The sequence below is a fragment of the Loxodonta africana genome, chromosome 9 (assembly GCF_030014295.1).
Source record: "Loxodonta africana isolate mLoxAfr1 chromosome 9, mLoxAfr1.hap2, whole genome shotgun sequence".
NCBI lineage: Eukaryota > Metazoa > Chordata > Mammalia > Proboscidea > Elephantidae > Loxodonta > Loxodonta africana.
Genome location: NC_087350.1, coordinates 64,413,508 through 64,657,300, shown reverse-complemented (window position 1 = coordinate 64,657,300; position 243,793 = coordinate 64,413,508). Strand labels below are relative to the sequence as shown.

The following is a 243,793-nucleotide window of genomic DNA, read 5'->3' as shown; positions in this document are numbered from 1 at the left end:
CGGCAGTATGAATGCATTGTAATGCTATATGTCAGCTGTCTTTAATCTGGTCACCTCTAAGTGACAAGGTTTCCAGTACATTTTAGTATCCTCAAAGTGCCCAGAGGCTAAGTAGGTACACTTGCTCATTCATTTAAACCAATTAAACCTGAAATGTGCTCTTTCTGTCTTTCTTTTATTGTACTTTAGGTGAAGGTTTACAGAACTAGTTTCTCATTAAACAATTAGTACACATATTGGTTTGTGACATTGGTTACCAACCCCACAATATGTCAATACTCTCTACTTCTCAACCTTGGATTCCCTATTACCAGCTTTCCTGTCTTCTCCTGCCTTCTTGTCCTTGACCCTGGGCTGGTGTGTCCCTTTAGTCTTGTTTTGTTTTACAGGCCTGTCTAATCTTTGGCTGAAGGGCGAGCCTGAGGAATGACTTCATTACTGAGCTAAAAGTCTGTCAAGGGGCCATACTCTCAGGGTTTCTCTTGTCTCTGTCAGGCCAGTAGGTCCAGTCTTTTTTGTGAGTTAGAATTTTGTTCTACATTTTTCTCCAGCTCTGTTCAGGGCCCTCTATTGTGATCCCTGTCAGAGCAGTTGGTAGTGGTAGCCGAGTACCATCTAGTTGTGCTGGACTGTCTGGTAGAGGCTACGGTAGTTGTGGTCCATTAGTCCTTTGGACTAATCTTTCCCTTGTGTCTTTGGTTTTCTTTGTTCTCCCTTGCTCCAGGTGGGTTGAGACCAGTGGAGTATCTTAGATGGCCGCTCACAAGCTTTTAAGACCCCAAATGCTATTCACCAAAGTAGAATGTAGAACATGAAATGTGAATCGTATGCCGTGCAAGGCACTGAAAATACAGAGAATAATTTATTTGTCCTTGCTATAAGATACTTTTGAGTTTGCAGGCCAGATTCTCACTTATGCTTTTTCACTGCTTTAAAGGCTGATCTAACCCCTTAGTCAAATAGTACTTGTGGGCTCCCACTGCATGTAGCTCATGTGCTCTTCAACATTACAGTTCTGTCAAAGTTCAGGGTGTTTGCTGTTTATACATTAAATGAATATTCTGAAGGGCTCTTATTTGAGATCATTAATGACAAAATACCAGCTCTATGCTGCACGCTCCAAATCCCCCAACATTCTTAAAGTTCCTTGTTAGTTAATTAATACCTTTTATTTATTACCCTTGAGCCACTTTTATTCAACCCCAACTTTAGGAAAGAGCTGTTCCGATTGTGACTAAAGGTCTCTAGACTGTATAATGCCTCCCTTCCCCCAGAGATATAAGATCCTTATCCCTGGAACCTGTAAATGTGACCTTATTTGGGAAAAGGGTCTTACTGATGTAATTAGGAGCCATGGTGGTGCAATGATTAAGCGCTAGGCTGCTAACTGGAAGGTCGGCAGTTCCATCCCTCCAGTGTCTCTGCAGGAGAAAAGACCTGGTGATCTGCTTCCGTAAAGATTACAGCCCTAGAAACCCTATGGGCCAGTTCTACTCTGTCATATGGCATCTCTATGAGTCAAAATTGACTTGATGGCCTACAGCAGAAGCACAGATTTACTTAAGTTAGGGATCTTGGGATGGGGAGATTATCCTGAATTATCCAGGTGAGCCCTAAATCTAGTCACAAGTGTCCCTTCGAAGAGAGAGGCAGAAGGAGATTTGGCACAAAGAGGAGAGGGCAATGTGACCACGGAGGCAGAAATTGGAGTGATGTGTCTGTAAGCCAAGGAATGCTGGTAGCCACCAGAGCTGGAAGAAACAAGGAACAGATTCCCCAAGAGCCTTCAGGGGGTACATGGCCCTGCCATCATCTTGATTTCACCCCGGTAAAACTGAGTCTAGAGTTCTGGCCTCTACAACTGTTGGAGAATAAATTTCTGTGGTTTAAAGGCGTAAATTGTGCTCCCTTCAGCAGCACATATACTAAAGGCACCAAGTTTGTGGTAATTTGTTATAGTTGCCATAGGAAACTAATACACTATGTTTCACAGCCTACTCAGAGCAAATGTGAGAGTATTTGAGAAATAATTGCTGGAAAAGTTTTTTTTTGGGGGGGGGAATCTGGGCTGCATTTAAATGAAATATTTCAGATATATAAGAATAAAAAAAACTTTTTTTTTTTTATCATAGCTAATAATATAAGACACTCTTGAACATACCACTCAAAAACAAACAAAACACATTTCAATACCTTTGAATCCTCCTGGACACCCTTCTATCACCTTCTCCCCTCACCTCAGAGGTAACCACTTTCCTGAATTTAGTGTCTATTGTTCCAAAGCATATCTTTAACATTTTATAACTTTGTATCCCTAAAAAATATATTACATTGATTTAAATATTTTAAAACTATTCAGTTGCCAACATGGAATATGTATAACCTTTTGAGATTTGTTTTTTCCTAACTATCTGAGCTTTTCACTGAGTGCTTTTGACGTGCCGTGGACCACATAGGGCAGTGTAGGGATGACAGAAGACACACCCAACAGGACAATTTTGCACCAACATTAGCTAACGCTGCCTCGTAGGAGAGCTATAAATGCATCCTCTTGCAGGCATTTTGCCGTTGTTTTACAGGAAGATTCCTGCTCAGTATCCAACATCTAATGCCTACACACGGGACTGGGGCTTTGAATTAGTAACTTGCCTGTCTCTCTCGTTGTCACTGATGCGGTTTCTTTTAATTAAGGAGTTCTCCCAAAGTACTCTGAAATAAATGGACTTATTATTTTGAGAAATCTTTTAACTGACAACAGGAATGATGATTTCAACAGTCCATTCCTAATACCTGTAACATAAGTCCTGTACCTGTACATGAAGATTACCCACTGCCTTCCCTTTAAAAGATCTCAAAGTAACTACGATGATATTACTCAAAATTAATAATTGTTTAGAATTTAGACTTACAACTTAAACACAAAACTAATTAATTCAAATCAATACTTTATACTTTATGTAAGAGTTGATGTTTTGGCAAACTCAGTCACTGTTCACAGTGTTAAGAGGATGCCGTTACTGATGCCTTCCTTTTAGTTTGTCGCCTATTCCACCGCATGTCCTACGGTGACTCGGCTCTCCCTCTGGGTTTCTCTATTAAAAGACTGTAAAGCCTTCATTTACAAAGCACAGTGTGAAGTCACTCGGCCCTCACAATGGCACATAGCAACAACAACAACAGGCTCTGGTGGTGAAAATGATTATGTGCTTTGCTGCTTACTGAAAAGTAGGCAATTTCATCCCACCCATTGGCTCTGTGGGAGAAAGACCTGGCAATCTACTTTCATAAAGATGACAGCCAAAAAAAAAACAAAAAAAACCTGTGAGGCAGTTCTACTCTGTCACATGGGGTTGCTATGAGTCAAAATAAACTCAATGGCACCCAGCAACAACAGGCCCAGTACTACCCTTAGACCCAAGCAAGAAGAGTTCCTGCCCCCACATTTTAGAAGGTGCTGCATATCACATACCCATGGTGCCTCTCTCTCACAACACACACAGATTTGTTAAATTTGTTAGTTAAGAAAACGTTAATAACATTGTCCACCTCTCTACTCACTCCCTGGGCTACTCCCCTACAAGTTAAAACCTTAACAGGTGCGTATTCTTTCATGCCTTTTCCTATTTTCATACAAATATATAAATAAATACATTTGCATATATATATATGTATACACACACACACACAAAGCCCTGGTGGTGCAGTGATTAACAACTCAGCTGCTCACCGAAAGGTCAGCAGTTTGAATCTACCAGCTGCTCCTTGGAAACCCTATGGGGCAGTTTTCCTCTGTCCTATAGGGTCACTATGAGTCAGAATTGACTCGACGGCAATGGGTTTGGTATTTTTTGGTATATCAGCACCACCACCACCCACTGCCGTCTCTCTCTATATATATAAAAATATACACACATATATATAGTTTCGGAAACCCTGGTGGCATAGTGGTTAAGTGCTATGGCTGCTAACCAAAGGGTCAGCAGTTCGAATCTGCCAGGCACTCCTTGGAAACTCTATGGGGCAGCTCTACTCTGTCCTATAGGGTTGCTATGAGTCAGAATCGACTCGACGGCACTGGGTGTTCTGGGTATATATAGTTTCTTTTATTTACAAAAATATAATCCTACAATACATATGACTCTATCACTTGCCTTTTTATGTATCATTGACCCCCAATACATAAATCTCTAATTCATTATTTTTTATTTTTGCATGATTTAGTGTGGGTGTACTATAATTTGTTCAGCCTTTTCCCTAGTGACATATATGTAGGTTATTATCACTTTCATTTCCTCTACAAACAATGCTGCAATAAACATCTTTGCACATATATCCTTAGGTACCGGTGCTTTTATTTCAGTGGTACTTCATGTTTCTGCCAGCCCTTTTGGAGAGCATCTGTGTCCCTGCCTCCTCACCAGCAGTGGATAAAAAAAATTCCTGTGACGAAGCTTGCAGGGCCCTTTTCTTGAACATTTACTCCCAAGGCCCTGGGAGAAACTTTAACGAATGTGTTCACCGGATCATGTATTTTTGTAAAATTAGCAGAAGTAAATTATTTTAACAGCAACCAGCTAAGACAACTGTGCCTTTCCATTCTGAATTCCCCTCCCCATTTTGAATATTGAGCTGGGGATACATTTATGCCAGGCAGATTATGCAGTTGGCAAGGTAAGCTTATCTTGATCATCTGTAGTGAATGATTTCACATTTTTTTACCACATCAAAAGCTTTTAGGTATGGATGGCATCTCTCTGTCTCCCAGCCCCACAGCACATTCATAGAGAATCAAAGTTTCTTTGCAAATTTACAATCCCTGACAGGGGCAGATGACCCAGTAAGCAAGGTAAGTATGGGCTTACTTGTGTTTACTTACTAATCTGTAGTGAACAGTTTTACTAGAGAAGACCTGGTAAGCAAGGTAAACACCGTGCTTACCTTGCCTATTGGATAATCTAGCCCTGCATTAATGTGAGTTTTGCAGGATGTATTTATGACGTTCGGAGTGCCTATTGGCAAAAATGGTTAAGTACTTGGCTGCTAACCAAAAGATGGAGGTTTGAATTTACCCAGAGATACCTAGGAAGAAAGGCCTGGCAACCTACTTCCAAAAGATCACAGCCATTGAAAACCCTGTGAGGCACAGTTCTACTCTGACACACACAGGGTCAACCATGAGTCAGAACTGACTCGAGAGCAACTGGTTAGGTTTTTAAAAAAATTTATTTATGAGGTTCTTCTCACGTCTATGCAGTTCCTGGCACAGGAATAGCCTCCAGGTCTACTTCCAAGAAGATGCAAGGCTGGAGGCTACATCATGAAATGAACTTGTCCATGGTACAGGGCAGCAGATGTATTAGGGTAGTGGAGGAGAAGCAGAGTTTGAAATGTGTGGACCCAGAAGCTAGACTGGAGAAAATTCTTGCCATCATCATCAAAGTTATAAAATTGTAAGTGAATGATTCGGTTCTTTTGATGGTTAGCCAAAACCACAAGTTTTCTCTTATCAGGAATATCATTGATAGTATATTGCATACAATTCTAAACTCACCATATAGTTGTTTTTTTCTTTTTTGTGAAACTCACGTGAAACAGAATTTATTAGAATCCTTGTGTGTGTAGGGCAAAACTCTGTAGTAGTACAATAAACAATGAGTGTATCTGGTGGTATCTCGTATATTTTATACCTGCCAACATATCAGATCGTCTCTTAGCACGGCATTACCAACAATGAGTTTGAAGTGAAAGAAACTTTTCTAAACAATAATAGAAAAGCAAATTTCAACCAACCGTGCTAGAAGAATTATCTTTCTGTTCTCTCTCTAGAAAACAATATTATAAAATAGCTGTCATATGAAGAAGCTCTTAAAGAATATGACTCCAAAGACCGTGAAAAAAAGTATTGCACGGACGTGTCAAGAAGCTAACAGAATCCTTTCTTGATGTTTGTGATGTCAGTTTTATAAAATTTATAATTTGTGAAGATTCATGTTGTCCTAAATATTCACCTTTGCACTGAATTTTGTATTTGAAATTTTAAATTATTTTTCTTCAGAACCAACCAAAAACCAAACCCATTGCCATCAAGTCGATTCCAACTCATAGCAACCCTATAGGACAGAGTAGAACTGCCCCATGGGGTTTCTAAGGAACACTTGGTGGATTTGAACTGCTGACCTTTTGGTTAGCAGCCATAGTACTTAACCACTACACAACCAGAAAAAAAAAAAAAAAAACAACCAGAAGGGCCCCCCAAATTGTTTAAATTTCAGGCCTCAATAAAACATAAATCCTCACCTGATTGTAATTCATTGGTCTTCTGATTTTTGCCAGCAGGGTAGGTGAAACCTTCATTGGCATTTCCCTGATCTCTAGTGAGATCAAATGTTCTTTCAAAAATATATTGGTGTAACAAATGGCATGGCAGGGCTGTCGGACCTCCTCTAGCTTCACGAGTGAGAGAGATAATTACCAACAGCATCAATAGCCCAAAGCTGATTCCTGTGAGGTAGAGATCAGACATACCTCTACCCTCCAAACTTTTTACTAGTTCTGACACAAGCTGTCCCTCCCACAGCACTGTCTACTTCTCTGCTGGGTTTGACAATTCATTGCAGTGGCTATGCAGAACTCAGAGGCCTTATTCAGAGTTATGGGGTTTATTAGGGAAGTTGTAGGTTACACTGCAGGATCAGGAATGACTCAAAATAAGTTCTTCAATCAGGACAGCTTCTCCTCAGTTGTGCTTACAGGCAAGCCTCTCTCTGGCCCTCTTGGCCTCTCAGCCCAGCCTCTGCACTGCTTGGGTGAGTGTTACAAAGCTCTTTAGCTCTGCCAATAAGAGCCTAGGGGCACCCCACTCCACCAGGAAGCCTCCTGCTCAAAGGCACTCAGCTCTCTAGTTCGCTGCGTCAGCAAGCTTAGCTCCACCAACAAGTGCCCAGAGGCACCCCACACCACCAAGAAGCCTCCTTCCCAAAGGTTCTCAGCTCTCTCCCTCTGTGGGTTGGCACATCTATTGTAACTGCCTTCCTCTGTGGGCCAGGAAGCCCACTGCACTGCCTGTGACGGTCTTCTGGTCCTGCTGCTGCTATTTTCTCTGTTGCTGCTTCTCACCATCTTGTGCTGTCTCCGGTGTTACAGCTCTCTCTCTCTGTCTCCCGGGTCTAGGAGGTTCTTAGTGAGGGACCTCAGGTCCAAAGGTTGCGTTCCACTTCCATCTCCTCTTTCATGGTGTTAGTGAGGTCTCCCTTGTCCAGCTCTGGGATGACTCATTTCAAGCCTAGTGCGATGGCAAAACAGACCAGGGTTCCATATACTTTATTTGCATGATTCTACCCCCACAAGGGTGCCATGCAGCTTATTTGCATTATTAGCAAGCTATCCAATCCTCTTGGCAGGCCACAAGCACCTCATTTACATAGTCCCACCCTGTCATTTGTTGGGAGTTATAAGATCACAGTGAGAAAGCACATATAAAAGTGATCCATCACACCACAATTAGTCATCTGTATTTCCTCTGTTTTACTGTGCTTTAGGTGAAAGTTTACAGCTCAAGTTAATTTCTCATACAAAAATGTATACACATATTGTTACATGACCATAGTTGTAACTCCTATAATGTGACAGCACACTCTCCCTTTCCACCCTGGACTTCTCATGTCCATTCAACCAGCTCCTATCCCTTTCTGCCCTTTCATTCCATCTCTGGACAGGAGCTGCCCATTATGTATCTTCTTAAACTAAGAAACACTCTTCATGACTGTTATTTTGTTTTATAGTCCAGTATAATCTTTGTCTGAAGAGTTGGCTTCAGTAATAATTTTAGTTCTGGGTTAGCAGAGTTTGGGGGCCATGTCTTCAAGGTTTCCTCTAGTCTCAGTCAGACCATTAAGTCTGGTCTTTTTGTATGAATTTGAGTTCTGCACCCTGCTTTTCTCTTGCTCTGTCAGGGCCTCTCTGTTGTGTTCCCTGTCAGGGCAGCCAACGGTAGTCTCAGACTGATGGACTGTCTGGTTTATGTGGCCCTTTTGTCTCTTGGGCTAATATTTTCCTTGTGTCTTTGGTGTTCTTCATTATCCTTTGCTCCAGGTCGGTTGGGACCAATTATGCATCTTAGATGGCTGCTCGCAAGTTTTTAAGACCCCAGAAGCCACTCACCAAAGTGGGATGCAGTACATTTTCTTAATAAACTTTGTTATGCCTATTGACCTAGATGTCCCCTGAAACCATGGTTTTCAGACCCCTGTCTCTGCTACTCTGACCCTTGAAGTGTTTAGTTGTGTTCAGAAAACTTCTTAGCTTTTGGTTTAGTCCACTGGTGCTGACTTCCCCTGTATTGTGTGTGTCCTTCCCTTCCCCTAAGATAATTCTTGTCTACTATCTGGTTGGTGAATTCTCTTCTCCCTCCCTCCCCACGCTCATAACCGTCAAAGAATGTTTTCTTCTGTGTTTAAACCTTTTCTTGTGTTCTTATACAACATTGAGGTCGCATGCAATATTTGTCCTTTTTTGACTAATTTCACTCAGCATAATGCCTTCCAGATTCATCGATGTTGTGAGATGTTTCCCGGATTCCTCATTGTTCTTTATTGTTGCATAGTATTCCATTATGTGTATATACCATAATTTGCTTATTCTTTCGTCTGTTGATGGGCACCTAGGTTGTTTCCATCTTTTTGCTCTTGTGAACAGTGGTACAACGAACATAGGTGTGCATATATGTATTAGTGTGACGGCTCTTATTTCTCTAGGATATATTCCAAGGGATGGAATTGCTGGATTGTATGGTACTTCTATTTCTAGCTTTTTAAGGAAGCGCCAGATTTATTTCCAAAGTGGTTGTACCATTTTACATTCACACCAGCAGTGTATAAGTGTTCCAGTCTCTCTACAACCTCTACAATAGTTATTATTTTGTGTTTTTTGGATTAGCGCTAGCCTCGTTGGGGTGAGATGGTATCTCATCATAGTTTTGATTTCCATTTCTCTAATGGCTAATGATCCTGCACATTTTCTCATGTATCTGTTAGCCACCTGAATGTCTTTTTTGATGAAGTGCCTTTTCATATCCTTTGGCCATTTTTTAATTGGGTTATTTGTCTTTTTGTTGTTGAGGTTTCGCAGTATCTTGTAGGTTTTGGAGATTAGACCCTGATCCGATATGTCATAGCCAAAAGTTTTTCCCAGTCTATTGGTTGTTTTTTTACTCTTTTGGTGAAGTCTTTTGATGAACGTAAGTGCTTGATTTTTAGGAGCTCCCAGTTATGTAGTCTCTCTTCTGGTGTTTGTGCATTGTTAGTTACGGTTTGTATTCTGTTTATGCCATGTATTAGGGCTCCTAGCATTGTCCCTGTTTTTTCTTCCATGATCTTTATTGTTTTAGATTTTATATTTAGGTCTTTGATTCTTTTTGAGTTAGTTTTTGTACATGGTGTGAAGTATGGGTCTTGTTTCATTTTTTTGCAGATGGATATCCAGTTATGCTAGCACCATTTGTTAAAGCGGCTGTCTTTTCCCCATCTCACAGACTTTGGGCCTTTGTCAATAATCACCTGTTCATAGGTGAATGAATTTACTTCTGGATTCTCAATTCTGTTCTATTGGTCTATGTATTTGTTGTACCAGTACCAGTGTTTCCTCTTTCTTCAATTGATTATATCTATTTGTCATTTTGTTCTTTTAATTGCTTCTTCCTTATTAATTTGTAGGAGCACTTTGTATTAGGGATATTAATGCCTGTGGATCATTTGTGTTCCAAATAATTTTTTCCAGATTATCATTTGTCTTTCATTTCTGGTAACAGCTTTTTTGAAATATAATTCACATACTGTACAATTTACCCATTTTAAGTGGTTTTAAGTATAATCACTACCATGGATTGAATTGTGTCCCCCCAAAAATATGTGTCAACTTGGTTAGGCTATGATTCCCAGTATGGTGTGGTGATCCTCCATTTTGTGATTATAATTTTATGCTAAAGAAGACTAGGGTGGGGTTGTAACACAACCCTTACTCAGGTCACCTCCCTGATCCAGTGTAAAGGGAGTTTCCCTGGGGTGGGGGCTGCACCACCTTTCATCTCTGAAGAGATTAAAAAAAAAAAAAAAAGGAAAGGAAAGGGAAGCAAGCAAAGAGTTGGGGACCGCATACCACCAAGAAAGCAGCTCCAGGAGCAGAGCGCATCCTTTGGACACAGGGTCTCTGCACCTCAGAAACTCCTCAACCAGGGGAAGATTGAGGACAAGGACCTTCCTCCAGAGCCAACAGAGAGAGAAAGCCTTCCTCTGGAGCCAGCGCCCCGAATTTGGACTTTTAACCAACTAGATTGTGAGAAAATAAATTTCTCTTTGTTAAAGCCATCCATTTCTGTTGTCGCAGCACTAGATGACTAAGATAGTCACAGGGTCGTGCAACCGTCACCACCATCAATTTTAGAACATTTTTCATCACCTCAAAAAGAAATCCCATTCTCTTTAGCTGTCACCTTTCACTCCCTCCAATATCATTTGTCTTTGTTATACAGTATTTTTAATAAAATTTTCTTAATTTTTATATAGTCAAATATCTCTGTTCTTTTACACCTTCTGTTTCCAGTTTCCAGTGTTGCTAAAGGTCTCTCCTGCCCCAAGGCTATATAAATATTCTTGTAATATTTTATTTTTTTATTTATATCTAATTCTGTATGGAGTGGATCAATTCTTGATTCTTTCATAGTTATTAATCAAGTAGACCCTCACTTCCTGACTAAATTTTGGGAAGAAGTTACCTAATGAGAGAGAAGCTTCTTTTTCAACAGACTTGCAGGGAGATAAGGCCCAAAAGGCAGGAAAAGGGAGGAGGAGCACTCTCAAAAGGCAGAGCTCTGATCAGCGTGTGGTTGCTGCAGGGTGTATCGTGCTGGCTAAGAGGATGCTTTGAGACCTGCCTTGATCACAATGACTTTCCCTCTCAAAGAATTGAAATTGGGGTCCTGATGGCAATGGTCAAAAAGGGGCCAAACTACACTTATTTTCTGGACCTGTTCTCCCTGGTTCTGGAAACTTGGCTCTTTTCTTGACCTCTGACATTTGCTTTTGGCCCCCCCTCCTTGCTTTAGTGACCATTTTAGACCCCCTACTCTGGTTTTCTGATCTTGGCTCCTCTGTACTCAAGTCTGCACACTTTCTTAATTTCTGTACCACCTGAAGCTGCAGGTAAGAGATATGCCTTCCACCCTCTTGAGTCACTCACCAGGCTAGCCCAAGGTCCCCTGGGTCTCAGCTGAAGATGCAAACAATTTGCAGGTTCACTTATCTACATGCTGAAATGCCATCGGCAGCAATATCGTCAAATATAATGAGTATACTCTGTACCTTAGGAAAAATACAGGAGTTGTCTAGATGACAGTAGCCTTTTTTATATACTAGTCTACCAAAAATTACACTAATATGTTGAATTATGATTTTTAGCTTATGTTCCATTTTTTCAGGGGAAAGACAACATGGTTTAGTTTTTGGTGTCCCCTTAAGATTCCTTATTCCCAGAATAAACTGGCAGCCAGGGGGGCTCTGGATAGTGGTAGTGCTGATGGGTGGAAGAAAGTCAGCTGAGCAGACCTTAATTCTGAAGATTTACAATGATCCAGTGGTTGAGGTAGAGCTAGAACTCTGTGCTTGCTTCAGTGTCAAATTAGTTTACATTTATAAATAACCTTTTAAAATCCACCCTGAAGGGCTTGATGTACAGCTTTTCCTAGGAAGAACTTAGGTCTGCCTTGGCTTGATGACAAGAAGCAGTTGTATGAATCAATTCAGGAGACTGGAAACCTCAGAAGAATGCTGACCTGGGGGAGCCACGATACACCAGATGCACTAGAAATTCAGAGCTGAAGGAACCTTCATTCTAGTGTGGGACAGGGTGGAGAAAATGGGCCTTTCACAGATATAACTTCAGCTTCCTGGTATAAGTTCAAAAAGCTACTATCCCAGCAATGAATAGAAGAAGAAACCTGACTAATGGTGAGGACAGCTTCCTGAGTCCCCCCGTTTTCTTCATGGGTGGTAGTGCCTGTCACATTACAAAAAGCCCAAGTCGGAGCAAACCAAACATTCTGCACCCCCAATCAGGGTATCCTGAAACTCCAGCATAATTAATTATCTTATATAGCTGGACGGAAGGGAACTTCCTTTAGCAGGTCACCTTACTTGGATCTATAATCTGGGTACTGAGTAGAATTTTCTTGCTGAGCACAATTTTGCTACACTTGCCCCATGTTATACAGAAACACGAGGCCTCATGCATGCAGTCTCCCTACCTCTGTAATGAGGATTAGCCTATGTCCCTGCAGGATCATTTATCACATGGGTTAGAAAGCCCAGGAGTGACTGAGCAAAGCAGGCTTGGCTGGAGCTGCCACAGTAGTAGAAACTGGGGAAAGGATCAAGGAAGACCCAGTGGAATTCAGAGGCTTTGGGAAGGGATCAGGAGCTCTACCATACAAAGTTAGTAACTCTTTTTTCCTCTTCTGTTTTAGAGCTCTTCCTATATCTTTATAGAGCAGTGTTTCTCAATCTTTCTTTCATTATCACCCCCTTAAGGAGAAAAATTAACTTTAAATTCTTTCTAACAGGAAAAATTAGATACTAAAGAATAAGATTTTTGGAGGTAGGGTTGAGCTTTGGAGAGCAGCAAACCATTGTAATATCTAAGATTTTTTTGTTGCCCTCCCCAGGAAATAAATTTTCCCCTTAGGGGTTGTAATCATGGTTTAAAATCAGGAAAGGTGTGCCTCAGAGTTGTATCCTTTCACCATCTCAGATACAACCCTGAGGCACACCTTTCCTGATTTTAAACCGTGATCAATTTGAGAAACTGGTCTATATGAAGAAGAACACGGCATCAGATTGAAGGAAGACTCATTAACAACCTGAGATTTGCAGATGACACAACCTTGTTTGCTGAAAGTGAAGAGGACTTAAAGAACTTACTGATGAAAATCAGAGACTTCAGCCTTCAATATGGATTATATCTTAACATAAAGAAAACAAAAATTTTCACAACTGGACCAATAAGCAACATCATGATAAATGGAGAAAATATTGAAGTTGCCAAGGATTTCACTTTACTTGGATCCACAATCAACACCCATGCAAACAGCAGTCAAAAAACAAACGACATATTGCATTGGGCAAATCTGCTGCAAAAGACCTGTTTAAAGTGTTAAAAATGAAGATGTCGCTTTGAGGACTAAGGTTCGCCTGACCCAAGCCACGGTATCTTCAGTCACCTCATATGCATGCGAAAGATGGATGATAAATAAGGAAGATTGAAGAAGAATTGATGTCTTCGAATTATGGTGTTGGCGAAAAATATCGAATATACCACGGCCTGCCAGAAGAACAAACAAGTCTGTCTCAGAAGCAGTACAGCCAGAATGCTCCTTAGTAGTGAGGTTGACAAGACTTCATCTCACATACTTTGGACACATTATCATGAGGGACCAGTCCCTCGAGAAGGACATCATGCTTGGTAAAGTAGAGGGTCAGCGAAAAAGAGGAATTACTCCCAATGAGATGGATTGACACAGTGGCTACAACAATGGGCTCAAACATAGCAATGATTGTAAAGATGGTGCAGGACCGGGCAGCGTTTCATCCTGTTCTACATGGGTTCGCTATGAGTAGGAAGTGAGTCGAGGACACCAAACAACAACAGGGATTATATTGCCTAATTAGGGAATGCACGTTATGAAAGGATGGTATTGCCGTGCTAACATTGTTACCCACAAGGGTGAACTCTCACACTTTCTTCCGCACATTCTTTGTCTTCTGAACCTGTGAGGATAAATTCAGCAGCAAGTTACAGGGATGCCAGTTAAAATGGCTGAGACCATAAGGATGTTCATTTTTTACTTATGAAGTGTGGAATTAAGTGCAGTGGCTCAGTGCCATCAAAGATACAAGCTTGTTCCATTTATCCACTCTCCTTTCCTCAGGGTATTGGGAATGTCCCCCTTTACAGTCACAAGATGGTTGTAGTAGCTCCAGGCATCATGTCTGTTATGGATTGAATTGTGTTCCCCCAAAATGTATACTGAAATCCTGGCCCCTGTCTGATCCTGTTTGGAAATAGGGTATTCTTTGTTGTGTTAATTAGGTCATCCTAAGTAGGGTGGGTCCTAAACCTAATCACTTCTGAATTATAAAAGAGTAAGACACAGAGACACACAAAGAAGAAAGACAGATGACAAGGAACACCAAGGACTCCAGGGGCTACCAACAAGGAAGGACCTCCCCCAAGAATCATGCCTTAAATTTGAACTTCTAACCCCTCAACTGTGAGAAAACAAATTCGTATTCTTTAAGGCCACCCACTTGTGGTATTTTTTGTTACAGCGGCACTAGGTAACTAAGATAGTGTCCTCACATGACTGCATTTGACATGAAGAAGAAAGAGGACAGCAAACAATGAAGAAGAGGCAAAGGCCTGTTCTGTAGGCAACTAAGAGTGTCTGACACATCTTCCTCTCTCTCTTTTGCTTACAAATTTTCTCACTCCTGTGCCTCTTGGCCTTATTTAAACTAGCATTCTCCAAGCCCACAGGTGCATTAATCTGCATCCAAATGGAAGGGAGCACTCCGTAGTACTAGGTGGTTGATCTCACGCAGGTTACTTGTTATCTCCAAGCCTTGGCACCCTCACTTAGGAAGTAAAGGTTGCAGACTAGATGCCCCCCTCTCCCTTTTTTTTTAATTGTACGTTAGATAAAGGTTAACAGAACAAACTAGTTTCTCATCAAACAGTTAGTACACACATTGTTCTATGACATTGGTTAACAACGCCATGACATGTCAACACCCTCCCTTCTCAACCCTGGGTTCCTTATTACCAGCTTTATTTATTTATTTATTATTACCCCTCCTGCCTTCCAGTCCCTGCCCCAGGGCTCATGCACCCCTTTAGTCTTGTTTTGTCCCGTGGGCCTGTTCAATCTTTGGCTGAAGGGTGAACCTCAGGAGTGACCTCATTACTGAGCTGAAAGGGTGTCTGGGAGCCATACTCTCAGGGTTTCTCCAGCCTCTGCCAGGCCAGCAAGTCTGGTCTTTCTTTATGAGTACGAATTTTGTTCTACATTTTTCTCCAGCTCTGTCTGGGACCCTCTATTGTGATCCCTGTTAGAGCAGTCAGTGGCGGTAGCCGGGCACCATCTCGTTGTACTGGGCTCAGTCTGGTAGAGGCCATGGTAGATGTGGTCCATTAGTCCTTTGGACTAATCTTTCCCTTGTATCTTTAGTTTTCTTCATTCTTCCTTGCTCCTGAAGAGGTGAGACCAGTGGAGTATTCTAGATGGCCACTCACAGGTTTTTAAGAACCCGGACAACTAGATGTCCTTTTTTATGTACACTTTTTAAATTGAAGTGTAACATAAAAATTCACTTATCTCAAATGTACAGCTTGATGAACTTTTACAAAGAATATCAAGAAACGGTATTATTGGTACCCCCAGAAACCTCCTTCAAAGGTAACACTATTCTGACTTCTAGCACTATAGATTGATTTTTGCCTGTTTTTGAACTTTATACAAATGGAATCATACTGTACTGCTGTGGAGATTGTTGGATTTATTTTTTGGTGAATATATGTATGCATTTCTGTTGCATTCTGGGAGTGGAACTGCTGGGTCATATGGTATATGAATGTTCATTTTCTAGATACTTTTTAGGGGTCATTCCTAGTGATGGGACTAAATACTATCTTGGGGGTACACAGTCACTAAATTGGTTTTCTATCCTATCCAAAGATTCACTCCTAGTACGATTCAATGCCAGGGCTTCCAGTACTTGTTGGTTCAACATCTCCAGCCCAACCTCTCTAATGGGCAGCCACCACAAATGAACACACACGTATACACACACTCCAGAGCCTGTCTGTGAAGAAAGCCAGGCAGCAGGTACCCCTCCGTGATGGCAGCAAATTGCATTTCCATGGCCAGATGAAGTCCAGTTACTAGGAGCCTGTAGGGCCAGCTAAAGAAGTTTTTGAAGCTCTGGAAAATGTACCACTTATCCTACACAGCCAGAGCTGTGAAATTAATCTGTCAACAGCTAGTTTAGTTTATCTCAGCTCTTCTTCTAAATTTTAAGCACCTGGTAGATGTTCAATAAAAATAACCATGAAGGTTTAGGGTAAAAGATCCCTGTAATAGAAAACTTTCCCTTTTAAGCAACTTTTTGACAAACAGGAAATTTCTCCAAAGCAAGAACTTATAAATGCTACTTACAAAAGGAGCTTTGGAACTTTAATTTATGGTTTAGAGAAATGGGTGGCGACAGCAATGGGTTTGGGTTTCCTTTGGTATGAGAACAGTGTTTCTTAAAGTATAGTCTATAGACCACCATCAGCATAAGCGTCACCTAGGAGGCTGTAAAAAGTACAATTCCATACCCCACCCTAGAATTAGAATCTTTTGGGTGGGGTCTGGAAAACTGCATTTTAACAAGCTTCCCAGGTGGTTCTTAGGAACCCCCAAATTTGATATTCACACCACAGACTCCATGGTCTGTATATTGTACTACCCATTGCACAAAGGTCTCTATGCCTTTGGGGTCAGGATAAAATGATCCTGTCATGTACCCATAGCCTCTCTGCTAGTTCTGGGGCAAGTTCCAATTTCTTGTTTGCAAAGCTCTTCATATCCTGGCCTCAAGTGGACCTGTAGGCTTTCTCTTCTTTCCTTGGACGAATTGTCCACACAATTTTGTCTCTGTTGGGAGTATTGCCTTCTAAGTTGGTCCCCTTGTTTGGGACAGCCCTATGTGGCTTTCTACATGTCACTCTGAATGCTCACTGAAAACCTCTTTTGTCTTCACCAGTCGTCCACTTGAAGAGTGGTGGTGTTATTTTAGGCAGGGTTTGGGATGCCATATAGAATAAAGCCTTGATTGTATTAAAAACCAGAAGAGAATAAGCAGCTAACACAAACATGAAGAAGGCCTAAGGACACTCTGTACCAGAGGAGAGAGACAGAATGCTTTGTTGTAACTCTTCTTTGTTTCTGAGGTCTCAGAGCACTCATGTAAAGCCCTGACAGGTTGCTTGTGAGGTTTACAGACTCTCAAGTTATCAAATCAGCTGAGTCCTGGGTCCCAATGGCTACGTATCCTGCAAAGTATCAGCTTAAATGCCTAAGATTCCCTAGAGATGGGAGCACGCCATGTCCTTGGCTTCCTGTGCATTGAGGACCTCCTCCCCACCCCCATGCATGTACATCATGTGCATTCTTCCTCACAGCAAAGACCCAGAATTCCAGACTTCTCTCCATACATTCCAAACAAATGTCACAACCTTCTGCTCTAATAAAGAAACGTCACGTTTCCTCCTCACCACCTGCTTTAAAAACTTTTAGTAGAATCCTAGTCACAGGCTCTGGGACAATGATGTTATTTCAGTGACAGTTACAATTATTTCAGTGACAATGATGAAAACAGGAAATGGTGAATATGAATGGGAAGCCCTGGGCTAAAGATGAATGGAGGAAACTTTATACCAAAATGTTTTCCATAGATGTTTAGTTTTTTTTTTTTTTTTACTTTCTTTAGTTTTGATGACTAGCTGCTGCATCATTGTGGCCGAATACCATTGAGCAACCAGGAAATTGGAAAATAAACTGTTTTAGATGGCCTTTTAGTTCCTTTTTCAGAGCCCTGGTGGCACAGTGGTTTAAGCGTTTGGAATCCTCTGCCACTCCTCTTAGAACCCCGATGGGGCAATTCTACTCTGTCCTATACTGTTGCTATGAGTTGGAGTCTACTCGATGGCAGTGGCTTTGGTGTTTTTTTTTTGTTGTTGTTCCTTTTGTGTGTGTGCATGTTTGTGTGCACACAGGTGCACGCATGTGCACGGGTAGAAAAATGGTACTCTGATCCAAACTGAACAAGTGGAGAGGTTTGAAGTGCAGCATATTATGAAAAATCTTTGATGATCATTTCATAAAATGGTAAAGAAAACCTGACCAGACAGGGAAAAGAAAAGGATTAACATTTAGGGAGCACTTTTTCTGTGCCAGAGACCCTGGTGGTATAGTGGTTAAGTGCGACTGCTGCTAACCAAAAGGTTGGCAGTTCGAATCTACCAGGTGCTCCTTGGAAAATCTATGGGGCAGTTCTACTCTGTCCTCTAGGGTTGCTATGAGTCGGAATCGACTCGATGGCAATGGGTTTGGTTTGAGTTTCGTTCAGTATTCTGTGCCAGCATCTCCCTAGGAACATTACACACAGAATGCTATTTAATTCTCACAACCACTCCAGAGGTATTATTACCAGCTGCCGCCCTCCTCCTCGTTAGACCAACAGCCTCATGAGGTTAAATCACTTGCTTATCATCACCCACCTTGTAGTGACTATAAACAAAAAGACCTGCTGCTGTCCAGTTGATTCCAACTCACGTGACCCTATAGGACAGAGTAGAACTGCCCCATAGAGTTTCCAAGGAGCACCTGGTAGATTCAAACTGCCAACCTTTTGGTTAGCAGCCATAACACCTAACCCAATGCCACCAGGGTTTCCAGTGGCTATGCAGGAATTCAAACGTGGATATTTTTCCTCTCCCATGTGTCCTGAGGAGAAGGCTGTGTGGCTCCTAATAAAATAAGATCTCCAAGGTGGCTTTGTTGTTAAATAAATAACACCAATTTGATAAGAAATGCCTACATTATTAACTCTGGAACACTCATTTCAGGTTATATTAGTGCTCTTTATTTGAATGCTAATTGAGAACAGATAATGGGCTCTGTAGTATTTGTAAGCAGTCCTTGAATACAGAAGCATTAACAATCATACCCAACTTCATGAAGAGCAAAGCCAAACTAAATCCAGTGCTGTCAATTCCACACAGTGACCCTATAGGACAGAGTAGAACTGCCCCATAGGGTTTCCAAGGAGCAGCTGGTGGATTCAAACTGCCAACCTTTTGGTTAGCATCTAAGCTCTTATCCATTGCGCCACCAGGGCTCCTCATGAAGACCAGAAGACTGGAATTCTCATGAGGTAGATGCAATATTTGAAATCGTTCCCGGTGCCATCTGAATCCAATTCTCTCCAACCAAGGCAGACCCATGTTGGGGAATGGGGAAATAAAAGATAGCTTGAGCCCCACCCTATCAATTACACCAAGGGATGTTAAGAGGAGGTATGTCTGGTCATCTACTTGTGAAAAACCAGCCATTGAAAACCCTATGGAGCACAGTTCTTCTCTGATACACATGGGGTCACCACGAGTTGGAACTGACTCAGAGGCAACTGGTTTTTACCTAAAGCTCAGTGAGTCTGTTATATTCTGCGTTGGCTTCAGATCTCTGCTTGCTTCTACTGAAGAACCACTTGTTTCTAGATACAACAGAGTGGTAGAGACCACAGTGAATCCCACCATCAAGATTTTTCCCCACTTTTGGCAGCTTAAAACTGGACAAACCTAAGGAGTTTCGTAAGAGGTGGGAAAATATACGCTCCCTCCCAATGAGCCATCCTACCCATTAATTTGCTATTATCACCGGATCTTGCTTGGACTGACGACCCTCTAATGATCTAACCCTAGAAACATAAGCTGCAGAGACAGGTAAAGTGGGAAAAGGAGGGAATTTATACCCCAAAGTGCCGAAGTAAGGACTGGAGTACCTCGACTCTGCTAGCAAATAAAGCTGAAAATCCAGCTCTGCCACAGGGCCGAAAAGGAAGCACAAGTACATGAAAAATAACATGAGCCTCACGGTTCTTTCAAAAGGCTGTTTAATCAAGACGCACATTTCAAAGGCATGTATCATTTGTATCACTCCCTCTCTTTTTACTGATGCTCCGCCTTCTGAGGTTTAAGTTACATAAGCCCAGTTTAACTGTAAAGGCAACATGGCATCAGAATATCAGCGTGAAATTTGAAGAAACCTCACACTGCCTCCTCGAATTCCTCTCCAGGTTCTCCACCCAATGTTCTCTGTCTCCTTTGAGCCTCATAGCCCTTTATGCCATTATGATATGCATCGTACTTCCTTCTATTTTGGGTCATTCCTGCGCGAGTCTCAGGGGCCAAAAGATCCTGACTCATGCGTGCCCCAAAGCCCCCAGCCCCAAGCGTGGCTGCCGGTGGACGCATCAGTCAATGCGGCTGGAACGGAGCTGGATTCTCCCACGTCTTTTTCCACCTCTGAATTCCGTTAAGCATTTGCTCTGGGGGGTCCGCGCAGCCTCCACAGGGCCGACCACTGCGAGGAGAGGCTGGACTGCAGCAGGACAGCTGCCGCGGGCTCAGGACGCACTTCCTGCCGGGGCGGGCGGGGGCGGAGCTGGCCGAGTTCCCTCCCCCACCCCTCCCGGGGCCGCCAAGGAGCCGCGGGGGCGGGGCCGCGAGCAGGGAGGGCGGCGTGGCGGTGCGGGCTGGGCGCCCGGGGCGGAGGTGCGAGCGCACCCGCGGCGGGTTCGGGCGTGGAACGGGGACGCGCGGCGCGGAGCAGCCCAGCCCAGCCCCGGCGGAGACCAGCCGGCGGGCGGCGGTGGCGGCTCTTAGCCCGGCCGGTGCAGGGCCTCCCACCTAACCTCGGCCGTGCGGGGCCTCGGCCCGGGGCGCGGGGGAGCCCGCCGCGGCGGACAGCAGGAGGAAGCGGCTGCGGCGCGTCCCAAGCGGTGCACGCCATGTCGGGCGGGCCCCCCAAGGCCCTGCCGTCCACGGGGCCCCACTCCCTGCGCGACATGCCGCACCCGCTGGCCGGCTCCAGCAGCGAGGAGGCAGTGGGCGGCGACAGCACGCCCAGCCCGGACCTGCTGATGACTCGCAGCTTTGGCGACAAGGTGGGGCGCGCTAGGCTGGGGACCAGGAGACTCATTCCATTCCCGGGGGGGAGGGAGGGATGATGGATCCGAAGCCATCCTAGGCATGGGGCCGCGCCTATCCTGGCGCCCTTCCCCGGGGGGCGGGTGTGCCATCTCTCCCAGAACCTTCGGAAAAAGCGTCTCCCCTGCGGGGTCGCAGCTGCTAGGGGAGCGGCCAGAGAGGACGGGCTTCCCTGGCTGTGACTGACCTCGAGCGCCGGTGACAGCTGGTGGGGAGGGGTCCCGCTTGCTTGCTGGTGGCCGGGGGGAAGGGGGCGTGTGTGCAGAGCTCGGCGCCTGTGTCCTGGTATAGGGTTCCAAGTTCCTCCAGGCTCACCCCTGAAGGCTGAGCTGTCGAATAACTTGTAGCTTCTCCAATTTCCTGGGACTGAAAAGAAGCAAGAGTTAATGGTTTTCCGTGATAGGGCAGGGCAGCCCTGGTCTTACTGTGAGAGTCGTCGTCTTTCTCCCCCGTCAGTCATGTGGAGAGTGATCTTTGTTTAGGTTTGCTGTGTGCCCAGAGGAGTCACCTGACTTAGACCCCAGCCGGCGGCAGGAGGAGAGTCTGGTTGTGGTTTTCTGTCTGGGGCTTCTTTCACCTCCGACGGTCTCCCACACTGTTAAGGTTTGGCAGAGGCTGGTTTTGTGGTTGGTGGAAAGAAAGCTTGCCCTTTGCCCTTCTTTGTGAAGGAGGAGGCTCCGGCTTTTCTTAGAGCGGCGCAACCCTCCTGCTGGCTTGAGAGACAGCAGAGCCTCGAGAGGAGCAGAGGTTGCATTCCCCTCCCCCTTGGCCATTTCAGCTGGAGTGCTGGTGTGAAGGGGACTTGGGCAGTGATTGTGTCATCGCTGCTCTTGCCACTTAGTCACTAATTGCAGAAATTAGAGGGCTCAGCGCTTGTGATCAGGATTTCCCCCTTCTGGTAAAATACTCAATGAAGTCCTCCTAGTCCCAGTAGCCAACGGACTCAGGAAACCTTTCTAACCCCCCTTAGACGGAAGAGCGTAGAGTACAGCACAAATGAGTGTGAGAGAATATGACTTGCTGGCCTTGCATGAACCAGGGCTTTTCGATCCAGTTGGTTCTGGTTCGAACACCTGCTGAGAATTTGCATTTCTAACAAGCTCCCAGGCATGCTAACTGTGCAGGTTAAGGACCAATTTTGAGAACCAGTGCTCTACTACTGGAAACCCTGGTGCCGTAGTGATTAAGTGCTATGGCTGCTAACGAAGAGGTCAGCGGTTTGAATCCTCCAGGCGCTCCTTGGAATACTCTATGGGGGCAGTTCTACTCTGCCCTATAGGGTCGTTATGAGTCGGAATCGACTCGACAGCAGTGGGTGGCTCTACTACTAGTACTAGTAAAGCAGTTCTCAAAATTTATTATACATAAGAATCACCTGGGGATCTTGTTAAACTGTAGATTCTGATTCAATATAACTCAGTGGGAAAGGCAAATTCTCAGCAGGGGTTCGAGCCAGAATGAACCAGTTCGAAGCTCTGCACTGAACACAGAATAGCTAGGAAGGGGACTTCCTGAGACAGGTGGTGAAAGCAAAGAGTGGGAGTAAGCCATTAAAAAAAAAAAAGCCATTAGGAACAAGGAAACTTAAAGCTAATGAAGCCAGTGGATTGAACAGCCCCATGTGTGTAATGGGCCTCTTTGTGATTGTTTCTCTTTATTTTATAGATTATAAACTATGTGAAGACTTATGTCACTTGGAAATATGTTGCCCATATTTGACATCCAATAAGTAATTTGCATGAATGAATAATTTGTTGCTTTCTTAAGGACAGAAAAATTGGTTCTAAATGAATGTAGAATAGAATAGGTTAAACCTTCCAATTTCTCAGTTCTGGGTAGGATAGTGAATTAATTATCTCTTGCTGTGTAACAAATTATCCTGAAAGTTAGCACCTAGAAATGGTTTCTGTGGGTCAGAAATATAAGGTGTTCTGACTCCGGGTCTTTCATGAAGTTGCAACAGGCTTCTGGTTCCAGTCAAATTCTGACTCATGGTGACTCCATGTATGTCAGAGTAGAAGCGTGCTCCACAGGGTTTTCAGTGGCTGATATTTCAGAAGTAGATCACCAGGCCTTTCTTCGGAGGTGCCTCTGGGTGGATTCCTACCTTTTAGTTAGCAGCAAGGGAGCAAGCAAGCATGTCAACCATTTGTGCCACCCAGGGACTCTGCTGTTGGCTAGGGCTGCAGTATTTTGAAGGCTGGATTTGGGGAGGATCCCCTTTTAAGCTGTTGGCAGAACTCAGTTTCTTGCTGACATGCTTGACATGGCAACTGGTTTCCCCCAGAGCACGTGATCCAAGAGAACGAGTGTCTGACACTGAAACAGCAGCTTTGTATAACCTAATCTTGGAAGCAACGTGTCTTTGCTGTATTGTTGCTGACCGACCAACTCTGGTACAATGTGGGCAGCGGGTGTGACTACCAGGGGGCAGGGGTCATCGGAGCCATTGTGGAGACTGGCCATCACAGATAGTTATTTTAAATGTTTTTGTAAGGTTGGCTCTTGGAGGATATCTGACTCAGAAATGTGGGCATTTTACTTATAAGTACAGGGAAGACCTTCACTGCCAAGATGTGGCTGGTCGGCAGGAAGTCATTCCCGAGTCTAATTACTGCTGGCTTCCTCTACAGGGTCAGTTCTGCGAGTGAGACAGTCTTGGGGACATTATTATTAATTATTGAGTATTTAACAAGTCTAACAGCTCTGGAGAGCATCTAAAAGACACCATTCCCAAGGGCCAGATTTATATAGTAAGCCACTTTTCCTTAGAGGCTACGCAATGTAATTTTTTTCTCTGACTGGGAGTAACATTTTCCTTGAATCTTGGCATACACGTAAGTTCTCGTAACTCTGGAGAAATTTCTGTACAAGGAGCATGTCAGAAGATAGCAAGAAACAGAGATGAGTCAGGACCAGTGGAATCCTTCCCTTTGCCAGTATTCTCTTGCTCAGGCTGGATAGGTTGTTTTTAGAGGCAGGTAGGAAAGTTGAGTGCTATGGGTAGTCTTTGAAAAGAAGCCTGTTTTTTTTTTTGCCCTTTTGGAAATTGGGGTTGTGATCATACGAGAGGGATTCAGAGTCAAGAGAATGAGGTTTGGCAGGTCCCTCATGGTACAGAGTTATTATACAGAAGGGAATTGCCTTCTCTGGGCCCAGGATGGTGCCATGAACAAGGAAGCTTTGTGTCTTGATCAAGCTGATTCTTCTGAATGGCCTCCGGATGCTCGGGTGGGAGAGGAAAACAAATGTGATAGATTCTCCATCTGACAATTTTTCAAATCATTCAAACCATGGTGTGATGGGATGAATCTTTTCTGTCTACCAGGGGTTGCCAGAATTATTCTTTTCATGTCAGCTAAATTCATTAGCACTCATCATTATCTCCTTCGTCTCCACCTAAAATGTAAATAAATCACTTGGCCCATCTCCTTTTTTACTTTCATCTGTAAATTGCTCTGAGCTGCTTCTTCCCTAACTCAGCCTCAAGCTTCTGACCTCTCAAAACTTAACATCAAGCCCTCTCAAGGCTCATTCTGTGTTTAACGCACCTCCACACATTCTCAACCTCTTCACTGAACTCTTACCTCTGCTTCCTGCCCCACAGGACACTGCTTCCCTGAAGTCTTCACAACGGAGGTGTCTTTTCCTTCTGTACTCCACTTATATCAGGGTCAGGAGGTGGGCAGTTAGCAGTTATTCTTTCTTTACACGTCTTTACAAACCAACCTCTGCTCCTTTGAGGCTCATGCCATTTTATTCATTCAGCAAATACTTGAGTGCCTACTCTGAGCCAAGCAGTGTTTTAGGAACTTAAAACTGATCAAGTGAATAAGCTGGTCAAAGACGCCTGCCCTCATGTACATTTTAGTGAGTTAGGTAACAAATGCTATGGAAGAAAGAAAAAAACAGAAGGAGGGGGTTCAGGATCACTGGCTGAGGGGAGGGGATGTGGGTAGACCTCATTGAGAAGTTGAGATTTGAGCAGAGACTTGAAGGAAGCTGGGGATATAGCAGGCAAATGTCTGGAGAAGAGTGTTCCAGGCAAAGCAGAGGCCAGAAGGGACTTGCCTGGGGTGCCAGGGAACAGCCCAGAGGCTAGTATGGCTGGGCAGAGTGAGTAATGGAGAGTTGTGGGGCTGACAGCTGAGAGGGGAGGTGAGCAGATCCTCTAGGGCCTGGTAGGCCACCCTGAGGACCTTGGTCTTTACTTGGAGTAACATGAGGGAGAGTCATTGCAGGGTCTCAAAGGCAAGATTTGACTTATGTGTTGAAAAGGATCACACAGGCTATTGAATTGAAAGTTACTTTGAACTAGTCAGTATTTAGCCAAAATTCTTTTTAGTTTAGAGAAAATAAACTGAACTCAAATTGACTCAAGTGCTGGTAGATAGCATTTGATCCTGTCAAAAAAAAATCTACCAGCTCACATTGTTGAAAAGTCCCAGGTATTTTGGCTTCAAGAATGGCTGGATTTATATATTCCAATGATATTGGGAACCTGTCCTTTTCCATCTCTTGACTTTACTTTCTTCTTGTTAGCTTTGTTCTCAAGCTAGGGAAAGGATGTGTTCTATAAACAAGCTTCACAACTTCAGCAGAAAGAGAGCACTTCATTCCTGAGAGTTCCGGCAAAAGCCCTGGGGTGGTGTCTCATTGGCTTAAATTGGGTCAGGCTCCTAAACCAATCTTTGTGACTGATTGCCCAGACCTGGATCAGGTGTTCACCTTTGAGCCATGAGAAGGGAGTTTTTTTATTGGTTTTAATTGTGAAATTTACAAGGTGTATGAAATGTACCTATAGAGCTTAAAGAATAAAATGTATCTCTACAGTTTAACAAATAATAAAATGAACACTGATGTTCCTATCCCTCCCAGATTAAGATCTAGAATATTACTACTAGTGTTTTGGAAACCGCTATGTGCTTGGGGATGAGGGAGATGGTTTCCAAAGCAAAATCAGGGTGTTGTTACCAGGAGAGGAATGAATATTAGACAGGCAGAAACAACAAATGTCCACTATAGACCTTGCATTGCCTTTTTTCTTCCGTGTCATGACTAAATTCCCTGCTTCTCACTCTCATCTGTTAAAATCTTTAGACCCCAATTTAGTGTCTTTTCAAATCACACCCTCACCTTGGGGGACTTAGCCATCTACGTGGCTGATCTGTCCAATACTCTGAAACTATCAGTTTTTTGACCTTATCTCCAATTACCTTCACTTTTTTTTTTTTTCAGTTCAGCTACCCTCACACCCTTGCATCGTAGTACCTAGAATTGCTCCAGGTCTGAAATAATGCCATCAGATGACATCCTCTTTTGCATTACCCTCCTGTCTCTCTGGGTCTGACTGCTGTTCCATAACCCTCTCCTGTGCTCACCTCCCCCAGCCCAGCTTAGATTCCATGGCCCATTGTGTCAGTTGCTCTTGCTGTTATCTTTAACTCAGTTCCCTTGCTTTCCCTCTTTTTCACCTACCTGGATCATTCCATTTATTTATGTCTTTTGCCTACTCCCAGGATATGGAGGCACTGGAGGGAACATCATACCACCTTGAAAATTGCTGCCATTGTAAATTTTCTGGCTCCAACCACTATCGGATCCTCAGTGGTGCTGGGCACTCCTTTCTTTCCCGAAACCAAAAAACCAAACCTGTTGCCATCGAGTCGATTCCAACTCATAGCAACCCCAAAGGACAGAGTAGAACTGACCCATAGGGTTTCTGAAGAGCAGCTGGTAGGATTGAACTGCTGACCTTTTGGTTAGCTATAGCTCTTAACCACTGCACCACCAGAGCTGCTTCTTTCCCCAGTAGGCTCCTATTCTACCCAGTGGCTGATCTGAAGCTTTTCTCTTTCCACCCTGCTACTCTGCCTCTTCACCTGATGGCCTCATTTTCTATCTTAGAGAAAACAGAGGCCACCGGAAAAGAACTCCTTTCACATTCCTTTGCCAGACTACAAAATGATCTGAATCCATGGCTGTCCTTACTGTCCAGCCCCCCTTCCAGTAGAAGAGATTCTTAAACTCATCCTGTCCATTCTGGTCTCACAGAGACACTGCCCTGTTTGTCATCCTGCCTTTCTTCTGTGTCTTCAAGCTCTCCCTCCCAAATGACCCTTTCCCATCAACATGCCAAACTGCTCAAGTTGCTGTCATCTTTAAAACAAAGCAAGAGTGAGGAAAACTGCTTCCGTAGTTCCTTCTCTCCATCTCATGCCCTGTTTTGTTACTTCCCTTCACAACCAAACTTTTGGGAAGAAAGGTATGCTGCTCTTGTCTGTACTTCCTAACCTCTGGCTTACTCCTCAGCCTACTGGTGCCCTGTTTTCTGACTTTACTATTCACAGTCCCCAGTGACTCCCCCGCTCCCCCCCCCATTGCTAAATCCGGTAGACACTTCACATTCCTTATCTTACCTGACATCTTGGTAGGCAGCCCTCGGTCCTGTCGAGTACCTACCCACGTGCTCGAAACACTCCTCCCTTGGTTTCATGTTTTAGAGTGTGCATTTTGGAGCCAGATTATCTCAACTTGGATTCCAGCTCTGCCACTTACAATCTTGGTAGCAGCAAACTATTTAGCCTCTCTGTACCTCAGTTTCCTCATCAGTCAAAAAGGATAGCAATAGTACCTTCAAATAGGGTTGGTAACAAAAACCAAAACCAAACCTGCTGCAGTCGAGTCGATTCCAATTTATAGTAACCCTATAGGACAGAGTAGAACTGCCCCATAGGGTTTCCGGGGAGTGCCTGGTGGATTCAAACTGCCAACTTTTTTGGTTAGCAGCTGTAGCTCTTAACCAGGTTTTCCAGGGTTGATATAAAGATAAATATGAAGTGAGTTCATACTTAGAGTGGCGCTTGATACATTGTGAACCTTTAAAAAATGTGAGGTTGTTATTATCTCTTGATATTGTACTCTCCACATCTTCTGTATTTTTGCCAGTTTTTTTTGTCAGTTTGAAGTCCAATCAGGGAATACAAACTACTCTAGGTATTTCAAACTGAGAGAACGTAACATAGGGAATTAGTTACATAGCTGATGAAAAACTTCAGAAGCCAAGCAGAGGACAGTGAGGCAACACAGAGGTTAGCAGTAGCTGGAAGCAGCTGTCAACCTCAAAACTGGAGGGTCAATGGGAAGAGGTGATGTTAGCAGAGCCCAGGAGATTCTGTGGGAACTAGAACCATGGTGCAGCTGCTCAACAAGAGCTGGGGCCACAGAGGGAGGGAGCCCTGGAGAGGAAGCAGCTGCTGCTAGGGACACCATCTGAGCCAAAGAGAAGGAGTTGGGGAGAGGGAGAAATAGCCCAGCTTTTCTCCTCACCCTGTTTTCTGGTCGTCCATCACTATCTCCCATGAGCTAAACCTACCAAGCCAGGTGGCAAATGAGCCTGGGAAATGTAGTTCCCTGTGGTACAAGCAGGGCAGAGAAAGATGGGGAATGGACCTGAGAGCAAACAGTGAAATGACTAGCATAGCTTCCTGTATAGGTTTTTCTGCCCGTCCGTTAAATACTGCCATTTCTTGGAGTTCTGCCTAGGCCCTCTGTCCTTCAGTTTAACCATTCTCACTGGGTCATCTTAGCCTGTGGCTTCAAGGACCATTTGCATATTCCTGTTTTCCTGAATCTCTTTTAGGTATCACTCTTTCTCTCTTAAGCTTTAGATCTGGATATTTAATTGCCTCCTGGACATTTTAATTTTGTCACATAAAAACCTCAGATTCAACACATCCAAAACTGAACTCATGACTGCCAGTGTTCCCCCGTCCTCTCTAGCCAACCTTGCTTCTCCTTGGCTCCCTGTCTTGGTGAATGAATGGTACTACCCATCTTCGCTTTGCTCAAGTCAGATATCCAGGCATTGTCTTTGATTCTTCCCTCCTCAGCATCTCTGGCATCCATCTACTTCCTTCTCTCCAGCCCCGTGTAAGGACTGTGGTTCAGGCCTTCATCATGCTGGGACCACTGTTGTCTTCTAACTGGTCCTCTGACCAGGATAATACTTCTCCCCCCACCCCCTGCCCCAATCCATTCTTCACACTGCAGCCAGAACCATCTTTCTAAAATTCAAATATGGTGATGTCATTTTCCTGCTTAAAACCTTGCATGGCTTTCCTGTTAGCCTTGGAGGTGCACATGACATTGGTCTCTGGGATTTTGTGTGGGCTGTTCTTTTCACTAGGGTTCCCCTCCCTTTCCTTTTACCAGGCTCTCTCCTACTTACCCTTCAGGTCTCAGCTTAGACCTTTCTTCTTCCAAAAAGCCTTCCCTGACCATATGTATTTATTTCCCCCATCAAAGCATTTATCGCACTGTGGTAGAATTTTCTGTACACTTGTCTGTCTATCCCACTAAACTGTAAGCTCTATGAGGGACCATACCTACTTAATGTCCTTGGTGTGCCTAGAAAAGGCCCTGGTATGGAGAAAATGTCCTATAATATCTGCTGACTGAATGAATAATGTAAGAAAAAATGCCCCCTTGGAAGTCAGGTGTTCTTCCAGAAGCAGCAAATTGCCCAGTTCCAACTGAGTCTCTGGGTCTCATCTCTCTGTGTTACTACCACTATAGGCTCATGATTTAAATCAGGTTCTAGTCCCCTCACTGTAAATGGAATTTCTGCCACAGGCTAGGCATTGTGGGATACAAAGATGAGTGAGCTCTGGGCTTGCTTCCAGAAGCTTTCTGACTTGTTGGGGAGACAAACCCACATAATAAATATTCTACAGTATAGGGCATGAGTTGATGGCTATAGCGGATGTCTCCTGTTTGCCCAACATTCTTTCCTTTGAAAAACCACCCAGACTCCATTCCTGGAGGCTCTGGTGAGGCTAGCAATCCTCTTGGAACACTTCTGTGTCCCCCCTAGGGATGGGCATATGGTCTATGCTGGTCACTGAGCATATCCTCTTCCCCCTGTCCCAGTGTCTAGCCCAGGGGCCGACAACCCTAGCAGAACCAATCAGTCTCCACTGAGATTTGCTAGATGGATGCTGGGGAGAGAGGGTCTCTCATTCTGTTAGATTATAAACCTTTGGGTATGGGCTTGAGACCACCCAAGCCCACATTCCCTACAATGTGGAGCATGTCTGCTTAAGAATGAAGCCAGAGAGGAAGGTAGAGCTAGGAGAGGAAGAGTGGAACAAGCCCTGAAAGTCATTTGAATTCTGGATCCAGCTGTACCAGCTGGGCTCTCTGGTTTCATGAGGTAATGAATTCCCTTTTTGTTTACACTATTTTAAATTTGGTTTGTCACTAAAAAAAAAAAAAGACCAATACATTGACCTTAAAACATGAAGTGAAAATTGAGTATTATGAAGAGTGTATTGAGTAGGGGTGTTTAACTACTACTGGTCAGTCCTACTGTGGGGACGGGAGGGAGGCAAATCAGCCAAGGTAGAGGTTGGGTTTTCACCAGGTCTTTGACGTTTGAGGAGGCTTTCAGGTGTGGGTAGAGGGGGAGGGGAGGAGGAGGGAACAGGATGGGACATAGCATTACAGCTGAGGGAAGAGCTTGAGCACAGGTCCTGAGATAGAAAAGACATGTGCCAGGAGGAGGAGGATTGAGTGGGGCCATATGTCAGGAGTGGATCCTGAGCGTATAGAAGCGGGGATTAGTGAGAGAGGAGGTGGGAAGACAGGTCAGGAGGAGCCTGAAGGCTGCTGTGACTGCTTTAATAGTGGAGTTTAGCTTTTCTTCTCTAGATACTAGGCAGAAAGTTTTTGAGCAAGGGAATTGTGTGATCAGCTTGAAATGGAGAGAGACTGATACTGAAAAAGGTAAGATAGGAAGGTCTTAGCATGCTTTAGGTTGGAGTTGTTGACTGGGAGAATAAGTATTAGAAAATTTAAAGATAACTTTTTTTTTAATTGTACTTTACATGAAGGTTTATAGAAAAACTGGTGTCTCATTAAACAGTACACATATTGTTTTATGACACTGGTTAACAACCCCATGACACGTCAGCACTCTCCTTTCTCAACCTTGGGTTCCCATTATCAGCTTTCCTGTCGCCTCCTGCCTTCTAGTCCCTGCCCATGGGCTGGTATGCCCTTTTAGTCTCATTTTGTTTTATGGGCCTGTGTAATCTTTGTGAAGTATGAACCTCAAGAGTGACTTCATTATTGAGATAAAAGCGTGTCTGAGGGCCGTACTCTTGGGGTTTCTCCAGTCTCTGTCAGGCCAGTAGGTCTGGTCTTTCTTTTTGAGTTAGAATTTTGTTCTACATTTTTCTCCAGCTCTGTCCGGAACCTTCTATTGTGATCCCTGTCAGAGCAGTCAGTGATGGTAGCCAGGCACCATCTCGTTGTACTAGGCTCAGTCTGGTGGAGGCTGTGGTAGTTGTGGCCCATTAGCCCTTTGGACTAATAATGACGACTGGTTGCCTAGTCCAGGAGGCTGGTGCTGAGTGGTGCTTTCGTTGAGAGAGGGAACACAGACTGGAGAGCAAGTGTGAGAATGAAGTATAAAGATGACTTGGATGCAGTTTAAAGTCAGCGGTTCAGGACAGGGGTTATTTGAACTACAGTGTTGAAAGCCTACTCAAATTTCAAGAGTAAGCCCAAATGCAGCCTCCAGAAAGCTCTCCTTTGCATATAGATGTGTTAAAATAGAATGTGAAAAATACTAAATGTATTTATTAGCTCTGCCGCCTTGGGTAAGTTTCTTAACCTTGTAATGGCTCATTTTTCCTGCATCTAAAATTTGGATTATTTTATTGGATATTCTGAAGATTAAATGAGTGTTTTGAATAATGTTTGGAACGGGTTTAAGTACAAGTAGTTTCTTTGAGAGGTGAAGGAAACAGCATTAGAGAAGGAAAGTGAGACAGGGAAGAGAAGGCAACTAGTAAAGCATACGTTACCTAGTCAGTTTCCACTGAGGATTGTTGTCAGCTGCTAAGGAATTGGCCCCCAACTCATGGCAACCCCATGGTGCCTAGTCCTGCACTATCCCCATGATTGATTTATGGATGGACCATCGTGATCTATGGGGTTTTCATTAGCCAATTTTAGGAAGTAGATCCCCAGGCCTTTCTTCCTAGGCTGTCTTAGTCTGGAAGCTCCTCTGAAACCTGTTCAGCATCATAGCAACATGTCTCCAATGACAGATGGCAGCTGTGCATGATGTGTATTGGCCGGGAATTGAACCCAAGTCTCCTGCATAGAAGGCGTGAATCCTACCACTGAACAACCACCACCCTCCAAGGATAAAAAAAGAGCTGCAGCTTAATCCTACCCAGGACACACTGGAAGCCTGTAAAGAACATGTGCCTTGGTTATCCCCACCCTGGGATAAGGGAGCTGGGATCTTCAAACAGCAGTTCTCTTAGGTCACTGGTTAAGGGCTGCTTTGGGTCAGGGCGTTGATTCCTAAGCACTTTCAGCCTGCTGCATGAGTGGGCCAAGTAGATTCAGCAACCAGGGGAGGAATTAGGGAAAGAAATGCAGATGCTGGTAGTTGGAAGTCGGGCCAGCATGCACTGAAGTGGTCAGGGCAAGGGGATATGAGTGGGGCACCTGTAGCATCTGCTGCGGTTATGTGAAAATTGTGTACATGGAAATAAAGTAAGGCGTGACCATGTTTAGGAGGATGGTGGTTTTTCCAGAGGAGATGAAGTTTGAGCTGGAGGATGAAGGCAGAAATGGACAGAGGAAGGAAGAGAACTTGGGTGGAAAAAGCATGTGCCAAAGCTTGGAAGTGTCAGGTAATGCACAGATGGAGTGTGAGAGGGTTGGCGAGTGATGAGGCTGGAGAGGTAGGCGGTAGCAGGTTATGGTAAGGGCTTTATTCTTGCCAATCAAGTGCTTTAACAGGGGAGAATGAGGACTGTGTGGTTAGAGAGGTCACTGTGACTGAGCCCTTAGCAGGGATTGGGTGGGTAGAATTTGTAGCAGGGAGCCTGGGGAGAAGGCTGTTAAACAGAAGAAGCCTGGGGGAGGCAGTGTCATAAGGCTTTGACGCATTTAGATACAGGGAGTGGACTCCTGAGGAGTTTTGTTTGCAAATCATAGAAACCCAGCTTGAACTAACTTAATCTAAAAAATGAATTTATTGATAGGCTCTCTTTAACCACAGGGTGAGCTGGAACCAGGGGTCAGAATGCTACTGAGTGTCCACTTCATTGTCTCAGACCAGCTTTAGCCCTGTGGTGCGGCATGTAGCATTCAGTAGCTCCCATCCCTCCTATTTCACAGCTGTGCCTCCAGAGAGGAACTAAATCTTTCTTCCAAGGGAAAAATCTCAGGGAGGCTTGGCTTGGGTCACATGCCCATCCTTAGACCAATGAACTGGGCCACAGAAGTGAAGTACTATGATTGGCCCAGGAGCTTACCCTAGGCCAATCAGCTAAGGCTGGAGGTGGGGTCTGAAAGAGTATGGCAGCCCCGGTTCCAGTTACAGGTCCCAGAGAGGCGGAGAGGACAGAGAAACAGTAGAAGATGACTTTAGGAGAAACTCGGGGATCACTGGCTTTAGGGACTAACTGAATGATGGTGACAAGAATAAAATGTGAATTTGGGGAAGCACGTAAAAATTAAATATTTAAGTTAAAAAATTAATATGTGCTTTTTAAAAAAATTGAGATGTAATTAATGTGCCATAAAATTCACCCTCAAAGTGTACAGTTCAGTGGTTTTTTAAAACATACTTACAAATGTGCAACCATCCCCACTATTTAATTCCTGAAGATTTTCATCATCCCAAACAGAACTTTGTGCCCATTTAGTAGTCACTCCTCATTTTCCCCTCCCACTGGCAACTGCTAATTTTTTGTCTCTAGATTCTGGACATTTCGTATAAATGGAATCATACAATATGTGGACTTTTGAGTGTGGCCTCTTTCACTTAGCATAATGTGTTCAAGATTCATCCATGTTGTATCATATATCAGTACTTCATTACTTTTTATAGCTGAATAATATTCGATTGTGTGAATATACCACATTTTGTTTATCCATTCATCAGTTGGTAGACATTTGAGTTGTTTCCACTAGGCATATGTGGTTTTAAAGTTCATTTATTTCTTCCCAAAGTTGATTATGTCCATACTTGAAGGGCTAAAATGAATTTACTCTGCAAGTACTTAAGTGTCTTCTCTGCACTAGGCACAGTGTTAGGCATTATGCTCCTTGGGAGTTAAGAGATCTAAATTCTGGAAATGACATTAGCCTGGTCAGGCCTCAGGCATTACAGGTAAACTATATCCTACTGCAATTAGAGTTAAAAATGGTTGTGCAATAGCTGTTTTATTGCAAAAATGAACGCCTCTACCTCCTTTAGGGCTATTTAATTAGGGCAGAGCTATGTTCTAAAAACTGGGCTTGTCATTCTGCTGGCATCAGCATCTATGCTGCAAAAAAATGCAAGATAACAGCGTTTCTCTGTATCATCTGTTCAAGCAAATCTTGTTTATTTCATGACTTGCATCAGCAATCGTGAAGGGGACTTGAACTTTATGTTCATTCCCCAAAGATTTATGTGGGCCTATCATGTGCCAGACGTGGGGGATACATAGATGAACCTTACCTTCTGGACACTCAAGTTCCAGGAAGGCAGACAAAGGAGGAACAGGTGAATAATTGCAATTTAACATGGGATATATATATATATAAATACACAGAATGCCATAAGGGGAAATCACAGTGATTTTTTTGAGTTAAAGAAATTCTAGAGTGAAGCACCTTTGAAGGAGGCCTTGGGTAACCTATTATAGATAACAACTACATTTTATCTTTTAATTTAATGGCCTTTACAGTAAGAATTCAAATAATTGTTTCCGGGGCAGTTTGAATCCACCAGGCACTCTTTGAAAACCCTATGGGGCAGTTCTACTCTGTCCTCTAGGGTAGCTATGAGTAAGGATTGACTCAACAGCAATGGGTTTGGTTTTTTGGTTTGGTCTGTTGATAACGGGGAGTTTTTTTGTCTTTTTTTTTTTTTCTATTTCTCAGCCTTTAGATTTCATTGTGTATGTATTGGAAATCCTGGTGGTGCAGTGGTTAAGTGCTACGGCTGCTAACCAAAAGGTTGGCAGTTTGAATCCACCAGGCGCTCCTTGGAAACTCTATGAGGCAGTTCTACTCTGTCCTGTAGGGTCACTACGCGTCGGAATCGACTTGACGGCAACGAGTTTTAATGGTCTTTATGTATGTATTAAAACAACGAATGCCGTTCACTGGTGTACCCAGGACTTGCTACATAATTTGTAGAACCCAGTGCCAAATAAAAATGCTAATCGCCTTGTTAAAATTATTAAGAATTTCAAGATGGCAGAGTATTAAAGGTGCGGGGCTTTCTGAGTGCCAGGCCCTGAGTGACTGCACAGATCACAGGCCCACGAGTGGACCCTAAGCATCTATTCTTTGGAAAAAAAAAACAAAGAGCACCTGGCGGATTCAAACTGCTGACCCTTTGGTTAGCAGCCAAATTAATATCCTTTGGAGATACTGTTTTTTAAGTCTTGGCGAAAATCACAATTTATCCATCTTGGGCATGTTCTAGGTCAGGCCTGTTCCCATTCTCGGGTATGCATGCACATGAGTTGAAGACCCCAGGACTTGCGTCTCTAGTCTGGGTTGACCATGGGGCTTGCCAGGACAGCTCCATTCCCTGCCAACAACGGCCCTCTCTAGCACTTCCTGTTTCTAGAAGAACTAAGTGTGGTCTCCTCTCTGCTCAGCCTTTCATTTCTAATATACACTTGAGGCTGCTTTTAATTTCTCTGAACATTGCTTCTGCCCTCTCTTCCCTTTGTTTTGGTCTTTCCTGCATCAAGGGCTTCCAGCATACCTCAGTTATCCTCACCTTCACCCAGAGGTAATGTTAATGTGTGTTTGTAATAATTGCTAACATTTAGGGAACACTTACTTTGATTGGGAGCTCTAGTGTGTCATGTCAGTGTACCACCCTATGAGAGGAGCCCTGGTGGTGCAATGGTTAAGCCCTCGGCTGCTAACCAAAAGGTCAGTCATTCAAACCCACTAGTGGCTCTGCAGGAGAAAAGATCTGGCGATCTCGTCCCGTAAAAGATTACAGCCTAGAAAACCTTACGGAGCAGTTCTGTCCTATAGGGTCACTGTTAATAAGAATTGACTCGATGGCACACAACAACATCAACCACCATTAGTCCCCTGTGGTGTAGTTATGATCTCATCTGCCTTTAACCAAAACCAAACCCACTGCTGTCCAGTAGAACTGCCCCATAGGGTTTCCGAGGAGTGGCTGGTGAAGTCAAACTGCCAACCTTTTGTTTAGCAGCTGACCTCTTAACTACTGCACCACCAGGTGGGGAAATGTAGGCTTAGAGAAGTGAAGTAACTTGCTCAAAGTCACAGAGCTAGAAGAAAGTGAGGCTGGGATTTGAACTTGGGTCTGTCCTACTTCAGAGTCCATTCTCTTAACCACCGATAGATACTACAGAATTGACATCTTTTCCCAAAACCCTTTTTTTTTTTTTTTCAGCATTTGTATTTATTAGGCACAGTGCTGAGTAGATTGCATTTTTTATACAAAGTACAGCCATCAGGCTAAGGGGGAATGAAGCCTACCTCCACTGTTTGTTAGCCTGTGTTTTGTCCCTCATCTCAGTTTCTAGCTTTTTGACCTCTTCTCCACACTGTACAAGTCTCCCTTGTTAGGCGGTTTCCTCAGGCTCCCTGCCTTCTGTCTGCTGGCTTTCCTCGTCACCACCAGGCTCCTCGGATGAGTGGTCTTTGTGCAGTGCTCCCATCTGCCTTACCATCTGTCTCCCCTTGCCTCAGTATCAAGCCCTCCTGCTCTGGGTTCCACCCCTACCACTCCCTGGAAACTGCTTACAGAAATCCCCAGTGGCTCTCTTTCTGGTGTGGAATCCTGGGCCTTTGGAGCTAAAGAGGCCTTGGAATTCATCTACTCCGGAGAGAAGTGATTTATCAGACCAGTGTCACCCAGCTAGTTCATGGCAGAACTGGGGTTAGAACTCAGGTTTCCAGACTTTGTCTAGTTCAGGGCTTATTTTCCTTGACTTCTTCACTGACATCATCATAACCACTCTCACCTTGATTTCTTTCCCTTTAGACCTCCACATTGTTAAATAGATGTTCAAGATCTATCTTTTCCCTCAGGGTCTATTCTGTACCACTGCCTGGTACATGCAGGTGCTTATTAAATATTCACTGAATTAATCGATTCTCTGCTCTCTTGGTCCACCCCTGGGCTGCCTCTGCTTCACTGGCCTCTTCTTTTCCCCTCTAAACTCCAGCTGTGGGCCCACCCAGCATGGTTCCTGCCTTTTGCTAGTTCCTTATACGTCCGTCTCTGGATGGGCTTCACTACCACAGCAGGGCTCAGGATTTCCAGATATTCATTTCTAGCTTCAAACTCATCTTTCCAAGTACTTCTACAGTCTTGCTTTTAACATCTTATACAGTAAATAGGTATTATAAAATACATATATTAAAATATATCTTTTATTTTGTTTACTTCCTATCTCCTACACTATGCTGTAAATCACTCTGTGTTTAGAATATTTAAAACCATACCTCTCTTTTCCCCTCCTTTTCAGTGTTCCATACCTGCGTATAACTAACATCATTGTACTTCAATGTCAGTCTTCACTTTCATTCTTATCGTCCATAGCCCAATCAAGATGTATGATTGTTTAACTGATCTTCCTGTTTTCGTTCAGCCTGTGTCACATTCCAGCCCCACCACCCATCTATTCTGAACATTGTAGCCAGAATTCACCTTCCTAAAGTACTGGCTTGTATACGTCACTTCCTTCTTTGAAGTCCTGCAGCTACTTCCTATGGCTTACACGGTAATAGTCCAAGTTCTTAGCCTGGACTTGTGTGGAAAAAATAAAAAACAACACAACCAAACCTGTTCCTGTGAGTTGATTCTGACTCATGGCAACCCCACGTGTTATAGATTAGAACTGCTCTATAGGTGTTTTTTAAACTGTGCTTTAGGTGAGAGCTGAGGTTAATTTCTCGTTTAAAAATTTGTACACATATTGTTTTGTGACATTGGTTGCAATTTCCACAGTGTGACAGCCTGCTCCCCCTTTCCATCCCGACGATATACATGGGCCTCAAAAGATGGAACACACAGAAATCAAATTGACTACGTCTGTGGAAAGAGAAGATGGAAAAGCTCAATATTATCAATCAGAACAAGGCCAGGGGCTGACTGTGGAACAAACCATCAATTGCTCATATGCAAGTTCAAGCTGAAACAAGAAAATCAGAGCAAGTCCACAAGAGCCGAAATATGACCTTGAGTATATCCCACCTGAATTTAGAGACCATCTCAAGAATAGATTTGATGCACCGAACACCAGTGACCAAAGACTGGACGAGTTGTGGAATGACATCAAGGACATCATCCATGAAGAAAGCAAGAGGTCATTGAAAAGACAGGAAAGAAAGAAAAGACCAAGATGGATGCCAGAGGAGACTCTGAAACTTGCTTTCAAATGTTGAGCAGATAAAGCAAAAGGAAGAATTGATGAAGTAAAAAAACTGAAGATTTCCAAAGGCATCTTGAGAAGACAAAGTATTATAATAACATGTGCAAAGAGCTAGAGACAGAAAACCAAAAGGGAAGAACACACTCAGCGTTTCTCAAGCTGAAAGAACTGAAGAAAAAATTCAAGACTCAAGTTATAATAGTGAAGGATTCTATGGGGAAAATATTAAAAGACACAGGACGCATCAAAAGAATATGGAAGGAGTACACACAGTCATTATACCAAAAAGAATTAGTTGATGTTCAGCCATTTCAAGAGGTACTATATGATCAGGAACTGATGGCACTGAAGGAAGAAGTCCAAGCTGTTCTGAAGGCATGGGCGAAAAACAAGGCTTCAGGAATTGATGGAATATCAGTTGAGATGTTTCAACAAACGGATGCAGTGCTGGAGGTGCTCACTTGTCTATGCCAAGAAATATGGAAGACAGCTTCCTGGCCAACTGACTGGAAGAGATCCATATTTATGCGTGTTCCCAAGAAAGGTAATCCAACCAAGTGTGAAGATTATAGAACAATATCATTAATATCACACACAAGCAAAATTTCCTGAAGATCATTCAAAAGCGGCTGCAGCAGTATATTGACAGGGAACTGCCAGAAATTCAGGCTGGTTTCAGAAGAGGACGTGGAACCAGGGACATCATTGCTGATGTCAGATGGATCCTGGCTGAAAGCAGAGAATACCAGAAGAATGTTTACCTGTGTTTTATTGACTGTGCAAAGGCATTCGACTGTGTGGATCGTAACAAATTATGGATAACATTGCGAAGAATGGGAATTCCAGAACACTTAATTGTGCTCATGGGGAACCTTTCCATAGATCAAGAGGCAGTTGTTTGGATAGAACAAGGGGATACAGATTGGTTTAAAGTCAGGAAAGGTGTGCATCAAGGTTGTATTCTTTCACCATACCTATTCAATCTGTATGCTGGGCAAATAATCTGAGAAGCTGGACAATATGAAGAAGAACGGGGCATCAGGATTGGAGGAAGATTGATTAACAACCTGCATGTGCAGATGACACAACCTTGCTTGCTGAAGGTGAGAAGGACTTGAAGTACTTATTAATGAAGATCAAAGACCACAGCTTTCAGTATGGATTGCACCTCAACATAAAGAAAACAAAAATCTCCACAACTGGACCAATGAGCAACATCATGAAAAATGGAGAAAAGATTGAAGTTTTCAAGGATTTCATTTTACTTGGATCCACAATCAACATCCATGGAAGCAACAGTCCAGTTAAGAAATCAAAAGACGCGTTGCATTGGGCAAATCTGCTGCAAAGGACCTCTTTAAAGTGTTGAAGAGCAAAGATGTCACCTTGAAGACAGGTGTGCCTGACCCAAGCCATGGTATTTCCAATCACATCATATGCATGTGAAAGCTGGACAATGACTAAGGAAAACTGAGGAATTGACGCCTTTAAATTGTGGTGTTGGCAAAGAGTATTGAATATACCATGGACTGCTGAAAGAACGAAAGAATCTGTCTCAGAAGTACGATCAGAATGCTCCTTAGAAGCAAGGATGGCGAGACTGCGTCTTACATACTTTGGACATGTTGTTAGGAGGGATCAGTCTCTGGAGAAGGACATCATGCTTGGCAGATGTCAGCGGAAAAGAGGAACACCCTCAGTGAGGTGGATTGACACAGTGGCTGCAACAATGAGCTGAAGCATAACAACTAATGTGAGGATGGTGCAGGACTGGGCAGTGTTTCGTTCTGTTGTGCATAGGGTCACTATGAGTCGGAACCAACTCTACAGCACCTAACAACAACAACTAACAACCCAATCCATCAACAAATCCTTTTGACTCTTCCTTTTGGAATATATCTGGTATCTGATCACTTTTTACCATCTCCACTGCTACTACCCTGGCCCCAGTCATTCTCATCTCTTGCCTGGATTATTATAGTACCTTCCTAACTAGTCTTTCTGCTTCTCCCCTTGCTGCCTTCGGTCAGTTATCAACACGCCAGAGTGATGATTTAAAAACATAAATTACATTGTGTCTTTGCTTTTTCTTTTGCTTATAACCATCCAGTGACTTTTCAACTCTTACATAAACAAACAAAAAAAAAGCCAAACCCACTGCCGTCGAGTCGATTCCGACTCATAGCGACCCTATAGGACAGTGAATGTGTCTACTAGCCTTGGAAGGATGCAGCATTTGTTTCTCAGAGGCCATTTTTCTGACCCTTTAAGAGTTTTTTTTTTAAGAGTGTAGTCTTTCTCCTTTGGAGAAATTTGATCTAATTAGGGAAAAAAACTTCCCTCTTTCTTCCTAACTTGGTCAGTAATGGTTGCTATTGGTTAAAAGGAAAAGTTGATTAACCAATCCCTGCCTGACCCTGATCATATTTTAAAAAAATAAATGGGGTGTTCATTGAGTCCCAATGGGTGGATGTGTGTTTTGTCCCACTCAAACATTGAGTCATAAGTGCTCAGAACTGAAAAGGAGACAGGGCAAAGCTGGAACTCAGGGGACAAAAGGGACGGTGCTCTTCTGGTAGTTTTTAATCCATTTGATCAAATATGGGTGAATTGGCTCAGGGGAGCTTAGCTTTACCTTTTCCTACCCATGATCGATTTTTTGAACTGTCTTTTTGCCCTGGTTTAAGAAATTCTTTTCTTTCCTGGCCCAGGTCATAGAGGAGGAGCAAAACCTCTGCTGTTTCATCAGTTGCCCAGACTCATCTTTGTTGGATACCGGTTTCATACTCTTGTCTTCTTCCTGGCAAAATGGCTGCACTGGACATTGCCTGTTTCTGTGAAAGAGGCAATATTTTCAGCCCAATGACATTAGATCCTTTCCTTCCTAATTTCCCTCATAGCAGTCCTTATTCTGGTGAGGGGTGACACAAGCTTCATTGCAGTTTCTCTCCAGAGAGAGAGGGGCAGTCAACTTTTAAACAAGTGGAAATGGAAGAAGTGATACCACGAGGTGCTAATGCTACTGTCTAGACTGACACCTCCTTGTAAGACGACGCGATTCAGTTGACTCTTTCCTGCTGTAACCAATTCTCCTCTCCAGGTGTATTGTGAGGCCTGGTAGATTATTTTAGGTTTTCTTGAAGCTTTTTGAGTAACCTGGAAAGTATTTTATATAGTATTAATAGTGTAAACAGTGTTTAGGTTTTAAGGTTTAGTGATACTCAGGAATGGGGCTGTGCCACCAGCACATGTGTCTGTGGATTTCTGTGCAAGTCCAGTGCTGTGGTTCGATCAGAAGGGTCACATCTCTACTTACAGCCTGGATCTGGAGAAAAAGATAACCACTGTTGTTGTTTTTTCCTCAGATCATTCTTTCTGAACTTCACTGTATCTAGTAGTGGGTATGAGTGCAAAGGGAAGGATTATTAAAGACATGGTATGCCAAGATTATAAATTGTAGGAGCAATGTATGCATTTTGCATAAGCCAGTTTTGGTATCCCAAGGAGGGTTATGCTTGCAGGTGTTGACCTTGAGTGTTTGCTACTTAATTCAAAACAAACAAAAACACATTTTACATTTTAAACTTTCTTTGTGTTTAAATTGTGATGAGGCTGATAGAAAAGTCTTGCTGTTGATATGTTCATGAATAAAGGAGACTTCATCTGTCCATAGATTTACCATGTTGCAGTAAATGGGTAAAAAGGGTTTGTTAAATTTGAGAAACAATGTAGCCAGCAGCCTAATGAATAAAGTTTATTTGCTAATTCTGGTAAGGAAGTATACCGTGTTTAGAAATGTTAATATTAGAGAGGCTAGTTAGAGGAGTGTTCAGGTTTGAGGCAGGTGCTGTGTTGTTGTGTGCTGTGGAGCAGCTGAGTAGAAAGAACAAGACCTTTACAGTCGCCAGGGGGGTTCTGATACAATCACTGGCTGTTGTCACCCAGGGAAGTCACTTGCCTTATCTGAACCTCCCTTGTCCCATCAGTAAAATGGAGGTAATAATAGTGCCTACATCATAAGGCTGCTCTGGTGATGTAATGAGATTCTGCACAGTAGGGCCTAAAAGCTATTTTCATAATTATTATGAACAACATATTTTAGATAAATACAAAAAAGATTTTTTTTTTTTTTTTTGCCTATTTTCATAAGTGCTAATAGTAGAGGTAGGTGCCCCTTGGGGTGAATGTGGTGCCTTTCATATCCAGAAAGTAAAAGATGGAAGAAAAGAAAGGAAAAATGCCTTCTAGAACAGCAAGGTTGTATAGTGAAGGAGTTTTTTATAAAACTGAAGAGATAAAGGGAAACAGTAACAGACAGATATACCCAGAAAGGTACATCTATTATGGGAAAGAAACTGAGTCAGCTCTAAGATTCATTCACTGTGAAGTGTGAGTGTTGAAGGCCAAATTGTAGATACTTTAACAAATAAGCAGTCCACATAAATATTCATAATTATGTTATATTGCCGTTGAGCTGATGATTATTACTACAGTCTGATTATGGTATCATTTTCATTATCCTCTCCTTCATTTAATTTTCATCTTGTTTGAATAAGAGTGAATTACCCTCAGCTCATTCAGCATGATGCTGTAAAGAAAAAGAAATCTTTCTGATGTGTGAGGTGTATGCCTTGAGAAGAGAGATTTCAGCTGAAAAGAAAACAGAATTCCCTCCCAAAGGAAATAGATAAGGGCAAACGGGAAGTTTAGGTTCCATTCATTTATTTATCAGATATTTATCAAGTGCCCAGCACTGTGCTAGGTGCTTCTAGCCAAATCTCCTTTGGACATGCCGTTGCATTCAGGTTCCAGTTGCTCTTCCTTCACCCCAGGATTAAAAGATAAAGATCTAAAATCGAAATTATTGCTTTTTGCAGATTCTTATTGCTAGTATGTAGGAAAGCTAGTGATTTTTTATGATTTCATCTTGCCTTTGGCCACCTTACTGAATTCTTAACGTATTTTGAAGCAGTTTTCAGTTCATTGTCTGCTTAGAAAATCCAAGGGAATCATATTTTTTTTACAACTCTTAATGCTGTCTTTCAAATAATTTTTTTTCATTTTATTGCATGATCCATGGAAATTCTTAATAAAATAGTGAGTTAGAGGATTCTTATCTGGTTCTTTGTTAAAAGGAATGTATCTATTGTTTTCTCATTAATTATGATGTTTGCTGCTGATTTCTTATCAAGTTAAAGAAAATTTTGTTCTACTCATAGCTTACTTGTATGTGTGTATTTAAATGAGGAATACAATTTGGATTTACTGAAATGCCTTCTTGGCATCTATTGAAATGATCATTTGACTTTTCTGCATTAATCTTTTGAGATAATTCATCGATTTCTTAATACTGAACCATACTTATATTCCTATGTAGGATAAACTTTACTTGGTCCTTGGTTCAGTTTGTGAATGTTCTATGTGGAATTTTGGATTTATTCCATATTTCCTATTCATTATGCTTTTTTCTCCATTTCCCAACTTTGGTGGGATTGATCAAGTTTATTTTATTAAATTTTATTTTCTTTCAGGTTCTAGTTCCTGTTTCCATTTGACTAGTGTTTATAATTATATTTTCTATCATAGACAAGATTTAATTAGCTCTGTTATTTTCATTAGAACACTGAGAGACATTTAGACTTGCTTTTACTTCCCTTTCTAGATTTTATTGACGTCATTTTGAATTTGAGTTCCTGATTGTAATCTTTTTTTTTAATGCCCCTTCTATTTTATGAATTCTTTCTTAACCACTGCATCAAACATCATAGTAATATCTTCTCTCCATTAAACTAACATCTTCTTTCTTGAACAAAGCTTTGTTCTGATTTACTTTTCAGTTTTCTGCATTATATCTGTGAGTAATTTAATGGGTAAAAAGAAAGCAAGCCTGGACGGTATGCATTATTCCTTTCTTGTCTGAGTGGTAATTTGGCTGAGTTTTTCCTCTTAAGGCATATATAGAGATTGCTCCATCACCTCCCCCCCTCCCCAGTGTGGCAGCTTAATTTGTAATAGCTCAAAACTGGAAACAATCCAGTTTTTAAAAAAAATTTAGGAAAATCAGTGTTATTGAAAATCTACTCTTGGGGGTAAAATTTATATAAATATATAAAATAACTGCATCCCTTTAAATGTGTGATTCAGTAAGTTTTGACAGCTGTATATACCTGTGAAATCACTATCCCTGTCAAGATCTATAATATCACCCACCAAAGTTTTCTCATGCCTCATTGTATTCCATTCCTTCTCCTACTTTTGGTCCCAAGCAGCCACTGATCTGTTTTCTGTCACTATATGTTAGTTTGTATATCTAGAATTTTATATAATTGGAATCACAAAATATGTACTGTTTTGTGTCTGGCTTCTTTCATTCCACATAATAATCTTTATCCATGTTGTTGCTATGCCTGTGGTTTGTCCTTTTTTATTAAAAAACGAACAAACACTCCAAGAAGATAAAATACTTACGAATAAATCTAACCAGAGACATAAAAGACCTATGTAAAGAAAACTACAAGATACTACTGCAAGAAACCACAGGATACCTACATAAGTGGAAAAACACACCTTGCTCATGGATAGAAAGATTCAACATTGTGAAAATGTCTGTTCTACCCAAAGTGATCAATAGGTACAATGCAATCCCGATCCAAATACCAATGATGTTTTTTAATGAGATGGAGAAACAAATCACCAACTTCATATGGAAGGGAAGGAGGCCCCGGATAAGTAAAGCAGTACTGAAAAAAAAAAAAAAAAAAAAAACGGAGTGGGAGGCCTCACACTACCTGATTTTAGAATCTGTTTTACCACCACAGTAGTCAAAACAGCCTGGTACTGGTACAACTAGATACATAGACCAATGGAACCGAATTGAGAATCCAGGCATAAATCCATCCACATATGAGCAGCTGATATTTGACAAAGGCCCAAAGTCCATTAATTGGGGTAAAGACAGTCTCTTTAACAAATAGTGCTAGCATAACTGGATATCCATCTGCAAAAAAATGAAACAAGACCCATACTTAACATCATGTACAAAAACTAACTCAAAATGGATCAAAGACCTAAATATAAAATCTAGAAAGATAAAGATCATGGAAGCAAAAATAGGGACAATGCTGGGAACCCTAATACATAGCATAAACATTATTCAGAACATTACTAACAATGCACAAACACCAGAAGAGAAACTAGATAACTGGGAGCTCCTAAAAATCAAACACTTACGCTCATCCAAAGACTTCACCAAAAGAGTTAAAAGATTACTTACAGACTGGGAAAAAGTTTGTGGCTACCACAAATCCAATCAGTGTCTTCTCTCTAAAATCTACATGATACTGCAAAAACTCAACAACAAAAAAACAACCCAATTAAAAAATGGGCAAAGGATATGAACAGACATTTCACTAAAGAAGACATTCAGGCAGCTAACAGATACATGAGGAAATGCTCACGATCATTAGCCATTAGAGAAATGCAAATCAAAACTACAATGAGATTCCATCTCACCCCAACAAGGCTGGCATTAATCCAAAAAGCACAAAATAATAAATGTTAGAGAGGTTGTGGAGAGACTGGAACACTTATACACTGCTGGTAGGAATGTAAAATGGTATAACCACTTTGGAAATCAATTTGGTGCTTCCTTAAAAAGCTAGAAATAAAACTACCATATGATCCAGCAATCCCACTCCTTAGAATATATCCTAGAAAAATAAGAGCCTTCACACAAACAGATATATGCACAGTCATGTTCATTGCAGCACTGTTTACAATAGCAAAAAGATGGAAGGAACCCAGGTGTCCATCAGGGGATGAATGGATAAACAAATTATGATATATTTACATAATGGAATACTATGCAGCGATTAAGAACAGTGCTGAATCCGTGAAAATCTCATAACATGGAGGAATTTGGAAGGCATTATGTTAAGTGAAATTAGTCAGTTGCAAAAGGACAAATATTGTATGAGGCCAGTATTATAAGAACTCAAGAAATAGTTGAAACACAGAAGAAAACATTCTTTGATGGTTATGAGGGTGGGGAGGGAGGGAGAGTGGTATTCACTAATTAGATGGTAGATAAGAACTATTTTAGGTAAAGGAAAAGACAACACACAATACAGGAGAGGTCAGCACCACTGGGCTAAACCAAAAGCAAAGAAGTTTCCCGAATACAATCAAATGCTTTGAAGGCCAGAGGACAGGGACGGGGGTCTGGGGACCCTGGTTTCAGGGGACATCTAGGTCAATTGGGGTAACAAAATGTATTAAGAAAACATTCTGCATCTCACTTTGGTGAGTGGCATCTGGGGTCTTAAACGCTAGCAAGTGGCCATCTAAGATGCATCAATTGGTCTCAACCCACCTGGAGCAAAGGAGCATGAGGAACACCAAAGACAAGGTAAATATGAGCCTAAGAGACAGAAAGCGCCACATAAACCAGAGACTCCATCAGCCTGAGACTGGAGGTACTAGATAGTGCCTGGCTATAACTGATGACCGCTCTGACAGGGCACACAACACAGAATACCTGATGGAGCAGGAGAAAAGTGAGATGCAGACCTCAGACTCGTAAAAAGACCAGACTTAATGGTCTGAGACTAAAGGGACCCCAAAGGTTATGGTTCCCGGACCTTCTGTTAGCCCAAGACTGGAACCATTCCCAAAGCCAACTCTTCAGACAGGGATTGGACTGGGATATAAGACAGAAAATGATACTGGTGAAGAGTAAGCTTCTTGACTCAAGTAGACACATGAGACTATGTAGGCAGCTCACGTCTTGAGGCAAGGTGAGAAGGCAGAGGGGGACAGGAGCTGGCTGAATGGACCTGGGGAACACAGGGTGGAGAGGAGGAATGTGCTGTCTCATTAGGGGAAGAGCAGCTAGGAGTAAATAGCAAGGTGTATGTAAGTTTTTGCTCGAGAGACTGACTTGATTTGTAAACTTTCACTTAAAACACAATAAATAAAAACAAACAAACCCATTGTTGTTGAGTTGATTCCGACTCATAGTGACCCTATAGGACAGAGTAGAACTGTCCCGTAGGGTTTCCAAGGCTGTAAACATTTACGGAAGCAGACTGCCACATCTTTCCTCCATGGAGCAGCGGGTGGGTTCAAACCACAGACCTTTCAGTTAGCAGCTGAATGCTTAATCACTGCATTACCAGGGCTTCTGTTCATTTTTTATTACTGGGTAGTAACCCAGTGAATGGATACACCATAATTTGTTTATTCTTATTGATGGACATTTGGGTTGGTCCCAGTTTTAAGCTATTACGTACTGGAAAAAGAAAAAGCAAACTGAACTTAAAAGCAAGCAGAGGAAAGAAATAAAGATTAGAGTGAAAATTAATGAATACAGAAAGTGGAAAAACAATAGGGAAAGTGAACAAAATAAAAATTTGGTTCTTTGAAAAGATAAAATTAACAGATTTTTAGCTAGGTTGACCAAGAAAAAAAGAAAGAAGACTCAAGTTACTAAAATCAGAAATGAAAGAGGGGACATCACTACCACCCTTATAGAAATAAAAAGGATTATAAAAGAATATGTGGAACAATTCTATACCAATAAGTTGTATAACTTAGATGAAAGGGACAAATTTCTAGACAGATACAAATAAAGCTGCTGTGAATATTCACGTGCAAGTCTTTGGTTTACATGTTTTCATTTTTCTTGGGTTAATACAGAGTATCGAATACCTAAGACGCCTTGCATTGGATAAATCTGCGGCAAAAGACCTCTTTAAAGTATTAAAAGGCAAAGATGTCTCCTTGAAGACTAAGGTGTGCCTGATCCAAGCCATGCTGTTTTCAATTGCCTTGTATGCATGAAAAAGCTGGATGATAAATAAGAAAGATCAAAGGAGAATTGACTCCTTTGAATTGTGGGATTGGCAAAGAATATCGAACACACCATGAAACAAATCTGTCTTGGAAGAAGTATAATCAGAATGCTCTTTAGAAGCAAGGATGGTGAGACTACGTATGTCTCACATACTTTGGACATGTTATCAGGAGAGATCAGTCCCTGGAAAAGGACATCACGCTTGGAAAAACTAGAGGGTCAGTGAAAAAGAGGAAGACCCTGAAAGAGGTGGATTGACACAGTGGCAGCAACAATGGGCTCAAGGATAACAATTGTGAAGATGGCATAGGACCGGGCAGTGTTTCGTTCTGTGGTGCATAGGGTCGCTATGAGTCGGAATTGACTCAATGGCACCCAACGACAGCAACGAATACCTAAGAGCAGAATTGCTGGGTCGTGTAGTAAGTAGTGTGTTTAGTTTTACAATAAACTGCCTGAACTTCTTCCAAAGCGGTTATACCATTTTACCTTCCGGTAGCAGTGTACAAGAGTTCCAGCAGCTTCACATCCTTGCTAACACTTGGTATTGTCAGTCTTTTTAGTTTTAGCCATTGTTGTGGGTGTTGTGGTATCTCCTTGTATTTGTTTTAATTTGTACTCCCCTGATTGCTAAATATATTGAACATCTTTTCACATGCTTTTTGGCCATCTGTGTATTCTTTTATAAAATACCCGTTTAAATCTTTTGCCCATTTTTATTGGGTTGCTTTTCTTATTATTGAGTTGTTAGAGTTCTTCATATATTCTGGTATAAGCCCTTGTCAGATGTATGTATTGCAAGTATTTTCTCCCATTTCATGGCTTGCTTTTTTTTACTTTAAATTTGTGTGTATATAAATTTTTTTTTTTTTTAGTGCAGACATTGCATTCACATGATATAAAATCCAGAATGCAAAAAAATTTATCTGGTGAAAACCCTTTTGTCCTGGGACCATCATCTCCCTCCCCCGGCAGCACATTTCCCTCCCCAGAGATAAACAGTGTTACTATAGTGTTTCTAGAGAATATTTCCAGAGAGTTATTTTATGCATAAACACAAAAAGGCATGTATGTTTGTTTAACTCAAATGGTAGCATACTTTACACATTGTTTTGTACCTTTCTTTACACTTAGTCGTAGATCTTAGAGATCGTGCCATATTGGTCCATGAGATCCCCCTGCCTCTTTCCCTCCGTCCCTTCCTTATTTTTAATGATCTCATAGTATTCTGTTGCTTCATTTCATTCAGCACTTAGTCACTGATAAGTCTGTGCCAGTGGTTCTTTTTCTTCCAGTGAATTTCCACGTATCCCTAGATTTTTCTTCTTAAATTTCTTCTTAATAAAATAGTGATATAGGGCATTCTTTGTTAAACGGAGTATATCTAGTGTTTCTTTTATTCTTAAATTTAGAAAATTTACCGGCCTGCTGGTATTTAGGTGTATATTTTTCTTTGGTATTCCCACTTGACACCTAGTGTGCCCTTCCAATTTTACTGCTTCTTCTACATCCCTTTCATTCTTTACTCTCTTCTTTTCAGGAGAAAGAACTTTCTGGATTTTTGGATCTTAGTCGTTCCCCCCCCCCGCACCCCCCAAGGTTTCTTGTCTCACTTATTGAAGTACACTTGTGCTTGTTATTTTGGGAGAAATCTTTGATTTGATCTTCTGAATGATTGATTTATCATTCCATTCTTCTAGTTCTGCTTTTCTGTTTAATTTCAATTTAAATGTATATGTTCTTGTTTTAGCAGGCGCCAAATGTCGGACCTCCTCATGGTTAGACTAAGACTCTGCAGCCGGGTTTTGGCCTGTCTGCGGTGATTTCAGTGTGGGTGGAGTGAGGTAAGGGGAGGGGGAAAAGGGAAAATAGATCCTTAGAATCGGTGTATATGGCTGCTAACAGGCCAGTAGACTGGATGGACCCTTCTCGATTGTGGAAATGGGAAAAGAGTTCCCCTGTAGATGGAGATGTTTCACAGCTGTTCCAAAACATACTGTTCCTCTTTTAGTTCTTCAAGTTGCGCTAACAACTCTGCCCACCACAGACTTTTGATCACTCCATCTGCATCCCAATGCTTGCTTTTACTCTCAATCACTGTTGTCTCAGAATGTTTGGGTTTGCCCAGATTCTGTGTTGAAAACCCCATCTCTTCCTATACCCAGCGTTTCCCACTGTGGCCCATTTAGGTGTTGGTTTCATAATTCTGACTGTTTGCTTTTTCTGTAAATTTGATCTTGTCTGCTGTATCTCTTCCAGAAATTCCTCAAAATTTTTCTATTGACTGATGGCATCCGTCCCTGTTTTCTGGCCTTTTTAAGGGTTATTCTTATTTTTGTATTTCTTTGGTCATGTCCTTGGAAATTGGAGAAACATGAGAGTCCCAGAGAGGGCTCAGCTCCTCATTGTTGTGGGCTGAGTGTACTTCATTACTTTTTATTTTGTTTATTTTTGTTGTTAGTGAGAATTTACACAGCAAAGTATGGACCAATTCAACAATTTCTACATGTACCATTCAAAGACATGGATTACATTCTTTGAGTTGTACAACCATTCCCACCCTCCTTTTCTGAGTTACTCCTCGCCCATTAAAATAAACTCACTGCCCCCTAAGTTTCCTTTCTGCTTTTTTGAGTTGCTGTTGTCAGTTTGATCCCACATATGTAGTTCTTAAAACAGCACAATGCTCAAGGCAGACAGTTTTTAGTAGTTAAGCTAAACTGTTGTTTGCTTTTAAGAAGACTGCAGGGCATATTTTTGGCTTAAGGTTTAAACATTATCTTCGGGCAGTAGTTTCAAGGGTTCATTCAACCTTCATGGCTCCAGAAAGTCTGTATTCCATGAGAATTTTAAATTCTGTTCTGCATTTGCCCTGTTTTTATCAGGATTCTTCAATAGATTCTTTGATCAAAATGTTCAGCAATAGTAGCTGGGCACCATCCAGTTCTTTGGGTGTCATGGCAAAGGAAGCAGTTGTTCACGGAGGGAATTAGCCACACATTCCATTTCCTCCTCCTATTCCTGACTCTTCATCTTCTTTTGTTGCTCCAGGTGAATAGAGACCAATTGTTATACCTTGCATGGCTGCTTGCAAGCATTTAAAACCCCAAGCACTACTCAGATAACTAGGAGGTAAAACAGAAGCACTAAACAAGTTATTAGGGCAATCAGCTGGGGTGTTCCATGAAACCATAACCCTAACCGTCAGACAAAGGAAGCAAATCCCATGAGCTGTTTGATTGTACATAAGCAGCCTCTGCAGCTACTCTTTTTTTTTTTTTTAAGTTTTTATTGTGCTTTAAGTGAAAGTGTACAAGTCCAGTCGGTCTCTCATAAAAAAATTTATATACACCTTGCTGCATACTGGTAGTTGCTCTCCCCCTAATGACACAGCGCATGCCTTCCCTCCACTCTCTATTTTCGTGTACATTCAGCCAGCTTCTAACCTACTCTGCCCTCTCATCTCCCCTCCAGACAGGAGCTGCCTACATAGTTTCGTGTGTCTAGTTGATCCAGGAAGCTCACTCTTCACCAGTATCATTTTCTATCCCATAGTCCAGTCCAGTTCTTGCTGAAGAGTTGGCTTTGGGAATGGTTCCTGTCTTGGGCTAAGAGAAGATCTGGGGACCATGACCTCCGGGGTCCTTCTAGTCTCAGTCAGACCATTAAGTCTGGTCTTTTTGTGAGAATTTGGGGTCTGCATCCCACTGCTGTCCTGCTCCTTCAGGGGTTCTCTGTTGTGTTCCCTGTCAGGGCAGTCATCGGTTGTAGCCGGGCACCATCTAGTTCTTCTGGTCTCAGGCTGATGTAGTCTCTGCTTTATGTGGCCCTTTCTGTCTCTTGGGCTCATAATTACCTTGTGTCTTTGGTGTTCATTCTCCTTTTACTCCAGGTGGTTTGAGACCAATTGATGCATCTTAGATGGCTGCTTGCTAGCATTTTAGACCCCAGACGCCACTCTCCAAAGTGGGATGCACAATGTTTTCTTCATACATTTTATTATGCCAGTTGACATAGATATCCCCTGAAACCATGGTCCCCAAACCCCTGCCCCTGGTACGCTGGCCTTCAAAGCATTCAGTTTATTCAGGAAACTTCTTTGCTTTTGGTTTAGTCCAGTTGTGCTGACCTCTCCTGTATTGTGTGTTGTCCTTCCCTTCAGCTAAAATAGTTCTTATCTACTATCTAATTAATGAAACCCCCCTCCTTCCCTCCTTCCCGACTCTCGTAACCATCAAAGAATATTTTCTTCTCTGTTTAAACTATTTCTCGAGTTCTTATAATAGTGGTCTCATACAATAGTTGTCCTTTTGAAAGTGACTAATTTCACTCAGCATAATGCCTTCCAGATTCCTCTATGTTATGAAATGTTTCACGGATTCATCATTGTTCTTTATCAATGTGTAGTATTCCATTATGTGAATATACCATAATTTATTTATTCATTTATCCATTGATGGGCACCTTGGTTGCTTCCATCTTTTTGCTATTGTAAACAGTGGTGCAGTGGACATGGGTGTGCATGTATCTGTTCATGTAAAGGGTCTTATTTCTCCAGGATGTATTCCAAGGAGTGGGATTGCTGGATCGTATGGTAGTTCTGTTTCTAGTTTTTTAAGGAAGCACCAAATCGATTTCCAAAGTGGTTGTACCATTTTACATTCCCACCAGCAGTGTATAAGTGTTCGAGTCTCTCCACAGCCTCTTCAACATTTATTATTTTGTGTTCTTTGGATTAATGCCAGCCTTGTTGGAGTGAGATGGAATCTCATTGTGCAGCTTGTTGTCATTGTTGTTATTAATATATTTATCACACAACTTTTGCCAGTTCAACTTTTTAAGGTATGCAACTTATTGACAGCAATTACATTAATTGGCTGTGCAACCCTACCCTTAATCAATGTGATGTTTTGATTGCCATCAACTAAAACTCAGTAGTCCATAAACAATAACCCCCACCTTTATCCCTCCCAAAGGAGCCCTGTGGCGCAGTGGTTAAGTGCTTGGCTGCTAACCAAAAAAGCTCGGCGGTTTGAACTCACCAACCACTCTGTGGAGAAAGATGTGGCAGTCTGCTTCCAGAAAAATTACAGCCTTGAGAACCCTATGGTGCAGTTATACTCTGTCCTGTAGGGCTGCTGTGAGTGAGAATCAACTCTACAGCAATGGATTTGGTATTGTGCATAGAATTAAAAATGTTCTTACGCCTAGCTTCAGTCCAGCATTTGGCCAACTGCCTGTGTGTCCTCTGCTTCCTTGGGTGATTTTGAGGAGGGCCTGCTTTCCTGGGTCTTGAATTTCACAGTAAGATGAAATTCACTGGGTATAAATATTACCATCTGTCATTATTCATAACTGAAAAAGGAAAAGCGCTTGGGTCATTGAAGGCAAACAGATGCGGGTAATGTATCCTGCATCTTTGTCCTCGGCCTAGGCATTGATGACTCCTAAGTGAAATCATTGACGCTGAGGATTGAAGAAGAAGACAGCATTTCTATTACCAACATTTTCTTGGTAGCTAAGATCAACCCATCACAGAGTCCCATAATGATAGTGTTCTCATCCAACCGTATTCTCCCTCCTTGTTCACAAATCTTTCTTTGCTCTTTAAGCTTTGAACAAAGCTTAGAAAAATCCGTTTTATTTTGTGTTGTTGTCCTAAATACTTTTTTTTTTTTTTTTTTTAGCATGGTACAGTAGAGGCAGTGTAGCTTTGGAGCCGGAAATGATCTTTTTAACCTTTGCTGATTTGATGGGAGAAACAATATCTTGTTTTCATTTTTTGATTAATATTGATGTTGAACAATTATTTATTGCTTAATTGACCATACTTACATCATTTGTTGATTTTTGTATTGGACTTCTTTGTTTTAATATTGATTTTTAAAACTTAATATGTTAAAGCAAACAACCCGTTGTCATATATGTTCAAATTGTTCCTTCCAGTTTGCTGTTTATTTTTTAATTTTTATTAATTGTATTTTCTTGACATAGAGAAAAAAAATATTAAATCTGTGTAAAAATGGAGTGGCAGAGGTGTCTAACCTCCTCTGACTTCACAAGGGGGAAGGAGATCAACAGCCTAAGGCTGATACTGTGTGATTAATTACTTTTGTGCGTGGCCTTTCTAACCTTGAGCTTGTAACCCCCACCCACGTAACTGTGTGATAGGGTAATTGTGGCCTACCTAGGGGACTGGTCAGTTTTGCCTTAAAGAGATCCAATTCCTGAGCAGAAAGGAAGAGCCTACCGTCAAGGAAAGAGAGACCCTGGCAGCAGGAAATAGTGTGGTGGGCTTCTGGGCCCATGGAGAGAGAAAGTTAAGTGCCTTTGGGCAGAGATCAAGGGCGAGGGAGAGGTGTGTCTTAAGCAGGGCTGGTAAGAAGCTATTCTGATGGAAGAACTGTATCTTGAGCGTTCCTGAGCCTGAATTGTAACTGTTATTTCCCTAATAAGCCCCATAATTGTGAGTATGGTCTGTGAGTTGTGTGGCCTTTGCAATGAATTATCAAACCCAGTAGAGAGTGCTGTAGGAGGGATGGTTGGTGTCAGAATTGGTAAAAATGGCCGAGAGAGGAGACCATGTCTGACCCCTGCCTCATAGGAATCAGCCTTTGGGCTGTTGATCTTGGTTCTCCTTCTCCCTTGAGGAGTTGGAGGAGATCAGATACTGCCCCCAAGTTATTTTTACAGCTGATTACTATGAGGTGTGGAGGTCAGACATGCCTCCTCTCTCCGCCATCTTTACCATTTCAGACACGAGTCATCCCTCCCACAGCACTCTCTGCTTCTCTGCTGAGTTTAATAATTCATTGCAATGGCCACATGGAACTCACAGACATACTCATGATTACGGGATTTATTAGGGAAGTAACAGGTTACAGTTCAGGTTCAGGAATGCTCAGGATACAGTTCTTCCATCAGGACAGGCTCTTCTCAGCTGTGCCCTTTCTCTGGTCCTCAGCCTCTGCCCTTCTGGGGCAAGTGTTACGAAGCTTTTTTGGCTCTGCCAATAGTCTCCTAAGGCACCCCACTCTGCCAGTAAGCCCCAGCCAGAAGGCATTCAGCTCTTTCTTGCTCTATGGGTTGGCAAAGCTAGCTCTACCAAGTGCCCAGAAGCACCCTACTCCACCAGCAAGCCTCCTGCCCAAAGGCACTCAGCTTTCTTGCTCAGTCAGCCAGGAAGCACACTGCACTGTCTCCTGACAGTCTTCCGGTTCTGCTGCCTCTGCTGCTGCCATTTCTCCACCATTGCTTCTCGCTGTCTTGCCATCTTCAGTGTTACAGCTCTCTCTTTGTCTCCTGGGTCTAGGAGGGTCTCAGCATGGGGATCCCAGATCCAAAGAACATGTTCCACTCCTGGTTCTTCTTCCTTGGTGGTAATTGAGATCCTCTCCTCCTGCCTCTGGGATGGCTCATTTTAAACCTAGTGGGAAGGTAAAAGTGATTAATTTCCTTGTTAGGGTTTCATAGACCTTATTTGCCTGGTCCCACCCCTACCCAGGTGCCATGAATTTTATTTGTATTATTAACAAGCTATCCAGTCCCCTGGGTGGGCCACAATCAACTTGTACGTGGGGAAAGGCCATATAAAATCAGTCCATTGCACCACAATCTGCCAGTCTTTTCATGGAGTTGGCTTGTGGTATTGGGTTTAGAAAGCCTTTCCCAACTTCAAGATTTTATATACTATTCATTTGAATCAGAGATATATACTGTTCATTTAAAACAGGGATAAGCAAACTATGGTCTCGAGGCCAAATCTGGCCATCCCCTTGTTTTTCTATAGCCCATGAGCTAGGAATGGTTTGTTTTGCTTTTTACTTTGATGTAATTATAGAATCACAAGAAGTGGTAAAAAATGTGTACAGGGAGATCCTGGTTACCCTTTCCCCAGTTTACCCCAGTGGTAACATCTTGCATAACTAGAGTACAATATCAAAACCAGAAAATGGACATTGATAAAATTCACAGAGCTTAGATTTCATCAGTTTTTTTTGTGTGTGTGTGTGATTTTAAGTGAAAGTTTACAGATCAAGTCAGCCTCTCATACAAAAATTAATACATACCTTGCTATGTTCTCCTAGCAGCTCTCCCCCTAATAAGACAGCATACTCCTCTCTACCCTGTATTCTCTGTGTCCATTCAGCCAGCTCCTATCCCCCTCTGCCTTCTCACCTCCCCTTCAGACGGGAGCTGCTCACATAGTCCCCTGTGTCTACTTGAGCAGAGATGCTCACTCCTCATCAGCATCATTTTGTCTTATAGTCCAGTCCAATCCCTGTCTGAAGAGTTGGCTTCTGGTATGGTTCCAGTCTCAGGCTAACAAAGGGTCTGGGGTCCATTACTTCCAGGGTCCCGCTAGCCTCAGTCAGACCATTAAGTCTGGTCTTTTTATGAGAATTTGAGATCTGCATCCCACTGTTCTCCTGATCCATCAGGTATTCTCTGTTGTGTTCCCTGTCAGGGCAGTCATTGGTGGTAGCCGGGCACCATCTAGTTCTTCCGGTCTCAGGCTGATATAGTCTCTACTTTATGCGGCCCTTTCATATCTACCTCATGTCTTTGGTGTTCTCCATATTCCTTTGGTCCAGGTGGGTTGAGACCAATTGATGTACCTTAGATGGCTGCTTGCTGGTGTTTAAGACCCCAGATGCCACTCACCAAAGTGGGATGCGGAACATTTTCTTAATACATTTTGTTATGCCAGTTGAGCTACATGTCCCCTGAAACCATGGTCCCCAGATCCCCATCCCTGCTACTCTGGCCTTCGAAGCATTTGGTCGTATTCAGGAAACTTCTTTGCTTTTGGTTTAGTCCAGTTGTGCTGACTTCTCCTGTGTTGTGTGTTGTCTTTCGCTTTACCTAAGAGAGTTCTTGTCTACCATCTAATTAGTGAGTGCCCCTCTCCCTCCCTCCTCCACCCTTGTGTTTAAACTATTTCTTGAGTTCTTATAATAGTGGTCTCATACAATATTTGTCCTTTTGCAACTAATTTTACTCAGCATAATGCCTTCCAGATTCCTCCATGTTATGAGATGTTTCACAGATTCATCATTGTTCTTAATGGTTGCATAGTATTCCATTATGAGATTTCACCAGTTTTACATGCACTTGTGTGTGTGCGTGTGTAGTTTTACCATGTGCCAATTTCTATAACCATCACCACCATAATTCTGTCACCACAAGGCCTCCCCCATGCTACCCTTTATAGCCACTCCACCCCTTCTCCCCATTCCCCATCCCTAGCAACCATTACTCTTAGGAATGATTTTTACATTTTCAAATTACTGAAAAAAGTCAAAGGGTAATATTTTGTGACATGTAATAATATGTGAAATTCATATTTCAGTGTCCATAAATAAAGTTTTATTGGAACACAGCCACATTCGTCTATGGCTGTGTTGAGTTGTTCCAACAGAGACTGTATGGCCACAGAGCCTAAAGTGTTTACTTTCTGGTCTTTTACAGAAAAAGTTTGCTGACCTCTGATATAAATCATCATCTAGTATTTTTTTTTTAATCTTGGATTTAATTCTTTAGATGACCTGACATTTCTGCATTTGACATTAGAGAAGAATATAACTTTGTTTTCTAAATAGTTAACCAAGTTTCCTATCTTAGTTACTTAACGTTGCTGTAACAGGAATACCACAAGTGGGTGACTTTAAAGAACAGAAATTTATTTTCTCACATTTCAGGAGGCTAGAAGTCCAAATTCAGGGCATGGCTCTAGGGAGGTGGTCCTTCTTTTTCTATTTCAGCTTCTAGTAGCTGCCTGCAATCCTTGACATTCTTGGACTTGTATATGCATCTTTCTCTGGCTGTCTTCCTCTTCCCTTTGTGTGTCTCTGTGTCAATTCTGCTCTTTTCATAGCTCAGAAGTGATTAGGTTTAGGATCTACCCTATCTGGTATGACCTTATTAACTAGCAGAAAACCTATTTCCAAACAGTGTCATATTTATAGGTATAGGGATTAGGATTTTGGCACATATTTGGGGGGACACAATTCAGTTCATAACATTCCCCCTCAACATTTATTGAATATTCTTTCATTACTATTCAAAGTTTCATAGTTAACATATAGTAAAACTTTGAATCTCTTTCATCAGTTTATGGCAGAATGAGTTATCAAGCTGTATGGGCAGGATATATATTAACCAAGAGGTCTCGGGGAATCAGAACCCTTGACCCGCTGCATTAATGCCGAACGTTAAAAGCCAGCTGTGTCTGTGCACAACGGTGTGTGAACACTCAGGTTTATTCCTAAGGGCAGACACTGTGGGGGTGGGGAGAGGGTCTTGTTTTATTTTTCTGGAGTCTGTGGGGGATTGCTGATGCCCAAATGGGCCGTTTGTTAATGGCGTCTGGTACTTTATATTGGATTTTCTCTGGAACTGGCTGGCTTTTAAGACCCCTTGAGAGGAGAAGCGGTTTGATTCATTACTCTGGCATTGGTAGATCAGAAATTTCATTATTTAAGAAACACAAAGGAGTGCTCATGATCAGGCACTTCTCCAGATGCTGTGAATGCAAAGGTCAGTGTGGCAGTAGGGATGGGGTCCCTGGTCCAGCAGGAGTGCATGTTTAACGAAATCTCCTTTGACCAGGGAGGCAAGTGGGGAACTGCTACTAGCTCTGGAATCATGGGCTTGGGATCCAGGTATGCCTCTGCTTGGGCCCATCATCTAATGTCCCTGGGCTTGTTCTCTTAGTAGTAAAACAGGGATAATAGTGACTCCCCCATAGAGTTATTTTCAGGGTTTAATGAGACAGTATATAAACTGGCTTGCACAGTGTCTGACAGAAAATACAAGCTTAAAAAATTAATTTCTTTATCTCCCCTTCCTTGACTTAGAGATGTATGTGTAGATTGCTATGAAAAGTATAGGTTTTGTCTTCGAGTCTTGTAATATTTCTTAGCCCCATGGGTTTATTTCCTATTTTGGGGTTTGGTAGTGGTGGAGTGTGTGTGTTTGAGTCAGCATATAGGGCACTCAGCTGGCTACCCTTCACCTTTTGCTAAGGCTGGGCTGAGTGGCCCAAGGAGAGGCCCCCGGCTAGGTGTCAGGCTGGGCAGTGATGACAGCCTGCGAGTTGTTTAGGCATCTGACCTCCTTAAACGGACTGTGGTGCAAGAATCTCTATGCAAGTCCTCTGTGAGTTCCCTTTCCACTGTGACAATAGAAAAAATGCCTTGAGTCAGGTATCACTGAAGCAGATTACCAAAGGTGAGTGACATATGGGAGGTAGCTCTCACAAGGGTAAGAGAATGTCAAGTACGCAGTATCCTTGGCTTAAGTCCTCTCGGCAAGACTTGCCCTCTTGTGCTGTGGATGGGCTCTGTGGATTTAAAGACAGTGCACAGGGCTGTTGAAACACTTAAACACTCAACTACTAGCTGAAAGGTTGGTGGTTCAAATCCACCCAGAAGCACCTGGGAAAACAGGCCAGGTGATCTGCTTCTGAAAGATTGCAGCCTTGAAAACCCTATGGAGCAGTTCTACTCTGCACATATGGGATCACCATGAGCCAGAATCGACTCAAAGGCAACTAACAACAGCGACACAGCATTTTCGAATCCTTTGTAACTGATATGTGTTTGAGACATAATCTTCCCTGATGGGGTCAGATTCTTTTTTCCACCGAGGAAACATCAGAGTAGCCCCAGGCCGTCTGACCTTAGTGTGTAAGACACTGCTCATCTGTCCTTGCCTTTCTATGGCATCTACCACCTAGTTCAGGTGCCACCTTGTGGGGAGGGGTACCAGACAATTACAATAGCTCCCGTCTGATCCCTCTCTCTGTCTCATGTTTCTTCCCCTTGTTGATTTGTTCTTCATGTTTTTTCTGAAGTCTCTTTGCAAAACATATATGATTGTCACTTTTCCAACTTAAAAGCTTAGCCATTGCCTATGGAGTGCACCTCAAATTCTTAAGCATGTTATTTAAGACCCCTCAGAGACTGGAGCTAACCTGTCTTTCGAACCTTATTCCAGCTCATGTTCCACCCACGATGACATTTCCCAGACGTACCTCTCTCACTTGGCCCCATGGCAATTTTGCCAATGCAGTGTTTCATGCCAGGAAGGTCATTCTCTTCCACTGAGTGGCTCTTCACAGTTACAGAGGGCATTTACAGACATTCTCATCTAATCTCCATACAGCCTAGTCACCTGGACCAGGTGATCTCTCCATTTTCCAGATGAAGGCTGTTAAGTTTAAGTGGTTTTCTTATGGCTTCATAGCTAGTAGGAGAGCTGGGATTTAAACCCAGGCCTACTATCATTCTTCAAAGCCCAGGTCAAATTGTACTCTGTAAAGCTTTCCTCAGAGGAAGAATTGCTCTTACTTTCTTCTAGGATCTAGTAGAGCTGTTTTCTTTTTATTTATGTATTTATCACATTATATCATGTGGCTGCTTGTCTGGGGTCTCTGTCATACCTCTTATTTCACCCCGCTACTAGATTCTTCAAGTAAATTCCTTATCAGCTTTCTTTCTCCAGCATCTAGAACAGTAGCTGGCACTTGTTGGGAACTCAGTAAGGGTTTGTTTCAATTAATACTTGAATGAGTAGATTTTTATTTCCATAACCTCTAATTTGTGGTTTTGGGAAGTATAGCACTCAGGTATTTAGGCTATTTAAAACTCCTGTGTGTTGGAGAACACCTACATTTTGACCTGTAGAATAAACCAAAAACCAAACCAAACCCGTTGCTGTCGAGTCAGTTCTGACTCATAGCGATGACTCTATAGAACTGAGTAGAACTCCCCCATAGAGAGCTGCTGGTAGATTTGAACTGCCGACATTTTGGTTGGCAGCTTGAGCTCTTAACCTTCCCTCTATCATCTCATAGAGATATAATCAAGTTTTTCATTACTTGAAGAAAGGCGCTGTGATGGTTAATGTTATATGTCAACTTGGCTAGGCCATGATTCCTGGTATTGTGTAATTGTCCTCCATTTTGTGATCTGATGTAATTGTCCTGTATTTTGTGGTATTGTATAATTATCCTTCATTTTATGTATTGTAAATCCTAAACTTCTATATGTTAATGAGGCAGGATTAGTATGGGGTATATCTTGAGCCACACCCTTATTAAAGGGTGTGACTCAAGTCACTGCCTTATGTCACACCCTTACTCAAGTCACCACCTTACTCAAGTATCTGATGTAAGGGGAGCTTCCTTGGGGGTGTGATCTACATTCAGTATATACGGACTCTGACAAAGCTCACTGTTGCTCTGAATCCTGCATCTGGCTTGTCATCATCTGACCTCGGATTCTTGGGACTTGAGCCAGCAGCCTGCTGTCTGACCTGCCAGTTCTGGGATTCACTAGCTTCTACAGTCCTGTGAGCCAGCAGCCTATCATCTGACCTGACTCACCAGCTTCTGCAGTCCTGTGAGCCAGCAGCCTACTGTCTGACCTGATTCATCAGCTTCTGCAGCCCTGTGGGCCAGCAGTTTGTAGTTTGACCTGCCGATTTGGCGTCGTCAGCCCCTGCAGCCATGTTAGTTCGAAGACTCCAGTCTGATACCTGACCCATGAATTTGGGACTTGCCAGCCTCCACAACCATGTGAGCCATTTCCTTGAGATAAATTTCTTTATGAATAATATATATGTAAACACTTCATTGGTTTTCCTTCTCTAGAGAACCCAGCCTAAGACAGGTGATTAAACATATTTCATTATATGTATCATGGAAATTTGAGCTAGATTTCCTTGAACAACAGCTATACCTAGAAGTGGCTTTGAAGAAAGATCTATCTTAAGATCTACCTTAATCTGTCAGCACCTCTGTCCCCAACCACCTTAATTAAAAAAATAATAATATTCTTCAATCTGGACATTTCACATTTTTCTCTATCCTATGTGAAGTATAAATAAAAGCGTCTTTAAAAAAATCCTTGCTTCTTATGATAACTTGCATGTTGGCTTCAAGACAAGTCTCCAAGCCTCCTCATCTAGATGGATGCCCCAAAGCTGCTGCTGTACTGACATTTGGGAGCTGCTATGTTTTTTTTTTTTTATGTTTCAGATTTTGCTCCACACTACATAGTTTATAGGCAGTAGGCTTTGGTTTTTTTAGGCATTATGGATTGAATTGTGTCCCCCCAAAATACATGTTGGAATTCTAATCCCTATACCTGTGAATGTAATCTAATGTAATGCAGTTACCTTAAATGTAATGTAATATAATGTATTCACTTTCCACGATTGTATTATCATCAATTAATCAGTTTAGGTCATAACCAAAAAAATAATAAATAAAACCTGCTGCCATCTAGTGGATTCTGACTCATAGTGACCCTGCAGGAGAGAGTAGTACTGACCTATAGGGTTTCTAAGGAGCGGCTGGTAGATTATAACTTTGGACCTTTTGGTTAGCAGCTGAGCTCTTAACCAGGGCTACTTCTGAGCTATATAAAGAGCAGTATAGACACAGATACAGCACACACAGGGGAAGACAGATGCCATGTGAGGATTGTCTATAAACCATGGTACTCAAGAAGTTCCTAGGTCTACCATAAAGGAAGGAATTGATGATATGGCCAAGACCATGACTTTGACTTGTAGCCTCTAAAATGGTAAGAAAATAAATTTCTGTTTTTAAAGCCACCCATTTGTGATTTTTGTGTTACAGCAAAATTAGGAAACTAAGACATAGGTGTATAAGAATTTTTTTCTTGTTCATTCCTTGAAGCCTCTCCCTTCATGTGTCTCTACCCCTCTGCCTTTGCACATGGTCTCAACCTCTCCAATCGCCCTTAGTCCCAAAGCGCATTTCTGCCTCTAAGCTCAGAATGTCCATCGAAAGGGCAAGACTGTGGTCAGTATTAAGTTAAGGCTCTTCGACATCCTCCTTTCCTTTTTTCCTACCATCTTTATCTATCCTTGTTTATCTATCCTGTGAAACTCTTTTGAGTAGTTTAGATTTAGAATCTCTTTGCTTTTTCTTTCACTCCTTAATATTTTTGACTATGACCAACTTTTGGTTAAGTGCCCTTTTCTCTTCTAATGTACAGATTAACTTTGGAAACAAAAAGAAATCACCCACTTTGTAAATAAAAAGAAATGTCCCACATTCCGTCTAAGTCATGTCAGTAGGAACATGGGAATTAGAGCTGGGGAAAACAGGTTGCCAGGTGGGTCTCGATCTGGAAATTATTAGTGCTTTTGGGTAGGAAGCAGGCACACAATTCTGAAGAGTGTCATGAAGACACCGTATCTCGTGTCTTGTGGAGTTCCATAAAAAAACATGTTCTGGGCATCTCCTGTCTGGAGGGGAGGTAGGAGGGTAGAGAGGGTTAGAAACTGGCAAAATTGTCACGAAAGGAGGGACTGGAAGGGCTGACTCATTAGGGGGAGAGTAAGTGGGAGTACGGAGTAAGGTGTATATAAGCTTATATGTGACAGACTGACTTGATTTGTAAACGTTCACTTAAAGCTCAATAAAAATTATTTAAAAAAAAAAACATGTTCTAGCCACTTTGTGGTAAGATGCAGATTCCTGAGTCAACACCACATTGTTTAATGCTACCAAACTAGTACTGAGCAAATCCTATACATCCTGTACAAGGAGGTAAAAGACGAAGTGAAAACTTTTTCAAGAACTGTGACCCATTTGAATACAGGCACACATTTCCTTCTAATTTAGCAAATTCTTATCCAAGCCTAGTTTTAGGTTTGGGTTGAGAGTTTAAGGACATCTCTACCCCAAAAGGTAAGGGGCGTGTGTATGTGTGACAAACCACTGAATGTGAGAGTACCCTACTAAAGGACAAGTCAAATTTGAATTTTTGGGTATCTGACAGAAATCAGAGTGTACATCTGTTTCTTCTTTTCAGCCCACAGTGCTAATTTCCCCTGCATAAGTATTTTTGAGACTCTAAAATTTATGTATTCTCTCTCAGAAAGATTTTCACTTGCATGTATATGTACAAAATTTTACACATAATTTTTAGTCCTAGGGTACCCGTGGATTCCAGAGGAAGAATCCCTGTTGTTGAGGAATGTGGAGCTTTTAATATATGCCAGAGCCCTGGTGGCACAGTGGTTAAGAGCTTGACTACTAACCAAAAGGTCGGAAGTTTGAATCTACCTTGGTAACCCTATGGAGCAGTTCTGCTCTGTCCTAAAGAGCTGCTATGAGTTGGAATCGACTTGACAGTCACAGGTTTGGGTTTTTTTTGTTGTTATTTGACAAGTGTAGGCAGTAGACTCAACAGTGACCACTTGATGCTTCCTATTGATAGTTGATCCCTGTCAGGTTCTGTTCCTCACTTGAGTCATTTTTGCTGTTGAAAGGGTTTGATTTGATGTGATGATTAGTCAACAAGTATTTGATCATGTAGTACATTTTCAGCTCTGTAGAGTATATTGTTTCTTCTAGGTTCTTGTTCTGAAAATCAAAAATGCCCTTTCCTTTAATTTTCTTTAGGCATCTGGCTTGTTTCATCAAATTTTAAATGTATTCTATATAGCGCTGTGTCAGGTGGTAGCACAGACATATATAAATGAGAACCAGGCCTTGTAAGATGAATGAATGGTATAAATAAAAGGTATTGGATGAAGGATGGAAAAGAACTAACATGTATTAAGGCATTATACTAGGCACATTATGTATTTTCTGTAATTCTTATATCCTGCACTTCATAGACGCAGAAACTGAGATTCAGAGAGATTGAGTAATTTGCCTCAGGCCGGATAGCTAGGATGGGGCAAAGTCAGAATTCAAGCCTAGTCCTTTGGACTCTAAGCCCAGATCTTCCTTCCTTGCCTCTTCCATTAAAGATCAGAATGCATGGGGTAGCTTAGGGAAGGCTTCCTGGAAGAGGTGGTAGAACTTTAAAGTATTTAGTTAGGCTCAGGAGGAGGGATACTGTTTTGGGCTGAGAACTGGTAGTCAGGAAAAGCTTGATCTAGGGATGTTGTGTAAAGAATGAGTAGACTTGTTGGCCTGGAACAGAGGAACCATGTAAAAGTATAAGAGAAGGTAAGGTTGCAATGAGATTGTAGTAGTTTGAGGATAAACCTCAGAAGTTTGTACTTTGTGACTTAAAGTTATGGTTGGGAGTATTGAAAGCCTAGGAACAGAGGTGTGTTGAACTAGTAGTGAAACATTTTAAAAACTTTATTAAATGCAACTATAGTTTTTTTCTATAGGGCAACATGCTTGGTAAGTTAGAGGGTCAGCAAAAAAGAGGAAGACCTTCAATGAGATGGATTGGTACAGTGACTGCAGCAATAGGCTCAAACATAGCAATGATTGTGATGATGGCACAGGACCAGGCAGTGTTTCATTCTGTTGTACATAGGATTGCTCTGAGTTGGAACCAACTCAACAGCACCTACTGACAACACCGTAACAAAAAACTGAGTAGTGTACAAATCAAATATAAAGTTTGATGAATTATTACAAAAAACAATGGTAGTTTTAAGAAAGCTGTTTAGTCAGCTGGTGGCCTACATGATGGAGGAGATAACTGGAAAAAGAGTTATCAAGACTAGATGACCAGTGTCCATAAATGAAATATTATTTGGGTTTTAACCATATGACATTCAGTGATACCTATGAAAGAAATAAGTAAAGGAACCAGTTTATTGGACTTGTTGAACTCATGGTAAATAGCTATTGGAATATCCAGCAGTAAGGAAAGGGCAGCCTAAAGTGGGGAATAGAGCTCAGAGTTGAAGATGTTAACTTGAGTAGCCCTTGTTGGAAAGGTTGTGGTTGACCTTCTGAGAGTGGGTGGGGTTGACTTTCCAAGGGGAAAGTGTATGAGAAAGGAAAAGCATAGGAATGAGAACCCCTTAAACTGAATGTCCACAATAGGTTAACTTCGTAGTTCTCATGAAACTTCCTTTATTCTCTGTTAATACCACCTTATAATGTAATTTGTTCTCAGTCTTTCCAGAGCACTTTATCTGCTTGATTACACCACCTTCTTCCTGTCTAAGAAGCAAAGAGGACTGTCTGGGCCTGGGTTGCTGTGTAAGGCAGCCCTGGGTGAAAGACCAAAGACTGGGTTCTTCACATTCCACTTGAGTGATCTCATGCAAGTGACTTCTAAGCCTTTTTGTTATGTGTAACACAGCCAGTGTAGATCATCTCTGAGGGGTTCTTAACCCCAAACCCTTGTGTGACTTTGGTGCAGATGTATCAGTGGAGTAAGTCCTTGCTTAGCTTTATGAATTTTTAGTTGGCAGGATCCTGAGGACAGTGTCAAGGTGATCAGAAAAGAACAGGTTTTTAGGTGGAGTCATGTTCTCTGTGGACCTGTGCCTTTTGAGAAAGTTTAATTTTTCTTTTTAAAAAGCTATCTGTTTGGGCTGTTAAGTCCTCTGATGGCATGTACACACTTGACTGGCATCGGAGGCAAAATCTTTGTCTTGTTGGTCTTAGTTATCATTCAGTTAAGGACAAGCTTTTGGAAACACCTCTCCTTCTTCAGTGGCAGTGATTTCTCAGCCTAGAATGTCCCAGCTGAGCTCTGCCCAGCCTTGTTTTTCCATTTGATAAATTCTTACTCATCCTCAAGTTGCCCCAGCATCCTTTGCTCTGCTCCTTCGTTTTGCTTGGAGCTCTTTGATAAGCCATAGTGCATTGTATCATAGTTAGAGATTTCATGTTCATATCCCCAGTTAGGCTGAGTTATTCAAACACAGGTGTTGTATTCTGTTTCATTTAGTAACCAAATAGACGTTTGGACAGTTTGGCTGACTTGTGTTAGGTGTTCAGTATGTGCTTGAAATAATGGATCATCCTTAGAAAGAAGGAAAAGGAATCATGTTTAAATTCAGCTGAGCTTTGAGAAAAATCTTTGTTCCCAAGGATCATAATAATGTCTGGAGAAGTGATTGCTAGTCTGGAGATTTTTAGAAAAGGTTAATAACAGACTTTGGAAACTTTGCCAAAGAATGTGGACTTGGGCCCTTTCATTTATTTAGACTTAATTTGCAGTCTTTTTAGAAGGTATTCTTTTGCATCAGGCCAATGGATGGGTTTATTTGGAGGTAAGCTTTCTAATAGAACAGTTGGGGGAACAATTTCAGTTTCTAGATAACTTTATTAATCTACAAATAAAAATTTGAAACGGATGGTTTCTTAACCCATGTCTAGAGAAAAAGAGTTTTTACCTAAAATAAATGTGTAATAACCCAAAGTGGGAAAATGTAAGCCTGCTCAAGAAAGATGTTAATCTAGAAACCATAGAATGGTAAGCCTTAGGGACTTGGAGATATTCGTGTAAGCAGCCTTGGGGGTTTTGGAGACTATTTGAGATGAGGGTTCTGGGGTGAGGAAATAAGAGGAGACTGAACTTCCTACTAATTAATAAGCAAGTAGGATTCCAGAATTTGGGACATAATAGTTAAGACATATTTAAATAATTCCACAGGGGAAAAAAAAAGGTAAATGCCTGTCTTGGATTGAATCGTGTCCTCTAAAAATATGTGTATCAATTTGGTTAGGCCATGATTCCCAGTATTTTGTGGTTGTCCACCATTTTGTCATCTGATGTGATTTTCCTGTGTGTTATTAATCCTATCTCTATGATTTTTTTCTATGATGTTAATGAGATGGGATTAGTGACAGTTATGTTAATGAGGCAGGACTTAATCTACAAGATTAGATTGTTTTAAGCCAATCTCTTTTGAGATGTAAAAGAGAAAGCTAGCAAAGAGACATGGGACCTCATACTACCAAGAAAGCAACACAAGGAGCAGAGCATGTGCTTTGGACCTAGGGTTCCTGTGCTGAGAAGCTCCTAGACCAGGGGAAGACTGATGACAAGAATCTTCCTCTGAGCCGACAGAGAGAAAGAAAGCCTTCCCTGGAGCTGGAACCTTGAATTCAGACTTGTAGCCTACTAGACTATGAAAGAATAAATTTCTCTTTGTTAAAGCCATCCACTTGTGGTCTTTCTGTTATAGCAGCACTAGATAACTAAGACAATCCCTATATTTTAAAATTCCGTACTCTGCATATCATTGTTTCCTATTTAGATTTTTTAATTATGACATTTGTATAATTGCATGTACTAGTCTGCTTTGCTGCAGTAATGACTCCAAAAATTAAAAGGCTTACAACAAATATTAATTTCTAGGTTATACTATTTGTCAGGGGCTCTGAGTCAGAGTCTCAAGACAGAAAGAGAGAAAGCAAGAGAAACATACAGTGGCCCTTAAAATGTCTGCTCTGATCTGGTGTATGTTACATTCACTTATGTGTCATTGGCCAGAGCAAGTCACATGGCCAAGCCCAAAGTCAGTGGAATAGGGATGTGTTCTCCTCCTGTGAAAGTACTGCTAGCCACTTGGCAATAGCAAGAATGTATAGTCTCCTAAAGAAGGTGTTATGTCATGTAAAAAGACCAGACTTAATGGTCTGACTGAGACTGGAGGAACCCTCAAAGCCACGGCCCCCAGGCGCTCTGTTAACCCAGAACTAAAACCATTCTCGATGCCCACTCTTCAGACAAAGATTAGACTGGACTATAAAACATAAAAAATAATACTTGTGAAGAGTGTGCTTCTTAGTTCATACAGATACATGAGACCAAATAGGCAACTCCTGTCTGGAGGCAGGATGAGAGGGCAGGAAGGGACAGGAGCTGATTGGATGGACACAGGAAACCCGGGGTGGAAAGGGGGAGTGTGCTGTCACATTATAGGGATTGCAGCTAGTGTCACATAACAATATGTGTATAAATTTTTATATGAGAAATTAACTTGAGCTATGAACTTTCACCTAAAGTACAATTAAAAAAAAGTGTTACAGATTGAATTATACCCCCCCCCCCGCCAAAAAATATGCGTTGTAAATCCTGCTGTATCTGTGGTTGTAATCCCATTGGGGAATAGGGTTTTCTTTGTTATGCTAATAAGGCAGTATTGGTGTAGGGTATGTCTTAAATCAATCTCTTTTGAGATGGAAAACAGCAGATTAAGCAAGCAGAAATGGGGTAAGCTTGATGCCATGCCACATGAAGATCACCAAGGAGTCAAGGGAATAGAAGCTGGAAAGAGAGAAGGATCTTCCCCCAGAGTGGACAAAGAGAGTCTTCCTCTAGAGCCGGTGCCCTGAGTTCAGAATTCTAGCCTCCTAAACTGTGAGAAGATAAATTTCTGTTTGTTAAAACCGCTCACTTGTTGATTCTCTGTTATAGCAGCACTAGATAACTAAGACAGAATTGGAGTTAATAATTGTGAATAATAATATAACCTAACATGTAATCTGTGTTCTTTACTTTTTTCATTGAGCATTATTAGTAAATACTTTATCAGTTAAGACTTACCATTTTTTAATTTTTTTTATTGTTTCTATCTTCTCGAGTCTGAATGATGAGTTAATGTAGGCTGGATATATTTTTCAGTTTTCTTGCATCTGAATGATGAGGTAGTGCCAAAACCAAGCCAAGCCCGTTGCTGTTGATTCCAGCTCACAGAGACCCTGTAAGTCAGAGTAGGACTGTCCCATAGGGTTTCCAAGGCTGTAATCTTCACAGAAGCAGACTGCCACATCTTTTTCCTGCAAATTGGCCAGGGATTTGAACCACCAACATTTCAGTTAGCGGCTGAGTGCTTAACCACTGTGCCACCAGGGCTCCTACAAGCAGGATATGTTTTTCAGTTTTCTTCTGTCTGGATGATGAGGTAATGAAGGCCTGTTATTTGCCCTCCATCAGAACAAGTGAATTCTTGGATCCCCTCAGTTTCTCCTTGATGTTGTTAGAATTGTTTCTTTGGATGTTAGGTTGTTACCAGTAGGGTGATCTGTTGGACGGAGGGGATAGTGGGAAAGAAGAACACCAGGACCCCGAACAGCCCTGTCAGAGAAACTTGGCCTCGTTCTTCTCTGTACTGGGACAGAGTGTGGCCTGGCTTTCTTCTTGTTTTAGCTGCTCTCCTGTCTGGAGAGATCCCTGCCCTTAAGAGCTTGCAACCCTGCCTGCTTTATGCTTGGCAGACCCACCCAGGGCAGCAGAGCCAGGTGCCTTCATGTTTCTCTGAGCTTTTTGCTGAATTTCTACTCCTCACAAAGAAAAAAAGCATGTAGGTTAGGGTGACCTCTGCTGCTGTTCCTCGCGGTGTATCAGCCTGTGCCCTCATACATAGCAACAAGAGAGCCTGGTGGTCCTTGTTTGCTCCAAGGTCCGCTCTTCCCCATCTCCTGCCAGTTGCACTTCCAAATTAGAGCATGGGGGCGGGGGGCGGGGGGCGGGGGAGGCCCTCAGGATATTTTCTACTTCTTAAGTAACTTTAACATAGTAGCAACCTTAGGTAATCTCAGGAACATGGGTTAAAGATACCTCTTAATTATTTTTTCAGTTGTGTCCCACTTAAATCTAGTAGAAAGTCTTTGAAATTTTTAGCATTTGGATGGCACCATTTCTTAATTTGCCATATGGACATGACTCCAGTCACTGTATCCACCACCCCCACCTCTTATTTTTTTCTTTCCCCGTTTTTCCCTCCCATTTTTTAGGTTGTTTTAAGTTAGTATCTGGGGGGTGGAAAGAGGGAGAAAACCAAAGCTTATGCTCACTTCACTGAGATTATCTAGAAGTGTATATTTGTAATTTTTAAATGAATGTGTAACATTCTATCTTATTAATGTGAACATGATCATTTCCTGCTTATTGAGCCTTTGGGGTTTTTCCAGGTTTCCCTGAGTTCTTTGTTATGAACATCTTTTTTTTTTTTGGTGGCCTCGGGTCGAATATATCAAGCACCAGTACAAGTTTACGAACATGTTTTAAGCAGAACATTTTTCTGATTTTCTCTTTGAACTTATTCTCCAAAGTGGGCTTAAATTTACAACAAAATCAACAATTGAGAGTATTCAGTTCAGTGTGTGTAGGACGTATTCACTTACCAAGCACCTCCTGTGTGCCTGGCACCGAGGAGGTAAATTAGGGGCAAACCAGGTACAGTCTGAGCATTCAAAGAGCCCTTCTTCCCGCCATAACTGCTGGCTCTCAGGCTTTGTTATACTCTTCTGAAACTAGAGAATCCTGTTGCTCACATTCCTCTAATAGTATCAGAAAAGAAATTAGATTATTTTAGTATGACTGGTTTTTATTAAATCCACATTGGTTTCTTTTCATAAACCATATGTTTAATATGGAAGTTTGCCGGTAATTTATGTTAATTTAATAACTGTCTTGTGACTGGTTGGCCATAATGGCGGATCGTAACACTGAAGTTCTTTGAATCAGAGGGGTTTCTGAAACAGTCTAGCTTTGTATCCCTCTTCCTAGGTTAAAAAATAAAAAGATGAGGGGAGGGAGAAGAAGAAATTCTCTTATAACTGAAACCTAAATGGTGAGAATTGATACTTTGGAGCAGTGGATAGTTGTTGTCATTTGTTTATCAACTGTACAGTTTAAACTCTCACAAGGGCTACTGGAGATAGCTTTTACTACACTAAAATCATTAAGGAAGATGTATCTGAGGCATGAACTGTGACTCTCAATACAAATTTTGTTGGCAGCAGCATTTATTGTCTACTGTGAACCTAGCCCTATGGTCTGTAAGATGATGCAAGACGTTTGTAATCAACTTCATTTTTTTATTTTTGAGCATGTGTTCATAATGATATAGTATCTACCATGTTCCAGGTAGCGTTCCAAGTGCTTCCATGTGTTAACTAATTTAGAAATCACACTGCTAGTAAATCGTTCTAAACAGGGCAGCCTGGCTCAGTCAGCCTCAGTTTCATTTTCAGTCAGCAGACGATTATTGAGTGCCTTCAGTTGGCAAGACTGTATGTTAAGGGATTGACTTGGGTCATTTCTAAGACTCATTCATTCATTCATGAAGTACTCTTACTGAGTGCGTAGTATATGACGGGATAGAGCAGTGAACAAGATCTCTATTGGTATGGACTTCACAGTCTAGTGGGGAAGCAGACAGCAATCAGTCAACCAATGTATATAATAAATTTTCAGGTAGTAATAAGCCCTGCAAAAAGAAGACAGGGAAGAGGCTAGAGAGCGATGGAGAGGGCATGGATATTTTCAGATTTTGTGGGCTGAGAATGCCTCTCTGAATAGGTGTCACTTGAGCAGAAACCTATTTGAAGAGAGGAGCCAGCCACATAGGAATTGGGGGGGGGGGGGGTTCCAGGTAGAGGGGATGGCAAATCCAAAGGCCTTGAGGTCAAAATGAGCCTGATCAGTTCAGGGTCTAGACAGAAGACCAGTGTAGCTAGAGTAGGATGAATAGGGGGAGAATGCCAGCTATGAGGTCAGAGTGAGCGATAAGGGCCAGATTGTGTTGGGCCTTGTAGGTTATGGTAGGGAGTTTGGCTTTTACTCTGAATGTGATGGGAGTGACATGTGATTTACATTTTTAGAAGAGCACTCTGGCTGCAGTATGGAGAACTGACCAACCACACTGACCCATTGCCGTTGAGTCGATTCCAACTCACAGAGCTGACTACAGGGTAGCAAAAATAAAACAGGAGGCTTCTGTGTCACAGCAACGGATTCCCTGGCTTCTAGCATCTCTGATTCATATTGGTCATAAAAGTGCTGCTACCACTTAACGCCTGCATTAGAGCTCAGAGCTCTTAGTGTAGCAGACATGGCTGCTGGAAGACTCTACTGAGCAGAGGAGCCCGGGCCATTCAGATCGGCCAACTCCCTGCCCATTCCCCCTAAGGTTTTCATAATCTCCCTTCATGTTTGTTTCTTTTGGGGACTGTATCTTCAGGGGAGTCATTTGTGGAGTAGCTTGTATTTTAAATTAAGACCCTAAGGGTAAAGGTTAAGGTTAGCTTTCTCTGACTGACTTCAAAAGCAGAATCTTCATGTTTACCGCAAAGGATTTATGGTCAGAGAATAGAGATGAGGGGGCAGTATTGGGCTGGAAAAAAAATACACAAAGGGCCTTTGGCTTGGTAAGGAACCCTGAATCAGGAACCAGAAACCCTTGGCACAGCAATTACTAACTTCAATACATTGGTAAGTTACCTAACCTTTTCAAGTCTGCTTCCTTGTCTGTAGAGATAATATCTGGCCCCCTAGCCTCACAAGGTTGTCATGAGTTGCAGTGGAATAAGAGCAAGGAAGCACTGTGCACAGACACGCCATGGGAAATTGAGGGGTTAGTGTCACTGTTTATGAAATGACAGGTGTCGTAGCTCATAGGCTAAACCCTTATGCTCAGTAATATTCCACATAACATTCCAGGGTAAGGGATGTGGGTGTTTTCCCTACCCGTGTAGTCCTAGAAGGAAAGAATCTGGATTGTGCAACAAGATTGACAGATTCTTCTCCTCCTCCAACCCTAGTAACTGATTTGAGAACTACTTAACTTCAAACTGTCTGGCCAAGACATTTTAGACCTCTGTGTAAACTGTTCCTGGAAAGTTATTGACTCAGGTCTCCAGAGCAGAGGTCAGTGGAGTTGGCTTGGAGTCATTCCTAGACCTGGGGACAGACAGTTACACTCACGTAACACATGCACACACAGAGATGAACAAGACCCAGTTCTAGTCACTGGGGGCTCACAGTGTTCATGGATAAGTTAGACATGTAAGTAAATTATTAAAACTGTGATAACTGCTTCAGTGTTTTCAAAGTATAGATAAAGGAGTGACTAATTCAAGTCAAGGAAGGATTCCAAAAGGAGGGGACTCTGAGCAGCACCCTATAAGTTGTGCGGAGACCTCTATGTGGAAAAAAAAAGAGAAGGGCTTTCCAAGCAAAGATGAGGGGTATGAAATATGAAACAGCATTGTGGCTTCTGGAAACTGGTGTGAAGGGCATACATGAGGCATAATGAAAAACGTGGCTGCTCAGATTAGTCCAGGTTGTATTGTGTAAAGCCCCAGTCTGAGTTGATGGTGGTTTATCTGACTTAAAGATTTTGAATTATTTCTTTTGTGCAATGTTTAGCCACCGATAGAGCTATTCTGAGGCCCAGTGAGCTATTTTTGGTAAAGAGCAAGGCTGGGTCCTTGCAATGCCTAGCATGGTGCCTTACCTGATGTCAGTATTTGTATATTTACTGAAATGACGAAGACATCATGGTTATCTCAGAGTTGCAGAGAAGATGATGTCTCCTCCCAGATCCCCAGATACTGGGGTTTTGGCACTGCATGTCCTGCGGTCTGCGTGTTGAGAAAGCAATCAGGTTGGCGACATTCTGCTGTGGTAGGTTCTGCAGTCATGTCCACGCTGAGAGCAGCTGCCCAAGGGTCTGACTTCCCAGCTAACGAGCCCCTGATCTGCCATGCAGTCAGAAACATAGCTGAGAAGAAGTGGAGGGGAGGAGGCATCTGCTACCATGAGTACCTTCTGTGAAAATGGTAGCCTTCCAGTAATTACATATATATATTTGATATGGCATAAGTAAGTATGTGATTAAATTATCTGTGGTCAGTGGAGATGGGAGGCAAAGGAAGGTGCCTTTTTTGTGCTTCCCTCTGCCTGTCCCAGCCCTTTTCCAGCTGTCCCACGACCAACTGGTGCTTGTGAATATGACTGCTTGATTGACTTCCCATTTCCTGTATGTTCTCTTGACTAGCGATTAGGTTATATCCAATCTGAATAGCTACAAGAAGAGAGAATACAGGGGGAAAAGCACTTCTCCATCCCCAACCTGTCCTCTGAGAACCCACAGGTCAAGAATATTTTCCTGCATTCCTGACCAAGGCCTTTTCATGGTATTATTTCATTTTCTTGCCACATCTCCTAGTCTTTATGTCCTAAAAGATTCCAAAGTGACATCCAGAGGCCTTTTACAAGTAGGCAGGGCTCTGTTCTGTTATCAAATCTGAAAACCAAAAAAAGGTAACTAAAGATGGGGTCTTTTAAATTTTGCAGCCCTTTTGGGATATTGTATGAGCATGGTTTATTTAGGTGTCTGTCTTCCTACTAACCCCTAAATATAAAGGTCTATAATTTCTCATCTTCCCTTTCTTTCCTGGCATCTGCCCTTCCACTTTTTTCTCTTTTAAAACCCTTTTTATTATGGCAAATTTAAAACTTGTGCAAAAGAGAGATAAATGAACCATAAGTACCATCTTTAACCATTGTCACTCATGGGCATCTTGTATCATTTATGTTCCTTCCTACTGCATTATTTTGAAGCAAATCCCAGACATCGTATCATTTCATCCATATGTTCTTACATTTTTCTAAAAGATGAAGACTTTTGTAAAATCATAATACTTCCGTTATTACAACTAATGATTCCTTAATATCATCAAATCACAGAACAACATTCAAATTTCCCTGAATATCATGAAATCTTTTTTAACCTTTTGTTTTAATCAGCATGTAAGTTTGCTTCATTGCAAATGGTCAATATGTCTCTTAAGTTTCTTTTCATCTATCAGTGCCCCTCCTATTCCTGTCCCTTTTTTTTCCTTGTAATTTATTTATTGAAGAAACTGGGTTTTTGGTTCTCTTTAGCTTCGCATAGTGTATATTTTACTGATTGCATCCTTGTTATATCATTTAGCATATTCATCTCTCCTCTCTATTTCCTGTAAATTGGTGAAGTATCTAGATACTTGTTCAGGACTCAGACTCAATTTTTTCAGGCATACTTCGTAGGTAGTAGTATGCACTTCAAGGAGCCCTGGTGATTCAAGTGGTTGTTAAGCTCTTGGTTGCTAAACAAAAGGTCAGTGGTTCAAACCCACCAGCTGCTCTGTGGGAGAAAGATGTGGCAATCTGCTTCTGTAAAGATTACTACACTGGAAACCCTATGGGGCAGTTCTACCCTGTCCCATAGGGTCACTATGAGTAGGAATCAACCCAATGGCAATGGTTGGGGTTGGAGTATGAACTTCTTTCAGGAGGCACATAACGTTTGATTGTCTCTTTGTGATGAGTGACTTGTTTCCTTTAATGTTCACCTGGGCCCAGGTGGTAGTCTTGAGAATGTGGGAAAAATAGTATGTGGTGTGCTCACTGAGTTCTTTTTCTGTAGAATTCTGATGATGGTGAAAGATACTACATTTTTTGTCCATTCTTGAACTATTTGCTAATGTTGGTTCTTCCAGTGCTTGCTGGAGGATGAATTGGCATGAATTTGGTGTAGAGCACTGTGATAGTTTTTACTGATTATAAAAGATATGTTCACTAAAGAAATGTAGAGTAAGGAGAGGCTCAGAATTTTTGAAAGTCACTTACATGTTCCAGAATGCTGCTTGGTTCATTTATGTATTCAAGAATGCAGCTTGGTTTGGGTAAATTGGCTACATTTGCTGATATTTTCCAGGTGTGTGTTTTCATTTAATTTTTAAGATACATTTTTTCTTCTTTTAGGATCTCATTTTGCCCAATGGTGGTACTCCAGCAGGTACTTCAAGTCCAGCTTCTTCATCTTCCCTTCTTAACAGACTTCAACTTGATGATGATATTGATGGTGAGACCAGAGATCTCTTTGTCACGGTTGATGATCCCAAGAAGCATGTGTGTACAATGGAGACCTACATCACATATAGGATTACCACGAAAGTAGGTCCCTTCATTATCCTCTGCCCATGATGAATGGTCTTGGAGAATTAGAATCCTACTTCCGTCATTCTTGCCTTTGCTTTGTTCCCTCCTTTTTTACAACTCCGTTAATCTTTATTTTGACTTTTAAGATAATTGAAGATTGTGGATGTGGCTTTTTGATCGAATGGATGTGTTTAGATTAAAATTATTATACTAGTTTATCTTAAAATGAAGGAGTGTGACTAAAATATTTCAGATAAAACACTTAATCCCTACACTTTCACTTATTTTCTATCATGATACTATTTAATATGTTATGCATCACATTACTCTTGAAATTTATGACTCATCATATCAACATAAATCTCTGTGATGAGACCATGATTGTAATTTGGCCTAATAGGGTTCGATGGTAGAGGGAGAATGAATAGGAGAAGGGTGGGAAATAATATTTATTGATTTCCTACTATGTGCCAGGCAGGTAGTGGGCAGGGTACTCGGGTTTAAATGATTAATTTCCTAAGACATACATCTTTTAGTCACAATTTTGCAGATGAGAAAACTGAACCAGAAAGTTTAAGTTAACTTGCTCAAGGTTACAAAGTTGGTAATCAGGATTCTGACTTGAATTTGTAGGACAATAAAACCCATATTTTTAAACCCATACTCTTTACTTAATTCTGTTTATGGAAGAATCATTTTAATCTAATATATCATTGTTTTTTACTTTTGAAAATAATTTTTGAGTATTTAAAATAGTTCTAGTGTTTTAGATCTACAGCAGAGTTTCTCAACTTTGGCAGTGTTTTGACATTTTGGACTGAATAATTCCCTTCGTCGGCAGCTGGCTTGTTGTAGGATGTTTAGTAGTGTCCCTGCTTCTACCCACTAGATCCCAGTACTATCCCTTCTACTAGTTATGAAAACCAAAAATGTCTCCAGACATTGGCATATATTCCCAGGGGGGACAAATATCGCATCCAGTTGAAAACCATTGATCTAGAGATGGATATCTACATTATTAGGGAGAAAATTCACATTATCACCTGACGTTTTTGACTAAAGAATTTTAACCAGCAAACAATCCTATTTTTTGGTTACTCCCCCTCCTACCCTACCATGTTGTTGTTGTTGTTAGGTGCTGTCAAGTTGGTTCCGACTCATAGTGACCCTGTGTACAACAGAACAAAACACTGCCCTGTCCTCACAATTATTGCTATATTTGAGCCTATTGTTGCAGCCACTGTGTCAGTCCATCTCACTGAGGGTCTTCTTCTCTTTTGCTGACCCTCTACTTTACCAACCATGATGTCCTTCTCCAGGGACTGGTCCCCCCCGATAATATGTTTTGTCCACTTATCATGATGTTGCTTATTGGTCCAGTTGTGAGGATTTTTGTTTTCTTTATGTTGAGGTGTAATCCATACTGAAGGCTGGCTGGTCTTTGATCTTCATCAGTAAGTGCTTCAAGTCTCCACTTTCAGCAAGAAAGACTGTGTCATCTGCATACCTCAGCAATCCTGATGCTGTGTTATTCTTTATATAGTCCAGGTTCTCGGATTATTTCCTCAGGATACACATTGAATGGAAACCCTGGTGGCTTAGTGGTTAAGAATTTGGCTGCTCACATGAGACCATACGGGCAACACCTGCCCCAAAGCAAAGATGAGAAGGCAGGAAGGGACAGGAAAACTGAATGAATGAACACGGGGAACCTGGCATGTAAAGTGGAAGAGTGTTGACACATTGTGAGGATTGCAACCAATGTCACAAAAAATTTTGTGTATAAATGTTTTAAAGTGAAACTAATGTGCTCTGTAAACTTTCACACAAAGCACAATAAAATTTTATATATATAGCTCCAAAAAATAAAAGAATTCAGCTGCTAACCAAAAAGTCAGCAATTCATATCCACCAAGCACTCCTTGGAAACCCTATGGGGCAGTTCTACTCTGTTCTATAGAGTCACTATGAGTCAGAATTGACTCAACAGCGACAGGGTTGATTTTCTTTTTGGTATACACACTGAGTAAGTATGGTGAAGGGATACAACCCTGAACGCACACCTTTCCTGATTTTAAACCATGCAGTATGCCCTTGTTATGTTTGAATGACTGCCTGTTAGTCTATGTAGAGGTTCCTTATGAACACAATTAAGTGTTCTGGAACTCCCATTTTTCTCAATATTATCTATAATTTGTTATGATCCACACAATCAAATGTCTTTGTATAGGCAATAAAACCCAGGTGAACTCTTCCTGGTATTTTCAGTTTTCAGCAAAGATCCATCTAACATCAGCAATGATATTCTTCGTTCCACATCCTCTTCTGAATCTGGCTTGAGTTTTTGGTAGTTCTGTAACCGTTGATGTATTGATGTATTGCTACAACTGTTTTTGAATTATCTTCAACAAAATTTTACTTGTGTGATATTAATGATATTACTCAATAATTTCTGCATTCTGTTGGATCATCTTTCTTTGGAATGGGCACAAATATGCGTCTCTTCCAGTCAGATGGTCAGGTAGCTATCTTCCAAATTTCTTGCCGTAGACGTGTGAGCACTCCCAGTGCTGCATCCGTTTGTTGAAACATCTCAGTTGGTATTCTGTCAATTCCTGGAGTCTTGTCTTTTGACAGTGTCTTCAGTGCAGCCTTGGACTTTTTGGTAGAGTGATTTTGTATTTCTTCCACCTTCTTTTGATGCTTCCTGTGTCGTTCAATATTTTGCTCATAGAATACCTTCAAAATTGCAACTTGAGGCTTGAAGTTTTTCTTCAATTCTTTCAGCTTGAGAAATGCTGTGCATGTTTTACTTTTTTGGTTTTCTAACTCCAGGTTTTTGTACCTTTCATTATAATACTACACTTTGTCTTCTCAAGGTACCTTTTGAAATCTTTTGTTCATCTCTGTTACGTGATCATTTCTTCCATTTGCTTTAGCTACTCTGTGTTCAAGAGCAAGTTTCAGTGTCTCTTCTAGCATTCACTTTGGTCTTTCTTTCCTGTCTTTTTAATGACCTTTTGCTTTCTTCATGTATGATGTCATCCTACAACTTGTTTGGTCTTTGGTCATTAGTGCTGAGTGTATCAAATCTGTTCTTGAAATGGCGGGCTGTCGTGGACTTGTTTTAATTTTCTTCAGCTTCAACTTGAACTTGCATATGAGCAATTGATGGTCTGTTCCGCAGTCGGCACCTTTCTTACTCTGACTGATGATATTGAGCCTCTCCATCATCTCTTTCCACAGATATAGTCAATTTGATTCCTGTGTGTTCCATTTGGCAAGGCCCACATGTATAGTCACTGTTTATGTTGGTCAAAAAAAAGGTATTTGCAATGAATATGTCATTGGTCTTGGAAAATTCTATCATCTGATCTCCAGTGTCATTTCTATCCCCAGGGCCATATTTTCCAGCTACTGGTCCTTCTTTGTTTCTGACTTTTTGCATTCTGATCCCTGGTAATTATCAATGCATTTTGATTGCATACTTGATCAATTTAATTCTGCAGAAATTGGTAAAAATCTTCAATTTCCTCATCTTTGGCCTTAGTGGTTGGTGCATAAATTTGAATAATAGTCCTATTAACTGGTCTTCCTTGTAGAAGTGTGGATGTTATCTTATCACTGACAGTATTGTACTTCAGGATAAATCTTGAAATGTTCTTTTTGACAATGTGTGCTATCTGTGCCTTTCCTCTTCAACATGTCATTCCCGGCATAGTAGACCATATGATTGCCTGACTCAAAGTGGCCAATTCCAGTACATTTCAGCTCACTAATGCTTAGGATATTGATCTTTATGTGTTTCATTTCATTTTTGATGATCTCTAATTTTCCTAAATTCATATTTTGTACATTCCATGTTCTGATCATTAATGGATGTTTGCAGCTGTTTCTTCTCATTTTGAGTCATCCCACATCAATAGATGAAGATCCCAAAAGCTTGACTCCAACCACGTCATTAAGACTGACTCTACTTTGAGGAGGCAGCTCTTCCCCAATCGTATTTTGAGTACCTTCCAGCCTGAGGGGCTCATCTTCCAGCACTATATCAGACAATGTTTTGCTGCTGTTCATAAGGTTTTCACTGGCCAATTTTTCTAGAAGTAGATAGCCAGTTCTTTTTCCTAGTCTGGAAGCTCAGCTGAAACCTGTCCACTATGGGTGACCCTGTTAGTATTAGAAATACCGGTGGCATAGCTTCCAGCATCACAGCAACATGCAAGCCACCAGAGTATGACAAACTGACAGACAAGTGGTGGCCCAACCACATACCACATAGTAAAGAAGGAATAACAGTTATTTTTACAAGTTTAATAGATGAAGTTGCCTTTGCTGATGGTGTTGAGAAGCACTGACGAACATCTCTCTCTTCTTCTACTGTGCCTTTTAGCTTTTCCATTGTAGAAAAAAATTCTACATTTTGAAAGTCTAGTAGATTTTGTACCAGTTTAAATCTTTGGGAAGAAAAGCAGAGAAATGAAATCCATCCAAATTTTGTTTCTTTGTCCTTCATTGTATGAAAGTATTACAATTTAAAAATTATGCAAGTAATATAAATACATTATGGTAAAAAAAAATTAATACTAAAGAACAAATAGAGTAAAAAAGCGTGAGCCTTCCTTAACTCTTCTCACACTGTTCTGACCAAAAGCAACCATTGCAAAAATTCAGTGTGTGTCCTTCGAATCCTTTTTCTTTGTGTTTATACATACACATATATGTTCTTGTTGTTGTTAGGTGCCGTTGAGTCAGTTCTGACTCATAGCGACCCTATGCACAACAGAACGAAACACTGCCCTGTCCTGAGCCATCCGTACAATCGTTGTTATGCTTGAGCTCATTGTTGCACCACTGTGTCAGTCCATCTTGTTGAGGATCTTCCTCTTATCCACTGACCCTGTACTCTGCCAAGCATGATGTTGTTCTCCAGGGACTGATCCCTCCTGACAACATGCCCAAAGTAGGTAAGACCCAGTCTCGCCATCCTTACCTCTAAGGAGCATTCTGGCTATACTTCTTCTAAGACAGATTTGTTGGTTCTTTTGGCAGTTCATGGTATATTCAGTATTCTTTGCCAACACCACGATTCAAAGGCATCAATTCTTCGGTCTTCCTTATTCATCGTCCAGCTTTCACACGCATACGATGTGATTGAAAATGCCATGGCTTGGGTCAGGCGCACCTTAGTCTTCAGGGTGACATCTTTGCTCTTCAACACTTAGTTTATTTTTATATTTTTTATTGTGTTTTAAGTGAAAGTTTACAAATCAAGTCAGTCTCTCACACAAAAGCTTATATACACCTGGCTACATATTCCCGATTACTCTCCCCCTAATGAGACAGCCCCCTCTCTCCCTCCACTCTCTCTTTTCGTTTCCATTTCACCAGCTTCTAACCCCTTCTACCCTCTCATCTCCCCTCCAGGCAGGAGATGCCAACATAGTCTCAAGTGTTCACCTGATCCAAGAAGCTCACTCCTCACCAGCATCCCACTCCAACCCATTGTCCAGTCCAATCCATGTCTGAACAGTTGGCTTCAGAAATGGTTCCTGTCCTGGGCCAACAGAGGGTCTGGGGGCCATGACCACCGGGGTCCTTCTAGTCTCAGTCAGACCATTAAGTCTGGTCTTTTTATGAGAATTTGGGGTCTGCATCCCGCTGCTCTCCTGCTCCCTCAGGGATTCTCTTTTGTGTTCCCGTCAGGGCAGTTATTGGTTGTAGCCAGGCACCATCTAGTTTTACTGGTCTCAGGATGATGTAGTCTCTGGTTCATACGGCCCTTTCTGTCTCTTGGGCTCATAATTGCCTTGTGCCCTTGGTGTTCTTCATTCTCCTTTGATCCAGGTGGGTTGAGACCAACTGATACACTTAGATGGCTTCTTGCTAGTGTTTAAGACCCCAGACACCACTCTTCAAAAGTGGGATTCAGAATGTTTTCTTAATAGATTTTATTATGCCAATTGACTTAGATGTCCCCCGAAACCATGGTCCCCAAACCCCTGCCCCTGCTACGCTGGCCTTTGAAAAAAAAAAAAAAAAATTTTTTTTTTTTTTTGGCCTTTGAAGCATTCAGTTTATTCAGGAAACTTCTTGGCTTTTGGTTTAGTCCAGTTGTGCTGAGCTCCCCTGTATTGTGTGTTGTCTTTCCCTTCACCCTAAAGTAGTTCTTATCTACTATCCAATTAGTGAATACCTCTGTCCCCTCTCCCTCCCTCCCCCTCTCGTAACCACAAAAGAATGTTTTCTTCTCAGTTTAAACTATTTCTCAAGTGTTTATAACAGTGGTCTTATACAGTATTTGTCCTTTTACAACTGACTAATTTCACTCAGCATAATGCCTTCCAGGTTCCTCCATGTTATGAAATGTTTCATAGATTCCTCACTGTTCTTTATCGATATGTAGTATTCCATTGTGTGACTATACCATAATTTATTTATCCATTCATCCATCGATGGGCACCTTGGTTGCTCCCATCTTTTTGCTATTGTAAACAGTGCTGCAATAAACATGGGTATGCATATATCTGTTCGTGTAAAGACTCTTATTTCTCTAGGATATATTCCAAGGAGTGGCATTGCTGGATCGTATGGTAGTTCTATTTCTAGCTTTTATAAGGAAGTGCCAAATCGATTTCCAAAGTGTTTGTGCCATTTTACATTCCCATCAGCAGTGTGTAAGTGTTCCAGTCTCTCCACAGCCTCTCCAACATTTATTATTTTGTGTTTTTTTGGATTAATGCCAGCCTTGTTGGAATGAGATGAAATCTCACTGTAGTTTTGATCTGCATTTCTCTAATGGCTAATGATCGTGAACATTTCCTCATGTATCTGTTAGCTACCTGAATGTCTTCTTTAATGAAGTGTCTATTCATATCTTTTGCCCATTTTTTAATTGGGTTGTCTTTTTGTAGTTGAGTCTTTGCAGTATCACGTAGATTTTTAGAGATCAGGTGCTGATTGGAAATGTCATAGCTAAAAACTTTTTCCCAGTCTGTAGGTAGTCTTTTTACTCTTTTGGTGAAGTCTTTGGATGAGCATAGGTGTTTGATTTTTAGGAGCTCCCAGTTATCTAGTTTTTCTTCTGTATTCTTAATAATGTTTTGTGTAGTGTTTATGCCATGTATTAGGGCTCCTAACGTTGTCCCTATTTTTTCTTCCATGATCTTTATCGTTTTAGGTTTTTTATTTAGGTCTTTGGTCCATTTTGAGCTCGTTTTTGTGCAGGGAGTGAGGTATGGGCCTTGTTTCATTTTTTGCAGATGGATATCCAGTTATGTCAGCTCCATTTGTTAAAAAGACTGTCTTTTCCCCCATTTAACTGTTTTGGGGGCTTTGTCAAATATCAGCTGCTCATATGGGGATGGATTTATGTCTGGATTCTCAATTCTGTTCCATTGGTCTATTTATCTTTTGTTGTACCAGCACCAGACTGTTTTGACTACAGTGGCGGTATAATAGGTTCTAAAATCAGGTAAAGTAAGGCCTCCCACTTTGTTCTTTTTCAGTAATGCCTTATTTAGCCGGGACCCCTTTCCTTTCTGTGTGAAGTTGGTGATTTGTTTCTGCATCTCATTAAAGAATGTCATTGGGATTTGGATCGGAATTGCATTAAATGTATAGATCGCTTTTGGTAGAATAGGTATTTTTATAATGTTAAGTCTTCCTATCCATGAGCAAGGTATGTTTTTCCACTTATGTAACTCTCTTTTGGTTTCTTGCAGAAGTTTACTGTAGTTTTCTTTGTATAAGTCTTTTACATCTCTGGTAAGATTTATTCCTAAGTATTTATCTTCTTGGGGGCTACTGTAAATGGCATTAATTTGGTGATTTCTTCTTCGATGTTCTTTTTGTTGGTGTAGAGGAATCCAACTGATTTTTATATGTTTATCCTGTATCCTGATACTCTGCTGAACTCTTCTATTAGTTTCAGTAGTTTTCTTGAGAATTTCTTAGGGTTTTCTGTGTATAAGATCATGTCATCTGCAAATAAATATACTTCTTCCTTGCCAGTCTGGATGCCCTTTATTTCTTTATCTAGCCTAATTGCTCTGGCTAGGACCTCCAATACAATGTTGAATAAAGGGAGGAGCCAAGATGGCGGACTAGGCAGACGCTACCTCGGATCCCTCTTACAACAAAGACACGGAAAAACAAGTGAATCGATCACATACATAACAATCTACAAACCCTGAACAACAAACACAGATTTAGAGAAGGAGAACGAACTAATACGGGGAAGCAGCGATTGTTTCCAGAGCCTGGAGCCAGCGTACCAGTAAGGTACGGCACAAGCACAGAGAGCTGCTCCACCTCCCTGAACTAACCCCAGGAGGGGGACCAGCCGGTTCCGTGGGCGGCGTGGGACGCAGCCGGTAGGAGAAGTCCCCGGGAGGCAGTGACTGGTCTTGGAGCAGGAAGAGCAGCGTCCCAGCCGGAGAACCATCTCGCCGGGATTTGGACTGGACGCAGCGGATTTTCTGGAAAAACTAGTTTCCCAGTGATGGCTCGGAGACAACAATCCATATCAAACCACTTAAAGAAGCAGACCATGACAGCTTCTCCAACCCCCCAAACAAAAGAATCAAAATCTTTCCCGAATGAAGATACAATCCTGGAATTATCAGATACAGAATATAAAAAACTAATTTACAGAATGCTTAAAGATATCACAAATGAAATTAGGATAACTGCAGAAAAAGCCAAGGAACACACCGATAAAACTGTTGAAGAACTCAAAAAGATTATTCAAGAACATAGTGGAAAAATTAATAAGTTGCAAGAATTCATAGAGAGACAACATGTAGAAATCCAAAAGATTAACAATAAAATTACAGAATTAGACAACGCAATAGGAAGTCAGAGGAGCAGACTCGAGCAATTAGAATGCAGACTGGGACATCTGGAGGACCAAGGAATCAACACCAACATAGCTGAAAAAAAATCAGATAAAAGAATTAAAAAAAATGAAGAAACCCTAAGAATTATGTGGGACTCTATCAAGAAGGATAACCTGCGGATGATTGGAGTCCCAGAACAGGGAGGGGGGACAGAAAACACAGAGAAAATAGTTGAAGAACTCCTGACAGAAAACTTCCGTGACATCATGAAAGATGAAAGGATATCTATCCAAGATGCTCATCGAACCCCATTTAAGATTGATCCAAAAAGAAAAACACCAAGACATATTGTCATCAAACTCACCAAAACCAAAGATAAACAGAAAATTTTAAAAGCAGCCAGGGAGAAAAGAAAGGTTTCCTTCAAGGGAGAATCAATAAGAATAAGTTCAGACTACTCAGCAGAAACCATGCAGGCAAGAAGGGAATGGGACGACATATACAGAACACTGAAGGAGAAAAACTGCCAGCCAAGGATCATATATCCAGCAAAACTCTCTCTGAAATATGAAGGCGAAATTAAGATATTTACAGACAAACACAAGTTTAGAGAATTTGCAAAAACCAAACCAAAGCTACAAGAAATACTAAAGGATATTGTTTGGTCAGAGAACCAATAATATCAGAAATCAGCACAACACAAGGTCACAAAACAGAACGTCCTGATACCAACTCAAATAGGGAAATCACAAAAACAAACAAATTAAGATTAATTAAAAAAAAAAAATACACATAACAGGGAATCATGGAAGTCAATAGGTAAAAGATCACAATAATCAAAAAGAGGGACTAAATACAGGAGGCATTGAACTGCCATATGGAGAGTGATACAAGGCGATATAGAACAATACAAGTTAGGTTTTTACTTAGAAAAATGGGGGTAAATAATAAGGTAACCACAAAAAGGTATAACAACTCTATAACTCAAGATAAAAGCCAAGAAAAACGTAACGACTCAACTAACATAAAGTCAAACACTATGAAAATGAGGACCTCACAATTTACTAAGAAAAACGTCTCAGCACAAAAAAGTATGCGGAAAAATGAAATTGTCAACAACACACATAAAAAGGCATCAAAATGACAGCACTAAACACTTATTTATCTATAATTACGCTGAATGTAAATGGACTAAATGCACCAATAAAGAGATAGAGAGTCTCGGACTGGATAAAGAAACACGATCCATCTATATGCTGCCTACAAGAGACACACCTTAGACTTAGAGACACAAACAAACTAAAACTCAAAGGATGGAAAAAAGTATATCAAGCAAACAATAAGCAAAAAAGAAGAGGAGTAGCAATATTAATTTCTGACAAAATAGACTTTAGACTTAAATCCACCACAAAGGATAAAGAAGGACACTATATAATGATAAAAGGGACAATTGATCAGGAAGACATAACCATATTAAATATTTATGCACCCAGTGACAGGGCTGCAAGATACATAAATCAAATTTTCACAGAATTGAAAAGTGAGATAGATACCTCCACAATTATAGTAGGAGACTTCAACACACCACTTTCGGAGAAGGACAGGACATCCACTAAGAAGCTCAATAGAGACACGGAAGACCTAATTACAACAATCAACCAACTTGACCTCATTGACTTATACAGAACTCTCCACCCAACTGCTGCAAAGTATACTCTTTTTTCTAGCGCACATGGAACATTCTCTAGAATAGACCACATATTAGGTCATAAAACAAACCTTTGCAGAGTCCAAAACATCGAAATATTACAAAGCATCTTCTCAGACCACAAGGCAATAAAACTAGAAATCAATAACAGAAAAACTAGGGAAAAGAAATCAAATACTTGGAAAATGAACAATACCCTCCTGAAAAAAGACTGGGTTATAGAAGACATCAAGGAGGGAAGAAGGAAATTCATAGAAAGCAACGAGAATGAAAATACTTCGTATCAAAACCTCTGGGACACAGCAAAAGCAGTGCTCAGAGGCCAATTTATATTGATAAATGCACACATACAAAAAGAAGAAAGAGCCAAAATCAGAGAACTGTCCCTACAACTTGAACAAATAGAAAGTGAGCAGTAAAAGAATCCATCAGGCACCAGAAGAAAACAAATAATAAAAATTAGAGCTGAACTAAATGAATTAGAGAACAGAAAAACAATCGAAAGAATTAACAAAGCCAAAAGCTGGTTCTTTGAAAAAATTAACAACATTGATAAACCATTGGCTAGACTGACTAACGAAATACAGGAAAGGAAACAAATAACCCGAATAAGAAACGAGAAGGACCACATCACAACAGAACCAAATGAAATTAAAAGAATCATTTCAGATTATTATGAAAAATTGTACTCTAACAAATTTGAAAACCTAGAAGAAATGGATGAATTCCTGGAAAAACACTACCTACCTAAACTAACACATTCAGAAGTAGAACAACTAAATAGACCCATAACAAAAAAAGAGATTGAAACGGTAATCAAAAAACTCCCAACAAAAAAAAGCCCTGGCCCGGACGGCTTCACTGCAGAGTTCTACCAAACTTTCAGAGAAGAGTTAACACCAGTACTTCTGAAGGTATTCCAAAGCATAGAAAATGACGGAATACTATCCAACTCATTCTATGAAGCCACCATCTCCCTGATACCAAAACCAGGTAAAGACATTACAAAAAAAGAAAATTATAGACCTATATCCCTCATGAACATTGATGCAAAAATCTTCAACAAAATTCTAGCCAATAGAATCCAACAACACATCAAAAAAATAATTCACCCTGATCAAGTGGGATTTATACCAGGTATGCAAGGCTGGTTTAATATCAGAAAAACCATTAATGCAATCCACTATATAAGTAAAACAAAAGACAAAAACCACATGGTCTTATCAATTGATGCAGAAAAGGCATTTGACAAAGTCCAACACCCATTTATGATAAAAACTCTTACCAAAATAGGAATTGAAGGAAAATTCCTCAACATAATAAAGGGCATCTATGCAAAGCCAACAGCCAATATCACTCTAAATGGAGAGTACCTGATAGCATTTCCCTTGAGAACGCGAACCAGACAAGGATGCCCTTTATCACCGCTCTTATTCAACATCGTGCTAGAAGTCCTAGCCAGGGCAATTAGGCTAGACAAAAAAATAAAACGTATCCGGATTGTCAAGGAAGAGGTAAAGTTATCACTATTTGCAGATGACACGATTATATACACAGAAAACCCTAAGGAATCCTCCAGAAAACTACTGAAACTAATAGAAGAGTTTGGCAGAGTCTCAGGTTATAAAATAAACATACAAAAATCACTTGGATTCCTCTACATCAACAAAAAGAACACCGAAGAGGAAATAACCAAATCAATACCATTCACAGTAGCCCCCAAGAAGATAAGATACTTAGGAATAAATCTTACCAAGGATGTAAAAGACCTATACAAAGAAAACTACAAAGCTCTACTACAAGAAATTCAAAAGGACATACTTAAGTGGAAAAACATACCTTGCTCATGGATAGGAAGACTTAACATAGTAAAAATGTGTATTCTACCAAAAGCCATCTATACATTTAATGCACTTCCGATCCAAATTCCAATGTCATATTTTAAGGGGATAGAGAAAGAAATCACCAATTTCATATGGAAGGGAAAGAAGCCCCGGATAAGCAAAGCACTACTGAAAAAGAAGAAGAAAGTGGGAGGCCTCACTTTACCTGACTTCAGAACCTATTACACAGCCACAGTAGTCAAAACAGCCTGGTACTGGTACAACAACAGGCACATAGACCAATGGAACAGAATTGAGAACCCAGACATAGATCCGTCCACGTATGAGCAGCTGATATTTGACAAAGGGCCAGTGTCAATTGGGGAAAAGATAGCCTTTTTAACAAATGGTGCTGGCATAACTGGATATCCATTTGCAAAAAAATGAAACAGGACCCATACCTCACACCATGCACAAAAACTAACTCCAAGTGGATCAAAGACCTAAACATAAAGACTAAAACAATAAAGATCACGGAAGAAAAAATTGGGACAACCCTAGGAGCCCTAATACAAGGTATAAACAGAATACAAAACATTACCAAAAATGATGAAGAGAAACCCGATAACTGGGAGCTCCTAAAAATCAAACACCTATGCTCATCTAAAGACTTCTCCAAAAGAGTAAAAAGACCACCTACAGATTGGGAAAGAATTTTCAGCTATGACATCTCCGACCAGCGCCTGATCTCTAAAATCTACATGATTCTGTCAAAACTCAACCACAAAAAGACAAACAACCCAATCAAGAAATGGGCAAAGGATATGAACACACATTTCACTAAAAAAGATATTCAGGCAGCCAACAGATACATGAGAAAATGCTCTCGATCATTAGCCATTAGAGAAATGCAAATTAAAACTACGATGAGATTCCATCTCACACCAGCAAGGCTGGCATTAATCCAAAAAACACAAAATAATAAATGTTGGAGAGGCTGCGGAGAGATTGGAACTCTCATACACTGCTGGTGGGAATGTAAAATGGTACAACCACTTTGGAAATCTATCTGGCGTTATCTTAAACAGTTAGAAATAGAACTACCATACAACCCAGAAATCCCACTCCTAGGAATATACCCTAGAGATACAAGAGCCTTCATACAAACAGATATATGCACACCCATGTTTATTGCAGCTCTGTTTACAATAGCAAAAAGCTGGAAGCAACCAAGGTGTCCATCAACGGATGAATGGGTAAATAAATTGTGGTATATTCACACAATGGAATACTACGCATCGATAAAGAACAGTGACGAATCTCTGAAACATTTCATAACATGGAGGAACCTGGAAGGCATTATGCTGAGCGAAATTAGTCAGAGGCAAAAGGACAAATATTGTATAAGACCACTATTATAAGATCTTGAGAAATAGTAAACCTGAGAAGAACACATACTTTTGTGGTTACGAGGGGGGGAGGGAGGGAGGGTGGGAGAGGGTTTTTTTATTGATTAATCAGTAGATAAGAACTGCTTTAGGTGAAGGGAAAGACAACACTCAATACATGGAAGGTCAGCTCAATTGGACTGGACCAAAAGCAGAGAAGTTTCCGGGATAAAATGAATGCTTCAAAGGTCAGCGGAGCAAGCGCGGGGTCTGGGGAACATGGTTTGCGGGGACTTCTAAGTCAATTGGCAAAATAATTCTATTATGAAATCATTCTGCATCCCACTTTGAAATGTGGCGTCTGGGGTCTTAAATGCTAACAAGCGGCCATCTAAGATGCATCAATTGGTCTCAACCCACCTAGAGCAAAGGAAAATGAAGAACACCAAGGCCACACGACCACTAAGAGCCCAAGAGACAGAAAGGGCCACATGAACCAGAGACCTACATCATCCTGAGACCAGAAGAACTAGTTGGTGCCCGGCCACAATCGATGACTGCCCTGACAGGGAGCACAACAGAGGACCCCTGAGGGAGCAGGAGATCAGTGGGATACAGACCCCAAATTCTCATAAAAAGACCAAACTTAATGGTCTGACTGAGACTAGAGGAATCCCGGCGGCCATGCTCCCCAGACCTTCTGTTGGCACAGGACAGGAACTATCCCCAAAGACAACTCATCAGACATGAAAGGGACTGGTCAGCGGGTGGGAGAGAGACGCTGATGAAGAGTGAGCTAATTATATCAGGTGGACACTTGAGATTGTGTTGGCAACTCTTGTCTGGAGGGGGGATGGGAGGATAGAGAGAGAGGGAAGCTGGCAAAATTGTCAAGAAAGGAGAGACTGAAAGGGCTGACTCTAGAGGGGGAGAGCAAGTGGGAGTAGGCAGTGAGATGTATGTAAACTTATATGTGACAGACTGATTGGATTTGTAAACGTTCACTTGAAGCTTAATAAAAGTTATTAAAAAAAAAAAAAAAAAAAGAGTGGTGATAAAGGGCATCCTTGTCTGGTTCCCGATCTCAGTGGGAATGCTTTCAGGCTGTCTCCATTTAGGGTGATGTTGACTATTGGCTTTGTATAAATGACCTTTATTATGTTGAGGAATTTTCCTTCTATTTTGCTGAGAGTTTTTATCATGAATGACTGTTGAACTTTGTGAAATGCCTTTTCTGCATCAATTGATAAAATCATGGGATTCTTGTCTTTTGTTTTATTTATGTGGTGGATTACATTAATTGTTTTTCTAATGTTGAACCATCCCTGCATACCTGGTGTGAATCCCACTTAGTCATGGTGAATTATTTTTTTGATACTTTGTTGAATTCTATTGGCTCGAATTTTTTTGAGGATTTTTGCATCTACATTCATGAGGGATATAGGTGTATAATTTTCTTGTGGTGTCTTTACCTGTTTTCGGTATCAGGGATATGGTGGCTTCATAGAATGAGTTTGGTAGTATTCCATCCTTTTCTATGCTCTGAAATACCTTTAGTAGCAGTGGTGTTAACACTTCTCTGAAAGTTTGGTAGAACTCTGCAGTGAAGCCATCCAGACCAGGGCTTTTTTTTTTTGTTGGGAGTTTTTTGATTACCTTTTCAATCTCTTCTTTTGTTATGGGTCTATTTAGTTGTTCTACCTCTGTTTGTATTAGTTTAGGTAGGTAGTGTGTTTCTAGGAATTCATCCACTTCTAGGCTTTCAAATTTGTTAGAATAAAATTTTTTGTAGTAATCTCATATGATTCTTTTAATTTCAGTTGGGTCTGTTGTAATATCGCCCCTCTCATTTCTTACTCAGGTTCTTTGCTTCCTCTCCTGTTTTTCTTTTGTCAGTTTGGCCAGTGGTTTATCAATTTTGTTGATTTTTTCAAAAAACCAGCTTTTGGTCTTGTGAATTCTTTTGATTGTTTTTCTGTTTTCTTTTTCATTTAGTTCAGCTCTAATTTTTATTATTTGTTTTCTTCTGGTGCCTATGGGTTTCTTTTGTTGCTCTCTTTCTATTTGTTCAAGTTGTAGGGATAATGCTTTGATTTTGGCCCTTTCTTCTTTTTGTATGTGAGCATTTATTGATATAAATTGGCCTCTGAGCACCACTTTTGGCCGTGTCCCAGAGGTTCTGATAGGAAGTGTTTTCATTCTCACTGGATTCTCTGAATTTCTTTATTCCATCCTTAATGTCTTATATAATCCAGCCTTTTTTGAGCAGGGTATTGTTGAGTTTCCAAGTGTTTGATTTCTTTTCTCTGCTTTTCCTGTTATTGATTTCCACTTTTATGGCCTTATGGTCAGAGAAGATGCTTTGTAATATTTCAATGTTTTGGATTCTGCTAAGGCTTGCTTTATGACCTAATATGTGGTCTATTCTACAGAATGTTCCATGTGCACTAGAAAAGAAAGTATACTTGGCTGCTGTTGGGTGGAGTGTTCTGTATATGTCTATGAGGGCAAGTTGGTTGATTGTGGTATTTAGATCTTCTGTGTCTTTACTGAGCTTCTTTCTAGTTGTTCTGTCCTTTACTGAAAGTGGTGTGTTGAAGTCTCCTACTATTATTGTGGAGCTGTCTATCTCACTTTTCAATGCTTATAGAGTTTGTTTTATGTATCTTGCAGCCCTGTCATTGGGTGCATAAATATTTAATAAGGTTATATCTTCTTGGTGTATTGTCCCTTTAATCATTATATAGTGTCCTTCCTTATCCTTTATGATGGATTTAACTTTAAAGTCTATTTTGTCAGAAATTAATATTGCCACTCCTACCCTTTTTGATTGTTGTTTGCTTGATATATTTTTTCTGTCCTTTGAGTTTTAGTTTGTGTCTCTAAGGTGTGTCTCTTGTAGGCAGCATATAGCTGGATCTCGATTTTTAATCCATTCTGCCACTCTGTGTCTCTTTTTTGGTGCATTTAGTCCATTTACATTCAGTGTAATTATGGACAGGTATGAATTTAGTGCTGTCATTTTGATGTCTTTTTTTGTGTGTTATTGACAGTTTCTTTTTTCCACTTAATTTTATGTGCTGAGTAGATTATCTTTATATATTGTCCTTCCCTCATATTTGTTGTTGATTTTGTTTCTGCTGAGTCTCTATCTTTTTCTTGTATTTAATTTGTTGAGTAGGATAATTTATCTCTTTTGTGGTTACCTTATTATTTACCCCTATTTTTCTAAATTTAAACCTAACTTTTATTTCTTTGTATTGCTGTATCTTCCTCTCCATATGGGAGGTGTATGATTACATTTCCTAGTCCCTCTTTATTATTTTAATGTTGTCTTCTCTTATATAATAACATCGCTGTCACCCTGTTTTGTGCTTTTTTTTTTTTAATTCTTGCTTTGTTTTTTTGATTTTCCTGTCTGGGTTGAGTTCTGGTTGCTCTGCCCAGTGTTCTAGTCTTGGGTTGATACCCAATACTATTGATTTTCTAGCCAAAGAACTCCCTTTAGTATTTCTTGTAGTTTTGGTTTGGTTTTTACGAATCCCCTAAACTTGTGTTTATCTGGAAATGTCTTAATTTCACCTTCATGTTTAAGAGACAGTTTTGCTGGGTATATGATTCTTGGCAGGCAATTTTTTTCCTTCAGTTTTTTAAGTATGTCATCCCATTGCCTTCTTGCCTGCATGGTTTCTGCCGAGTAGTCCAAGCTTATTCTTATTAGCTGTCCTTTGTAGATGGCTTTTTGTTTGTCCCTAGCTGCTCTTATGATTTTCTCTTTATCTTCAGTTTTGACAAGTTTGATTATAACGTGCCTTGGTGACTTTCTTTTAAGATCTACCTTATGTGGAGTTCGATGAGCATCTTGAATAGATATCTTCTCATCTTTCATGATATCAGGGAAGTTTTCTGCCAACAAATATCCAGCAATTTTCTCTGTATTTTCTGTTATCCCTCCCTGTTCTGGTATTCCAATCACTCATAGGTTATTTCTCTTGATAGAGACCCACATGATTCTTAAGGTTTCTTCATTTTTTTAAATTCTTTTATCTGATTTTTCTTCAAATATATTAGTGCCAAGTTATTTACCTTCAAGTTCAAAAATTCTGGCTTCTACTTGCTCAGTTCTGCTCCTCTGACTTTCTGTTGGCTTGTCTACTTCTGTAATTTTGTGGTTAATCTTCTGAATTTCTGATTGCTGTCTGTGGATTTTTCCAGCTTATTAAACTGTTCATTATGTTCCTGAATAATCTTTCTAATTTCTTCAATTGCCTTATCTGTGTGTTTCTTGGCTTGTTCTGAGTATTGCCTCATTTCCTTCCTGATGTCTTGAAGGGTTCTGTATATTAAACTTTTGTATTCTGGCTCTGGTAATTCCAGGAATGCACTTTCATTTAGAAGATCCCTGGATTCTTTGTCTTGAGAACCTGTTGAGGTGATCATGATCTGTTTCTTTATGTGACTTGATGTTGACTGTTGTCTCCAAGCCATCTATAAGTTATCGTATTAGTTTATGCTTGCTTACTGTATCGTAGCTTCTTGCTTTGTTTTGTTTTGGTATCCCCCACGGGTTGCTTGAGTGAGCTAGTTTGATTATTTTCATCTTTAGAGCTCTGACATCCTGTCCCCAGATGGCGAGAGCTGTTACCAGGTATATCAGCCTAGGAGTACATTCAATTTTCTTTTATGAATCAACTCAGGTTTCCAGGTAGCTGCATCAAGTGTGTGGTACAGGCTCTGTCTTACAGTCTTAGAGGGGCAAGGGTGATTGGCGTATATACTGGTATCTGATTGCAGCAGGGGGTCATGCTCTGAACAAGGCAGGGGGCTGAGAACCAACCCCCCGAGTGTCTCTGAGGGAAGCATGTCCCTGTTCCCTAGAGCGTGCAGGTGGCTGGGTTCTGCAGATGGACCATGGGTACCCTCTTCAACACTTTGAAGAGGTCCTTTGCAGCAGATTTACCCAATGCAACGCGTCTTTTGATTCCTTGACTGCTGCTTCCATGGCTGCTGATTGTGGATCCAAGTAAAATGAAATCCTTGACAACTTCAATCTTTTCTCCGCTTATCATGATGCTGCTTATTGGTCCAGTTGTGAGGATTTTTGTTTTCTTTATGTTGAGGTGCAATGCATACCGAAGGCTGTGGTCTTTGATCTTCAAGTCCTTTTCACTTTCAGCAAGCAAGGTTGTGTCATCTGCATAACGCAGGTTGTTAATGAGTCTTCCTTCAATCCTGATGCCCCGTTCTTCTTCATATAGTCCAGCTCCTGGTATTATTTCCTCAGCATAGAGATTGAATAGGTATGGTGAAAGAATACAACCCTGATGCACATCTTTCCTGACTTTAAACCAATCAGTATCCCCTTGTTCTGTCCGAACAGCTGCCTCTTGATCTATGGAAAGGTTCCTCATGAGCACAATTAAGTGTTCTAGAATTCCCATTCTTTGCAATGTTATCCATAGTTTGTTATGATCCACACAGTTGAATGCATACAGAGTTAATACATAGTTAAAATATCTGTAATTCATATTTCACTGTAGTATTGATTTCTAACTTTCACTTCTGCTTCACAGTATGTATTTCAGATGACCTTTCCATGTTCATTTGAGTATATCTAGCTTACTCTTTCAATCTTCTGCCTAATTATTTTTGCTATGAAAAATAATTATTTATGCTATAGTAATTTTTCTTTATGGACATTTAAGCCTTTTCTATATTTTTTGTATTACTGCCTTGTCCTTTCTCTACCTGGTTCACATTTGAAAATTTGTCTCTGCCTGTGTGTGCGCACTTGTACATGTGTCTTCCCCCATTACCACCACCGCTAAACAAACAAACAAAACCCAGTTGTTCTTGAGTTAGTTCTGACTCATGGTGACCTAATATGTTACAGAATAGAACTGCTCCATAGGGTTTTCTTGGCTGTAGTCTTTACAGAAGCAGATTCCCAGACTTTTTTTTCACAGCACCCCTGAGTAGGTTTCAACTGCCAACTTTTAAGTTAATAGTCAGTCGCAAATGCCTACTATTCTCTAGTCATTGGACTAGGTGCCTAGGCATATATTATTTCCTCAAAGGTCCTAGGTTGATGTACATATTTCCGTAATTTATTTCCATTGTTTATTTTTTTCCTAGGGTTGACTTATTTTTTACCCTCCAGTCAGTGAAATGTAAAACCCTGTTTTTCTTGAATTTGAGCAGTAAGCAGATGAATGGCAAGGTGACTGCCTTGTTGACACAGCAACACTTGCTACCTTGAAATTTTTCCACCCCACCTTGATTCCTCAGCCCTGCAGTTTACCCCTCCAAAATATGAATACTGCAGGACCTCTGTTAACTGATTCACAGGCTAATACATATGCTTCAATGCTTCACTTCGTCCTATGCCCCTTTGCTTATCTTCCTTAACCTTTTTTCTCTGTGTTCTTATGTCCATCCCCTCTCCTGAGAGAGCCTGATTTTTCTATAAATCAGAAAATGCGTTAGGTGACCTTTCCCAAGTTCCAGTCCCACCTGTTCACTTGACTGTGGTGCCAACAGCTCAAGATTAACCTGTTGCAGAACTTAGTTTTACTTTTCACCATCTCTTCTGCTTCTGTTCTCAAACCCGGAGTCCTTATTTGTAATCGTGACACCAAGTTTTAAGCCTTGGTATAATGCATTTGGAGCCTTCTTTCTGCACATTGTATTAAAGGATATGTAGGGGTGTGTGAGAATGAGAAAGAGAGGACAAACAGGAACACAGGATTCTGAACACCTGATCCTGTCCTGAGACCTCCACTTCTGCTGAGGTCCTCAAGAAAAGGTAATGCTCAGAAGACAAGGTTGTACAAATGCTGGCTTTATTGCTTTGAGGCTTTGACTCCCCAGTCATAATGCAGGTTTCTGGTGATCAAAGCCAGACAAAGTGCAGGTCCCCTTTTGCCTGAGCTGAAACAAGCCTAGAGCTGAGAGTCGGTGCATGCTCCCTCCAAATCTAAGCCGTCTCTGTCTGATCTCTCCAGTGGTGGAGAGTCAATCTGGGACTTCTCAGGGCAGACAGCTTCTACTTATTTTTTCTCCAAACTCCTGGAAAGTAGCAGTGTCATAATAAAAAACCAAATCAAACCCATTGCCATCGAGTCAATCCTGACTCATAGCATCCCTTTAGGACAGAGTAGAACTTGCCCCATAGGGTTTCCAAGGAGTGGCTGGTGGATTTGAACTGCCGACGTTTTGGTTATCAGCTGAGCTCTTAACCATTGCGCCACCAGGGCTCTATCATCATAATAGCTGGTAACTTTTGAGTGCTTACCTTGTGTTATACATTTTTTCAATAGAAGCCTTTTCATTTTTATTTTATGCAAGTAATATATATTCATCGTTGGAAAAAGAAAACACAAATAAACTGAAAGAATAAACTAAAAGAACGTCTGTAAGCTCACTAGCCAGAAATAATCACTGATAGCTTTCTGAACTGTATTTTTCTATCCATTTGTAAAAAAATGGATATTTTGCATTCTTCCAATTCACTTAATATTACGAACATCTTTCTGTGCCAGTAAGCACACTCTTACGCCATCATTTGTATGACTGCAATAGTGTTCTGTTGTATAGATGAGCTGTAGTTTACTTTGTGCTAAGTGTTTTCAATTTTTTATCAATTCTCACACTCAGTGAAGTAGATACTGTTGCTCTTCTTATTATTAAAATGAGGACACCAAAGCATAGAGAAATTAAGAAAATTGCTCAGGGACATACAACTAATATGTGGTGGAGCTAAGACTTGATTTCAGGTCTGTCTGATTCCATGCCTTTAATAATTGTGCTATACTTCCAAAGGACATGATTTCCAAGAGAGGGATGGCTCTCAGCCCCAGCGTTGTAGTCCAGTACTATGACCTGGCTCTTGAATCTGCTGCTGACGTGGAAACAGACTGGCGGTTAGAGAAATAGAGGCGAGCCTCTGGCTCTATCTAGAGGCTAGCTGCCTCTTGCCTTATCCCATCACTGATCAGTCATCACCAAGTCTTATGCCTTGACTAGTTCTTCTTTTCAAATGTCTCAGTGCTCAGCAGAGTCCAAACGTTGCTCAGAGGCCAAGTTATATATACGGATTACAAAGTGAGCGTTAGGTTTAATGGCAAAGAGGTTATGCTGATAGCAGTTTCATTGGTATGGGAATGCAGAACCCAGTTGACAGTAGGTTAGGATACGTGGGAGGTGAGAAAGAGAAGACATCATGAGTTTTGGCAGTTTAGCAAAGAAGGCGAGAATAGAGAAAGAGCAGAGGCTAGATGGGGGATGTGGGTTTTTAGGGGGCTTTTTTTGTTTTAGGATGGAAGAGATTTGAGCATGTTTGTGTCAGGTGGACAGTGTTGCTAGAGAGGTGACTTTAGGTTGAAGATTGAGGGTGGAAGAGATTGTGAAGGTGGAAGGAGATAGTATCCTGAGCAGACATGGAGGAATTGTCCTCAGATAGGAGAGAAACACTTTTTCCATTGTTTCATGAAGAAAAAGGGAAGTTTGTAAGTTTTGTGGCAGGGAGTTGAGGGATTCTTTGCTTATAGCTGCAGTTTTCTCTGTAAATAGATGATAGTCTTCTACTATACATTAGGAGGAGGTTTTAAAGAGGGGCTTAAAAGTTTTCAAAACTTCTACAGGATTTTTAATGGCCAGCATGGAAAATGAGGGAGACAGTTGACTAAGGAAGTATAAAAAGATTGCTTGGAGTGTTGAAAGTCCTGTTGTAGATGTTGAATTTATTGTGTCAGTCTGTGTGTTTGCCTGATTTTGTGTTTCTTCTAGCAGTGCTTACATACCCAGATCTAGTAAAGTAAGAAGTGATGGTTACAGTTTTTCTGGAGTTGGGTGAGTGGACAGTAGGGAAGAGACATTTAGGATATTGGTATATAAGAGGTTGAAGTGATGGGTCATGGAACTGATGCTGAATAGGGAAGGAAGTAAAGTCAGAAATGGAAGAATGTGAAGGAACTTGAGATCTCAACAGGATGAAAAGCCAAGGGTATTGGAAGTGGAAGAGTCTCCAATATAAGAGGTACTTGTTAGAGTGGGTGTGTGCTTTTCTCTCTCTCTTTTTTTAATTGTTTTGTTTACCACAGATATTAGAAAGCAGATATAGACATATTTATTACCTTATTTTCCTTTCTAAGTTAGACTCTGGATATTCACAGAGAAAAAATTTTCTACAAACTCAGAGTTTTGTTGCCCTCTGTATTTTATGAATATTTTGAGTCCTATAATCGACTGGATTTCACTCCAGAATTTCACAGTGTTATCTGTGGCCTAGTTTTAGCAAGTGCGCCACGCTCCAAGGTGTGTTTTGCTAGCCTCATTCCTGGCTCTGCACTATCTCTGTGTGTCCTTGTTTTTCCTTTATCTTTCTCACCTACTTCCAATTTATGTCATTTGATCGTAGTTTACGTATCACTATATCTTTTCTAGAACAAGTTGTGGTAAAATATCGAGTCAGAGAATGTAGTATCCTTCTGTCTCATGATTTTTACCATATTGCTTTCCAAAACGTCAAACAAGCTTTCACTGATGTATTAAATCCCTTAGGTTCTCAAAGGAGCTTTAAAAAAAAAAAAACAAGAATTTTTTTTTATGTGTGTATGTGACTTTTTTTTTTTTTTTTAAGTATTACATGAGAATGGTAGAAAATTTGGAAATAAGGATAAGTATAAAGAGGACAATAATCATTATCACTTCTAAATTTTTTCTTCTAGTTGTTTATATCCAGATTTTTTAGTGTGATTTAGGAGAAGGTCTACAGAGCAAATTAGTTTCTCTTTAAACAATTAATACAGATATTGTTTTGTGACATTGGTTGCCAACCCCACAACTTGTCAACGCACAACTTGTCAAGACCCCCTCTTGACCTTGGGTTTCCCATTTCCATTTGTCCAGCTTTCCTCGACTTCTCATCCTTGCCCCTGGGCTGGTGTGCCCATTTAGTCTTGTATACATTGTTGAACTACGAGTATTGTTTATTTTATAGGGCTGTCTAATCTTTGACTGAAGGGTGAACCTCAGGAGTGACTTCAGGGCAGAGTTAAAAGGGTGTCCAGGGACCATACTTTTGGGGTTTCTCCAGTCTCTGTCAGATCAGTAAGTCTGGTCTTTTTTTTTTAGTTAGAATTTTATTCTACTTTTTTCTCCATCTCTGTCTGGGACCCTCTATGGTGATCCCTGTCAACGCAGTCGGTAGTGGTAGCCAGGCACCATCTAGTTGTGCTGGACTCAGTCTGGTAGAGGCTGTGGTAGTTGTGGTCCATTAGTCCTTTGGAGTAATCTTTCCCTTGTGTTTTGGTTTTCTTCATTCTCTCTTGCTCCAGATGGGTTGGGACCAGTAGAATATCTTAGATGGCCACTCACAAGCTTTTAAGACCCCAGACACCACTCACCAAAATATGATGTAGAATATTTTCTTTGTAAACTATGTTATGCCAATTGAGCTAGATGTGCCCTGAGACTGTGGTCCCCAGCCCTCAGTAACTCAGTCCCTCAGGAAGTTTGGATGTGTCTATGACTTCGCCTTGGTCAGATTGTGCCGACTTCCCCGGTATTACGTACTGTCCTGCCTTTCACCAAAGTTACCACTTATCTATTGTCTAGTTAGTGTTTTTCCTTCCCCACCTTTCCCCTCCCTTGTAACCATCAAAGATTGTTTCTTTTTGTGTGTAAACCTTTTCATGTGTTTTTATAACAATGGTCTCCTACAGTATTTGTCCTTTTATGATTGATTTATTTCACTCAGCATAATGCCGTCCAGATTCACCCATGTTGTGAGATGTTTTTTCAGATTCATCATTGTTCTTTATCGTTTTGCAGTATTCCATTTTCTGTATGTAACATAGTTCATTTATCCATTCCTCTGTTGATGGGCACCTAGGTTGTTTCCATCTTTTTGCTGTTGCAAATAATACTGCACTGAACGTGGGTGTTATATCTAGATTTTTTATGTAAATGTAATCACAATATATGCACAATTCGTTTTGTATCCTGCTGTTTTCCCTCAAAACTATATTGAAGTAATTTGGGCATTAAAAATGTCTTAGAGATATAATTATAGTAACCATAGAATAAATACTGCCATAATTTCCTTGACAGGTTTTTATTGTTGGAGATTTAGATCGCTTTGAGTCCCTTGCTATTTTAAATAATGTTGCAGTAAACATCATGATACAGATATCTCTGTCACAGTTTTTAAAAATTACTTTCAAATGGTAGATTCCTTGAAGTAAAATAGGAGGGGTTAAAGACAAATGTAAAATGTTAAAAAAGAAGCCATAAATAAAGGAAAGAATACAGGTAAATGTTTTTATAAACTTGTGCTTATAAGCATGGTCTTCTGACCAATGACACCAAAAGTAGCAACCATAAACGGGGGAAAATGGATGAATTTGACTATGTAACAGTGAAAAATTTCTGTATCAGAAAAACTGTTTGGAACTTATATGATAAGCGAATGGCTATAAAGAGCTTTCACAAATGAAAAAGACCTGACTGATGATTTTTAAAAAGTCACAAAAGAAGAAAAATATATGGCCCAAAACATTTGAAAGGATGTTCAGCCCCAGTGGTCATTAAAGAAAAACAAAACTAGAAGAAAAGTGAAGTGTTTTTAATTTATCAGTCCATCAAATATAACCAGTGTTGACGAGACTCTGTTGTGAGAATATGAATTTCTGGAAGCATTTTGTCGATAAATCCTATGTATACTATCATTCAGCAATTCCGTATTTAGAAATTTAAGAGAATTATCAGACAAGTGCACAAAGATGTGTGTGCAGTGATGTTTACTGTAGTATTTCTAATTTATTGAAAAATTGGAAACAACTTAAGGGAGGATTTGGTTTAATTATGGTATATCCATTCAATGGAATACTATATGTGTATTTAAAATGATTGTACAGATCTGAACTAACTGACATAGAAAGATGTCCAGGATATATTAAAGAGACATAGAAAATATGAGTGAATATGTATGGAAAAATATGAAAAGCTATAAACCGTTGTGTTAATTATGTTTTTGTCTATTTAGAGAAATTGTGACTGATCTTTTATATTTTATTTCTTCATTTTTTCTGGAGTTTTAAAGTATGTATAACCTGAATAAATGACAAAAAAAAAAACCCCTGTTAACCATCAAGTCGATTCTGACTCATAGTGACCCTATAGGACAGAGTAGAACTGCCCCTTAGGGTTTCCAAGGAGGGACTAGTAGTTTCGAACTGCGAACATCTTGGTTAGCAGCCATAGCTCTTAACCACTAGGGGGAAAAAAAAAGTCATTTCCTCAAAAGTGAAATTGATTGGGGCAAAAACAAAATTTGTGTTTCTTTATGCTACTTTTTGTCGTTACCAAATGTTGATTTCAAAGTTGGAGTGGGTATGTTCCATAATGTGTAATTTATGAAATAGATTTCAAAAAGTGTAATAAGGTGAAATTATCAGTTGATGATCATGTAACATTTAGGAAGGAAAAAAGTAGATCCCCACCAGTTCTGTTCACGATGAAAATGAGTTGCTTTCATTTGTCACCCTTCAAAATATGCCCTCCATGGGCCCATAATCACCAGCAAGTCCTCAGAAGGAGCTTGTTAGAGCTGTATGGGTCCTTGAAGAATGAATATCTCTTCCAGTTCTCTTCATGGATAAGGAGACCAAAGTTCAGAGTGGCCCAGTGGCATCTCAGTGATTGGGCATCCATGCTAGAACTGTTGCAGGCACAGAGTTCTTTTCACCCTGCCAAGTCTGTCTGCCCCCAATATTTCTATCACCGTATGCCTGAAAATTTGCCAGCAGCAGTTTGTTCTTTGGATGTAAGCATTGTCTGTACCCCCGACCTCCAATTTTACAATCCTACTTCCTCTGGGGAGTCTCCTAATAAATCACAAATAAATAAATTGAATGAATGTCCCTAAATTGCTAGAATCCACCCTCTCCGTTCCCCCATCAGAGGGAAAGGTTATGTTTGATGGGCATATGCTGGTGCATAGAACATTGAAAGGGGAAAATTGCAGAAAGTGTAGTTGGGGGTCAGTCCAAGACAGAGTACTTAAACTTCACAGTTTTACTTGGACTTGAGCATATCTTGGAGAGAATGAAATCAGTTTTGACACCAAAGCTGTTCACAACTTTTCTTTTAATGGATGACTCTTATGTGGCTTTACAAGCTTTTTTTTTTGTGTGTGCCATGGATTAAAACAGACTTTTGACGTGAAAATATAAATTTATAATATGTAACTTGAGCCATTTTTAAGGAGCCCTAGTGGTGCAGTGGTTAAAGTGCTCGGCTGCTAACCCAAAGGTTGGTAGTTCGAACCTACAAGCTGCTTTGCAGGAGAAAGATGTAGCAGATCTGCTTCTGTAAAAATTATAGCTTTGGAAACCCTACGGGCAGTTCTGGCAACCCTGGTGGCGTAGTGGTTAAGTACTCCGGCTGCTAACCAAGAGGTCAGCAGTTCAAATCCACCAGGCGCTCCTTGGAAGCTCTACTCTGTCCTATAGGGTCGCTTTTAGTCGGGATCGACTCGACAGCACTGGGTTTGGGTATGGGTCAGTTCTACTCTGTCCTACAGGGTCTCTGTGAGTCAGAATCAACTTGATGGCAGTGGGTTTGGTTTTGAGCCATTTTTATCTTGTACTTTAATTTCTGAGAACAGTGACTGTCATACAATTGGTACCCTCATAGGGAAAAATGGGTTATCTGAGACCAAGTTTTAGTTTGGGCAAATAATATGTAAAAATCTTACTTTGGCATAAGAATCAATTTAATTTTATTTTTCTTCATTAAAATGCTACATCCACATTTCAGAAAACTTAAAAAATTCAGGAAAGGAGATAGGATTATTAATATTTTCCTGCCATACAGTGACATTTTGGTATTCTTTCCTTCCAGATTTTTTCTTATGCATCTGAAATACAAAGCAGTTTTAAGGTTACGATTCTGGCAGAATATGGCAGATTAGGCCAAAACTTCTTTATTTCCATCTAATCTGGCTCCTAAATGAACAGTGATCTAGTATCTCTACTTTTTTGTTTGTTTTCCCTCTGCCTCTGGTAGAATTTATCAAAGGAGGAGACTTAATTTCCTCTTAAAGATTCACAGCATCTGACACAATAGCAATATCTCCAGTGGAATTACCCTAGTAAAACAACTTCTCAGAGTTAAGCTTAGAGGAAATGAATCAAACGTTTCTAAACATAATGTCAAGAGATAGTTGAATTCTATTTCCTCAGGGTAGAGGAGCATTGGTGGCACAGTAGTTAAAGCTCTCGTCTGCTAACCAAAAGGTGGACAGTTCGAACCCACCAGTTGGAGAAAGATTTGGCAGCCTGCTTCTATAAGGAGTACAGCCTTAGAAACCCTATGGGGCAGTTCTACTTTGTCCTGTAGGATCACTATGAGTTGGAATCAACTTAACGGCAGTAGGTTTGGTTTGGAAGGGTAGGGAAGAAAAAAAAAAAAAACCAAAACCTGGGCATTTTAATTCTAGGTCCTTGAATTTTTAACTGGGCTCTGTGGCCAGGACTCCTTAATCTGGGTTGGTAAAAGAAAACCAAACCCGCTGCCGTCAAGTTGATTTTGACTCACAGCAACCCTATAAGGCAGAGTAGAACTGCCCCATAGGGTTTCCAAGGAGCGGCTGGTGGATTCAAACTGCTGACCTTTTGGTTAGCAGCCAAGCTCTTAACCACTGCACCACCAGGGCTCCTCTGTGTTCGTAAACTCTGCCATTTGGCTGATATGTTTGGTGGAAGGAAAGTGTGTTCTTGCCCAGGGTGGTTATTCTAAGAGAGCTTTTTTCCTGCTCTTCAGCCAAGATATGTTACCATTTCCTTATGCTTGTTTCTTTTCCACTCTCTTCTTATTTGCAGAGTAGTCGGGTGGAGTTTGACCTGCCAGAATATTCTGTTCGTCGAAGATACCAGGATTTTGACTGGTTGAGGAACAAACTGGAAGAATCCCAGCCCACTCATCTCATTCCCGTAGGTAGTAAGTCATTAGAGTTTGTTACTCACTTTTCCAGCATCATCTTTCTGGAGGGTGTCTGCTGACCCCTCACGCCTTAGATTACCGGTAAACTCTGCCTTTCACTGTATACCAAACTGAACCATAAAACGTATGTAAAACACTTTATGTTTATGGACTCTGTGTAGTGTATTTCACCTTTTTGGTTTTGGTTTCTGATTTGCTATAAAATATAACAGCTTCTTGAGAGGGGGAGGGTAGATGGGTAGATTTTCACTTTAATTGTGACAATTAAGTTTTTGAGGTAAGGCTTGCCTTAGTTCTCATTTACTGTCTTTTTAAAGATTGAAGCCTAAAGGTATAAGTTTTACTGAAGTTGTCTGGGCTTCTTCTTTGCAGACACTATTCTTGGGTTTCAGATAGCTGCCACAAGGCCAAGAGTGGTGCCTTAGATAATACGCTGTCTGGGCTTTCTTTAGGCTAGGTAACTCAGGGAACAGGAATCTAACACATAGCCCAGTCAGCCAGTTTTTCATTAAAAAAAAAAAAAAAACCCACCTAACCCTATTTATTCAAACAGCATAACATGTATGTATTACTTATATCTGCACATGTATTTTTTAACAGAACCAGAACAAATGTTAAAAGAATACCACATCAACATACATATTAAGTACTTTTCCGACCACTTTCCTGTTAGTGGAAATAATAACGATTTAGACCCCAAATATTTGTTTGGACTTTGGGGACGTTAGAGCAATTTGGGCTATAAAAGTTTTCAGAGGGGCTATATCTTGGTTGAGTGATGACTTAGCACTACCATACTTCCTGTTAACCACTGCACCCTCCAATCCTTCTTTTGTTCCCATGGATGGAAGAGGCTGTATATCCTGTGCACAGTTTTCTTGTTTTTCAAGGCAGAAGCAGCCATGTTGTCAGTGTGGTAGAAACGATGGGACTTGCCTGGGACTCTGTTCTTCCTCAGAGAATCTCCGGTTTTTCCTTCCCTTATCGCCTCTGCTCTCCAGGCCTGAGGTTTTGCTTTTCTGTCTTCTAATTATTTAAAGACATGCCTGAAGAGGAAACAAGAGTTTTGAGCTGTTGGAATTATTCCTCACAACTGAATTTTAATTTGGCAAAATTGGCAGCTAGTTAATTTTTTTTTTAATGAACTTTTAATTTTAGAACAGTTTTAGATTTACAGAATTATTGCAAGGATAGTACAGGGAGTTTCACATACCCCACACCAAGTTTCTCTTATTACCATCTTATATTAGCATCTTATGTAACATCTTACATTTATGGTATGGTAGATTTGTCACAATTAATGAACCAATATTGATACATTATTTTTAACATACATTGCATTTGTTTTTCCTTAATGTCCCTTTTCTGTTCCAGGATCCCATCCAGGATAGCACATTACATTTAATTGTCATGTCTTCTTAGGCTCTTCTTGGTTGTTAAAATTTCTCACACTTTTCTTGTTTTTGATGATCTCGACAGTTTTGAGGAGCACTGGTCAGTTTTGAGGGATATTGTAGAAGCTATCAATTGGGATTTGTGTGATGCTTTTTCTCATAATTAGACTGGGGTAATGTGTTCTTAGGACAACTACTGAGTTAAAGAGCCATTCATATCCATATTAAGGGTAAAAAAAAAAAAAACCCATTGCCATCAAGTTGATTCCAACTCACAGAGACCCTGTAGGACAGAGTAGAACTGCCCCATATGGTTTCCCAGCTGGTGGATTTAAACTGCTGACCTTTCAATTAGCAGCCAAGCTTTTAACCACTGTGCCGTCAGGGCTCCACATATTAAGGGTGCATACTATCAGAACTCAACAGGGAACAGCCAGAAATTCAAACTGAATTCAGAAGAGGATGTGGAACGAGGGATATCATTGCTGATGTCAGGTGGGTCTTAGCTGAAAGCAGAGAATACCGGAAAAATGTTTACCTGTGTTTTGATTATGCAAAGGTATTCAACTGTGCGGATCTTAACAAATTATGGATAACATTGTAAAGAATGGGAATTCTAGAACACTGAATTGTGCTCATGTGGAACCTTTACACAGAACAAGGGGGTACCTCATAATTCAAAATCAAGAGAAGTGTGGGTCAGGGTTGTATCCTTTTACCATACTTATTCAGTCTGTATGCTGAGCAAATAATCCAAGAAGCTAGACTATCTGAAGAAGAGCATGGCATCAGGAGTGGAGGAAGATTCATTATCAACTTGTGATAGGCAGATGACACAACCTTCCTTGCTGAAAGTGAAGAGGACTTGAAGCACTTACTAATGAAGATCAAAGACTACAGCCTTCAGTATGGATTATATTTCAACATAAAGAAAATAAAAATCCTCACAACTAGGCCAATAAGCAACGTCATGAAAAATGGAGAAAAGATTGAAGTTGTCCAGGATTTCATTTTACTTGGATCCATAATCAAAACTGGTGGAAGCAGCAGTCAAGAAATCAAAAGATGCACTGCATTGGGCAAATATGCTGCAAATGACCGTTTTAAAGTGTTAAAAAGCAAAGATGTCACTGTGAGGACTAAGGTGCACCTGACCCAAGCCATGGTATTTTCTGACACCTCATATGCATGCGGAAACTGGACAATGAATAAGGACGACTGAAGAAGAATTGATGCATTGAATTATGGTGTTGGTGAATAATATTGAATATACCGTGGACTGCCAGAAAAGTGAATAAGCCTATCTCCGAAGACGTACAGCCAGAGTACTCCATGGAAGCGAGGATCACAAAACTTTATCTCATGTACTTCAGACATGTTATCAGGAGGGACCAGTCACTAGAGAAGGACATCATGGTTGGTGGAGGTCAGAGAAAAAGAGGAAGACCCTCAACGAGATAAATTGACATGGTGGCTGCAGCAGTAGGCTAAACATAGCAATGATTGTGAGGATGGCGCAGGACTGGGCAGAGTTTTGTTCTGTTGTACATAGGGTCACTATGAGTTGAAATTGACTTGGCAGTGCCTGGAAAAAAACAACTATCAAAATTATCACCGTTGATGTTAACCTTGGTCACCTCATCTGAGGTACTGTTGGTCACATTTCTCTGCCGTACAGTTACTTTTTTTTTTCTTTCCTTTTCATACTGTACTCTATGCGTAGCCCACACTTAAGGAGTAGAGAGTTATGCCCTATCTCTTGGCAGCTAGTAAATTTGAGGTTTGGTACTTCAATATGAAGAGTTAGACAGTGTCCCCTGCTGGTGAAACATAGTGATACTCTTCCATTAGGCACTATGAAGCTGGAACTGAAAGAGAATGCAAGAGTTTCCAGAATTTCCAAGGCGGATGGTTTCCTATGGTCTGGGTAGAAACATTAAGAAGTAGGAAGGTACTTTCGAAGCCAGTGGAGATTTACATTTCTTCATAAAATCTTGGTACTCTCATATCTGGGGTAGAGAGAATTTTAATATAGGAGAGCATCTCTGATTTAAACATGAAAGCCAAGCAGAAACAAACATTTTTTTCCCCTACAGAAATTCATTTTACAGCAACTTTTCTAGGAGGTGTCTGTCAATCTTTGGGCTAGGGCTGGTGGGTACCCTTGAGGAGGAACAGAGGGTGGAGATGAGGGGTTGTAGGACAGACAAGGGACACCTGCTTTGGGGTACTTATTGTTGAGTGGAGACTCAGTAAACATGCAATGTGATTATTATTTAAATTTTCATTTATTTTTTTAAAACAGATTTATTGAGATATAATTCACATACCATACAATTTACCCATTTAAAGCATACAATTCAAAAGCTTTTAGTATATTCACAGAGTTTTGCAACCATTGCCACAGTCAATTTTAGAAGCTTTTCATCACCACGAAAAGAAACTTTGAACCTCTTAACAGTCACTCCCAAACTTCTCATCTCCCCTCAAGCCTCTGCCCCCCCAAAAAATAAAACCAAACCTGTTACTGTGGAATTGATTCTGACTCATAATGACCCTGTAGGACAGAGTAGAACTGCCCCATAGGGTTTCCAAGGAGCAGCTGGTAGATTCTGCCAACCTTTTGGTTAGCAGACGGAGCTCTTAACCACTGTGCCACCAGGGCCCCTCCCCATGTCCCCCAGTGTCTGTAAACTACTATAATCTACTTTCTATCTCTGTATGGAAACCCTGGTTGCATAGTGGTTAAGTGCTACGGCTGCTAACCAAAAGGTTGGCAGTTCACATCCACAAGGTACTCCTCGGAAACTCTCTGGGGAAGCTCTACTCTGTCCTGTAGGGTCGCTATGAATCAGAATCGACTCGATGGCAACGGGTTTGGTTTTTTAGTTTTTTATCCCTGTATATTTTTTTTTATATTTGCCTATTCTAGACATTTCATATAAATGGAATCATACACTACATGGTCCTTTGTGACTGGATTCTTTAATTTAGCATAATGTTTTCCAGGTTCATCCATGTTGTAGTGTGTATCAATACTTTATTCCCTTTTATTGTCAAATAATATTTCAGTGTGTGGTTATACCACATTTTGTTTATCCATTTATCAGTTGGACATTTGTGTTGCTTTTACTTTTTAGCTGTTATGAATGATGCTGTGAACATTCATGTATAAATTTTTGTGTGGATGTATGACTTCATTTTTCTTGGGTGTATACAAAGGAGTGGAATTGCTGTATTATATGGTAACTTTATATTTAGCGTTTTGAAGAACCAACAAACTGTTTTCCAAAAGGGCTGTACCATTTTACATTACTACCAGCAGTGTAGGAAGAATCCAGTTTTTCCACATCCTCACCAACGCTGGTTATTACCTGTCATTTTGATTATACCCATCCTAGTGGTTGTGAGAAAGATCCCTCATGGCACAGTGGTTAAGTTCTTGGCTGCTAAATGAAAAATCGGTGGTTTGAACCCACCATCCACTCCATGAGAGAAAGATGTGGCATTCTGGTTCCGTAAAGATTACAACCTTGGAAACCCTATGGAGCAGTTCTTCTGTGTCCTATAGGTTTACTATGAGTTGATGGCAACTCCATGGCAATGGGTTTATTTTGGTTTTTTAGTGGTCGTGCATTGGTATCTTATTGTGGTTTTGATTTGCATTTCCATAATGTCTTATGATATGTTAAGCATCTTTTCATGTGTTTGTTGACCATTTTTATATCTTCTTTGGAGAAATATCTATTCAGGTCCTTTGCCTATTTTTGATTGAGCTATTTGTTTTTTTTATTATTGAGTTGTAATAGTTGTTTAGGAGCCCTGGTGTTGCAGTGGTTAAGTGCTTGGCTGCAAACCCATAGGTCAGTGGTTTGAACCCGCCAGATGGTCCTTCAGAGAAAGATGTGGCAGTCTGCTTCTCTAAAGATTTACAACCTTGGGAACTCTATGGGGCAGTTCTACTCTGTCCTGTAGGGTCTCTATGAATCGGAATCGACTTGACGGCAGAGGGTTTGGTTTTTGGAATAGTTCTTTATGTGTTCTAAATACCAGTCCCTTATCAGGTATATGATTTGCAACCATTTTCTCCCATTCAGTCTTTTTACTTTCTTGATGGAGTCCTCTGAAGTACTGAACTTTTTAGTTTTGATGTAGTCCAATTTACCTATTTTTTCTTTGGTTGCTTGTGCTTTTGGTGTCATGTTAACAAACCATTGCGAAATTTGAGGTCATGAAGTGTTATCCCTAAAATTTTTTAAGAGTTTTATAGTTTTAGCTGTTTGATACATTTTGAGTTTATTTTTATATCTTAAGTTTTCATTAAATTTTTTTTTTTATTACTGATGAGGCTGAAAATCTTTCCATGCTTTACTGGGCATTGGTATTTCTTCTTTTGTAAGTTATCTCTTCAATCTATTTTAAAAATGTAAATTTAAACAATAATTACATTGCATTACATTTGACTATACATTTGACTATAGGTTTGTAAAAATTCCATATCCGCAAAGGAAATTCACCCAGCTGGGAATATCTCCCCCCGCAACCCAGTTGTCCTTTTTCTTAGACTTGATTCTATTAAAAATAATCCTTTCCCAAGTTAATCTTGTCCTTTACAGTTTCTGGCTTTGAAGTTATTTTGGTTATCTAGTGCTGCTATAACACTGGGTGGCTTTAACGAACAGTGTAAAAATGGTGTGGAAAGGGTCTTGCCTGACCTCCTCAAACTTTACAAGGGGAAAGGAGAATCAGATCAATGGCCCAAGGCAGATTCCTATGAGGCAGAGGTTAGATATATCTCTTCTCTCTGCCATCTTTACCAATTCTGACACCAAATGTTTCTCCCCTGACACTCTACTTCTCTGCCGAGTTTGATAATTCATCACAGTGGCCACACAGAACTCATAGACAATACTCATGATTATAGGGTTTATTAGGGAAGTAACAGGTTACAATTCAGGTTCAAGAATGCTCAGGATACAGTTCTTCCATTTGGACAGCCTCTTTTCATCTGTGCCTGCAGGCATGCCTCTCTCGGGCCCCTTGGCCTCTGCCCTGCTTGGGCACGTGTTACAAAGCTCTTTTAGCTCTGTGGGTAAGTGCTCAGAGACACCCCACTCTGGCAGTAATCCCTGGCCCAAAGGTACTCAGCTACAGCTCTGTGGGTCAGCAAACCTAGCTCCACCAAGTGCCCAGAGGCACCATACTCCACCAGCAAGTCTCTCGCCCAAAGGCACTCAGCTTTCTCCATCTGTGTATGTGGAAGCCCACTGTGTGGTTTTTCCTGCCAGTCTCTACTGCCACCATTTCTCTGCCTCAGCTTCTTACCATCTTCAGTGTTAAACAGCTTTCTCTCTCTGTCTCTCTCAGTCTCCTGGTTCCAGGAGCTTCTCAGTGCAGAGATCCCAGATCCAGAGGATGTGCTCCATTCCTGGCTCTTCTTCCTTGGTAGTGGTGAGATTCTCTTCCTGCCTTGGAATTTGCTGTCTTTTAAGCCTAGCAGGATGGCAAAATTGAACAGTTCCCTTGGTGGGCCACAATTACTATTTGCACAGTCCCACTCAATCATTTGGGTAGGAGTTACAAGACCCTGGTGAGAAAGGCCACACAAAAGCAACCTGTCGCACCACAAACAGAAATTTCTTTTCTCACAGTTTAGGGGGCTAGAAGTCTGAATGCGGGGTGCCAGTCCTAGGGGAAAGCTTTTTCTCTCTGTTGGCTCTGGAGGAAAGTCCTTGTCTCTTTGGGCTTCTGTTCCTGAGTAGTGTTCATGTGGCTGGCATCTCTCTTCCCCAATCTCAGCTCCTTTTTCTTGCTTTTTAAATCACTTTTATATCTCAAAAGAGATTGATTTAAGACACACCCTAGACTAATCCTATCTCATTAATGTAACAAAGAAAACTCATTCCCAAATGGGATTATAACAACAGGCATAGAGGTTATGATTTACAACACATATTTTTGAGGGACACTATTCAGTCCATAACATAAGCTTGTCTCTAAGATGTTAAAAATAAAATACTTTTATATTTTTTCCTATGGTTTTTTGTCTTTATTTTTTATATTTAAATCTAGAATTTATCTTGATATGAGATGCAAGTACCCTACTTTTTTCAAACAGGGAATGATTTGTCCTAGAACTACTCATGAGTAGTCAGTCATCTTTATCAAATATCTTGTATTAGACTATACCATGTATTGGTTTTGTTAACTGCCTTTGAGTTGGCCCCCGGCTCAAGGCAACTCCATTCACAATGGGATCAAACTGTTGTGATCCGTAGATTCTTCCCCGGCTCTTTCGGAAGTAGATTCTCATGCCTTTTTTGCTAGCTTGTCTTAGTGTGGAAGCTCCGCTGAAACCTGGTCAGCATATCAGCAGCACACAAGCCTTCGCTGACAGATGGGTGGCAGCTACGCTTGAGGTGCGTTGGCTGGCGGTTGAACCCAGTCTCCCACATGGAAGGCGAGGGTTCTACCAGAATTACCCAGTCACGTATTATCATTGCTGTGTGCCATCAGGTCGATTCCAACTCAAGGCAACCCTACATGACAGAGTAGAACTGTCCCATAGGGTTTCACATGCAGCAATCATGAGAGCAGATTACCAGATCTTTTATCTCACGGAGCAGCTGGCGGTTTCAAACTGCCAACCTTTAACCGCTACACCAGCAGGGCTTCTTGTACCATGTATTAGACTTGTGTATTCATGGGCTGTTGCTGAACCTTTTGGTTCATTGATCTCTCTGGTCAGGTGCCCCTCTCATATCATTTGAATTACTGTAACTTTATAGCACATTTACAAACCATCTCTGCTCTCACCCCTTAATGTACTTTATTTTCAGAAGTTTTCTAGCTGTTTACACATGTTTTATTCTTCAGAGTGAACTTTAGAATCTTTTCAATAAGTTGGAAAATTTGGGGGAATGAGGTGAATTTCTGGGTTCTTTGGCTAATCTAAGCCAGCTATGGTTTAAATGTTTCAGAACCATGGAGCTTTCAGATTCTACTACCTATGTTAGGAGCATAGAGGTAAAATCTCTACTTTTCTCAGGGTTTCATTCGAGCCATGTAAAGTAGGAGATGAACAGACAAGCCAGACTTTGGTTCTGGGGAGGCAACTTGAGTTCCTTGATTTGCCTTTCCACACTGGCTGTCCCAAGGCTTGTCCTTGTTCCCAGGCCCTATGGCTCTGAACTTGGCAGTTTCTGGTGCTCTGCTGGGGAAACCCAACCGCTTAACTTCTGTTGAAGCGTTGAACAAAACTTACACTCTGTTAAAAGTGAAAGCAAAGGGATCTATTTGGGGAGTAGAAACAACGAGACTGGGAAACAGTGCGATATGAGATTAAAGTGTTCCAATGTTCTGAGGGAGAGACAAGCTTTTTATACAGACAAGTGGGAGAGGAGTACGTGATCACATTTGTGGGGCTTGAGATAATGTATAGTTACAAGGCAAACAGTAAGTTAAAATTGTGTAAGGTTAGTTAATTTCTTTTCTAACGTAGACTTTGTGAAGCCAACCTAACAAGCGATTTGGTAAAATGTATACATTTTTCCTGGGGCATGCTGCTTAAACATTTTCCCAAGACCATCTGGATAAACATTTCTTGACAAATATTTTTTCATCCTTGCTCACTGTATTGTTTGCTGAGGGTGGTTAAAGGTTTACAAGAGTGGAAAATTTTCAGGCAGAAGCTTTAAAAAAGATGAAGCTTGATCCAGACCTTTGTGATCCATTTCAGTCATGCCGAGGACCTCAGATTTTAGGGTGCTGTCACATACTTCCTACATTGTCCTTTGCCCTCTGTGAATAGAATCACATGATGGTTGATATTGATCAACTTTTCTCTCAATCAGTCTTTTCTGCTTTGTTTTTAACAAATTCTGGTCTGTTAAGAATACTCTTTTATGCTTTCTGGTGTTGTAACATTTTATATTGTTTTATTCCTTTGAAATTTTAAAAGTGGGAAGAAGTGATCATATGTTCTCAAAATGCTATCTTGGAACTAAAAATGTGGTGAATGCGTATGTTCATCATCTCATAGTGGCTGTTCACCTCATTTCTGTTTATTACCTAATGACTGAAGCCACCAGAAAGTCTTCATTGTGGCATATTTTTCGGGGGGGGGGGTGTGTGTGTGTGCGCGAAAGTTAGTTTTAGAATGTTTTGTTTCACTTCCTTGGGAACTACTAGTTACTATAACAAATAGATTTCCTAATTAGATGGACATAAATAGATTTTGGAAGATGAAGCACATATATCTATTAAACACTTCAGCAATTCTCTTAGGCTGAGTTCTCTAGAGAAGCAAAACCAGTGAAGCATATGTAGAGAGAGAGAGCAAAAGAGCAAGAGAAAAAGAGATTAGAGGTAATTTATCTCAAGGAAATGGCTCATGCAGTTGTAGAAGGCTGCCAAGTCCCAAGTTCATGGGTCAGGCATCAGGCTGGAGACTTCTCCTGACTCACACAGCTGCAGAGGTGACAAACCCCAGATCAGCAGGTCAGACAGCAGGCCACTGGCTCACAGGCTGAGGAGGCCAATGAATCCCAAGATCGGCAGGTAAGACACCAGGCTACTGGCTCACAGGCTACAGAGGCTAATGAATCCCAAGATTGGCAGATAAGCTGCTAGCTCAAGTCCCAAGAACCAGAGGTCATATGATGACGAGCTGGATGCAGGATTCAGAGTGAAAGCCTGGTAGACCATCCTGCTGGAACATCCATTTATATACTGGAGGCAGGCCACACTCCCCAAGGAAACTCCCTTTCAACTGATTGGCTACTCATAGCAAATCTCATCATGGAGTTGATTACATCATTACATAACTGCCAAATTACATCATTATGTAACTGCCAAGCTACATCATAACTACCAAACCACTGAGAATCATGGCCTAACCAAGTTGACACACAACCTTAACCATCACAGTGATGCATTCAACTGGAACTTTAATGTTCACTTCAATTTTTATGAAGGAAGCATTGCTGGAAGGATACATTTATATTTATTATGCATCTAATTTTCTTTTAGGCAGTGCTGAAGTCTCATAGGAATTAATGAGGAGAAATTTGTAATGCAGCAACTGTTTTTCTTTGGATGAAATAATCAATAAAAGCTAGAACTTCATTTTCTGGTTGGTTTCTCCTTTTTTTGTACTTTTAAATTTACGTGCTTTTAGCTTACCAAGTAGATAATAAGTAATGAAGCATTGTTTGAACTTTCAATTACTTTGAATTAAGCCAGACTTGGTGATTGTTCTTTTTAGAGACATAGTTTTTAATCTTGATGTTCCTTTATTTATTTGTTAGATTTTTTTTTTTTTTTTTTGCTTAGGAGCAGTTTTTTCTTTTAGTTTGACATGGGTAGGAAAAATGAGTTTTTGGCATACTGTGTGTGTGCACCAAGTGTTGAATTGCACAGAAGAAGCAATTTAAATGCTGACAACGGGAAGTTGGGCATTTCAAGATTGAGCAGTTGAAATCTTTGTCCAAATTTTCTACCCAGAAATAGTAGCTTTTCAATAACAATCTACAGGAAATATGCTTTAGTTTCGCAGATTAAAAAATACTTTCTTTTAAAGTTATATGAAATAATAATGGATGTGAAAATGCTTTCCAAAGTGTCAAGTGCTATAAAAATATAAGGTATTTTGGTTGGAAAACTGATTAAACCTTGAAATATTTAAAACATTTTCATTAGAGAAAATATCAAAATATACTACAGAGAGTCAGTGCAATCAACCTCCATGAATTCATCACACAGCTTCAACATTTATCAATTCATGGTCCATCTCATTTCATCTCTACCTCTGCCTGCTCCCTCGGCCCCACCCCAGATGTTTTTTTTAAAAAAACAGTTCAGCTTAAAAGATATGTGGAAGTTCCACCTCTTAGTCTACTCTCAATTATGCCTTCGGTTCTCTGTGTTTACAAATTAATAGAAACAGCTGACATTCGTTGTGTACCTACTATGTGCTGGAAGCTGTGTTGAGCTCTTCACTTGTGCTATCTCATTTACAGGCTATGGATGGCAATTATTTCACCGGTAACCCAGATTTCTATGTATAGGCAATCCAGAAAGCAGTTCTAAAGGCGAGGCTGAGAGTTGGTGTGTCCCTTTAAGGAAGCTTGATATAGGAAGAAACAAATTTTATAAAGTCTTGTACATTTGGAAATAATAATGCTTATTACATAAGGCAATTCTGTTTGCAGAAAGCTTCACCCTTGGGTTCCTTTAAATAACAAACTCCAATTTGCTAAATCTGGAGAATGAATGAATAACAATTTCAGGAGGTCATCTGTTTTGTTCAGTGAGGCACACCTAACTACTTATTTGCTCATTAGGCCTACCTCCCAAGTCCTATTTGGTATAAACAAATGAGAGTGTGTTGTAGAGAACTCACATGAGATAAGAACAGAAAAATATCCACTGTATTTGGTAATTAGGAAGTCACTGGTGATCATCTTATCTAGAACGGTTTTTGCAGCAGGTGGGGGTCGGGCTGAGAAATGCAACATTGAGGAAAGTACTGAAATCAGTTAATTTTTTTCTTTTTTGTGGTGTGTGTGTGGTGGGGGGGGTGTTATGAGATCAGTGGAAGGGTAGAAGTAAAGATAAACAACTCTTTAGAAAGGTTGGGAGAAAGGAAGGAAGGCGGAGAAGGAGGAGATGTAGGGTCAAGAGATAGTTGGTTCTTTTTTTTTTTCTGGGTAGAAAGAGACCCAACCATATTTGTAGCTTTGGGGAAAAGATCTGAATGAGCAGGAGATGTTGAAGATACAGGAAAGAGAAAGTATAATTAATTAATGATGACATGTACATGATAATAAACTAATGGTATCAAGAACACAGATGGAATAATTAACTTTGGGGAGACCTGAGGAATCAAATTGATACAGGGTAGATGAGTTTCTGTGGAGGAAGCAAAAATGGTTAGAGAATTCCTATGTGATACCCTTACACTTGGCTCCTACTTCAGAGAGATGGTAATCTGCTTAGCATGAAGGTTTGGAGATTGAGTATAGGATTAAAGAATGACTACCTAAGAGAGCTGGAAAGGAACTGACCAGAATAAAACAGTAATTCTAAACGATGGCTGTACCCTGTTAAGACATCTTCTCTGGTGCTTTAGACTGGTTCAGAACAATTGGGTCAACAATTGGTTCAGTTGGTTCAGAGCATTTGGGCTGGATGGCCTGTGCATCCGACCCAGTAGTGCATTTCCAATTACTGAAAAACAAAAATCCTCACAACTGGATCAGTAAGTAACATCATGATGAATGGAAAAAATATTGAAGTTGTCAAGGATTTCATTTTACTTGGATCCACAACCAGCACCCATGGAAGTAGCAGTCAAGAAATCAAATGACATATTGCCTTGGGCAAATCCGCTGCAAAAGACCTTTTTAAAGTGTTAAAAAGCAAAGATGTCACTTTGAGGACTCAGGTGTTCCTAATCCAAGCCATGGTGTTTTCAGTCACCTCATCTGTGTTCAGAAGCTGAACAATTAATAAGGAAGACCAAAGAAGAATTGACACCTTTGAATTATGGAATATTGAATATCCCATGAACTTCCAAAAGAACAAACAAATCTGTCTTGGAAGGAATACAGCCAGAATGCTCCTTAGAAGCAAGGATGGCGAGACTTCATCTCATGTATTTCGGACATGTTATCAGGAGGGATCTGTCCCTGGAGAAGGACATCATGCTTGATAAAGTAGAGGCTCTGCAGAAACGAAGAAGACCCTCAATGAGATAGTTTGACACAGTGGCTGCAACAGGGGGCTCAAGCATAACAATGATTGTGAGGATGGCACAGGACTGGGCAGTGTTTCATTCTGTTGTACATAGGGTCACTGTGAGTCAAAACCGACTTGATGGTACCTAACAACAACAATAATCTATGGAAGTGTAAGCTCCAGTGGGTCTCTAACTTGGATAAGTTATTCTCATGTAGCTCTGTAATTTTATTCCTGACTCTACTCCCCTCTCTTCTTTCATTTCTAAACCTTTCCATTGTACTGTGCCCTCTAAAACTCCTGTCCTATTTTAAAGAAATTCACCAGTATTCTTAGCCTCTTCACTGAACGCTCCTGCTGTCTTAAGATTTAACTGAACACTGGCTGTCCCTGAAGATAGCAGACTTCTGAAGCTGCTGCCACTTCTACAACAAAAACAAACAACCAAACTTTCATTGAGTATTGTGTAGCAGGAATTATTTGAAGCATTTTCAAGGTATAACTCATTTAATCCTCATAACAACTCTATGAAGTTGGTACTATTGTTAACCTGTTTTTTACAGATGAAGAAACTGAGGTACTGAGAGATTATAGAACTTGCCCAAAGACTATGGTCAAACAACTAGTAGGAACAAAGGTGGAAGATGAACCCTGGAAGCATGGCACCAGTCTTTATTCTTGAGAATGACAACAAACCGACTCTCTTGAAGCCTTTCAGGTTGAGGCTGTTGAATTCCCTCTTACCCCACGTGCCTCATTTCCAGGGGTGCTGGTGTTGCCAATTCCTAATTTTTTTTTTAAAGGTTTTGTGTTATAAATCTGGGTTGTTCCTTGGCATTCCCCACTGCTGGTTCAGTATTCTGCTTTTTTGGGTCTGCCTGATGGTATAGTGGTTAAGAGCTATGTCTACTAACTAAAAGGTCAGTAGTTCAGATCTACCTGGAGCTCCTTAGAAACCCAATGAGGCAGTTCTACTCTGTCCTATTAGGGTCATTATGAGTTGGAATCAACTTGACAGCAGCGGGTTTGGTTTTTGTTTTTTTTTTTAAGTCCACTAGTGCTTAGGGGGAAACCCTGGTTGCATAGTGGTTAAGTGCTATGGCAGCTAACCTAAAGGATCAGCAGTTTGAATCCACCAAGGCACTCCTTGGAAACTCTATGGGGTAGTTCTCTGTCCTATAGTGTTGCTGTGAATCTGAATGAACTCGATGGCAATGGGTTTGGTTTGTTTGTGTTTTTGTGTTTGTTTTAGTGCTTAGGGTGTTATAATTTAAAAGAAAAAAATCTCTTTATTGTCATAGTATAGGATTTTGGGGAGGTTGTGGAGTTAATTGCTTGTGTTTAATTTACCACTTTGAACGTGAACTGCTAGATCGGTTTAACATTAGAAAATATATTAATTTAATTGGCCAGTTATATTAAAGGAAGAAAAAAGGGAATGATTGTCTAGATAGATCCGAAAAGCACATACTCTTTGACTTAGCCTTTCTCGTCTTGGCTTATTCCCTAAAGAGACTTGTACTGTGCCTAGCATGTGTCTACAGGAATGTTCACAGAAGCAGTTAGTAGTGGCACAGTTAGTATTGAACAGTTCACCTGTACATGGTCAGGGGGGATGGTAGGCAAGTTGTCACGTAGTCAAGTTGTCATGCAATGCAAGACCACGGAGCAATAAAATGATCTCCTACAGCTTATGTTCATCAGTACAGGTAAGTCCAGAAACAGACTGTTGAATGACAAAAGCCAAGTATAGTCCTATTTTTTATGACATTCAAAAGCAAGCTCAATAAATACATTGCTTAGACACTAGAAAGTATAGAAGGTGATGAGCCAAAAGTTTGGGATCATGTTCCCTTACAGAGGGTGGGCCGAAGTGTGCATCTGGTCAGGAACAAATGGACAGGGAGATTTGTCAATGTCGAGCTCTATTGTCAAGTTGAGTAATAGATTAATGGGCACAGGTGTTACTGTTGTGCTCTATGAGCTAGAGATAATGTCACATGTTCTCTTAATACTCAATAAATAAAACATTTAAAAACTGTGGATAGTGGATGCTTTCTTTCCTTGTGGCAATAGTAATGAGGAAGGCCTTTTAATCAAGTACTACAGAAATGGTACACATGAGATTAAAGCACAAAGATCCTTTGGTAACCAGATAGTTTTCTAAATCACCAACAATATTGGCTCAAAATAAATAGGATAGAGAAATTGATTTGAGGAAGGGGAGCAAAGGAAATTACATTTTTAAGAACTTTTGAGTGAAACCTAAACAAAAAAATAAAAAGGGCATTTTTTAAAAAAACATGGGTTTACCTGATGTTCATATTTTTCCACTTATTACGTTACCCCTTGAACTGAGTGTAGAATCTCAAGATATTTAAATCATTTTTATGCAGTTGAGGTTGTCTGCCTTCTTTCCTTTCCTTAGACTTTTTTTCCCCAGTTTGCCCTAACTTTGTATTACATGGTCTGTGCTTCAATCAGTGTAAAGATAACTATACTGTTGAATTTACTGGGTAAATATCTCCTGTTTTCTGTATTCCAGGGACTATGCTGTAATATTTTGTTCCCTGCATTATAAAATTGACAGAGTAATTGTGGTTTACTCCATCTGTATTTTTCAGAAATCTTTGTATTGATGACTATATAAACATCTGACCGATTAAGAAATGCTGTTTTTGGACAGTCGGGTAATAGGAATTATTTGCTAGCCTTATTGTTTTTCCTTGTGCCATCTCACCAATTACTCTGAATATTTTTCTTCCTGTCTTCACAGCCACTTCCTGAGAAATTTGTAGTGAAAGGTGTGGTGGATCGTTTTTCAGAAGAGTTTGTGGAGACCAGAAGAAAAGCTTTGGATAAATTCCTAAAAAGAATCACGGATCATCCTGTGCTCTCCTTCAATGAACACTTTAATGTTTTCCTCACGGCTAAGGTAAGGACAGAATTTTGCACATTCCTCCCCCAAATTAGCATTCTTAGGGCTCATTCTTAAAAAACCCATTTTGATCTCTCACAAGCCACCTTCATGAATGGTCCACGATAGCAGGTGTCATAAAAGTGCTCTATTTTTCTGATGCCTGTTTGCATTAGCAAGATTTCCACGTTAGAATTCAGGAGGAAAGCCTCTTACAGAAGCAGAGGAAGTTAGAATATTTTCACTCACCAAAAGCAGAGATGAGCATTTTCTTAAACACTTTCAGTAATATGATCCAATTTAACCAACAATGGGCATGGAAGGGAAAGAACATTTATTGACTGTTTAGTGAGGAAGTTCTTCATAAGAACCCTGTAAGTGATTATTCATAGCCTCATTTTACAGCTGAGGAAACTGAAGTTCAGGGAGTTTGTACTTCTTTATGTGGCATAATTAAGATTTGGAATTGGGTCTTTATGGTTCCTGACCCCAGACTTTTCTTTTTACATCATACTGCCTGACCAAGAGTCCTTCAGCATTACTTGGCTGCAACCATGTTCCTATTAGGTGGGTATTTTCTAAGAATTTGCCAAAGAAATATTTGGGTCCAACAAAGTTGCCAGAGTCAGTATATTCACACCTGAGTTGACATTTCACTGGCTTCTCTCAGCATTTCCCTGTTGGCAGAACTGGCCAGAAAATCCGAGGTGCTCCACTCTCATTGTCTGCAAAAATGGGGTCACATGTTCAGACTCTCGTGCCAACTTCCTTCCAGCCCCATCTGTTTAGCTTCATGTATTATATTTCCATATTCAGGCCACAGGTAATTTGTTCCATGTTGGCAAGGGTATTGAGGTCCAGGTGCTTTCCCATTTTCTTTTTCAAAACGGCAAAATTGAGAAATATTTATAGACAACATCGGTTAACATTAAAGACTTTAGAGAAATGCCATTCTACAGTCAGAGGAAACCATATGGCAAAGTCCTTTAGTTTTTTTTTTTTTAAGCCTCAATTAGTGTTTAGCCTTGTTGATGACGTTCCCATTCATGGCATCTTTTTCCCCGAGATCTTTTCCCCACAGATCTAACCTGTACTCATTTTTCTAAGTAACTATTTCCTGGTAAACTGATCCTCAGGTATAGTTCTTTCAAGCTATTCTTAAGGTAAAAATCCATCCTAGTCTCCAAAAGTGCAGCTCACAGTCTCACCCAATTTAGAGGTCCATGGTCCAGAAAGGCCCTTAAGCTCAGTCATTTTTATTGAATAAAAGAAAAAAACAGGAGGGAAGAGAAAGCTTAGACTCCTGATCCTAGGAATCTATGTGAAGAATAAGTAGGAAAGATTTTTTGGGGGGGTGGTATTTATCGTGTGGGCCAAGCAATATGAAAATGATTTAAAAAAAAAAAAAAAGTCCTTTAAATATCTTATCAAAATCTAACTTCACGTGAGTGAGTACGTAGGAGTTAGCTTTAAGCAGAAAACAAATTCTAATCCTATTTTTAGGTCTATAATCTAGCCTACTAAATAGCCCCTCCTTTTCTTTAACACACCTTGAATAACTTCATCTTGTTCTTAGATGAGCCATTTACGTGCTCTTCTGCCATAGTGAATGCAGACTGTCTTCCTTTTCCTTACAATGACACGGTCTTATCACAAACTAGAGGTGTCCTTAAGAAGAAGCTGGTAATGCTGGGAGAGGTGGGAAGAAGCTCAGTATTAACTACGTTCAAACCAAAATTTCTGTCATTGTCAGAATGGGTGTCGCAATTGGATAGGTACTATGTTCATATAAAAAAATATATATATAGGTACTATGTTAATTAATTTGGCTAACTGGGGGCATGCTTTCAAAGCTCTACTTGAAGTGGAGCTTATGTAGTCCAGCTAGCCCATTTGGATATAGTGCTGTTCAAGAGAATATTTTCTATAGAAGTAATTTCAAGAACTCTGAGGCTTCAGTTATGGTCTTACGAAGGCCTGGTACCTATGAGGATTTTTTTTTTTTTTAATTAAAATACTGTGTTTTCGGTGAAGGTTTATACAGCAAATTAGGTTCCCGTTTAACAATTTCTACACAATTTGTTCAGTGACATTGGTTACATTTTTCACAGTGCGTCAACTTTCTCATTGTTTCCATTCTGGTTGTTCTGTTTCCAATAATCTAGTTTCCCTGCCCCCTTGTTGCTTTTGATCTTTGCTTTTGGGTAAATGTTGACCATTTGGTCTCATATAGATGATTTTTTTTAAGAGGCATAGTACTCATAGATGATATTGTTTATTTTATGAGCCAATCTGTTATTTAGCTAATAGATGGCCTATGGATATAAGGATGTTTTTTATCTAGAGTGTGGTAGGTTAGAAGGAGAGATGGAATCTTTAGACCATTCTCTCAGACAGCCTGACTTTGAAGGGAAGGAGAGAGAGGGAAAGGGGCTAGAGGAAGATGCTGCTATTTTTAAGATGGGCAAGCCTTGGGCACACTTTACATGCTGAAGTGTTAGAAATTGAAGATACAGATAGGAGAAAGGGCACAATAACAGGGCAGGACCATGGCCGAGGGGAGGCATGGATAGAAATGAACTTGTGTGTCATTGAGCGCCTTCAGTTTGTTCCTGTGTTCTCCTTAGGACCTGAATGCCTACAAGAAGCAAGGAATGGCGCTGCTGACCAGAGTGGGCGAGTCAGTAAAGCATGTCACTGGAGGCTACAAGCTGAGGAGTCGGCCTCTTGAGTTTGCAGCCATAGGCGAGTACTTAGATACGTTTGCGCTCAAATTAGGAACCATCGATCGAATAGCCCAGCGAATCATCAAAGAAGAAATAGGTGAGCTCTTTGTTGAGATCTGGGTCATGCCCAGGGACTGTATTTACAGAAATGGCATTTCTGCAATTTGAGTCTGCTTATTAAAAAAAAAAAAAAACCCTGAGAATATGGCCCCTGGACACCCTTTCATCTCAGTAATGAAGTCACTCCTGAGGTTCACCCTTCAGCCAAAGATTGGACTGGCCAATAAAACAAAACGAGACTAAAGAGGCATACTAGCCCTGGGGCAAGGACTAGTAGGCAGGAGGGTATAGGAAAGCTGGTAATAGGCAACCCAAGGTTGAGAAGGGAAAGTATTAACATGTCGTGGGGTTGTCAACCAGTGTCATAAAACAGTATGTGTACAAACTGTTGAATGAGAAACTGGTTTGTCCTGTAAACCCTCAACTAAAGTACGATTAAAAAAAAAAAAAAAATAGGAAGAAAAAAAAGAGATCAGCTATTTGAGCCCACCAGCCGCTCCACAGAAGAAAGATGTGGTAGTCTGCTTCCATAAAGATTTACAGGCTTGGCGACCCTATGGGGCAGTCGTACTCTGTCCTATGGGGTCAGCATGTGTTGGAATCAACTCAGTGGCAATGGGTAACTTTAGCTTTAAAAGGAGAGACATCCACTCAACTGCACTTCATCTGTAGGAAGGATAATTTTAAAAACAAGCTTAGGTATCTCTTCTGTTTAGAAGATTGTTCAAGAGGACAACATGGTGACCTGTGTTGGCCAAGGTTATGACCCTAGTGAGCCATCACACTTGAAATTGACTCACCTGTCCCACCCCTGCTTCTTTTAAACCCACTCCTGCTGTCCTGGGAAGTTGCTGAGTCCTTTCTTTATCCTTCTTGGCTGTTGCCACCACTTCATCCCCATCCCTCTCATGGCTACCTACTTTGCCATATTCTGGAATGTTGGAGCCCTTTGTCTTCTTACACATGTGTAGGCCAGACAGACCTGAACGTTGTTAGCAATCCTGCTGGCACATGAAATCATTGAAAAGCATTCGCCAGTGGTTGCCATTCATCAATTACAGAAAAAATGGCAACAACATCCTGCTGTAACAGCAGGAAATCATAGTAACAAATAATGAGCAAGATTTTCTTTGTGGGGGAAAAAAAAATCTAACATTTTTCCTAGCTACTTATGATTATTCTCTTGTCCTTTACCAAATGATGGTATCATGTGGGTCCTGCATGTTCTGGCGATAGCTTCAGGTACCGTCCACACTTAAGGATCGTGCTGAATAAATTCTGATTGGACCAGGGTATTAGGGTGACACCTGACTGAGAGAGTGAGTCTGCCTATGTAAGACCACATCTCCTGTATCAAAATGTCACCTATAATTCTGTTATCTTTCCATTGTGACTAATTTTTTTACTTTAAGAACATCCCCATAAACCTATCTGAAACTCTGCCCCTGCTGCCTGTTAAAATAATGCTTTACTTTTTGGGTAGGTGAGTGGTGGTTTCTGAAGACGTTTGATGGAGGTAGCTCCTACCACTTTTCCCTTGAAAGCATTGTGAACGTCTTATTCAGAGGCATAACACTCGCGTTAGGGGGCAAAGTGAATGGATGTTATGATGTTAGCTGTAGAGTAGCCAAGGAAATACATCTGAATGTAGCAAGCTCTTGGCTGTGGTGGTTACCTGAGTCATAATACTGGCGATTGCTACTCAGCCAGACCGTATTGGTTTCTCTTCCCCCTTTAGAGTACCTCGTGGAGCTGAGAGAATATGGGCCTGTGTATTCCACATGGAGCACATTAGAGAGTGAGCTGGCTGAACCCCTGGAGGGTGTGTCGGCCTGTATTGGAAACTGCTCCACAGCCTTGGAGGAGCTGACTGATGACATGACAGAAGACTTTCTGCCTGTGCTCAGGGAATATATTTTATACTCTGACTCCATGAAGGTAAGTTTACTCTTGCACACTTAGGTACTTTCTTTGTAGTAGCCATTATAAAAAAGTAACTGATCATTGCCTGTGTGCATGTGATACAGGTTTCCTTCCTCTTAGGTGGGCAAGATTAGGCATATAGACTGACATCATGGACATACAGTAGAATGCACGGTAAACGAAGTACATGACTTATGAGAACAAAAAATAGTTTGGAAGAAATTCTTATCAATGTTCTCTGAGAGTTCAAGGAGATATGAAATCTATTAAATAAGAACAGGATGCTGTGGAAAAAGAACAATTGGATAATTAGAAGTCTTAGAATTTAAAATTAACGTTTGTACCACCCAGGGACTACAACTCAAGAAGGGGAGTAAAAAATAATGAATCAAATAGTTATGAAAACTTTTTTTTTTTAAGAAGCCAACTTTATTATAGAAAATTTTAAGCATATACAAAAGCAGAGAGAATAGTATAATGAACACCATGTACCCATCACTCTTGTCCCATCTTATTTTTTCTGGTATGAAAATTTTAAGGCTCTTGACACATATTAATGTATGGGCACTGGAAATGGAACCTGTTCCTGGTAGAACAAATTACTCTTCCTGTGTACTCTATAAAGCTGTTAACAGACTGCTTTCAAAGACAGGATTGTGTCTGGATCTCACAGTGGTCAGGGAAGTGATATGAACTCCCTTACCTGTAAGGTAGAAATGGTGGTGGTGGTAGTGGTAAGCATAAAGCTCAGATGTGAGGTCATTAGCCTGATGTAGCTCTGTTGGTAATTATTGGAACTGAGGCTGAAAACCAAGGCTTCTGTCTCTAAATCTGCCGTGCATTCTCCTCTATCACACTGCATTTTTTAAATTGAGATATACACATTACATTTTTAATCCTTTAACTGAAATGAGTATCGAAATACATCCTGAATTGCTTAAAATGAACAAGAATAGGTCACTTTAATTATGAAGTTAATAGGATTTGTTTTTGTGAACAAAAATAAATTTATACAATCCCTTGGGTCCTCCTGGATTTATCCCTCATATAGATATTCTCTTCATCAAAATGATGAGACAGGTCTTGAACCTTGCCAGAATAAAACCTGATACATACGTGGTGGCAGCTGCTGTGTGCCGTCGGGTTGATTCTGATTGCTAGCTACCCTGTATGACAGAGTAGAGCTACTCCATAGAGTTTCCAAGGCTGTAATCTTTATGGGAGCAGATTGCCAAGTCTTTTCTGCCTCAAAGTAGCTGGTGGTTTCAAACTGCCAACCTTTCTGTTAGCAGCTGACCGCATAACCACTGTACCAGCAGGGCTCCTTACATACCTGATATTGGGATAATATAGCACAAATGACTTTGATCTCTCACATGGTAAGCATGTTAGTACTTAATATCTGCTTATACTTGAAACAGGATTTCAAATTGTCATTTAGCAAGGATTTATCTGGTATCTTTATTAAAACGTTATTACCCAGTGAGACATAAACTTGTGTGAGTAATCGAAGTTATGTGTCAAAGCAACAATTATTTGCCTTTTTTCTTCACCCCATGTGTGAGGTATATGTATTGAGTTTCTTGTTTACTGAGCCTGAAAAAATATTAATCAGGTTAACCAAGCTGGGAGGATGGGATTGCACACAGTGTTGTCTGGGGAAGGGTATGGTAAAAAGGAAGTGTTGATGGGCAGACTCTAAAACTCAAGCTTTGTCCCATGGTGAGATCAGTTAGAAAGAAAACGGGACCACCTGCTCTCCTTCTTTCCAACCAGAAAATGTCTGCAACATGCTTTGGGCAAGACTATGTGTGGAATTGCCAGGGTCTGTGTAGCTCCTGCCACTTTTCTCCCAGAAAGCATTGCGGACCTCTTATCCAGAGGCATAACGTTTGTATTAAAGGCCAGAATGAATGGATGTTATGATATCCTAAGTGGTTAGGTGTTCTAAGTGGTTCCCCTACCGTTGAACATTGCTGCTTTTTAAGAATTAATTATATTTTATTCCCATGAGAGATTCATATAATTCCATTTCCAAAATGACTTTTTGATTTTTTGAGATACATATGGGTTGGGATAGGACAGACTTTGCTATTCAGCATGCAAACTAAATGGAGGTGAGGGCTTTCCAGAAGACCTGGTTGTGATGTGTTCTGCATCCACTGCTAAACAGTTTTCAGAACAGAGACTGTCTTTCTGGGTTTGTCTTGATGGGAAGTTATTGGTGTAATGACATATTGTCAGTCTACTCCATTTATCTTGGCTTTGAGTGAAAAAAAAAAAATACTCCATTTATCTTGGCTTTGAGTGAACCTGTGACTATTTGCCCATATTATTTAGAGTCAGGGGCTTGTGCCTTAGGAATCTGAAATATTTGGGGGTCATTTGAGCCCTTCGTGGCGACAGTGCTGAAGCTCATCAAAGTCTTTTCCAAACGGGGCTAAGATCAGGAGTCCTTCTGAATTTGGAAGAGTCTTTGGGATCATTTAGTCTAACTCGCTCATTTTATAGATGAAGAAACCCAGGCACCATTGGTGAATCTTCTTCTCTGTTCCATGGCCACAGTTTATACCTCCTAATTCTTACCGTCACCTTGCAGCTGTGTTCTTACTATTTAACAAGGAAGAGCACAAGGTGAGGTCCTCCTTTTTAAGGTTGAGTCTCATATTGTATCTCTTTAAGCACAGTCATAGCTGGGTGTATTCTGTTCCCTTGAGAGCTAGAGAAAAAAGCATAGAAAAAGTGGGATTATTATCAGACCACATGGATCAAATGGAGCAGTGAGATTTTAAGGAGTGAACAATGAGGACAGCTTGTCCTAGAAAGATGGTTGAAGACGTGTATTCCAGGGGTGTTGTGGAGAGACAGTGCACAGTTCCTGAGAGGGAGGGATACCAGAATTTCCCTCAAGTCCGGTACTCAAGTTGAACACCATGTACATGTCTGTAGGTGATTCCTTAATATGGAATTTCACATCCTATAGACCATATGGAAACCTTGGTGGTGTAGTGGTTAAGTGCTATAGCTGCTAACCAAGAGGTCAGCAGTTCAAATCCCACCAGGCACTCCTTGAAAACTCTACGGGACAGTTCTACCGTGTCCTGTAGGGTTGCCATGAGTCGAAATCGACTTGACAGCACTGGGTTTTGGTTTTTGGTATAGACAATATGTGTATAAAATGTAATTAGGGTAGTGATGGACTGAGAGAGAACATCTTAGAGCCCTTACTAAATTTTAGTGGTGCCTTTTGAGTACTGGCATCCTTGTGACCAGGCCAAGAATTAGAGAAGCAGCTTTTAAAAGGTTAGGGCAGGACCATTTAATTCCCACTGTGCCTTATCCATTAAAGGTGGTCAGCAAATATTTAATTGAATTTGACCATTTAGTGCGGTTAGAATATTTACAGATATATAACTACTACATGTCATGTATCTTGTCATTATTTAGAGATGGGTTTTTATGTAAGTCAAGGAGCACACTTTCTCATAGGTCTTGGTGAATGACTGAGGTGGGTTGAGGGACTGAAGTAAGAGTGAATGTTAAGTGAAAACCACACAGAGGAAGTGGCTTTGATTGGAGATTTGAATGACATAAAGGAGTTAGCTGTGGGGATATAGCGTTTTTGGCAGAGAGAATAGCAAGTGCAAAGGTTATAACACAGAAATGAGCTTGGTGTTTTTGCAGGTCAGATAAGGCTCTTGGGAGTGGAGCCCAGTGAGCAAGGGAGTGAGCAGTACAAGGTGAGGTCAAAGAGATCGATAGCGGCCAGGTCATGTAGCATCATAAAGGCCATGGTTACTAAGAGTCTAGATTTTATCCTAAGGAGTAAAAGGGAAGCCATTCAGCTTTGGGTAGGGGAGTTACATGATACAATTTTTACTTTAAAAAAAACAGCTAGTGCTACAGTGCAGAGAATAGGTTGTGGAGAGTGACAGGTAGTAGGGGGGCCAGTTAGGAGACTGTCACAGGGGACCAAGTGGCAGATAACTATGGTGGTTCTGATGTGTCAAGGATGAGAAATGAAAGTAGATTTGTACAGGGCGTAGCTCTGAGCAGAGTAATGACATTACCCAGTAGCATGATTACAAGGTTTGTTACTTAGAGGAATAGGGGAAGATTCACCTCGGACCAGTCTTCCTTTAGCACTGAGTCTCAGGGTGAAATGAAAGAGACCTCCTCTATGCATGCCCCCAATGTGACACAATATGCAAACGACAAAGGGACCTGGGGTTTTTATATGTTAAACCAGAGGGGAATGCATGCTGGAGTACACGGCGGGGGCCGGGGGGCGGGTGGAAGGGAGGTAAGAGGACGGTGTCTTTGTTTAGGCACAGCTGGCATGGCCTTCCTGTAACCAGGAAGTTCTCTTTGTTCAGGTGCAAACAGCGCAGTCATCCTGTGACCAGGCTGTGTAACCAAAAAGAACATTCCTTTCCCTTTTAACTATGAGACTAATTTCTCAAGCCTGAATTTTCTAATTAGTGATACAGTGGGGTAAAAGCCAACTGGAGAAACTGCCTCCCCTGGAGTGTATACTTTAATACAATTAGGTAGTCAGTGAGACGGTGGGAAGCAAAATTCACACTGGGGAAACACTTTCACACTGGGGAAACACTTTCCGGGCAGTGGTGGAGCTTGGGCCATGGTGGTAGAGGAGTAAATGGATTTGGGATGTTTTTTGGATGAAGGGACAACTGGACTTGTTGCTGTATTCATTCAAGATGCAAAAGGGAGTAACTGAGAATGACTCCTGGGTTTAGGCTTCAGCACCTTGGGTGGATAGTGGGATGTGGAAGACTGGAGAGGAACAGATTGTGTGTGTGTGTGGTGGGAGGCGGGGGTGGGAATCAAGTTGTTTTGGCCAAACTGAATTTAAAAATGCCTATTAGTCATTAAAATGGAGATGTCAGGACAGTTGGTTTTATGAGTTTAGTTCGGAGCAGGAATAGAAATTTAGTAGTCATTTGTATTTACCAAAAAAAACACTAAAACCATTGCCGTCAAGTCGATTCTGACTCATAGCAACCCTGTAGGATATAGTAGAGCCACCCCATAGGGTTTCCAAGGAGTGGGTGGTAGATTCAAGCTGTCGACCTTTTGGTTAGCAGCTGAACGCTTAACCACTGTGCCACCAGGGCTCCCATTTGTATTTAGGTGGTGTTTAAACCTATGAGACCTAGATGAGATCATCTAGGGAGATGAGATCGAGGTGAGTAGGGGGCCTACGCCTGTGCCCTGGACGTGACAATATTTAGTGGATTTTTTTTTTTTTTTAGCACCTAGTTAGGTAGGGGAACAAATAGCAAAATCAGCCTGAGATGGAATGATCGGTGTGGTGGGGAAAAAGTAGAGGACAGTCTCACTGAAGCCTAGAGGAATGTTAGGTAGGGGAACAAATAGGAGAAGCAGCCTGAGATGGAATGATCGGTGTGTTAGGGGAAAAAGTAGAGGACAGTCTCACTGAAGCCTAGAGGAATGTTTCAAGGAGGAGAGATGATCAACAGTGACTATTGGATTTAATAATGTAGAAGTTGTTGATGATCATGATTAGAAATGTGAAATGTCGATGCGGAAGTTGTTGGAGTTGGAGATACCTCTTCAAATGGGATTATAGTCAGGTGGTTTCTTCATTCTGCTGGCACTTTCCCCTCAGAAGCCACAAGGTGGAACCATTGAGTCAAAGTGTGGGGAAATGACCAGTTTATGCTTTGCTGTTGTTATGTGCCCTTGAGTTGGTTCCAACCCTTGCGACCCTATGTACTACAGAGCAAAACACTGCCTGGTCCTGCACCATGCTCACAATCATTACACTTGAGCCCACCTTTGCAGCCACTCTGTCAATCCATCTCGTTGAGGGTCTTCCTCTTTTTCAGTGACCCTGTATTTTACCAAGCATGATATCCTTCTCCAGGGACTGATCCCTCCTGATAACATGTTCAAAGTATGTAAGACGTAGTTTCGCCATCTCTGCTTCTAAGGAGCACTCTGGTTGTACTTCTTCTAAGACAGATTTGTTCCTTCTTTCAGCAGTCCATGGTATATTCAGTATTCTTCATCAATACCACAATTTAAGGCGTCAGTTCTTCTTCTTTTATGTTTTAGATTGGCCATTTCCAGTGCCTTTCAAAAACTGAAATGAAACTTTTCTGGAAGATTGAGTCATGGGGGAAATGGCCCTCTTTTCTTTTGTTGTGGCAGAAATATACATGACAAAACATATGACATCTCAGTAATTTCTAATATACAACTTGGTCACGAAAAATGTTCCTCTTTCTGAACAAAAGCAAGTATTTATTGGGGGGCTAATATCTTGTAATCAACGTGAAAATATTAAACAGGATATGAACTGTACATGTTGATCTCAAATGTTTTAAAGAATTAGAAAAAATATATATAAAAATTCTGGGATTTCCAGTGATGGCAGACTGAATAGATATCTAAACATCTTCTTTTTCATGAAAAGTGGTCCAGAAGGGATTTTTTTTTAAAGCCCACAAGGGCAAAGAGCAATAGGAAAAGAGATGATAGCAGTACAGTTTGAAACTGGAAAGGAGATTAACAGGTAACAAGTGACTTAGATGACTGGGTTAGCAGCCAAGTGCCTTAACCATTTGTTACACCCAGGGACACCAAGTGGCTATTATAGTTTGTTATAAGCATTTTGGTTAACACATATTATGGTTCCATTCTTTAATGTTTCTATTATGGAAAAATTCAAACATATACAAAAGTAAAGTAAAAAAGTATAACAAACCCCCATGAACCCAACATCCAGCTCCACCAGTTGCCGACTCATGGCCCATCTTCTTCCATCTCTACTCCCACTGGTTCCCAACCTGCTCCCCTGGATTATTTTAAAGCAAATTCCAACATCATATCATTTCATAAAAAAAAAATTTTGGCACATCTCTCCAAAATCAAAGCATTCTTTTGAAAAAGAAAAAGAATCACATTATAATCAGACCTAAAAAAACTAACAGTTCCTCTTTATCCTCAAATATCCAGTTAGTGTTCAAATTTCCTCAGTTGGTTCAGATACCGTTTTTATAGGTTTTTTCCCTCATATCTGGGCGCATACATTGCTTAACATGTTTTTAAATGTTTTTAGATCCTTAGCTTCTCTCTCCATCTATTCTTTTCCCTTTTAATTTACTTGCTGAAGAAACGGAGTTATTTGTCTCCTCTTCATTTGAAAGGAAAGAGTGAAATTCCACATGACTAGGACCACTTTGAAATCATGACAAAATGATCTAATTTATAAAGTATAGTGTCTAAGAGAAATTTATTTCATGTATCTAATTAAAACTCACCTTCTCAGTAATGCCCTCCTTGGGCACCCTATGTACAATTTCTTCATCCCTGAACCCTTGGCACTTAATTTCTTCCTCTCCTGTGTTTTTTTTAGTTTTTTCCCTACTTAACACACTATACAGTTTGTTTATCGGCTGCTTCCCCAAGGGCAGATTAGCCAGTAAGCAGGGTATGCACAGATTTACAGTCAGCAAGTTATATACAAGTTTACTTGTGCTGACTTACTAACCTGTAGTACACAAGTAGTGAAATTGTGCACTACAGATTAGCAAATAAGCACAAACATAATTTGGTTATTGGATAACCTGTCCATTTAGAGAGGTAATCTTCCCTTTAAAACTTGAGGTCCATGAAGACGAAGGTTTTGTGGGTTTTGCTGTCTGCTGTATCCCCAGCACCTGGCACAGGCACTAGTAAATACCTGAAGGAGTAGGGGAATGACGATGAGTTAGGGCAGGACAGAAAACATGTGAGGATGGCTCTGTAGGGTGACACAAAGGAAATGAGGAAAGTATCTCCACTTGTTCGATCTGTGGTATCTAATACCAGAGACCCCTGTAAAGACCTGTTAAAAGTTCAGATGTCGAATATGGTCTAAAAGTCACTCATTGAGGGATGGGCCTCTTATTAGATGCTGTCTTGGTCAAAGGGTCTGTTGGCCTCCCACCTAACAGTTATGTGCTGGTCTGCCCAGTTCTATCAGCAGAGCCTGTGGTGTTTGGGTGGGAGGCCAGTCTTTTCAGACTGCCATCAAGGGTGTACTAAGGTGCTCTCAACAAAAATGATAGCCTTAAAACAGTTTAACTTGATTCAAGACAAGTTTCCCAACATTTAGAGCAGTTGAATCACAGTTGGACTGTGAAAGCACAGCTGCCCTAGAATGCAGAGCCTGCAACACTATTAGCCTGTGATGTGCCCTCAAACAGGTCCCACCACTGTATGTAGTCTTCTTGCCTCTAAAATAGGGATAATACCCTTTCACCTCTGCAGGGTTGTTGTGAGCCTTTTGTGCACTCCAGTGATGCAGGGATGTCAGCACAAACCCCCCAGTCAGCCTAGGTGACAAGGTGAAGTTCTGGCTGCTCCGGGTGAGGTTGGGGGTAACACGTAGCATAGCCAGCTGACTGGTAGTCGGGGGTATGGGAGTGTGGGGCTCTCTCACCTGCTCTGGAGGTGGGGAGTGGGTGATACCGTTGGGCTGTTTAGCTGTGTGGGGCTGTTAGATCTTCTCTCCCCACATCTCCCCTAGGGGCTTTGGCTACCTCAGTAGAGTGACTGGGAAGCCCCATGCTTTGCTGACTGTTCCAAAGCATTGTTTTAAGATCCTTTCTAGCTTTGGTCACGAGGTTCTTGCCACAGTGACAGTGTGTGTGTGTGTCAGTGTCTCTGGAACAACTCATCCTCATTCCTAGAAGTGCTTGGTATGTGTGCTTTTCCAGTAAGGCGTGCCCAGGACAAGAGTCCACTTCACTTGGCCTGTCTCCCAGCTGTTCCATTGCTCTTTGAGGGGCCATATTTGTATCTCCATGGATAGTGTCATGTGTTTATTTCTCTTGGGTAGAGATGATGATTTTACCCCTGCTGGTACCAGGTCAGTAGATTTACATTGTTTTCTGAGCTCTTATGAAATCCAGAAAGGACCCCTGATTTCTTTTTTTTAACTTTATAGACCACCATCTAATGAAGTAGCCACTAGCCACGTGTGGCAATTTAAGATTAAATTTAAATCAATTAAAATTAAATAAGAATTTAAATCCAGTTCCTCAGACACACTAGCGGCATTTCAGATGTCCATTAGGTACTCAGGGCGAGCGGCTACCATACTAGTGCAGATTATAGACATTTCCCTTGTAACATAAAGTTCTAATGAACAGTACTGTAAATAGTCCTACTCAGAGATTCATGAGTGTGGGGAGGGAACTTGAGAGCACTTAGGAGAAAGGTGAGCAGCAAATGATGGAAAATAAGCTGTTGCATGTTTTACCTCATGCTGTTATTTTTTAATGCATTGTGATAAAATATAACATAAAATGTGCCCTTTTAGCCATTTCGAAAAGTGGCATTAATGACTGTAATCAAAGTGCTATACAACCGTTATCACTATTTATTTCCCAAACATTTTCATTACCCCAAACAGAAACTCTGTATACTCATTAAGCAATAATTCCCCATGTCCCCCTTCTAGCCCCTGGTAACTTCTGATCTACTTTCTGTTTCTCTGCATTTCCCTCTTCTAGATATTTCAAAAAGTGGAATCATATAATATTTATCCTTCTGTGTCTGGCTTTTTCCACTTAGCTTGTCTTCAAGGTTCATCTGTATCATAGCATGTGTCAGAACTTTCATTTCTCCTTGTAACTGAATAACATTCCATCGTGGTATGCACCACATTGTGTTTTTCCGTTCATTTGTTGGTGGACATTTGGGTTGCTTACACTTTTTGGCTATTGTGAATAATGCTGCAGTGTTTACCTCATCCTGTTTTCATGGTAAAACACTTCTGAAAATAAATTCTTGCTTCAGGGGAAGACTTGAGGTTCCCAGTATTAACATATCCCATTAGGAAGTTGTCCCCAGAACTCTCTCAGTTATTCAGTTGCTTGTCACATTTGTGCAACTCTGGTGGCACAGTGGTTAAGATTCAGGCTGCTAACCAAAAGGTAAGCAGTTCGAATCCACCAGTTGCTCCTTGGAAACCCTATAGGGCATGTTCTACTCTGAATGCTATGAGTCGGAATTGACTCGACAGCAGTGGGTTTGGTTTTTTTTTTTTTTTTTTTTGTCACCTGTTAGCACATTGTCAGAACATGGCTGTCCACCTCTTAGCCAAGGAATGGCTCCTTCTTGCCCTGACCCCATGCTCAGCTGGAAACCTCCCTGCTGGAAACCTCCACAGGACTTTGTGTTTTCTGAGCTAGTGGAAAAGAAAGTTCTTATTGCACTAGGTTTGCCATTTGTGTTTCTACTAAAAGAAGGAAAAAAGTGATGAAACAGAAGCTTGTCTAGCACGTCTGCTGCCATCTTTTCTGTCCAACTGGCAGGGTCTTAGCAGCAGGACCAGGACTAGGGGAGGCAAGCCAGATGCCTAGGGTGCAAATTTAAGGTACTTATCTTGTATTTGCATAAGCTTGAGAGCAAGTGTTTCCTTAAAGTTTGTGCCCTGGGTGCCTCACCCTAGTCCAGGGCTGGTTCTCTTCAGGCCTATTTACCATTTGCCAGTAGACTCACAGCATGGTTCTAGGAATTCTGGGCTTGTACTTAATTCTTTTAGGACATACAGCATTATACCATGTAGACCTCTCCCAGACCAAGCCCTTCAGGTAGGAACTATATCTCTTGGCTCTTTGCACATCTGGCCCATAGGAGACAACAAAGAAGTGGCTAAAGGATTAAATCAGTCAACCAGGTATCAATTCAATGAATGCAGGGTCAAGAACTCTCTTGACTTAGCCTTTTCCGTTGAGAGTTCATAGAGTGTCGTGCATTGTATCCTGCCCAGTTCCACAGTCTGGCACAGCTGAGTTCTCTGCACACAGTGAAGGTGAGAGTGCTCCATCAGTGTGGCTATGGATGGGCGCTGTTTCCCCCATGGCCCTTCCCCAGGATCTGTTCTCCTTTAGCATCAGGCTGTTACCTTACTTGAAATCTCTTGTGTCCAGGTATGGTTCTCTTCTCCTCCCTCTTTTACCCCTGCAGCCCCCAGAGTTCATGTCATGTGTCACGCTGCAGCTTCTGTGACAAGGCCAGACTGCCCTGGGAGCACATGGCTGGGCCTGGGTGTGCCATGGTTGATTTGGGGAGGGATGGGGAATAGAAGCAATTGCCTGATGTTTTAGGCCCCCCTGCGGACTCTGTGTTACATGCTTCTGCTCTCTGCCTCCCACAGAGTGTATTGAAGAAGAGAGATCAAGTGCAAGCAGAATACGAAGCCAAACTGGAAGCTGTGGCTCTGAGGAAGGAAGACCACCCCAAGGTGAGGGAAGACGCATGAGAGGGATGGCCTGATCTGGGCTGCCAGCTATAATCCACTGATGCTAAGAAAATTCTTGTCCTAGATAAGCAGTTGGCTGCTAAACGAAAGGTTGGCAGTTTGAACCACCCAGCGGATCCATGGGAGAAAGACATGGAGATCTACTTCCGTAAAGAAAGACAGCCAAGAAAACATTGTGGGGCAGTTGTACTCTGTCACATGGGGTCATTATGAGTCAAAATTGATTCTACAGCATATAACAGATATGTACAACTAGGGTAATGAGTGTAGATGGGCTGTGTTGATGCTATCATTTTCTTATTTTTGCTTCCTTTTATGTCTCACTCCTGAGAGCTCCAAATGTGGTCTTGAGGTTTAGTTTTCTGCTCTTTCATGGGATTTTTTTTTTTTTTTTTTGACTGCCAACTCTGCCACTCACTGGCACTCCCTCTCTCTGTAAAATGCCATCGTGGGGAGAGAGGAAGAAGAGTCCAGATCAGTGCTTGCCAAGTGTGGTTCATGCACTGCTCCGCAAACGGTTACCAGCCCATGAGGCAGAAGCACAGAAACTGAGAGTGAGCACTTGGGGAACTTGTGTAGCAACTGGGCATTGCTGCAGGATCAGTGGACTCATAATACTTGACATGACTGTTGTCAAACAGGCTTAGTGAGTTGTTGCGTGCAGAGCAAGCTGCATAATAGTTATGCACAGTAGGGCTACGACCTGATCGGATCGGGGGTAAAAAGCCAACACAAACTAGTCCTTCACCGTGGAGTTTGAGGAATGCTGGTCTAGCTTGTCTGTGATGCCTTCCAGCTCCAGTGCTGTGGGTTCTGATAGAGGATCACAGTTGTAAAAATGCATATGTTGTATCCGTCACTCTGTAGTCTTTCTCTTCCCCCACCAGGATTAAAGACAACAAGAGTAATAACAGCCAATATGCAAGTGCTTACAATGTGCTAGGCACTTTATTTATATTATCTCAGTCATCCCACACAACCGTCATGTGGGTTACAAAAAACAAACCATTGCCGTCAAGTCAATTCTGACTCATAGCGACCTTATAGGACAGAGTAGAACTGCCCTATAGGGTTTCCAAGGAGTGCCTGACAGATTCAAACTGCCAACCTTTTGGTTAGCAGCTGTAGCCCTTAACCACTACGCTACCAGGGTTTCATGTGGGTTAGGTACCATTATTATTCCCACTTGAGAGATGAGCAAACCGAGGCCCAAGATCACACCAATAGCAAGTGGTTGAGCCAGGACTACAACCCACAGTCTGACTTTAGAACCGTTGTTACTCTGCTCCTTCTGTAGTTTGTAGTTAGAAGCTGTTTTTGTTTAAAGGGAAGGGGAATGTTATTAAAAAGATAAATAATAGGGGCCCAAGTTTCAGGGAGATAGTTTGACATCAGAACTGATATTTTTTTCCCCCACTGCCTTGGCTCTTGCTGCTGCTGCTGTGCTGAGACATACCTGGAAAGGAATCAGCTTTGAGAATTTGAAACCCGAGCCCCTAAAATGGTACACCTTCGCTTTATATGGTGCTTTTTTATGTTAATTGCTTCTCATGATGACTACAGTAGTCATCTGAGGCACAGAGGGAAGGCATTGTTCTTTCTCCCTGTCACGGGTGAGGAAACAAGGCATGAAGCAACTCAATAAATGGCATAGTTTGTGGATGCCAAATGTCTACATCCAGTGTGCTGTATATAGCAGACATACAATACATGTTTGTTGGATTGGTTCATGTGTCACCCGTAGAGATATACACAGAGAATGAAGGCTGCATACGTTTAATAGAAAGTCAGTTGATAAGCATTGGGACCCTTGTCATTGACCCATTATATGTAACTGGGTCTTAGCCAAATAGGTAGGTACCCTCCCTTTCTTTCCTCAGCCTTCTTCCATCTTCTGTGTCACAAGGGAGGCCACAATGGAAAAACAGCTGTGTGCACAGCTACCTGTCCTGTTCATGAATCCCTAGCTGTTCTGTGATATTCTGCAGGATGGTGCTGACTGCTATGCCCATGTCTCAGTCTCATTTAAAGAAATGGCATGGAGTACTGTATTTATCTATTTAAAAATTTTCCTCCTGACAATGTAGCCCTTCCTGGCTAGGGAGGGAAGGACAGCTATCAAGTTCTGCCGCTGGCCTAGTTTGAAAGCTAAAGATCCTATATTTTAAGGATATCACTTAAATAGTTGTCACATTCATATTTGCTTAGTGCTGAATACAGGCTGGTTTTGTCATTTAATGTTATGTTTAGCCCTATATGGAACAATTCCTTTCCAAACATGGGAGCTGTGAATAAGGCTGAATTAAATCTTGACTGTGCCCTGGCTGGCTGGCTTCCTGAAGGCAGAGAGAGTAGCTGTCTTTGGCTCCCATGTACCACCCAGTCAAGCTGCTGGGGCTCCCTGGCCTCATGTCCTGCCCTTTTTACTGGTCTGAGTGACTCCTCCCGTGGTTGTTGAGATCTTCCTGCTGTTGCGCCTCCCTGGAGCACCACTTACCCACGTGACATAGTCTCTTGGCCACAAGCATTCTTAGAAGAGTGGAAGGGTTTCTTTGTATCTAACAAGAATAATTAATACCCAAAAAAACCAAACCTGTTGCTATCTAGCCAATTCTGACTCATAGTGACCCTGTAGGACAGAGTAGAACTGCCCAATAGGGCTTCCAAGGCTGTAATCTTTATGGAAGCAGACTGCCACATCTTTCTCCCACAGAGTGGCTGGTGGTTTCAAACCACCAGCCTTTCGGTGAGCAGCCAAGCACTTTAAACACTGTGCCCCCAAGGCTCCTTTTATGAGAATAACTACTAGCTCATAAATACATCTACATTCTCTTAGCACACCATGGATGGGCAGTCTTCATCTTTCCTCTTTTTTGGCCATGCCAAAGTTAATTTTGCTACTTGTTTGGCAATTCTGATATTTAAAAATAAAACAAATCTGGGACTGTCATGATGCTGGTGAGCCACTCTGTGTAATCTAGCAGTGGGGTCACCAGAATTTGTACCAATTTTGAGTCAGGGGCAACAGCTTTCTTGATGGGCAGAGAGGGGCTCAGTTGATAACCTGTCCAAGTCTACTGTGGTTTGGTAGAAAGAGCACAGGATTTACAGTCAGATAGTTCTGGGTTCAAATCCCAGCTCTGCCCTCAGAGTTTACCTGTTAACCTCTGTGGGCGTCAGTTGCCACATACATGTGATTGTTGTGAAGATGGAAAGTGCTCAGATAGCGTCTGACATCACAACCGCCCATTGGTGGGGCGCTGTTTCCCATACAAGCTCTATAAGGAGTGTTCACGGAGAGCTTTGCTTTCTGGGTTTGTTGCCATTTAATCTTGTTAAAAATCTTTGTTGTTTTTTTGGATGACAGTATTATAGACAGTATTTTCTGGGGTCCCCGAGTGTCCGCTGGTTTCTCACCCTCCCCTGACTATCCCCACAACACCCCATCAGCAGGTAGATAGACATCTAGGAAATGAGTAACTTAAGGTTTTGATGTGCTTTGTTTTATGTGGTTTTGGGTTCTACACTCCAGAGCTGCTATTGAGATACGAGCCAGAGTATCAGGGAGTGGGTTAGGGCTGATGCTACCCTAAGGACTTTTTAAATAACTTGGGGGCCATAAGCATTCAACCAGTTCTACTATTTATAAGTCAGAGTAGGAGCAAGAGTGTTCACAGGTCTGATGCAGGGAAGGATAAGATTCCTACCAGAAGATATGGAGTTTTCACTGTGGTGGACACTGGATCTGGGCTTGTAAGCTAGTGCGTGTTAACAGATCAGCTGAGTGAGTTTGGGGGCTTACTTTGCTTTGAGGTCAAATCTTGAAGGTTGCTCTGAAGAGTGAGGGAAAGTTGATTTGTGAGAAGCTGTGGAGTGGTGTCAAAATCTGATCACTTCTCCATAACCCAGAAGAACCAAATAGTCTTATGGGTGTAATCCTCAGTGAGGATTTCAAAGTGGGTGGTAGTCATAGACCACTGAAGGAGTGAGTCTCTTAGTTCTAGCCTGTTAACCTTTGTAGGTCTTTGTGGCTGTGGCTTCTCAACATCTGTTGAGGGCGTGGGGATAGTGAGGCCTTTAGACCTAAGAGGAAATGTTAATATCGTAGAATTTAAGGTTTTGCTTTGCTTTTAGTATTGGAAAAGACTCAGCAGACCCGGAAGTAGTTTATTCTCAAGCAAATGGTACAGACTTGACATTCCTTATTTTAATTTTGAGGTTAGAGAAATTGGAGGCACTTAATAAGAGCTGGCTGCCTTCTGCAGCATCTGTCAAATCCACAAATTTTATTAGTCAACCCACATTAGAAGATACAGAGGATATAAAAACAATTACTAGAAACGATGAGGGGCCAAGGAATTGTATTTAAAAATGGATTGGAAGGATACCCACCCTATTGTGGACAATAATGGTGAACTGGAAGGGAATTCTCATGTTTTTGTTTTTCCAAATTTCATTTGGTGGTTGTTGTTGAGAATATACAGAGCAAAATATACACCAATTCAACAGTATCTACATGTACAATTCAGTGACATTCATTACATTGCTCAAATTGTGCAACCATTCTTACCCTCCTCTTCTGAGTTATTCCTCCCTCAACATACACACCCACTGCCCCCTAAGGTCCCTATCTAATCTTTCCAATTGCTGTTGTCAATTTAATCCCATATAGCTAGTTCTTAAAAGAGCACAGTGCTCATGGCAGACCTTTTTTACTAGTTAAGCAAACTTATTGTTCAGTTTTAAGAAGACTTTAAGGAATATTTTTGGTTTAAGGTTCAAAGATTATCTCAGAACAATAGTTTCAGGAGTTCATCCACCCTCCATAGTTCCAGGAAGTCTAGAATCCATGAGAATGTTAAATTCTTTTCTGCATTTTCCCCCTTTTGATCAGGATTCTCCTGTGGACATTCTTTTTTTTTTTGTACTTTAGGTGAAGGTTTACAGAACGAACTAGTTTCTCATTAAACAGTTAGTACATATATTGTTTTATAACATTGGTTAACAACCCCACAACATGCCAACACTCTCCCTTCTCGACCTTGGATTCCCTATTACCAGCTTTCCTGTCCCCTCCTGCCTTCTAGTCCTTGCCCCAGGGCGGGTGTGCCCCTTTAGCCTGCCCAATCTTTGGCTGAAGGGTAAACCTCAGGAGTGACTTCGTTACTGAGCTAAAATGGTATCTGGAGGCCATACTCTCAGGGTTTCTCCAGTCTCTGTCAAGCCAGTAAGTCTGGCCTTTTTTTGTGAGTTAGAATTTTGTTCTACTTTTTTCTCCAGCTCTGTCCTGGGCCTTCTATTGTGATCCCTGTCAGAGCAGTCAGTGGTGGTAGCTGGGCACCATCTAGTTGTACTGGACTCAGTCCAGTGGAAGCCGTGGTAGATGTGGTCCATTAGTCCTTTGGACTAATCTTTCCCTTGTATCTTTAGTTTTCTTCATTCTCCCTTGCTCCTAAAGGGGTGAGATCGGTGGAGTGTCTTAGATGGCCACTCACAGGCTTGTAAGACCCCAGACGCTACTCACTAAAGAAGAATGTAGAACATTTTCTTTATCAACTATGTTATGCCAATTGAGCTAGATGTTCCCTGACACCATGGTCCCCACAGCCCATAGCCCAGCAATTCAGTCCCTTGGGAAGTTCGGATGTATCTGTGGAGCTTCCATGACCTTCCCTTGTACAGGTTGTGCTGGCTTCCCCAGTATTATGTACTGTCTTACCCTTCACCACAGTTACCATTTATCTATTGTCTACTTGGTGTTTTTCCATCCCACCCCCTTCCCTCCCTCGTAACCATCAAAGATTGTTTCTTTTTGTGTGTAAACCTCTTCATGAGTTTTTACAGTAGTGGTGTCACACAATATTTGTCCTTTTGTGACTGACTTATTTCACTGAGCATAATGCCCTCCAGATTCATCCATGTTATGAGGTGCTTCGAAGATTCATCATTGTTGTTTATCATTGTGTAATACTCTGTTGTGTGTATGTATTATAGTGATTGTCTGATTTGTAATAGCCAAAAAAATTTTCCCATTCTATAGGTTCTCTTTTTACTCTTTTGGTGAAGTCTTTTGATGACCATAAGTGTTTAATTTTTAGAAGATCCCAGTTATCTAATCTTCAGTGGACTTTTTGATCAAAATGTTCAGTAATGGTAGGCAGGCACCATCCAGTTCTTCTGGTCTTATGGAAAAGGGGGCAGTTGGAACTCTCACATTTTACTCTCTTCCATATTGGATTCTTTTTAATGGTAATAGGGTCATGTCTTACTAGGTCAAAGAAGAATACAGAAGGGATGCCAAGAGAGAATGCCTTACAAAAATCTTATAATTAGTTTTCTTCATGGGGTGCTATTTCAGCCCCTGACTTTGTTCTGGGTATGGTGCTAGGTGAAGAAACTGAGATGGGTAGTGTCCATGTGGAGGTGAGAAAGTGTGTTGTATGCAGGTGGGAAAGAGTAGGAAAACCAGGTGTACTGAGCTGTTGCTTCTCAGATTGAACAGAAGTAGTGAGGGAAAGTAGAAATTCGGATCACTTGGACAAAACTTTTAGAGGCTATGGAACTTTAAAAGCTCTTAGAACCACCAGAATGGTTAACATTCTGGAATGGGGAAGGCGTGGCAGAGAGCAGGAGCAGTGGCTCTAAAGTGGCAGATGTGAACGGGAGGCTTCTTCAGATCTAAGAGCTGGGCATGATTATCTGTTGTTTCCAAATGCTTTTGCCAAGTCAGGAGTGACATGCCAGATGTTTTCCAGTCCTCTCCACAATGGCAATGATCTCAGCCTGAGTTAGAAAGGCCAGACAAATAAAGCAGAGGTCACACTCAGCCAAAGGAGGACAGGACTCTCTCATCTCCCTTACCTTATTTACTCCCTACGACAGTTTTCTGTCAGCGTGGTTGTTCCTGTTTTACAGTTGAGGAAATTGTATCACTTACATGCCAAAGCTAACAAATGGTGGAGCTGGGATTGAACCTCAGATGTATCTGTCTCCAAAACTGATGCCCTATATCCCCACTACAAGGACTCTCAGCTATCTTTGCTCCTTTGAGGGGGAGGGTTCTGGTGTTTGTAAGCATGTATAGACATCTAGAGAGCCCCTTGATATTGTTGTTGTTAGGTGTCAACTCCAACTCACAGTGACCCTTTGTACAACAGAACCCAGTCCTGCACCAACCTCACAATTGTTGATTTGCTCGAGCCCATTGTTGCAGCCACTGTGTTGTTCCATCTCCTTGAGGGTCGTCCTCTTTTCCGATGACCCTCTACTTTACCTAGCACGATGTCCTTCTCCAGGGACTGATCCCTCCTGAAAACATCTCTAAAGAATGTGAGATGAAGTCTTGCCATCCTTGCTTCTAACAAACATTCTGGCTGTACTTCTTCCAAGACAGATTGGTTTGTTCTCTTGACAGCCTGTGGTATATTCAATATTCTTCACCAACACCATAATTCAAAGGCATCAATTCTTCTTATATCTTCCTTATTCATTGTCCAGCTTTCACACACATATGAGCCAATTGAAAACACCATGGCTTGGGTCAGGCATACTGTGCTCCTTAAAGTGACATCTTTGCTTTCTAACACTTTAAAGAGGTATTTTGCAGCAGATTTGCCCAGTGCAATGTGTTGTTTGATTTATTGACTGCTGCTTCCATGGGCATTGATTGTGGATCCAAGTAAAATGAAATCCTTGACAACTTCAGTGTTTTATCCATTTATCACGATGTTGCTTATTGGTCCAGTTGTGAGGATTTTTGTTTTCTTTATGTTGAGGTGTAATCCGTACTGAAGGCTGTGGTCTTTGATCTTTATCAGTAAATGCTTCAAGTCCTTTTCACCTTCAGCAAGAAAGGTTGTGTCATCTGTGTATCGCAGGTTGTTAATGAGTATTCCTCCAACTCTGATATAGTCCAGTTTCTCGGGTTATTTGCTCAGCATATGGACTGAATGAGTATGATGAAAGGATACAATCCTGATGCACATCTTTCTTGACTTTAAACCATGCAATGTCCATTTGTCCTGTTCACAACAACCTCTTGGTCTAAGTACAGATTCCTTATGTGCACAATTAAGTGTTCTGGAATTCCCATTTTTTGCAATGTTATCCATAATTTGCTATGATTCACACAGTTGGATGCCTTTGCATAGTCATTAAAATACAGGTAAACATCTCTCTGGTATTCTCTGCTTTCAGCTATGATCCATCTGACATTGGCAATGATATTCCTGGTTCCACATCGTCTTCTGAATCTGGCTTGAATTTCTGGCAGCTCCCTGTTGATGTACTGCTGCAGTTGCTTTTGAATAATCTTTAGCACAATTTTAATATTAATGTAATATTAATGACATTGTTCAATAATTTCTGCATTCTGTTGAATCACCTTTCTTTGGAATGGGTACAAATACGGATATCTGCCAGTTGGTTCGCCAGGTAGCTGTCTTCCAAATTTCTTGCCATAGAGAGGTGAGCCCTTCCAGTGCTACATCCATTTGTTGAAACATCTCAATTGGTACTCCACTGATTCCTGGAGCCTTGTTTTTTGGCCAGTGCCTTCAGTGGAGCTTGCGCCTCTTCTTTCAGTACCATCAGTTCTTGATCATATGGTACCTCCTGAAATGGCTGAACGTCAACCAACTTTTTTTTTTTTTTTGGTACAGTGACCATGTATTCCTTCCATCTTCTTTTGTTGCTTCCTGCATCATTTAGTATTTTCTCTGTAGAATCCTTTAATATTGCAACTCGAGGCTTGGATTTTTTCTTCACTTCTTTCAGCTTGAGAAATGCAGAGTGTGTTCTTCCTTTTGGTTTTCTGTCTCCAGGTCTTTGCACATTTCATTATAATACTTTGTCTTCTCAAGCCACCCTTTGAAATCTTCTGTTCAGCTGTTTTACTTCATCAATTCTTCCTTTCGCTTTAGTTGCTCTATGTTCAAGAGCAACTTTCAGAGTCTCTTCTGACATCCATTTTGGTTTTCTCTTTCTTTCCTGTCTTTTGAATGACCTCTTGCTTTCTTCACGTATGATGTCCCTGGTGTCATTCCACAGCGCATCTGGTCTTTGGTCAATAGTATTTGGTACATCAAATCTATTCTTGAGATGATCTCTACATTCAAGTGGGATATACCTAACATCATACTTTGGCTCTTGAGGACTCGTTCTAATTTTCTTCAACTTCAACTTGAACTGGCCTATGAGCAATTGATGGTCTTTTCCATGGTTGGCCCCTGGCCTTGTTCTGACTGGTAATATTGAACTTTTCCATCATCTCTTTCCACAGATGTAGTCAATTTGAATACTGTGTATTCCATCAATGAGGCCCATGTATATAAGCACTGTTTATGTTGTTGAAAAAAGGTATTTGCAATGAAGAAGTTGTTGGGCTTGCAAAATTCTGTCATGCAATCTGTGGTGTCCTTTCTGTCACCAAGGCCATATTTTCCAAATGTCAGTCCTTTTTTTCCAGTTTTCACATTCCATTCACCAGTAATTATGAATGTGTCCTGATTGCATGTTTGGTCAATTTCAGACTGCAAGGTTGGTAAAAATCTTCAATTTCTTCATCTTTGGCCTTAGTGGTTGGTGCATAAATTTGAATAATAGTCCTATTAACAGGTCTTCCTTATAGGCATATGGATATTATCCTATTACTTACAGTGTTGTACTTCAGAATGGATTTGGAAATGTTCTTTTTGATGATGAACTAGACGTCTCTCCTTTTCAGTTTGTCATTTCCGGCATAGTAGACCATACGATTGTCTGATTCAAAATGGCCAATACCAGTCCATTTTGGTTCACTAATGCCTAGGATATCGATGTTTATGTATTCCATGTCATTTTTTATTTCCAGTTTTCCTAGATTCATACTTCATAATTCTGTTTTCTGATTTTTAATGGATGTTTGCAGCTGTTTCTTCTCATTTTGAGTCATGCCACATCAGCAAATAAAGGTCCCAAAAGCTTGACTCCATCCATGTCATTAAGGTCGAGTCTACTTTGTGGAGGCAGCTCGTCCTCAGGATGGAAAGGTATTTTGAGTGCCTTCCATCCTGAGGGGCTCATCTTCCAGCACTATATCAGACAATGTTTCACTGCTATTCATGAGGGTTTCACTGGTCAAGTTTTCAAAAGTAGACTGCCAGGCCCTTCTTGTTAGTCTATCTTAGTCTGGAAGCTCAGCTGAAACCTGTCCACCAAGGGTTACCCTGCTGGTATTTGATATACCAGTGGCAAAGCTTCCAGCATCACAGCAACATGCACGCCACCACAGTGTGACAAACTGACAGACATGTGGAGGTCTAGAGAGCCTAGGCAAGCAAATACAGACCTTCTCTTGGGTCTTTAGCCTGTATCCCTTGTCTCCCTCCTGTCATAATGCAGCCGTACTCAAGGCGCCACCATGCTCAGTGTATCTGTTCTTAACTCATCTTGCACACTTAATTCTCCCTCCTCACCTGGCACTCTCCAACATTTGGTTTTTTCAGGGCACCAGTGACTTTCTATTTGCTAAGTTCAGTGGCTTTCTCTCAGTCTTTATCCTGTTACAGTGTTTTCTCAAATTTTTTGCCTCATGGATCACATAGAAAATGAAAATATTTGTATGGAACACTGAGACAAATGAGAGACGAGGTTACTGGAAGCTGGAGGTGACCAGCTGTGGGGCACCAGCTTTCCAGAGACTGGGGGAATCAATATCACTTGCATTTACATATTACCAGTTAGGAAGCTCCACACCATCTGCTCACGGCATTTGGCCAAAAGGACTACCATCTTGAAGAGCTTCCGTCATTGGTCCTGGAATTTGTCCCACAGGAGCCATGACCCTCCCTCCCCCATGTTTTGAGATCATATCTTGCCTTGTGTAGTCACTGGGAATTTTATTAATTCATACTATTATCGTGGGAGCAGGTAATGTCACATGTCCAGTCTAGCTCCAAGAAGGCATCGTAGGTAGAAATTTATATTCCAGGGCCTAGAAATACCTGGCACATGGTAAGGCTCAGTAATATATTTTTAAGTGAATTTAGGCTACTGCCAACTCCAACACACCAAAATGCATGATCACATCCCACATTACCCTTCTCCCATCATTCTAATAGCCCATATCCTGTAATGGAAATTCTCATTGGAGATGGGGACCAATGGGAAAGATGTAGTTTTGTCCTCCATGTAGAAGTTTTTTTGTTTGTTTGTTTTAAAGTATTATATGGTGACTTTTTTCATCCTGGTGTCTAGGGATAAGCAACGCTCAACCGTAAATATTAGATATTGCCAGCTCAGCATCCTTCAGACTACAAGATAACAGTTACGTCTAACAATAACTCAGTCACATAAAGCAAAACATTTAGATAAGAAGGAATTCTGGGTGTTACTGGTCAGTGAATTGATTGTCACAAAGACCCTATCCAAAAGGAAACCAAAGAGAAAGGAACTTGGGCTTGAGTATCTGTTCCCAGCAGTCTTCTACTTTGTAAAATTGGGCAATTTAACAAGCTGGTCACTTCTAGTGACTTACCCCAATCCCTACTCTCTTCTTTTTAAACACCTCCCCATATCTTTGTCTAAGCCTCTCATCCCTGGGCATCTCTGGCTCTGCTCTCTCTAATTCACCTCCTACTTCTGTGCTGTCTTTCTTAGTGACCTTTGCTGACTCCTTTATTAACTGTAAAAGTGTAACCTTTCCTTGAGTTTACCCTCATCCCCTTGCTGCATGGCTGCAGCTTCTTTTATCTGTCTAATGCCCAGATCAGTGTCTGTAGACCTGTCCTTTATCTTGAGCCCTATGGTGGCACTAATGCCAATCTTGCCACCCAAACTAGAAACTTCAGGCGGTTCTCTGACTCCTGATAGCTTATTTCCCACGTGTAGTTGGTTGCCAAATCTGTCTCCACCAGATTGGTAACCAATCCTCTCCCTTCTGGTGTCACAGTTACCACCTTGGTTCCAGGGTGCCCAGGGCAGTATCATTATAGTACAGTTTAGTATTGTCTCATCTCTGATCTGTATTGAAATCTCAGGGTGGAGTAGAGTGGGTGAAGGGTGGCATGAAGTTTAAAAACATATTTAATTAATAATATGAAAATATTTTATATTTGGGGAAAAAAGCTCTTTTGTAATACCAAGAGTAAAGCTCAATAAAATATTCTAGACTTGAGGAGCTATGCAAATAATAGATTATCCTTTGTGAATCCAAAACATACTGTTGTCAAGTGGATGCCAACTCATAGTGACCCTGTAGGTCTTTTGTGAGTGATGATTTACAATTTCTATACCAATATGAGCTAATATTTTTTGAACCCCTAGCGTATATCAGGCACCAAGTGCTTTATACACATTACCTCATTTAACCTTATAACCACCTTATAAAATAGAATAGTATTATTCACCAGAAAAAGAAGCTGAAGGATAGAGAGACCCAAAGTCACAAATCTAGTAAGTGGTAATTGTGGTATTCAAACTATAGAGGCCTGACTCTAGAACTCTCTGGTACAGATAGAAGCATGCAGCTTTCATATTTCCCAAAAGGGCATGGATTTAATGGGCCTCAGAAATCCTGGCCTTCAGAGGAAGTCCCAGGCTTCTTTCTTGTCCCTCCACATTCTGACCGCCATCTCACCAGCTGGTGTTCTGTCCATCTGCTCTTGTGTGCCCTATGGCCTTGGGAGCTATTCTCACCTCTGTCGCCTGCAGGTACTGTTGCCTTAGAGTGCCCTCTTCCCCATTGCCATATGTCCCATGTCTGTCATCTTCAAAGAGTTGCCTCTCTGCTGTTTCCTCAGGGAGGCCTGATCCTTCACCCAAGTTTGACACATTTTCCAACTCCTCCTCACTATGCTCCTATCCCAGGCTCTCAGAGCAAAATGAAAGCACTTTTAACACCTCATGTTATCATCTGGGTACGTTCATTTTCTTCTTCTCAAACTAGGCTGTAAGCTCCTAGAGATAAGATTTGTCTATTAAGACTTAAGCACTTTTGTATTCCTTAGTGCCAGGCATAGAGTGTTGTCAAAATGATAAGCTAAATATTTCCTAAATTGAGGCTCAAACAAAATCCAGCGCTGTCATTTTTGAGTCCTAATTTTTGTGGGTCAACCAGGTTTTCCCATCCCAGAACAGAGCCCAGGAATCTATCCTAGATAATTAAGAGCCCCTTTGAGTCAGGGAGTCCTGGTGGCACAGTGGTTAAGAGCTTAACTGCTAACCAAAAAGGTTGGCAGTTCAGATCCACCAGCCACGCCTTGGAAACCACATGGGGGCAGTTCTGCTCTGTTCTGTAGGGTCACTATGAGTCAGAATCAACCAGATGGCAACGGGTTTAGTGTTTTGGTTTGAATCAGAGACCCCAGCCTCACTCTTCTCATTGTGCCTCAGTGTGGTTCTGTCATCGGCCCTCCAATTAGCCCCCTCACAGCAGTAGTTTTGTTAACCAATCAGGAAGTTGCTAGGACCTTTTATCCAGATATTAAAATGAGCAATGGATAGGAGGGAGATACGGGAGCTGGGTTGTGCCTGTAGGAGGTGAGGCCATCTGTGACTCACTGGGTGTCCGTCGAGGCAGACTCACTGGGCACTTTCAGGGGAATGATTCTAGAGAGGCAGGGCACTCTTGTCTTTATTTCTGTTTTCCCTGAAGTGGCCAGTAGTAATGGGTGAACCAACAGAAGGCGGCAAAAGTGGTTTTAGTCGTGATATCAAAGGAAAATGTCAGTGTCTTTTTTTTTCTCCCCCTCTGTTCCAGAAGCTTAAGTGCTTTGAAGAAGGCTTCTTTTCCCATCTTAGAAAACAAAAAGTCCCACCCCTCCCCTCCACCTTTTTTTTAATGTTGCCCAGGGTACCTAGTTACATCTTTCTCTCCAAAACATCTTCATCTCCCATGCCAGGCTCACTGGAATCCCATTGCCTAAACTGCTTCACTTGTCCTCGCTCCCGTGTACTGCAGCCATCTCTGAATGTTCTGTGTGGTAGATGGCCAAGTATCATCAGCACTTCTGAAAGCCCTGAAGGCGTCTGGCTCCCTCAGGCTTGGCCTCATCATTATTGGTGTTTCTGGGTTGGCTCCTCACCTGTAAGGTTTGCGTACAAAACTTCCCTGGTTGGTGGAGATTGACCCATAGCTTGGAGACACATGGAGTCATAGGTCCCAGCACAAAAAACACGCAAGGACTCATTTGTTGTTGGGAAGCATTTGGCAAGTGGGCATTTGACCCAGCTTTGGGCATGCTGACCCCTTGGCCAACATTAGAGCCAATGGAGCATGTGTGTTAGGAGAGAAGCTGGCTTTGTTCTTTGGGGACCAGCGTAACCACGAGGCTGTCTCTGGCTGTGTGCGATGGATAAAACTCACTAAAGCAAGTGAAAAGTTGTGAAATCAAGTGACAGTTCCGTTTTGAAAAAGTCTTCTAAAACTCTTTAAGAAAAATGAAATAGTCTGCTATACTTTTTTCTTTGTATTTCAGATTTTTTGCCATGCATAAATTTTCTTGCCATTTCCCCAAGACTTATCTAATTTTCCATTTTTTATTATTTGCTATCTGGAGGTACATAAATAAATCTCCAGTTTATCTGTAATGTGTTAAGAGGAGGAAGCTGGCCAGTGGTCTTATTGCAGTTAACTTTCAGATTAATGAGGAGAGCCATTATCAAACTTCACAAGTGATAGAGTAGTTCATATTTCCACATGGAGGAGGAAAATCTACTTCTTCCCTAGTTCTAATATGGGACACAGGAGAGTAGCAGAGCAATATCAAATACTACTGTATATTTGCAAAGCCTATACAGACGTGTATCCTAAAAGGAACCAAAAACATATGACTCTTTGAATTACAGTGTTTCTTCTTCATGTTTGTGAACCAAGGTGTTTCTCCCAGGAATTTCTGTTGTGCTTAGATGGATGTGAAGATTTGAGCCAGGATGGTCCCTTTCAGAAGAACTCCTTCTTAGACCTGAAAATCCAAGGTTCTTCCTTCAAATAAATGCATACAGAGGATAAAGTGTGTTGATGGCATTTTCATGTGGTACTTTGGCCTTTTACAAATGTGTGAGCAGAGGAGCTCAAGGCATGAGATACCAGCTACACATATAAAGCACCCATATATGCCTCCCTCAAAGTACCTGTGTATGCTTCCCCTTTCCAGGTGCCAGCAGACGTTGAGAAATGTCAGGATCGGATGGAGTGTTTCAATGCTGACCTGAAAGCTGACATGGAGAGGTGGCAGAACAACAAGAGGCAGGACTTCCGCCAGCTGCTCATGGGAATGGCTGACAAGAACATCCAATATTATGAAAAGGTAACAAGTGAGCCCCACAAGACCACAGTCCTCTCATTAAGGAAGCACTTTTAATGGCCAGAGCCTTTTGTGAGAGCCCGTCTGAAACTCGAAAGCAGGGGCCCTCTCAGTCCCATCTCCTTCTCTTATTTTATCTGTTTCATCTTTGTTCCCCCAGCACGCTCTTGCTCAGCTGTGCTAGACATAGTGCTGAGTCTGGAAGCAGAGTTACCCCCGCAGCCCCCACTCACTTGGGTTTCACTTGCACGTGCTCCTGAGAACAGTAGCACTTTTATCTTCCGTGATCTTTGATCCCAGCAGCTAGCTGCTTCGCAGGGTCAGTCATACCTTCATTGCAGGGATGCTGCCAGTGAATGGAGGCTTCAGGGTTACTTTAAGCTCTCTTGGGTTCTATGAACAGGAGTTCTTAACTTCCATTGTATCATGGACCCCTTTGGTTGAAGCCTGTAGACCCCTTATCAGAATACCAAAAACCATGCCAGTTGCCATCAAGTCAGCTCAAACTCATGGCAACCCCATGTATGTCAGAGTAGAGCTGTGCTCCTCGGGTTTTCAATGGCTGATTTTTTTGGAAGTAGTTCACCAGTCCTTTATTCCAAGGTACCTGTTGCTCGAACCTCTAGCCTTTTAGTTAGCAGCTGAGTGTATTAACTTGGTACCACCTGGGGACTCTCCTTACCAGAATACTGATTTTTAAATGTCTAAAATAAAGGTATATGGGATTACAAAAGAAAGTGATTCTATTAAAAACAGCTTTACTCATGATCACCTTTAACTATAGCCCTCAGATTAAGCACCCCAACACACACACTTGTACATGGATATCTTTCATCAAACTCCAACTTAGTCTTTTCAATCAAAGTTTACTTCTAATATATCCAATTCTAGATCATTTCTGCTAATGAATCCTGGTATTTCTTAAAAACTTAAAGTTATAGGTGAGGACTAGACCAATCACAGTTCTACAAGTAACATAGATTTGAAATCAAGCTATTGGAAACACACAGCCTCCTAGCATAGTGAACAAGTGTTGACTAACTGCTCCCACCACATCTCTAAAACAGGTCCTCATTCCAAGCTAGAAGAATCTATCTCTGAAAGCTCTGATGGTTCTGACCGCTGTCCATTTTTTCTAGTTCATTTGGTGGGGGGTAGGGTAAGGAAATAGTCAATGGGATAGCCATGACTTACCAGATCTTGGGGAAGGACTGTGTTAGAGGGAAAAACGAAAGATGGCATAACCCTTACTCAGCACAGTTTTGATGGAGCTCCTGCTGTGTATCTGGGATGAAACCAGGCTGGATTTTTCGTATGTCACCTCATTAAACTTAACCCTCACCACAACACCATCAAATGGGCTTTATGATTCTCAATTTAAAGCTGAAGAAATGGAGGCTCAGGAAGATTTGAAAACTCTGCCCAAGGTCACACAGCTCATGAGTGACTGAATTGGGATTGAAACTCGGGTCTGCCACATCCACACACCTGAATGGTTGCTGCTTCCCTACACTGTCATTGTGGAGTACGGGGTCACACAGCCTTGGGAACAGTCCTGGTTCCTCTCCTGACAGTGCCCTTAGGCAAGGTGCCTCTCTGCACCTCTGTTTCCTCATCTGTAAAATGAGAGTGCTCCTTCTCCACTGTGCAGTTGTGAAGAAGCCATGAAATAATGCATGTGTGAGTACCTGGAGCATACCTGGCACACAGTAGGAACTCTGTAAGTGTTACTTCCTTCTCTGACCACTTCCCCTTCCCTCCATTGTTCAGTGGCCTTCCCGCAGCTCCAAAGCTGATTCCATCAGATGTCTCCATCGCTCCTCTTGGTGATTAATTCCCGCAGTCCTAAGGCCATGTTCCGAGGACTTGAACCTAGGACTTATGTTCGTGCTTGATAGCCTTCCCACTATGCCACAAACAGGGTCATGGTCTTGGGGCCTAGTCTTGGCTCCCACATTCATTTAGCAAATACTTCTTGTGTATTTACTGCATGTGAGTTACTGGGTAACCAAAAAAAAAAAACCCAATGCTGTCGAGTCAATTCTGACTTAAGTGCTACGGCTGCTAACCAAAAGGTTGGCAGTTTGAATCTGCCAGGCGCTCCTTGGAAACTCTATGGGGCAGCTCTACTCTGTCCTATAGGGTCGCTGTGAGTCATGAGTTACTGGGTATACATTGATAAACAAAATAGCAGGACCCATGCCCTTATGGAACCTTCAGTCTAGTGGAGGGCACACATTAATCAAAGAATCCCACAACTTCACAGTGAGATAAGTGCTGTGAAGGAAAAGAACAGGAAACTGGGCAAAAATGTTGTTGTTGTTAGTTACCATAGAGTCAATTCCAACTCATGGGGACCCCATTTGTGTCAGAATAGAACTGCTGCATGGGGTGTTCAAGGCTCTGACCTTTCAGAACCAGATCACAGAGCTGTCTTCTGAGGCACCTCTGGGTGGGTTCGAACTACCAACCTTTTGGCTAGTAGTTGAGTGGTTACCATTTGTGCCACTTAGAACTCCTTAGAAGAGAATAATAGGGGTAAAATTCAGATTAGGGTAGAAGGGAACAGGTGGAGTGGGCAGGAAAAGCCCATGTGAGGAAATAATATTTAGTCTGAGTTTCAGAGACAAAAATTTGGGAAACAAATATTCCAGGCAAAGGAAATGACATATGTGAGGGCCCTGAGGTAAGAAAGAGCTTGATACATTTGGGGACTGAAAAGAAAGCCTACGTGGCCTTGCTTCCTTGTTGCTGATGTAGAAGGACCTTTCCAGATCCAAGATGGCAGCCTAGGGAAAGAGTGGGACTTGGAATGCTGCAGACCCCATACTGGGTCCCTCACTGAAAGCAAGCTCCTTGAGGCTCCCTGGGCTTCCTTATATAGAGCAGGGTTTCAAGTCTAGATGCTTCTCCAAGCTTAGTCACCAAGGAAGGAAGCAGGGAGTGATTTCACCACTCCCTTTTCTGACTTTACCGTAGAATACCAGTCTTTCCGCCTCCTCAGGACTCCTCCCCAAATGACTCAGTACAAAGTCCTCCTTCATCCCTGGACTTCTCTTCTAAGAAAGGCCTAGTGAGGTTCTCTTGTTCTTCCCTTTATGAGAGAGCACTCAAAGGGAGGGTATTTTCTGCCAAGCAAGGGGCTTTTGGAGAAGAATGCAGAACTCTGTCTTTTACAACACCTGGAATGAATGCAGATCAGTATAGTAGAAATAATATCAATTTTGGAATAATGAGCTGTGCCACTTACTGTGTGTCTTGGGCAATTTACTTAACCTCTCTGAATCTCCTTTTCCCTCTCTATTAAATGGGGGTGTATAATAAATAATAATAATTCCATCTCCTAGTGTTGTAAGGACTCGTGATAATGAATGTAGAATACCTAGAAGTGTTTGGGACATAGTAAAAGTCAATAAATATTGGGCCCCTTTCCCCAGTCTCCCTTTTGGGAGATCCAGAAGTAGCCCAGACAGGCAAATCTGAGGTTGGTGTAAAGTCAGGTGGCTGGCCCATTCCAATTATGATTTACATTCTTACACAAGCACTACCCATACTTGGTTTAGAGCCACTATCCAGGCTGAGAATCTATGCGGGCTAATCCAGGGCTTTTCTGCCTGCTCTCTTTTCTGCTTTTTGAAGGGAAAGAATTCCTTCTAATGGATACCTTTCCACTCACTGGATACGAAGGCGCTTTATGGACTAACATGAATACATTTAAGCCTTGCATTTACATTTAAGAGGTAGGGGTGATGCGTTCAAAACAAACACCTGTTACCTCCCCTGTTTATAATAGTTATAGATAATGCATGTAGGCATCTTTAGAAAAAGGTGACCCAGCAAGACTGGTAATGAGATTATAGATCAGAGCAGAGTTAAGAAGCCGACCCCCAAATCTGAAACTTGATGCTGATACTGTGTGTGTGTGTTGTCATTTCAGTGCCTCACTGCGTGGGAGTCGATTATTCCACTTCTGCAGGAGAAACAAGAGGCTAAATAAGTTCCTTCTTGGGACAGAGACTCTTCTGTCTACGCAGGGCCTGGCTGCCCGTACCGGAACACCCCTACAGTGCCAGAGAGGTGGCATTGGGAAAACAACCACAGAAATCTCTCTCCTGTGTGCATTTCATCCCTTTTCCGCCCTTGTCCCACAGCTGTTTTTAATTAGTATTTATTCCTTACTGAAGTCTCTGAGGCTACAGTCATCTCAGCAAAAGCAGCATACCTCCATGTTATGAAGGAACCTATTAAATGGAACACTAAGAAGATTTGAAACTGAGGGACAGGACAACCCTCAGCTGACATTCTGACATCTCATTACAGTTTTCTTTTGGGACAGCTGAGTTGCCATTGTAGGAGAAGATCCAGATCCTGTTTTTCAAGGACGTGAGGGAAGCATGAATACAGGGCAAGCTGTTGCTTCCCAGGGGTACACGATGGCTCTGGAATTGGCCTCAGTGGGCACTGACTTGTCTCAGCCTAGAAGGAGGTATTGGCACCTCCATGGAAAGTCCTTATTGTACAGTGGCCTGTCGCCGTGAGTGTGGCCTGCTACCTGCTTATGATGGGTGGCACTTGTTTATTGTTTCCGGTTCATGACTTAAATCAGCCCAGTGTCTGTATGTGTCCACGCTTGAGCAAGCAAACCAGCATCCTTATCCTTATGTGACACATCGGATAGCTTAGGGGACAGCTCCCTGAACTTGTTTCTGACACTAGAATGCAGTAGATCGGAAACTGTCTTTATGTAAAATGGAAAAAAAAAAGGTGCATCTTTTTCTGTGAAGTCCTTAAATGTTTTGCTTGTTAAATGTCATCAGAGCAGGGTTTAGACCTGTTAGGGGGTGTCTGTTGTCTTGAAGTCAGAGTAGTTCCCCGATCATTGATATTAGTAGATATTCCAAGCCACCACCAGTGTCTACTTTGTGCAGTTTGCCTTTATCTCACCCAAAATACCTACTTTAATATTTCCCACTATGTCCACTGAATGGGCAAGTTTTTGGTGAGAGACTGGGATGTTGTATTGTTATGACACAGTCTAAATTGTAAACTAAATGTGAATGTTGTTCATGAAGTGCTTTAACCCTTAATATTTCCTAGTCAGGAAGAAAAGTCAGTACCTGGACAAGTCTCTAAGATGACATGTATAACAGGGAACTCTTTGCTTCTAGCTCGGCTAAAATCTCCTCAATTTGCAGCCAAATTCCTGGAGACTCCTGGTTGTGTCTAAAGTTTTCACTTCAAACTATTACCAGGTTGACTTTTCAAATCAACATAAAACAAACAGACAAAAAGGTCCTATCTTCCAACTCTTTTTTTTTTTTTTTTCTCCTGAAAGGAAGCTCCGTATGTCATGTTTGTTCTATTTCATCTGTGGCTCATCCCTAGAAAAATTATAAATCTGAGCCTCAGATAAACGGTAATATTCTTTTTTTCCTAAATGAAACAGCTGTGCTGAGATGCTGCTTCATACACAAGGTGATGTGCACATACCGGTCAACACGCAGCGTGTTGAAGTCGCTCGATTCCCCTTCTGACTGCAGAGTTGACCTTGTATCAGCCACACTGGGATGCTGTTGGGGCAGCAGTTGGACGACCCAGAACACTTTGGTTCTGCTTCATCATGTTTGAGAAGTCCCAGTTGAAATGATAAATTTCATATCTCTTGGTACTTGCCTGTGCTGTTAGACCTCATTCATGCCATCCTAAAATCCTCTGATGTGAATTTGCAGTTTGGCACACTTAGAAATGATTCACTGGAACAATTCATCTACCCCTAGTGGTGATTCGGTGTTTCATTCTACCTCTAAACCCATCCTGTTGATGTGGATATGGGTGTCCGGGTCAGCCTGACAGTTTGCTGGTAGAATCATTGTGCATGATCTATTGAGGATTGGCAGAAGACACCAGACCGGCCCAGCAGCAAATGCTCACCTTTGGAGATGTCTGAAGCTTTGCCTTGTGGAATGTGTGCTTTAAAAATGTTGTCCAGTGTAATGAACACTTAGAAAGAATTCTGGAAAGACTAAAAACTAGAATCTGACTACCTTCTAGTTGCCAAAGCCCAGGAACATTTCTATGTAATGGTTACTTGGGAAAGAAGGCAGCCCTTCCAAAAAAAAAAAAAAATCATCTAGTTCCTCGCTGGGAGGAGTTGTGGGGGAGGCAGTGGGGTACACAGCCACGCCTCTCTCATTATTTGAGGCAGAGAACTGAAGGGACTCAAGCACCTTGGGGTTTTGTCTTCTGTTTGTTTGGGGCCCCGTGTGGTATTCTTGTGCTTTGAGACAGAGAAGGAGCTGAAACAAGGCAAACCTGTTGTCCCCCAGGTATGCCATTGACACCAGAGCTGTGAAATCTAGAGCATGTTACTGACTTCCTTGGAGAAATGGTCTTTCCAGAGAAGGGACACTTGTCCCTTTCTTCAGGCTGGCCTCAGTGAGGTGAGGAGGCTAGCCCTAAAGGAAGGGGACAGTAGACAGGGAAGGAGGCTTTCCAGCTCTTTGCACCCCCACAGCTCTCTTGGGCCCCTGAGGGTCAGCAGTCCTAAGTATTCGCCTCTTCATCTTGGTCAGCACAAACAAATATGATTCCTTTTATGAAGTGTAACGCGGAGACGTCTGTGCCAAAGACTGCCTTGTGGAGTTTTTTTACCCCATCCTTAGCTCCACAAAGTCGTGGTCCTGAGATCACCAACTCCTCTCTTATATTTATTTTCCAGGAGTTTTGTGCTTGAGCGCAGACAGACAGACAGGTTTTTGAGACTTGAGGAGATTGCTGAGGAGTGGAATATTGCCACTGGCAACTGCACTGGGTCTGGGAAGTGAAAGGTTTCATTCACCACAGATTAAAAATCCAGGCGAAGGCAGAAGAGGGAATTTCTGGAAACAGAGCAGGTTTTAAAGATGCAAGTGATGTTTAAGAGAGGGATTTGTAGCAGTTACGAAGGACTCTGCTGTTCCTTGTCAATGTGGTGGGTCTATAAGAAGATTCTAGGTTACTGTGCCCAAAGCAAGGAACCACTGCATCTAAATGAGGAGGGAACGTACTACACAGCCAGGTTTGGGGTTGGGTTTATCCTTTAATAAGGCATTAATAACGATCCCAGGTAACTTAGGTAAGTGCGATTATGGAGGTGATTGTCTCAGTATCTCACCATGCTGCTTGTGGAACTCACCAGGCACCTTTCCTTAGCTGAAAACAAAAAAACAGCATAACTCTGGGCACCGTGGTGAATGTATGACAAGTTTGCTTTCATGCCAGATTTCAGCCACACCCAGAGTGTATTCTAGATGTTGAACTGAATGTGTTGCAGCATTTTCTTAGTTGCCACTCCAGATGAGGAAATGACGTGCACACCGGCTGCTCATTTCCTGTGAGGCTACCTCTTGTGATCGGACAATAGGAAGCTTCCTTAGAGGAGGGCATGATGGCCATATGGCAGTCTGCAAGGGGAGTTTCTAGCCTGGAAAGGTCCTGGCCCAAGGAACACCCAGAGCTTGTGTGACTTGTTCCTGCCATTGATGGCATTGAAATCACAGGCGCCTGGCTCTGTTCTGATGCGGATCATTGGATTGCAGAATAGTCATTCTCATGCACTCCGTTCTGAGCTGGTGAGAGAGGAAGGAGGGTGAGGTCAAGAGCAACCTCCTAGGCCTGTGTTGGCCCCAACTGCTTGGGGTTTGGAATTTTTAGGGTAGTACAAGAGCATTTTTTTTTTACAAGAGCATACTTTGGTTAGATAGGGTTGCTGGCTGCCCTAAAAGGCGCATCCTCTCAGAAGATGGGCTGCTTGTAGTCAGGGCAGGGCACAGCACACCAACCCCAGACCCTGCCTTCCCAGACACCTACTTAAGAGCCTGTGGAAACTGCGTAATATAATTATACGCTGGAGTGAAATTGTTGTGGCTGTCCTCATTTACAAAATTATGTTGGGAATTGGAGTTGGCCTCCTTGTTTTCAAAAGTCTTTAAGATAATAACAGATTGGACGTGCCCCCTCACTTACCTTTTCTCTCTTCAGATGGCAGGTGGCATTTACCAGTAAATCTGAGGAAAATGTCATTGCCTGGGCCAAATTTAAGAATTGAGCCGGATGTGTTAGAGTTGTTCTCTTTCTTGTGGTTTTTTAATTCAGTGAGTAAACTAGGAGCCTGATTTCTTACCAACCCACCCAACAGATTGTCACCATTTGTTTTGCTTTTGCTGGTCCTCCCCAGAGTTGCACACAGCGTACAGGGACTGTCTGCATTAGAACTGGGAAGGGAGTCATTTGGGGGGTGGGTTGACTGTTCTTTCGTAATCATATGTGTTTGAAACGCACTCTGGGTAAGACTGTCTACCCCTTTCTTATGTCGTGGGAGAACCTGTAATCCTGGTAGTCTTACTACAGTAGATGGTCTGTAAATAAGTGCTTTGACAGAAGAACTTTAGCAAACCAATGAGATATTTGTCTCATATATAAACATTCTTGTATTTACCACTTGAAAATCAGCAAATCCAGAATTGTAAAAATGCCACAGACTGTTAAAAGTCGAACTCTACTTTTTGAGAAATTTGTCAACATCTACTAATATGCCTTATTCTTCAACTAGTAGTTTTTAAATTCTGGGTAGAGTTTTGGAAATTTAATCAGTTGTTCAACTTAAATACTATAGATACAGCCAGTCCTAAGTCCTGTTAAGAAACAAGGTTCATAACTAGGGCTGCCTTTTTGGAGGACAAAGCTAAGTATTCCTATTGCCAAATGATATTTTTTTGATAATGTGAGGAAACACAGGGACCACAAAACCTCTTTTTGTTTTAAAGTATGTAAAGACTAACTTAATGCCTTTTTGGCACACTTTTAAGTGTAGAGGATACGGTATTAGCAACAGCAAATCATATAGATACAAAGAAATCTATAGATTTACGGAACAACTTTTTAAGACTCAGCTAGGGGAAGGGGGGACACCCAAAGCAGTATGCTTTGGATAGGAATGCTCCCTAGGTGGAAATGCCAAAAATATAAAACATATGGACTCATATAATGTAGTCCACTTCGGCAGAGCTTTTCCTACTAAAACCAGTGATGGATATTGCACATGCGCCTCTCCCAGCAACACCAGCCACCCTGTCACCAGGTGATCCCTGGCTGTCTGTGGACTATGTCAGAGCAGGTAATACCTCTCAGCACCCATGTTTGACAGGCTTGTTCATAGTCTCAGACCAGCCCTTCAGTCAGCAAATGATACAGAGAGAGAGGGAGGGAAAAAGAATCTCTTTTCCTCAGTTTGGAAACGGGGAGAGAGGAAAGTAGATTGCAAACAAAAATGTGAGTCAGTGCGTAAAGCAATGCTTGTGTTACCGTCAGCTGGGCCTCCATCAAGTAACAAACCAGCATCTCAACCATCAGCACTGGCCTCGCAAGACACCCTCGAGGTTTTGGCCTCGTCCATTGTACTTCTGCGTGCCTGTTCCCTCGGTCTCTTGTGAGTGGGGAACGCGTTGAAGGATGATGTAGATCTGATAAATTCCCATGAAGAAAACTGCCAGCAAACTTTCTAACTTGTATTTTAACTGTCAAAGAAGAGAAAAACTTGTGCTTAGGCCTAATCCAAATTATGGACTGTATTTCTTATTTTTTAAAAAATCATCCTTTATGTTTAAAATTTAAAAAGAAAAAACCTTCCGAGGTATCTATAAAGTCCTCCGTGTAAGTGTGTTCTTGCTTATACATGCTGCCATTAAGCCAAAACAAAAGCTGTGAAAACAAAAACGTGCTTGAGAGAGTGTGTGTAGATGAGAAAGTGATTAATTTGCGAAGTCTTTGTTTCATGAAGGTACCAAACTTTAAAAAAGAATGTCACCTTTTTCTTTTATTATGAAACCCAGAGACTGTAAAAAAAAAAAAATGTTTTTGTTGAATTTTTGATGCTGGCACAAGGTTTTGTCCACTTTTTTTTTTTTCATGTATCTGTGTATTAAAAAAATCTGTTTACTATGGGATTAGTATTACACTTTGAGGTAAGAAAAAAAAAGGTTTGTATTGCTTGATAAACTATTAGCTTATAAATTTTAAAGAGTTTCTTTACCTCAATTAACTTAAATGGACCAATAAACCTATAAAAGATGCTTTCTTTATCTTGAGTCATGTTCTCATTTGTATCTCTCAGTAAAAATATGCTTGCCTTTTTTTTTTTTTTTTTCTCCCTGTTATCGTCTCTAAAGAGAAAGCAGTTTGCAGGAATCAGGATATACAGAGCAACAGGAGAAAATATAATTAAATGTAAGAAATTGTTTTATTGTGGTGAAATATATGTAACAAAACATTTCAACCATTGTTGCATGTAATTCAGTGACGTTCATTACATTCCCCATGTTTTGTGACAATCACTATTACTCATTTCCAAATTTATAATTGAACTATTTTGATTCATTTTTTTATAGAGCCATCCTCAACTTACCCTCTCCTATACCTTACGAGTTGGCACCAACTTGGAGAAATGAAAAAACTACCTAGTGTCTAGTGGTGATTGGTGGGCATGGTGGCATTACATGCAGGATTTCTTTCTACACACACACACACACACACCCCAGCCCCATAGCAAAGCATAACATTGTGTTCTAGGTCAAAGCCAGTCATCTCCTAATTTCTTTTGGCTGCCATGATGTTTTCAAAGAATTTGTAGGGAAATTTTTTTTTTTTTTTTTTTTTTTGTGACTGTAGGAGTTGTCGAGAAAAATATGGGCATTTTGTGGCTGGGATAGCCTATACATCTGTTCCTAATGAGGCCCCCTAAACTCTTCTCCCTACACACATTTTTATTCTTCTAAGTCTGAACCTAGAGAAAGTCTTACCATTTTTTTCCCCCCATGACCTCCTTTCAGTGGCAAGTGGTAATCTGGTGGTTTTGGGTAGGGCCAGGTGAACAGGGAATCAGGACATTGTTTATAAATTAATTACTTGTAAATTAGGCAATCCCTGTGTTTCTATGAGTTAATAATGTATGAAAGGCTTAAAACTCTCCCTGGCACACCAAAACCAAAAACCAAACCCATTGCCATCTAGTCAATTCCAACTTAGAGCGACCCTATTGGGCAGAGTAGAACTGCCCCACAGGGTTTCCAAAGAGCACCGGGTAGATTTGAACTGCCGACCTTTTGGTTAGCAGCTGAACTCTTAACCACTATGCCACCAGGGTTTCCAAAGAAAGTGCTATATGCGTTGGCTGTTATATAATACAAATACATAAAAACATAAGTTATTATTGTTATTTTTTTATTGTATTTTAGATGAAATTAGATTCTCATTAAATAACTAGTACACATATTGTTTTGTGACATTGGTTACCGACCCCACAACATGTCAACATTCTCCCCTTCTCGATCTTGATTTCCCTATTACCAATTTTTCTGTCCCCTCCTGCCTTCTAGTCCTTGCCCCTGGACTGTTGTGCCCCTTTAGTCTAATTTTGTTTTATACGCCTATCTAATCTTTGGCTGAAGGCTGAACATCAGGAGTGACTTCGTTACTGAGCTTAAAGGGTGTCTGGGGGCCGTAATTTTGAGGTCTCTCCAGTCTCTGTCAGACCAGTAAGTCTGGTCTTTTTTGTGTGTGTGTGAGCTAGAATTTGTTCTACATTTTTCTCCAGCTCTGTTGTGATCCCCAGCTCCGTTGAGATCCCTGTCAGGGCAGTAGATGGTGGTAACCAGGCACCATCCAGTCATGCTGGACTCAGTCCAGTGGAGGCTGTAATACTTGTGGTCCATCAGTCATCTGGACTAGTCTTTCACTTGTGTCTTTGGTTTTCTTCATTCTCTCTTGCTCCAGATGGGGCGAGACCAGTGGAGTATCCTAGATGGTGCAGGGAAATGTCCTAGGCCAGGTTCTCTAGTGAAGCAAAACCAGTGAAGCATCTATGTATAGCTAGAGATTTATATCAAGGAAATGACTCATGCGGTTGAAGACACTGGGAAGTCCCAGGTCCATGGGTCAGGCTGGATGCTTCTTCTGACTCATGTAGCTGCAGGGGCTGGCAAACCCAAGATGGGCAGGTAAGCTGGCTGGCTGCTGGCTCACAGACTGCAGAGGCTGGCAAACCCAAGATCGGCAGGTAAGCTGCTAGCATAAGCCCCCAGGAGTCAGCTGCAGGATCCAGAGTGAGCAAAAGTGCGCCTATATTGGATGTAGCCAGGGATATTCTCTTTCAGCTGATTGGCTAGTCACAGCAGATCCCATTATGGAGGTGATCACATTAGATCTTATCGTGGAAGTGATCACATCATTATACTTCTGCCAGGCTGCATCATAACTGCCAAACCACTGAGAATAATGGCCCAGCTAAGCTGACACACAACCTTAACGATCACAGGAAGAAGAAATGTCTGTGGTTCATTAGGGTATTAGTGTGTGTGTTGGTCAACTAGTGCTGCTGTAACAGAAATAATCATAAGTGGATGGCTTTAACAAACAGAAGTTTATTCTCTCACCATCTAGTAGGCTAGAAGTCCAAATTCAAGGCATTAGCTGCAGGGGAAGGCTTTCTCTGTCAGCTCTGGAGGAAGGTCCTTCTCATCGATCTTCCCCTGGACTAGGAGCTTCTCCATGCAGGAACCCCAGGTCCAAAGGACGTACTCTGCTTTCGGCACTGCTTTCTTGGTGGTATGAGGTCCCCATTGTCTCTCCGCTTGCTTCTCTTTTATATCTCGAAAGAGATTGGCTCAAGACACAATCCAATCTTGTAGACCGGGTCTTGCCTCATTAACATAACTGTCGCCTATCCCACCTCATTAACATCATAGAGGTAGGATTTACAACATATAGGAAAATCACATCAGATGACAAAATGGTGGACAATCACACAATACTGGGAATCATGGTCTAACCAAGTTGATACACATTCTGGGGGGACACAGTTCAATCCATAACAGTGTGCGCATTGTGAATTAAGGGCCAAGGTGTGCAGTTGAACTGTACCTAGTGATGGGAAAACCACAAACCAAAACCAAACCCACTGCCGTTGAGTCAAGTCCAAATCATAGTGCCCCTATAGGACACAGTAGAACTGCCTATAGGGTTACCAAGGCTGTAAATCTTTACAAAAGTAGTCTGCCACATCTTTCTTCTATGGAGCAGCTGGTAGGTTCAAACTGTCGGCTTTAACCACTGCACTGCTAGGGCTCATTTATGATGGAGATGTGCTGAAAGTGAACTTAAATTGGTGCTGAACTTGGCTTACTGATACTACTCATGATTAAGTCTGAAGTCACACAATGAGGCAGAAAGGTGAAATAAGATAGACAAGATCAAATCTCAGCTTTTTCACTTACTAGCAATGTGGCTTTAGGTATGTCGCCTCTCTCTGAACTTCAGTATTATGATCTTTGAGATGAAGACATACCTACTGTGTGGAAAAAATCAATTCCCATTTATCAGTTGTGTTCCGCTTCTCTTCTGACACAAGCTGGACATGTAGCATTTTTTCTTCTGACTCTGAGCAGCTGGAGCTAGGTCAGACGTCACACATTAAAGGGCACAGTTCTTCAAACTGCCAAGTCTGCCCAAGGCTTCAGATGCCAGCCGCAAGCTTGGGAGTTGCCACAACACCTTCACTTCTGACCTGCTGTCTCCCTCTACTTCCTTGGGTTCAATAATTTGCTAGGACAACTCACAGAAAACTCATGGAAAGTGCTATTCTTAGGATTACGGTTTTATTATAGGAAAAAGGACACAAATGAAGTAACACATAGGGTAAGTTCTGGGAGGGTTCCTGATGCAGAACTTTCATGTCCAAAAAAGGACACACTACCGCCCCACATGCATTGATGACTTCCACCAACAAGGAAGTCCATGGAACTTCCATGTCAAGAGCCCTCACTTGGGCCTCTTTGTGTATTTATATTGTAGCATTTGTTATAGGATACATTGTTGCCTACTGTTCTGTCTGCCCATCTGCCAGACAATACACTCTGTTAGGGCAGGAACAGTCAAGTCTTGTTCTTGCTGTTTCTCGCTCTTAACATGGTGCCAGGACCTGAACAAATATACCATAAAGTTTTGTTCATTCACTGCACTCCATAGGGTTTTCAAGGCTGTGATCTTTTGGAAACATATCACCAGGCCTTTTTTCTGAGAAATTTCTAGGTGAGTTTGAATCGCCAACCTTTCACTTAGCAGTCAAGCGCTTAACTGTTTTGTGCCACCCAGTAACTCTTGCAACAGGATTAGAGATACAAACTCTCTGAGCCCAAATGCTGTGAGATTTAAATGTACTCTTTGGCTTTGTGTTTTACCCCAGCCTAAGACTGTTATGTCTGTAGTTATAGAGGGGATCTAGCCTGAGAAGGAAGGACCCACAAACTCATATTACGAATGTTGATTTTATTAGGAGTCAAGTCCAGTTTTGTATGCATAAGAAAATAGGCTACAAAAATAGTGCCTCAAAATAAAATGGCTATTCACGTATCTCCTCTCCTTTCTCCCTTCACACCATCTCCTTTGGGAAGTATCGTGGACTGAATAAGTATTCAAAGTATTCAATTTAATGTTCCATTGAAGAAAATCTTTTGATATTTGCTTCTTAAAAAGCAAAAATAAAAAAACCTACCCCAAGGCCAAGGCTCTCCTGAACATTCACAGCTAAAAAGGCCCCAGGAACAAAGCTAACTTTTTTCAGGGTTTTATTTTAGTTTTAAAAATATAGACTGATGTTCACCGATAACTGGTAGTTCTTACTAAGCATCTCTTAGGCTGTCGAAGATGCATGCCTTTGCTTGAGTTCCCATGTGGGACTTCCAGCATAGCACCCAGATGACTAGTAAGCCATACCTTGGAGCCTTCTGGAAGAGAAGGGGCTGGTTGTCTGCAGCTGGAGCGTGAAGTCCCTACGGTGCTGCATGTAACCCTTGAAAGATTATCCTCTGCTTCTTGTGGAACCTAACTTCACCCATTAGGGCGTCTGAAAGCTAAGAAGTTTCTTCCATTACCAGGAAAGTGTGTTTCCCCACCAACCAGGAACCCCTGAACCAGAACAGTTCATTCTCAGGCTGACTCTAGGTATTGCCATTCTTGCCATTCTTCAGCAGTGGGTTGCTTTGGCCACCAGCTCCCCATTCTCTCCCTTTGTCTTCAAGCGGACCTGACCGTTGCTGGCATTTTCAGCTTCCGCAGGTCAGCACCTTCATTTTTCTGTGATGTCTCTCTATTGCGACCATGGGACTTGCTTATAGGCCACGATACTGGAAGAATTCATAATAGAGAATTATAAGAGGAAGCAGGAATGGGGTGTAGAGGGTTCCTTTTTATTCCCCACCAAAGTCAAGAAGATCTCTAGCTACCTCTTTATCATTGATAGACTGCCTGGCTATAACCCATATGGCAAAGCTGCTCTACAGAGAATGCCTGAGTGGAGTGATAACATGAGGGAGCTTCTCCCACTCCAGAATTATTCTAGCCTTGCACTCCTGAATATCTTCCTATTTCCCATAGCTCCATAAGCCCTGTGCAGCTACGTTTTCCTTTTCCTGGGATCTCTTTCCATCTCAATTCTGCCTGATGATGAGCTCTAATCTATGCAGGTAGTCCCCGACTTATGATGGGGCTCCACTTCAACAACTCTGTTGTAAGTCCTGAGGTAAGTCGAATACCTTTTTTTTTTTTTTTTAGTTTCCATTATTATTGCCTTTTATTACCAATATCTTTATAAATTCGATCTTTGAACATCTGCAAGTGAACATCTGAGAATGACAACATCAGCAAATTACGCACTGTTACGTTGTATGTAGTACATATTACTAAGGATAAAATATACCAAAAAAAAAGGACTGTCATAAGTGCAGTTGGTCATAACCCAAATATGTCATAAGCTGGGGACTTACCTATATCTCAGGATCAAGATTAGCCTTTGCTAATCCCAGACAGAATTAGCTGCCTTATTTTCTGCCTTTCCATAGGCCCTTTTATCTCCTCCATACATTGCTTTAAAATATTTGTAGATCAGCGTAGATCTCAGGTTTCTGCCCTGGGTAGGTGGTGGTGCCATTTAATGAGACGGAAGGCGAGGGGGGGCAGATTTAGGAGGGCATCGAGAATCTGATTTTGGAAATTTAAATAACTTAGTTTTTGGAAGTACTTTAGATTGCTTGGAGAGATGGAATGTAAAGATAGGGCAGAACAGAGCCCTAGCGAACCCCTACTTTTGGAGGTTTGTGGAGAAGAAGCCATCGGGGAGGTAGGAGAAAAAGCCATGGGAGTGAGGTGTCAAGAAGTCAAGAAATGAGTGTCTCCCGAGGAAAGAGTGGTCAAGTCTTGGAGGCCAAAGAGAAACCTTGTAGGATGAGGACCGCAGTGTGTCCACTGTATTCAGCTGGGAAGAGGTCATTAGCAATCTTAGTGAGAGCAGCTTTGGTGGAGATGAGGCTCAGATGAGTGGGTTAGAAAGCGAATGGGAGGTGAAGAAATAGAGAGCATGTGCCAACCAGCCTTTGGAGAACTTGGGATGCAGGGAAGGAGAGATAGGGTGGGAGATCATGTGTCAGTTCTGGCAGAAAGTTCAGTAGAGGGACAGATCGCAGATGCAGCACAAAGAGCAGCTCACCAGTGGAGTGAGCTCGCTAAGAAGTGGGAGAGGTGGCATTGCGTCTCTGAGAAGCAGTGTCATGTAGTGAATAAGAAAAGCTGCATGCAAAGCAAAGGCATAGAAGTTTCCTAGACATATCCAAACACCTTGAGGGACTGAGTTGTTGGGTTGGGGGTCTGGGGACCACAGTCTCGGGGAACATCTAGTCAACTGGCATAACACAGTTCATAAAGAAAATGCTCCACATGGTACTTTGGTGAGTAGTGTCTGGGGTCTTAAAAGTTTGGAAGTGGCCGTCTAAGACGTCTATCCCATCCCATCCAGAGTGAAGGAGAATGAAGAAAACCAAAGACACAAGGAAAAGAGTGGTCCAAAGGACTAAAGGACCACACAAACCACAGCCACCACCAACCTGAGCCCAGAAGAACTAGATGGTGGCTGGCTACAACCACCGATCGATCGCTCTGACAGGGATCACAACAGAGAGTCCTGGAAAAGCTGGAGAAAAACGTAGAACAAAATTCAAATTCATGAAAAAGACCAGACTTACTGGCCTGACAGAGACTGGAGGAACCCCTGAGACTATGGCCCCCGGGTAACCTGCTAACTCAGAACAGAAACCACTCTGAAAACCCACTTTTCAGACAAAGATTAGACAGGCCTATAAAACAAACAATAACACACGTGAGGAACATGCTTCTTAGTTTAATCAAATATATGAGACCAAATGGGTAGCTCCTGCCCAAAAGGAAGACAAGAAGGCAGGAAGGGACAGGAACTGGACAAATGGACACGCGGAACCCAGAGTAGAAAGGGGCAGTGTGCTGTCACATCATGGGGATTGCAACCAGTGTCACAAAATAATATGTGTATAAATTTTTGAATGAGAAATTAACTTGAGCTATAAACTTTCACCTAAAGCAGAACAAAATTTAAAAAAAGAAGGAAAAACTGCCTGGCTTCAAACTCTGACTCTGCCATTTACTAGCTGTTTGTTGTTGTTAGGTACGGTGGAGTCAATTTTGACTCATAGCAACCCCATGTGACAGAGTAGAACTGCCCCATAGGGCTTTCTAGGCTGTAATCTTTACAGGAGCAGATGGTCAGGTCTTTCTCCCATGGAGCAACTCGGAGGGTTTGAAACGCCAACCTTTTAGGTAGCAGCCAACTGCTTAACTATTGGGCCACCAAGGCTTCTTCTTTAGCCTTCACAAATTACATAATATCTTTAAGTCTCTGTTTCCTCATCTGTAAAATGGGAATAATAATGTTAATTACCTTATAGAATTGTTAGGATGATTAAATTAGTTGAAATAAATAAAATACTTAAAGTAGTGCCTGCCGCATAGTAAGGACTATTTAAGTGTTCGCTATTGTTATCATTGTACAAAAAATTAGTAAAATGAAGAAGAGTAGAACAGGTGTGAATGCATGCAGTGTGTCAATTTGGAGAAGATGAAGTTAATCTCTTCTGATGGGTTCTATTTTTCTCTATGAAGCAAGAGGCATTAGCTGAGTATATGTGTGTTGGTAGAGAGAGCATTGTGGATGGCCAGAGCCACACAGTTATTTCCTCGGCTCTTCCATGTTGCATGTAAACAAGAGCAAGGAGGAGACAGCAGGCTCTTGGAGTAACATGAAATCCTGCTCACTTTGATACCAGGAAGGGGTGGGCCATGTCCCTTGGGCTTGCAAACAGGCTATTGTCAGCTCTGTTCCAGGGACCACTCCTCGCATCAAGGAAGAGGACGCAGACTGTGACCTGGTCCAGCCTCTTGCCCTCCTCTGCTCTGACATACCTTCCTGGGTTTTTATGTGGCTGGAATGTAGCTTTTCTTTCTGTGGTTAGAGAGTTATACTGGTCTTTCCTGTTACTATCACTAATGGTGCAGCCTTGGCCTCTTCTAGGTGTAAGAATGTGTCAGGACCTCGTTTATTTAGCACTTTGTGAAAGGTAAAGGTAATGGGAACACTCTCTTTATATCAGAAGTTTTTAGTCTCGGTCGTACATTAGAATAACCTGGAGAGCTTTTAGAAATTTACATATCCAGGCTGCACCCCAGATCAATTGAGTCACAATCTCTGATGGGCCCCAGGCATCACATCAGTAATGTTTAAAGCTCTCCAGTTGATTCGAATGTGCAGAGAATAAGGCTGTATTTGCGTGTGTCCCTCTGCTGCTCAATGGCTGAGCAGAGGAAAACGATGAGCAATTGGTGAGTGCCTCATCCGCATACACAGCTGCTTACCTAGATTGGTTCAAGGTTCTGTTCCTGCTTCTGTGGTATATGATCATTAAGACCTGCACGGCTTAACTGAATTAAACACACACACAAAGCAGATGAAACTGAAGAAAAGGACCAATTATTGAATTTTCTAATTGCTTTCATTTGTTTCTATCTTTAGCTATGGCACGCATTAATTAGTAAGACTTGTTTTCTTTGTGTGTATGTTTTTGTTTAGGTTAAAGAGAATGTTTCAGCCAACTGCCAGTCAAATATGACTGGATAACTTTCAAGGAGCAAAACAACTAATCCATTACTCACTTGACCAAAAGGCTGGGACTCCTAAGAAGCCCACATCCCAAGCTAGCTCTCGCCGCCACATCCATCCCGTTCAGTCAGCACTCGGATGAAAACAGGAGTGCATGAAGAGACTTAAGGGCTGGTAAGTTGGAGGACGGGACTGGCTCAGTCCCACCCTTTAGGAAAATAAGAGCTGAGCCAAGAGGGCACTAACTAGTAGCAATGCCTGCTCTATGCACAAGTCCTCTCAGCTGTTTGATCTTCACATCCTGGTTTTCTCAAGTGTAAAATAAAGCAAAGAACTGCCCCAGGAGTCTCGATCTCCTCTATAGTCAGAGACCTACATTATGATGTGATGTGAGAATGCCAAAAAGGGCCTTATCACCACCCACTCCCTGCCCCATCCAACTTCCCTTCAAATAGTTCCCACCTTACTGCCTCTGATGCCACCATTACTAATAGGTAAAGCTCTCTTCTGCCTCTAGACAGGCCTTCTTAAAATACAAATCTATATCAAATCTTATTGTGGATATATTTATCACATTCCTTTCCCTTCTGGTGGGACTGATATAAGCATGAGAGACCCTCAGTTAAGGACAAGGAGTAAAAGGGCCTAAATAGTCTAAAGCTGTGCCGCCCAATATGGTAGCCACATGTGGCTACCAAACACTTGAAATGTGGCTAGTTTGAATTGAAATGTACTGTCGGTATAAAACATACACCAGATTTTGAGGAATTAGTACAAAAAATAAAAAATACATATAAAATATCCCATTGATGATTTTTTAATTGATTAAATGTTAAAATGATATATATTGAGTTAAGTCAAGCATGTTGTTAAAATGAATTTCACTTGTTACTTTTAAGCTCTTTAAATGTGGTGACTAAGAAAATTTAAAATCACTTACGTGGCTCACATTTGGGGTTTGCACTACATTTCTACTGGATAGGGCTGGTCAAGAATGGGGCCAAAGACCAAGCTATTCCAGGCTCTTGATTTTGTGGATGGCCTAGGCTAATGCCCTTCCTATGGGACCAGAGTGCCTCTCCTTAGCCCCTCCAGCCTTCCTCCTGTCTGTCATCTCCCAGACTTGAGTGTTCTTATTTTAGAAATGAGACAAATGAGGCCCAGAGAAGTCAAGGGCATTGCCAAAAGCCCAACAGGGGAGCTCACACAGTCCAGTGGCCAGGAGTTTTCAGTGGCAAGTGCCAAGCCCTCTGAGGGCACAGAAAGAAAGTACTCAGAAGTGAGGCAGGATGGCTCTCATCTAAGGAAGCTAAACAAAAGAGGACTGAGTGGTTCAAGAGAGTTGCTAATTCCAGCTTCTTCTTGTAAGGAAGTGTAAGCGCTCCTATAAATAAACTGTCATTACAACAGAGCCAGGAAGTGAGCCATCAGGTTGGGACCTTCTGTTCACTACTTGTGACTTTGGTAAGTTCCCAATTTGCCAGATTATTAATTTGGGGAGACAGGAGGACTTTTTCTTTGTGAGAGAGCCTACTCAGAATCCACTGCATAAATGCAGAAATAGAGTCCTTTCTTACGGTGGGCCGGAGATGGCCCAACGTTCCTTGACAGAAGCACCAAGGCTCCAGCCCAAACAGTGGGCACTGCTCCCTTCTTACCTGATAGGGAGGATGGCCAGGAAGGACAGGAAGGAGGAGAGAGTAAAGCAGGTGCCGACAAACTTTTCCATGGTGAGCTGATAGATCTCATTATACACTACCGATGTCGCCACCCCAGTCAGACCCAGGGACAGCTGCAGTAAGACAAACACCTTTCCTGTGGAAAGGACAGAGGTTATCAAGATGCGCTACGCAGTGTGATTAATGTAACTGATGTCCCTGAGTTACACACATGAAAAACATTGATTGGCAAATGCGTTACATATAATTTTACAACAATAAAAAAAAGGATGTGTTGCTGTCCCTTCCCCATCCCCCACTAGCTGAGTCTCTGAGGAGCTCTCAGGGAATCCCTCGCCTATCCCAAGACTCTCTCTCAGTCTCGGTGGCTTAGTTCACCAGGAATTCTCCCTCCATCCAGCTGGAGCTCCCTGACGCCTGCGAGGATACTGTCTTGCTTTGACTGTGTCTGTTCAGTGACTGGCTTTCTGAGTCTTTCCCACACTTCTTCTATTCTCACCCCCTGTGCCATGGATAGAAACCAGTGTATTCCTTGAATGTTTGATGCTGCTTCTGGAACTCTCTTGCGTGCCTTCTGCAGGTCTGAACCCAAGCTGAGCAGCTCCAAGGCAGCCCTGGCAAAAGACCCAGAGAGACTGCTTTCACTCACCGTAAGAGGAGCCCTTTATGAGCTTGGACATTGCTGATCGGATGGTGGTGATGGGGATCAGAGCAAATAGCATGACACCTCGAGCTGCAAAGAGATCACACAAGAAGGCTCCTCCTTGTAGGCTTGGTCTTAGCCAAGGAGTAAATTAGAACAAAGCGAAAGCCTCACTTAGAACTTTCTTTTTCCCCAATCCCCAGTGGCTTGACCTGAAAAAAGCAATTTCTCTGCTGACTGATCAGTGCTCTCCCCAGGCCAGACTCTGACTCCTAGCACTCTGATGGAGCTGTATATGCTGCGTGTTTATCTGTGGCAGGGCGCAGTTGACACGGTGACAAGTGGTGAAGGATGTCTCTATTGGCAGAGTTAACTGGTTTCTAGGGAAGGGGAGCTGGTGCCACTGCCATGACTCGAGGCCCCTCTTTTTGCCTCCCCAGGAGGGAGGTGCCTGCCATTCATCAACATGCCAGTCACCTCTGGGAGATGGTCCCAAGGAACTTTGGCAAACTGCATCCAAATATATGTCCCATCAACAAAGCTGCCTACACATCCCTCCTCCCCTCAGGCCCTATTTCTATTGATTACCCAGATCCAGTGTGTGTGTCAGAGAGAAATAAAGAAGGCGAGGAGGAGAAGGAGAAAAGGAAAGGAAGAGGAAGAAGGAGGAGGAAGGAAAGGGGAAGGGGAAGGGGAAGGGGAAGGGGAAGGGGAAGGGGAAGGGGAAGGGGAAGGGGAAGGGGAAGGGGAAGGGGAAGGGGAAGGGGAAGGGGAAGGGGAAGGGGAAGGGGAAGGGGAAGGGGAAGGGGAAGGGGAAGGGGAAGGGGAAGGGGAAGGGGAAGGGGAAGGGGAAGGGAGAGAAGAGAGAGATGACACGAGAAGCAGAAAGGGCAAAGATAATGGTACTCTGGTCTTACCACATGGCTGATTTAACTGGAAGTTAGCCAACGGTATTCTTGTCATTTTTTAGGGTATTTTCCTGAGACGTGTGACCTGGGCGCAGGCACGGCCTCTGTTAACCATCTAGAGTTGTGCTTTCTAATACATTACCCCTGTGGGGCTATTTAAATTAAGTAAAATTAACTAAATTTAAAGTTCTATTCAGTTTTAATAGCCATCTTTCAAGTCTTCAATAGCCACATATGACTAGTGGCTAATGTTTTGGACAGAACATATATAGAACATTTTCATCACTGTAGAAAGTTCTATTAGGCAGCACTGGTCTAGAAGTTTCTGTTTGTGTCATTGATGGAAACTTCATTTTGCTTTCTGAGCAAATTTATTACATTGGCTGTGAAGGCAATTTATTGAGAATTTTAATCCATTTTTAAAAAGCCCTTGCTTGGCACAAAATGATTTTAAGTAAGGTATCTTTTCAGCAAGATGACTTAATGTTTTATCCCTTTAAAAGTGGGGAGAAGAAACTCAACCCAATTGCCTCCTTCTATAAGGCCATCCTGAAGACTTTCTATTCACTCTGTGTATCACTGACCACCATCACCCTCTTGACCTCCTAGTGCCAGGGACATCATTCTGGTAACATTTTAATCAACGATTCCTAAGAAGAGATAAACTCAAGTGCACATAACCCTGTTTCCTTGTACCTCCTAGGTAGCAGGTACAGTGCCTGGTGCTGAGCTGGGACACCTGCACCACAGCATCCCTGGTGTTAGCCTGGTGAGGCAAGGGCCAGGAGTGGCCTGCCTCCTGAGAATGTTAGACTCACCAATGTAGAACATGTATGTCTTTTTCACAAAAGCCAAGAGAAGGGCTCCAGACCCAAAGGAGACCATCCCAATCATGATCATGGTAGTGTCCCGGAAGCAGCGGGAGAAGATCAAGACACCCAGGAAGCTCGTGATGAAGATGGTGTACCCTGCAGCCATACCATAGCCCACCTGCACTTGGTTCCAACTGAGAGGTGCCCTCAGCATAAAAAGTGGCATCACATCCACTGTGCCCACCACTGCCAGGTCATACACAATGGCACCCACAAAGAGCAGGGCAATGATGGCTTTTGGGGGCTTCGCTTTTCTAAGAGGTGGAGGGTACCCCACCACACTCTGCTCCTCCGGCTGATCAGGATCCAGGGTACGATATGTGCCAACCATGCCATTCACCGTATCTACAGTGGTGAGTGCCTTGTTAGACTTGGCCACAACCTCAGGGACCTTTAGCACCAACAAGCTGTAGAAAAGACCAAAAGTGGCGCAGCTCACACTGCAAGCCGCCAGCACCAGGCCCTCCCTGGCATGCCCAACGATCCGCTTGAAGAGGTGTCCAGAGGCCATGCTCCCGCAGAAACCGGACAAGCCCAGAATCAGGTCAATAACGATAAGTCGCACGGAGCGGCGGCCTTCGGAGGAGCCCAGGGATCCCAGGGCCATAACCCCAGACCAGAACGCTGAGAAGCCGCCACACAGTACGTTCAGCGCCGCGGCACCGTACATCACTTCCAACGGCCAGTCCAGCAGAACCTTGAGCAGCAGCCCAAGGCGGCAGAGCAGAAAGCCCAGCAGGGACACGCAGATGGAGATCTTGCGGTGGTAGCGATCGCTGAGCCAGCCCAGCCCGTAGGCCGACAGCAGGGGCGTCAGGCCCATCACGAGGTTGTAGATGATGTAGAAATTGGAGATGGCCCTTTGCTGTTGGTCCTCTCCAGCCTCCCTGGGCCACGGTCTGGCGCTGTGGTTGGAGGAACCCCCAGCTCCGTAGTACGCCTTCACTACAAGGAGCAGCCCTGCGTCGTAGAGGGAGGTGGCCACCTGGGTTGAGGCCACCACCGGCTCAATCCAGGTCCTCACCTGGAGGCGAAGCAAGTGGCCCATCCACGGGCTGGAGGACTCGGGGCTCATGCGGACTCTCTGATAGGAGGATAGAGGGGCTTGTTCGCTGCAGCGGCTGGGAGATGTCCCCAAATTCAGCTGTTACCTACAGCCAGGCTCAACCGCAGAGCGCGAGAGCGCGCTGTGCTTCCTGATAAGGGCAGGAGAAGGGTGACTGGAGCCTGGGCAAGTGTGACAGCAACCAGCCCAGCAGCCAGGTGAGTGATCTCTTGGGCTGCCGCCACTCCTCCCCAGACCAGAAAAGGCAGCACTCCTTTCCCGCCCCCATTCCCCGCCAGCCGAGAAGGGCTGGCGACCGCCCAGGGAAGCCAGGCGCAGAGAAGCGCAAGGCGAGTCTCGGCTCCGGAGCCCCCACCCCCTAGCCACCGCGTCACGCTGCCTTGGGGAGCGCGGCCGCCTGACGTGGGCCGTATTTCCCAACAGCCAGGCGTGCCCGAACCTCCTGCAGTCGCTGGGGACTTTCCCCTACGGCTTGTCTCTCCAGGGGCTGAGACCCAGTTCGAAAGGGAGCCCATGGGACAGGCCCAGAAGGCATTTCCAACTGCTACCCCAGTAAGGCTGGTTTGGGGTGAGCGGTACAATGCCTAGGATTCTGCCTGGGATAAGTGCTGGGGTGTGCGCTTTTATTTGCTGGGTTTGAAAGCAACAGGGACCCATGTGCTGTAGGGAGCTGGGGAGCACAGACTTTGAGAGATGTAAAAATTCAGGAGCAGCTAAGTCCAGCCCTTCCCTCTAAGGCTAAGGCTTCTGGAAGAGTCTTGCTTGTTGCACCTGCATAGGTGGGCCTCTCCAGCATGTGTCCCAGCCTGCAGGGCTTGCAGCAGAGAGAGGAAGTCCACTCACCAGAGTCGTCCCTCCAAATGATAAAACTGGCCCCAGAGTAGAGCCAAGTGGAAAGGACAGTCACCGAGATCTTCTCCTGGATACAGTCCCCAGGATCCCCTTCTGCTTCTTTCTTACCCACAGGCTTGATTGTGCTGAGACCTCTGCTCTTCCAGAAGCCTTGCTTCCCTCTTTAAGTACACACTTCTGCAAAGAGGACCAGGGAGATGGGTGGTGCAGGGGTAAAAACGCACCAAGAACAAAATGCTTCTCCAGGGTCACCTCCAGAGTCTGAAGTGGGAACAGAGCCTCTCTCCCTCTTCCTCCAACCCCCATCCCAACACAGCCAAGGCAGCATGGATGAGCAGGAGGCCACAAGAGGGAGACTCAAGCCTGCAGGAAGAGCTTAAAAAGCCAAAAGGATAATAACTCTCTTGGGAGTAGGGACTGGACTCCAAAGGATTTTGTGTAGAAATGTACAGTTAAAAAAAAAAAAAATTTAGTTTTAAAAAACCAATTGCTGTCCGGTTGATTCCAACTCATGGCAACCCCACGTGTGTCAGAGTAGAACTATACTCCATAGGGTTTTCAATGGCTGATTTTTTGGAAGTTGATTGCCAGGCGTTTCTTCTAAGGTGCCTCTGTATGGACTTGAGCCCCAACCTTTCAGTTAGCCACCCAGAGACTATAGATAGCTTTTTGGTGGGTTGTAACTTCTTCTCACCCAAGGTGTTCCCTGTGGAACTGGTCTGGCAACCCCCTCAAAGGTTCCTCGCTTTCCTCTCCCTCCCTCTTACCTAGGCCCACCTTGGGAGGTACTGGTTTCAACCAACCCATGACTCTCCCACTCCTTTCCTGACCTGTTTTTCCAGAGGCCACAGAAAAGCAGTCCAACAAGTCTGTTCTATGAGGGGCAGAGACTCCAGGGGTTGGGTGAACTATGGGGGAAGGTGGTATTCTTCAATCAGATATGGCCATGAGAGTAACAGCCTGGACCAGGCAGACCACTTTGGCTATTTGATCAAGTGGTCTATTTGGGGGGCTGCAAACACTAGGGGGCAGTCTTTGCCCTCTCTGGGAGGACCTATGGTATCTCAGTTCTTCCTATGCTCTTATGAATCCAGAGAACTTTTTTTTTTTTTTAATAATTTTTATTAAGCGTCAAGTGAACATTTACCATTCCAATCAGTCTGTCACATGTAGGTTTACGTACATCTTACTCCCTTCTCCCACTTGCTCTCCCCCTATTGAGACAGCCCTTTCAGTCTCTCGTTTCGTGCCAATTTTGCCATCTTCCCTCTCTCTCTATCTTCCCATCCCCCCTCCAGTCAAGAGTTGCCAACACACTCTCCAGTGTCCACCTAATTTAATTGGCTCACTCTTCATCAGCATCTCTCTCCCCCCCGCTGACCAGTCCTTTTCATGCCTGATGAGTTGTCTTCGGGGATGGTTCCTGTCCTGTGCCATCAGAAGTTGAATCCAGAGAACTTTAAGGAGCCCCTAAGATAGGCGTATCTAGTGGGAGCTGGGTATTCATGATGCTCGCTACACGCTTAAGACCGGAATCTTCTGGCCTGGAAATTACCTAGACCCAGACCAGTCGGTGTCTCTTCCAGTTTAGGCTGCTCTGGGCTAGACTGTATTCTCATCACATCTTCACTCCCCTCTCCATCTATGGATGCAGGCCTAAACTGAGTGAATTCCTGAGCATCCTTTGTGACCCAGGCTACTGGCAGGCTGTAATCTTTGATCAAGTTGAGCCCTTCAAGATATGGTGAGCAATCTTGTCTCTGGCTAGAGACTGGCTTTATTAAAGTGCAAACTCTCTTTTCTTTTACTTTGGTAAAGTCCAGGCTATTCCAGGAGAAAGGGACTACAAAGGAAAAAAAAGTAGCAGCTAACATTTACTGAGCCCTGACTACGTACTAAGTACTTAACATGAATTAATTCATTTAATCCTCACAAAAAGTCTATGAGCTAGTCTATCACCCATTTTACAGATGGAGATAAAATCAGGCTTTCTATTCTGTCAGGCCCTGTCCGTAGTAAATGTATCAGAATAATGAACGCCACCCTTGGATCTTCTTGGGAAATTTTTTTGTGGCCCTGACCCTCCCCAAATATTTCCCAATATTATAGATGAGGAAACCGAAACTTAGAGTAGCTAAGTTACTTGCACAAGATCACACAGAGCCAGGACTCAAACCTAGATTTGTCTGACTTCAAAGTCGATGGTCTTTTCACAATTCATCGTTTCTGAGGTAACAAAATAAAGATGAACATTTTAAAAAGACATTTGGTTGTTGAACTTTCTTTTTTTTTTTTTTACCGAATACTGCGAGCCCATTACTAGCTATTTTCAAACTCACTGGTTCATTTTTTTCATCAGCCATCCATCTATCCATTTATTTATAAGCATTTATTGAGTATTGGGCCCTCTAGTAGATACCAGGGATGTAAATTGCTTCACCTTAAAGTTCTTGCTATCTAAAGGGTTATCAAAACGTACTTTTACTAACACTACAAGCTCTATTTTATACATGAAGTCACTGTCCCCAGGCCATGCCTCTTCTTTCATCAGAGAGTCTGGATTTATGGGATTCCTCTCCATCCCAAGTTCTGCCATCAACCTGAATGACCTCGTAAAAAACATGCTCAACACTGTAGAAGAAAGACATACATTGTTTTTTCCAAACACATTGCTGTAGAATCGATTCCAACCCATAGCGACCCTATAGGACACAGTAGAACTGCCCCATAGGGTTTCCAAGGAGTGGCTGGTGAATTCGACTGCCGACCTTTTGGTTAGCAGCCAAGCTCTTAACCACTGAGCCACCAGGGCTCCTTTTACTGCCCAGCATACATAACCTCTTCTTCTGGTAGCAACATCTCATTTTTCCTCTGGTGAACCACCTCCGATCCTCTCAGTTTATGTTTTTCAGATAGGTTTAATTACACCCCCAACTTCACAAGTAGCTATGAGACTCAAGTCTGGTCAATCAAAGCATCATATGCCCTGGACCACAGTGATTGGTTCAGAGGTGGAAAACTGACTCAAATTTGGACCAATGCTAGTGATGGCTGCGACTTTGCCTCAAGTAGTTGGGGAAGAGACACATTCTCTTTTCTATTGGTCTTGGACCTATAGGATGAAAGCCTGGTGTTGATAGCAGCTGTTTTGCTACCACTAGAGAAGAGCTTGCCTGAGTGTGGAGCCAATGCAGAGGACAGCACAACTGAGAGATGGAGAGAGCCCAGGTCCTGATGATACCATCTAGGCTCATAGATTCAGCAGTGCCTGAAGCTAGACTACCCGTGGACTTTTTAAAAACAAAATCTAATGCATTCCCTTCTTATAATACCAGTTTGATTTGTATTCTCTATCCATTGCAAATGAAAGAGATTTGATGGAGTTAAACCCATGGCCTTTCATCTCCAGTGATTCTTACACTCTCCTTCAGCTACACATTGCTTGAATCCTGGATGTGATCATCAACTGTAGCTGTACCACCTCCAAAGTCATTGATTCAAACATCGCACTCCTCTTCTCCTCCTCCTCTTCTGTGTTGCTTGTTCAACTGCTCCCACCTCGATGATTCTTGAATCTTATTAAGACCCACTGACCCCTATACTATTGTATGATCTTCCAAACCAGTGGCATTTTCCTTTCTTTACCATGGAACATCAATTCACCAACACCTTTTTCAATAGATCAAACTCTCTGGTCCTTCTATTTTTTAAATGCATGCCAACCTTGGGTGAAATCAATTATCTGCTGACATTTAAGTGGCTGAGGGCTGTTGAGAAAAGTCTCACAACAGGCAGATTGAGGCCACTGTAAATATACAAACTCCAATCTCAAATGGGCCTCAAAACTGGCCAGCAATCCTATGATGTGTCTCCAGCCAACTCACTCTTCCATTCTCCAAAATAACTAGCTCAGGACTTCACTATTCTCTTCAAACTTTCAAACTTTTCTATCCTTTCCTTCTAACTCTTGATGGCATTTTTCAATCTTTTTATCCCAGAAGGACTTTTAAAATAATTTTCAGGTCTCAGATACCCTCTGCATAAAAATGTTATTTAATCTATAATTCATGGTATGTTACCATGATCAGTAAATTATAGATATTATAACCCAATAAAGTTGTCAGTGCCCTTTTCAGTAGAGAATAGTATCTTTCTGTGGATCTATTTTGCCCAGTTTACTAGCCTATTCTTTTTGCGTGGTTCTCTCCACCTACAGAGGAAATAAACTCTAATGCAAATCAGTAGTGTGGGTACTTTGGTTTTCTTCTTTCTTCCCCAACTTCCTACCTTAAAAAAAAAAAACATATCCAAGTAAACTTAAAATTTTTATGAAAATTTCTACTATATAGCATTTTTTTATAGCATGTTAATGAGGTATAAAAACAAACCCATTGCCACTGAGTCAAATTCAACTCATAGCTGCCCTACAGGACAGAGTAGAACTGCCCCAAAAGGTCTCCAAGGAGCAGCTGGTAGATTTGAACTGCTGACCTTTTGGTTAGCAGCCAAACACCTAATTGTTGCACCACCAGGGCCCTGTTGAGGTGTGGTATGTGGTAAATTATATGCGCAAGAGTAGTGTCGCCCCCTACTATTTACAACTAAAAATAACTTTTCAGTAGGGCTTCAAACCAGTTTGTTCTGATTCGATCCCCTACTGAGAATTTATATTTCCATCTCAGTTATACTGAATCTGAATCTACATTTTAACAAGATCCCCAGAAGAATCACCTGGAGACCTTGTTAAAATGTAGATTCAGACTCAGTATATCTGGGGTGGAAATGCAAGCTCTCAGCAGGTGGTCGGACCAGACCAAACCAGTTTGAAGCTCTGCTTTTCAGCTAACCTTTCCTGAAATAACCTGGTAGTTAAGCTTATTTTGCCTTTCTCGAATTTAATCCTTTTTTTTCATAAATTTCTGATAAATAACCAATTTTCCTAAAGGTGGGGCCAATAGATTTAATTTAAATAAAGTTTGTAAATTTATTTTTAATTAATGGTATTTATAACAAAAATTTATTGACAGTGTTGTTAGCAAAGCTACTAAAACCATAAGCAAAAAACAATATGGCTAAAAATATAACTTAAGACAAAATTTTATTCAAGACTTTGAAAAACCTTTTATTACTGGGTGACATAAACAGGCTCAAATCTAGATCTAACAGTTACAAATTATTATACACGTGTTGATTTCTTGGTCTCTTAGCTCTGGTGACGCAGTGATTAAGAGATTGGCTGCTAACCAAAAGGTCAGCAGTTTGAATCCACCAGCTGCTCCTCGGAAACCCTATGGGGCAATTCTACTCTGTCCTATAGGATCACTATGAGTCAGAATTGACTCAGTGGCAGCGGGTTTGGTTTTATAGGCAAAAAAGTAGATGTTTTAAATTTTATTTATTTATTTATCTGGTTAACATGAAAACTGTTTTAATTGCTATCGCACGCTCAGTTCTACGTCAATTCCAAGCTTTGGCACTACTGGACTGTGAAATTCGTAAGGGTTGGGACCATATTTTGGTGACCATCAAATCCCCAGAGGCTAACACAGTGTCTGGCACCTATATGGCACGCAATCAACATTTGTTAAATAAATGAATAAACATAACGTTACATATCCACTGTCTCGGGAAGCCATGGATTTAGACTTTTAGAGAGAAAAGTGAAAAGTCAGCCAATATTTAGACCAGCCTCCCGAAGAACCTCAGGCCCAAAGTCCACAGTTAGGAAGGGCTAGTCTTCAAGCTCTGTGTGTGACTCAGGCTTTTCATTGCACCACTCTTCCTGCCATCCAGCAGTGGTGGTGGGTTGCACTGAACTAACACTCCAATGTCTTGGCATGTATCTGCAATAGAGTAGCAAGTGGTGATGGGGTAGACTGGCTCTAGCTTTAGCTCACTGGTACTTTTGGGATGAGACCCTTAGCCTCATCAGCACTACCCTTTGGACCAATAAAAAAAAACCCACTAAATAAACTCTATGAAGTTGAACTCAGAATCCTGCCACTCCTCCAAGCTTTGGCTTATTGAAAACCTTGCAGCCAGTGGGGCTGGTTGTAGAGCTGGGAGCTATGGCTCATATTTCTTGCCTCATCATTACATTGATCTCAGCTAACCAGCCGTCCTTGGTCAGGACGTAGCAACTCTTAACAGACACATCTGTGTTTCTCACTCTGTCAGTCAAAACTACTAAAACCTCCTTTTCCCTCCACTCAGCCCTTTACCACAGAGCTAAAGATCTCCACCTTTCAGGAGGCGATAGAGACGCAAAGTTCCCTAATTTAGAGAGAAGACCCTGAGCTACTCCTTACCTAACACCATGAGCACTTACCTCAAAGTGAGAATCTCCACAATGTTTAAAAAAAAAAAATTGAAAAATGAAGTTTCTGTTCCTGAGAACTTAAAGAAGCTTTGTCTCAAAAACTACATTGTGTAATTCAGGGAGCAAAAGAAGCAAGAAAAAAAAAAAGGCTCCAAATGGCTATTTAAAAATGAAATATATTTATATAAGAGTCACCCTGACTCAGTATTTGCTTGTTTGCTCTATCATTTTATCAGTCAAATTTAGCCTTATGAAATGAAAAATATAGACCTTGGAGAGCAGTAGTCTGCACAGGACTGGAAACACCTCTGTAATGAGCTAAAGTTTGGCACGCAATCACTTCCTGATTTCAGGGTGTGGAAGTGTCAGGGAAAAACAACCCCTGTGAAAATGGCTGAAACTAGTTCAGAGAAATAAAAGAAACAAAGACATTTGACCACACGTAGATATGGTCAAACTCACAGAAGGGGTGAGGAGAAAATAAAATACATCTGCTTCCTTTTATGGAAATCAAGTAAGTGTTTTGAAGATTTAGGTTGAGTCATCATATGGCAAGGCTGAAGTTTACACACCACTTCCCTCTAACAAGAAGAACAGTACCATCTACTCTTTTGATCGGGTTGTATTTGGGACTTCTCTGTTCTGTATATTTCGCCATCGGTCTGATTCTATATGTTTAGCATCTTCCGGAAATCTCTTGATGGTTCTGGTTCACTGATAGCATCTATCCTGTTTGCCTTTGATCCTATGGAATTATTCTTATTTATACTTATTTGTATTTCCTCTGCAGCCAATAATATTTTGAGAAGGAGAGGTAAGGCATATATTCAGCCTACTGTCTTGAATTAAAGCAATATTATATCTTGAAGTGTCCAGACTGTCCTGTAATAAAGATAGTTTGTGGCTTATTTGAAATACATCTGTATTTGTGACTCTAATACCTAACTCCTAAATCCAGAAATTAAGTGAAAACATGAGATTAGTGTGGTCTGTTGCACTAATAAAGAAGCCCTGGTGGCTCCACAGTTAAGCACCCCGCTGATAACCAATGGGTCAGCAGTTTGAACCCACAAACTCTGGAAGAAAAGACCTGGAGATCTGCTCTCGTAAAGATTACAGCCTAGAAAACTCTATGGGCAGTTCTACTTTGTCATATAGGGTTGCTATGAGTCAGAATTGACTCAACAACACAGAACAACAATTGCACTGATATTTAATGCACGTAAAGGTATGTCTTTTGGTCTTGCTTCAAAAATTATGGTATAAAATATATTCTGTTGATTATGGGGTGATGATTTTTTATTCATGATTATCTATAAACGAAAGGTGACGAGATAAAACTATATAGAATGGCAGACACCTTTCATGCTAAATTTTTCTGATAATAAAAAAAATTTTTTTTTATTATTTCTGATAATAAACATGTGAAAATGCCATTTCTAGGTGAAAATATGTTTTAAATAAATGAACATTATTTTCTGTCTATGAAATTGTAAAAATAAACATAAAAATACAGACAAGCTTCGAAGAAAAACATTAAAATTCAATCAAACAAGGGAGAGATAACCACCGTTAACATTCTGGCACTTTGTCTTTAAGATACTCTTTTTAAAATAAAGTTGGTATCATACGGCACTGTAACTGTAACTCATGGACATTTTCCCATATTATAAAAAGATTATTTTAAATTATTGAATATGGATAGAAATATAAAGTGCTTGATAATCCACAGAGCTGAGATCTTAAACTCATTTAACTTAAACTCTGATTTACTTTTACAGTGTTTTAATTTTTCTTGATAATATTCCAAAAACTAGTGAGGTTACAAAGGACATGTGTATCAGTCAGGAGAGACTAGGTTATGCTGTGATAACAAATCTTGGTGGTTTAAAACAATAAAGATTTATTTCTCTCTCAGGCTGCATTTTCATCACTGGTTGGCTGGGGCTCTGCTCATTGTAATCATTCAGGGACACAAGCTGACTGACCACCATCTCAAACACTTCTGGTTGCTATTTAAGGAGAACTTTAGAGATTCTCACACTGGCAATTAAATGTTTGGCTTACGGAGTGGCACCCACCACTTCTACTTAAAACTCATTGGCCTACTGGACTTCATCAAAATAAAAACTTTTGTGCTGCAAAGGACACCACGAGAAACTGAAAAGAACCCACAGAATGGCAGAAATTACTTGAAAATCATGTATTCGGCAAGTGATTTGTACCTGGAATATATAAAGACCTCTTAAACCAGTTGCTGTCGAGTTGATTCCAACTCATGGTGACCCCATGTTTGTGAAGTAGAACTGCGTTCCATGGGATTTTTTAATATGACAAAAATATACATAATAAAACACATACTATCTCAACAATTTCTACATGTCCAATTCAGTGACATTGATTACCTTCTTCCAATTGTGTAACCATTCTCTCAATCCTTTTCCAAATCATTCCACCGCCATTAACCTAAACTCAGAGCTTCCCAAGCCCACCTGAGTGCGAGTCATCAGCTTCTCTTCTTCATCACTATAGTTAATCGCCTACCTTGTGTTTCCACGTCGCTAAGATTCTCATTACATTAGCCACATTGTACAAAGTGATCCTTTCAAGGCACAGATTAGGATCAGGCCATTCCCCCTGCTTTTGCCCCTTCAATGGCTTCCAGTTACTCTTAGGATAAAGACCTAAAGGCTTACTGGATCTGGTCCTTCCTACCTCTCCAGCCTCCTCTCACATGATCCCTTGCTTACAGTGGTCCAGCCACACTAATCTTCATCATTCACTTTCTCGGGCTCTCCACAAGCCCTAGAACATGCTTTTATCTCTGCTTATGACATTCCACCTCCATTTTATGTAGTCGACACCTACTTCCCCTTCAGACGTTAACTCAGCCAGCCTATTCCCCAAGAAGCCTTCCTTGAACTTCCTTTCTTGGTTTATTAGATGTTTTCATAGCATCATGTACCTTTTGTGTATAACCCTTTTTACTGTCGAAATTTAATGGTATTTGTATGTTTTATTATTTTTATTATTAATTGACTTAAAGTTTTGTGAGTGCAGAGATTGTGTCTTTTTCTTTTTGTCCTCACCTGTATCCTCAGCATAGTGCACAGTGCCTGACACATAGTGGAAGCTCAAGAGATGCTTGTTGAATGAATGCATGAACAAATGAATGGACAGCTGAACCGTGCTGTTCAAGTGAGGATTGTGTTTCTTTCCCTGGAGATGTTTGAAGCTGAGGCTATGCAAACTCAGTTTCTTTTAGAATCCTAGTCTGTGATTCCAGGACCCTTGTACAGTAATTAAGATTTCCTTGGCTAAAAATAGGTCCCTCATTGGCAGCAAACAGTTTGTGCTCAACTACTAAAGGTTGGCAATTTGAACCCACCCAGTGGTGCTGAAGATGAAAGGCCTGCTTCTGTAAAGATTAGAGCCAAAAAAACTCTATGAAGCAGCTCTTTTCTGTAACACATGGGATCGCCATGAGCCAGAATCGATTTGATGGCAACAGGATTTTTTTTTTTTTTGCCTGGAGAATGGTAGTGAGCTCACTGAATTGCTGTGGGCAACCTCTGAACCATTGCCACAGCGTGTGGTTGGAAATGCCTGAGCGCCACCTAGTGGGAAGAGGATATGCTCCTTTCGCCGTTTGTCGTTCATTCTATTGTGTGCACTGGTCACGGAAGAAAACTCAGCTACCAGAGGATGGAGAAGACCGTGAGAATTAAGAATACGAAGTTCTTTCCGAGTTCTTCTCGGCCTCATTATCGTATTAACTGTCTGTTCCGTGCTAATGATTCTACAGCAACTGCTTCACAGCTCTTCGCCCTCAAAAGGGAGGGAATGAAGTCCCGAAATGTCTATAGAAAGTAATCCTTTCAATGGCGATGTACCCCTCCCTGAGTTCGGAGGTGCAAAAGGGGCAGAGAAGACCTTCTCGGTGCCTCCAAGGGAGGGAGAGTGGGGAGGGAGGCTTCAGAGTCATAGCCATAGGTAGGTCCCTAGGTGGTGTGAATGGTTTGCACTCAACTGGAGCCCTGGTGGAGCTAGTGGTTAAGAGCTACGGCTGCTAACCAAAAGGCCGGCAGTTCAAATCCACCGGCCACTTCTCGGAAACCCTGTGAAGCAGCTCTTCTCTATCCTATTTGGTCGCTGAGTCAGAATTGACTCGATGGCAACGGGTTTGTTTGGTCTGGTTTGGTTAACCTAAAGGTTGGTAGTTCAAACCCACTCAGTGAGCAGTACCACAGAAGAAAAGCCCTGGCAATCTGCCTCTGTTAAGAGTACAGCCAATATAACCTTATGGAGCAGTTCTACTCTCTAATATATGGGGTTGCCATGAGTCAGAATCAACTTGGTGGCAATTAACAACAACAGCAGACACAAGGTAGACCTCATTTTGACTAGGGGCAGCAGTTTAGAGGGTATCCTGTGTCCCTGGGTTTTCTTGGGGTGGTCATTCCTGACTGTGTGAAACTTTTACCAACTATCGGTGGTGTGTGTGTCTCCTGTAGCCAGCTGCCCTCTTGGCATCCGCATCCAAATAGCTCCAGAGGAAGGTCTGGGGCAATGCACCTTCCTTCTAGACCCACCTCAAACCCTGACTCATACTCTGTAAAGAGCTTTATGACACTGCTATTATTCCCACTCTACAGGCAGAAATCTGCTTGACATTTGCTTTTTGAAGTAGTCTGGCAGTTGAAATATGTTTGAAATATGGCCTGGATAATACCAGAAAAATTCAAGTGTACTTGTGAAAAAGACCACAGAATTATAAAGTCTAATTTTATCATGTGAATCATGTGAACACAAAAGTTTATCATGTTATATGTGAGAAAGCACTATCCTTATATAACTGGTGTGACTTTATCTGTTGGTATGTACAATTCATTCATTCATTTCTTTTTTCAGTGAACACTTATTGAATTCATGCTTGTGCAAGGCACTGTTCTAGGCTCTGGGGGTACAGCAGCAAACAAAAAAAGATAAAAATTCCTGCCCTGCTAGAGTCCACTATCACATTTAGAATAATGCCCTAAATTTGCATACTTTATCCCTCTACTGGCTTATTAGCCTAAAGTACATTATTTTCCCAGGAACAGCTGCCTAAATAGTCCTAAACATTTCCAGGAATTCTTGCAAATGTAGCCCAAGTGTTACTCTTATTAGGAGCACATATTCTGTTGGAATAGAGATAGAAGAGTGGGGGAGAGATGTTTTTCTTACATATGAACAGAACAGCTGCTAGCAGTTCCTTCAGATGGGGTTCCCCCAGATGTGTTGCTGGGCCCCAGTGGCAGAGCTCTTTTCTTTATACTTCAGTTTTCTCCTTTCCATAGTGATCAAACCCTGGAAATCATACCCTATACTTGGAATGACTGCTTATTCCAAACTCTAGTCTTTGTGGCTCCACCTGGTCCTTTCTGCCAATCTTCTTTATCTGTGGCTGCTTTCTCACTGCAGTTTGGTCTACTTCAGGAATCCAGTCTATCTGATGGATCTGAACACATGTTCTCTACTGTGGGGGAACCCAGGGAACTGGCATCAGGTTCATGGCTGAGAAAGCCAAAGTGGCCAAGGCACAGGGTACAGTCTTCTTTAGAAAATAACTGCACTCCCTCCAAAGGCAGAGAAAGGCCAATGAATTTTCAGAGATAGTAGCAGGAACATTGGCCTGGATTAGCAAGAATCCTGCCCAAGAGGATGGCCTGTCAGGGGAGACTCTGGTGCACTACAGGAAGAAGCTGGGTGGAGGAGAGATGGGGCTGTGGGTAGGAAGAAGCCAGTCAACGGGGCACCACCTGCAGCACGGGAACGGGAGGCAGAGGAGCCACGCAGGGAAACCCACAGGAGACAGGGTTAGCTGCAAACACCTGCTGGACCCAGAGAACACAAAGCCATCTGAGGGTGGTACTAGCCAAGTATGAACTTTTTCACTCCTTCCTGTTCCTTCTTCCTTCCTGCCTTCCAAGCCCAGAGAGGCCAGAAGGTGCCCTCAGGAATTGGAGAGAGGAGCAGTGGGGAAAAGAGAAAAGGATGCTTCCCAAAGCCTGCAGTTTGCCTGCACTAATTTTAGCCCCAGGAAAAGGGAAAAGACTTATCTTTGAATTAAGATCAAAATATTGATTAGCATGTTGTTGTGGACATTCTAGTTTCATGCTCAAGACCGTGTTTGTGGCTTAAAGTAACCCTTATCCAATAGAGGCTTTTTAGGTATTTTACTAAATGTGTTTTAGTAAATGATCTATTAATGAGGACACTGTGTGCAGACAAAAGAGGAGGAGAGATTTATTTCTAGTTCTTTTTCTCCTTGCATACTGGTTTGATCTTATTTTCCTTGGTCTGCAGCCACTACTGTCTTTACATGCTTTTGAAGTCTTGGACCAGTGGGCTCATCCTGATCAGCCAGGAGTGTCCCTCAAACCTTGTCTGTTGTCAGCTTGGACAAGAGAATCCATGAGAATCCATTTTATTTTGGGGGGAGGGGTAGTGTTTATTGTAGAAAATATGCTTAGTAAGAGTTGAGCTTCCTGCATACAAGACCATATGAAAATTTCTCAATACTTTGATTAGTCTAGATGTTGTCTACCTGGTAAAAATGGTATATAATTTAGCTTTTCACAATATGTGATTATATATCATGAATTCTGTTGAATAGAAGCACTCATTTTCCAGTCAAATATTTGAAAAGAACAATTTCTCTGTTCATGCTTTAGCATGCAGATGAGTATAAAATACTTTGTGTTAGTAAATATGATCTAAGAATCAGCAGAAGAGTTGCTATATATTCCACATTTCTAAGCAATAGTTCCTTATCTTTCTGATTTGCCTGTGTAAAACTTTTAAGGATGCTGGCATTCGGTAAATAAAGGCCAGAAACAAAGTTTAGCTGCCGAATCAAATTAATACATAGCACTACAGCATAATGAAAAATCATCTTAAAGCAATTATTTTATAATTGGCCACAGACTGCTTCTGCCAGAACAAGACTGTTAGACAAAAGATGGCTATTGAGTGTATCTATTTATCGTTGTTTGAGGCAAACACTAAATTATCTTTCTCTCACAAATAGTGGTAATTTGGGGAAATCTCAGAACAAAGAGGCATTCCAAATCAACAATGCTAGTTTTTGGTTTTTTTTAAATTGGGAGTTTGCCCAGGTTGAGAGTGGCTGAATGTTTAGGTATCACTTGTTCTACAGGTCAGCCTGTGGATTTGGATCACTCAGCTGTTGGTCTCTGTCTTAGTCAACTAGTGCTGCTATAACAGAAAGACCACAAGTGGATAGCTTCAACAAAGAGAAATTTATTCTCTCACAGTTTAGGAGGCTAGAAGTCCAAATTCAGGGTGTCAGCTCCAGGGGAAGGCTTTCTCTGTTGGCTCTGGAGGAAGGTCCTTGTCATCAATTTTCCCCTGGACTAGGAGCTTCTCCACACGAGAACCCCTAGTCCAAAGGACATGCTGCTGCAGGCACTGCTTTCTTGGTGGTATGAGGTCCCCAACTGCCTGCTTGCTTCCTTTTCCTTTTATCTCTTGTAAGATAAAAAAGAGTGGTTCAGACCACATCCCAGGGAAACTCCCTTCGCATTGCATCAGGAATGTGACCTGGGTAATCCAATCTTGCCTCATTAACCACAGGCAAAGATTAGGATTTACAACATATAGGAAAATTATATCAATCACAAAATGAAAGACAACCACACAATACTGGGAATCATGGCCAAACCAAGTTGACAGATATTTTGGGGGACACAATTCAATCCATGACAGTCTCTAAACATTATTTCAAGATAGGAGGCCTCAAGAGGAGATGACATCAGTGTGGCCAAAACATGTGTTTGTTGTAGACTCACTTAGTATGGACTAGGAAAGAGCTGAGCCAGAGGCTGTGGGTCACAACCACCACCTAAGGATGTGCCTTCCTGAATTGATGGTCCATTTGTGATCTCCCTGGAGCGTAACCTGCAGTCTCAAAGAACATAAATATTTGTATTATTTGTTTAGGGAATCTATAGCAGTGCTTCCCAACCCTTTTCAGGTCACAGGCATTCATAGAAAATGATAACATTTACATGACACATGCCACATTCAATACAGGTAGTCCCAACTTAGAAGGAGCCCTGGTGGTGCAGTGGGTAATGCACTCTACTGCTAAGCGAAGGGTCAGCAGTTCAAAACCACCAGCAGCTCCGCAGGAGAAAGATGTGGCACTCTGCTTCCATAAAGATCTATAGCCTTCGAAACCCTTTGGGGTAGCTATGAGTTAGAATTGACTTGACGGCAGTGGGTTTGATTTTATTGGAGATCCCGACTTAAGACCGGGCTCCGTTCTGGCAACTTCTTCTGAAGCTGGTTCTGAAGTAAGTCAAATACCTTTTTTTTTTTTTCATTATTATTGCCTTTTATTGTCAGAATCTTTATAAATCCAATCTTTATTTTCTTTGAGGCTTACATATAAACTTATATATATATAAACATTACATGTGAACTTATAGATATATTTTGATATATACTTACATGCATAAAAAATACACAAATCATAAAAATTTTCTCAGACCATGAAGAAGAGTTGGACAGCATTTGCATTTTGTCAGTTGTGGTTAATAACTCCACTTGTGGAAGGTTCTGGATCATCAGGATTATCCCTGAGAATGAGGATAGGGTTGGCATTTCTACTCAGAAAATTAGTAAGAACTGTCTATGTGGTCTTTTTTTTTTTTCTTCTTCTTCATATATTTGGTGATAACATTTCACTGCTTCCCAAGTCTGCCCATCAAATTTAGCAAAGCTGTTAGCATTTGGGTCCAGATTTTCAGGCAACCAAAGCCCCTGATAGAGTTTAGAAAAAATCCAGCTAATCCTTTCACTAAAAATTTTTGACAACTTCTCCCCTTCCTCTTTCTCTTTCCTACTATTTTTTATTGTCCTTTAGATGAAGGTTTACAGAACAAACTAGTTTCTCATTAAACAGTTAGTACACATATTGTTTTATGACATTGGTTAACAACTCCATGACATGTCAATACTCTCCATCCTCAACCTTGAGTTCCCTATTACCAGCTTTTCTGTCCCCTCCTGCCTTCTAGTTCTTGCCTCAGGGCTGGTGTGCCCCTTTAGTCTTGTTTTGTTTTGTAGCCTGTCTCTCATTATTACTTTCTTCTTCAGCATTTCTTTCCTCTTCGAAATCCATTAAGTCCTGACCTGTCAATTCCCCTTCTTGGTGATCTATCGGGAATATCAAGTTCTAAATTCAGCGTTATTACCATATGGACAATAAGATGTACCAAAAAACTCCAAAAACAAAAACAAAAAAACAGTCGTAAGTGTGGTTCATTGTAACTCGAATATGTTGTAAGTTGAGGACCACCTGTACAGGAAGGAACTACACAGGGCATGATACCAGGAGGTGAGGATCACTGAGGGCCATCATGCAGATTGGCCACCATATTTCTAAGAAGGTAATCCCTTAATTAATGATTCTGGAATGGTGGACAATAAGATAAATAAGAAAGCTAAAAAAGACACATAATCTAACCAGGTAGAGAGAGATTTGTTGCATCTGATCGGGAGTGTAGAACCACATCAACTCAAGTTGCATCATTTCTTTCCCCCAGGATCCATACACAGGTTCAGTTTGTATCAGGGATAGTATAGTCAGCCCTGGATAGCATTAGAAGAGATAAATTTTTAACTGTAGCTTACATTTTTAAGAGAGCTTAGTTAATTAGGTTTATAAATGGAGCTAATTATTTGACGGAACTTAATATATTAATTAAACATTAATCAAGGAACTAAGGAAACTGTTCTTATTTTATCAAACCACTGGGTTTATGAAGAAAATAAGATTCATGAGCTGGAGTTTAAGAATTTTTTAAAACCCTAGATTTTATAATTTATAATATTAATATATTGAATACTGGTGAAAACACGAGCACAAAGACTTCCCCAAGACTAAGAGCCTAAATTAACACATTTTTATGTCTTCTGGGTAATATCCTTCTCTCTAGTGATGGACAAGGTTATCTCAAGAATGGGGATTATATTTTTAAATTCTTTTTTTTTTTTTCCTGACATGAGTGTTAGTCTTTGTAAATGGGGAGGCTCTTATTTGGGCCTTTCCAGCCTCTACTACTACATGAGCCATTTCCTTTCTATAGATTTATGTATTTATATTCTGCACTGGTTTTGCTTCTCTAGAGAACCCAACCTAAGACAATAACAGAAAGCTGTGTTTTTTTAAATCATGGGTTAATGTTGATATTGTCAATTCAGCTGTTTAAGCCCACAGGATAGAGGCTGTTGCTTCTCCCCTCCACACAGCTGGGGCCACTTGACTCACCTGTAAGCTGAGCCCAGTCCACCTGTGGTCAGAGCTAAGGTAATAAATTATTTAAGCACATGAAAACCACCCTGCCAGGACCACAAAGCTCTTGGCCTTAGCACCTCAGGAACCAGGAAGTGTGAACTCCAGGCCATTGGCAGTGGGCTTCCTGGCTATGAGGGAAGCTTCCAGGTGGATAAGGCTCTGCCCTGGGGTCTGGAAGGGTGGTCATTCTCTCTGTCTCTGTATGAGCTCGCTGTTAGCAGGGCTTTGAACATTTCTTCCTGGTTCAGTCATCACTGAGGAAGCAACACAGGAACAGACCTGAATTTCTTAAATTTGGATGAACTGGAATGGGAAAAATTATGGCTCAAAGCCCCGCTAGAAACTTAAATCTCCTTAGAAAACAAGGGCAGCATACCTAGCGCGTAACAACCAGATCTCTTGCCCCTTAGATTCTGCACAGAGTCAAACAATGGTGCCTGGCTCAAAGATGGCAGCTGACAGTGCCACTTTGAACGTGTGTCACTCTCTTCAGTCCTGGCAAAAATCCAGTCTCATGCATCAGATCCTGAAAGGGCTCACTGCTTTTCTGAGTTTTCCATTCCAGGGCTTAGACCCATAATTTTTCCAATTCTGGTTATGGTTCCGGATTACCCAAATTCAAAAAATTTAGGTCTCTTCTGGTTTTACTTCACTGGCCATGACTGAATTGGTTTGAACTGGTTTGAAGCCCTGGTTGTTAGTCTTGGGGCTGGACTAAGGGTCAGGTTGAGGCCAACCTCCAGCACATAGGATAAATCAGACCAACAAACCAGTCTTGTTTCGTCCACACTGTCTTAGCATTACTTAAAATCAAGTTCATATATATCTCCAGAATCCTAGCTTTTCTTGTAAAAAGCACAAAGCTCTGACAATGCTCATCCGCAGTAGCTCCTAGCAGTCAGTGACAGGACCACAGCTGCCTCCTGAATAGTCAGTCAGCAGGAGCAATGAAGGGGGATCTTTCCCTATTCATGTTTTCTCTTTTTTCCCTTTAGTTGTGTTGTGGTGTTTGGAAATAAACACTCAAGAGACTTTTTTCTCTTAAGGAAAAATTCTACGTGTCCTATGTTGAGGACAGAACATGGCCACTTTTATTTCTGGACTCTACACCACGAATGCCTTTGTCTAGAATGCATTGCTTCATTAATAACAAAGGCTGTGGAAGAAAGATGTTTCCGACCACAAAAGGTATATCCAAGTCGGGAAGGACTGAAAATTGGAAAAGGATTGCATGAGAGTTATATAAGGCTTCAGTTAGGTTCAAAGCCCTGCTGAGAATTTGCATCTCCACCCCAGATATACTGAATTAGATGCTACATTTTAATAAGATCGCCAGGTGAAGTGATGAAGTGTAGCTTCTGATTCAGTACCTGGGGTGGAAATACAAATTCTCAGTAGGGGTTCGAAGTCCTGGAGTTATATGTAGGTGGGTGTTCCTGAGAGGCTCTGCGCTGCTTTCTTCTGCTGCACCCCCTCGCAGATATATCTGAGAAGGGGTCACACAGAAACCCCAGATAAGTTTTCAGGAGAACCAGAGAACAAAGGTGAATTGTATATAACTTCTGCCAGAATCCTGGCCTACAAGAGCCTCACTAGCTGAGGGGAACTACAGCTGAGTGAAAATGGCAGCAGGGCTCATGAAGGTTGAAACAAGGCCTTAAATAGTTCTCACCAGTTTTCCAGGCTCCTAGTATTGTAAGAGTGCCTAAAAGTTCCCCGTTACTTGGGAATGTCAACCCTTTCATAAAGAGAATTGGTACACACGGAGTGGCCCTCTTCTTGGGAAGAGAAGGTGAATAGAGACCTGTGAAGGGGAGGGGAGATGGTAACTGAGAACGCTTTACTGATGAAGGCAGTGGGGACGGGCACAGATGAGTGAGAGGGCAGCACATCTCTGGGGAAGTCAGCATGACTGGGTATTGATAGTAGCTCAAACGCTTTCTCCAAAGCCAGAACAATACCAAAACCCCCAGGCATTTAAATCAACCTCAGGGAGTAAGGAAGAACAATGAGAAGGGGAGGGGAAGGAAGAGAACTGTGAAATCATGGAGTATTAATCCAAAAGAGCCACAGCCCTAAACTGGAAGTGACAAGGTTTCTCTTGAATCAGATTAGTTTCTACTAGAAGCAAAAATTGGAACTTCAGTGATACAGAAAAATAGAGTTGTGCCTTTTCAAGCCTCATATGATATGATATCACTTAAAATCAGTGCATCTACATTGAGATGATAAAAATGAGGGATTTCTGTTTGAGCAGCAATGCAGTGTCTTAAACACCCACCAAGTTCATCTGCGGTTAGCGTTATATCTACACCCTTGAAGGATTTCTCAACCTTGGCACTACTGACGTTTTGGACTGGATAATTCTCTTTTGGTTGGAGAGGGCAGTTCTTGTGCATTACAGGATGTGTAGCAGCATCCCCAGCCTCTACTCACTAGATGCCGATAGCACTCCCACATCCCAGTTGTGACAACCAAATGTCTTCAGATATTGCCAAAGTCCCCTGGGGGCCAAAATCGCCTTGGTGGAGGACCACCGTGCTAAGGCTATCTTCTCTCCCATTTGTAGGGTCCTTGGGCATAACAAAAAACACATGGAGTTGACTTCCAAGGGACTGGTAATAAACAACTCCAGCTGCATCCAACCCTATCAGTTTCCACAAGACTCCAGAAAAGCAGGAGGTTTCACTAGGTAGAACCCAGGTTTCCCCTCAGGAGAATGCCTGGAGGGAACCAAGAAGTCTAGGATGACCAGCAGCTTTGAAAGACGATAGGATGAAGGAGATTTTTTTAAAGTTAGTGTAAGACTATTAGGTCAGACCGTGCACTAATAAATCTGTTTGGCAGATGGATAAATTTCACCTTTCTTCACTTGCTCCAGAGGTTCATATGTCTTGAAAGTCAGAGGTTAGAGTCTGGGGTAAGGTCTCTTCTTCCATGGTTGTAATTGAGCTTAAGAGGTCATTCAGTAATTTGCACAGGTTTTGTCTTCTCAGGAAAATCACCTTGTGGTAATGATTGTACCGGAACCTCAGATTATATTGTGAACTTTGTACTACAGTATAACCCATCAGAACTTCAATCCTCTGAAAACCTCTGGAGTGAGCAAAATGGGAGAAACACAGGCCTGTGTCTAGACCCTGACTAAAACATTGAAGAGATTCTTTTTCATTTCTGCCACCTGAAATACCAAGCCTGTGGTGCTTTGTTTTCTATACTCTTACCAAATAACAAGCTTTCCCAACAGACCCCAGACCTGAAAGGCCCCAAACCTGAGGAAATTAACATGTATGGGGACTAGGACTGTGAAGAGGACTTGAGGGTGAAATCTTCATGTGGGAGTGATGGGAAAAAAAAAGTCTTGTTAAGACAAGGTAGGTCCCTGGGTTCTTGCCATTGCAGGCTGGTGAAGGAAAACATTTCCTAGGAAGGAGAAAGGTATTTTTTCTTGACTCTGCTGGTTATCCACACTTGCTTTCACAGGTTCCACACATAGCACTGAGCAAGTAAAGGAGCCATGAGGCCAGAGTAAAAAATGAAATTCTCTACAGACAAGGAAGAAACAGTCCTGTCACGACTATGCGACAAAGCTGCTAGAGATCAAGTAGAGTTCTGGATTTTAGCCATCCAGCCTGAGCTGGGGTTTTAGAATACGCCAAGTTGTAAGAGGTGGAACAGTAGAAACTAGAGATTCGTTTATCATGGTGGCTACTCAGAATTTGATTTTCTCAGAATTTCATTCATTTTTAAGTCTGAAAAACTAAGCAGGTTTTCCCCTGAATAATCTTGGTAAACATTTTGATAGGTGGCTGAAAACAGATATTTTGCTAGCAGCCCCTTTAAAAGATTGGGTTTTCCTAAAATTGAGGCTCTTCAGCTGTGACACAGACGTACTGTGAGGCCTGCTGCACGTTGTTTCCATGGGACTTGAGGTGCAAGGGAAACCCATGCAAACAGGAAGCTCATGCTTTCTGCTGTGCTGTGAGTAATAAAGTCGTCTTCTCTGACCCATGGGTCTCATATCTTCTACCAGCATCTGTTGAAATGGTGCCAAGCTAACTTGTTAGCTTGCAAATAGGGTAAAAATTTGCTCTCCACAGTTCTTGAAAGTTTTGCCAGCAAGGATAGGATACTGACAGAGGCATGGCTTTCTGGGAGAGAAAGGATAAAGACCCTTTACAGACTGGACTAGGGGATATGAGAAGCAAATCTGACAGTGAATGCTCTTGTCCAAGTGGTGAGTTAGTCTGTCTTACCTGTTAATGAGACTTAGGGGTGGGGAGGTAAGATTGAAACAAGCAACATCTATGGTGCTTTTGGTGGTGGTTGTTCTCTTTCCAGCAGAAGGAAGAAGGGTTAAGGAATCTCCAAAGCTCATACAGAGTTTTGGATGAACCAAAAAATAAGTTTGGTTGAGCTATGAGCAGGAAACTTTAAGTAACCATGTCTTGCTTACTGACGCAGAGCCACTCTCCCTTTACACTTGTTGAAATGGAATGCCTGAGCCATGGAGCCGTGAGACTCTTTGTCCTAAGTTCCCATTTTGGGGTGGTCAACTCAGACTTAAAGATTAGCAAGATGGGAAGAGTGTAAAAAAAAGCCTTGCTTAGAAATGGAAATGGTATATTCAAGGACACAGTTGTTTGACACCAGGGGCATCTCAGTTTTATGGGAAAAAAGTATGATTTTTCTGGAGAGAATTTCATCTTCCACTCCAGAGTCTAGGGCAAGCCAGTGGCTCAATGGGACCCTCAATTTAGAGAACCCATTTCCTATTGCTGTCAATTCTGACTCATAGCCACCCGATAGCACAGAGTAGAACTGCCCCATAGAATTTCCAAGGCTGTTAATCTTTATGAAAGCAGACTGTCACATCTTCTCTTGTGGGGCACCTGATGGGTTCAAACCACAGACCTTTCATTTAGTAGCTGAGCACTTAACCACGGTGCCACCAGGGCTCCTCAATTCACAAGGGTGCCCCTAAATGTCTGGATCAATCATTTGGCTAAAGCAAAACCCAACGATATCCAGTTGGCTGTTGCAACTGTTCAGCCCCAGCCTCAGCCCAGCCATGCAGAACTACAAGTGGGTATGGTTGTTCCATTCAGTGGGCGGAACTCAGACGCACGGGCTGTTGCCAAAGGCCTAGGTATTTGTTTGTTCTGCCACTTGGAAAATTACAGATTGGCAGATTAAAGATTCCGCTCAAACTGTGGAGACAAATTGTGCTTGCTGGTTGAACTGTCTGGGTCTTTCATGCAGATGCCCACAGTAAAGGCTGGATCTTTAGCTGGAATCAAGCTGCTGATTGAACCTGACTCTTTCTGATACAGAGGCTACTGCCGCATGCTAGACTTTCAACTCCTGCCAAATTGACTTGTTTGCGTCTTCCCCCTTTGCTAAATATTTTGTAGCGAGTTGCCCTGACAGATGGCAGATTGGCTCCTTCAACCCTTAGGTCCCTTCTGAGGGCTATCAGCGGTGCCTCACCACTGCTGACACTTATCAAGTTATTGATCAGCTGCCCCTGGCCACACCTTGCAGCCTTTTAAACTAATCTGTGTCATGTGTTTGGCTTTTCAGACCATTTCAGATGAACAGTGATAGGCCTTTTATCAAAATATAAGCTACCTAACAATGGGCTGGTAGTCTGACTCTACCTCCCTCGTCTCCTCTTGGTCTACACACCTTAGTAAGGCAGTTCGGTCACTGAATGTATCTGTCCCCAGAGAGGAATCATCTCTTGGCCACTTCCTGAGTGATAATCCGAATGAAAAGGTGGGGAACTCTATAGACCTGTGTGAAAATTCTGGATTCCATTCTGACCATTCCTGGGCATGATGTGTCTTTCTTTCCACTAACTAACCCTCCAGGCCTGCTTGGTTAGGCATACCTCCTGGGTGACAGCCTGGCCAAAAGGTGGGTCTAGGAGATGCAAACTTAATTTTTGCTAAGTTTTATAAAAATGCTCTTTTCCTTTTTGCATCTGACCATTTTGGATAAACGGTCTAAGTGTGAGTAGGGGATACATAGATAAAAGGTGAAGTTATAGCTACTGAAACAGGACAACAGGTTCTGTGAGGTGGAGAACAAACCAGCACTTGGGTAGGGAGTATCTTAGACTTTAGGAGACTAGGGGAGGCATGCCTTTCAGAACTGCCCCTGGAGTCTTGCTAAGAAAGAAGACACCTAGTAAAGTTCTTCCAAACTAATGCCAGAAATTTAACTGACTGCTGTGTCTCCCATCCTCTGCCAGACAGCTCTGACCATTCTGTGAGGCAGACAAATGCCACCCAGCTTGTGTGCTGGTCAAATTGGGATGGACAGCCCTCAGGCAGACCCTCCAAAAGAAAGACTAGATTTAATGAACAGAACTGGGAACTCTAAAGCTCACCAGCTGGCTGGAAGGCCGTGTTGGAGCCACTGTCAATCTATGCTCTCTGACTAATGTAGGTCTCAGTCTTGGTACCTACCCACCCCCGCCCCCCAGATTGTAAACACTTTCTTTTCAGGGACACTATGTTCTCCTTTGGGATTGTACCTCTTATGTGGAGGCCACAAATTGGCTTACCTCTTTCCAAGAAATACAGCGACTTAAACACCTTGCCCTGGAAGGCATTTAAAAGTCAGCCTAATTCAATGGCTATGGATGTTATGAATGAGAGAATCACCCTAGACTACTTCCTTGTAGGCCAAGGTAATGTCTGTACAATCTCTAATACATCCTTCTATACCTTAATTAATGCTTGGGTCAAGTAGAAAAGTTAATACAGAAACTTAAGGAGAAAGTCACCTGGCTTTCTAAAGTAGACACTGATCGTTTATGGGATTTGTTCAGCTGGAATGCTGGGAGCATAGGTGAGGTCAATAGGCAGGTTGTCTCATTCTGCTGCCTAGAATCCAAATTGAACAGATTTGGTTTTAGCCCCTGTTGGTCAGATTAATCAGAGTGGTTGACAGAGTGGTATATTCATGTAAAAGTTTGCCAGAAGCCAGGACAGTGTAGAAAAGAGGGGTGGATATTGTTGGGGAGCAATTCTCCATGTCTTGTGACAGCTTATATCCTGGACCATCTTTTCAAAGATGTTTGTATGGCAAGCAGCCTGGGAAGATAGAGATAATGCCTCCATTTGAGGCAGAGAACAGATTTGTTTCCTGACCAGGATAATAGATGACTCCTCTGGGGCAAAAGTTAGGCAGGATTGCTAGCAATTCCCTTATAAGATTGTGGGTTTTCTAAGCTCAGTGTTCCTCAGCTGTGATACAGGCCACTGTGTGTACAGCCTCCATCTGGGCCCACCTCCTTTCATCCCTATTGTTGGATTGATAACTAAGGAAGTGTGACCCATTCCTGTTCAGTCACAGATTCAGGATCCTACACAGAGTCTGAGGGCAACATGCTGCCAGGGTGATTCTACCAGGCCATAGACAGACATGCTAAACCTTAGTAATTACTGTATTAACAAGGTCTCTAAGGTGACAGTTCTCAGCAAACCAATTTTCATTGCATGGTTTGGGTAGATGTATGTTCCCCACACAGGCTGCATTTGCTTTCTCTCACCACCACTTGATTCCATGAATCCCTATCCTGCATGATTGGAAGCTGTGCTTCTTGGTCTACCCTCACTCCCTTAGTGTTCTCGTCTAGGCCCCTGGCCTTATTAATTCTGAATACTGACCAGTCTCAAATTTATATCCCCATCCTGAACCTCACCACTGAATTCCAGGCTACATACTCAATTGCCTACTCAACCTTGCTACTTGGCTATCCAATGGGCATCTCAAACTTAAGATGTCCAAGTCTGAACTCCTGGTCGTCTCTCCTAAACCTGTAGTTTTCTTCTCAGTTAAGGTCAATTCCGTTTTTTCCTGTTGCTTGGGCCAAAAACCTTGATACCATTTTTCTCCTCTCATACCACATGTCCTATCCACCAGGAAATCCTATTAGCTCTTCAAAATGAATTCAGAAATTTGTCACTTCTTGATTGTCTCTACTAACTTCTATCCTGGTACCAGTCTGACTGTCTCCACTCTAGGCTTGCTGCAGAAATGGTGTTAAAGTGTGTTTCTGACCCATCATTCTGGGTGATCCCTCTATCCTCTCTCTCCTGGACTGGATCCCCAGTTTCCTGGGCCATGAGTTTCCACACTGAGGATCTGCTCTGTTCTTGGATCCTCCATCCCCTGTAGATGTTGCACTTTCAGTTTTCTCTGGTTTCCTAAGTCAGCACTCATAGATCTCCTGCCCAACTTCTAAAACTGTGTTCTTCCTTCTCTGCTATTACTTCCTCTTTCATTCTCTTTGTCTTTGAAGGGTTTGTTGTATAAATGGGCCAAAGATGGTTCCTGTGTATTGGTCTTCATGTGACTTACTTCACAGCAGGCTAGGACTGTTACCCAGAACCCCACTGGTGCCAGACTCAAAATCTTACACATTCAATTTCTTTAAATATAGCCCTAATAAGCATATTTGTAGGCTGCCTGCTTTACATATTCCCCAAAACTGCACCCAACATATGCTAGCAATAAACAAGATAAACTCTGTAGCTATCAAAGACCCCAAACCACTACTGCCCTTCAGAGCTGTCTGACTCAGAGACACCCCACCTTGCTGCTGAGCAATATCACCTAAACATGTAAGCTCTCGCTCGGATTTTTCTGTCCCCTGGGAGTTCCCTTGCCCTATTCCTCTTCTGGAGCCCGAATGACACAGTGGTTAAGAGCTTAGCTGTTAACTAAAAGGTCAGCAGTTCGAATCCACTGGCTGCTCCTTCCACTCGTTCTACTCTGTCCTGTGGGGTCACTGTGAGTTGGAATTGACTCAATGACAATGATTTTTTTTTTTTTTTAATTCCCCTTCTGGGAGGTGGCCCTCAATGGCAATGATTTTTTTTATTCCCCTTCTGGGAGGCGGCCCTGTGCCACTGTCTCTGGAAGTTCCTCTGCTGGGAGAGACTTCCCTTCTCATGTAACCGTGTTCAAGAGCCATGCAATAAAGCTGCTTGTGCAATACTGCCATCTCATGACCCCGTCCTTTCTTTGATCAGAGCCTAAATCTCAAACAGTTGCACCTAGAATTGAAAACTGTAAAGCTTCTAAACTAACAATAAAAAATAAATTGAGGAAAAACCTCAAACCAGACTTTTTAAGGAACAGGACCAGAGTAAATACAGTAAAAATAGGAAGCAATAAGGAGTAAAAATCAGCTAAATGGGAGTCAGGTGACTTCTGTTATCAACTAGGCTGTCAAGGTGAATTAAAAATCACAGCTATGTGTTTTTAGAGTGACTTAATGAAAGGCAAAGAGATGACAGGACTGAGACATGAGAAAGGCAACATACCTAATATAATTAGGAAAGAATTCAAATTCAGAAGAATATTGGGTGTAACTCTATGGCAAGAAATTTGAAAACCTAGAGGAATTTTTATTTCCTAGTAAAATTGACTTCATGTACTCGACAGGGTAGGTCATATTATAACTGTGGTAGCAACTGCTGTATTTTATTCTCCAGACTTGCTAGAGTTAGAAAGCCTCTTTAAAAGAGTTAAAGACGCTTGGATGCTTCTACCTTGGGGGATGGGCTTGTTTGAAATTCTTCTTTTGCCCTGGTGCACAGTGGTTAAGAGCTACAGGTAAACACAGTTCAAATCCACCAGCTGCTCCTTGGAAACTATATGGGGCAGTTCTACTTTGCCCTATAGGGTCACTTTGAGGATTACTATGAGTCGGAATAGACTCGGTGGCAATGGGTTTGACCTCACTGGTATCCACATTTCTGATACAAGGTACAATACAAATGACTCTCAAAATAGTTATGCCAAGTGAAAGGAGCCAGAACCTCCTCCCAAAAAAAGAGTGCTTTCTGATAATTCCATTTATATAAATCTCTAGAAACTGCAAACTATAGTGATAGAAATGAGATCAGTGTTTGCCAGGTTGGGGGGGGTGGTACCACAGAGGAAGGGACTACCAAGGGACACAAGAAAACTTTGGAGGGTGATGGATATATTATCTTGACTGTGGTAATGGTTTCACAGGTATATCCATATTTCAAAACAACAGATTTTACCCTCTAAATATGTGCAGTTTATTGCACTTCAACTATACCTCCATCAACCTATTTAAAACAATAGGAAATACCTTCCAGTTAGCATTTTCACTCAGAACCCCTGACTTTCATGAGCAACTTTCTGATGTTAAGCTGGAGATACCTACATTTGGGACAAAATTAATATCTTCCCCACATTGAATTGACCTCAAAGGTTCCAGAGGGGTGGCTGCCATGGGCCTGGGCTATTATGGGGGCTGCTGCTCCCTTAGTTCCTAAAGGAGTTGGACCCTGGCCCCTAGAAATGCTGGGTGCACATGGAGACTCCAAGATAATCCAACTACTTCGAGCCAGTTGCTGGCTGTACACTACCTGGTGGTTTCCAGGCCCTAGCTCTGAGGTCCAGATTCTGGGAATACTGAAATGGGCCCAGGCTCTAATAGGCAAAAGCCCTGGTTCCCAAACACATGTGGTGGTTTCCTTAACAAACCTGTGGACAGCAGAGAACTACTCATTGGCTGCAGGTTCTGCCAACGTGGGTCCCTTGCAGAACTTAATCCTAAAGCCTGCACTCATGCGGCAGACTGGAGAAGACCACTGAGTTCGGGGGGCTCCCCCATGCCCAGGTTCTAAGAAGCATCTGAATCGGCCTCCTCCTCTTCACAAGGCAAGCTGAAGTCTCACGCTTCCCCGCCTCCCTACACCTCCCTCAGGCTGCTTTCCCCTCCGCTCTCCTTGCGAACCTGGCCTCTTAGCCCTGCAGAGAATCTGAGGAGGCCAGCGTGACCCCAGGTCCTTTGGAAGAGGCCTCCTGAAGTGGCCCGAGGCTTCTTGGTGTCCGACCCTGCTAAGCCCTTGGGATACCTGGCTCATCCTAAACAGCGCCCCAGCGGTGGTGGCAGCCGAGGCTACAATGTGCTCAGACAGCCACAAGGTCACCTGTGACTTGTTTTGATTAGAAAAAGTGAACGGAAGTTCTTTGTTTCCTGAGTAAGAGAATTTTTAAAAGCTCCCTAGATTCAAAGTACTGCCTAAGTTGAGAAACGCTTATGTAAGGGGGGAAATTTTTTTTTTTTTTTTTTAGGGGGAGAGGGGAATAAATGATTATGCCACTATCTCTAAACTAGAATCTCTAGCATACCCGTGTGGCAGAGAGAGGGTATACCTGGAGGACCTCAAAGAGTGCTTTCAGCTACCTTGGGAGGGGTTTCCCAAAGTCATAGCTCAGTTTCTTTCCCTCCTTCCTTACTCCTTTCATCCTCCTTTCCCTGCTCTTCCCTTCCTTTCTTTACTCACCTGTAGTGCACAATTTCACCTGGTTTTCACGTCCGTAAGTAAGCACAATTAAGCCTGTGCATAACTTGCTTACTGTAAGCCAGAGCATACAGTGTTTACTGACTAATCCATCCCTGTCAGGCACTGCTCTAAGTGCTTTGCAATATTATGTAATCTTCACAACAATTCATGGTTTAGTATTATTATTATCATTCCTATTTTACAGGTGGGGAAGAAATAAATGGATCCCTATTATACTTCTTGCTTTCGGGTTGATAAGAAAAGGTACAGTGAAGGAGTAGGGAGAGCATTGACTCAGTGGTGGGGAAAGCTTTCTACCTACCTTTCTTTGGCCTTAAAGAATATGGACATTATCCTCCACAGAGAGAATCCAAAAGCATTCCCCTTGAGAATAGGAACCAGACAAGGAATCCCTTGATCACCACTCTTATTCAACAAAGATTAACACACAAAAATCAACTGGATTCCTCTACATCAACAACAACAACTTTGAAAAGGAAATCAGGAAAACTACCATTTAAAATATCCCCCAAAAGATAAAATACTTAGGAATAAGTCTAACCAGGGATATAAAAGATTTATATAAAGAAAACTACAAAACAGTACTGCAAGAAACAAAAAGAGACCTACATATACATATCATGTTCATGGATAAGAAGACTTAATATTGTAAAAATGTCAATATTATCCAAAACAATGCATAGATATAATACAATCCCTATCCAATTTTTTTTTTTTAATCCAAATCCCAACAGCATTCTTCAGTGAGATGGCAAAACTAATCACTAACTTTATATTGAAGGGAACCAAAACCAAACCCACTGCCATTGAGTCCATTCTCTTCTGACTAATAGTGACTCAAAAGGTCAGAGCAGAACTGCCCCATAGCATTTCCAAGGCTATAACCTTTATGGAAGTGGACTGCCACATCTTTCTCCCATGGAGCAGCTGGTGGGTTCAAACCGCCAACCTTTCATTTAGCAGCCAAGTGCTTAACCACTATGGCACCAGGGCTCCTTACGGAAAGGAAAGAGGCCCCAAAGAATAAAGCTTTATTAGAAAAGAAAAACAAAGTAGGAGGCGTCATACTACCCCATCTCAGAACCTACTATGCAGGCACAGTAGTCAAAAACAGTCTGGTCCTGGTACAACAACAGACACATAGACCAATGGAACAGAACTGAGAACCCAGATGTAAATCCATCTACCTGTGGAAAGCTGGTCTTTGACAAAGGACTAAAGTCTACTGAATGGGGAAGAAACAGTTTCTTCAACAAATGGTGCTGGCAAAATTGGATATCTATCTGTAGAAAAATTAAACAGGAGCCATACATCACACCATACTCAAAAACTAACTCAAAATGGATCAAATACTTAGATACAAAACCTAAAACAATAAATATCATGGAGGAAAAAAAAAAGAGAACACTAGTGGTCCTAACACATGGCATAAATAGAATACCCAACAACTAAAATACACACATAAAAGATGAACTAGATGAATGAGACCTCCTAAAAATTAAACACTTATGCTCAACAAAAAATTTCTCCAAAAGAGTAAAAAGAGAACCTACGAATTGGGAAAAACATTGGCTATTAACATATCTGACAAGGGTCTAATCTCTAAAATTTATAGAAAACTTCAACACCTCAATAACAACAAAAAAAAGACAATCCAAATAAAAAATAAGCAAAAGATATGAACAGACATTTCACCAAAGAAGACATTCAGGCAGCTAACAAACGTGAAGAAATGCTTGCGATAGTTAGCAATTAAAGAGATGCAAACTACAATAAGATACCATCTCACCCCAACATTACTGGCACTAATAAAATAAAATAACAAATGTTGGTGAGGTTGTGGGGAGATTGAAACTCTTATACACTACTGGTAGGAGTGTAAAATGGTACAACCACTATGGAAAATGGTATGACACTTCTTCAAAAAGCCAGAAATAAAAATACCATATGATCCAGCAACCCTCTCCTAGGTATATTCCCTAAAGAAATAAGAGCCGTGACACAAATAGACATATGGACACTCATATTCATTGCAGTATTATTCACAATAGCAAAAAGGTGGAAGCAACCTAAATGTCCATCAACAGATGAATGGATTAATGAATTGTGGTACATACACACAATGGAATACTAAAAAAAAAAAAAAACCCACAGTGTCAAGTCAATTCCGACTCATAGCGAATACTATGCAACGATAAAGAATAATGACAAACCCTCAAAACATCTCACAATGTGGCTGAATTTGGAGGACATTATACTGAGTGAAATAAGTCAGTTGGAAAAGGACAAATATTGTACGAGACCACTAATATAAAGAACAAAATATTTACACACAGAAAAAAAAAAAAACTTTGATGGTTATCAGGGATGGAAGTGGGACAGAGGGAAAATTACCAAAGACTATGGAGATGCAGGCATAGCCGTCAGTTTGAGGAAAATGTACAGCATTGTATGTGTTATACAAGATGACCACTAAGGTAGTAATCTCACTGTTTTTGTTGAGTGGGCACTTATGTATTCATCTGCTGCAAGAGTTTTCTAGTCCATTGTTCTTGCTCCTATTGTATGCCATCAAGTCGATTCTGGCTAATAGCAACCGTGTAGTACAGAGTAGAACTGCCTCCATAAGGTTTCCTAGGCTGTAATCTTTATAGGAGCAAACCACGAGGTCTTTTCTCCCTCAGAACGGCTGGTGGGTTTGAACCAAGCACTCAACCATTGCACCACCAGGGCTCCTTTTTCTAGTGCATTAGGGAAACCGATTTGAGGGAATTAGGAACAGCAAAGCACAGGTAAAGGCCATCCCCTAATTTCCGTATATACTCAGTCCCTCTTTTTCTTCTGAAACCCACAAACTGCTCTTCTATTTGTATCAGTATATTAAGAGATTTCTTGTGCCCTCAGGCCACCTAGACTCAGAAGACTGAGTCACATTCCAGAAACATTTATCAGCTTCTCTCTGGCCAAGCATGTGTCTACCATTTCAGTAGCTTCTTAAATCCCAGCTTCTTTCAGGACCCCCGGAAGGCTGGACAGAAATGGGAGTGGGGTAGCATATAGTCATGGCTGTAGGAGTTGGGAGGGGAGCCATGGTGTCCCTGTTCTTCTCTCAGAGATGTATTGCTAGGCCTTCTCTGCTTGTGAGGGACACCAGACCCCTGTTCCAAGAGACCTGATTTTTATAAAGAGATTTTAAAGAGATCTCCTTAGATTTCCTGTCTCTTCAATTCACCAGTGGGCAAAATCCTACAGGCCCCACATTCTTCCATCTGAGCTGAGTCACCATCCTGAAATGATTAGAGAAAAGACAAGGGAGAAGGGGAATGTGTCCCTCCTGTGCAGGCCATGGAAACCCACTTACTAAGGCAACAAATGTTGAGTGTCTGTGTCATGCTGAGCACAATTTCAGGTGTTAGATACAGCACTGAACAAAATAAACCCCTTGGTCTCATTGTATTTACATTCTAGAGGGAATGGGTACAGGCAATAAACAAATGTGAGAGGTCAGTCAAGGAGGATGGAAAAAGAGTGCTATTTTATGCTTGGGGCTCAGGGAGTGCTCTGTGAGGTGAGACTTATACAGAGAGTAGAAGGACGTGAGGGAGTGAGCCATGCAGATATTTGGGGGTGAGTCTCTCAGACAAAGGGAGCATGAGGACAAGAGCCCTGAATTGGGCTTGGTCATGGGAGTGTTTGAGGAAAATTGTGCACGTGACTAATTTAGGTTTAATAAAATCATGGGAAAATAAAGGTAGTTGTGTTAGGTTCACTATGAGTCGGAATCCACTCGATGGCAGTGGGTTTCTTTTTGGTGGGTGTTAGGTTCTAGAATCCTGGCCACTGGGCAATGGTTGTAGTTCATGAAAGTGCCCCAGACTCTCAGCGCTGCTAACCTGGTCCTATTTCCAGGACCAGGCCCTCCAGAACAAGCTGGCATTCCAGTTCTCTGTCTTTCTTCACCAAGTGGTTAGCCAATAATCACCAGTCATCCAAATAACCAAAATCAGATCCATCATAAACTTTGTGAAACAGAACAGTGTTTCTGAAACACTAATTTTCCAGAACAACAGTTAGAATCAAGACGGGCCTGCTTCCAGGAACAGACAGTTTCAACTAAAGTACTGTCCTGGGATAAGAGAGTCAAATGACAACCTCTAAGCCAAGATTAGAGATTTGGCGCCTTCATCATTGTCCTTGAAAACATCCTCAGGATGTCCTGGTTTGATATTTATTTTGGAAGTTTATTTAACATTTCCCTAAATTTCCTCCATTCAATCTTAAGTTATTTATGATGTTTAAAAGAGAGCAATAATAAGACTACTTAAAAATATTTGCTTAATTACACAATCATATAATTCAATGCCTAATTTATTCAAGACACTCTAGGAGGTGAAATTTGATAAGCCAGTATATTTGGGTAAAGTGCAGCACAAATAGTTACAGTAAATAAGAAGTCAGAGGTAAAGGCTAAGGTGTAGAAAATGGGGTTAGCAAACTTTATCTGTAAAGGGCCAGATAGTAGATATTTTAGGCCTTGTGGGCTAAGAGGCAAAATTGAGGATATTATATAGGTACTTATATAACAAGGAGTCCCTGGGTCGTGCAAACAGTTAAAACACTCAGCTGCTATCCAAAAGGTTGGAGTTTTGAGTCTACCCAGAAGAACCACGGAAGAAAGACTTGGCAATCTACTTCCAAAAATTCAACCATTGAAAACCCTGGGGAGCTGTTCTACTCTGACACACATGGCGTCACCATGAGTCAGAATCAGCTCAATAGCAACCGGTATCCCATTTAACAGATGAGGAAAATCAGAGAGGAACACTGACTTGACTGGGGTTTCACAACTAGTCAGTAAAGACAGTAATCCAGGCCCGTGTGTCTGCCTTCAAGGGACGTATTCATTTCACATATAGAGCAAGAAGCTTATAACAGCGTACTTCCATTTCTCCCCTCCCAGCCTTTGTGCTATTTTTTGTCATGCATTTGACTTCTTTGTATGTTAAAAGTGCATGCAATATTAATATGTTACTTAAGCAGTGAATTATCTTTTAAAGAGATTTGAATATGAAAAAATTTATATTACATATTTATTGTGCATGTGCTCACACACACCCACCCCTGTAGTTACCATTTCTGGTTCTTTTCATTCCTTTGTATATATTCTTATTTTCATATGGTGTGATTTTCTTTTTGCTGAGAGGGCTTTCTTTAATATTTCTTGTAATGAGGGTCTGTTAGTATGAATTCTTTCTGAAAAAAATTTATGTCTGAAAAAGTCTTTATTTTGCCTTTGTTTTTGAAGAATGGAAACCTTGGTGGCATACTGGTTAAGACCTATGGCTGGTAACCGAAAGGTCAGCAGTTTGAATCCACCAGGTGCTCCTTGGAAACCCTATGGCGGAAGTTCTACTCTGTCCTTTAGGGTTGCTGTGAGTTGGAATCGACTTGATGGCAGTGGGTTTGGTTTTGTTTTTCTGGTTTTTTGAAGGATATTTTTCACTAGGTATAGAATTCTAGGTTGACAGCTTTCTTTTGTTTTCAGTAATTTAAAGACGTTGTTCCACTGTCTTCTCGCTTGTGTTGTTTACAATGAGAAACCTGTTGTAATCCTTATCTTTGATTCTCTATAAAATGTATTTCTTTTCCTTAGCTGCTTTTAAGATTTTTTCCTTATCACTGGTTTTGAGCAATTTGATTGTGATGTGCCTTGGTGTGGTTTTCTTCATGTTTCTTTGCTTGGGGTTTATTGAGCTTCTTGAATCTACGGGTTTATCAGTTTTCACCAAATTTGGAACATTTTCAATCATTATTTCTTCCAATATTTTCATGCTCCACTCTCCTTTTCCTTCAAGTACTCCAATTATGTGTATATTAAAAAAAAAAAAAAAATTAGGCCACCTGAAATTTCACCATAGCTCACTAATACCCTGTTAATTGGTTTGAGGGTTTTTTTTTTTTTCTCTTTGTGTTTCATTGTGGGTAGTTTTTAATGCTACGGTATCTCCAGGTTCACTAATCTTTTCTTCTGCAATATCTAATCTGCCATGAACCTCATCCAGTGTATGTTTCATCTCACATATTGCAGTTTTCATTTGTAGAAGTTCAGTTATAATAACTGTTTTAATGTCTTTGTTGATTCTAAAATCTGTGTCCGTTATGGGTCAGTTTCAATTGACTAATATTTTTTTCCTTGTTGTGGGTCATATTTCCCTGCTTCTTTATATGCCAGGTGAGTTTTTATTAGATGCCAGACATCATGATAGGATATTTTGTATTTCTGTAAACATTCTTGAGCCTTGTTCTGGGACATAGTTAAACTACCTGGAAACAGTCTGATATGTTTGGGTCTAGCTTTTAATATTCATTAGGTGGGACAAGAACAACATTGAGTATAGTGTTAATTATTTCTCACTACTGAGGCAATAAATTTCAGAGTACTCTACCCAATGCCCTGTGAATTATGAATTTTTTTTTTACCTTTTCCTTAAATGTATAAAAACTAAGCTCTATTATCTAGACTTGCATAGATCTATAATGTTTTAATTCTCTTTTAATTGCTCCTTTTCATTAGAAGCAAAAAAAGTTACTTCCTAGAAAATAGTGTGAAAGCACCTGAATAAAAAGGGAGAAAAAATAACCCAAAGCAGTTGGGTTGGAAGGTCTATATCCCCAGTCCAGGTAAAGAAAGCCTGGCATGGGTTGGGTGTGAGGGACTCCTAAGGGAACCTGTGGTTGGCAAAATAATACTTCCCAAAGATGTCCCCATACTAACCCACAGAGCCTGTGAATGTGTTAGGTTAAAATACAAAGGGGAATTGAGGTTACGCACCAACTGACCTTATGATGGGGAGATTATCCTGGATTATTTGGATGGGCCCAAGGTAGTAACAAGGGGCCTTATAAAAAAAAAAAGGGGGGGGAGGCAGAAAGAATCAGAGAGATGGCAGTATGAGAAGGACTTGGCCTGACAAATTGGCTTTGAAAATAGAGGAATGGGGCCATGAGCCAAGGAATGCAGGCAGCTTCTAGAAACTGAAAAAGCAGGGAAACAGATTTCCCTAGAGCCTCCAAGATGGAACACAGCCCTACCAACTCCTTGACTTTAGCCCAGTGAGACCCCTGTCAGACTTCTGGCCTCCAGAACTATAATACAATAAATTTGCACTGTTTCCAGTCACTAAGTCTGTATTAATTTGTTACAGCAGCAATAGGATACTAATACAGGGCCCATTTCTTCTGCCAACTTGGACGTAAAGAATACAGCCTCCTAAATGTATTTTGGCACACACGCAGAGTTTCTTTGCATGTATTTTTTTTTTTTTTTAACTCTTGGAAGAAAATGTGGTATATTTGATTTACTGAATAACTGTAAATCACATTTGCTCGCCTCTAGAATTTTATTCTGTGGTCCTTTTTGCAATAGATTTATTTCCATTCCTTTATTCAATTAATTTGTTTACAGATCCTAAGAATGTGTTTATGGGCAGTGAGGCAATAGAGTGATAGACAAAAAGCAAATAAGAACTTAGAATTCAGATTATCATGATGGAAAATTCCCAGTGGGACTTGGATGTGAGCTTGGCACTCCAGTTCCAGAGCAAAATATACCAAGAAGTGGTAACACAGTTCCCTTTGATGGCTGATTTCACCCCGACATCAATTTGACCCATGATTTTATTACTCTAGAAAATTTCAAAATAGGTTTAAAACTAATTGTGTTTCTCTCTGTCTTCTAGGTTAAATTATAACTGATCTGAGAGTGACTGGTTGTGGAATGGGGTTGAAAATATGGTTAAAGAATGCCGAGGTTTTACCTGAGAAGGAAATCATTGTGAACCATAACTGTCATGAGGGAATCCTTGGTGCCCCCCATGCTCATGTTTTCCATGAAAAAGGAAGACTTTCCCAAGTGTAATACTCCTGGCCTCTCTTGACCCCTTTCCCAACTCCTTCCTGGAAAGAAGTAAGGAATTCTCTCTCCAGTGAGTTGGGGAAAAGGAACTGGGCGTGCCTGGCACAGACCCTTCTGAGATTATGTGTTCTGGTTTGCTCTTGGCCATGCAGTAAGCTTAGTCCATCAGATTCTGCTCTCTGCAAGTGTGTAGAGGGAATGTTTAATTGATGATAGGGCAAATTAGCAAGTCCACTTAACCACACTTGCGTTCTCCAAAAACTTTCTCAGTACCAAAAGTGAAATTTGGACTTCTAGTGGCCTAATCCCTGTGTTTGTCTCTCAGTTGATTCTAAATGTGAGCAGAGATAAAGAGGATGTTGTTTGTTAGCATCCTCAAATGTCTCGAAGTTAATTATTCAAAACTTTCTACCTAGAATTACAGTGGAGTTCTGGAAAGTTCCCTTTTTTTATTGTACTTTAAATGGTTTACAGAACAAACTAGTTTCTCATTAAACAATTAGTACACATATTGTTTTATGGCATTGGTTAACAACTCCACAACATGTCAACACTCTCCCTTCTCAATCTTGGGTTCCCTATTACCAGCTTTCCTGTTCCCTCCTGCCTTCTAGGCCTTTCCTCTGGGCTGGTGGGCCCCTTTAGTCTCATTTTGTTTTATGGGCCAGTCCAATCTTTGGCTGAAGGTTGAACCTCAAGGATGACTTCATTACTGAGCTGAAAGGGTATCCGGGGGCCATACTCTCATGGTTTCTCCAGTCTCTTTCAGGCTGGCAAGTCTGGTCTTTCTTTTTGAGTTAGAATTTTGTTCTATATTTTTCTCCAGCTCTCTCCAGGACCCTCTACTGTGATCCCTGTCAGAGCAGTCAGCGGTGGTAGCCAAGCACCGTCTCGTTGTACTGGACTCAGTCTTGTGGAGGCAGTGGTAGGTGTGGTTCATTAGTCCTTTGGACTAATCTTTCCCTTGTATCTTTAGTTTTCTTCATTCGTCCTTGCTCCCAAAGGGGTGAGACCAGTGGAGTATCCTAGATGGCCACTCACAGGATTTTAAGACCCGAGACGCTACTAACCAAAGTAGAATGTAGAACATATTTTTTTATAAACTATGTTATGCCAATTGAGCCAGATGTTCCCCAAGACCATGGTCCCCACAGCCCTCAGCCCAGCAATTCGGTCCCTCAGGGAGTTTGGATGTGTCTGTGGAGCCACCATGACTTTGCCTCGTACAGGTTGTGCTGGCTTCCCCAGTATTGTGTACTCTCTTACCTTCACCAAAGTTTCCACTTAACTATTGTCTATTAAGTGTTGGTTAAGAGGGAAGGGAAGGGTGGGGGTGGAAAAACACTTAATAGACAGTAGAAAGTTTCCTTTTTATGTCTCTTCCAAAAAAAAGTCATTTAGGACTCAACCTCTTCCACCTGCAACTTTCCTAACCTTGAGCCCAGGAGAAAAGGAGATTCTGGGGAATGCCCAAGCTCTCAGTTCAACTTTCTATATTCTTTTCTTTTTGCCCTTTCCTTTCCTTTCTTTCTTTTTTTGAGAAATTTGAAAAATACAGAAGACTAGAAAGAAGAAAATAGTAACCACACATGTGTTCTTCACCCAGAATTAACACTCTTAACATTGTATCCTGTTTCCTTAGTCTTTTTATCTATTTATATACTCTTAGAAAATTACCAGTAAATTAAAAAAATTGATAAAAAGATTGAGTCACCTCTGACTACGATCTTCATCTCATTAGATTAATCCCCCGTCCAGGAGCAAACTCTATCGAAAGCTATTAGGTATCCTTCTGATTCATTTTAATAATTGAGAGCCTTACTACTCAAACTGTGGACCATAGCGCTGCAGCATTGGCATCACCTGGAAGCTTGTTAGAAATGCAGACTGTCAGGTCCCACCCAGACCTACTGGATCAGTCTGCAGTTTAACAAGGTCCCCAGGTGTTTTGTATGTACATAATGAGAAGCTCTGAATTAGTACGTATATATCCATAAAGAATGTATTGCATTGTTCTCTGTGTTATTTAAAATTTATATAAATGGTACCATATTGTAGATACCAGTCAAAGACTAGCTTTTTCTGCTCGATTTGTGTTTGAGATCAGATAATGCTCATATAGACCTAATAATTCTCTCTTACCTTGTTGACTAATTGCTACATGCCCAGAAGAAAATAATGAGCTGTTAAAGTCAAGGTATCTCAATATCATTGGGAACTTTCAAAGCAAATTAAACTAGGAAGGATACCTTTACATTGAGGCGATTTATAGAATATGAAGGGGGTATTCACCACAACTTGGAGTGAGATTTATATTCTTAATATGTTTAAGGAAACTAGCTGGCAAGCATTCCCAGCCTTCACTTTTATAAGATATAAACTGCTCCACATTTCAGAGGCCTTCTAACTGATCTCCTTGCTTTTTATTAACATGTACAGGTCTGGCACTTGTTAATTTGATTTGTATTTGCTAAGACTAGCTCAAAGAATATGGGATATGGTATAAATTTGCCAATTAGTGGAGTCCTTGGGTGGTGCAAACAATTAACTTGTTTGGCTGCTAACCAAAAAGTTGGAGGCGCAAGTCCACTCAAGGCCTCGTAAGAAAGGTCTTGCATCTACTGCCAAAAAAAGCAGCCATTGAAAACTTTATGGAGCACAGTTCTACTCTGACACAGGATGGGGTGCCATGGGTCTGAGTCGACTCAATGGCAACTCGTTTGGTTTGGTTTTACCAGTTCAGGCAATTGACAGAACCTAAACTATGTGGCAATTTACTGGAAGAAGTCAGGTGTCAGGATGGAAAGCTCGTTCTTCTAATTACATGTTGGTGAAATATTTGATCAAACATTGCCTGCTGCACCTACGAAGACAGACCACGTGCTAACAAAAGCTGTAGAGTTAGGGGAATAGACAGAAAAGATCCAGTATATCGGAATATGTCTTCTACTTCTTCCTGCTTCCAGTAAAACTTGCAAGAGGGAGAAACTCTGGCTAGACCCAGCCAGGCTGCAATCAGAGAGGGAAGGAAACACAGTTTCCCCAAGCGGGGCCTTCTCTGCCTGCAGTTTCACTCTAAGTTGACTGAGAGACGCTGCTTCTATACCACAAAATGAAGCAGTTGTAAGTAGTATTTGTGAAATGGAAGTCTTAGTAGGAGATAATGCTGCTGCCATGAACGTCTGTTAGCCTGCTGGCAAAGAAGGAATTAAGAGACCATGCCATCAAAAGCCATTGTCTTAGATGGCCTCAAAAAAAAAAAAAATAGCCACTATCAAATCGAGAGAAGGGAATGGAATGGGCAGAGCAGAGTTGCCAATATAAAAAAATATTGAAGTTTCCAGGATTCAATATATGTCTAGTTAAGATTTTGGGGGCATGTACATGGAGAAATCAAGGGACAAATATACTAGAAGCCTACGTTTTTGAAGAATTTGTATTGCCAGAAGAAATTTAGGCATGGGCTGTAGCAATAGCATGTGACTCTTTAATCCTCAAAATAATCTCACCAAACCTGCACAAACAGAAAATGGGTTGTAGCTATGGAGCCCTGGTGGTGCAGTAGTTAAGAGCTCAGCTGCTAACCAAAAGGATGGCAGTTTGAATCCACCAACCGCTCCTTGGAAACCCTGTGGGGCAACTGTACTCTGTCCTGTAGGGTCACTATGGGTAGGAATTGACTCAGTGGCAATGGGTTTGGTTTTCTGTTTTTGGATAGAGGATGATGGACAAGGAATAATCTTCCAGAACCAAGGACCACAGAGGACAGTAGTCAGTGGACACTGGCTATAGGAGACAGTGGACAGGGACTGTAGAGGACACTAGACAGTGGACAGGAGCCACAGAGGACAGTGGACAGGAGCCACAGAGGACAGTGGACAGGGAGCACAGAGAGCAGTGGCACAGAACATGCTTCCACCACACTCTCTTTCCCTGCAAGACCTGCAACCCAGCTTTAACTATACAGATGAAGACAGTGTCCTAGAGGATGGTGGAGAAACAAGATGGAAAGAACTGGGCTCCTGAATGACTACATGGAACAGAGTTGCCAGTCAACCTGAAACTCTTACTTCAGATTGTTCATACGGGAGAGAAATTAACTCTACCTTTGTTAAGTCATACTGGATTGTGGGTGGATCTGTTTTGCATAGCAGCCTAGCTGAATAAACTAATGAAATGTCTAAAACTGAGCTGTTTATCCTTCCCCACTAAACCTACTCCTCTAGCACACTGGAGTAAATGGCAATTCCATGCTTCCAGTTGCTCGGACCAAAATCCTTGGAGGCATCCGGTGTACTAGACTCTACATGGTACACAGCATCAAACCAGCCCTTGCATTTGTGATTTAACTTGGTGCTCCCCCCATGGGCAGGTGACAGAATTCCAGGCTACACATGCAACAAGTGGGCCTGGGTTCTTGTCCCGAAAGTGTTCATGCCCATCAGTCAAAAACCCTACCAGGAGCACAGCTGCAGTTGAACAAGTTGGGTTTATTACTTATTGCAGATAAGGAGAATGCTCACCCTCAGTAAGAGTATGGTAGAAAGAACCTACTCTAGGATTTGGGGAGGGTCTAAGGAAGTAGGAATTTGCTCTACATTGGGTGCTCTCAGAAGGCAGGGGCAGGAGTCCCTGGGTGACACAAATGGTTGAACACTCAACTATTAGCTGCACATTCGGCAGTTCGAACTCACCCAGAGGTGCCTCAGAAGAAAGACCCTGCAATCTTCTTCCAAAAGACCACAGCCTTGAAAACCCTATGGAGCAGTTCTACTCCAAACACATGAGGTTGCCATGAGTTGGAATCAGCTCGATGGCAACTAACAACAAAATAGGGAGCATAGGCTAGTATGAGGATAAAGCAGTAACTGGGAAAGAAGTAGCAACCACTCATTTTAGCCAAGAGAGGGGAATACGTGTGGACAGCAAATGATCTTGTTCTTATCATGATCTCAGAGTGACCTTGTCTGATGTTGATGTTTTGTGAAATTTTTTATGTCCAACAGGAGAGCAGCCTGGTTTAGCTGGGAGCATCAGGCCGGCTTGTACTAACACTAATACCCAGCCATAAGAGTCAGACGAGTACCCTGTTAGCAGCAGCTGCTTTTTTTCTTTCTCAAATGAGTGGCCATACATCCCTTCCAGGCCACAGGGAGTAAGTTCCTTTCTGTGACCCAGGTGAGAGAGGAGCTGTCCTCAGATTTGTTCTGGCTCCTCCCCTGCCCCTCAGAGGTTTGCATCTTCAGCCTGCATCCTGGCCTGGCCCTGGTGACACTTGCCCTCAACCCTGCATGGGTGACTCAGATTTGCCCTCAGATCCCAAAGAACAGCGCTGTTTTGTTTACCCATATCATCACTTCCTCCCTTTTTTTTCCTCTTTCTTTAAAAAGGGGCTGCTCTGTTTCTGATCTACAGACACTTCTCCCTCCTTGCTTCTGAGAGTTCTTAATATTTTATGCCTCATCTGCATGTATTTGGAGTTGAAGGGGTAGGTTTCAGTGTGAGCTCAAGCTGCCATCTTGACCTGGGAAACAGCTGATTGTCTCTTTGTGCCTTCTTCTGGGCTGTAGTTTTCTGACACGTGACACTACCCAGCCATCTCCCATCATTAACGTGGCCCTCTTTACATCAGTCGTTGTTACTTATTTTTTGAGCATCTCCAGGTCATCCTCTTCTGGGCATCAGCTGTTCTGTTCCATTAAGGCCAACATTTAAAAATGTCCCTTATGACCCAGCCATTCTTTTTCCACAACAACACTCTACCTAGACTCGTTCTGCCCCAGCACCCTTGTATAACTCTACTTACACTGTTGGGTAAGGATCATAAGTGGGGAAAGGTCATTAATTTTATTGTCCTCAAAACCTCTTAGCTCCTAGAAGAAGAGTTTAATAATATTTAGCCCCTTGATGGCTCCTGCCAGTACCAAGTGTGGATCACTGAAGGTAGGTATTGCCCATATATAATGGAGCCTCACTTAATATGTTCACAGTAGATAAGAGTAGTGGGTGAAGGAGGATTTTCCATACGCTCCTAAGCGTTTGAAAGGACACTGACCATCTCATAGGATGAATGACATAGAGAAGCTGGAATATGGAGGCATGTCCTGAAACATGTCAAGCTGGCATCAGCCTCAGTATCATCTGTCTCTCAGTACCCCAATGAAGAAGAAAACTCCAGGGTGGGGAAACTATGGGGCAAGTCTTATGTTCTTATAGTATATATAACAGTCTTATCAGGCCACTAAGGAATAGACAAATCAAAGGGCAAGCAGCACTCATGGTGACTTGGGATAATGCACAGAGAATTACTGCCAAGGAGGGAGGATCCTGAAACTCAGGGAAGACTTTGGGAAGCTAGAGGAGAATTACAGGTGTGGGGCCAGGGAGCCATCTCATTCACTGTTGTCAGCTCTACATCTCTCCCATACACAGAAACAAATCACATGACAGCAAGGCTAATTATTTATTGATCATGTAGAGGAAAGTCTTATCCATGGTAAAGCTCTACTGGGTGCGGCAAAGAGAGAATTTCAGAGAGAACCTTTGATTCTTGGTGAATTGATGAGTCTTCCTAGGCAGTTAGGGAAGACTCTGAAGATCCCTTCAAGTGAAAAGTGATGGAAATCAGGTCACAGAATTTATCACAAGATGACATGGGAACGACGGTAGAGAAGATCCTGGAGCCCAAGTGAGGAAGTATTCACTCATCACTAAATAAGAAGAGGAGAAATATGACACAAAAACTTATTAAGCATTCTTTGGTTTGACTGAATTGGAAACAAAGATAATTTCCATTATGGAGAAAAATGGTGAAGAAATAGATATCCCCCGCATTCTAACCCGTGTTATTCATCAAGACAAGGAGTGGGAGGGCATAGAGTAAATTGTTTTTTCTGTCTGTTCTGATCCCATCTTAACCTTCCCCCAACTGAGACTGTAAAAACGAGAAAGGATGCAATGAAGGGTCCTAGGCTTGTTTCTGCCATCTTCAGGGTTAGAAATTTTGAAGAATTTGTAATAGATCGAGGAATAATGGCCAAAGTCATAGTTGCCTTTTATTAAATGCTTACTTTATGCAAGCCTTAGGTGCTAAGACTCTTACATGTGTTATCTGAATGAAGCTCCACAATAATTCTGAGGTAGGAAGCAGATGAAGAAACTCAGAGTCTATTTGCCAGGTCGAAGGCAATGGGAAGGAATGATGCATCATTCCCAGATTGAGAAGGAATACCCAATGATGTGCAGAGTTCAGAGGAAGAAATTCTTATTAATTGTAGGCTGAGATGGCCTCCTGGGCTTGGAAGATGGATTATAAACACACAAAAAATTTGAGTTTCGTTTCCCCATTTCAAACTTCAAGTCCTGATGATTTTTAGCGCACTTTCAATTACTGAGCCCTTTTCACTAACAAAATATTCACAAAGTAGTTCTGTAAGGTAGGCACCAGTGTTTCCTCTTTCATTGTTTAGGTCATCTGTTCAAAAGCTCATGGTAGGAGTAGGTTCTGAACCCAGTCCTCCAATGCCAAATGTCAAACTTTCTTACCAAGTTGTTTTATTGTAATCTTTGGGCACAAAAACGTAATGTTTCTGGAAGATACCAGGCCACCTCCTCTCCCCCAGAATCAGGGATCACCAACCTGGGGTCCTAGGTCTCCTCCCCCACTTCGTGCCTGGAGACAGCGATCTGTAGAGGCATAGCAGAACACATTTAGATGCTAACTCCAGTTCATTCCCCGGAGAGAAACCAGAAAATTCTTCGGGTTAGGACAAAGGGGACTGATTGGAGGCATTACCTTCCCTTGAATTTCTCCCTCCTCAATAACGGGAATTTAGGGAGAGAAAGCCAGAGATAACTAAACTTACCAACTTTGGTCAGATCAAGTATGTTTTCCTCAGGAATTCCATATTGTTTGCAATATTCCACAAACTTTTCCTTAACTTCTTGGTTTATATCTTCTTTTCGGCCTGTGGGCAAAGTGGCAATAACTGTTATATCTCCTGTATTGGTCACTGAGACAAATGAGGGAGGTATAAGCTGCCCTGAGATTTGACAGCAGTGGGCCAGCCTTCTGGCATGATGAGAGATTTCATCATCTTCCCATCACCAAGCCTGAGGGACTCCCAAAGGTGAGCATCTACCTTCAGAGGGGGAGAGACATCCCAGAATAAGACTGGGAGGACCACTTTGCCTTCAGGGTTCCTTCTTCCCCCTCTCTCCCCACCCCAGGGTAAATGTCAGCATGGAAATACTCTACCATACAGTTCCATCAGTTGGAATGTAGCCCCATTGTTGAAGTTCGTGAGATGAAATATAACATACTCATCATAGACAGCTTCAATTATTTTAAATGTATTGTTTCCATCATCTGTGGAGGAAATAGAGCACAACTCAGAGCTTCTTTGGCCCATAAGAAGCAAGTGAAACCTTTTACCTGTTCTCTCCCATAAAGGAAATTCAAGTGCGTGTCCTGGAAGGGGTAGGGAATGAGGTTGTCTAATGCTTTCCATTTGCATCTCCCTGGGATTTGTTAGGTGTCTTCTGAGAAAAAGGATACTGGTAGTGTTATGGATTGAATTATGTCCCCCAAAATATGTGCTGTAAGTCCTAACCTCTAGGCCTGTGGTTATAATCCAATTTGGGAATGGGTTGTCTTTGTTATGTTAATGAGGCAGGATTAGCACAGGATGTGTTTTGAGTCAATCTCTTCTGAGATATAAAAGAGATTAAACAAGCAAGCAGAGATAGGGAAAAACAAATGCCAAGTCACATGAAGATCGCCCAGGAACAGAAGCTCAGAAGAGACTAGGACCTTCCTCCAGAGCTGACAGAGAGAGAAAGCCTTCCCCTTGAGCCAGCACCCTGAAATCGAATTTCTGTCTTCCTAAACTGTGAGAAAATAATATCTGTTCATTAAAGCCATCCACTTTTGGTATTTCTGCTATAGCCACACTGGATGACTAAGACAGGTAGATTGGCCACTAGCAGTAGAAAACTTTAGCTGCCACAGCAACTCACCCTTTATCATTCTCCCTGAGAGCTACCCACCTCCCTCCACCATCTCTGCCCCGTGATGTGTCTCTGCCTTCTCTTATAAACCCCACTGACATTACACACCCAGTGCAACATCCTGGACAATGTGCTATGGCAATGGCCCCCAGGCATCATCAGAAAGAGGGTAGGAAACAAGAGGCTGTCCTGCCAATTTACTTTTGTTGCAGGAGGTACATATGACCAAATCATCTCTCGTTATTCAATGATATTAAGTGTCAGGCATTAGATTTAACACTCAAGCTTCACTCAAATTCAGGATATTGGCCATTAGATGGTCCCCATTATATTATATAAATAAGTACTGCTCAGGAATTGATTGAGGTCCTGAAGATATTGGGGTTCAATAAATTCTTTGCAGTTAGAAGTAGAATTTATTAAGACTTTTCTGTATACTTACATATGACACTATATACACCTTTTTCTTCTGTTTCATCACAAACAAAATCAATTTCAGTGCACTTTCCATTTATGCTGTAAAACAGAATGATCTGATGCTGAAGGGATGTCAGTAGGGGTTGGCTCCCTCCCTTTTACTCTACCCATAACTTGAGTTTCTAATTCCATTTAACTCTTGAACATTTTTGGTACAATTTCCAAAGAGTTTTATTTGTATTCTTTCATTTGATCTGATACTGTAAAAGAATGAGTTAACTACTTCTATCACTCTTACTGCTACCACTGCTTCTGCTATTATTATTACTACGGCTACTCACCTTGGTAGTTAGCTGAGAGCTCACTATGTGCCAGCCTGTCAGCTCTGGAGGAGCTGCTTTACAAACATTACCTCACTTGGCCCTCACAAAAAACCATGAGAGAGAATTATTATCATTCCCTTTTACTCAAGGGAAAATGAAAATGGAAAGAGATTAATTTTCTTGGTCACACAACTAGTAAGAGATAGATTAAAATTTAGGCTGTTGATTCCAAGCTCCATTCTATTAACCTACATTACATTGCCACACTACTTATGATTCTGATACTCCTCTACCCCCTACTTCCCAACTCCCATTTAAATTTATTCCTGTCACCAACTCTTGTTTCTGAATCTAGAAAAGCCCCAGGTCCATCAAGCCCTGGATCAGTGCCAGGTGAAGGGCTCTGATTTTGGACATGGATGCAGCATGTGTATACGTGTGCACGTGTAGATGTGTAGATGTCCAAGACAACCTTCCATTTCTTCTCTCCCAACTAATAACTAATATACTTACACTATATGGAATTTAAAGTACAGAGAAGAGTTGTCCAAGACTTGTAGGAAATTAACAAAAACCCTCATAGAACCATTTTCTTCTATCTTTTCCTTTTGATCTGAGGCCAAGAGAATAGAATACCACTCTCCTGAAACCTGTAATAAAGCAGTAAAATGAATGGAAAAGTTAAGAAAGAGAGGGAACACCACACGAACACCCCTCGCCTTGAACTCAGGCCTGTGGCCCAGGACTCATAATGGTGTCTTTGAAGAATATGTGAAAATGGAACTCAAGTCAATTGGCATCATGCTCAGGGCTCTTTCTACTGTCCCTCCAGTGAGAATGGAGGCCCCCAAGAATTGTCATCTTTTAATTGCTCTTAGTTCAAGGTCTGAAAACATGCTTTTGTCTAATTTGTCAAAGAACTCCTATCCTCCAATAGGGCCCACCTGGCTTCAGAATCCTCCAAGCCCCCCCCAAAGTCAGAAATCACTCATTCCACTAACTTTACCTTTTTGAAATCGAAGTCACTTTTCACAACATTATCATCTCCTTCATTGTGAGCACAGACTAGACTCAGCCCCAGACACAGCAACAACACCTTCATCTTGACAGAATGGCAATATCTCCTCTACAATTGTTGGGGGTGAGTCTTTCCCTAACAGTGGCTCCACTCTCCAGCCCTTCTGTCCTTGTATCCGTTCTGGATCCAATTCTCTGTACATGAGGCACCACCCTCTCTCCTCCCACTCCATGAAATGGTCGGTCATTCAGTGGCATGAGGCCAAGAAGCCTCCCTGACCTTTGAAACTTGGCAGTCCCATCCTTTTTTTTTTTTTTTATTAACTTTTATTGAGCTTCAAGTGAATGTTTACAAATCAAGTCAGACTGTCACATATAAGTTTATATACACCTTACTCCGTACTCCCACTTGCTCTCCCTCTAATGAGTCAACCCTTCCAGTCTCTCCTTTCGTGACAATTTTGCCAGCTTCCAACTCTCTCTATCCTCCCATCCCCCCTCCAAACAGGAGATGCCAACACAGTCTCAAGTGACCACTTGATATAATTAGCTCACTCTTCATCAGCATCTCTCACCTACCCACTGCCCAGTCCCTTTCATGTCTGATGAGTTGTCTTCGGGGATGGTTCCTGTCCTGTGCCAACAGAAGGTTTGGGGACCATGACCGCCGGGATTCCTCTAGTCTCAGTCAGACCATTAAGTATGGCCTTTTTATGAGAATTTGGGGTCTGCATCCCACTGATCTCCTGCTCCCTCAGGGGTTCTCTGTTGTGCTCCCTGTCAGGGCACTCATCAATTGTGGCCGAGCACCAACTAGTTCTTCTGGTCTCAGGATGATGTAGGTCTCTGGTTCATGTGGCCCTTTCTGTCTCTTGGGCTCTTAGTTGTCGTGTGACCTTGGTGTTCTTCATTCTCCTTTGCTCCAGGTGGGTTGAGACCAATTGATGCATCTTACATGGCCGCTTGTTAGCATTTAAGACCCCAGACGCCACATTTCAAAGTGGGATGCAGAATGTTTTCATAATAGACTTATTTTTGCCAATTGACTTAGAAGTCCCCTTAAACCGTGGTCCCCAAACCCCCGCCCTTGCTCCGCTGACCTTTGAAGCATTCATTTTATCCCGGAAACTTCTATCCTTTTGGTCCAGTCCGGTTGAGCTGACCTTCCATGTATTGAGTATTGTCCTTCCCTTCACCTAAAGCAGTTCTTATCTACTAATCAATCAGTAAAAAACCCTCTCCCACCCTCCCTCCCTCCCCCCCTCATAACCACAAAAGTATGTGTTCTTCTCAGTTTATAATATTTCTCAAGATCTTATAATAGTGGTCTTATACAATATTTGTCCTTTTGCCTCGGACTAATTTTGCTCAGCATAATGCCTTCCAGATTCCTCCATGTTATGAAATGTTTGACAGATTTGTCACTGTTCTTTATCGATGCGTAGTATTCCATTGTGTGAATATACCACAATTTATTTACCCATTCATCCGTTGATGGACGCCTTGGTTGCTTCCAGCTTTTTGCTATTGTAAACAGAGCTGCAATAAACATGGGTGTGCATAGATCTGTTTGTGTGAAGGCTCTTATTTCTCTAGGGTGTATTCCAAGGAGTGGGATCTCTGGGTTGTATGGTAGTTTTATTTCCAGCTGTTTAAGATAACGCCAGATAGATTTCCAAAGTGGTTGTACCATTTTACATTCCCAGCAGCAGTGTATAAGAGTTCCAATCTCTCCGCAGCCTCTCCAACATTTATTATTTTGTGTTTTTTGGATTAATGCCAGCCTTGTTGGAGTGAGATGGAATCTCATCGTAGTTTTAATTTGCATTTCTCTAATGGCTAATGATCGAGAGCATTTTCTCATGTATCTGTTAGCTGCCTGAATATCTTCTTTAGTGAAGTGTGTGTTCATATCCTTTGCCCACTTCTTGATTGGGTTGTTTGTCTTTTTGTGGTTGAGTTTTGACAGAATCATGTAGATTTTAGAGATCAGGTGCTGGTCGGAGATGTCATAGCTGAAAATTCTTTCCCAGTCTGTAGGTGGTCTTTTTACTCTTTGGTGAAGTCTTTAGATGAGCATAGGTGTTTGATTTTTAGGAGCTCCCAGTTATCTGGTTTCTCTTCGTCATTTTTGGTAATGTTTTGTATTCTGTTTATGCCTTGTATTAGGGCTCCTAAGGTTGTCCCAATTTTTTCTTCCATGATCTTTATCATTTTAGTCTTTATGTTTAGGTCTTTGATCCACTTGGAGTTAGTTTTTGTGTTTGGTGTGAGGTATGGGTCCTGTTTCATTTTTTTGCAAATGGATATCCAGTTATGCCAGCACCATTTGTTAAAAAGACTATCTTTTCCCCAATTAACTGACTCTGAGCCTTTGTCAAATATCAGCTGCTCATATGTGGATGGATTTATATCTGGGTTCTCAATTCTGTTCCACTGGTCTATGTGCCTGTTGTTGTACCAGTACCAGGCTGTTTTGACTACTGTGGCTGTATAATAGGTTCTGAAATCAGGTAGAGTGAGGCCTCCCACTTTCTTCTTCTTTTTCAGTAATGCTTTGCTTATCCGAGGCTTCTTTCCCTTCCATATGAAGTTGGTGATTTGTTTCTCCATCACCTTAAAAAATGACATTGGAATTTGGATCGGAAGTGCATTGTATGTATAGATGGCTTTTGGTAGAATAGACATTTTTACTATGTTAAGTCTTCCTATCCATGAGCAAGGTATGTTTTTCCACTTAAGTATGTCCTTTTTAATTTCTTGTGGTAGAGCTTTGTAGTTTTCTTTGTATACGTCTTTTACATCCTTGGTAAGATTTATTCCTAAATATTTTATCTTCTTGGGGGCTACTGTGAATGGTATTGATTTGGTGATTTCTGCTTCGATGTTCTTTTTGTTGATGTAGAGGAATCCAAGTGATTTTTGTATGTTTATCTTATAACCTGAGACTCTGCCAAACTCTTCTATTAGTTTCAGTAGTTTTCTGGTGGATTCGTTGGGGTTTTCTGTGTATAAGATCATGTCATCTGCAAATAGAGATAATTTTATTTCCTCTTTGCCAATCCGGATGCCCTTTATTTCTTTGTCTAGCCTAATTGCTCTGGCTAGGACTTCTAGCACAATGTTGAATAAGAGCGGTGATAAAGGGCATCCTTGTCTGGTTCCCGTTCTCAAGGGAAATGCTTTCAGGTTCTCTCCATTTAGAGTGATGTTGGCTGTTGGCTTTGCATAGATGCCCTTTATTATGTTGAGGAATTTTCCTTCAATTCCTATTTTGGTGAGAGTTTTTATCATAAATGTGTGTTGGACTTTGTCAAAAGCCTTTTCTGCATCAGTTGATAAGATCATGTGGTTTTTGTCTTTTGTTTTATTTATGTGGTGGATTACATTAATGGTTTTTCTAATATTAAACCAGTCTTGCATACCTGGTATAAATCCCACTTGGTCGTGGTGAATTATTTTTTTGATATGTTGTTGAATTCTATTGGCTAGAATTTTGTTGAGGATTTTTGCATCTATGTTCATGAGGGATATAGGTCTGTAATTTTCTTTTTTTGTGGTGTCTTTACCTGGTTTTGGTATCAGGGAGATGGTGGCTTCATAGAATGAGTTGGGTAGTATTCCGTCATTTTCTATGCTTTGAAGTACCTTTGGTAGTAGTGGTGTTAACTCTTCTCTGAAAGTTTGGTAGAACTCTGCAGTGAAGCCATCCGGGCCAGGGCTTTTTTTTTGTTGGGAGTTTTTTGATTACCGTTTCAATCTCTTTTTTTGTTATGGGTCTATATAGTTGTTCTACTTCTGAATGTGTTAGTTTAGGTAGGTAGTGTTTTTCCAGGAATTCATCCATTTCTTCTAGGTTTGCAAATTTGTTAGAGTACATTTTTTCATAATAATCTGATATGATTCTTTTAATTTCAGTTGGGTCTGTTGTGATGTGGCCCTTCTCGTTTCTTATTCGGGTTATTTGTTTCCTTTCCTGTATTTCTTTAGTCAGTATAGCCAATGGTTTATCAATTTTGTTAATTTTTTCAAAGAACCAGCTTTTGGCTTTGTTAATTCTTTCAATTGTTTTTCTGTTCTCTAATTCATTTAGTTCAGCTCTAATTTTTATTATTTGTTTTCTTCTGGTGCCTGATGGATTCTTTTGCTGCTCACTTTCTATTTGATCAAGTTGTCGGGACAGTTCTCTGATTTTGGCTCTTTCTTCTTTTTGTATGTGTGCATTTATTGATATAAATTGGCCTCTGAGCACTGGTTTTGCTGTGTCCCAGAGGTTTTGATAGGAAGTATTTTCTTTCTCATTGCATTCTATGTATTTCCTTCTTCCCTCCTTGATGTCTTCTATAACCCAGTCTTTTTTCAGGAGGGTATTGTTCAGTTTCCAAGTATTTGATTTCTTTTCCCTAGTTTTTCTGTTATTGATTTCTAGTTTTATTGCCTTGTGGTCTGAGAAGATGCTTTGTAATATTTCAATGTTTTGGATTCTGCAAAGGTTTGTTTTATTAGCTAATATGCGGTCTATTCTAGAGAATGTTCCATGTGCGCTAGAAAAAAAAGTATACTTTGCAGCAGTTGGGTGGAGAGATCTGTATAAGTCAATGAGGTCAAGTTGGTTGATTGTTGTAATTAGGTCTTCCGTGTCTCTATTGAGCTTCTTACTAGATGTCCTGTCCTTCTCCGAAAGTGGTGTGTTGAAGTCTCCTACTATAATTGTGGAGGTGTCTATCTCACTTTTCAGTTCTGTTAAAATTTGATTTATGTATCTTGCAGCCCTGTCATTGGGTGCATAAGTATTTAATATGGTTATGTCTTCCTGATCAATTGTCCCTTTTATCATTATGTGGTGTCCTTCTTTATCCTTTGTGGTGGATTTAAGTCTAAAGTCTATTTTGTCAGAAATTAATATTGCTACTCTTCTTTTTTGCTTATTGTTTGCTTGATATATTTTTTTCCATCCTTTGAGTTTTAGTTTGTTTGTGTCTCTAAGTCTAAGGTGTGTCTCTTGTAGGCAGCATATAGACAGATCGTGTTTCTTTATCCAGTCCGAGACTCTCTATCTCTTTATTGGTGCATTTAGTCCATTTACATTCAGCGTAATTATAGATAAATAAGTGTTTAGTGCTGTCATTTTGATGCCTTTTTATGTGTGTTGTTAACAATTTCATTTTTCCACTTACTTTTTTGTGCTGAGACGTTTTTCTTAGTAAATTGTGAGATCCTCATTTTCATAGTGTTTGACTTTATGTTTGTTGAGTCGTTACGTTTTTCTTGGCTTTTATTTTGAGTTATGGAGTTGTTATACCTCTTTGTGGTTACCTTGATATTTACCCCTATTTTTCTAAGTAAAAACCGAACTTGTATCGTCCTATATCGCCTTGTATCCCTCTCCATATGGCAATTCTATGCCACCTGTATTTAGTCCCTGTTTTTGATTATTGTGATCTTTTACGTATTGACTTCAATGATTCCCTGTTACGAGCGTCTTTTTTTAATTAACCTTATTTTGTTTTTGTGATTGCTGTATTTGAGTTGATATCAGGATGTTGTGTTTATGACCTTGTGTTGTGCTGGTATCTGATATTATTGGTTTTCTGACCAAACATTTTCCTTTAGTATTTCTTGTAGATTTGGTTTGGTTTTTGAAAATTCTCTAAGCTTGTGTTTATCTGTAAATATCTTAATTTCGCCTTCATATTTCAGAGAGAGTTTTGTTGGATATAGGATCCTTGGCTGGCAGTTTTTCTCCTTCAGTGCTCTGTATATGTCATCCCATTGCCTTCTTGCCTGCATGGTTTCTGCTGAGTAGTCTGAACTTACTCTTATTGATTCTCCCCTGAAGGAGACCTTTCTTTTCTCCCTGGCTGCTTTTAAAATTTTCTCTTTATCTTTGGTTTTGGCAAGTTTGATGATAATATGTCTTGGTGTTTTTCTCTTTGGATCAATCTTAAGTGGGGTTCGATGAGCATCTTGGATAGATATACTTTCATCTTTCATGATGTCAGGGAAGTTTTCTGTCAGCAGATCTTCAACTGTTTTCTCTGTGTTTTCTGTCCTCCCTCCCTGTTCTGGGACTCCAATCACACGCAAGTTATCCTTCTTGATAGAGTTGCACATGATTCTTAGGGTTTCTTCATTTTTTTTAATTCTTTTATCTGATTTTTTTTCAGCTATGTTGGTGTTAATTCCCTGGTCCTCCAGATTTCCCACTCTGCATTCTAATTGCTCGAGTCTGCTCCTCTGACTTCCTATTGCGTTGTCTAATTCTGTAATTTTATTGTTAATCTTTTGGATTTCTACATGCTGTCTCTCTATGGATTCTTGCAACTTCTTAATTTTTCCACTATGTTCTTGAATAATCTTTTTGAGTTCTTCAACTGTTTTATCAGTGTGTTCCTTGGTTTTTCCTGCAGTTTGCCTTATTTCATTGCTGAGGTCATCCCTGATGTCTTGAAGCATTCTGTAAATTAGTTTTTTATATTCTGTATCTGATAATTCCAGGATTGTATCTTCATTTGGGAAAGATTTTGTTTCTTTTGTTTGGGGGGTTGTAGAAGCTGTCATGGTCTGCTTCATTATGTGGTATGATATCGACTGCTGTCTCTGAGCCATCACTAAGATATAAAAAAAAAAAACCCAAAAGATATAGTAGTGGTTTATTCTATAATTGCTCACTGAGTCTTATCTTGTTTTGTTTTCTTTCAATATACGTGGATGGGCTACTAGATTGTGCTGTCTTGTTTGTTGTAGCCCTTGACTTACTTATGACTTATTACTAGCTGATTTGGGCTGTTGCCAGATATATATGCCTGAGTCTATTCACTATTCTTGAGTAGAATCTGATTTTGGGTCATCAAGTGTGTGCTGCACCCTAACACCTATCCACCTCGAGAAGTAGTGGTGATAGTTGTGTGCACCAGATTCTATTAGCAGCTGGGGTTCACCCTCCGGGGGGCAGGATGCTGACAGGCTTCCCCCAAGTGTCAGTGAGGTAGGTGTGTCTCTATTCCTATAGCACCTTGGTGGGAGGGCACTGCAGGTGTACCTTAGGTCCCCAATGCAAGTACCTCTACTGATTGGTAGGTGTCACCCTCCTTAGACCCCTAAGGCAAGAGGCTAGGTGGTCTGGGGGGAGCTTCAGCCCTCAGTTCCCTGTTGTGGGTCAGTTAGGGCTCTGTTGAATAAGCAGAGATATCAGACCTGGGAAACTTGTTTTTCCAGAAAATCCGCTAAAAAAAAAAAAATGCAGTCAGATCCCTATCAGAACTGCCTTTGGATTATAATCGCCACCTTGTTCCCTGTAAGGATGAAAGTCTGAGATTTGGATCATATATGCTTGGCTGGAGCTGGTTCTGTGTTTTTAGTCCAATTAGGGATGGATTTTTGGTCCCTGGGTTTTTTGTGGTTCCTTCTCTCAGGCCGGAAGAATGGGTTAGGAAAAGACCAAAAAAAAAAAGGAAAGCAAAGCCGCCACGGAGCCGGAGCCGTTCTCCCTCTGGCTCAGGAAATTCCAGTGTTAATGAAGCCGCCTGGGAAGGGTGGGGGAGGGTTCAGAGAAACAGGAGAGTAGCACCCCAGAATATAGCCAAAGTTGCTTATCTTGCTTGGGATGACTATTTTATCTGAGATTCCCCCGGGGCGTGTCGCCTATGTGTGCTGACTGTGTGGAGATTGCCCCCGAGGGTCTGGCCCGCTGAAGCCACGGTCAGATCCTCCGCTGCCAGTCCAAAGCTCAGTGTCAAGGTTCCCCGGCTGGGACACGGCACTCCCGGCTCCAAAATCAGTCACTGCCTCCTGGGGACTTCTCATCCCGCCAGCCGCGTCACCGCACCGCCTCCGCAGACCGGCTGGGCCCCCTCCCAGGGTTAGTTTAGGGGAGTAGGGCTGTGCCCCGTGTTTGTGCCATGAGTAGATGCCGTGTTCAGCTCCCCTGCGCCCAGTCCAAAGCCCGGCGCCAAGGTTCCCTGGCTGGGACGCTGCACTCCCAGCTCCAAAACCAGTCACTGCCTCCCGGGGACTTCTCCCACCAGCCGCGTCGCCACGCCGCCCACACGGACCGGCTGGGCCCCCTCCCAGGGTCAGTTCAGGGGGGCAGGGCCGTGCCCCTTGTTTGCGCCATCACAAGATTTTGTGTTCAGCTCCCCTGGGCCCAGACCTAAGCCTGGTGCGAAGGTTACCTGACTGGGACGCTGGCTCCAGGCTCTGAAAACAGTCGCTGCTTCCCCATATTTGTTCGTTCTCCGTCTCTAAATCTGTGTTTGTTGTTCAGCGTTCGTAGATTGTTATGTATGTGATCGATTCACTTGTTTTTCCGAGTCTTTGTTGCAAGAGGGATCCGAGGTAGCGTCTACCTAGTCCGCCATCTTGGCCCCGCCTCTCAGTGTCAGTCCCATCTTTTTTAGATCTATTCAGTGACATAAAATTTCTTTAAAAATATTCTCAAGAAAAATAGTGGATGTTATAAAGGGCAGCCTTTTAGAACCAGATTTAATTATGGATCTGTCTCAGAAAGCCAATTATATGTGGCAGGAATGGTGTATACTATATTTTTACGCAAATAACGTGTACCCTCTGTGTTTGCTGGCCGTGCCCTCCCCCAGTGAAGCACCCTCACAAGCTCTGCCATTCCAGTCCTCTTCCACATGTTGCTGTAAAAAAAAAAAATTAGCATAGCACCCTTACAAAAATACCTGGAGAAGGGAGGGCACTGCCAGCAAACAAATGCAGAAGAGGCACGTTATCTGCATAAAATACGGTAACCAGGAATTGGAATGTGTGGTGAATTTCTGTTCCACCACTCACACAGCGTACAGACTTAGGTGAATTACTCAATTTTTATGAGCCTCAGAAACAAACAAAAAAAACCTGTCTCTACCAAAAATGATAGTACCTATCATAAAGCATTAAAATAGGGTTAAATAAAATATTGTCTTTAATGTGTGGATTCTGGTACTTAGTTCATTTTATTTCCTTTTCTTATTCTGTGCACCCAATCACTGCAGCTTTCAGTCAATGAACAAGTATTTAACATTACGCAAGTACCACTATACCATGGGCCCCATAAGAGGAATGGAGAAGTATATCATCCCTTCCTTCAAAGAACTTTTAATGAAGTTGGGGAACTGCTTCAGTACTCAGTAAAAACTTAATTGTGCAGGCATGTGCAATGGCCCAACTAAGAGGGACCAAGTCCACACCATAGGAGGTCAGTAAAGGAGGGAAAACAGGGTAGGTGGCATCATGTGTAAAATACTTAGGAGCACAGGCTTGGGAGTCACCTGTAGACCTGGTATATAACTACCCTTTTGAAGCTGTGAGGACAGACTTATCATCTCTGAGCCTTCTTTTCCTCTTGATGGGATAATTGTATTTGTCTAATAGATTCCCATGGGGATTCAATGGGATATTGTATATTGTATATAGAACCCTCAGCTCATATTACATTCGGGTGCTGGGATCAGAGAATACTTTCTGGAGAATGTGGAACTTAGGGTAGGTCTTAAAGGTTAGAAAGGGTATGGCGATGTGAACAGCCTGTGGGAAGAACATTCCAGGTAAGAGGAATATTGTGAATTAGGATCCTGTGCCTGAGCTGGAGCTTGTTAAAAGCACTGGTGCATTTCTGCATTGTGCCAGTGGTTCCTTTCTTCACTCCCCAAAACAAAAGGAGGTTGGTGTCATGGGAGTTGCTCAGCACAAGGTAATGAACCTATCTGTGTTCTATCTGTGGCCTGGAACCCTGGTGGCACAGTGGTTAAGAGCTTGGCTCCTAACCAAAAAGTCATCAGTTTGAATCCACCAACCACTCCTCAGAAACCCTATGGGAGAGTTCCACTTTGTCCTATAGGGTTGTTATGAGTCAGAATCAACTCGATGGCAACAGGTTTTTTTTATTTGTTTGTTTTTTGCTTTTTGGTTTTATCTGTGGCCTGCTTAAAAAAGAAGGTCATCCTGGCCCCTTGTGTAATCATTCCTAGTTCATTCTTAATTGATACCCACTCACTGGTATCTTGAAGCCTATGTACATGGAATGTATAAAGTATGAATCTAGGGAAATTAGAAGTCGTCAAAAATGAAACAGAATGCATAAATATTGACATCCTAAGCATAGAAGAGCTGAAATGGACTGGTATTGGCCTCTATGAATTGGACAGTCACATGGTCTACTATGCTAGGAATGACAACCTGAAGAGGAACGGCATCACATACATCATCAAAAAGAACATTTCAAGATCTACCCTGAAGTACATCACTGTCAGTGACAGGGTAATATCCATACGTCTACAAGGAAGACCAGTTAATACGACTATTATTCAAATTTACACACCAACCACTAATACCAAAGATGAAGAAACTGAAGAATTTTACCAACTTCTGCAGTCTGAAATTCATCAAACATGCAATCAAGATGCATTTATAATTACTGATGATTTGAATGCAAAGGCTGGAAACAAAGAAGAAGGATCAGTAGTTGGAAAATACGGCCTTGGTGATAGAAATGGCACAGAAAGTCACATGATAGAATTTTGCAAGACCAATAGCTTATTCATTTTTCAACAACATAATACCTTTTTCAACAACATAAACAGCAGCTATACATGTGGACCTCACCAGATGGAATATACAGAAATCAAATCAACTACATCTATGGAAAGAGATGACAGAAAAGTTCGATATCATCATCAGAACAAGGCCAGGGGCCAACTGTGGAACAGACCGTCAATTGCTCATATGCAAGTTCAAGATGAAGCTGAAGAAAATCAAAACAAGTCCATGAGAGCCAAAGTATGACTTTTAGTACATCCAACCTGAAATTAGAGGCCATCTGAAGAATAAATTTGATGCACTGAACACTAATGACTAAAGGCCAGACAGGTTGTGGGATGACATCAAGGACATCATACATGAAGAAAGGAAAGGTCATTGTAAAGAAAGAAAAGACCAAAATGGATGTCAGGAGAGACTCTGAAACTTGCTCTTGAATGTAGAGCTGCTAAAGCGAACAGAAGAAATGATGAAGTAAAAGAGCCAAACAGAACATTTCAAAGGGTGGCATGAGAAGACAAAGCAAAGTATTATAATGAAATATGCAAAGACCTGGGGTTAGAAAACCAAAATGCTCATCATTTCTCAAGCTGAAAGAACTGAAGAAAAAATTCAAGCCTTGAGTTGCAACATTGAGGGATTCTATGGGCAAAATATTGAATGACACAGGAAGCATCAAAAGAAGATGGAAGGAATACAAAATCACTCTACCAAAAAGAACTGGTTGATGTTCAACCATTTCAGAGGTAGCATATGATCAAGAACTGATGGCATTGAAGGAAGAAGTCCAAGCTGCACTGGAGGCATTGGCAAAATACAAGAATCCAGGAATTGACAAAATACCAATTGAGGTGATTCAACAAACAGATGCAGTGCTGGAGGTGCTCCCTTATCTATGCCAAGAAATTTGGAAGACAGCTACCTGGCTAACTGACTGAAATAGAGCCATATTTGTGCTCATTTTAAAGAAAGGTGATCCAAAAGAATGTGGAAATTTTCAAGTAATATCATTAATATGACACACAAATAAGATTTTTCTGAAGATAATTCAAAAAAGGTTGCAGCAGTATATCGACAGGGAGCTGCCAGAAATTCAAGCCAAATTCAGAAGAGGATGTGGAATAAGGGATATCATTGCTGGTGTCAGATGGACCATAGCTGAAAGCAGAGAATACCAGATGTTTAGCTGTGTTTTATCGACTATGCAAAGGTATTCCACTGCGTGGATCATAATAAATTATGGATAACATTGAGAAGAATGGGAACTCCAGAACACTTCATTGTGCTCATGAGAAACCTGTACGCAGGCCAAGAGACAGTCACTCGAACAGAACAAGGGGATACTGCATGGTTTAAAATCAGAAAAGGTGTGCATCAGGGTTGTATCCTTTCACTATACTTGTTCAATCTGTATGCTGAGCAAATAATTCAAGAAGCTGGACTATAAGAAGACGAATGTGGCATCAGGATTGGAGGAAGACTCATTAACAACCTGCGATATGCAGATGACACAATTTTGCTTGCGGAAAGCAAAGAGGACTTCAAGCACTTACTGATGAAGATCACAGATTATGGCCTTCAGTATGGATTATACCTCAACATAAATAAGACAAAAATACAACTGGGCCAATAAGCAACATCATGATAAATGGAGAAAATATTGAAGTTGTCAAGGATGTCATTTTACTTGGATCCACAGCAGCGCCCATGGAAGAAGCTGTCAAGAAATCAAAGGACCTGTTGCATTGGTCAAATCTGTTGCAAAAGACGTCTCTATAGTGTTTAAAAAACAAAGATGTCACTGTGAGGACTAAAAGGTGCCTGACCCAAACCATGGTATTTTCAATCGCCTCATATGCGTGTGAAAGCTGGGCAATGAATAAGAAAGACTAGAGAAGAATTGATGCTTTTGAATTGTGGTGTTGGCGAAGAATATTGAATATACCATGGACTTTCAGGATGCTCCTTAGAATTGAGAATGGTGAAACTTTGTCTCATGTACTTTGGACATGTTATCAGAAGGGACCAGTCCCTGGAGAAGGACATCATGCTTGGTAAAGTAGAGGGTCAGAGAAAAAGAAGAAGACCCTCAATGAGATGGATTGACACAGTGGCTGCAACAATGGGCTCAAACATAACAACAATTGTGAGGAGGGCACAGGACCAGGCAGTGTTTCATTCTGTTGTGCATAGGGTCACTATGAGCCGGAACCAACTCAACGGCACCTAATGGCAACAACATGTAACTTCAGCCATCCTGGGCTGGCTGTGGGGTTTTTTTGTCCTGAGGTGGAAGAATTGAAATAGACAAAATGGTGACAAAAGCTGTGTACTTTATATCCTCTATTTGTTTCTATCCAAAAATAAGGTGGCAACCTATGCACAACCAGGCTCGCAAAATGAACCCCATTCCTCCTGGGCTATGATGATGAGGGAAGAGTCAGCTACACCTGCTGCACAGCCATCCTTATCCCATGCCACAGTCACTCCTACCTCTATATCCTTATATCACGGTACCATATTGTTACTTTCTGCTTCTGTTTTTAATCTCTATGAGAAGGTAAACTCCCTGAAGGTGGAGACATCTATCTTGCTCACCTTTGTACCTGCTGTAGCACCCAATGTGTAGCATCACTTTTGAAATGTTTGTATACTAGCTCCTATCTTAAAAACACTAGGAATTTTTGTTATTAAAAGCAACTTTCTAGAAAATCCTTTTGTAAATAGGAATGTTGCTTCTGGGTATCACCTTCCAATTTATATTATTGGACCACAGGAGTGGAGGGACAGCATAGGTCTGAAGTCTGTGATCAGGTGATCTTACATACTAAGACCTGAGTTGACCGTTCCCCACTCCGGTTATTCACTTCCATTTCAAATCTACCACGTTTTCGGTAGTCAGCTTAAGCATTGTCAGGAAAGCTTGTAAGCGCTGAGATAGCAAGGCCAAGGCATCAAAAACACCCAAGAAGTGTGATGCAATCATCTAGAGGGTTAGTAAAACAAAACCCATAAAAAACCAAAGCAGAGCTAATTCAATCAATCAGGAGTGATACTTTACCCTACAAAAGGATTTCCTTAGTAACACTGTACTGCACTTCAATATTTGTGCTGGAAGCCTTGGATTAATGATCTGAAAACATTCTCACAGTTGTAGATGATTAATAAATGTCATAGTCAAATGTTCTTTTGTATTGGGGAGGAAGAAAGGTAGAAATAGGGAGAATGGGGAAAAAAATAATCACTGATGTTAAAGCATTTCCCAGATGATACCATAAGTACATGGAACAAAGATTCAATACACAAAAGTTCACTTGGTCATCCCTCTATAGGGAATACATCTATTATGTAATGTGAGGTGCACAGGGTACAGCGTTTGACTGCAGAGCAATTTTGTCTGTGATATAGCAGGTTGCTACTAAGGATTATTTCAGAAATGATGATTTGAATTAATTCAATTACTGTTATCAAATTCCTACCATGTGCTAGGCCTGTGCCAGGCACTTAGAGGGCTAAAGGGATAAACAAGTGGTGGCTGTGCCTTCAAGAAGCTTCTGGACAGTGTAGGAATGATCTGAAAGCAATCTATTTATAAGTTGGAAACTCTGGTGGCATAGTGGTTAAGAGCTACAGGTGCTAACCAAAAGATTGCAGTTTGAATCCACCAGGCGCTCCTTGGAAACTCTATGGGGCAGTTCTACTCTGTCCTGTAGGTCACTATGAGTCGGAATTGACTTGATGGCAGCAGGTTTAATTATAAGTAAAAAAAAAAAAAAAAGTATAGGGAAAAGAGGAACCAGTAGTAACAAAGAAGAGAAATAAGAGATGAAAAAAGTATCATTTGGTCCAATCAATGACTGACTTTCTAATTTGGTACGGCACTAGAAGAATTTTTTTTTCCTTCCAGATGAGTGAGGCTTTAACTAAGGAACACAAATTCACAAGGTAAGGGTGGAACACAGCAAGCTTTCGCAGACTTCTGTCCTCTCCAGGTACAGGAGGGAAGGAAAGAGAAGGTCTCTGGGGAGTAAACCAGTTGCTGTGGATTCGACCCCAACTCATGGTGACCCCATGTATGTCAGAGTAGAATTGAGCTCCATAGGGTTTTCACTGGCCGATTTTTTTGGACACAGATCTCCAGGCCTTTCTTCCAAAGTACCTCTGGGTAGACTCAAACTTCCAACCTTTCCATTAGCAGCTGAGTGCTTTAACAAGTTGTACCACCCAGAGACTCTTCTGGGGAATAAAGATTTCAATTTTTCACACTCCAGGCAAGGTTTTAACTTTCTGGCAAGGAGAAAGGGATGAGAGAGTTGTTCTGCTCACCTACAGGTCCCAGGGAAACTGACTCCCTTCTTTTTGCCTGGGGAGGAATAGCACTTCTGATGGGCAGGTCTCAGTGAGCACAACAGTAGCAGATGAACCAAGTGTACATCCTGCTGTCTGTCTCCATCCCGGACAGCTAGCTCCTGGGCCTTCTTTTTATGGGGCCAGCTGACCATGGCCCTGATTCTTGTCAAGAGTGGCCAGTCATTCCAGGACTGAGCTGTCCCCCTAATAAACCAATTGCTGTCAAATCATTTCTGCCTCAGAGAGACCCCATATGTGTCAAATTAGAACTGTGCTCCATAGGGTTCTCAATGGCTGTGATCTTTAGGAAGTAGGTCACTAGGCCTTTCTTATGAGGGGCTCCAGAGTGGATATGAACTACCAACCTTTTGGTTAGTAGCCATGCACTTAACCGTTTTCCACCCAGGGGCTCTGAGCTGCCCAAGCCACCCAAATCCACAAATCTCTTAAGAACAGAGAGCCAATATCCAATTATATTCCCGCATTTTAAACATGACATTGATACCTGAATTCAAACTGCCATATTATAGTCAAGTTGTGTTGGCTAGTTTTATATTTAAGGCCCTTAGACTTCATCAAACTTAGGAAAAATCTGGTGACCAAAGAAAGAAGGTTAGTTCAAGGTGATATTTGCCCAGGGAGTGCTGCTCATGGGATTGTACCAGGGTCCACTTACCAAGACAAATAGTTATAATAGAAGTGTCTTTTGCAGTAGTAAAAGTCTCATCTGTCCTGGGGTCAGATGTATGAAAATAGTATTCTGATGCCTGAGATAAAGTAAGCACTCAGTGAGCATTAGATAAGTGCTTTAAAAATATTATTTTATTTAAACCTCATAATAGGGCTACATGGTAGGTGCCATTACTCTGTTTTACAGAAGTGTGCACTAAGCCTCAGGGAGGTTAAGTCATCTTATTAATACCACACAGGCAGTAAGTAGAAGAACCCATATTGACAACTGAGACTGTCTGATCCCAGAGACCATGCTCTTATTGACTCTTCTACACAGGGTGAGGCTTGCTGTTTCTGACATGAAGGACAGATGGTAGAATACAGGAAACAGGAATAAGTAATGCTGTAGGCCCTCAGCAGTGTGTGCCTGATATTTGCTACTGAAGAAGTTGCATTCAGATTTCTTAAAAATGTGGCACTATTAGCGTAGCTGCAAGAGTCTAATCAAGTGAAGGGCAAGAAACAGCTCTCATCGGTCAACAAATGTTTAAGAGATAAAAGAATGGTTGGACGAATGGATGAATGATTTTGAGGTATTGCTTTCTAATAAGGAATTAGGGAGTGCTTTCATACCAAAAATCAAGAATTATTCCCCTCATTCATAGCTTCAAGTTAAGTACCTGTCACCACCAACCACGTTAAGACTCTCCTACCCAACAGCAAATAAAGAACACTTTATAAGTGACCCAAGGGAAGGGTGACAGTCTTCCAAATAGTTGAGAAATGACCTGTCCAAGTCATGACTCAGTGTGTGGACGAGGGGCTTATGGAATCCATATATGACCAGATAATGGTCCATTTATAATCAGATAACCTAAGAAGTCCCTGGATAGTGCAAAAAATTAATGTGCTTGGCTACTAACTGGAAGGCTAGAGGTTTGAGTCCACCCAAAGGTACCTCAGAAGAAAGTCCTGGTGATCTCCTTCCAGAAACTCAGCCCTTGAAAACCCTATGGCATACAGTTCTGCTCTGACACATATGGGGTTGCCATGAATCTGCACTGACTCAATAGCATCTGGTAACTTGCCTGAAGCTAATGGGCTGACTAGAAATAGACTTAATGACCTTGCCCTCAGTAATACTTTTGATCAATTGAACAAGTCACTCATTGACAAGCCAGTAGGAACATTCAAGCCATGTTACATAATATCAAGACATGTTTTGTGCCAAGAAGAATAGCAAGAAACACAAGCTTGTTTGATTCATGTGCCAGAGTGGAAATAATCCTCCGATTCTAGCAGCCAGCAAGAGTGTACATTCTGCTGGTATAAGCTCCAATCCAGTTCTAAAATACTCCCTCCCTTCATCGGCAGAAGGTTGCCTGGCACTACCAACACCCCATCTGCGTCAGCTAGGTCCTCTGGAAAGCGGATGCTGAGACAGACTTCAGAGTGCAAAAAGTTTACTGAGAAGTAACACTTGAGAAAGGAAAAAGTAGGAAGAAGGATTGGGCAAGGAGAGCCACCAGACCATGATGCAGATCTGGCAAAGCTCTAATGGGGAGCTCCAGAGCGTATTAGAGGAGTCCCACATTAAGCAAAAATGGATAGGCCCTTGTACCACAGTCTTGCACAGTTATTGGCTGGGGCCTCCCCAAGAACATCAGTACCTCTGCTCAAGTTTAGGTGAATCTGAATGAGTTAGGAGTTGGAGGCTGTTAGCTAACCACACCCTTGCAGGTGGGCAATGAGTCCTTTCTTTAAGGGGGAATCCGAGTGACACATCTCTGTGTCTTGTACAACATCCTGGTATCTAGAAATAGGTCATCTTATCATTAGATGTGCAGAGTTCTCTTCCTACATAGGGGGTCCACAGGTTACCTCTCTCAGTAGCCTATCATTTAGACCAAGTTTATTCCAGCGACACCCTCACCACCAAACCTGGGAAGGCAGAGGAGAGTTTAGGCAGTAGGAAGGGTAATTGCAAGTCTTAGATCATGAAGAATCCCATGATCTAAGTTAAGGAGGCTCCAAAGATAAAGAACATTCACGTTACAGTTTGGCCATAGGCTGGACCTCCTTTGAAAAATAGAAAACCCTGCTTCATACCATCAATGCAGGGACTTGATGAATTTGTTTATGTAAAGAGCTTGGCACAGCACTTATCACATAGTAAGCAGTCAATAAATGGAAGTTGATCATATTCTTCCATTTCAATCAACTTATTCATTCAACAAATAGCCATTGTAGGCCTGATATACTCAAGCACTGAGAAGATATTGCTGATCAAAATAGTTCCAATTCTTGCCTTTACTGAGCTTCTACAGTAGTCTTTTTTTTTTTTTTTTTAAGTATTCACATTCCATATCCAAGAAGGTCAAGAGCATGACCTGAGGAAAAAGACCAAACCAGGTGTCTCTCCTCTAACCATAGACTCTGCCAAGCCTACTTTCTTTCTTCCTTTGCTCATGCTGCAATTCTCCACGCCCCTGAAAAGTCTTCCCTTCTCTCTACCTGTTCAAATATTACCCTTCCTCCAAGACCCAGCTCAAGATTTCCTCTTCTTTGATTCTCCCAGCATTCACACTTCTCAACCTTTCTAAATCCCCATAGCACTTAGAGCTTTACTCTCACCTTACAACAGACATCCATTTATCGGATCATGCTAGTATCAAAATATCATTCTCAAAGAGTAAACGTAATGCTTATACAACTATATGGTGACCATGTGTCAAAGATTTAGTTAATTCATTATTGAGGGAACCAGAAGAATGACAGCTGGTTTCAAAGGAGGATTTGAAAAGCTGATGCTTATATAGTCAGCATAAGAAAAAGAATGATAGAATACAATTGATAAGTTAGATACAAAGTGATTAATGTCCAAGAGGACAATAAATCCACAATCATTGTGGCTGTGGACTCTACCGAACAGAAATAATTTACATATCTACCAGACAAAACTTCTTTGCACTTCCTTAGTTTTCTATTATTTAATCTCTAACTTTAAAGAGTCTGGGCCTGTAAAATGGTGGTGTGGGGGCATCTGACCTCTTCTAACTTCAGAAGGGGGAAGGAGAATCAAGATCAACAGCCCTAAAGCTGATTCCTATGAGATACCTCCTCTCTCCAAACTTTTCACCAATCTTGACACCAGTCATTCCTCATTCCACAGCACTCTCTACTGCTCTGCTGGGTTCAACAATTCATTGCAATGGCCACACAGAACTCACAGACCATACTCACAGATATGGAGTTTATTAGGGAAGTAAACAAAAACAAAAGCAAACCCATTGCCGTCGAGTCAATTCCAACTCATAGTGACCCTATAGGACTGAGTAGAACTGCCCCATAGGGCTTCCAAGAAGTAGCTGGTGGATTCAAACTGCCGACGTTTTGGTTAGCAGCCAAGTTCTTAACTGCTGTGCCACCGGGGTGCCTATTAGGGAAGTAATAGTTTACAGTTCAGGACCGGAGACTACTCAGGATACAGTTCTTCAGTCAGGACAGCCTCTTCTCAGCCGTGCCAGCAGGAAGGCCTCTCTCTGGCCCAGAGCCTGGCCTCTTCCCTGCTCAGGCAAATGTTACAAAGCTCTTTAGCTCCACCAGCAAGTGCCTGGGGGCACTCCACTCCACCAGCAAGCCTCCTGCCCAAAGGTGCTCAGCTTTCTTGCTCTGTGGG

The 243,793-nt window shown here is 41.6% G+C and overlaps 2 protein-coding genes and 1 long non-coding RNA gene across 4 annotated transcripts; 1 reads left to right on the top strand and 2 right to left on the bottom strand.

Annotated features, from left to right (window-relative positions):
• The first annotated feature begins 20,645 nt into the window (after nucleotides 1–20,645).
• Nucleotides 20,646–162,868, top strand: SNX30 (sorting nexin family member 30). Its single transcript, XM_003407800.4, has 9 exons — nucleotides 20,646–20,816; nucleotides 76,464–76,655; nucleotides 105,285–105,395; nucleotides 121,315–121,473; nucleotides 124,083–124,278; nucleotides 125,980–126,179; nucleotides 137,362–137,448; nucleotides 152,601–152,753; nucleotides 156,688–162,868. Exons 1-9 carry the CDS (start codon nucleotides 20,661–20,663, stop codon nucleotides 156,745–156,747), a joined length of 1,314 nt encoding a protein of 437 aa, XP_003407848.1. The 5' UTR covers nucleotides 20,646–20,660; the 3' UTR covers nucleotides 156,748–162,868.
• A 652-nt stretch (nucleotides 162,869–163,520) lies between these two features.
• Nucleotides 163,521–178,035, bottom strand: SLC46A2 (solute carrier family 46 member 2). Of its 2 annotated transcripts, none has more exons than XM_023545047.2 (4): nucleotides 175,847–178,026; nucleotides 174,127–174,210; nucleotides 173,457–173,613; nucleotides 163,521–167,965 (listed from the first exon to the last, which is right to left on the bottom strand). In XM_023545047.2, the coding sequence occupies exons 1-4, from the start codon at nucleotides 176,973–176,975 to the stop codon at nucleotides 167,929–167,931; spliced, it is 1,407 nt and encodes a 468-aa protein (XP_023400815.2). In that variant the 5' UTR covers nucleotides 176,976–178,026; the 3' UTR covers nucleotides 163,521–167,928. The 2 variants fall into 2 exon arrangements, with proteins under 2 accessions (XP_023400815.2, XP_023400816.2); XM_023545048.2 differs by lacking the exon at nucleotides 163,521–167,965 and adding an exon at nucleotides 168,354–170,553 and having other exon boundaries at nucleotides 175,847–178,035.
• Nucleotides 178,036–219,973: 41,938 nt separating this feature from the next.
• Nucleotides 219,974–222,914, bottom strand: LOC135232365 (uncharacterized). Its single transcript, XR_010322908.1, has 4 exons — nucleotides 222,042–222,914; nucleotides 221,650–221,751; nucleotides 221,424–221,470; nucleotides 219,974–220,494 (listed from the first exon to the last, which is right to left on the bottom strand). It is a non-coding gene; the product is annotated as an uncharacterized LOC135232365 (long non-coding RNA).
• Between the last annotated feature and the right edge of the window lie 20,879 nt (nucleotides 222,915–243,793).

Coding starts and splice junctions, on each gene's coding strand:
- SNX30 (XM_003407800.4), top strand. CDS start 20,661: ATGTCGGGCGGGCCCCCCAAGGCCCTGCCGTCCACGGGGCCCCACTCC. Junction 126,180..137,361: donor TATACTCTGACTCCATGAAG/GTAAGTTTACTC, acceptor TGCCTCCCACAG/AGTGTATTGAAGAAGAGAGA. Junction 137,449..152,600: donor GGAAGGAAGACCACCCCAAG/GTGAGGGAAGAC, acceptor TCCCCTTTCCAG/GTGCCAGCAGACGTTGAGAA.
- SLC46A2 (XM_023545047.2), bottom strand. CDS start 176,975: ATGAGCCCCGAGTCCTCCAGCCCGTGGATGGGCCACTTGCTTCGCCTC. Junction 173,614..174,126: donor CATAAAGGGCTCCTCTTACG/GTGAGTGAAAGC, acceptor TCCTTTCCACAG/GAAAGGTGTTTGTCTTACTG. Junction 167,966..173,456: donor CTGGCCATCCTCCCTATCAG/GTAAGAAGGGAG, acceptor GAATTCTTCCAG/TATCGTGGCCTATAAGCAAG.